Source organism: Pristis pectinata, chromosome 2, assembly GCF_009764475.1.
Source record: "Pristis pectinata isolate sPriPec2 chromosome 2, sPriPec2.1.pri, whole genome shotgun sequence".
Taxonomy (NCBI): domain Eukaryota; kingdom Metazoa; phylum Chordata; class Chondrichthyes; order Rhinopristiformes; family Pristidae; genus Pristis; species Pristis pectinata.
Window position 1 is genome coordinate 68,350,630 of NC_067406.1, and position 288,358 is coordinate 68,638,987.

The window sequence follows — 288,358 nt, forward strand, 5'->3', positions numbered from 1 at the left end:
ACTCATCAGAGAATGAAACCACACTAGTTACAAGAAATTAAGTAAGCTGACCACATCTAGATTAGCCCATTTACATTCATTCAGTTCAGGAAATTGATTCATTTTCATTGACCGTGGAATGGGCTAATACCAATTCTTCCAAGATTTGTACTATTTACATGTCATTGAAAAGATCAGGTGTTCTTTGAATTTGCAATATTGATCTTCACTCTGAAAGTCTTATTTTCCCATTTTATAAACTGCCATGCATTAACAATGCTGATTTTCAGTTTTAAAACATATATATTCAAGTTCTACATTTCTTATAAACTCACATATGTCCCCTTTGTTTCAACTATAGGAAAGATAAGACCACAATGACACACTCCACTAGAAGAACAGCTTTGAAGAATAGGATTAATTTGAATATCATCCATTTCTGCTTCTATGAATTTATTTAATATTTTGTTAAATTATGAGTACCAAAAGGAAATATGTGGAACCAAGACATTGCTGTATAGCAACGGTAACTCCTGTGTAAGCAACTAGCAGGCAGTACTAAGTAACATGATGAGTAAATTGCATTTCAACACATCTGTGGTTGGGAGATTCTTTCATTTTCCATTTGTGAAAGAGACAACTGCACTTGTCATTTGTTGTTCAGAACTAATTAAGCATAACCCATAAATTTCTGTGCAGGTAATTCCTGCAAGAGGTCTTCAGTTAAATACTTGTTCGGGAACAGAGCCCCATCAGCAGCCAAATAAAATAGTGAAAACCATTTGTAGAAGTAGGCACAAAAAATTCCCATCATTCTTTTAAATATTTTGAGGTAGAGTTTCTGTCATAATTGTTGCAATTTTTCTGGGGTTGCATCATCTATCAAATCTACAACTGGAGATTGAGGAAACTCCACTATGTCAGTCTAATACTAGAACCCTAAGCTAACTATATTATTCTCATCCAACTGAGGTGCTGATTGTATAAACAGGAACCCTGAAATCCTTCTGTTTTTCTGGATCATGCAGCCTTGCCCTATTCGAAGCATTATTTTTATTTAACTATACCATTTCATGCTTACTGACATTGAATTACATCTTCTTTGCCCATTTTATAATCTGGGCAATATTCTGTTGCAACTCTCTTTGGCCTTCAGTTATTACTCCTATTTTAATATTATCTGCAAATTTTGTTACCATTGCCTCTGTGGTTCTATGCAAGTGATTGATGCTCACATTGTTCAGAAGTGTTCTTAGCCAGAAGCCTATTGGATGTTCTACCACCCACTCTGCATAAACTGTCATAAAGTTCTCCCCACTTCTTCCTCCAGTTAACAGATAAGGGCAGAATGTGGGACCTGGAGTGGAAGGTTCAACTGCAAATAAACATATTTTGTTTGAGATGTGCTTTGAGATAGGAGATACTAGGCTGACTATATAGTAGACTTGGAAACTACATTCAAGGGTATGACAGTAGACCAGCAGTTGCTTACATTTAAAGAATTAATACATAGTTTGCATTAAATATATATTTTTTAAGAGAATGTATTGAACTGACAGTACAACGAATGTTGAGAAAGACATGTTCCAATTGTATTTACCATATAATGAATAATATATACTTTTAGAGAAAAAATATATATCCCTTTAAGACTGTCAAAATCATTTGGCAAACTGCCTCATTATCAGAACTCTCAGACAAGCACTAAGACCCCACTTGGATGGCAATGAGAAGGACCCTCCCCATCAGATCCTTCATGCACAGCTGGAGTCTCAATTGCACCCACACATTGAGGTGCTGCAGTGGAGATGACACAGTACCCTCTTCCTTGTGTACTGTGTGTTTGCCAAGAAAGTATGGAAAGGGATGCAGTGTTCTTCACTGAGGTTCATCTAGGCAGCTGCCTAATGTAGGATTCAGTGCTTTACCAGCTGTTCCCAGGGCCATGTAGCAAGACAAATTGGAAGACTCAGTGAAAAATGGACTTAGAACTGCCCAAAATTTGTTGGCCTTCCAGTACAATGAAATGCCCACCACCGAATGCTGCCAGTTGGCATATTCCAAGTGCTGAGGGATGAACTAAAGTTTGGTGCAGCCACCACAAAGGCTATTAGTGTATCTCCCACCGTGCGATGCTGAGGGGCTGGGTTCTTTGTACTGAACCCAGTTCTTTGGGCTCGGTTCTTACGATCTCTCAAACATTTCACTAATGCACTGTTTGGGAATGAAATATAGTGACATTAACACGTAAATCAACATTTCAATTTCTTGGCACAGTGAAAGAAGATCAGGCCAGGTCCTGATTGTATTACTGCATATTTTATGAATAAAGTATATTTCTTGGAAAATATATATCCAAGACACAAAAAGGGCAAAATATATATCTGAGAAGATCAAGACAAAAATATATATCTGAGAAGAATTTTCCCAGAAAAATATATATCCCTTTAAAACACAAAAACGCAGCAGCAAAAGTGGTCCGACCATAGCTAATAAGGGAAGGTAAAGATAATATTAGTACTAGATCAAATGACTATTGCTAAGATGAGCAGTAAGCCTGAGGATGCTGGAACTCAGCAAAGGAGAAGGCAATGATAAGGAAAGGTGTTACGTACCAGCAACAAAAGAAACACACCAAGTCATGTATAAATGTTAGAAACTATTTTATTAATAACTACTTATGATAATAAAGAAAAAAACTAAAAATGTTAGATATTAAACATTAACCCCAGACACTAAACTTGAAGTGTGTGTGTGGCAAATTCCCAAACTCCAAGTCCAGGAATAGTTCTCAAAGTTCAGTTCAGCAAGCCATAAGGTGAAACGTGAGCAAAGGCTTTTGCAAAACCACCGTTGACTGAAGAGAAAATGTAGAGAGAGAATAGAGAGAAGTTATGAAATCCAAATGTTCCACGATGGAACCCATACGACACTTCAATCACTGCTTTGTTCTGAAGTATCTGCCACCCCGAAAGGCATTTGAGATGTGGCCGTCCACAGAAATACCTGCTTCCTTCTACAGGTTAATGACAAAGTGGACTCAACTGGATTATTCCAAAAATCCATACGTGGATTGTAGTAACAGACACAGTTATGGTTTTTCATCCATCGATACAGAGACCAGCAGGCAGTGTCTCTCTCCTCCTTTCTCTCTTTTCTGACTGCCAAAACATCAGCACGTCATTATCTCCTGTTGTCATAATGACGCCCCCCCACACACACACACACACACACTACTGTACTATGTCTTAAAGGGACATTCACCAAATAGTAACCTAATCTGTAACAAAGGGAAAATAGAATATGAGAATAATCTAATGATAAGCAAACAAAAGATTGTTAGAACTTATGTAGCTTTGTAAAAATTTAGTGATGAGCAAAAGTTAATGTGAGACCCTTACAGTATGAGACAGAAGAAAAAATTATTTGGGAATGTGGAAATGGCAGTAAAATTAGACAAGTGTTCTGTTCTGCCTTCATGAAAGAAAACACAAACAACATCCTGAAAACAGTAGAGGATAACATGTCTAGAATCAATGAGGAGCTGAAAGAAATTAACATTAATAAATAAAAACAAAATTGGAGAAATTAATGGGATTGAAAGCCAATGTAATTCCCAGTATCTAGTGACTTCATCCCAAGGTTTTGAAAGAAGTGACTATGGAGATAATCTACTAAAAGTCAGAACGATTTTCACAGATTGGAAGGTAGGAAATGTAACTCCACTACTTAATAAAGGAGAGAAAACAGGGAACTACAAACCAGTTACCCTGATGTCACTAAGTAGGGAAAATGCTTGAATTTATTATTAAAGGCGTGATTACAGAGCATTTGGAAGATAATAATAGGACTGGCCAGAGTCATTGTGGATTCATGCAAGGGAAGTAATTTTTAACAAACTTATTATTAGATTTTTTGAGGTTGTAATTAGCACAATAAATAACGGGAGCTCATGGTTGTGATGTATTTGGACTTTCAGAAAGCATGGATTCAAAACTGGCTTGGTGATAGGAGACAGAGGGTGATGGAGGGTTGCTTTTCTGGTTAGAAGTCTGTGATTAATGGTAATCTATAAGGATTATGTTGGATCCATTAATGTTTGTGAAATGCGCTAATGGATATGTATATAGGAGGCATGATTAGCAAGTCTGCAGATGACACAAAAACTTGTGGTGTTGTAGGTAGCAAGGAGGATTGTCTTAGTGTGCAGCATGATATTGATCAGCTGGAAAGTTGGGAGGAGCAATGTCAGATGGAATTTAATCCTGCTAAGTGAAAAGTGATGCATTTTGGAGGATCAAATAAGGACAGGACATATATGGTAGGGCCTTAGGGAGTGATAATGAACAGACGGACCTTGGGGTAAAATCCATCGATTCCTAAAAGTGGCAGCAAAGGTAGATAGGGTGGTGAAGATGTCATATGGATGCTTGCTTTCATCAGCCATGGTATAGAGTATAAGAACTGGGATATCATGTTGCAACTTTATAAAACATTGGTTGCATTGGTTAGGCCATAGCTGGAATATTGTGTGCAGTTTTGGTCGCCACATTGATAGGAAGGATGTGATTGTGCTGGAGAGAGTGCAGAGGAGATTCATCGGGATGTTGTCTGGATCAGTTATAAGGAGAGGTTGGATAGTCTGTGTTTATTTTTCATGGAGCAGAGGAGACTGAGGGGACCAGGTAGGGTAGATAGAAAGAATCCTTCTCCCCTGGTGGTGGTGTCTAATAAAGAGGTTGTCAGTATAAGGTGAAAGGTAGGGGACTGAGGGGGAAGATTCACATAGTGAGTGATTTGGATATGAAACACTGCCTGAGGAGGTGGTGCAGGCAGATTCTCTCACATTTAAGAAACATCTAGACAAGTACTTGAATCACCAAGAAACAGAAGGATATGAATAAATGCAGGTAAATGGGACGAGTACAGATAAGTACAATGGTCAGCATGGACATTGTGGGTCCAAGGGCCTACTTCTATGCTGTTCAACTCTATGATTTAAATAAGGTGCTACACAGGAAGTTATTAACTAATTTCAGAGCAACTGGGATTGGGGATAATATACTGGAACCGATGGAAGATTGAGTAAAGGATAGAAAACATAGTAGGGAAAAACAGGTTATTTTCAACTTGGGAGGCTATAAGTTGTGTTGATGCTGATGGAATTAGTGCTAGAGGCCCAGCTATTCACAATCTATAGACATGATCTGGATGAGGTGCCCAAGTGTAATGAATTCATAACTTCTGATGATACAAAGCTGGATGGCAGTGTGAATTGTGAGGAGCATGCAGAAGGCCATCAAGGGGATATAAGAGAGGCTGGTGAACGGTAGGTTGAATATAATGTCAGAAAATGTGAAGTCGTCCACTTTGATAGAAAAAATAGAAAAGCAGACTTTTTTTTAAACAATGAGCGATTGAAATGTACTCTTGTTCTGAGGGACATATTGTGCTTGTATACAAATTGCTGAACTTTAAAAGGCAGGTAGAGCTAACAATTAGAAACATGAATGGTATATTTGCCTTTATTGCAAGGGATTTGTGTTCAAGAGAATAAATTTCTTAATGAGATTATGTCAGGTCCAGGTGAGACTATACCTGGAATAACATGAACAGGTCTGGTCTTCTTACTTCAGGAAAGTTTTACTTGTGATAGGAGACGAATGATAGTTCACCAAATTAATTCCTGGGTTTCGAGGATTGTCCTGTAAGGGAAAATTAAGCAGACTGAGCATATACCCTCCAGTTTAGACATCTCTGGAATTCAGTAAGATCGTCTTTAACCTCAGTTGCACTTTCCTATACTTGGCCCACTCCTCTTGAATCCCTTAATATACAAAATCTATCAGTCTTTGTCTTGAGTATGCTCAGTGGCTGAGTCTTAACACTTGGATAGATAATTAAAAGACTTACTAGGCTTCAGATAAAGATATCTTCTCATTTGAGGTGACCTTTCCTCTAAGCTGTAGACTATAGGCCCAGTCTGCTTAATCTTATGGATCTTGATAGAGAAGAGCAGGGTTGATATATCCCCTGATCTGGTACGTCTAGAAACAGAGGTCACAGTATCAAGCTAAGGGGTCAGCCATTCAGGGCTGTGCTGAGAAGGGTGATACAATGACGCAGTCATTAGTGTGGCTGCTGCCGCACAACTCCTGTAACCTAGGTTTGATTCTGACCTCATGTGCTGATTGTATTAGGTTTAGACGTTCTCCTTGTGACCTCATGGGTTTCCCCCTGATGCTTTGGTTTTCTCCCACATGCCAAAGATGTGCTGATAGGTTAATTGATTACTGTAAATTGTCCCTCGTGTAGGTGGGTAGCAGAAGAATCAGGGGGAGTTGGCCATATGTGAGAGAAAGGGTCACAGGGAAATAAATGGAAATGAAATTGATGGGATTGCTCTGAGAGCTAATGTAGACCAAATGGACTTCTATGTTATAAGATAATCTGAGAAAATATCTTTATCTGAAGACTATTGTCTGTTAATTGTCTATCCAAGTGTTAAGACTCAGCCACTGAGCATATTCAAGACAAAGACTGATAAATTTTGTATATTAAGGGAATCAAGAGGAGTGGGCCAAGTATAGGAAAGTGAAACTGAGGTTAAAGATGATCTTACTGAATTCCATGGAAAGCTCAAATGGTTGAATGACCTATTCCTGCTTCTTTATCTTATGATCTTATTTTCTGGTTTGACTTTGTGTGCAAAGAGAAGCAATGAAATAGCAGAATGGATAGTCTATTTGCTGCTGAAGAAAGCATGAAGGTTTTGAATTTTTTGTTATGATTATAGATTGAGAGATGTTTACAGATGTTGCCAGTGGTCTAGAAAAATGGTATCCTCCAAGATAATCAGACAGAAATTAATGGTTTTGCCGTAAAAAGCAGAGTCCTGTTGGTGCCTGAGGTCGTCAACCTCCCAAACAATCCTCTGCAAAGAAAGATGATTGTGGTCAATGGTCCCTGTCCTGGAGCAGCACTTTGGTTCCTTAGGCAGTGTCCTAGGCGCAGCCATGAGTATGTTATCAAAGAACATCCTTCCATCATAAGGTCAGAAGTGGGAACGTTTGCACAATGTTCCATTCAATTCACAACTTCTCAGCCAAAGAATCAGTCCATGCCAATAAGGGGCAAAACCCAGACAGCATTTAGGCATGGGCTGATAAGTGGCAAGTAATATATACGCCACAGAAGTGTCAGGCAATAACCATTTCCAACATCTGAGAATTGAACCACTTTTTCTTGACATTCAGCAGGATTACCATTACTGATGTCCCCACTGCAACATGACCTCTGTGTTTATGAGAGCAGTTTTGATCCTTGACACTTCAGCCCTTAAGTTGCACACCATTCTGATTTGGAAATATGTCATTATTCCTTCAATGTCACTGGCTCTAAATTCTGCCCAATGGCATTGTGGAACTACCTGCACCTGAAGCATTGCAGCTGTTCAAGAAGATGCCTCACTACTAACTTCTCAAGGATAATTATGTACTGGCCTTACCATTGATGCCAATGTCACATTTCACATTTGTGCCCTTAGACTTGAGAGAATAAATATTCTGTGACATAGTTACCAGGAGTGGGAGAGAAGGCTATTAAGATCAGAGGCGAGAGAGTGATTAACAAATTAACAGCAGCAGAGGTAATGTGGTCAATGTCAGATCAAAAAGATTTCATGTTTGTAATACAATTGGAACTGATATAGGAAAGATATTGAAAGAAGTGGAGTTGAGAAAGACAGGTGGATGCTGTAGGTGAAGTCGACAGCCCACTTACTCCCAACTCATTAGATCTAAAACCTTTGTCTTGACCTTGCTTCATCTATCACATCCTATTTTGATTCTAATCCTCTCTTCATCCTTCCTCCCTTCTCAAGTAACTAAGTACTCAACCACATTAATCATAGTGACCACAGTGGTAAAGTGTGAAGATTAATGAAATTGTTTCAGTGGTTTTCATTATTTTGACAGGGGAAGGGGACAACAAAATCAATTAGATTTCCCAGGAGTTTCCCATTAACAACCATGAAGTTCCAATGCATTTTCTGTGCATATGCACTAAGTATTGGAATTCAATTGTGAGTGAGAAAATTTTGCTCCATTGCCTAACAAGATATGAATATGAAGCATTAATTATATTCTGGCACATAGTGTAGCACCATCTGGTGTACAAACAAACACAGAGTTTATAGGTAGGCATTCTTTTTTGCATTTTAGGCTTTTGTTGCAGAAATGGTTAAGAATCCAGACTTTCTAAATACTAGTACCAGAGTACACTTATCACTCTTGGCAGGATTACCAAATACAGTTTCATCATATCAGAATTTAATGCACTTTGGTAGAGTGGGAAATGCAACTGCAATCAACTGTTTCCTGATTAATAGTTTAATTCAGTGATTGTCTCTTGAGTGCTCACATTTTACAACTTCTAAACCTCAAATGTGTAAGTAACAGGTGCTATAATCAACAAGTACCACCATGCTTGCATGGCAGCTGAAGGTTTGTCACATATGGAAGAATGTGCATAAAATAGTTTTATATGAATTGTTATTGTAGACATATTACTTAACCAAGAGCAGGCCAATTAATCTATTCAACCTTTTTGCTTGTTCAGATGCTTTAGCATTTAAGTTTGCACATAACTTTCCTTATTTGTTGAAATGCAGGCTTAATATTGAACTGTAACCAGTTAGTAATACAGCATAGCCCTGTGTTATGGGTGCGCACTCTACAGGCAAGGGAATTCTGATTGTATTGTAGGCAGAATTGAAAGAGTTGTCGTTTTAATTAACTAGAAATGAATATTACATTGTTTGATAAAGTATCATTATACCAGTATCAACAGGAGAGTTTGCCTTGCCAGTTTCCAAAGCAAATTGTGAAAGTGGCCTCCTGCTGTGAACTGACAGCCTGCACTTGTTGTTCTTGATAAACAAGTTTGGTTCTCTGTATACATTTTACAGATTCCATGAGAGAGATTTTTTATTCTGTTTCTCAAATTTTTGGGGACTGATTTGTGAATTCCACAAGGATGAATTTCCGTCATCCAAACTGCTGTAATGTACTGGGAACTGAAGTGATTTGCCTTCAGAAAGATTCTTTCAAAATACAGGTACATTCTATAGAACTAATTTTTGAGATGATGTTTATATTTAACCTTCAATAATCATTTCATGCACTCAGATGGAAAGTACAGCTCATTTGTTCATGTTTTCTTTCTATAAATGCCTAGATTACAATGAAATTATGCAAAAATAACATGCACATTATGAACTCCATCCATACAATCAAACTTCAATATTTGTTAAGGTATTTTAAATAAAAACAGAAGATACTAAAAACACTCATCAGGTCAGGCAACATCTATGGAAAGAGCAAGAGTTAGCATTTCGGGCCAAAGACCCTTTGTCAGGCCTGAGGTGTTAACACTGTTGCTTGTTTCACAGATGCTGCCTGAATTGCTGAGTGTTTTCAGCATTTTGACGTTTTTCTTTCAGATTTCCAGCATCTGCAGTTTTCGATTTTTGTAAAGAGCTGAGGAGTTTGTCTAATTGGATAGCTCTTCCAAAGAGGCAAAACACAATAGGTTGAATGACCCATGCAAATGTTGGATGAAGAGAGAACTATGCTCAACTGCAAAAGCTGACTGTGTAAGTCTATATTTGTACATGAAAAATTGGTTATTTCTGTTTGGCACCGGAGGATGCCAGCCTATGAAACTGAACCCTTTCAAGAGCTGGTGCCTTTAGAAATGACAATCTGAAGGTAGAAAAGCAAACTAGAAATGGATAGGATTCTTCATTAGAAATGAGACAAAGTTGGGAAAAGTGCATATACCATCCTCTATCCAAACTAATGTAGCTTAATGATCAAGTTAATGGACTAACAGCTAGAGTTCTGGATCAATAGTTCAGAGACATGAGTTTAGAACCCATCTGTGAAATTGAAATTTAAATAATTAAATAAATCTGGACTTGTTTAAAACAAAAAGCTGGTCTCAATGTTAACCATGAAACTACCAGAGTGCCAAAAAATCCCTATCTGATTCATTAAATGTCATTCAGGAAAAGAAATCTGCCATCTCACAGTCTGACCTAAATGCAGCACAAGGCCCACTAATGCTGTTGACTTTTGACTGCTTCCTCAGTTCAGGACAATTTGGGATGGATGGTAACACAAATAATGGAGACTAATGCCAGCAACATCCACATTCTGTGAACAAATAAATAAAGGAATCAAAAGGGCAAAAACCTGCAGATTCTGGAATTAAAAATAACAATAGAAAATGCTGGAAGTACCCAGCAGATCAGGCAGCATTTGTGGAAAGAGAGACAGAATTAAAGATTCAGATCAATGACCTTCCACCAGGAATAAAAAGTAACCATTATTTCCTGTGGTACTTTATCAAATAGTTTTAGGAAATTCAGATATACTACATCCACTGGTTCCTCTTTATCCATCCTGCGTATTACATTCTCAAAAAGGCACAGATTTAACAAAAAGGATTGTCTTCTCATAAAACCAAATCAATTCTGCTCAATCATATAATTTTCTAATCCAGAATGATCCTGACAAATGATGTCTATTATTCCCTATTTTCTCTCTCCCTCCTTTTTTTGAGCAACAGCATATATTTGTATGTTACACAGATTAACCTACTGCTAGGTTCAAAGCTTTAGGTTATGAATCAAATGATAATGGATTTCAATCATGCATAAACCATTGGCAGCATTATCATCAGAACTTTTCACGTGGTGACAAAGTGAGAAGCAAACCTCAAAGTTACATAGATTTGTGGAATCAAATTATTTTTATTGAAGAAAAAATGAGTGCAGACTAACTCAGATTTTTAGAATATTGAGCTGCATGTATACTGCCAGTGCAGATGTTAAGTAACTGGTATTGTCCACAACTTACACATAAAATAAAGAACTTAATGCCAAGTATTAAAAACTCAAATATTAAATGCAACAATTTTTATTTGAAAAAACCTTGTAAAATACAACACTCTGAAAAATAAAATACATTTGTTTGATAGATCTAACCCACAAAATTTCAAATTTCAAACCATTAAAATTATAAAACATTTCAATTTACAATCTTTCAGTATTTATTACATCTCTTTGAAAAATAGATATAAATGCATAAATACTGAATATTTTGGTCCTGGCAGATGCAAAAGGTGAACGTAGCATGAAGATTGCAACCTGTGCTTCTAATGAAGAAAAATAATGCAATTTTCAAATTCAAATAAGTTTAAAATGAACCTTTCAATGGCAAACAGCACACAACATTAATTTTAAAAGTACGTTGCTCATTTTCAACTTGCAATTGATTAATAATTGACAAAATTTGAACCTCTGAAATCAGCAACCATGTTGATTTGCTTACAACCTCCAAAACAAAGTATGTGTTTGTATTATACATCATATCTCAATTGCAACAAAATATTATTTGCTTTTTCAGAATACAGTATTAGAATTAAATTCAATATATTTCAGGATACAAAGGTATTCCACTTTTGCTAAAACAGAAGTTTGTCTGCAGCCTGAGCAAGGCAATGGGGCAGTAAGAGTTGTGCAGATCCTGAACTGGCTCTTGAACGTATTAAAGCACAGCTGTCTGAGTTCTAACCAAACTATTAAACTGTGAATTTGCATTGGCTGTGGTATTATTTCATCCTTGTGCAAGCCATATGTTATTAGAGTCTAGGGCATTTCAAAAGTATGTTTTAACACTTTTAATCTTCAATTGGTTTTAATATTAGAAGTTGATCTTTCCAAGGTTGAAAAGCTAGCCTCCTAAGCAGGCCACTATTCCAGAGTCCAAGCTCCCTTGTTGCTGATCTCTGCAATGCACAAATACTAGCAGTTATAACACAGCTTCAATTTCTCATTCGTATGGTTGTCATCTCTGGTTAAAATAGAAAGAATGAACCAATACTAAATTATACAATTTAAATGGGGTAAGACATGGTAAACTTAAAATTTGAAGCTGTATCAAACTCAGAAAAAAATTCACAGCTATACTTATTTATCTTTTAAAAACAGCCTGTTGAGAAAGGGGAAAAAATACTGAGTTGGAACAAAAGTGGAACTGCAGGTTTATCAGTAATCATTCTTAGAGAATGTAATAAGGCTTGTAAAATTATTATTCCATTACATCAGATTTTAGCAAATACCATAAAACATTTTAAACAAAGAAAATTAAGATAGATGCAATCTTAAAAATAAGTTTGTTTTTGTCAAAAGAATATAATTCTACATTCTTCTCTCCACAGATGATGCATGAGTTTTTCTTGCTTTTTCAGTTTCTGTATTAGTAAAAAAGCCATTTTATGACTAAAGAGAGCACCTCTGCAAGGCAATAAACCAATGGTTAATACACCATTCAGCCAAAGTTAAATCTTTTCCCCACAGGCACACAAACATGAAAAAAGGATAGCTTTATAATAAATACACTGAGATGGATTCTTCTAATATATTCCAAAAAATGAATACTTAATTTAAAACTATTCTTACAGGCCAGGAGTTTAATGTATTTGAGTAAATGAACAAATATAATGGCTTTTAAAAAATGTATATTCTTGTCTCTGCATTTAGCTCTGTATAGTGATTTACAAAAGTGTAGTAATGAATTATTTTCTCTGATGCTAGAAACAAACATGTACATACACATAAACATTCTATTAACAATAAACAGATTCAGGTACTCAGTGCTCTGTACAACCTGGTAGACAAGATTTCTTCTTTGCATGCTCAATTTACAAGTAGGAATCAATGCTGATTTCCACTCTTTACATAATTATCCATGTGCTCAACTAACTTGGATGAAAAAAAACACCTGCTATGCTATCTAGTTCAACTATCAAACAATCATGCATTTTAAAGTGCTGAAAATATAGCATGTGATTTTTGCACTCAGATTTGTTAATTGCACAAATCGATAATCTTCTAAGGCTCATTCTTGATTAGTTGCAAAAGTGAGGAGGATAATAGTGTTCACAACCTCATCTCCCATGTCTGCAATGTGGAAAACCTGAATGTGGACCTTACAGACGCTACAATCATGACCATCTTCAAGGGAGATGAAGCTGATTTCAGTAACTACAGAGGGGCTGCCTTGCTGTCTGCGAAAGGAAAGTCATCAACAGGGTCCCCTTCAACTGCCTCCTTTCAGAGCCTGAAGAGCTGCTCCCTGACCTGGAAACCACCCATCTAGAAGGCACAATGGACACGATCTTCATTGCATGTCAACTCCAAGAGAAATGCATTAATCACTCTATGGTGCCTTCTTTTAAACTCATAAAGGCCTCAACACCATCAATCAAGAGGGAGTAAGGAGCATTCTCCTCAAATTTGCCTGTCTGCAGATATTTGCCATCATGATGTAGATGTAAGGTGAAGACATATAAGATGTGATCTGAACAGACGATGGCTCAACAGTGCATAATAGGGTCAAGCAAGGCTGCACCATTGTGCCAACATTTCTCTCAATCTTTCACACAAAAATGTTGCATCTCATTCTAACCAGCAGGTGAGAAACAGTTCAACTTACACCAATTTCAGCCATCAAGCTGCAGTGTGGAGGTCAAGTTCCAAATAATCATCAACTCATTAACTGAAGCATGAAAAAGAATCTTGCCTTTAACATCTGCAAAGCAGAGGTCCTCTACCAAACCTGCCCCCACTGTATATCATCATTCTCCAACAATAAAAGTCCACAATGGGATCTTGGAAAATGTGGACCATTTCTTGTAACTCAGGAGCCACCTGTGAATCAAGGCAAATTGATGAAATTCAAATTGATGTCATCAGTGCACCAGCACAGACTTTGGCCTTCTAGGAGAAAGAATGTTTGAAAATCAAGACCTTGAAACCAGCACAAAGCTTATGGTCTACTGGGTAGCAGTGACCCCTCCCCTTCAGAGAAATGGACTACCTATAACAGCACATCAATGCAGTGGAGAAGTATCATCATCTCTGCAAAATCCTCTAAATTCATTCGTAGAGTAAGCAACCCAATGCTGGTGGCCTCTCCCAGACCACTATTCCCAGCAATGAGGCCATAATTATTCCAAAGAGTACGCCACGTTCTCCACACACAGGACATCATAATCACAAGCAGACACAGTATTCCCTACTCTGTCATGGTAAGGGATCATCGGGTGAACAGTGGAAGAGATTCAAGGATGTTGAATCTTTTCCACTGATAGGGTTTAGGGAGTCTTTTTCCCAGGGTGGAAATGTCAAATACTAAAGGGCATAGCTTTAAGGTGAGAGGGGGAAGATTTAAAGATTTACACAGCGAGTTTTTTGTTTTACACACAGGGCAAGAGAAGCTGATATGATACTAACATTTAAGAGGCATTTAGACAGGCAAATGAACAGGCAGGAATTGGAACAATACAGACCATGTGCAGGCAGATGGGATTAGTTAAAATTGATATGGTTGGCACAGACATCACGGGCTGAAGGGCCTAATCCTGAGCTGTACTGTTCTATATTGTCATAGTCACTCTGGAAAAGTGAACATTCCAGTGATTCATCCAAATCTCTGGCCCACGATCACTCAAAGTGGAGGAACAATATTGAGAACACATAGAACTGAAATGGAAGCAAGTTATCCTTGAAACCAGGGTACTGCCTAAGGAAATGGTATATTGCAACTTCAATGTGCTGCAATGTGGAATTTGGGTCTGTGCTCAATTTCCCAAATGTTTCCTATCTGGCTATGCAACAGAAAGATCTGCTAGAGTGTTAAAATATGACAGAAAATTGTGCAGGTTACTCTCATGCAAAGTATAAAAATGCCTTGTATTTAATATGCAGGTTGAGAAATAGAGGATAATGTGTGTCTTAGAAAGAAACAAAATTGATTTTGAAATTTTAATTGTTAAAATGGGCATATTCAGATGCTGGTTCCAGACTGCTGAACAGTGAATGTTCTGTATTTCATCATTCAACATCACTTTGGGATTATGGAACTCTGGAAAAGCCATTCTTTTATATTTAAAAATATTTAGTTAAGCAATTCAACGATCATGCTCTAATGCTATATGCCTGTTATGCTGCTGCAAGTAAGCTTTTCATTGCACCTGTGCATGCATGTACTTGTGCATATGACAATAAACTCAACTTAGACTTTGCTCAATTTGAGCTGGTGAGCATCAGGCTATAACTGAATATAACATATTATATTGGAAATAATATTAGATGCACAATTCTTCTCATTCACAAAATGTGGGAGAGAGAAACAAGGCTGGAAACAATATTTGTAAGCTTCTTAAAACTTCAATAAGCAGGATGAACCTAATTTCCTTTTTGCATAGTTTGAATCTAGTTACTGAGCAGTTTTATAACCTTAAATCAAGTTGCCATTGTGGTGTAAATGTACAAAACGTCCACTCTAACAAAATACAAACTTAACCAGTCATTACAGCACAAGACTTCTGCAAACTTGCCAAATTAAAATTCAAACTTTAATTAGCCTTTTTAAAAATCCTAATGGATAAAGTGAAAGGTTTTCGTAAATACTGTCTTTTGTAGAGGTTACAACATTAATTCACAGGTTAGTAGTGCAGAACCCCAAGTAGTGCTAGTCCCAGAGGTATCTTCTTTATTGCATTAGAACTTTTCATTATCTAGTTTTATAGGATGAAAAGTAACATCAAGCAGAGCAGCCCAATGCAAATTCCTTTTCTTGACTAAACACTTTATCACCCATCCTAACCCATCCCCCACCTCAGCTATTACTGTACCAGCCTTTAAACTAAAAATGTATTTTATTGATTTACAACAGTTATAGCAAATATAAGCAGTGTGAAGAATTTTATAGTTAAGTCTTAGGTGTCACATTTACAAACTTATTCTTTGTTAAAAGCTTACAAAGGTTAAAACTTAAGTTTCTGATTCCTTAAAAATACTCTGAATTTGCACACAATTGCACAAACTTTTGATCCATTTGGTTTTACTCCATGTCAACAAAAGATATTTTGCAGTTGGGCAACTTCATGTATGGCAGAACAGGTTCAAAGGGCCAGATGCCTTCTCCTGCTCCTATTTCTTATGTTCTAAGGTAAATCATTTTTAGCCACAGCATGCAGGTTAAAGCAATTAGCAATAAAGTAAATTGCTCTCAATTTTACAGCCCCAAAATATTTCAGAACAGGCAGCTGCTATCCTTGTATGCAGACATTTCAAATCATCACAAACAGAAATAGAGATCAAGACAATGAAAACAAATATTGAAAATATTGAATTGAATACAGTCAGTACATTTATCAGAACACCACCTTCAGTGTAAAAGACGCTCCTACTCCAGTAGGAGTCAAATTGATATCCCTAAGAATAAGAAAACAATAATTTTAAAGATTTTGCTGCAGGTTGATTTTAAACGTTTCTCGGTCTTTAGTCTTGTACGACCTCCCTGAGTGATGCCATATTAAAAAGGTACTGTATCCTTAAATGTTTGATACAGTACACCAATGCTGCAAGGCTAAGTGAGACAGTTGCATACTCTTAGAATTAGGAAGGAATCTTCCTGTCAAATCCTTCACTTCAACTTGATTTTCACAACACCTTGCTGTGGCTCCATAAACCTAAAATAAACCAAGCATGCAGTTAAAAAGTGAATAGTTATCAATTGCATATCTTTTCATCGAGTTGCATTTATTACCTGAAATCAGTTTAGTGGTTTAACAACTAAAAATTTATGTAATCAGGATCAACTAAAAACTGATGCAGTTGACAACACTAAGCACCAATAATACAAAAATACATCCAAATATTTTAGATTTATTAATTTATTTCAGTTTCCTTTTGTAATCAGTTTGGTGACCTATAAATTCCAACACCCTTACCTGAGATCTCACTCATGTACCAATAATTTTTACTGTGAGGCCAAGATCAGTCAATAACAATGGTGATGAAGCACTTTCAGGTTTTACAACAAGCATTTACGAGGAGACTGTTAAATCTCCAAAACACGTATCAAGTGGAAATACAGGGGAATAGACACTGAGCCAAAGAACAAGATTAGAATGACGTGTTAAATCCTTGGCTGAAAAGGTTTAGAGACTTTTTTTTAAAATAAAAGGTACCTAAATAGGTAGGTGGGATTAGGCAGAACCAACCAGAAAGGTACACAAAAGCCTTGACGTTGCAGCCCAAAATATAAGAATGGGCACAAGGCTTTAGTGTGTAACCATGGAAAACAGAAATTAAGCCTTGGAGGAATCTGAAGAGTTAAATTTGAAGGATTTAAAATGCATTTTACTTTGGGCAGCTGCAGATGAATAATAGAGGTGACGCAAAATAGAATGAACTTCATGTGGTGGAATATGTATATGGTTGTATTTTGAACAAATTTGCAGTTTATGAAGTATGGTGTATGGAAAATTATGGACATGAAATAAAACGCAAAGCACGGTTAAAGATTTCTGTGGTAAAGAAGTTAGAACAGAAACACTGTGAGGAGATGGAAACAAGCAGCACTGGTGATTAATAACATAGATTGAAACTCAAACACTGCTATATTACATGGTCTGGATTAAGGCGAGTGAGGGAAGGTAAAGAGAAGAGTGTTTATGATGGGACCTGAAAACAATGATTGGTTTAGGGACTTGCTGATTCAATGAACAACTATTATTCAGCAATATTTGTCACTTCTCACCTAAAAGTAAGAACCTAGGACTGTAGGATTCTCTTTAGTCCGTACATGAACTTTCAACAGTGTATGCAGATGTCTGTGAAATTGGCCAAACCAAAAATACCTTTTATTTTACTAACTGTAATAATCTATTACCTTACATTAAAAACAGCATATATCCAGCATTTTTCTTTCATTAAAAGGAATCTAGTCTATATAAATGTAAGGAATAATCTGAATATGCTAAAAATTAAAGAAATGAACTGCTACTTATCACTCCAGTAAGAAGGCTGCCTAGAGCATGGCCACGTGACCTGAGCCCTGCTGGAGCCAACTACATGTTGGGTTCAGATCCAATCGGGTGTACTTCTGACAAAATGTTCAGGTTTGGTTCAAGTATGGTTGCTTTTTGGTGTTTCATCATCAAACAGGCAAATAGCATGTTTGAGATTGTAATACTTACAACGATAGTTGTATCTGATATGCGAAAAAAAACTAAATATTTGGGCTTAAATCAGGTTCAAATTGGTCATGGTCATATTGGGTTTTGATCTGATATCTGAGCAGAATATAAGGCCTCCCAATCCTTATAATCATGACACAAGATTAAAAATAAGTGAATCGACTAAAACAATACTCTTGATAGCTAAGTTAACATTTTAGAAGTATAAGAACAGATCCTATACCTGAAATTCTGGCGTTTGAGGTAGTCAATAACAACAGGTTTAATACGTGCTACACCTCCTTGGCTGTGACGTCCCCTCCCAGTTATGACAGACAGGTAAGATTTACCACCTCTTTGCTGGTATTCTGAAAAGAAAATCAATGCAAATCTTCTGATTAACAGGAACTAAAAGTCCAGTCAAACAATAACACAATAACTTTAAATAGACCATTGATTGTTTAAAATGTTGTTGCAAGAAGGCAATTCTTTCTTTAGGTTCCCAGCTTGATAACCACTATTTGGTTTCAACTGTTACTTAAGCTTATAAAGTACAAAGTATAATGAAAATACAAGAATAAAGAAATTCAAGTTAATCCAATCACTTGTGCGGTTATGCTTAAGTTTTATCACTTCAATTTTTCCCCATGTCACCCCTGCCAAGACTGCTGCCTGTTGGTGTAGCCACAAACAACAAACCACCTTAGTCTGTTCTATACTGTGGCATATTCACCCTCTTTAAGCATCTCAATTTATTCCTCTCATTTCAAATCTTAGTTTTCTATCATGCACCTGATTGCCATAAAAATCTTCTCACAAATACCTTCATTGCACTGAGCAACTCCTCAGTCAGCAATTTCAACATCTCCACTAATTCATCATTTTTTCTCAATATTTATTACCTTCCTTCCCTGCTTTAAATTTCTCTTTCCAACTAAGCCCTCCCACTCACTTTCACAACTACATTTTTGACCTTGCCATCTTACATAGCCTGCTACTTTCGCTATTTCACTTACAGAAAAGGCTGGATCTGTTTCCTTCCTATCTATATACTCTTCCACTGGTGACATTGGTTGTAGGACATCCTGAAATCATGAAAGGCGTTATAAAATCGCAACTCATTTCTTTACAATCCCTTCCACGTTGGTCCCTAGTAAAAAAAATCTCAGTCTCAATTCACTTACAACAACGCCTTCAAAATTCCATTTGCCCAGCTTTTGTCACCCTCCTCCATTTACAATATTTCTACATCTGCATTAACTGATTTGCTCAGCTATATCCATAACTCCACTTTTTATTGCCTAGACCACATTAAATCCATTACACTCTTTCAGTATGGACACTTTTCCTGGTATGTCCCTAATATTTGCTCTTAACTCCCATGGACAGACACTTGAACAGGTTGGCCTTTCAGCAGCAGATTCAGCTGAAGCACATGACCATTTTTGGGTTCTGTTCTCAGCCATTTCTTTTTATTCCAGAATCAACCTGGAATGCAAAGATAATTTTCATCTTACCTCAAGTGCAAGCTTCTCCTCTGACTTCCCTAGAAATTCATGGAGCCACAAAAGATCATAGATACAGCATAGAAACACACCCTTCAGCCCACTGAGTTCATGCTGACCATCAACCAGTTACAGTAATCTTACAAAAATCCCATCTTTTTACTCTTCCCAAATTCTCATTAACTCACCCCAGATTTTACCACTCACCTACACACTTAGGGGAAATTTTCAGTGTTCAATTAACCTACCAACCCGCATGTCGTTGGGATATGTTCACGGAGAATATACAAACACCAGGCAGATGGCACGCAAGGTCAGGATTGAATTTGGGCCTCTGGCACTGTGAGGGAGTGGCTCTACTACCTACATCACTGTGCCAAATTCAATTTAATCTAATCACTTGTGATCATGCTGAATTTTTATCATTTTAATTTCCATCGCCACCCCTTCCCCCCCTCCCCCTGATGCCAGCCCTGCAATTTTTGTTTTATTTATTTTTAGGCTGTGGGAGATTGTGGAGAATCCTTCTCAAATTTGGGTTGCTAACTACAGTAGTGAATAGGGGAATTTTTAGAAATGATAGATTTCCAAAAGACGTTTTGATAAACTCCCCCAAATGGCATAGTTATCAACTGTTAAAGTTCATGGAATGATGGCAAATTATTAACTAGGGTGGGAAATTTGTTGAGTGGGAGACAGAGCATGGAAAATGAGCATTTATTTAAACTGGCAATGTGCTGCTAGTGGTTGTCTCATTGAGATTTGATTTTCAGGTTTCAACTAGTTATCAATATTTATACATCAGGCTTTAAGATAATGGCACAGAAAATCGCATAGTCAAGTTTGCCATTGGCATTAAGATAGTGACCACCATAAGCAGTACTGACGGAAGCATTAACTTGGAGGATATTAATGATTAAGCAAATGGGTAAAACTGTGGCAGAGATTTAAATGCAGCCAAACGTGAGGTAATCCACTTTCGATCTAATCATGACAGAAATGGTCATTCTTCAATTCCATTTATATAGAGCCTTTAACATATCAAAAACTTCCCAATGTGGTTTCACGGGAGCATTAAACAAAAAGAAAAAGCATTCAAAAGGCTATTGGGCAAAATAACCAAAAGCCTGGTCACAGTGGCAGCTTTTAAGGTAAATCTTAAACATGCAGAGTTAGGAAACCGCAGATCACATCAGAAGTTGAAAGCACAGCCACCATTGGTTGAACAACTAAATTCAGGGATGCTCAAGAGGTTAGAACTGGAGAAATGCAGATATCTCAGTATTTATAGGTAGGGAGACCAAGAAGGAACCTAAAATAAGGCTGAGAGTTATAAAGTCCTGGCATTGCTTAACTGGATGTCAGTGCAGGTCAGCGTGAACAGGAGTGATGATGGGCAGGATAGGCAGCAGAATTTTATAAGGTCTCCACTTTGAGGGAGATTAGCCAGGAGTGCATTAAAATAATCAATTCAAGAAGTAACAAAAAAGTCTGATGTATGATTTAAGTAGATTATTGCTTGAGGGAGAAGTGAAGTGGGGCAACATTACATACATGGAAATAGGCAGTCTGAGTAAGGAAATGGATAACTTGTCAGGTAGTTGTCAAGGAGAGGAATGGACTCAGTGACTAAAGTATGACTTTGTGATGGGGTTCAAAGAAGATGGCTTCAGTCTTCCCAAAATTCAGAACAGAGCACTTTCTGAATGATGAAAAGTTAGAAATGGTGGAGGTCCCAAAGGACACAGGGCCCACATGCATACATCACTAAAACATCCTTGGTCAAAAAAGAAAACAACCAATCACTAACACTCCCTTCCACTCTCCAAATGTCTGACTGCTTGTCAGTCCCCCACCACAAACTCTGTTTTCTAAACAAAGACCCTGCCAGTAGATCCCGGGGCATCTTGGTCAGCATGGACCAGTTGGCCTGAAGGGCCTATTTCTGTGCTGTATCTATGAATGTATCTATTCTGCCTGTTTCTATGACTCTATAACAGTTCAGTTCTGGAAAAACCTCATTTGCAACTTTGAGGGAAACTTCATATCTTGTATCTATTCCTTCACCATGATCATTGATTTTTTTTTATCTCCATAGCTTCCCCTGACTCTGCTCCTGCCTCATTCACTGCTGAAACCTCTTCCTTATCTATGGAACCTCCTGGCCATCCTTCCCTCTTCCAACCCTCTGAAAACTTGAGGTCACCGAAAACTCAGCTGCTTGCATTGTAATTCACATAAACCCTGTTTACCAATCAAATCTGTGCTCAATGACAAACCATGACTCCCAATTTAACTAATCCATGAATTTGAAGTTCCATTCATGATTTAATTTTCTTCCTCTCACCTCCATCAGCTCAACAATCCATCCTGATATTTGTTACCCAATTCCAGTCTCTTGAATGTTCTCAAATTTAATCACCCATACCTTCTGCTGTCAGGGCACACTCTGGGACCTTCTCCCTAAAGGTCTCCGACTTGTCCCTCTCCCACCCCTTCCCTTCTGTGACCAAACTTTCGATCAACTATCCCATAAACTTCTACGTACCTCCATCTCAAGTTTTTGACCACACTAATGTAAAGCATTTTGGAATGTTTCACTACCATAAAGGTACATAAATATATGTTATTGCTGTTGGATATGATATTTTGGCGTTTACAAATGGCTACATTTCCTTTACATTAGATCATCAACAACAACTCATTAACTTACTATAAAATGCTTTGGATCATACTGAAATTAGGAAAGTCATTATGATGTGGCTGCTCTATACACTATCAGCCCTGTATGCTTTTATGAGGCGATACAATCTATTAACCTAATTACCCAATTATTTGTGACAAGAAAAAAGCTTTTTTGCTCTGGTTGTTATCGACCAATTGAGTTTTCTTAATATAAAGTACAGATCAAACCTTCTGGGTCTGACAAATTAAATTTGGAGTCTCATTCCCTCAAGAAAAGAAATAGTTCTGAATATTTTTTGTACCTCTTTCCCTCTCGTATGTATTGATCATTAAAGGTTTACATTACAGAGGCAGAAATAAATAAGCAGAGAAAATGAGAGAGGGAGAATGTCAGAGTTTTATTTCTGCCTTTTCAAGTTGATCTACAGTTGTCCTGTTAAGCATACACATTACCAGTGACCTACCATTAATCTTCTGGAATAGCACTTCCTCCAGGCATTGCAGGGCTTCATCTACATGAAGGCCATGAAGGTCTAAAACATTTTGTGGAAGTAATGATGCATTTACTTGCTTAAAAATTTTTATAGCAGCTCTGTGGTTGGCTTCTTTCATCTTTTCACCATGAAGATGACCCTTAAAAATATTAGATAAAACTCAGTCATAACATTACAGACCCAGCTTCTGATTAAGTAAAATGGAATTTTCCATATAAAATTCTTGGCAAATGCAATTCAGCTGTCAAAGATAGGCAAGCATGTGTTCACTAAAGAACTTTCTGGTATTCACTAGAATTATGTATGTAACACCACACCTACTTCAGTATGAACATTAATTTCAATTCCAAACAAAATTGATGCTGATAAATTTATATTCAGACACAGTTCATTCAAAAAAATGCATGGATTATTTTGTGATGGTTCAGTGGTTAAATGCACAAAGGATTTAGATCTGGAATACCCCAATGCTTAAAGCTTTGGTCTCTACTGATCCAGCCAGAGCTGGTGGTGGGGTTGGGGAAACTACAAATTTATACAAATTATGTATAACAAATTATGTATATAATGTACATAATATACTACAAATTATGTATATAATGAATGATGTTGAAATTACTAAGGATGAAATTGAAAGTGGTTAAATAATTTTGATTGTTGATACATCCAACCAAAGCAGGAGCAAAAGCTTCCACCACTTCCCCTGGCAGCACATTCCAGGGACCTATAACTCTGCGTAAAAAATCTTGCCTCGTAAAGCTCCTTTAAACTTTCCCTCACTTACCTTAGATCTATGCTCTCTAGTATTTGACATTTCCAAATATTGCAATATTTCTTGTTATCTAACTACTTCCTGCAGGTGGCATGGTGATGCAGCACCTCGTGCTGCTGTTCAGGGACCGGGGTTCGAACCTAACCTCAGATGTGAGACTTTATGCAGCCTTTGCTTGTCCTTTCTGTGACGTGGGTTTCCTCTGGGTGCTCCTGTTTCCTCTTACGTTCCAAAGATATGTTGGTATGTTATTTGGCTACTGTGATATACCCTATATTGCATGAAAATGGCAAAAAAATAACAAAAGGGGAGTTGATGGGCATATGCGAGAGAGAATAAGTTGCAGGCGTACTCTTGTAATGGGATTATTCTTCTAGGAACTGGCATGGGCCATTGACCTCCTTCAATGCATAAAGTAACTTGAATGTTTAAACATCAAATCAGATCTTGATCAAAAAACAAACTGCTGGAGGTCAGCAGGTTGAACTGCATCTATTGGGAGAAGAAACTGTTGACATTTCAGATCAAGATCCTGCATCAGTTCCTGATTCAGGGTCTCGAGCCAAAACATTGACAATTCCTTTACTCCCACTGCAGATGCTGCTCTGCCCTCAGAGTTCCTCCAGCAGTTTGTTTTTTACTCCAGATTTCAGCATCTGTAGTCTCTTGTGCCTCTGAGAACTTCATCAAGTCAGAACTACTGGTAAGTTTATAAACTAACCTCTAAACATGAAAGTTCCTACATTATCCTCTACAAAATAGGAAAGGGAAAGCGTCCTCCTTCATTCCTAACTTTGATCATTGATAGTTTTAGAACATAAATGTTTAAGAATAATATTTTTTTAACATTTTGTTTAAAACACTTCCATTATTCTGTAGACGAGATCTCTTTCGACTGATTACTTTCATATTCAAATGCTTAAAAATGTTAGAAGTTGAAAATGACACATTCAATAAATTGCAATTAATGACCTTGACATCGAGAAGCAAATGACACATTAATTTAACTGGACTTGAAATTGCTCAGTTACTTGCAACAATGAAACAGTTTTCAAAATCATTACACATTAAGAATAACCTTACAAGCATAAGATTGACAATGCAGGAAAAACCTGCGGCTAAACTTCCAGAATAAAATTAACCCTTTTTTTTGGTACTGCTAACTTCTCTCAAAATATCCAGTTCCCATTTGATGTGTAAACATCGTATTGATTTTCCATTTTCTCTTCAAACATATCTGCTTTATTAGGTTTCCCTCATCCCAAAAGCCGTCCTTGGGTGACGAATAGGTTACATTTTTACAGATGTCTATAAATTAATTTTGTCCGCAAGTCAGAAACAAAAGCACAAAAATCACTCAATATGGTAACCATACCTCCACAGTATTGAATGGCATCAAAAGCACATAAGACCTTTAAGAACAATTACTAAAAGTGGAGAGAGGAGACTTGTTCTGCCATTCATAGGAACGAATGTATGTATCTATGTTAGACTTTTGAATTTAATATTATGGGCGCTTGTTCGTATGTAGCGATGTCCATAAGTCGGGTGTTCATAACCTGGGACGGCCTGCAGTATGATAGCACTTGCACATGTTGGAACAGTTCAATTTTAGTTACTTTTTAGCTGCCCAAACCAGAGAAAGTCAGCTACTCTACTTCTATTCCTTTTTTTTAGTGTATACTCACCTGCTGTGCATAATAGGTGGCAACTGCTTTCATATTCCTTCCATGAGCTGCTGCGGCCTTACTGAAGCAATCTTGCTGCTTGCGACGATGCAGAGCTGCTTCAACCCGAAAATCTTCATAATCGGGGTATTCTACATCTTGGAAAACATGCTCACTTCGAGATTCCTTAATGTCTTTGGTCATTACTGCCTGAAGTAGACAAAGCCAAACAAAATGTTATTAGACATCAAATATTAGAGGACGTACATTTAAGGGGGAAAGTTTAAAGGAGATGTGCACGGCAAGTTTTCTTTTACACAGAGTGGTAGGAATGGACTGCCAGTGGTAGTGATGGAAGCAGATACGAAACTGGCGCTTAAGAGGCTATTGGATAGACACATGAGTATACAGGGAATGGAGAGATATGGATCATGTAGAGGCAGAAGAGAATTTGTTTAATTTGGCATCGTATTCGGCGCAGACATCATGGGCTGAGGGGCCTGTTCCTGTGCTGTAGTGTTCTAAATACTTCAAGTAAATTTGACAGCAGCAAAAAAATAACCAATTTGAGTATCATATTGCTATACACTTTTAGCAAGATTTACAGATTATTGGTCCATTCAGGCACAAAATTAAAACTCGGCAACATCCACTGATAATACCAATCCTGACCTAAACCCAAGAACTTGTAATTTTTGATACCTGACCAGAACCTGGTATATACAGTTGGGTTTGGTAATGAAACCTGAAAAGTAAGGGCTATTACTCTGATATGGGGCTCTAACAGACCCGCAGCTTTCAATGGACCTAACTGTGGACATTGAAATTTCTTCACTCAAAGGGTGGTGAACCTGTGGAATTCTTTACTTACGAAGGTTGTAGAGGCCCAGCCACTGAATATATTTAATGAGAAGATAGATAAGATTCCTGGACACAAAAGCCATGCATGGATATGGGAGAGTGCTGGAATAAGGTACTGAGATTGAATGTTGGAGCAGGCTAGCACGTCCAAATGACCTACTCCTGCTCCTATTTTTCTGTTTTAATGCCTTCAGGACAGTCCAACCCTAGGCTGCAACCCTCTAATGTCTTCCTGGCTCAAGGCCAAGATCTAGCCTCAATCCTATGCGTGCCCTCCCAGTTCACCACTGCAAAGAACCCCCTTAACCTTGAATGTGGCATACATACACATCGCCACCACGCAAGAAAGCCAAGCAGTGCCAATTATTTTATTTATTTATAAAGTGCCTTCCCAGACTGATCAAAGCTGAGTTCAGAAAAAGAAGTAGCATTTTACATAAACACCCTTTTGTGCCAGAATTGGTTAATTCTGATGCAAGGTCATCCACCTGTAACATTAACTTAGTTTATGTCCCTTCATAAATGCTACATAATCTACAGGGTGTTTCTAGCTTTCTCTTTTATTTCAGATTTCCAGCAGCTGCTGTGTTCTGTACCTCTAAGTTCCAGCACTACTTTTTTTTTCTATTGGCCTCTTTTACCTTCCTCCATTTATACTCCTTCAGACAGCTATGATTAATAAGTATTCATCTCCTTCTCTAAGATGGTATCAACAGCATTTGTGTCACCTGGACTATCTTGGTTTTGATTCTACCAGACATTTTCTCTGCTCTCTCTACCCCTAAATCTCTGTGACTTAAAACATTCTTGTTTTCTCACTTTTCCAGTTCTGCTGAAAGGTCATCAACCTGAAACATTAACTGTGTTTCTCCATTCACAGATGCTGCTTGATCTGGTGAGCATCTGCAGCATTATCTGTTTTTTTAAAGATTTCCAGCATCTGGAGGGTTTTGCTTTTTGAAATAATTTCAAGCTTGATTGTTTTTGCTGAAGCCATCAAGCAAATAATTTACAATAATTACAGTCACTAGGCACTTCAAATTCTTAACAATTTTCAATCCACAGCTTACCTTATCTTTATTTTTGCTCACAGTCAATTCAGTTTGATGAGTACCTTCATGAACTTTGATGGCCTTTGTTGATTCTAAATCACAGTCAAATAATGACTTCAAAAACTGTCTTGTCTGTTCGAAGGAATAGCTAAAGAAAAACAAAATTAGTTAAAGCAAATCTTCATTTGTGAAAACTTCAGAAAGAACTTGCATTGATCCTTTACCTTTAATACAGACAGGTATCTTCACAGGGGCAAAACCAAAAATTAAAATGGGCACAAGATCATCAAGGACAAGCCAGATGGGTGAGAACACATGGTACTAGATAGAATCAAGTCAATAAGAGCTCAAGTTTACAGAGTTGAGGAAGGGCCTGGAGAGAATTCAAATAATTGAGCATGGAGGCAGAAATTCTATTATTTTATTTAGAGCTTTGGCATTGGCAGAAACCCATGCAAAAAAAAAAAACAAATTTGTGGGAAGGACAGTATTAATTTTTGAGACACATTCAAGGACAGTGGAAAAGCAGTTTAGTGATAGGGACAGTTGTTTTGAAAGTAAGGTAAAAATAAGAATGAGTTTTTGGAGGAGTGAATGCTGACTGCTGTTTGGAAAGGGGTGGGGAATCTACCAGAAGAGAGGGGGACTTTAATGGTTTCAGCATGGTTGGAGCTTGAAAATCATACTTGCCTTTGGTGACCTGTTTAATGGAAATAGTGTCAAAATAAACCACTGGCAAGTAAGATGAGCTCATATAAGGCATTAAGGGAGTAAGAGACAAGGGAGGTGGCAGAAAATGAACAAACGGCTGAAGTGAGAGAGCCAACAGTTCCAGAAGGACCATGAGAGCCAACAGCTAGAATGCCAGGACTTGAAGAGTACAGTTATGAGTGACTTGGGTATGTTTCTACCCCCTTCCCACGTGCAAGACAAGAGGGAAATTACTCTGGGGTTGCAGCTGCTGAACAACTGCAAAATCATATATATGTGTGATCAAAACCAGAGGCAGGCAGGATATGGCAAAGTCAGGAAGGGAGGAGGATACTGGGGGGTGGCGTGGCTGGGGAAGTCTTTATTCAAGGGAAACAGAGCAAAAGGAGTGGGGGGGGTGGCACTCAAAATCATTCTTGTGATTTCACTGTTCATATCGTGATTACTATTATTGTTTCAAATGGAGTATGATGAAATTCAGAAGACTAATTGACTTTTCTGTTGAATGTTGAAAACATAAAGTGAAGCTTCTATACAATCAAAAATCAGTCACAGATTACTGGAAAAACTAAAATGATTAAAAAGCTTTTCACTCTATTTCAGTTATCATCTAAATTGAACACTTTCAACGTGAATGTCTGTTAATTATAATTTATGGAAGAAAAACATTACAGATCATGAGGATTTCATTTGTAAATGTGAACTCTGAACTTTAATTATTCTACTCAGAGTGATCCATAAGATAGGGCAGTAAGTTCTTATACTAAGTTTGAGATTTCAATATTATGCAATAGTTAGACATTAAACATTAGTCTTCAGAGTTCTGGGTTACTCATGCTTTGGATAAGGATAACAGCTGAAATAACAGAAGGTGGAAACAAAAGAATGAAAAACAAATCACTGAAGATTTGAATGCTTAAAAGTCAAGACACAGCATATCCTGAAGATGTGATTTAATACTGTGGGATCACTTACTTAAATCAAAACTAAAAAATATATCCTTGAATTAAATTTCAATTGAAACTCACTTGTTGTCTTTATACATATCCATAATGAAGTGCTTATCAATGCCTGGAAACATCTCAAGGAGGCGTTTTTCCTTCAGTTTAGTTGCACAATCCTTTGTGGACAGGACAGAATTCATGAAAGACTACATAGGAAAAAAAAATTCAGTTATAAAAGCTAATAATTAAGTAATTTAAAATATTGATTTGATAAATGATGCCAGTACTGCAAGTTTTACTGACGTGGGCAATTTTATTATTTGTGGTACTGAATATGCTGAATAACAGAACGTTGATACAACTTTCCATCATCAATGGCAATTCTTATAACCACAACATAAACAAGTCTCAACTCCATTCTCTCTCCCATGAAAGATTACTGAGAATAAAATCTCTTCAAACCTTTTTCTGTATCTTTTATTTAATGTTTCCATTCAGTATATATTAATTGCTTAAAAGGTTCATGGTTCTGGAAAAATCTTACCAATACTCAAATTTGGATGAGGTTATTAAGTGTCTACAGGTCTCTTAACAGCACTGTTCATTTTGACTAAGAGGTCTTGCACATCCAGCTAAGCTATTCTTGTACAGCTACAACACTAACGTGTACCAAACAACATTGAACTGCTTGTTCACAGAAAGCAGCACAAATTTCATCCAAATAATATTAATTTATAGGAACTGGTAAGGTCAGCACTTATTGCCCATTCCTAACTGTCCTCGAAAAGGCTGTGGCGAACCACCTTCTTAAATGGCTGCAGTCTGACTGAAGGTACTCTTCACAGTGACATTGGGTAGGGAGTTCAGGATTTATAGTTAGTGATGATAAAGAACTGGTGATACATATCCAAATCATGAACATGGAGGCATTGGGTAGGGAGTTCAGGATTTATAGTTAGTGATGATAAAGAACTGGTGATACATATCCAAATCATGAACATGGAGGGGAACCTGCAGGTGGTGATGTTTCCACGAATCAACTGCCCTTGTGGTAGTCGTCATGGGTTTGGGAGGTACTGTTGGAGTAGCCTAGGTGAATAACTGCAGGGCTTTTTGTAGATGGTACACACTGCAGTCACGCTGAGCTAGTGGTGAAAGGAATGAATCTTTAGGGTGGTTAATGGCATGCCAATCAAATGACCTGCTATGTCCTGAATAGTACTGATTTTCTTGGGAGTTGCTGGAGCTGCACTCAGCCAGGCAAATGGACAGTATTTTATCATGCTCCTGATTTGTGCACTGTAGGTGATGGAAAGGCCTTGGGATGCGAGGAGGTTGGTGACTCACCACAGGAAACCCAGCCTCTGACCTGCTCTTGTAGCTGTGGTACTTATGAGGCTGGTCTGGTAGTGTATCTGGTCAATGGTGCCCTGCAGGATATTGATGGTGAAGACTAAGCAAAGGTTAATGTCATTGAATGTCCAGGGTAGGTGGTTATGCTCTCTCTTGTTGGATATGGTCATTGCCTGGCACTTTTATGGCATTAATGTTACTTTTCACCCATCAGCCCATCTGGTCTGGGTCCTGCTGCATCCAAGTATGGACTTGTTTATTTGCTGAAGAATTGCAAATAGAATTGAATATTGTGCAATTGCCAACAAACATCCCCACCTCTTACCTCAAGATGGAAGGAAGGTTATTAATGAAACATCTGAAGATGGTTGGGCCTAGAACATTGTTCTGAGGAACTCCAGCAGTGGTTTCCTGGATGACTGACCTCGAACAACAACCATCTTCCTTTGTACAAGGTATAACTCCATTCATTGGAGTGTTTTTCCTTGATGCCTACTAACTTTTAGTTTACCAGAGCTCCATGATGTCACACTCAGTAAAATGCTGCCTTGACATCAAGCCCAGTCACTCTCATCTCATTTATGAAATAATGTGCAATGACATAATAAAAATCAAAATATGTTTAAATGCATTTTCTCAGCATGACACAGAAAATAACCCACCATGGACTGTGTGATTTCCTCTCACCCCCAATTGCAATTTTCATTATGTTGATGAGTGGCAGCTACCACTTCCACCACTTACAGCTGACATATCATATGTCTACAGTTTTCTAAGCAAACACTCATACATGATATCCTTAGAACCGAAGGCTGAAAAAGCTGCTCTGACATTACCAAATCTGAAAAAGTGCAAATATGAAATTCAGGCTTTTTTTTTGCAGGTTTCATATTCCCAAATGAATAACTATACTTAATGAGCATTATAAAAACATATCACCTCTCCTATTTGGTATCCGCTGTCACAAATCGACAAAGTGTGGAGCAATATGCATACCTGGTGTTGCTTTGTCTCAAAATCCATCTCCTCAGACATGATATCCCGTAATGACACACTAGGAACCTGAGCACTCCAATGATCCATAAACGGAAAACCTTCCACTCCGTCAGTCTTTGCAGTCAATGAAGCAGATAAAGGGACTACCTTCCTTCTGGACTTCGTCTTTGGCTGTTTGTTATCATACTTCAGAGGAGAAGAAACATACGGCTCTTCCTCCTCCAATTCACCCTCAAGCTTCCATGTTAAATTTTCAGATAAGTTGCCACCTAAAGAAGAAATATTATAAATTTGTAGCTTTTACTTTATGTACAACATACAATGCACCCAAAATGACAGCGAAGTCCAATGAAGTTCCAAAATTTATTACATGATTGGAAGTGGAAGCAACCCAAAACAAATGATTCTCATGAAGTTCAGAGTAATACAATAGATTCACACTCATGATGCTCCCGAAACAAGTTCCTGACTTTTATATGCTGTTTTAAGGACAGTAATTTTGATTTTAAGCCCTCACATCATGTGAGGGGATTTAAACCAGCCATGTCTTTCACTTCTATCCATTGTTGCACTTTTATTTCCTTGTAATCACTTTCACAGCAAAGACACAAGAAGAGGTTCTCTTCAAATAAGTGGTGGAGGAATACTCAGGAATGAAATATGGTATCTCAACAAAATTTTAAAAAATACATACCAGAAGTCTTATTTAGAGTTAAATACTCTGGAAACAGCAGCAAATCTTACCCCCAACTCTGTGATGGAAGAATTGTAATTCAAGAAACAACTGTTTCTTGAATTATGTTGGGCCATGGTTAAATTTCTTGAAAAGTGCCTTCAGTGATATTCTGGAGTAAGTCTCAAACACACCATTGCGGAATTTTCCTTTGACTCCCAGTGCATACGGGTTTTGCTAGGGCTACTTGATACTGGCACAGTAAAATACTATTCTTATCTTTCATCCCACAATCAGGTTATGCATCCACATTTGGAATCAAATAATTTAGAAGTACCTGAATTGAGTGCAGTTGAATGAGTTTAATAATACTACCATTGTACCCTTCTATTTGCCAAATGAACCAGTGTTGACAGCAGTGACATACTGAGAGAAATGCTACACATGTCACACAAAATTGCATTCTATGGCTCAAGGTAACTGAGTTTTGAACTGCTTCATTGTGTTTTGGATAATTAGATTATCCTTGGTGTCTGCTAAGTGGGAGGGACTTGGTGCCAACACACAGATTGCACACATAATATATATATTGTGTTTCTTGCTCCATAGAAGAGTTAGGAGGATAGTTGCTGTGTAGAAGGGGTGGATTCTTGAGTGAATATTAAGGGATCCAAAGACATTCTTGTTCAACTGTAAACCCTGTGACTCCATATATGTGGTGGGTCTGTACTCAGAGGAGCAGGCAAAAACCTAGACCAATCAAGGCAGGAGTTAGGGTCTCTCTTTTCTGAAGGAATTAATTTTTACACCAATTCTTCTGTTAACCAAAACATTATCAAATTTGTTGAATTAAATTTTACATGTTGCAATGACAAGAATGAAATTCTAACACCATAACCTCAAAGCTACCCTTCCTCCTCCTCCTTTGTGTGCTTCACTTTCACCATTTCATAAAATGTCAACCACTTCTACATTTTTAGTGAATAAACAACATTTATTACCTTCCAACAGGAGTTGATAGGACAGAGATTCTTCCTTTTTTCGCTCCTAGTAAAGAGAATAGGTTACATCCAAATAAGATAGACCAATCAAACAAATTAATTACAAGGTAAATTCATACCTATAAAACTCACAAAACACAAAGCTTCACAAAATATGCAGGACTGAAATTTTCAGTAATAAATGTAACAAGGATGTCACAGCTTGCCATTATCATTGTGTAAACTGAGAGAACAGACATGCTCCATTAAATATGGAAATCTGGAAGTTCCTGTCACCGAAACCCAGCTCCTCTACAGGCTGCACTGCCACAGACTTCACATACAAATCACTGTTAAGATGCGAAGTTAGCAACCAACTTTAATGGGCAAAAACTATCGAAAATTATAAACAGTTCAGAGTAAGTGAACTTTTATTGTCACAGCTCAACAATCTTCATTTATATAGAATCATTATATAGAATAGCCTGTCCTGATCCAACCATGTAGATGCCATGGCCGAGAAAGTCACCAGCCCCTCTACTTCCTCAGAAGGCTTAAGAAATTTGGCATGTCCCTGTTGAAGCTCACCAATTTTTATCAATGCACAGAAAAAACATCCTATCTGGATGCATCACAGCTTGCTATGGCAACTGCTCTGCCCGTGACCACAAGAAACTACAGAGAGTTGTGGACACAGCTCAGCAAATCATGGAAACTAGCCTCCCCTCCATGGATTCTGTCTACACTGTTTGCTGCCTCGATAAAGCAGTAACGAAGATTGGTGGTGTTGTGGATAGCATAGAAGACTGGCAAAGGATACAGCGGGATATAGATCAGTTGTAGATATGGGCGAAGAAATGGCAGATGGAGTTCAATTCAGCCAAATGTGAATTATTGCATCTTGGGAGATCAAATGTAAAGAGGCAGTACACCGTTAATGGCAAGACCCTTAACAGTGTTAATGAGCAGAGGGATCTTGGGGTCCAAGTTCATAGCTCCCTGAAAGTGGCTATACAAGTTGATAGGGTGGTAAAGAAGGCATATGGCATGCTTGCCTTCATTAGTCGAGGCAATAAGTTCAAGAGTCAGGAAGTTATGCTGCAGCTTTATAAAACTTTAGTTAGGCCACATCTGTAGTACTGCATTCAGTTCTGGTCACCCCATTATAGGAAGGATGCCAAGACTTTGAAGAGGGTGCAGAAGATGTTTACCAAGATGCTGCTTGGACTAGAGGGCATGTGCTACGAGGATAGATTGGACAAACTTGGGTTGTTCTCTCTGGAGCTGCAGAGGCTGAGGGGAAATCTGATAGAGATTTTTAAGATTATGAGAGGCATAGATAGACAGCCAGTGTCTTATCCCCAGGGTAGAAATGTCTAATACCAGAGGGCATGCATTTAAGGTGATAGGGGTTAAGTTCAAAGGAGATGTGCGGGGCAAGTTTTTTTTTACAGAGAGTGGTGGGTGCCTGGAATGCACTACCTGGGGTGGTAGTGGAGGCAAATACGATAGGGGCATCCAAGAAGCTCTTAGATAGGCACATGAATGTGAGGGAAATGGTAGGATATGGACATTGTGTAGGCAGAAGGGATTAGTTTAGTTGGGCATTTTATTACTAATGTAATTGATTCAGCACAACACTGTGAGCCAAAGGGCCTGTTCCTGTGCTGTACTGTTCCATGTTCTAACATAATCAAAGACACCACCAACCCCAGACATTCTCTCTTCTTCCCACTCCCGTCAGTCAGAATTTACAAAAGCCTGATAGCGTTTACCACCAGGCTCAAGGACAGCTTCTATCCTGCCGTTATGACTATTGAACGATCCCCTAGTATGCTAAGATGGACTCTTGATCTCACAATCTATCTCATTATGGCCTTGCACTTTATTGTCTACCTGCACTGCACTTTCTCTGTAACTGTAACACGTTATTCTGCATTCTGTTATTGTTCTACCTTGCACTACCTCAATGCACTGTTGTGATGAAATGATCTGTATGGATGGCATGCAAAACATGTTTTTCACTGTATCTCTGTACATGTGACAATAATAAACCAACTTACCATTAACAAAAAGCAAAAACATCCCAAAGTATCTCACAAAAGTGTTATCGAGTAAGAAAAATTGATGGAGAACTAAAACAGGAGACTCGGGGCCAGAAGACCAAATGTTTTGAAGAGGTAGGTTTTAAGTAGTGCTCTAATACGGGATAAAAAGCAGTAGAGAAGCTGTGAAGTTTTAGAGGGACATTTCAGGATTTAGGGCCCAGGCAAATGAAAGAACAGCCTCCATTGGTGGTGACTAGAACAGAAAATGTTGGAAATACTCAGCATGCTAGCAGCATCTGTGGAGAGAAAAAGAGTTAATACTTCCGTTCAATGACTTCTCATCAGAACACTGACCTGAAACTTTAGCTCCTTCTCTTTGCATAAATGCTGCTAGACCTGCTGAATACTGCCAGCATTTTCTGTTAGTATTTGAGATTTTCATTTTTTGTTATTCATCCTTAATGGAACGTTTAAATTTTGGGGACAAGCTGGAGGCCGGAATAAAAATCTCTTGAGGATCATAGGGCCAGAGATAACTGCAGCAAGATATAGATAGGCAAAACCACAGAGGATCTGAAAAGATGTAAATTTTAAAATTGAAGTACTGCTTAACTGTAGCCAACATAAGTCAGCAAACAAAGAACATATCTTGGTGTACATTAGAACATGTGCAACACAGCTCTGGATGATCTTGTTTAAAATGAGTAGAATGAGATGGGCCAGCATGGAAATGTAGTGGAATACTTGATTCTGGACGTTACAAAGTCATGAATGAGCTGCAGCAGAGCATAGCAGGAGGTCAAAATGTCACAATTATTGTTGAACAACCTCTCATGCTCTGAAAAATTTGATTTACAAACATAGCATCTCATTCTCCCAGACGAGAATTAAAATGTTGCTGTTTGTTCAAAAACATTTTTTTAAGTTTGTATTTTTTCAATAAAGTTTCCCCATTAATCCACCATATGTGTCCAATCTTTATTTTACTTTCTGAATAAATATCTTAAATGTAATTAATATTTTCTTTTTACTCTCTGGTTTGCTAACTATCGTGCTTATTCAATCCAACTACTTGAAAGGCCTTCCTGCTGTTAGTTGCCAATGATCTGTAAAAGTAGCCAAATTCAAAGTAATATTGGAAAAGTGGAAGCCTGTACTTGAGAACCCACTAAAACATTGTGGACAGCTTTATTCAAGCTCCTTTGCCAGTGGCTTCACTAATTAAGCTTTAATATAGCCCTAATAACAAGAAGATGTGCTTTCATTGTATTGCACATGATTTTATCAACATCTTCATTCGATTTCACAAATTATTTCAACTACTTTAAAATGCTTTTTTTCTTATTTGGCCATAACAAGCTACCTAAAGTTACAAGACATTGCAACAATATTAAATCTGCTCAATCAGCCCATCAGCAAAAGTGACACCACATTAAATTAAAAATGATTTTTCAATTAATATTACATATTTTGAAAGGTTGTTATCAGAACATGCCTAATATTAATGAAAATTGTTTTGGAATGTATAACTGACATCTACCAATTAGTATATTGATAAGATGCAATTTAAAGCAAGATGGATTCGAACCCAGATCCACTCTTCAAATTAGACTATTCACTCAAAATATATTATATGGAAATACTAATTACTAGAATAATTAATGCATTTGTTTATGACTTCCCAAGCCAGGCCTGGATTCCAAATAAGAATATATATTTAGCAAAAGTTCTACTAACCAATATGGTCTCCTTCCACTTCTGATGAATAATTTTTGCCAAATTCAAATCTATCTGTACGACACATTCTTCTGGAGTCAAAGAATCTAAGAAGCAGTAATAGTCATGGTTGAATAAATGATGCAATTTAACCAGTGCACATTATTACACAAGTTGGACAAAATAAATGCAACTTTAAAACACCTATTCTTTTTTTTAAAAGAAAAGCATATTTAAAATTTTTATTCATCTTTTAAGTAATCTCCTGGAGTTCACAGAATCTTTCCAGGAAGTGTGCCAATGAACCAATTACTATACTGTTCAATGTTCAGTGACTAACAGTGACCAGGTTGTTTCATGATATGCCACACTTGAATTTATTTTTTAAATGCATCATTGAAACTATTTATTTAAAATATCAATGACAGAATTATTTCTATAAGTAATTCTGGTAAAGTCTCCAAGAAAGATTGAGATGATAAAATGAATGCTGTAGAATTCAGTCACATACAAAGCACAAAAAGAAACTATCCTTCAGCTAGGGGAAATAAAAGCATTCCAAAGTGGGAGATCAACAGAAAGGTTTTTAGACAGAGAAGGGAGAGAAAAGGGGAGTTAAAATGGAAATCCATGACAGAATTACCAGAAATGAATTTACTTCAATGGGATTTATGGGCCAAATTGTACTCTTTCATTATAAAAACTAAATATTTAAGGCATGAAACTTCTTGGAAATATGAACATTCTCTTTACTTATTTTTAAATAATATTTTCATAATAACTAACAGTTGCACAGAAATGCTATATATTTTCAGACCATTGAGAAATGGACTAGAATTGAACTTTACATAACATAAAACAAAGCATAGACAATTTTGATTTTTCAAAAATTAATTTCAAGGGAATATTTTTCAGCATGCACTCTTAAAAACAGCTTGACCAAAGTTGAAATCCACAATCACACATGGTACTTTGTACTAAACTTTGTAATTTTTCATTTGCAACAAAATGCAAAGAAAATGAATTAATCAGTAGAGTCAATATAGAACAAACACCTTACCTACCTGGATCAAGACCTACTGATCCAAACAGATCATTAAGTTGAATTGCCAATTCTGGTGGCAAACTCAGTTCTAAAGACTGAATCTGCATTGGATCAGAGTACAACCCTAAACCATCCTGATTCGTGTTTCCATCTTTGATGGTCTTCACTTCTTTTCCATTTTCCTCTTGTGAAGAGATTTTTCCTACATCAGAGTTGGGCTGATCTTCTGTAACGCTATCTGCTTCTGGTGTCGACATTGGAGTTGTCTCGTTTATATCTGTACACTCAGAAATGTTGTTTGTTTCTTTTATATTGTTTTCATTTGAAGTTACAGATATGTCATCTTTCATGCACAAGACTTCATTGTTTACCAAATTCTTCTTGAACATTGATTCACTCTGTTTCTCTCCGACATTATATTCCTTACTAGAATTGGTAAACTGTTCACAACCAATGTTAAATGTCAGTCTGGAATTACCTAATACATCATTTGGACTTTTCAACTCTTCATCTACAAGTACAGGTTCTCTAGTATTGTCAGGTAATGGGTTTATGGTTTCAAGGTCAAGGCAAGACTGTACCCATTCCAGAGTGTCATTTTCTGCATTTGTCTCTGATGATTGACCAGATACGTCTGTAACCTTCTTATCGGCACTGGACAACTGATTTGTTTCGCATGCAGATCTGTCATGTGACTCTTCACTCAAATCTATTTTCTTTGTTTGAGGCACTTCGTTCTTTTCTGCAACACTGCTGCTGTTAAGATCATGGTCTAAACCTGACTGATTATTTATCGGACTTTCATTTGAAAGCTTCATACCAGAGTCGAGCAATAAATTGGTTGTCCATTCTACATCTTTGTTGCATTTCTCATATAAATCATTCAAATCTTCAAAAGGAATACACTTAAAACAATCACTGAGTATCTGTAGGTTCTCTTCACGATTCGCAAAGTCATTTTCATCTACGTACGTGCTTTTGTCATGCGTCACTCTGTAGGGCACTGATACATTAGGATTTATGGATTTTGGTATTGCATCTAAATCAGTTGGTTTAATTCCATTTAAAGTTCCTGTCAATATTTTAACTTCAACAAAACTGGTATTTTCTTTCTCAATTCTCCATAACACAGCAAAATCATCAGGTGCTGTTTGAGTTGAGTTGGCCTGTGTTGATTTCTCTGGAATTGCAACAGTGTTTTCCACTTGATCAGAAGTTAATGGCACAGGCTCAAGAAATTCTTCCACGATGGGGCTGCTACTCGTGAATGTTAATGCCAATTTGCATGCTTTTCCCATTCTTCTGTTCTGCCAAGATTTTTTATTTATGTGCTTTTCAGACAATGCTTCTGAAATTTGAACTTCAGAAGTTTCTGGATTTTTAGGATCCTCACCATTTTCATAAATGCTTTCCAGAGTTAAGTTTTCAACAGGTGAAAACAGCATATCATCATCAGAACAATCCACTGAAACCTGTGAACCATTTGATTCATTTGAGGTTTCTACATTCTCCTGCTCAATGAAACTGAGAGTATCTTTTTTTAATGAATCATTTGGAATGACAGACTCCAAATTACTGGATTGATTTACATTGTCTTTATTTGAGATACTTAGTTCTGATACCTTCCTGATTCGTCTTTTTCTCTGATCTTGAGGTTTCAGTGTTTCTATAACTGGCCAATCTCCAACAAAATTTAAAGATGAGGATTCAAAATTGCTGGACTTCTCTAGAACCTTTGACTCCTCCTTAGTTGAGGTGCTTTCTCCTGAGGGGTTCCCTTCAACTGGCAGTTTTGCTGTTCCTACTCTTTCATTACTTGTACTCTCAGCACTCTGCCAGTTCTGACTTTCCTTTCCGATTTTTTGATCAATAGATGTACTAAATGCAGTTGGTAAATTATCAAGTGTTAAATCATCAGTGTCCTGTTGGTTGGCACTTTCTGTTGCTTCAGCCTCAGATTCAACTGTTGCCACTGTTAGTTTCCTTTTCCCATCTTCTGTTTCAGAATGAGATGAGAAATTATAATTGCTGTCATCTGATCCAGACATCTGATCTGTTTTTTGTACATTATCACCACTTATAAATTCTGAATATTTTGTACCACTACCAGTGTCGTGTCCAGTCTCACATTTTCTACTTTCACTGGGAAAATTTGCAGATGACGGTAAACATTGTTCTAAGTTATCAGATGATGCTATATTTGTTTTGATAGCTGACCAATCTTCTGCACAAGTTAAAACTGGTATCAGGGTGCAAGGTGAACCTTGGCGGTTTGGAGAAGTTGCTGGTCCTGTTGCTCCATTTATTATGCTACATGAAGCAAATAAAAATAGTAAACAGCTTATTCTAAAATAAACACGGAACAGGATTGCTCTAAGCCAATCAAACAATTTGAAAAATAATTCATTAATAGCAATTAGTTTATGAAACATTTGATCATTTATGCTTAATCTAAAATCTTAATATCCATATTGAGTACTACCTGCTTTAAAGTCAGCAGAGCAGAACTTTCCCCCCCAAATTCCACCCCCTCCGTGATATTTCGCTTATGTTGTTAAAATTCCTCATGAAATGATGCCATATGCCTTCTTTACCATCAGACCTACTTGTGTTGCCACTTTCAGGAAGCTATGGATTTGGACCCCAAGATCCCTCTGTACATCAATACTCCTAAGGGTCCTGCCATTTACTGTATACCTTCCCCTTACAGTTGACCTCCCCCGAGGTGCCACACCTCATACTTGCCTGGATTAAAGTCCATCTGCTATTTCTCCACCCATATCTGCAACTTATCTATATCCCGTTCTATTCTTTGGCAACCTTCTACACCATCCATAATGCCACCAATCTTTGCGTCATCCACAACTTACTATTCAGACCATTTACATTTTCACCCAAGTCATTCATATATATAACAAACAATAGAGAACCTAGCACTGATCCATGCGGACCACTGCTCACAGACTCCAGTCAGAATAACACCCTTCCATCACTACCCTCTGTTTTCTATGGCCAAGCCAAATTTGAATCCAATCTACCAAGTCACAATGGATCCCATGTACCTTAATCTTCTAGATCAGCCTACCATGAGGGACCTTATCAAATGCCTTAAAGCCCATGTAGACAACATTGATGTCAATGGTTAATTACCTTAACCATCTTCCCAGCCCTGCAATCCCCATTCAAATGAATGGGCTAGTGAACTGCAGATTCCAAAACAAATTCCACAGTATAATTGTTACTCTGGGGAATTTGTATAATTGTTGGGGAATGTGAGTAAGGCTCCTGCTCTGATACTGGACTCTATAGGAAGCCTGCTATGGAACGTAGCCAGGAAATTGCTGTTGGAGCTTGGCAAGTAAGTTCAGGATTTGAGCCTTAAATTGAACACATTTAAACTGAGAAATGTTGGCAGTTCCATGCAGGACTACAGGAAAAACTCAGGTCAATGTTTTCAGCCTTCAATTCAGAAACCTGTAAAAAAATTTAAAACTCAAATCATACTGATATATCCTAATAATAGTTTTACATTAGGACACTCACCCAGCTTCGGCACTTTCAGCAGGATACAGCTCTATGGCTTTTTTTTCCGGGAAGGTAGGTTGTGATGAAGTCATTACAGTGTTAATCGTCACATGACGCTCATAATGGTCTAAAATTGTTTTTATTTTTTCTTTTGACACACCATGAACATTCCGTCTATGGAGAAAATAGACAATTTCAAATACATACACTGGATAACAAAATAAAAGAGAAAGCCGACTCCAATAAATTAACCGTTAAAATCTCAAGACGATAAAATTTAATCAAAAAAGTAGGCTTTGGTGATTTCATCAGAACATTTAATGGTAGCTCAAAGTCCTGGAGAGTTAACTGTTTCTCTCTATTCACCTAGATGCGACCCGACGTGATGAGCATTTTCAGCTTTTTCTGTTTTATTTCATATTTTCAGCATTCACTATATTTTGCTTTTGCACAGCACCTGAATGCTTCTTCCCAATACTTTTCTGTACTGCTGCCAAAATCAGGAATATAAAAGGCTGATATGATAGGGCAAACATAAATTGTGAGTGACACACTCACTAGCTGATTGAATGCATCACCAGCAGCATGAGATATGACTTTCTATACTGTATTTTGGAACAAAAGGATGGAAATGCCAGAACTATTAAACTTCCATTTATATCAATCTTGGACAATTCTGGAACAAAATGAATTCACTTATGGTGGAAATGGTCATTTGTATCAGCATTCAGCACAGTATTTGCAATTGGCATTTATGATTATCACAATGCAATAAACATTTCCACTAGATCTGAACCCAGACATTTGGAGTTCAAATGCAGAATTCCCAGTAGGTGCAAATGCAGATAAATAGAACCATTAAAAAAGGCCAAAGTTATTTAAAATGCAATGGATAAGGGCCTAGAATAACTAAAGAATTATTTATGATAATTTTAAACAAGCCATTGTTAAAGAAAGCATATTAAAATACAGCAGAATTTCGATGGACTGATTCCAGAGAAAAGAAAGTGAGGTTATTAGGAGATTCTCTGTTTTTATTTCATCTGGAATAGAGAGGTATAGATTTAATAGAGGATTTATAAATTAATTGGCTTTGGGCAAAATGAATATTTTGTCTAGTTAGGGAGTCAATGAAAAGGGGCAATTAATTTTAACCAAAGCTAAGACAGCAATGGCAGAGGTTATGAGAAATTTTATTTCATAAATTGAAATTTGATTTTGGACTGCTCTGCCAGAGGGAATGGTTGAGTTAAGGCCATTGTATCTTCAAAAGGGAAGATCTAAAACAAAAATGAAGCAGAGCAAGAAACACAAACATAAACAAAACCACTCTTAAAAGAAACAAGATAATGCCAACACTTTGACCAACAAACAGCCCTTCGAGTTATGTAATTTTGACTTGCTTTGCTAGAACAAGTCCTCTAAACTTTTTCTGTACCCACTGTAAAAAGTAATAATCTCAAGGATACCTTTGCTGGAATGTAAAGTAAGTATTCTATATGTTCTTCTGATGTGGATATTGTTCAAACACTAAAATAAGCATTTTAAAATGTGTGTTAACATGGGTCAGTTGATAGCAATCTTGCTTCAGTCAGACAGCTGTAGGGATCCAATTCCAGGATTTTAAGATATGTTTTAACGGAGCTCTGCACCATCAAATGTGACATATTTCAGAAGTAAAACCAAGGCCAGTCTATTGGGCCAAATGAATGCAAAACTATCAATCTATTATTTAAACAGAACCAAGAACTTCTCCCCACATTCACTCTAAGGCTGCCACAAAAATCATGATGTGCACAAATATCCTACCTCATTTCCCAACATAATCATTACACTTTACAAACAAATGAAGTGTTTTGGATTGTCAGAAATATTCAAGGTTATCGGGTGAAATCAAGATGGTTGAGTGAAAAATCATGTTTGACCAATTAATTGTAAGTCTTTAAAGATATAACATGTGCTGTGAATAAAGGAGAACTGCTGGATGTGCTATACTTGTTGTGGCACCTTATCAAACGCCTTAACAAACTGCCTTAATAAAGGTTATTGTGAAAACAAGAGCTCAAGGTGCAGAAAGTAACATACTGGTGTGGATAAAAGACTGGTTGACAAAAAGGCCATAAATGGAAGAGGCCATATACAGGAAGAGGACATTTAGTATATTTCGGCATCAGGATCGGCACAACGTTGTGGGCTGAATGGCCTGTCCCGTGCTGTACTGTTTTACGTTCTATGTTCGAAACAGTTTTTTTTGGTCTTATGGTCTTATAGGGCTTTGTGAGATCACAAGTGGAATATTAAGTACAGTATTGGTCTATTTAAGGAAGGATGTTAGTGTTTTGGAAGCAGTTCAAAGAAGGATAACTATAATATCTGGAGTGGGCAGGTTGGCGATGAGGAAAGACTGGATAGACTAGGCTTGTATCTGTAGAAGTTTAGAAGAGTGAGAGGTGATTTGATTGTAACATACAAGATCATGGGCAGGATGAATGTGGAATGGATGTTTCCTTTCATAGAGCAATCTAGAACTTGGCATCACTGTTTAATAATATGGGGATGTCCACACAGAGCAGATGAGGTACAATTTTTTCTCCAAGTGTTGTGAGTCTGAGTAACTTTGTTCCTCAAAGAACAAAGTCATTGAATAATTTTACAGCAGAGGTAGATAGATTCTTGATAAGCAGTGGTATAAAATTTTAAATTGCAGGTAGACTGGAATGCAAAGTTGATGTAACAATCAGATCAGCCATGATCCAGTTGAATGACAAGCAGACTTGGGGACAAGCGAGTGGTCTACTCTTGCTCCTAATTTGAATATTCATAGCATGCGACAAGTAATTTAATTTCCTTCAGGTAAATAGATCACAAGCAAATTAAACAGTGTTGCAGTAACTTCACATGACAATGATAGAAGAAATAAGTAACCTTACCGTTCAAGCTCACGTGGTTTAAACTTCCACCAAGTATTTGGTTCACGAAATGCAACTTTATAATTGTATTTAAAAGCCTTTACAAAACAAATAAAAAGATCAAACAGTTGGCGACAAAATAAATTAATCTGAGGCAAGTATGTGTATTTTTGAAACAGATTCCCAAGTATCAAAATACCTTAAAAACTTGGTTTTTAAAAGTTAGATATTCATATATTAATGCAATAACATTATACATTCACAAGAACATACACTAAAACAAAATTCATTCTACAAATTATTTTATACTCTAAACTTTAAAAAAATATCTTGCTCATAACAATTTGAAGACACTACGCCCTCTTAAACACTTGGACCACATCCATTCCCTCAATAATACTATTTGTAACATATTCCAATTTTTTTGTTCTACTTTTATTCAAATTCAGTAGCTCTATCCAGTAATCAAAAGAACATGTGATCCAGAATGATTATTCATTCACCTTAACTTATGCATCTTGCTTTTCATCTCAAATTCATTTGCCCAACTTATTTCTTTTCCAAAAAGATTTAAAAAATCAGCTCAGGGTAACTTTATTTTTTTGTCAGTAAAGAGGCTGTTAGGTATAGACGGATGAATAACCATAGCGTTAGTTTTAATTTTAAAATTAAATATGTTTAGAATTCAGAACAATCACTGCTTACAATAAGAATATACAGAAAGGTTATTGAAATAAAAGCAATATAAAACGTTACAAAGTATTTGCAAGTTAGTAGCAATTGAAAACACTTGCTTCAAGGGAATCAAAAAATGGTGAAACATTCCTGTGTTATGTGCTTGTACCAAACTAAGCTGTCCTTGAAGGATAACAAACTCTAGAATGCTTTACATGACTGTCTGATCGGGCAGTAAAAAGTCCTTTAACCAGTAATAAGCCCTTTCAGTTCCATGTTGAATGATGTGAGATAGTAGGTACCTGATACGTTGAAAATACATTGTGTGTGTTCTTGAATGCAATATTAACCAGAAGTATCCTTTGAAACTTGTATCAAAAACCCTTTCAAGTGCATACTGCCATAGGTCCAAATCCCAGCAACAATGTATTTATGGGCATTTGGAGAAGCATAGGCTGATTAGGGACAGTCAGCATGGCTTTGTGAGGGGCAGGTCGTGCTTCACGAGCCTGATTGAATGCTTTGAGGATGTGACAAAGCACATTGATGAAGGTAGAGCAGTGGATGTGGTGTACATGAATTTTAGTAAGGCGTTTGATAAGGTTCCTCATGGAAGGCTCATTCAGGAAGTCAGGAGGCATGGGATCCAGGGAAACTTGGCTGTGTGGATTCAGAATTGGCTCGCTCATAGAAGACAGTTATAGATGGAGCATATTCTGCCTGGAGGTCAGTGACCAGTGGTGTTCCGCAGGGATCTGTTCTTCGACCCCTGATCTTTGTGATTTTTATAAATGACTTGGATGAGGATGTGGAAGGGTGGGTTAGTAAGTTTGCTGATGATTGGTGGTGTTGTGGATAGCGGAGAAGTTTGCTGTAGATTACAACAGGATATTGATAGAATGCAGGGCTGGGCTGAGAAGTGGCAGATGGAGTTCAACACGGAAAAGTGTGAAGTGATACACTTCAGGAGATCGAATTTGAAGGCAGAATACAAGGTTAATGGCAGGACTCTTAGCAGTGTGGAGGAACAGAGGGATCTTGGGGTCCATGTCCATAGGTCCCTCAAGGTTGCCACGCAGGTCGATAGGGTTGTTAAGAAGGCGTATGGAGTGTTGGCCTTCATTAGTCGGGGTATTGAGTTCAAGAGCCGTGAGGTAACGTTGCAGCTCTATAGAACTCTGGTTAGACCACACTTGGAGTATTGTGTTCAGTTCCGGTCGCCTCATTATAGGAAGGATGTGGAGGCTTTGGAGAGGGTGCAGAGGAGATTTACCAGGATGCTGCCTGGATTGGAGAGCATGTCTTATGAGGATAGGTTGAGTGAGCTGGGGCTTTTTTCTTTGGAGAGAAGGGGGATGAGAGGTGACTTAATAGAGGTGTACAAGACGATAAGAGGCATAGATTGAGTGGACAGTCAGGGAGTTCTTCCCAGGGCATCAATGGCTAACACAAGGGCACATAATTTTAAGGTGATTGGAGGAAGATATAAGGGGGATGTCAGGGTTAAGTATTTTACACAGAGAGTGGTAGGTGCGTGAAACACACTGCCGGCAGAGGTTATGGGGGCAGATACATTAGGGATATTTAAAAGACTCTTAGATAGACACATGAATGATAGAGAAATGGGGGGCTATGTGGGAGGGAAGGGTTAGAAAGATCTTAGAGCAGGATGAAATGTCGGCACAACATGTGGGCTGAAGGGCCTGTACTGTGCTGTAATGTTCTATAATGATTTTAAAATAGAATTGTTTCAACATCAAATGTGGACATCTGCTTATTTAAGATTCCAAGTAAAATGCCTCATTTTAAAATGGAGATCAATTTATACCTGAGCATCTAACATTTGATCTGAACTACTTGTGCACAGCACAATCAATGAGATTCTGATTATCTGCGGTAATCCATTCCAACAGCGACTAAGTTTTATGATGCTTAATTGATTGCACCATGTAAGGAGTAAAACAGCATAGTGCTGGTTAAACCAGTATACATGTTTTTACGACACCACATGAACTCAGGTTGAGGAACATCCTAGAAATTCTGCTTGAGTGTGCATTTTATTTTCACTTCACACTGCATATGTCTGTATGTAAACTGTCATATTTTCAACTAACTTACATTCTGAAAATAGTTTTGTAAAAATTTTTTAAATTAAAGGACTCCCCAAACTAAATCACTGAACAACAACATCTATTAGTTATATTGCAACTTAAATTTAGTAGCTTTGAGTAAAGGCTGGTAACCTAACCTGAGCCTGAAATGACCCCGCTATATTAGTCTGTGTTGGGTCCAGTGACCATTTTGTTTAACATTTGTGTCAACAGTTCAATTCTTGTACTAAAGGGGTTTGCTCCAAGTTATATTCCATTGCTTACATTTAACTAAAACGGGTAACTTGGCACCAGGTTTATAACTCAACAAAGATATAATTAACAAGTATAAACAGCAGGTTAATAATTTGCTGTTTGTTTAATAAATAAGATAGGGACTGCAGGGGAAATGATGTGTTGTAGCTGCAGCATGTGGGTGCTGATAGAAATCATCAAGATCCATGGCTACCATACTTTGCAGCAAGTGATTGAACTCAAACAAATTTGCCTGAGAGTTGACAAGCTGTTTGAGATTTGGACACTGCAATTCATCTGGGAGGGTGAAAGTTACAGAACACTTTGTTCCAATAAACCTATCATGTTAGGATAACTTCCCTAATAGACTCTGAATGACATTATGAACTAACCCTTTCTTATTGCACAATACCCTGTCTAGGATAGCCTGTTCCATTAAATGACTGCTCAAAATACTGGACCAAAAAGCCATTCCATACACATTCTAGGAATCCACAGTTTCAGTAGTCTATAACATAGATTAAAGTCACCTTTGATTATTACCCTTCTTATGCGCATCTTTAATTTCCTGATTGATGGCATCATCTACATTACCACTATTTGGACCTCAGCTTTTCACAATATTTCTCAATGATTTGAATGAGGGAACCAAATGTAGTATAGGTGACCTCTGCATTACGGTCATTCCAGAAATGGAAATTCACACTTACAGAATTCATAAATCACCACCCAAAAATTTGAGATACGGAATACAATTTACGTTCATAGAATTTATGTGGAAAAAAAGCAAATAAATAAGCACAAAATTTATTTCATTTTCATCCTGCACTTCTTGACACATGTGCAGATGATGCAGCTTTGCGTTATGGAAAATCGTGAAGGAACCATTTTCTAGGAACGCAACCCACCATAACGTAGGGGTCACCGATATTTCAAGTTTGATAATAACACTAGCATGCTTGGGACTGTGAAATTGTGAGGAGGATGCAAAGGTGTTTTAAGGTGACTTCAGACAGATTGAGCAAATGGGTAAAATCATAGCAGATGCTCATAAATGTAAAGTTACCCATTTGATATGAAGAACAGCTTAACTTTTAAATGATGTTAGACTGGGAAGGGTTGATGTACTTTGAGACTTGAGAGCAAACAAGCAGGTTCAACAAGATTTAAATATTGGAGCAAAGATGTCTTGTTACATTTATGCAGGGATCTGGTAAGGCCACACCTGGACTAATGTGTGTCTGGAGAGGCAGGAGAAATTACGTTAACTAGGTTTATATTCACTAGGGTTTAGAAGAATGAAAGAAGATCTAGTGGAAACATACAAAATTCTGATAGGGAAAGCAGTATTCTGACAGGATAAGACAGACTAGATGCAGGAGGATGTTTCTCCTGGCTGGAGTGTCCAGCAAGATGAACCAGAGTTTCAGATTACAGGGCGAGAGATTTTGGACTGAGATGAGTAGAAGTTTTTTCACACTGAGGGTGGTGAACCTCTGGAACTGGCTGTACATTCCTGGTCACTGAATGTACTTAGGAAGGAGATAGATATATTTCTAGATGCAGAAGCTATGAAGGGAGCTTGGGGAGAACATGGGACTATGGTATTGATCAGCCATTAAGTCAGTGTCATAAAAACAGTCCCTTCAGCCCACCATGTCTATGCTAACCATTGAGTACAGATCTTTACTTATCCCATCTTCAAGTATTTGGGCCAGAGACAATTATTTTATATACCTCTGTCAGATCCACCCTTAGCCAGCCTATTGAGTCTCTCCTCATAACTGAAACACTCTGTCCCAGACAATATCCTGGTGAATCTCCTCTGTACTCTCTCCAGTGGAATCATAGCCTTCCTATAGTGCAGTGACCAGAACTGTACATAGTACTCCCACTGTGGACTAACCAACATTTTATAAAGTGGTACCAAAAACTCCCTGCTCTTTTATTCTATGCCCTACCCAATGAAAGCAAATATCTTGTATGCCTCTTTAATCACCTTATCTACCTATGCTCGATTTGTTTACCAAGACCTGTTGCTCAATACTACCTCGGGTCCTGTAGTATATATTGTGTACATCCTACCCTTATTAGTCCTCTCAAAGTACATCACCCCACAAGTACTAGGATCAAATTCCATCTACTACGGCTCTGTCCATCCCACCAATACATTAATATTGTTCTGTAGCCTATGACTACCCTCCTCACTATCAAAAACACACCAATTTCTATTCTCTCTACACTCATGACTGTGTGGCTAAGCACAACTCAAACACCATTTATAACTTTGCCGATGACACCACTGTTATAGGTAGAATCTCAGATACCGATGAGGCAACAACAACCTTGCACTCAATGTCAGCAAGACCAAAGAACTGATCATGGACTTCAGGAAGAGGAAGTAGGGAGAACACACCAGTTCTCATTGAGAGGTCAGTGGTGGAAAGACTGAGCAGCTTCAAGTTCCCAGGCATCAACTATATGCAAATTTACTAATCTATATTCATCCCAAATCATTAGTGTAGGTAACAGAAAGGGCCTCAGTCACAGCCTTCCAATCACAAAACAACCCTCTACCCACATGCTATACAAAATTGAAGAACTAAATGGCCTACTCTTATTCCAGTTTTTATGTACAATTGGTCAGTTAAGGGAGGTAGTGGGGTGCGACTATGAATGAGGTAGTTTTATGTTGGAGGAGCCACAGCAGTGGTCCTGAATAAGTATGAAATTCTTGCATTCTGTATGGACAAGAGCACTGACTACAGAGAGGTTGAACAAAATGACAATAGCACCATGATGCAGGGGGCCATTCCAATCGAGGAATGAAGCAGTGATTGGGGGCTATATTGTTAGTGGGATAGATACTGTTTTTGCACCTGAAGTGGGAAGAAAAATATCCAATTGTTATGATCCAAGCAGAAGGTTCTATTGAAATAGTATGAGCAGCTGGTGTACAGAGTAAAAATCAGAAACAAAGGCAAAAATGTCTCTATTACACATGTTACATGCAAATTGGCATTAAGGTCAATGGAACCAGAAAGCTGAACGTAAAACCGTGTGGCATATAGAATAGAAAAACACAAGTTAGAGTCAGAGTAGGATCAATGGTTTAAAAAAAATCAAAACTTAAGGCTCTTGATCTGAATGCACATGACACTCATCACCAAGTAAGAAAACAGATACAGGCGATCCCTCATTATGGGGGGGGGGGTGGGGGGGGGGTGGGGGTTGCATTCCGAGGAGACCATTCATATATTCATATCATGATTTTCCATAACACTGTTTTCCATTGAATCCCATGTTATAAGTGGAGATGCATTCCTATGGGAGGTTTTTCACCCAATAGTAATGATAGTACCACAGCTGTTGTTTCACAGTGGGGGGGCACTGAAGAGATGGCCTTGTCAGTTTCCGAAGCAAATCTCTGAAGTGGCCAGCAGTTGTGCTTAGAGACACAAACCACTGCAGATGCTGTCATTTGGAAGCAGCAGCCTGTCTCCACTTATCACCTTCCAGCCTTCAGTTTGAACGGATACATACACTTTTAAAAGCATATCAAATATAAATAAATTAGTTTAATGATATAACTCACAATAAGTAAGTGATCATTTAGGTTTACGACTTGTACTTAAACTTGCTGGCCCGGTTGGGGGTAAATAACATGAAAAACCCTGGGGGGGGGGGGGGAATTGCTAGACAGCAAAATAAACCTACCGTGCTACAAAAAACACATTATCTTCACGTGTTAAGAAATGCCAGTTGAAAAAAAAGACATTTGTTGTTTCTTTCACATTTTGTATTTATTTAATTCCCTCCTCCCCTCACATAAATTCCATTAGAGTGAATTTTATTCCATATCTCTGATTTTTGGACAGCAATTTCCAAATTCCAGAAGGGTGGATTTCTGTAATCTGAACAGTCATAACACATGGGGTACTTGTAGTAGAAATAGAAATAAACAGGCATTGTTACTGACACACATGGGGTACTTGTAGTAGAAATAGAAATAAACAGGCATTGTTACTGACAGTTACAATGTAACCAACTTTGGGAATTAAGTATTCCAGGATACTTAACTTTTAGAAAACATATGGAAAATGAAAGGGCAGTAGGAGCCCTGATAATAAGAGAGGGGATAAAGGCAATGGAGAGAAAGGATCTTGCTTTGGTATAGCTGAGAAAGAGCAAAGGGCAGAACATTGGTGCTGAGTTGGCTGTAGGTCTCCAGACAATATTAGAAATGACAGGCATTGGAGACATCAGTAAATCAGGGCACTACAGTAATAATAGGGAACTTTGATCTACATACAGACTGAGCAAACCAAATTTATTAAAAGATAGTTTTTTAGATCAGCTTATTGAGGATCCAACTAGGGAACAGTCAACAAGTTATCCCTGCGTTATGAAGGGGTTGTGTTCCGAAAATAAATTCGCAGTTTTCCAGAATGCCTCGCTGGGAGGTTTTCTAGTGCTACTTGGGAAGGTTTAAACTAGAGTGGCAGGGGGATGGGAACTATAGCAGCAGGGCAATAGGTGGTAGGGTTGAAGGCAAGAAAGATGGTATGACAAGTAAGATTGAAAGGAAGGACAGCAAGGGACAGGATAATAAACCTGGTGGGGCTGATGGGCTGAAGTATGTTTATTTCAATGCTAGGAGTATTATGGATAAGGGTAATGAACTTAGAGCCTGGATCAGTATATGGAATTATGATGTTGTTGCCATTACAGAGACCTGGATGCATGAGGGACAAGACCAGCTGCTCAACATTCCTGGGTTTCATTGTTTTAAACATGATTGGGGGGGGGGGGGGGGGTAAAAAGAGGTGGAGGGCTTGCTCTACTGATAAGGGAGAATACCACAGCAGTACTCAGAGAGGACATACTGGAGGGCTCAGTCACAGAGGCAATTAGGGTGAAACTCAGAAATAGGTATAATTACACTGATGCGATTATCCCATAGGCCTCCCAACAGCCACTGAGACGTGGAGGAACAGATAAGTAGAAAGATTATGGAAAGGTGCAAAAACAACAGGGCTGTCACAGTGGGGGATTTTAACTTCCCCAGTATTGATTGGAACTTCCTTAATACAAGAAGCTTAGATGGGGAGGGATTTCTTCAGTGCATCCAAGAGGGTTCTTGAAACAGTATGTGGAGAGTCCAACTAGAGGAGAGAACATACTGGACCTAGTTTTGGGGAATGAGCCAGACCTGACAGTGGGTGAACATTTTGGGAATAATGACCACAATTCATTATGTTTTAAGATAGTAATGAGTAAGGATAAAATTGGATCTTGTGGGAAGGTACTAAATTGGAAGAGGGCAAATTACAACAGGATAAAACAGGAAGCTAAGGGGCATTAATTGGGAGCAGCTGCTGTCAGACAAGTCCACATCTGTTGTGTTGGAGTTATTTAAAGACCCGCTGATCAGAGTTCAGGATTGGCATGTTCCGGTAGGGGTAACGATAAGGATGGTAAGATGAGGGAACCTTGGACAACCAAAGAGGTCCTAAACTTGGTCAGGAAGAAAAAGGAAGCATACACAAGGTTTAGGAAGCTAAAATCAGACTGGACCCTTGTGGAATGTAAAGATAGCAGGAAAGTGCTCAAGCAGGAAATTAGGAAGGCCAAAAGAGACTGTGACATGTCCTGGGTGAGCAGGGTCAAGGATAATCCCAAGGCATTTTATACTTATATTTAAAAAAAGAGGATAACTAAGGAGAGGGTAGGTCCACGCAAGGGTACAGGAGGGAATTTGTGCTTGGAGTCAGAGCAAGTGGCTGAGGTACAAAATGAGTACTTTGTGTCGGTATTTACCGAGGAGAAGAAATTGGAGGATAGTGACAACAGAGTGGGGCATGCTAACGTGCTGGGACATTTTGAGATTGAGGAGGAGGTAGAGCTGGGTCTTCTGAAAAGCATTAAGGTGGATGAATCCCCAAGGCCTGATGGCATATATCACAGAATATTGAAAGAAGCAAGTGAGGAGACTTCTGGGGCTTTAAACAAGGATCTTTGTGTCCTCACTAGCAACAGGTGAGGTCCCAGAGGACTGGAGAGTAGCAAATGTTCAAGAAAGGAAATAGGGATAATCCAAGTAATTATAGGCCAGTGAGCCTCACATCAGTGGTAGGGAAGCTATTGGAGAGGATACGGAGGGATAGGATTTATGCACATTTGGAAAGGCATAGTTGCTTAGGGACAGTCAGCATGGCTTTGTGCGGGGCAGGTCATGCCTTACAAATTTGATTGAGTTTTTTTTGAGGAGGTGACAAAGGTGCTTGATGGACATGGACTTTGGCAAGGCATTTGACAAGGTCCCTCATGGTAGGTTGATTCAGAAGATAAAGATGTATGGGATCCAGGGTTAATTGCAAGTTTGGATTTGGAACTGACTTGCCCATAGAAGACAGAGAGTAGGGGTGGAAGGCTATTATTCTGGCTGGAGGTCTGTGACCAGTTGTGTTCCACAAGGATCGGTGCTGGAACCTCCGTTGTTTGTGATATATGTCAATGATTTGGATGAAAGTGTCGATGGGTGGATTAGCAAATTTGCAGACGACACCAAGATTGGTGGAGTTGTATAAAGGAGTATCAAAGAATACAGCGGGATATAGATCAGTTACAGATATGGGCAAAGAAACAGCAGATGGAGTTTAATCTGGCAAGTGTGAGGTGTTGCACTTTGGGAGGTCAAATGAAAGGAGAAAGTATACAGTTAATGGTAAGCCCTTTAATAACATTAAGGTACAGAAGGATCTTGAGTATAAGAGTAAGGAAGTTATGCTGCAGCTATATAAAACTTTAGTCAGACCACACTTGGAGTACTGTGTGCAGTTCTGATCACCCCATTATAAGTTATCTTTATTAGTCACATGTACATCAAAACACACAGTGAAATGCACCTTTTAGTGTAGAGTGCTTTGGGGGCAGCCTGCAAGTGTCACCATGCTTCCAGCACCAACATAGCATGCCCACAACTTCCTAACTCATAGGTCTTTGAAATGTGGGAGGAAACTGGAGCACCCGGAGGAAACCCACGCAGTCACGGGGAGAATGTACACGGGGGGGGGGGGGGGGGGGGGGGGAAGCAGAGTTTAAAGGCAACGTGAGGAGCAAGTTTTACACAGAGAGTGGTAGGTGCCTGGAATGGGTTACCAAGGGTAGTAGTGGAATCAGGCAGTTTGGTGGAGTTTAAGAGGCTTTTAGTTAGACACATGAATACAAAATGAATGGAGGAATATGCATGATAAACAGGACATTTAGTATAAATCAGCATCAAGATTGGCACAATATCATGAGCCAAATGGCCTGTCTAGTGCTGCACTGTTCTATGTTCTATGAAACCCTATTTCCCATTGAATCCCATGTTATGTGGAGGAGCATTCCTAACAGATGTTTCTCTCTCAACAGTATTGATGGGTACAATATTGATGAGTACCGCAACTGCTGATTCATGGCAGGGGGCCACTTAAGAGATTTGCTTTGGAAACTGACAATGCAATCTCTCAAGTGACCAGCAGCTGCATTTGGAGACACAAGTGACTGCAGATGCTTAACACATTCCAGCCTTCAGTTTGAAGGGAGACGTACACTTTTAAGAGCATATCAAATATAGGTAAGATAGTTCAAAGGTATAACTCACAACAAATAATTGGTCATTTATGTTTACAACTTGCACATAAACTTTCTGGCCCTGTTCCAGACCTCTTGAGGGTAAATAATAGCTTACTCCCAGATATTTGATAAATCTTACATAAATCCTCCCTCCCTCAATCCCTCCCCAAATTCCCTGATGAAATTCTAGCCTGAAGTTTATTTCCTGACTGTATCTATAACCCTTGATTGGAATCAAACCTGTAAATCACTCCTAGTTATTTCCCTCCCTCCCCCAGAATCCCACAATTAGATCCACCCTGCAGCACATTCCTGGATGTCTTTTGCAACAAACAATCTGCTGGAGCAACTCAGTGGGTCAAGCAGTAACTGTGGGAGAGGAAGGAATTGTTGACTTACAGGTCAAAACCTGCATCAGGACTGAGAGTGGAGAGGGGAGATGGCAAGTATAAAGGAGGGGAGGGTTGGTGAGACAGGAGCCTGAGTTGATTGGTGGAGTGAGGAGAGTGAAAGATGACGGACAGGCTCTGCCAAGTTAGGGAGGGGAGGGGAAGGGGTGGAGTTGTGAGACAGTGGCAGGTGGAAGATCGATGGAAGCAGACAAGGAGGGAAAAACGGAAAAAAAAGGGGAGGAAGATGGAGCGCGGTGGAGGGAGGGGAGGGTGAAAGCTGGACACAGCTGCTGGAGAGAGATAAGCAGGAACACAAAGGGCCACCAGTGCTGGGAATCTGATAAGTAAAGGAGGTGATAATAGGAACCACTGGCGGAGAGGTGAATGGCAGTTGGAGCCGGAACCAGATAGGAGAGATGGGGGGAAGCCTGTGAGTGAACCATGTGTGCAGTGGGTGGATGGAACCAGGAGGTGAGGGTTACCTAAAACTGGAAAACTCAATGTTCATGCCATTGGGTTATAGATACAAGGTGTTGTTCCTGTAGTTTGCATTGAGCCTTACCCTGGCAATGGAGAAGGCTGAGAATGGACAGGTCTTTTTCCTCTTTGTCTGCCTCCATCTATCATCCACCTGCCACTGTCTCTCAACTCCACCCCTCCCACCTGGTGGAACCTGCCCATCATAGAACAATACAACACAATATAGGCCCTTCGGCCCACCATGTAGTGCCGACCTTCAAACCACTCCTAAAACTATCTAACCCCTTCCTCCCACATATCCCTTTATCTTAAATTCCTCCATATGCTTAAACAATCTCTTGAACTTGACCAACGTATCAGCCTCCACCACCACCCCAGGCAGCGCATTCCAGGCACCAACCACTCTCTGGGTGAAAACCCTCCCTCTGACGTCTCCCTTGAACTTCTCCCCCATTACCTTAAAGCCATGCCCTCTTGTATTGAGCATTGGTGCCCTGGGAAAGAGGTGCTGGCTGTCCACTCTATCTATTCCTCTTAATATTTTGTATACCTCTATCATGTCTCCCCTCATCCTCCTCCTCTCCAATGAGTAAAGCCCTAGCTCCTTTAATCTCTCCTCATAATCCATACTCTCTAATCCAGGCAGCATCCTAGTAAATCTCCTCTGCACCCTTTCCAATGCCTCCACATCCTTCCTATAATGAGACGACCAGAAGTGGACACACTACTCCAAGTGTGGTCTAACCAGAGTTTTGTAAAGCTGCATCATTACTTCGTGGCTCTTAAACTCGATCCCATGACTTATGAAAGCTAATATCCCACAAACTTTCTTAACAACCCTATCCACCTGTGTGGCAACTTTCAGTGATCTGTGCATATGAACCCCCAGATCCCTCTGCTCCTCTACACTGCCCAGAATCCTGCCATTTACCTTGTATTCCACCTTGGAGTTTGTCTTTCCAAAGTGTACCACCTCACACTTCTCCGTCTGCCACTTGTCAGCCCAGCTCTGCATCCTATCAATATCCTTCTGTAAGCTTCTACAGCCCTTCACACTATCCACAACACCACTGATCTTTGTGTCATCTGCAAACTTGCTAACCCAGCCTTCCACCCCCTCATCTAAGTCATTAATATCACAAAAAGTAGAGGTCCCAGAACCGATCCCTATGGGACATCACGTCACAGCCCTCCAATCCGAATGCAATCCCTCCACCACAACCCTCTGCTTTCTATAGGCAAGCCAATTCTGTATCCACACGGCCAAGCCTCCCTGGATCCCTTGGCCTCTGACCTTCCGAAGAAGACTACCATGTGGAACCTTGTCAAACACCTTACTAAAATCCATTTAGACCACATCTACTGCACTACCCTCATTAATCTTCCTGGTCACCTCCTCAAAGAACCCTATCAGGCTAGTGAGGCAAGATCTTCCCTTCACAAATCCATGCTGGCTGTCCCTAATCAGTCCATGATTCTCTAAATGATCATAGATCCTAACTCTTAGAATCCTTTCTAGCAGCTTACCCACCACAGACACAAGGCTCACTGGTCTGTAATTCCCTGGACTATCCCTACTACCTTTTTTGAATAAGGGGACAACATTCGCCACCCTCCAATCCTCCGGTACCATCCCCATTGACAACGAGGACTCAAAGATCCTAACTAACAGTTCAGCAATCTCGTCCCTCACCTCATGAAGCAGCCTGGGGAATATTCCGTCAGGCCCCAGGGACTTATCTGTCCTAATATTTTCTAACAACTCCAACACATCCTCTCTCTTGATAGCTACATACTCTAGAACATTACCCTTACCAACACTGTCCTCAGCATCATCAAGACCCCTCTCCTTGGTGAATACTGAAGAGAAGTATTCATTGAGAACCTCACCCACTTCCACAGCTTCCAAGCACAGCTTCCCACCTTTGTCTTTAATCAGACCTACCTTTACTCTAGCCATCCTTCTGCTCTTCACGTACGAGTAAAAAGCCTTGGGATTCTCCTTAACCCTACTCACCAAAGCCTTTTCATGTCCCCTTCTTGCTCTCCTCAGCCCCTTAAGTTCCCTCCTTGCTACTCTATATTCCTCACGAGTCTGTCTGATTCTTGCTGCTTACACCTTATGTATGCTGTCTTCTTCTTCCTAACTAGTTTTTCCAACTCTCGTTACCCACGGTTCCTTCACCCTGCATTTCCTTCTCTGCCTCACCGGTACAAATTTATCCCTAATACCCTGCAAGAGATCCCTGAACATCAACCACATCTCCATAGTACATTTCCCTTCAAAAAAGTCATCCCAATTAACACTCAAGTTCTTGCCTTATAGCCTCATGATTCGCCTTTCCCCAATTAAATATCTTCCTGTCCTATTTGCTCCTATCCCTGTCCATGACAATTCTAAAGGTTATAGAGCAGTAGTCACTGTCCCCCAAATGCTCACCCACTGATAGATCTGTCACCTGACCCGGTTCATTACCTAAAACTAGATCTAATATGGCGTTTCCTCTAATCAGTCTGTCAACATACTGTGACAGGAATCCGTCCTGGACACACTTAACAAACTCTGCCCTGTCTAAACCTTTTGGCACCTGCTTAGTGCCATCAATATCTGGGAAGTTGAAGTCTCCCACTATGTTATTTTTGCATCTTTCCAAAATCTGCCTCCCAATCTGCTCCTTAGTATCCCTACTGCTACCGGGGGCCTATAGAATACTCCCAGTAGAGTAACTGTTCCTTTCTTGTTCCTAACTTCCACGCATATTGACTCTAGAGAGGATCCTTCCACATTATCCACCCTTTCTGCAACTGTAAGTGTCCCTGAACAGTATCGCTACCCCCTCCTCTTCTCCCCCCCCTCCCTATCCCTTTTAAAACACTGAAAACCAGGAATATTCAATATCCATTCCTGCCCTGATGTCAGCCATATCTCTGTAATAGCCACAATATCATAGACTCATGTACTTATCCCTCAGTTCATCTCCCTTATTCCTGATGCTTCTTGCATTTAAGTAAATGCACTTTAGCCCATCCAGCTTACTACTTTTATAGCCTGTACTCTGCTTCTCCTTCCTCAAAGCCTCTCTACCTGTTAGATCTGACTTTTCTCCATCCCCTTCTTCCTCTGACCTACTCCTCTGGTTCCCATCCCCCTCGCAAACTAGTTTAAACCCTCCCGAACCACCCTAGCAAACCTGGCTGTAAGGATATTGGCCCCCCTCAGGTTCGGGTGTAACCCGTCCTCTCTGTACAGGTCCCACCTTCCCCAGAAGCAATCCCAATGATCCAAAAATCTAAAAACCTTCCCTCCTGCACCAACTTCTCAGCCACACATTTATTTGCCATCTCCTCCTATTCCTACCTTCACTATTGCGTGGCACAGGCAGCAATCCCGAGGTTGCTACCCTTGAGGTCCTGTTCTTCAGCCTTCTGCCTCGCTCCCTAAACTCACTTTTCAGGACCTCATCCCTCTTCCCACCTATGTCATTGGTACCAACATGAACCACGACTTCTGGCTGTTCTCCCTCCCGCTCAAGAATCCTGTGGACCCGATCAGTGACATCCCGGACCCTGGCACCTGGGAGGCAACATACCATCTGGGATTCATGCTCACTGCCACAGAACCTCCCATCTGTTTCCCTGACTATTGAGTGCCCTATCACCACTGCCCTCCTCTTCTCCTCCCTTCCCTTTTGAGCAGCAGGACTGGTCCCAGTGCCAGAGACCTGGCTACTGCTGCTAGGCCCCTGCAGGTCATCCCCCTCAACAGCTCCCAAAGCGGAAAACCTGTTATTGAGGGGAAAAGCCTCCGGGGTCCTCTGTACTATCTGCCTGTTCATCATTCACACTTATCAATTCACCTATCACCTCGGGTTCGTGTCTCACCACTCACCCTCTCCTCTTTCTATCTCTTAGGCCTGATGCACTGTTTCAACCTGAAACTTTGACACTTCCTACACCCCCTACTCACCACCCCATCCCCCCACCGCCCCCACACCCACAGTGCTGAATTCTTCCAGCAGATTGTTTGTTGCTCCAGATTCCAACATCTGCAGTCCCTTGTGTCTTCTGGATGTCTTTTATTCTATATGTAAATATCACAAACTTTTGACTGAATGTTAGTCTGTTATTCACTCCTGTTATTCTATTTATAAATGCCCTGAATCCTTCAATTAGATTCCAGCCTGTTTCTCACTCTTGCCTATCCAACTGTACCTAAAAAAGCCAAAATCTTCGATAGATTCCTTTATTTTGGGTTTTATTGTCTGTGTCTCATTTGTCTGGACATCATCACAAGAAGCCCTTTCCTGGACACACAGCCTTGGCCAGCCTTTAGCAACTGTATTGAATTTTCCACTGCAAATGAATTCAATGAGAATCAATTTATCATTTACCATAACCTTTCAATATCCAGGACTGTTAGGGATTATTCTGGAGTTACGAAATTATGGATAGCATAATTATAGATTAATTAAAATGAGAGCCAGTCTTCAGGAAATAAAACCTGTTCACAGTTTAAGTCCAGCTGATACTTTAAGGCCATTGAAACAATCAATGGGCATGGGGTATTCTGATTACGTACCATTGAAACTACGCAGAGGAAGACAATATATTAATGTTCATGTTAATTGGTGGTCATTGAAAATTTCAGGATGAGATCAGCAAAGACATTAAATGGCCATCTCCTGTATTAACACATTGTTAAAGGCATATACCTGCCACTTAATTCACAGCTCAGGACAGGTCTGTTTCATCACTTAATATTTTGGCTAGTTGTATATTCAGGAAGCCATTCCTCAACACTGGAAAAAAAAGGGAAGTATACTTTGGGTGTCTGAAGTTTGTGCTCAGAAAATTAAATTAAAAGACTGAAACATCAACGTCTTGATTGAATAAGTGTAATAGACTATGTGGCATTGTGGCTCTGTTACCTTTATAGTCAGGTTTCTGTTTTCTTGATGATTTGGCCAAACTCATCTAAGGTTTAATAACACTTATGTGTGTAACAATTGGATGCCGCGATCACTGTTGAACTCTATTACTTTGTTGTAAAAATGGAACAGTGAAAACAATATCAGTCTTGCATTAGGTTGCTAATCCTCCAAGATTACTAAGGAATTGCCAGGAATTGAATATTGATCTGCTGGAGTCTGCTGCAAGCAACCCAGAAGAAAAGTCATAGGGGCATTACAAAGGATAGGGTTTTTTTTTCCCTGTTTGTTTGAAATTAGTTATAAATATAATGAATAAAGAGGCTGTTTTATGGGACAGGGCAGTTAGAGGTAGGAGGTTATTTGATGAAAGCACAAGGAATGGATCAAACCAGAGTTGGTAACACTAAGCTTCACACACATGGCAAGCTGCATTTTCACATGTGCAAACTGCTGCAGGCTTTTATAGAGTCAGGAAAAAATAGATTATATAGAAGAGAGCAATTTAAGATATAGATTTTCCATTTTGCCATTTTCCTGAATGACCCCAAAACAGCTTTTTAAAACATTGTTATTATTTTCTTTGGATGGAAAGGTCTGAACTTGTCATTAAAATATGGTTTTCAGATTTGTGTGTAGGTGCAATTGTTAAGCTTTTTGCCTTTTGGATGTCTTATCCACCATAAAATGGATTATTGACCTGTAAATGTTTTATACATCTTGCTTCAAAGAGAAGGGCACAGATGCACAGACAAATTGTATACCAAATGCATGAACTATTGAGCAAGAAACACCGCTTAAGCCAGGATTACTATAGCAGGTCGTCCTGTATAACATGCCCTGCGATATGGAAAGGAACAGAAGCCACGATCTGCATGGTCAAATGATGTTTAATATTTATGTTCAATTTGAGGTTTATGAATTGAAATTACGGATCTTCATGTGTCAACCTAAGGCTACAGTAAATAAGCCTTGTTTGTTGTGAATCTTTGAACTTCTAGTTGAGAGATTTATTGGACCCTTAAACCTAAAATAATTGGTAAAATCTGAGTTTATTTTACATGTAATGGGAATTATTGCCCTTCAACCTTCCAGTCAGACTCTTTGTAGGCTTTGCTCAATACAAGAGGGCATGGCTTTAAAGTAATGGGTGGGAAGTTCAAGGGTGAAGTTAGAGGGAGGTTTTTCACCCAGAGAGTGGTTGGTGCATGGAATGCGCTGCCTGGGCTAGTGGTGGAGGCAGGTACACTGGTCAAGTTCAAGAGATAAGCATATGGAGGAATTTAAAATAGGGAGATATGTGGGAGGAAGAGGTTAGATAGTCTTAAGCGAGGTTTAAAGGTTGGCACAAGATGGTGGGCCGAAGGGCCTGTATTGTGCTGTATTCTATGGTTCTAAGCGGTCGGACCAGCCGCTACTATTTCAATATGCCAAGAGGCTCTGCTAGTTGGGATGTGCTACCATTGTAAATATGCAATTCTGCAAGGTTACCCATCTAAATTCAAAATATTAAAGTAGGTAATTACAGCCACTGTTATAGTTAACATTTATTGTTGTCTTGTGTTTAAAAAAAACTATATAAACATTGTGTGAGGAGAGATAGATTCTCTCCAGAAGATCTGCTGTGTTAAATATAAAGATCTTTTATAACTCCTACCCACATCTTCTGTGTGGCTCAGTTCAGTCAGTCACAACAAGGAGCACAGCAATATTTCAACCATTATTTATGGGCAGCAAGTCAGAAACTTTAAAAGCAACAGTATGATTTTGCTAATACTGCATTAATTAAAGAAAATGTTTGAATAAAACTTGCTAAACTGCAAAGTGAACTAACCCCGCTAAAAAAGAGCCACATTATCTGTGTATACATCAGGAAAAGAGGTGAAAAAATATACAAAATTTCTGTGGCATTTTGTGTTTATTTAATCTTTGTATTAAATTCTTTCTCCACATAAATTCCATAAGAGCAAATTTTATTCCATATCTATGATTTCTGGGCAGTGATTTGTGATTTCCATTAGGACGAATTTCCAAAACTCGAATGGGTGTTACGCAGATTTTATCTGTATTTTAGATCTAGTATTGTGCAATGCAAACCATTAACTAATAATCTTGCAATTAGGAGCACCTTTCAGGAGGAGTGATCATAACGTGACTGAGATTTATGTTAGGTTTGAAAGCAAGTTTGTTCAATCTGAACCTGGTCTTAAATTCAAATAAAGTACACCACAAATACTTGAGCCAGAAGTTGGCTAGGGCCAGGGAAACTTGATTAAAAAGATATGACAGTGCATATAAAAACATACAGTACATATTTAAAAATAACCAGCCAGACCAGTCAGGAATAGTTTAAAACAGTAATACACAACCAATTCCCCACCAGCTCCCCAGCGGTGCTGCCTTGGTCCAGGACTTGCCAATTATTCCAGGTCTTGGGGTCACTAACTTCCCTCTCCCTCAGCACTGGCAAACCCAAAGACCAATATTCCAAAGGAAAACTACAATACCCACTATAGTAAAACACACTCCAGCAACTTTATCCCAGTTCTGTCAACCTGGACCACAGTATATCTCCACATCAACAGCATTGTTATTTCATACAATGTGTATTTTCACTGAAAGCTGGAATGAGGGCTTCTGTTCATGATGTATTATTGCAAAGTTTGATTAAGACAGATAAAATCATAACCACCCTCAACCAAACCAGGAGTAAAAAAATCTATCAATCCACATTTATTCTCAAATCTTTATCACTTAATTATTTTTCTCTTAGCAACCAATTGTAATCTTGTGGCCAAAATAAAGTTCAAAACAATGGTACATTGCTAATTTCACAAAATTTGATTAAATTCACCTACAAAACTACCTTTGGTACCTGAGAGAGCCTTTATTAATGTTTTATCATAGAAATGTCAAATAGTACAATAGAAGGAGGCTATTCTGGCAATCAAGTCTGCAGAAAACCTTTCCAAGAGCAATCCAGTCAAGTTTTTCACTGTACCTTGATACAAGTGGCAATAATAAACCAATTCCAATCAGGTTTTCTTATTCTTTCCCTACCTCGCAAGTCAAGGAAGGTCTTGACCTGGACCAGATATTAGATTATTAACTAGGACGTTAACTTTGGTTCTGACCACCACAGAAATTTCAGCAGTGCATTAGTACAAATGTGTCAGTACTTTACTAACCCATAAAATGACAAAACTTCAAAAAGTGCTCAATTGATTGTAAAGCATTTTGGCACTTTCACTGATATTGTGAAGTTTGACTTCTTTCTTAATTCGGCTTACAATTTAAGTTCAATACTAATTTCTTTGATGTGATTTTAGAATGAATAGTCTCAAATTACTGCTCCACTAAAATATTCAGCCAATATTTTACAAAAACCTGCCTTTTATTTTGTTGGCATCCCTTGAAAAAGTCAATCATTTTCTCTAAAATGTTTTAATTTTCTATTCTTTTGTACCATCCATTCATAAAGTCTTCTTCCTGAATAGCTTTGCTGGATTCTAATTTTCTGTAATCGTGAAAGATATACAGAAATCTATTGAGTTATCCCCAAAATCCTCCTCTCCCCTGAAGTATATGAATTCTCAATGAAACCATCTTGAACAATGTACGGAGCACTGACTTAGCAACTTCAATGTTTTTGGGATATGTTCTGACTTGTTTCCATTATAGCTGCAAATAGGGAATGCTGATTATATATGATGTGGGTTTTGAATTTAATGCATTTGTATTCTTCAAAAAAAACTATGATGTTAAACTAAGATGTTATCATGAACATAGCAAAACATATCAAGTACATAAATCACTGAACAAAAGTAATCCAGTTCCCCACATATTTTCAACAAAATAGCTGTTATCCTTGATCCACATTTTGCTTCAACAGCAAAATTATCAGGTTAAATTTGACATAAAAATGCATAGAAAACAGAATTCCAGAAATAGCTGTTGCAGTACATGTCAATAGATTTGTTGTTGTAACTAATGTTGCAAATTTGGAATAATGCTGCATTGATTATATGATAAAAATGATTGAAAACATTAAAACTAATACATTTAGGATTATTGCTAAATCACTTCTATGACCACAAGAAATTAATTGTAATTATTGCATCCGTTTCTGGTCACCACATTTCAAGGATGAGACGGTCCAAGAGAGGGTATTAGAGAATTACTGGAGTGGATCCAAGGATGAGAGATTTCAGCTACATGAGGAGACTGGGTTTGTTTCCTTAGAGAAATGTATATTGAGAAGAGATTTGATAGAGGGGCACAAGATCACAACTGGTGTAGATAAAATAAATAGAGGTGTGGCAGATGGATCAAGGACTAGTGGGCACAGATTTAAAACTTTGGGCAAGTGATGCAAGAGGGATGAGAGATAACTTTTCGTGGAGGGTAGTTATAATCTGGAATTCATTTCCTGCAAGAATGTTGGACCAGACTATATCAGAGCTTTCAATAAGAAACTGGACAGACATCTGAGGGAATATAATTTGCAGAGCACAGAAACGGACCCTTTGGATCACCACATCCATTTGACTTTTTGGCCCATCTATAATAATCCCATCTGCCTGCATTAGATCCATGCCTGTCATAAACATTGTGATTGTATCTGATTCCACCACTACCTCGGACAGAAAATTCCATATATAAACTACTCACTACTTGTTCACAAGATCACAAGACAAAGGAGCAGAAGTAGGCCATTCAGCCCATCGAGTCTGCTCCGCCACTTCACCATGAGCTAAACTATTCTCCCATCTAGCCCCAATCCCCAGCCTTTTCTCCATATCCCTTGATACCCTGACTAATTAGATACCTATCAATCTCTGGTTAAACACCCTCAATGATCGGGCCTCCACAGCTGTACATAGCGACAAATTCCATAAATCCATGACCCTCCGGCTAAAGAAATTTCTCCACATCTCTGTTCTAAATGGGTAACCTCTAATTCTAAGACTGTGCCCTCTTGTCCTGGACTCACCTACCATGGGAAACAACTTAGCCACATCTACTCTGTTCAGTCCTTTCAACACTCGAAATGTTTCTATGAGGTCCCCTCTTATTCTTCTGTACTCCAATGAATACAGTCCAAGAGCCGACAAACGCTCCTCATATGTTAGCCCTTTCATTCCGGGAGTCATCTTCGTAAATCTTCTCTGAATCCTCTCTAACATCAGTACATCCTTCCTAAGATAAGGGGCCCAAAACTGCACACGGTACTCCAAATGATGTCTCACCAGTGCCCCATCGAGCCTCATCAACACATCCTTACTTTTATATGCTATTCCTCTTGAAATGAATGCCAACATAGCATTCGCTTTCTTTACCACCAACCCAACCTGGAGGTTAACCTTTAGGGTATCCTGCATGAGGACCCCCCCAAGTCCCTTTGCACTTCTGAATTTTGAATTTTCTCCCCATCTAGATAATAATCTATTTATTTCTTCCAAAGTGTACAACTGCACATTTCTCAACACTGTATTTCATCTGCCACTTCTTTGCCCATTCTCCTAAACTGTCCAAGTCTCTTTGAAACCTTTGTTTCTTCAACGCTTCCTGCTCCTCTGCCTATCTTGGTGTCATCTGCAAACTTAGCCACAAAACCATTTACTCCATAATCTAAATAATCGATATATAGCATAAAAAGAAGCCCTAACACCGACTCCGGTGGAATACCACTAGTAACTGGCAGCCAACTAGAACAGGATCCCTTTATTCCCACCCTTTGATTTCTGCCTACCAGCCAATGCTCTACCCATTCTAATATCTTTCCTGTAATTCCATGGGCACTCATCTTATTAAGCAGCACCTTGTGCGGCACCTTATTGAAGGCCTTTTGAAAATCCAAATACATAACATCCACTGCTTCTCCCTTGTCATCCTACTTCAGATTACCTCAAAAAAATTCCAATAGGTTGGTCAGGCAGGATCTTCCCTTCATGAAACCATGCTGGCTTGGACTTATCTTATGCACCTCTAGGTATTCCATAACCTCATCCTTGAGGATCGACTCCAATAACTTTCCAACCACTGATGTCAGACTAATAGGCCTGTAATTTCCCTTTTGTTGCCTCCCTCCTTTCTTAAACAGTGGAACTACATTTGCAACCTTCCAGTCCTCCGGAACCATGCCAGAGTCTACTGATTCCTGGAAAATTATCTCCAATGCCTCCACAATCTCTAAAGCCACCTCCTTCAGAACCCGAGAGTGCACTTCATCCGTTCTAGGAGACTTATCTGTCCTTAGCCCATTCAGCTTCCCAAGCATCTTCTCTCTAGTAATCTTGACTGAACTCAATTCTATTCCGAAACTCCTGACTATCAGGTATACTGCTGATGTCTTCCACAGTGAAGACTAATGCAAAATACTCATTTAGTTCCTCTGCCATCTCTTTGTTACCCATTATAATTTCTCCAGCATCATTTTCCAATCGGTCCTATATCTATCTGTCTCTCTCTTTCACTCTTCATATATTTAAAAAACTCTTAGTATCCTTTTGTATGTTATCTTCCAACTTCCTTTCATAATTCATCTTTTTCTTCCTAATGACTTTCTTAGTTTCTGTGAGTTTTTAAAAGCTTCCCAGTCTTCTGTTTGCCCACTAATTTTTGCTTCCTTGTACGCCCTCCCTTATGCTTTTATTTCAGCCTTAACCTCTCTCGTTAGCCACATTTGTGCCATTTTTCCATTCATAATTTTCTTCTTTCTTGGAATATACCTATCCTGCACTTTCCTCATTTCTTGTAGAAATTTCATCCATTTCTGCTCTGCCATCCCTCCATCTAGCTTACTTTTCCAATCAATTTGGGCCAGTTCCTCTCTCATGCCACTGTAATTTCCTTTGTCCCTCTGAAATATTGACACACCTGATATCAGCTTCTCCTTTTCAAATTTGAAACTGAACTCAATCATATTATGATCACTACTTCCTAAGGGTTCCTTTACCTTTAGTTTCCTAATCACCTCAGGTTCATTACACAGCACCCAGTCCAAAACAGCCAATCCCCTGGTGGGCTCATCAACAAGCTGTTCCAAAAAGCCATCCCGTAGGCATTCCACAAACTCACTCTCCAGAGATCCCGTACCTTCCTGACTTTCCCAATCCACTTTCATGTTAAAATCCCCCATAATTATCTTGACATTGTCTCTCTGACATGCTTTTTTCTATTTCCAGCTGTAACTTGTAGTCCACATCCTGGCTTCTGTTTGGGGGCCTGTATACAACTGTTATTAGGGTCCTTTTACCCTTGTCATTTCTTAACTCAACCCATAAGAATTCTACCTCTTCTGATCCTATGCCCCTTCTTTCTAGTGATTTAATATCACTGCTTACCATCAGGGCCATGCCACCCCCTCTACCTACCCGCCTATCTTTCCTATACACTGTGTACCCTTGGACATTCAGCTCCCAAATCACATCCATCATTAAGCCATGACTCAGGGTGATGGCCACAACGTCATATCTTTTAATCTGTAGCTGTACTACAAGGTCATCCACCTTATTTCTAATGCTACATGCATTTAAGTACAGTACATTCAGACCAGTATCTGCTACTGATTTCTCTGTATTTCTATTGCACAGCAAGTTATCCTGTCTTTTCACCTGCCTGTCCTTCTTGCTGCACACTATCTTTGACTTGTTTCTATTTTCCTCATCCTCGACCCTAACACACTGGTTTCCTTCCCCCCTGCCAAATTAGTTTAAACCCTCCCTAACAGCTATATTAAACATTCCCACCAGGATATTGGTACCCTTTGAGTTCAGGTGTAACCCATCCTTTTTGTATAAGTCATACCTCCCCCAAAATAGATCCCAATGATCCAAGAATTTGAAGCCCTGCCCTCTGCACCAGTTACTCAGCCACATCGTTGTAAAACTTTCTCCTTAAATCCCCATTAAAACTCTTTCCTCTCATCTTAAGCCTATGTCCTCTTGTTTTTGCTACCCTGCCTTGGGGATAAAAAAAAATTCCCTCCGCCCTATATATTCCAAAGGTATTATCTCTGCAACTCAACTTAAAAAGCACTGTTAAATTATTTCCACACCATCTGATAATTAAAAATATGTAGCATGACATATGGAAAAAATGAAACAATAGTTAACACTTAAAGCAAAATTGACACTATTCAAGATATTGCATGTTTAGAGAAACATTCAGACCATACAAGTCATTTCATAATTTACTAACCATAGAAATGTATGGTTTCATCTCCCAAGACTGTGTATTTGTGTTATCTATTATAACTGGAGATAAACCCTTCTCCATGGCTTCTTTGGCTGAAATAAAATTATTAGAATTTAGTACTACTCAACAAGTTCATAATTAATGATCACGACAACATTGCACATTAATTGAAGCACAAGTTTCATTAAATAATTGAAAGTTAAATAAAACAGATTTCTCATGTCTACCTTAATTTGTGTTCAATGAGAATAATAAAATCATTCAAAAATAAAAATGAATAATATGGAGAGCTTGTTTTAAGGGCCTAACAAAAATGCATTATTTTGTGAAATTAAGTATTGTTTCTTCTGTAATTGTTCCTGCTTGTACCAGATTTCTCACACACACACAAAATGTTTGGAATCCTTTTTTGCCTCCCCAGGTGCTACAAATTGACTAACCCAGGTTTCAATGGAATTCTAACTGGTACATGAAATCATGCTTTGGCTTAAGGGGCAAGGCAGGTGAGTAGCTGGTAGGTAGGTAGGTAAAGGTAAGGTTTACCTGTTATAAATTTTTAAGTAGAAAAATTAGGGGGAGAAAAGAATTAGTTCAGATGGAGGACATGGTGGTGTGCTACAGCTGCTTGATGTGGGAGGCCATGGACCTTGCTGCGGTCCACGATGGCCACATCTGCAGTAAGTGCTTGAGGCTGGAGGAACTTTGGCTCACAATCGATGAGCTGGAGTTGCAGCTTCAAACACTGCGCAGCATCAGGGAAGGGGAGAGTTTTGTAGATACTGTACATAAGGAGACGGTCACCCCCCTCAGAGCAGGTATTACTGGAGTTCAGGAAGTAGATAGAATGGTGACTGTCAGGGGAGGGAAAAGGAAACAGAAAATGAACAGGCAGATAGAGCAGAGGACCCCGGAGGCTGTTCCCCTCAGTAACAGGTTTTCCGCTTTGGAGGCTGTTGAGGGAGATGACCTGCCGGGGCCTAGCAGCAGTAGCCAGGTATCTGGCACTGGGACTGGTCCTGCTGCTCAAAAGGGAAGGGAGGAGAAGGCGGCGGCAGTAGTGATAGGGGACTCGATAGTCAGGGAAACAGATAAGAGGTTCTGTGGCAGTGAGCATGAATCCTGGATAATATGTTGCCTCCCAGGTGCCAGGGTCCGGGATGTCACTGATCGGGTCCACAGGATTCTAGAGGGGGAGGGAGAACAGCCAGAAGTCGTGGTTCATCTTCGTACCAACGATATAGGTGGGAAGAGGGATGAGGTCCTGAAAAGTGAGCTTAGGGAGCGAGGCAGAAGGCTGAAGAACAGGACCTCGATGGTAGCGATCTCGAGATTGCTGCCAGTGCCACACGATAGTGAAGGTAGGAATAGGAGATGGCAAATAAATGCATGGCTGAGAAGTTGGTGCAGGAGGGAGGGTTTTAGATTTTTTGGATCATTGGGATCTCTTCTGGGGAAGGTGGGACCTGTACAGAGAGGACGGGTTACACCTGAACCTGAGGGAGGCCAATATCCTTGCGGCCAGGTTTGCTGGGGTGGTTCAGGAGGGTTTAAGCTGGATTGCGAGGGGGAAGGGAACCAGAGTAGGTCAGAGGAAGAAGGGAATAAGGAAAAGTCAGATCTGACAGGTAGAGAGGCTTTGAGGAAGGAGAAGCAGAGTACAGGCTATAAAAGTAGTAAGGTGGATGGGCTAAAGTGCATTTACTTAAAAGCAAGAAGCATCAGGAATAAGAGCGATGAACTGAAAGCTTGGATAAGTACCTGGGACTATGATATTGTGGCTATTACAGAGACATGGCTGACATCAGGGCGGGAATGGATATTAAATATTCCTGGTTTTCAGTGTTTTAAAAGGGATGGGGGGGAGAGAAGAGAAGGAGGGGTGGCAATACTGGTCAGGGACACTATTACAGCTGCAGAAAGGGTAGATAATGTAGAAGGATCCTCTCTAGAGTCAATATGCGTGGAAGTTAGGAACAAGAAAGGGGCAGTTACCCTCCTGGGAGTATACTATATGCCCCCTGGTAGCAGTATGGATACTGAGGAGCAGATTGGGAGGCAGTTTTTGGAGAGATGCGAAAATAACAGGGTTACTATAATGGGAGACTTCAACTATCCAAATATTGATTGGCACTTACTTAGTGCCAAGGGTTTAGACGGGGCGCAGTTTGTTAAGTGTGTCCAGGACGGATTCCTGACACAGTATGTTGACAGGCCGACTAGAGGGAATGCCATATTAGGTCTAGTTTTAGGTAATGAACCGGGTCAGGTGACAGATCTATCAGTGGATGAGCATTTGGGGAACAGCGATCATTGCTCCATAACCTTTAGAATCGTCATCGACAGGGATAGGAGCAAAGAGGACAGGAAGATATTTAATTGGGGAAAGGCGAATCATGAGGCTAAGGCGAGAACTTGGGAGTGTAAATTGGGATGACATTTTTGAAGGGAAATGTACTATGGAGATCTTGTTCAGGGATCTTTTGCAGGATGTTAGGGATAAATTTGTCCCGGTGGGGCAGAGAAGGAATGGTAGGGTGAAGGAACCGTGGGTGACATGAGAGGTGGAAAAACTAGTTAGGAAGAAGGCGGCAGCATACATAAGGTGTAAGCAGCAAGGATCGGACAGGGCTCGTGAGGAATATAGAGTAGCAAGGAGGGAACTTAAAGGGCTGAGGAGACCGAGAAGGGGACATAAAGGCTTTGGAGAGTAGGGTTAAGGAGAATCCCAAAGCTTTTTTCTCGTACATGAAGAGCAGAATGATGGCTAGGGTAAAGGTAGGTCCGATTAAAGACAAAGGTGGGAAGCTGTGCAAGTGGGTGAGGTTCTCAATGAATATTTCTCTTCAGTATTCACCAAGAAGAGGGGTCTTGATGATGCTGAGGACAGTGTTGGTGAGGGTAATGTTCTAGAGTATGTAGCTATCAAGAGAGAGGATGTGTTGGAGTTGTTAGAAAATATTAAGACAGACAAGTCCCTGGGGCCCGACAGAATACTCCCCAGGCTGCTTCATGAGGCAAAGGAGGAGATTGCTGAACCGTTGGTTAGGATCTTTGAGTCCCTGTTGTCCACGGGGATGGTACCAGAGGATTGGAGGGTGGCAAATGTTGTCCCCTTATTCAAAAAAGGTAGTAGAGATAGTCCAGGGAATTACAGGCCGGTGAGCCTTACGTCTGTGGTGGATAAGCTGTTGGAAAGGATTCTATGAGATAGGATCTATGATCATTTAGAGAATCATAGACTGATTAGGGACAGCCAGCATGGATTTGTGAAGGGAAGATCTTGCCTCATGAGCCTGATAGGGTTCTTTGAGGAGGTGACCAGGAAGATTGATGAGAGTAGTGCAGTGGATGTGGTCTACATGGATTTTAGTAAAGCGTTTGACAAGGTTCCGCATGGTAGGCTTCTTCGGAAGGTCAGAGGCCAAGGGATCCAGGGAGGCTTGGCCGTGTGGATTCAGAATTGGCTTGCCTGTAGAAAGCAGAGGGTTGTGGTGGAGGGAGTGCATTTGGATTGGAGGGCTGTGACTAGTGGTGTCCCACAGGGATCAGTTCTGGGACCTACTTTTTTGATATTTATTAACGACTTAGATCAGGGAGTGGAAGGCTGGGTTAGCAAGTTTGCAGATGACACAAAGATTGGTGGTGCTGTGGATAGTGTAGAGGGCTGTCGAAGCTTGCAGAGGGATATTGATAGGATGCAGAGCTGGGCTGACAAGTGGCAGATGGAGTTCAATCCAGAGAAGTGTGAGGTCGTACACTTTGGAAGGACAAACTCCAAGGAGGAGTACAAGGTAAATGGCAGGATTCTGGGCAGTGTAGAGGAACAGAGGGATCTGGGGGTTCATATCCACAGATCACTGAAAGTCACCTCACAGGTAGATAGGGTAGTTAAGAAAGCTTATGGGATGTTAGCTTTCATAAGTCGGGGGATCGAGTTTAAGAGCCGCGAAGTGATGATGCAGCTTTACAAAACTCTGGTTAGACCACACTTGGAGTACTGCGTCCAGTTCTGGTCACCTCATTGTAGAAAGGATGTGGAGGTGTTGGAAAGGATGCAGAGGAGATTTACCAGGATGCTGCCTGGATTAGAGTATGGATTATGAAGAGAGACTAAAGGAGCTAGGGCTTTATTCATTGGAGAGGAGGAGGATGAGGGGAGACATGATAGAGGTATACAAGATATTGAGAGGAATAGATAGAGTGGACAGCCAACGCCTGTTTCCCAGGGCACCAATGCTCAAAACAAGAGGACATGGCTTTAAGGTATTGGGTGGGAAGTTCAAGGGAGATGTCAGAGGGAGGTTTTTCACCCAGAGAGTGGTTGGTGCATGGAATGCGCTACCTGGGGTGGTGGAGGCTGATACATTGGACAAGTTCAAGAGATTGTTAGATAACCATATGGAGGAATTTAAGATAGAGGGATACATGGGAGGAAGGGGTTAGATAGTCTTAGGTGTGGTTTGAAGGGCAGCACAACATGGTGGGCCGAAGGGCCTGTATTGTTCCATGGTTCTATGGTTATGATAACCGAGTGCTCACCTCTCTTTTGGTTCCACTGATGAGCTTCTCCAATCAAATTGGGATTAAACTGGTAGTGCCCATATCGATAAAAATATTCATCTGTGCTTAAAATTATTCCGTTAGGACCCTGTTGAACAAGCGTTCTGCCCAAATTGAATAGAAACTCATTAGTTTTGTGCAAGATTACTGCAGGCCTCGTAATTAAACTCCTATAATAAGGTTGCTTTAGAAAAAGGTGTTCTTTATGAATTTGGGTGACTTTTTGTTTACTTTTGATGTAACATAAATGTTAGCATAGTTGGCAGCCAGAGTTGTCCTTCACTGTGCTGAAAATAATGGGTTCAGTTTAACCTGTCTTTATCTGCACAATTCAAAAGCTCAGTCCTATTGCTCAAGTTGTCTTCTCTTGTATCATAGAAATCACCCAAATTCCCCCTTAAACTACATTGCTTTGTCTCCAGAATTAGTAAATCCCCTCAATTGGAAAATCTTGTGCAGTTACATTTGGTCCAGACATCATCTTTCATAACTGCACTTTTGTGTTCAATTCCTCATCTGTATTCAAAGTGATAAATATTTGATAAAATGGATGAAAGGCTTTCAAAGAAGACAGTGGCCAAAAATGGTATCCTCCACTGCAGTAAAATTTTGCAGACCACACAACTCACTTCACTAATCTTTTTTTTAAAATTGACACATGGGCTCTGGGCAGAGTTGGCAAGAACATCACTTAAATGCCCGGACAAAAGAGCTCGTGAAGGTGAACTGCCCTCCTGAACCACTCTAAACCTTAACCTAGAAATTTATTTTTTAGTGCTGAAAAACAGCATTATGCAGTTGAAATAGTTTTAACCTGCAGTGGAACAAGTCTGCAATTTTTGCTTCTCCAAACCCCCAACTTTTCCATCAGCATTTCTGTTAGCACCAGAAGAATATGATACTTGCCCCAATGATGGCAAAATTAGTCCATTACCTGCTTTTAACTTTCCAGCATCATTTTCAATTTTACTTTATCTGCAAAATGGTAATCATTACTTATTCATAGAACAACCAGTTTTTACTTGTTTCCCCGATACCATGCTATTGTCAGGCTGGTCCCACGGTACTCTGCAAGTCTCACCACTTATTCTACAGATTGTTCACATTTAACACATCCTCCCACTTTCAACTACACTGAAATTTCTGAGCTCAGGCTGAAGCTGAAACAGAGGTCCTTACACCTGGGAACACAAAAAAGCTATTTAATAAGGATCACATAGGAAGATTATGATCCTAAGAGCCTTTTTAAAAACAGCATTACTGTTGCATATGATGCCTTTTGAGCCACATAAAATTAGAAAAGAAATTTCTGGTCCCTTATAGTTAAGGTACTCTCACACCACTATCAGGTCACGTGTTCCAGAATTTTGACCCAGCAATACTGAAGGAATTGGAATATATTTCCACATCAGGAAGATGCGCTATTTGGAGAACCGCTTACAAGGCGTAACCCTCCCAACTGTCTATTTCTCCATGTACTGCAAGGTTGTAAAGATTGTGGATTTTGAAGGTGCTGTCAAATATGCGAGTTGCTTCAGTTTATTTTGTAGATGGTGCACACTGCAATCACAGTACACCCACCATACAGGATTATTGGCTTAGGATGGAGGATCGATCAAACGGGTGGCTTTGACTTAGATGATATCAAGTTTCTTGAGTGATGGAGTTGAATTATCCAGACCAAATGAAGAGTATTTCAAATGTATAACGTCACTTAGATGGCAAAAAGGCTTTGGTCACTCAGGAAATAAGCACTTGCCTCAAAATATCCACCCTCTGACCTGCTCATAAAGCCACTGTACATTTGTAACTGAACAGTTAAATTTCAGATCAATGGTCATGGCAGGAGATTGATCAGGGGAAGTTTAGCAATGGAAATGCTGTTGAAAATTAATGGGAAGCGTTAGGCTCTTTTTTGCTGTAGACTTTCTGCTTTCAGTGTGTGGAAATGCATTATTGAGCCAAAGTATATATTTTGTGTTCCAATGTGGGGGTTGTGGAAGCCAATGGGCATTGAGCATGGATCCTATGGTTAAAAAGATACATTTCCAATTCTTACTTGTTTAAAAGGGACAGGTGGATTTTCTCAACAGCCTCACTTCTGTTTCCATAGGTAGTATAGGGTTTAGTTGGAGAATTATATGTAGCCTCTGCCCCAATCCTGCACCAAAGCCCTGTACTTCTTCTCCGATATTGAGAGGTCAACGTGTCATCTTAGTCAGGCTACAAGGGAATGATTTGTTTGGATGGGTTAGGGGAAAGAGGCAGAGGGAACTGTCTTTGCCGAAGAGTATTAACTGCATTCCAGAAGCCATTTTCTCTCCAACTTTATTTGCTTATAGAGACTACATTCCCTGATGCTTCTCTGCTATAAAATGTATTTTGCACTACCAAATAAGAGACATGAAGCTGGCTCCAAAGGCAAAATCTGAGCAAATATAAAAGTGCAGTTCCAACATTACTTGACAAGTCTTAGCAAAGCTAATTATCGATTACATTGTCATGCACAAGCATATCAGGAACAGAAAGTTGTTGGAATAAAATAAAAATGGATGTTCCATTGACAAAGCCAATCTCAGGAATATTCAATGTGTTGTAACTTGCTGAATGTTTTTATTTTATAAATAGTGCTTTAGTAGTGAATTGTGACTAAGAATTTTCTTGGTTGTCATGCTTCACTCTAGAAATGTCATGCATGCATTCTAGATGTAATTTCTGCATCAAGGTGCAAGGCATTATGTCACGCCCTGCCCACCAGTAAAACTACCCTTTGAGCATTGCAGAGGAACCTGGACTGTTGGGCACTTCCACGAGAACCAGGTCCTCACAGCAGAGTGCCAATCAGAATTACCTCAATGCACTCTGTATTAACCCAATGTAACTGCACTGTGTAATGAATTGACCTGTATGATCGGTATGCAAAACAAGTTTTTCCACTGTACCTTGGTACAAGTGACAATAATAAACCAATACCAATTACTGAAATTTCATCCCTTGGGCAGCCTCACCACCCTACACAATACAGAGCCTCTGACCTTAATTCATTACCAATATGCCTAGGCCCAGAACTCCAGACACAGTAAACCTCATGATCCTCTCAGATCCAGGTCCCAATCTACCAAGACCCCATATCAGTGATCTCCTGAAGCACAGGACTCAATCTGGTGATCCATCTGATTCTTGTAATCCAACCATTCCCTCCTCCCCCAATGCCCAAGCACAAATCACTTTAAATATTGGGTATGGAGATGTCCTGCAATACCAAGGCCCAGAGACTGGCCTCATGATACACTGCCCACTCACCAGCAAGTTCATGAGCCATCTCCTCCATACAGAATCCCACTCCACTCAAGACATAGGCCCTAATCTCGCACCTCCCTCTTCACCCCACAATCCTTCAAGGTTCAGATCCTCATCCATGCATGTGCCCCTCACCCAATCCTCTGAGGCACCACAACCTCCTGACTCTACACTCCAACTATCAATCACCATTGGCTTCCAATTTTTTTCCAAACCCTATAAACATGCATCCCCTGGCCCAATCCCAACCTCCAAACACAGCCTCAAAATAAAAGCATCAAACCACATATTTTCAATCTCAGAAATCTGCAACATCCATTCAGTTGTACTGCACTTCAGCTTTAGACGTTGGGTGCAACTGAAGTTTTCAGCTGGAGGCCATGCATGGCCTTTCAGAAGTGAAATTATGAGAAATAAATTGTGCTTAAAAAACAATGCACTGGAAAACTTCTATTTTCAATTTTGCTCCCAAATTCAATTTTATACTTGCACACCACATATGGAAAATTTTCTACTCAGGATTTCTAAAATAGCTAGCAGAAAAATTAATCTGCATTTATGTACCTCTATAAAGATTCAAATGTATAGGATTTTCAAATTTCTCCTGACCTGTAAAACTATCTTACAGAGTTATAGACTCAAGTTGTACAGCACAGAAACTGGACCTTCAACCCATCACGTCCATGCTAACCTCTGTGCCCATCTACACTAATCCCATTTGCCCACATTAGGTCCGTATACTTTTGAGTCTTGCCTATTTAAGTGCCTGTCTAAATGTCTCTTAAACATAGTGATTGTATCTGACTCTACCACCTCCTCTAGATATCAACCACTGTGTAAAAAAAAACTTCCCCTCAAATCCCTTTTCAAACTCTCAATAGCTCCAATCCAGACAATATCCTGGTGAATCTCCTCTGCACTTGTTCCAGCACAACCACATCCTTCTTATAGGGTGGTGACCAGAACTTCACACAATTCAACAGGTATTTTGTAAAGTTGTCCCACCTACCACTTTCAGGGAACTATCAACTTAAAACCAAAGGTCGCTCTGTTCATCAACCTTCCTTAGTGCCCTACATTTGCTGTACATGTTCTACCACTTTTTTACCTCCCAAAATGCATGACCTCACACTTGTCAGGATTGAATTCCATCCACCAATGCTCCCCAACATTTCATCTTATCTATATCCTATTGTAGCCTTAGACAACCTTCCTCACTATCCACACCACCACCAACTTCAATGCTATCTGCAAACTTGCTAATCACACCTCCTATATCTACACCCAAGTCATTAACATCTATATCAAACAACTGGTAGGATGCAATGCAATTTTAAAGGTTGCAAGCAGAGAGAGCAAAGTTCAGGAGCTAACAGAGATAAACCAACTGTAGAACAATAAGATGGTCTGACACTTAAGCAGAATTTTTGTACTAAATTAACAGACTGAAATATCATTCAGCAAAAAAACACAAACTGAAAAATCATGCAAGACTTCTGAAACTACTTCCTTTTGCCAATTTAAGAAGTCTCAGCCTAGATTATATGCAAATCTCTGGAGTGGGGCCCGAACAGAGACACCAACTCTAAACTGAGACTTCTCGGACTGAACCATGTCTGAATTTACTGATCTGACCCCCTTCAACTGGTCTTCTAGTTATGTATCAAGTATGTCATACCTGGCTAGAGTACTTTTTCCTGATCCAGGCAGACCCCTCATCAAAAACAACACCTTTGGTGTAACCATTGTTTTTCTGTTCATGAGCTGTGGAAACGAATGCTCATAAGTCTGTGATTGTTGTACGCCATGTGGATTTAAGCGTGGTTTTGAAAGCAAACTATTGGAACCTGAACTTGTAACTGGATGATGTGTATCAGGACTGGACACAGGTCCAGCACGTTTCCATGGTGAAGTATCACTAAGCCTTGGTTTCACAGGACTCATTGCCACAGGTGTGATGAAGGTTTTTGCCATACTCATTGGCTGGAACTCAGGAGCCCATGGATTCCATGAGACTGGAGACATGGTTGGAATATTTGTAAAATGTACACTGTTGGAATACTGAGGATAACTTGCTTCCTCACTGTTTGTTAATTTTGGGAGATTTTCACCACTGCTGTCTTTCCCTATATCAAACCAATAAGGAAAACATGTTGTATTTTGTTGCATATTTTTTGAAACATTCTCTTCATCTTTCAATGACTTCTTCGAGAGAGAGACATTTTTCTGAAGCAATTCATTTGTTCCTTTAAATGCTTGAGGTTCTCCAAATAATTTGTAGTTTTCTGAAGATGTTCTCTCTCTTTTTGATCCAAACCACATTTCATTTCCATCTGCACCAGAAAATCTTCCTACTGCTTTATCAGAAATATCACTGCTTTGCAAATGTTGAAGTTGGTGGTTCACTGCATTTGGAAGTGTGTCATACTTTGGACTAAGTTGTTCTGAGCCACCATACTTCTTTGAGCCAATAGCACCAATATTCATAGAAATGGCTGCTGACAGGCCATGACTTTCGCTTTGATTTGTCCATATATCTGCACCATCTGTCCTTATATTAGTCGGAAATGCAACCGTCACAGTTCCATGCTCAATGGAAGGATTTTTGCTGGGCCTTTCAATAGCTTCCGAAGAGAACTTATCATATTCTGACTGAACTTCTGATCTTTTCTCAACTATATTGTTTTCACTATTAAAATGAAGGCTCAAATTTTCTTCACAATCTTTTGAATTCAAGGTACACAAGTGTCTGAGGGGTGAGCTGGCATCTGAACCTGTTTGTTGCTCTGAATAATGTGTCCCATCAGCAGAGTTCAAATTTGCTTGAATTAGCTGAGGCAACTGGTCACCAACATAGTGACTAGGAAACTGGTTAATAGGAGAGTTATATCGGTTCATAAATGGATGGTACTGAGGAAAAGACGTGCCTTGTTCATAATGTGTGTTCATGCAATATTTCTCCAGTTCAATTTCAATTGAAGGGTCCAATTTTTCATCCCATCTAAAACTTTCAGAAGCAGCAACTGAATTACTTCCATAGTCTTCCATGACTACCTCGTTGTCACCATTAACTTGATCACTCAGGGCAGCTGCCACACATTCAAACCCAGAGGAGCAAGAAGATTTCACTCCTTTAGCTGCATCAGATAGTACCAATAAAGAATCCATTGCATCATCAGCTGGACAAAAAAAAGAACAAATATTCACATTAAGGATAATCATAAGAAGAACTTTTCTGACACTGCTTTACAAAATAACTTCTAAATATTTATACATTCAAGTTTGTCAGTTGATGTTGGCCCATATTTTATTGAATGGGGCCTACCGCAGCATTCATTGCTGACTAACATGTCCAGATTCAGAACTCCTCAAGTAGTGATGAGTTGCTAATATAATGCAGGTACATGAGGAAGCTTGTACAAACCCCACACACACATTACCTCAGGGAAAAACTTGAAAGCAAAACAACAACTTCAGCTTTGCCTCGTGTCAAACTGTCTAGATTTTTTGAAAATATTCCTGACATGCAACATGCAAGAGCAATTAAAAATGAAATAAATGGATAATATTTTGAAATTGTTTAAAAAAAACATTGAGAACACTCAACTTAAATCTTTACTGAAAGCTAGGCAGCAGGGAGAGATGCAAGGAGGACGCAGAAGAGGCTTTCAGAGGAACAGAGACAGGCTAAATGGATAAGTAAGACGTGCCAGATGGAATATAATGTGGAAAGATGTGTGGTCATCCATTCAGGTAAAAAAAATTAAAAATGCCAACTATCTTTTAAATTATTATAGCTTGAAAGGTATTGGTGTTCAAGGGGTACTTGAGTGACTTTGTGCATGAATCACTGAAAGTTTGGGTACAGGTGCACTACATTTCAAAAGACAGATGCTACATTGACCTTTATTGCAAAAGGATTTGAGTACATGAATAAAAGCATCATGAAATTATATAGGATTCTGTTGAGACTGTACCTGGAATATTATTTACGGATCCAGTCTCCCAAACTGAGGAAGGGTACACTTGCAATAGAGTTCAATAGAATGATTCTTGGGATAGGGATGGGGTGGGCAGAGTGGCCCTATGGGAAGAGTTTTGGCAGACTGAACCTGTACTTTTTAATTTAGGAAAATGAGTGATAATCTCACTGAAATATAGAAAAATTCTTACAAGGCTTGACAGAGTAGAGGCAGACATATTCTTTCCCCTGGGCTAAGGTCACAGTTTCAAAATAAAGGATCCGCCATTCAGGCGTGAAGGGTGAAGAAGTTTCTTCAACCAGAAGATAGCTAATCTTTGAAATTCTCAACCCAAGGAGCTGTGGAGCCTCAGTCACTGAGTACAACCACGACAAATCAAATGATTTTTGTATATTAGGGGATCCATGGGATATGGGGTATATAGGAAAGTGGCACCAAGGAAAAGATCACACATGGTCTCACTGAATGGTAGAGTAGGTGTGTGAGGCAGAATCGCCGACTCCTGCTTCTGTTTATGTCCTTGGGCACAAATAATTAAAAAATCATGACTTACTGTATTCTTATCTTTCTTCCTCACAGTCATAAAATCAGACTGAGATGAATGGATTTGCAGATCCTTTGCCAGAGCCAGGATAACACAAGATTCCCTTGTGCAAGTGCTAGGGAATCTCAGCAAGTTCTTGCTCCACACTTGAACTCCATATTGGATGGCAGCTGAGAAATTACCAGTGGGCTCAATTCAGGATGTGAGCAGGAGGCACAAACCTGCTGGTACTCATGGAAGTAAATGCCAGCAGTTCCAATAAAGATACCCAAACCAATAAACCAGAACATCAACAAGCCATGCAAAAGTCACTTAAGGAAGATCTGAAATATTCAAATACCCTCAGTATCTAATATGGGAAAAATAGAGATGCTGTAGAATAGTATTGGGACAACATAAATTATGTAACTAAATATGCAATTAGCATGTCTATATTTTTTATTTTTAAGTTGGAACATAGTTTCAGAAAATCAACAGAACTGTATTTGTAGATGGTGCTAAACAAGTTGTGACAAATTATTTACAATGGAGTAGCACTTAATGCTAACCATCGACCTCTGTATGGAATCCAAGAGAGAAAAAGAACATACCAGACTCTAAGATACAAGTGAAGCAATCCTTTAAAAATTAGAGTGCAGCAAAGAGAGCTTCATTAATACAAATGTTGCCCTGTAAATGTCAATAGATATCCAGAAAATGTGAACTATAGTGCAATATTAAAGGAATAATTTTAAAGGATTGTATAATGGATTAAAGCTTCTCAGAGACTGGAGCTGTATTGTAATTAGTTTTTTTTCCAATATCAATACACGTAATGCAGAGGAGTTCAGATAAGAACCTTGCAAAGAATCAAAATTCATGGTACCTTATACAATTTGAATACAAGGACTATGATTGACGGCCCATTAGACCAGGATCACTTTTGGGACATCCCACTGTCCTATACACAAGTCTGAGACAGGTATTTCACTGTTACACTGTGGCAGATACCTTGATACTCACAAGTATTGTGCCCAGATGCCTAGCCCATTCATAAAATTGTCTGGTTACTTATGAATGACTATTCCTTACCCTTCTGGTACCCTTCACATCTATTTACAATTTATTGACCCACTAATCACCACTCATTAAAACCTTGTTAGACATTGATAAGATAATGTGAATTCCTGCTGACTGATGTCTTGTGCCCTGCTGGCAGGTTCTCTGTCTCATCTGTTTCACCTTGGTCTGATGGGTTCCTTGTACATTTGGCCACCTATCTCATGGTGCTTCATAGCCATGTAGTTTATCATGGTACTGAACACAAGATTGGGACTTCTACTATTACAGTTTAAGTATAAAATTTATAGCAAATACGTAAGTAAATTGAATACCAGTGTTTTATATTTAATTGCTTCTGGTGCCTCCCCTACAAAACTATGTCTAATGGCCACAACAGGGCCCCCTACCCCTTTCTGCAAGTCTCTCTGACCCCAGACCACCCCTTCCCAGCTTCCTCCAATCTCCCTTCTCCTTCCCCACCAACCACTGCCCCCTCCAATCTCTCCTCCCCTCTTCCTGCTGACTACAGCCTCTCTAGCTTCATCAACTTGGCAAAAAAATTAGAATTTGTGGACTGTATTAAACATTTAAGTAATCAGTATCAGGTTTATTGTCACTGACATATGTCATGGAATTGGTCCAACTGATATGTCACAAATGCGTTAACCCCACAATCACTCAGTGCATAAATCACAAGTTCATCCAACCCTTTAATCTGCAGGGATCATCAACAATAAATTGCATTTGCGCAGAAATAGTCCAGAAAGAATACAAAGATAAACTCAACAGGTTGCCAACTGTTGTATATATGGAAACTTTGAAATCCTATATCCAAATGCAGAATTGCCATCTTCCTACAAAGTTATAAACAGAGATTCAAAAGAAATTGCAAAAAACCAAATACTACTTGTTCATCTGTCAGACAGGGTAATAGATTAACACTATACATACTGATAATTAACCATTTCCTTTCAAAAACTTAAAATACTGGATTTTGTGAGGGTTTTTTTGAAAAATTTGATTGGTTCAGCAACATCCACAATTGAGTTTCCAAGTCGTGCTAAATTTTCAAGAGACTTAAAATAGCTATAAACTATCTGTTGCTACATAACCAACTCAGCATAAATGAAAAGGAATGACTATCCCCAGAACACAAATTAATGGATCATCAGATGATTCTCAACATTCCCCCAATAAGCAGAAAATGCAAAATACAGGTGACCCCAGTGTTACTGGGGGCATGGGGTTGTGTTCCTTGAAAACAGTCCATATCATGATTTTCCGTAACACGAGGCTGAGTCATCTGCACATTCATCAAGAAATGCCAGTTGAAACTAAAACTTTCTGTTTATCTATATACTCCCCCCCCCCCAACATAAATTCCATAACAGGAAATGTTATTCTGTATCTCAAATTCTTGGGTAGTGATTTGAGTTCGGTAAGGGCGAATTTATTTTACCCAAACAGCCAATAACGCAGGGGTCATCGATATGATCTGAAAAAAATGAGAATAACATCCAAGAAACTTTGGCCATGCCACTTGCATTCCAGCAGCCTAACACAGAGGTTGAGTGCCCTTCCCTACCCAATACACAGAGGACATGCTCCTCCCAGCAATAAACATCCACTTTTCATCCAATGCCACCATGGAGCAAAAATAGGTCACTTCATTCAACACCACAGCTGGTAGCCAGTGCCACCACACACAAAAAAATCCAAGTCATTAACTCGGAGCAGACAGCACAGAAAATTTTACCTCTGTAAACCAGAGATCAAACACTTGACTCAACTGAGGAAGACAGTTCCTCAGAAAGTTGAAGGTGCAGCAAACTTGTGGCCAGACTGACACTGAGCAGAACGTTTTTTGGAAACATCCCCTCCATTCTCCTCCCCACCTGACCTCTAAAAGTGAACAGTAATAATTGCCAACAACAACCCCGCTGCTCAAAGATTAAAGCCATACCTGCCCCAATTTACACAGGGATTACTAAATTGCTTGTTCTTATGGATAAATGATTAAAAACCTGATTGCAAGGCAAACTTTGAGCCGCCAAATTGCTGAAAATGTTATAAGACTAGGAACAGATATTACACCTTTCTTCCATACAAATTGTTTCCCTCAAGCCACCCAATAGGGCAGGAATACAGGAAACAAGCACACAAAAGCAACCCCAAAAACCTCATCCATCATTAAAAGATCTAAGTAGTATCCAGACACAATCGTGGTCCAAATTTTGCAGAGCAACTTTAGCCCTTTCCCACATAACCATGCAAAATTTCAAGATGTTTTTGCAAATGTGGAAATCCCAAAGTTACTTTTAGCAATTCACCACTATTTCTCCAATCCAATCCAATACTGTTTTCCTCATGGAAGTCCAGCAGCAACTTTCCACCATTTTAAATGAATGGTAAGTGCATCTGCACTAGTCCAACCTGGTGCTTAATCATACTGTATCAGAATGCTTTTCTCATCCAGTTTCATGGAAAGAATAATGGCATATGTATTAATTTAGCTTTTTAAAAATTATTTGCAAGTTTGGATGCAATAGGGTCACCACTTGCTTGCCTCACCACTGCAACTTATGGCAAGGGAAGTGCAAAATTTTATCTTGAAGTCAGTGGCAGGAGCTCACAGCAATTTAGGATCTGATGTGCTAAACACACTGTACAGATGACTAGGCCAAGTCAGTACTCAAATGACAACAGCACCAAGCGACTCAACAACAACATCCTTCACTGAATAACAACTTCACAATTCCACTTGGAGTGGGGTTTGGTTTACCACCAGCAGTCCCCCGCGAGTAGGAACTGAAAAATCAGCTTTAAACTGTAGATCCAAAACAGCAAAAAATTTGATCAACCTCCAAACATGAGATACAAAACTGTTTTCCCAACAATCCACCCTAAATGACAGAAGACAAAGAGTTCCTTCATTGCAACCCTCTACCCTCCATTTTATTTACTCCATCTCAACTTCAATGCACTAAACCACATTACCGAAAGAGTGGGCAAACAATGTTTGACTTAAGACTTTTCTTATTTTCCCTTGCCCTGTCCTGTTATATTATAAAGGTGACAAGAAATGATAATTTTAATTGAATGGTGAAATAAATATTTAACATCCACAGAAAATGATTGACTAAAGGATGCACAGTAAATTCAGAGAAATGTTTTGAACATAACTCTCAAATGAGCAACTAGGACTACTAAAGTGCAGTTAAGCTAAATAACAACCTCCAATTATTTACACAACTCCAAATACTAAAATTAACATCCAAAAAGCACACAATACCATGATTTGTGGGATACAAATTAATTTACTGAAGTAACATTGAAAAGGGCAAGCCCATTGATCTGAAGACTCAAGTTCAAAAATCACATCATCATGGATGGAAATTTAAATTAAATAAATTTTAAATAATAAACAAATAATGTAAAATCTATAATGGTGACCATGAAACTGCCAGATTGCTATAAAAGCATATCTGGTTCACTGTCATTCCTACCTGGTCTGGTCTATATTTGACTCCGGATCTACAATGTCACCTACAAGACATCTACTATCTTCTGAAATAGCCTCGCAAGCCACTTAGATCAGGGACAATTAAGATTATTTTTGTTAATTTCCCACCCTTAATGAACTAAATCAAACTTAATACTTTTTCATTTCCATTTGTATTAGAATGAAATCAGATTATATGGGAATAGATGAAATAGATTATATGGGAATAAATGGAGGAAAGGGATTGCTCTGGGAGCCAGCATAGAGTCAATGGACTAAATGGGCTCCTTCTAGGTCATAAGAAAATGTGGGAAAGAAATTATAAATTGCAGTGAAATAGTTAGTACAGAAGAAATTACATTATATTATTGTAAGCGGTTTTATTTTGTTAATTTTGTATTTACTATTAAAGCTCTTCCCATGTTCTGTATAACATTACCCTGGAGAGTATCTGATGTGAAGAACAGATTTGGTTTTCACACTCGTTACGAAGTCAAATCCAACCTGGTCACTTCTGTTTAGTCAGCATACTTTTGATCAGCAGTTCTACAATGGGACACTGTTTGGAAGACAATCGCTGATCTCCAGTAGCTTTGTCAATAACTGTCCCTCTATTAGGTTAGAACTATGATTGCTCACTAATGACTGCAGTGTTCATTTCCATTTCTAATTCCTCTGATAATAAACTGGCCCATAAAAAAAATCAGACCTGGAAAAGACAAGTTGATAATTAACAGTGGAGTCATTCAATTCAATGAGAGGTAACTTAGCCACCTCCCTTTGTCAGTCAATGGCATTATCACCTCCAAATTCCCAGCTATCTTGGGAGTCCCTTTCAACCCAAAAGTTAACTGGACCAGGCAGAGCAGAGGCTGATATTCTGCAGTAACTAGTTCACCTAAGATCTCTCTTCCAGCTCCAAGACACAAGTCAGAACTGTAGTGGTTGTGAAGACCATGGCACTGGAGGACAAAGGTAGTCCAGTTGATTAGCAGCACATCCATTAGCATATACACAGGTGTAGAAGGAATTTATACTGACTAAGTGTTCAGATGATTCAAAAGCCTTTCTCGTCACAGTGCACATTGCTAAAGTCACCTACTTATTTTCTTTTCTTGAACAGATAGTTACTGTTCCATCATTGTTGGTAGGTTAAGATCTGGGAATGATCTTCCTAACTACATTGAGAGAGCACTTCACCACATGGATTACAGTGTTATCACCATTTTGTTACGAGAGTCCAGGGATGGACTACAGATGTTGATGTGGCAAGCTTGCATTCCATGAACACTTTTTATTTAAAAAAATGCTTTTGCATATGAGATGAAAAGTAAAAATAACCCTTATTTGTCTGAATGATTGCAATCAACATTCCATCTTATATCTTCAATATTCAATTACTCCATCATCACCATTCCATGGCTGGAGTCTGCACGATTTACAAACAATTGGTTAAGATTTCTTACTAAGCACATAACCCCAAACATCTTCCATATTGAAGGACAACAGTGTGTGCATGGGAACACCAAATTCCCCTGCAAATCATGCATCAACTTTGAAAACGCATCACTGTTCCTTCATGATAACTGAATTGAAATTCTAGAACTTCCTACCCAATAGTACTGTGGAAAACACTGACCATAACAACAGCAACAGTTCAAGAAAGTGGCTTGCCATGATCTTCTCAAGGACAATTAGGAATAGGCATTTTACGTTGGCCACGCATGTGACATACGTATCCATTGGACAGGAAAAAAAGAACAATCAGGAGGGAAAATAGTAGGCTGAAGGAAATGCTGAATCCACAAAATAAATGTTGAAAACTGCACATTCTTAGAGCAGTGAAACAAATAGAATTTTGAATAAAATTAATAATCCTGAATGTCGAAGCTTGAATAAATTGCTTGCAAAAAATTGCCAACACTTTTATTTTTAAATAAAAAATCATTGTATTATTGCTATTTGTTCAGTCTTGAACACTACTAAAAACTTCAAACTGCCCTCAAATCTGCAGGAATTCTTATAGCCTTGGAATCTCGTTCTTGTAGTCATCCAGAGATTAGTGTCAATTGCTTTAGTGACCTCATTATGTCTTATACACCTCCTTGATCTGTGTGTTATATATGCATCTCAGGACCTAACGTTCAACACATAGAGAATTTGGGATTCCCGTTCAAAGATCAAGAACAAATCATTTATCAATAGTTAACCATGTAAATTATGGAGGCAAATGCTTACATCTGACATTAATGATCTTCAGGTATCTGCATTTACAAAAAAAATACAGAAATAAGATTCTTTTTTAAACAGCTCACTTTAAAAAAAACACATATTATGCATTCAACCTTATTCCATGGTTATTGAAAATCAAAAACTGCAGATGCTGGAAATTTGAATTAAAAAAAGGCTGGATGCATTCAGCAAGTGAAGCAGCATCTGTGACATAATAGAAATAGGAGTTTTAGGTCAAAGACCCTACATGTAATGGAGGGTATCAATACTGGAATGTTCTTATGGTTAAGATTTTGAATAAAATTGGTTTTGTTGTGCATCAGATAAGAAGCAATTTCAGATATATAGCAAATGAATTAAGAGTCACAGAGTCATGCAGCATTGAAACGGGCCCTTCGGCCAAACTCATCCATGCCAACCACTGTGTCTTCCTGAGCTATTCCCATTTGCCTGCATTTGGCCCATGCCCCTCTAAACCCTTCCTATCAGTGAACCTATCCAAATGTATTTTTTAAATGCTATAATCGTACCCACCTCTACCACTTTCTCTGGCAGCTCATTCCACATACACCACCGCCTTGTGTGGAAAAACTTGCCCCTCAGGTCCCCTTTAAATCTTTCCCTTCTCACCTTAAACTTATTCCCTCTAGTTTTAAACACCCAGTCCCTCTAGTTTTAAACACCCAGTCCTCAGAAAAAGATTCAGCCCCCACCTTATCTATGCCCCTCATTATTTTATAAACCTCTATAAGGTCACCCCTCAGCCTCCTTCAGTCCAGCCTATCCAGTCTCTCCTTATAACTCAAACCCTCCAGTCCCAGCAATATCCTTGTGCCCTCCCTAGTTTAATCACATCCTTCCTCTTATGTGGCGATCAGAACTACACACAATATTTCAGGTTAATTATCTTTTTCTCCTTCAGGATTCAATCCTCAGGATTAAGGATGTTTCTGGAGGTTCTCAGGTGAAGGATGTGGGAACTGCATACTCTTCCACAGATGGGGCAGGAGGTGCCTGAAGTGTGGTTGGGCAGTGCACTCCTTCTGCCATTTACGCAGGGCTTCTCTAATGTTCCTAATACAAAGACAAGGTTCTCAGTGCTACCTGTAAGCTTCTTCTTCAGTTACAAGGTTCTCAGTGCTATCCTGTAAGCTTCTTCAGTTTGGGCAGTCATGAGCCAAGCATTTTCAAGAGTCAGTGGGGTGGTTCATTTTGTCATAGAGACTATTAACATACCCTTGAATATTTTCCTCTGCCTGCCTTTGATTTTTCAACAAAATATTGATCAGGTGCCCTTAAAAGAATGTTAACTTTCAAAATAAGAACTTTTGCATTACGCCATTGGCTCACTCAACTGTAAATGTGAACATTTAAACATTTCCAATATACTTTTCATTAAAAAACAAACTCAGCAACTGTACATAACCACTGCTTACACAATGAGCTGGATTACCGAGATTTTTTTTCAAAAAGATGTTTCCAACCAAACGTTATCAGTTTACGGATCAAATTCCAAAGAGAAAGACAGAACAGGGAGCTGGCGCAAGGGAACGTGTTTCGATTACCCAGTGGTATTTTTGTTTGAAGGGCAAGTAGCCGATTGTGGAGGCTCCAGGTCCAGGCGAAGAGGGAAAGTCAGATAGGAAAGGCCTGCAACCGAGCGCACCCTCCGTTTACCTTTAAAGTCACATTCAGACAGCACCACATAGACGACGCTCGGGTCCAGATGCGAAAACATCTCCGTCATCCGGTCCAGCAGCTCCTCCTTGTTCACCCCGGAACCCATGGCGCCGGCTACGGCAGCCATCGAACTGGAGGCCGAGGCCCGAGAAGGAACTGGGGCCCGATCAACTGCAGCCGGAGCCGCCGCCGAGGTGCTGGGCGGTGGACCACATCCAGGCGGCCGAGCTGGGCTGGACACAGTAATATTCTTCTTCTTTTTCGGCATTGTTGTTGTTGTTGTTGTTGTAACTTACGATGACACCATTGGCTCCCTCACCCGACCTCCGGCCAAGGGAACGACATGACCTCGAGGCCGAGGGGCGGGGTCACGGTGACGTCACGCTGAAACCGCAGGGGCGGGGCCAGGCATCGGGTCACGTGAAGAAAGCCCCGGGCTGGCGATCGACCAGTTTGAGGCGCTGATTGGCTCTGGTCGTTGGTGTGCCCGGCAACCGGGCAACCAAAACGGATCATCTCGGCTCCCCCAAACCATGAGATTACCAGGTGAACGGTAACATTCAGAGCCTCGTTGAAAGACATGTCACATCTTCACCGATCGAGGGAATCCCTGGACCCCGGGATGGTATGGAGCACCTCCAGGCCTTTCATCGGGACGATACACGCAAACCCAGCGTCCACCTCCCAAACTTCCCCGCCCACCAGCCCCGTCGAGCATCTGTGGCAGATTCTCCGGACCCTAGGTTGGCCTAGTCAACCAACTCAAAGATCTGGAGTGGAAGCAAGTTTTCCTCCACCTGAGGGACTACCTGAGAATACATGACTCTTAAAGTGGAAATCTGAGGTGCTTCAATTTTCAGACACCCATGAATTTCCCAACACCATTATTAATTTAGCTTCAGTACATTTACTGACATTTTTATGGTTCTTGAATAGAATCTTGTTAAATGTGTATTTTCTCTACCTCTGATATAAATAAATAATTTATCTCATTCTTTCGATCAATTTTCAATGATGACCATGACGTCATAGATTGGTTTAGTTTCTGCAAGATCCTAATAAGGGACGGATTATGAGGGGAACTATTTGTGAGCAAAGTTTGTTTACTGTGCCAGAAAGATTCCTTTCAACCACCAATTCCTATTGCCCCCTGTCCACAACATGTCCCATTCTATCTTCTCTGACATTTCCCAATCCTTTCCCCTTCCCTTCAACACCCATACCCCACCCTAGCCAACTCCTCCCCTAATATTATCTGCAAGAGATATCAAAAGGAGGCCACCAGCTGTAAGAGAATACCAGTTGACGCAAAGTCCCACAATGTAAAGACAAAACAAATGTTGATTGTTCTTATATTGTGGATTATCATATCAGCACCTTCCCTCATCAAAATTCATATTGATGGTAAGACATAATGGAGCAGTATTATTTGTGGATATCTTCCTCCTACACCATCAGCCTGGATTGTACTGAACCACAGCCAGGATTTAATAGAGAACTGCTGGCTAACAGCATGGTACAGGTCAACATGTTCCTGCCTTCTGCACCAACACAATGCAATGGCTGAAAAAAAGGAATGCTGAAATCCAGAGGCCAAATATTGGTGTTTTTAGCCTTCCATTCCCCTGCTGAACTGAGTCCAACAGTGAAGATCAGTCACACATTTTGTATCTGAACCCTCAGCTGGTGTATGAATAGAACAGATTTCAAACTGAATGCAAATGGTAAGTGTTGGTATTTTTTCTTTATTTTCTTTCAAATTAGTGTTACATTAATTGATATTGGTTAATGGCATTTTTTTAATTTTGATATGTTAGAATTATTTTGATACTTTTGAATTGTTTTTAAATGTCTCCAATCATCACAAATATTTAAATAATTATTTTGGCTTTGGCAGCAGAGACAGGGCCTCCGGATCCATCACCCAAGGCCTAATTGCTCCTTTCTCATGAAGTGCTCTACTTCTGGCATGACTTCAGCACTGAGGCCTGGAGCTTTATTTAAATCATGGGGCCATGATTAATGTAAACCTGGGGATAGCAAAGGACTGAGCCCAATACTAATCTAGCAAGATCTGGCCCATCAACCTGCATTTATGCTTATGCATTTATTCAACCTGCTTTAAATTTCTAAACATTTGCATGGAACCCAAGATTAGGGGGAGATGGGACAGATGGGGCTAGTCTGCTGGGAATTGGAAAGGAGCCAATAGGCTGACTGTGCTTTCAGCTGTCTAGATCCTAATTCCTCTCTAGACCTTTCAGCCTTTCTAATTTTTCCTTAAAACTATCACAATGATCAAGTTTTTGGTTGTCTGTTCTACTAACATTCCTGTGAAGCACTTTGGAGCATGTAACTATATTTATTAGTATTAGGTGACTAACAGTTTTGTAAAAGAAGTAGGCTTTATCTTTTTAGGTGTAGGAACAAAAGTAGTGATGAGAGGAGGTTACAGAGCTCGGGAGATAATGAAACAGGACAGTATTAAATGTTTTTCATATTTTCCCTGCAAAATAGAATTAACATAGTGTCTTCTAATATTAAGGAAAAGATGTCGTCACCACCTTCTCAAGGGCGATTATCTATGAGCTATAAATGCTGGTCTTGTCAGTGATACCCTAATCCCATCTATAAATGTACTTGTGTTATCCTATCTCTTATCCTCTTTTTCCATCTTAATAATTGCCTTAACCTTGCCATTTCTGTTTCCTTTCTTTATTGGCGCCTTCTTCTGTCTTTATCTGACTTAAGATTTAAGCACTGTTATCATGGCCAGCTTTTTTGCCTTAACACAAGTTACAAGAGAAACTGATCCAGGGGTGTGGTGAAAGAGATTCTTTTGTGGAGGATAGAGTGGTTGACAGTATCAATAGCAACAATCAAACAACTGTGAGAAAGTGCTTTGACAAATAAGTTTATTTGAGTTGCATTTAAGGAGAGAAATTGACCCATGGAATCAGTCACACTTGGGACTGGAATTAATCATGCTGTCCAAGAATAACACCTGAATAAAGGGTAAATTTTATTTGTAAGGTTATTGATTCAGTCCCCCGGTCAATTCTCATGTCTATATTTTTCCTTACTATCACTGAATCAAAATTCCTCATGATTGGCTATTCATTGGTAGTGGTTATTTCCCAAAGTCCATCAGTGTATACTCAATATCTTATAGCAAATTGTTTATACATTGTGTGTACATTTCTTCAATGTGATTCCTTAATGATTGATCTTCAATTCTATCCTCATCAATAAATTTCCCTCCATCATATGTTCAACAACACGGTAGTTCACTGATGATAGCAGTGTTCAATTTTATTCATAAATCCTCGAATAATAGTCTGCATGGAACAAGACCCAATCCATATCTTCACCTGGGCCTACAAGTGCAAAGAAATACCCACATTATACAGGTACCTGTATGATGTGGGTATTTCTTTGAACTTTAACATGATTGGTATTGATATTGGTTTATTATTGTCACTTGTATGGAGGTACAGTGAAAAACTTGTGAGAAAGCTTAACCACCATTCCTTTAATTCAATGGCATTATCATCATTGAAATCCCTTCCATTAGTATACCGGATGTTTGTTTGACCAGTATCTCAACTAACCAGATACATGAATACGATAGCTAAACTTCACATTATAAGGTGGGTATTACTGTGATGAATGACTTGCATCCCAAATTCCTAAGGCATTTCATCACCAGCAAGAGATGCTGTGAGCCTGATGGAATACTCTCCTATTTCTGCAATCAATCCCACTCTAACAGCACTCAAGAAACTCATTATCACCAGGAAAAAGCATTCTACTTGATTTTCAAGTCAAACTCAAACTCAAAAGTCGTCAAATATCTCTTCAGGTCAAACCCCTCCATCACCAATGCAGTGTTCTTCAAAAGCATATCCCCAGACTATAAGGACAAATGCATCTGGTATGTGGAAATGCTGCCACCTGCAAGTTCCTTTCTAATCACATACTATCCCAAACTGGAAACATACTATTTCCTTATGATGACTGGGTCAAAATCCTGGAAGTTCCTCCTGTACAGCACTGAGGGAAAACCTTTACGACATGGGCTGCAGTAGATTAAGAAGAACAAAAGAGCTGATCATTGACTTCAGGAAGGTGGTTGGTCTGCATGCTTCTGTTTACATCAACGGTGCTGAGGTCGAGAGGGTTGAGAGCTTCAAGTGAACATCACCAAGTGAACATTGCCTATTTTGGTCTAACCACAAAGATGTCATGACCACGAAAGCTCACCAGTGCCTCTGCTTCCTCAGGAGGCTAAAGAAGTTTGGCATGTTCCCTTTGACACTAACCAATTTTTATCAATACACCATAGAAAACATCTTATCCAGATGCATCATAGCTTGGTATGGCAACTGCTCTGCCTGCGACTGCAAGAAACTGCAGAGAGTTGTGGGCACAGCTCAGCACATCACAGAAACCAGCCTCCCCTCTATGGATTCTGTCTATACTTCTTACTACCTCGGTAAAGCAGCCAACATAATCAAAGACCCCACCCACCCCAAACATTCTCTCTTCTCCCCCTCCCACCGGGCAGAAGATACAAAAGCCTGAAAGCATGCTCAAGGACAGCTTCTATCCCACTGTTATAAGACTATTGAATGCTCCCCTAGTATGACAAGATGGACTCTTGACCTCACAATCTACATCGTTATGACCAAGTGCCTTATTGTATACCTGCACTGCACTTTCTCTGTAACTGTAGCACTTTATTCTGCATTCTGTTATTGTTTTACCTTGTACTATCTCAATGCACTGTAGTAATGAATTGCTCCGTATGAATGATATGCAGACAAGTTTTTCACTGTACCTTAGTACATGTTACAATAATACACCAATTTACCAACTTTAATTTACCAATTTAGCTAACTATTTAGACAATTAAAAATGAGCGATAAATACTGGTGTTGTCCTCGATGCCCACATTCCATTAATGAGTAAGAATGTTTCTGTACTAGCATAAAGCATTAGTTTGCTCTGGGTCCTCCTCCATAAGGGAATGCTGATTACTACAGGGAAGCTCATGTATACTTTGTCATTGCACTTCCTAAGCAAGGCTTTACTATTCTTGAGTTGCCATGATTCTCTGCTCCATTCTTTCTGTGGAACAGAAGGATTACTTTCAAAGTGCATTGAACTTCCTCACCTACTCTAGACAACATTTTCTGCCATAGAATTATTCTCATACAGCATGGAAACAGGGCATTCAGCCCACCATGTCCACGTTGACCAGTATTAATTTTATCTTCCAGCACTTGGCCTGTAGCCTTCCATGCCTAGGCAATATAAGTGCTCGTCTAGACACTTCTTAAATGCTGTCAGTATTAGTGACTATGTTTCTCCAGCAGTGCATTCCAGGTTCTCACCACTCTGAGTGAAAAAGGTCCCCCTCTGATCCCCTCTAAATTTCTTACCCTTTATTCTAAATCTATGTCCTCTAGTTTTATTCACCACTGATAAAGGGAAAAATTTGTTGCAGTCTGCACTACTTATACCCTTAGTCATTTTATATACCTCAATTATGTCCCCTCTTAACCACTTGCTCTCCAAGGAAAACAGACCTAGTCTCTCCTCATAACTGAAATGCTCCATCCCAGGCAACATTCTGATGAACCTCCTTAATTTATTCTAAATTTATGGTTAAAATTTACTTTGTGATGTGTAAATTCGCATCATTGGCATACAATTGGTAAAAAGGGAGAGCAGCAAACCTGGGATGCGCTGTTTCTTCTTATCCTTCCCACCCTTGGTTCAAGAGAAGCCAGTCTTAATATGGACATCACAAAGTTGATGGAATTTATTGGAAGTAAACAAAGAAAGAAAGACCCACATCACAGTATTAGCTGTCGTCCTCAAGGCTTTTCTAGCCCTGAAGTGTAAAAAGTATAGCAGCTGTTTTGGTAGCCTTACCTCATCCATCTACTAAAATATTGGAGATTGGCTAGTTGTTTAAACTAACAAAGTGCTTTATTAAACAAACAAACCATACCAGGAGACATACATCATTTCTCTTTTGTGTGCTGAGTACAAAGATATGCAAGTTGTTTCTCCCTAAACATTGTTACAATGTATACACAGAACAATTGGGCACATGGTAAAATTCTTAAAATGGAATACACCAATATATAAGCTACATATGTTGCAGCAGCCAATTTGTGTAGAGTAAGCTCCCAAAAATAGCACCAGAGAGCCATTTAGCTTCTGTTAGGTCATTGCATTTTTTTTACAAGTACCTCTTTAATTCTCTGTTGAAAGTCACATCAATTTGCTTGTAGGATTCAATGGCATTACCATTATTGAAATCCCTTCCTCAAGTATACTGTGCCAGCTTCCAGATCATGGCATATTATTAAAAAAAATCTCATTTCTCCAAAAATTGGCAATTGCCTTAAATATTTAAATATCCTATTTCTCCTTCCTTTCTCTCACAATGACTTTCATAATTTTGAACACCTTTGCCTATCAACGTTCTCTGGTTTAAGAACTGTCCCGCCTTCTCTATTGCTGTCCATGGAAGTGAAGAATATTATATTTAATTCCCTCGTAAATTTGTGCATTCTTCATCTTGAAGGACAGTGTCCAGAATATTCCAGATGAAACGTTATTTTTTATTTATAAAAATTAGGTATACGTTATTTTTGTATTGTGTGCCTCTTAAATTCAGGATGTTGCATTATCTTAAACAGTCTTCTCAACTTAGGCAATCACTTTCAAATCTTTGTACATGAAACTATGCTCCACAGCTTTCTGTTCCTGGACCAATTTCAAAAAAGGAGTAACTGGATCCAAGTGTAAAGGGGGAAAAACATTTAAGTGGAAAGGAATTACGTTATGCAAAAAAACACAAGATTTTTCAGTGAGACAGTTAGTCTTGGACTATCGTAGACCTCCACGGATCAGACTTCAAAATGACAAGGAAATTCTCCGTATCTCGAATCTGACGAAAGGGCATGAACCCGAAACGTTATCTTCTCTCTCGACAGATTCAGTTTGAGTTGGTGAATATTCGCGGCATTTTCTGATTGACAGGTGCTGTGGGCAGGGTATGCGCATCCGGTCCCCCTCTGTAGGTGGCGCCCTCGCTGCCTCCGGCGTGAGCCGCTGCTCCCGTTCGGTGGCTGGTGCTCCTCCTGGGCAGGTGGCGCTCTCCCTCTCGGGTCCTTGTGGCGCGTTGCGGCCGCTCTGTCCGTTGTTCCTCGGCGCTGTCCTGCTGCCGCCGCTCGGTGCGACTCTGCGAAACTACTGCTCCCTGGATACCTGAGCGATCTGGTGAGATCCATGAGGTGAGTGCTGCTGCCAGCGCCGGGGATCGGCTCGCTAGGCCCGTCACAGCCCGCTCGCAGGCTCCCGCTCTCCTCCCCCGGATTAATTCAGAGCTCGAGAGGGACGGTGCGGGGAGCGAAGGCCAGGCCGAGCCGAACGGCCGTCCCTTTTTCTTAAAAAAATACCATCCGCCGCGGAGATGCAAAGTTTTGAAGACAAAACAAGTCGGCGAATCGATCTGAAGTGCGCTTCGACCTGCCTCCTATTCCTTGTAGATTGTGGCGGGATATTCGCGAGTATTTCCCGAATTCGTGCCCCCCCTTCCTCCGCGCCGCCATGAAGTTGTAAATAGATGAACGCCGGACGGGACGGGGATCGGGGAGGGTCTGCTGCAGCCTCCTTGGAGACGCCGTGTTGTCGCTGGTACTCCGGCGCCGAGGCCTAGCTTCCTAGGCCCGAAAAGCAGGCGGGTGGCGGGCGCGAGAACTTTTTTTTGTGGCTGCGGGTTGGGCGCATGTTGTGGTTGTTGCTTGTTTTTTTTCCCTGCAAGAACTCAAATAACCTTTCAACGAGTTCGCTTATCTGGTCACCTGCACCGGGGTATCTTTTTGGACGGGAAGGAGGTCGTGGGTCCGCGGGATAACTATTTTCTCTTTGAATTATTATTTAATTCTGGGAAAGAGTGCAGAGAGGGTAAAAAAGCTTTTGAGTAACATTTTAAACTTGTGTCTGACCAGCAGAGGCCGGTAGTGATCTACAGAAAGGGAAAAATCGAAGGATGGCTTTCCCCCAGCCAAAACCTGCGGATGGAAAAATCATCATCTACCCTCCTGGTGTTAAGGAAATTACTGATAAGATATCCAACGACGAATTGGTCAAAAGGCTAAAGGTATGGTTAGGTGTTTCTTCTATTTACGTTTGTGGACTATGCTTCCCAAAGGACACTTCAGTTTAAGGGGTAATGAGCCACAGGGAATATTAAAAAACTCAGGCTGTTCAAAAATCTATGAAGAACTTGAAATAGGTGTTTCTATTCCTTTCTGCTGATAATTATGGTTAAAGTATTTATCTACATTGCCAACACCATTTCATTGGGTGATTTGATCATTTTGCAATATGCCAGTTTGTAGCATTATTCTTGATATTAACACTTTTCTGAAATATAATGAAATGTCACAACATTTTTCATGAATGTTACTTGGCAAAATTTGGTGCAGAGTTACTGATATGAGAACAGGTGACCATAAGTTTGCTAAAGAGGTAGGTTTTGAGAAACTTCATTCAAGAGGAAAGAAAAGTGGAAGGGTTTATGGAGGGAATTCCAGAGTTTAGGGCTTTGTCAACTTAACATACAGATATCAGTACTGGAGAAATTAAAATCAGTTGTTCATGAGTGCTAATTTGTAGATCATATCTTTTGGTGGGGAGGTAGGGTGCATTGCAGTGGTGGTTTACAAAGAGTGATTACTGTAGATGGTGGAAATCTGAAGTAGAATATCTCTGTCCCCATATATAAATGCTACTTTGCCTACTGAGTATTTCTACAATTTTGTTTTTATGGCAGTAGGTTGGAGTAATAGTGATATGGGGTCAGGGAGGGAAAAGTTGAGTCCATTGGAGGGATTTGAAAGCAAGAATTAACATTTTAAAGCAGAGGTATAACATAGCCAGAGGCAATATTGGTCAAGGAGCTTGGGCACGATGTGGGTTTGTACATTGGCAGCAGAGCTTTGGTTGCCTCCAGGTTTATGGTGGGGTAGGATGTGGGTGGCTAGCCCAGTGTGCATTATAATATGCAAATCTAGAGATGAAAAAATGCATGGATCATTTGATAATGTAAGTATTTTAAAGTTGGTGAAATGTGGGGGGAAATAATTTGGGGAAAAAATATAAGTGCTGTTATATGTATGTGTACAATTTTTTTGCCATTAGTCTACCTTATAAACTAAGTTGCTTTGTTTGTTGCAGTTGAAAGTTTTGATAGCTTTATCAATTTTTTTATTTCTCTAAACAATTGCTTTGCTACTTGTATAATTAAAAAAAACAGAACTGGCCAGCAATCTTCTCCCCCTCTTCCCCCCCCTCTGAAAAATTGTTCTCACAGACTTAGTAATATTTTAACTAAGCTGTATTGATTGTATAGGTAGTTGCAGAATTGAGGACACAGAGATTTTCTTCAGGATATTAGAATATTGAAAGCATTAGATATTCCTTGGTATAATTAAGGATCGCTGCCGCTGGCTAACTTTGACAACAAAATACCAATATATTGACATTTATGTCTAGATTTTATTTAGTATACCAGAGTAGAGATTGTGATGTGATCGCTCTCTATCAACTAGAATTCAAATTTCTATTGACATTTCCCCAGTGTTATTTATTTTCACTACCTTTGCTGTATAATCTGCTTTGCTAGTATATTTGTAAAGGTAGCACAATGGCACACCCAGCAGAGCTGCTGCCTGACAGCTCCAGTGACCTGGGTTCAATCCTGATATCCAGTGCTATTTGTGTGGAATTTGCACGTTCTCATTTTGACGTGGGTTTCTGCCCACAGGCCAAAAGATGCGTGGGTCGGTAGGATAGTTGACCACTGTAAATTGTCCCTAAGGTGTAGATGAGTGCTAAAATCTAGGGGGAAATCGATGAGGAAAATAAAACAGGAATAATGTAAAAATGGATGCTTGATGCTCGATGTGGACTCTGGGCCAAAGGGCCTGTTTCCGTGTTGTGTGTCTCTGACTCTATGATTATTTGATTATATTCAGTACTCATTTTATTAACTTCAAATTACTATGTGATGTATGTGTTGAAAATATACAAAATATAATTTTGTTGTATTGATTTGGCTGAAAAATTGGAAAATATTGTGAAGTTTGTTTTATACTTTTTAGTTATTTTATCGTATGAAGCCTGCTCTTGAGAACCAGCTGCAATCCTTCTTGGCCATCGGTTATCATTCTTCCACAAGGACCAGAGAGTGATCTAAGTAGCACTTGGCACTGATCGACCCCAGGGTGGGGTTGCTTCATTCTTTCTCTCACATAGGCTATGTCAGACCTGGCACTAGCATTCAGCCTGATCTAATCCTGGAGCAGGTCCTGCTGGCAGAGCAGACCAATTCACACATTTTCCCACCACTTTATTTGCGGTCTTACCGGCACTAGTCGCAAGCATGCTGATTATTCCCCGTGCTGCTCCTCGCACCATCACAGCTGATCTATTGGTGCTTAATTTCATTGTATTTTCTGTAGATTTGCGTAACCTCAAAGCATTTATATAATGGATTATTAATATGCTAAATCTGGCACACTTTAGGATTATTAATTTTCTCTGTAGTCCTTATACTGGTTAGTTAATCTTCTATTGGTGCCTTGGGTGTCTCAGAGATCTTCAGCTGGGTATGATATTTTGCACTCTGACCAAAACCACTGTGGTGGTTGCCTGATTTCCTCTGAACTCCTGGAGTTTTTGTTTCACCTTCGTATTCTTGCTGTAAAAGTGAAGTTTATGTCCCATCTGCACTTTTGTGTTTTTAACTGTATCAGTGAGTTCTTCTAGTGATTTGCTGCTGTTGGCTCTGGTTAGCAACCAATATTTTAATACGTCCAGGAGTTTGTTCCAAGTTATTTAACTAAATTGTTTTACAAAATTTAAGTCAAATATAATTTTCAAGCATTGAAATTGTATGGAGTAACTGGCTTTGATCATTATCAACCCATAAGACCATAAGGTATAGAAGAATTGGGCCATTTGGTTCATCGAGTCTGCTCTGCCATTCAATCATGGCTGATTTTTCTTTCAAGTCCTTTCTTCTGCCTTCTCTCTGTAACCCTTAACCTTTTAACCAATTAAGAACCTATCAATTTCTGCCTTAAATACACCCAATGACTTGGCCTCCACTGCCCTCTGTGGCAACAAATTCCACAGCTTCACCACCCTTTGAAGAAATTCCTCCTCATCTTAGTTTTAAAGGGGCGTCCCTTTATTCTGAGGCTGTGCCCTTGGATCCTAGACATCCTCTCCATGTCCACTCTATCCAGGCCTTTTATTATTCTTAGTAATCCTAGAGCTTAGTTTTCAATCGTCTTGGGCCTCCTCGCCATTAGGTCAAAATTGCACTATGTCAATTCATGTGTGGTACTTGCTATGCAGTGCCCAACCCACACTGAAAGAATTTACACACAGGCACCTCCCACTCAATTGGAGTAGAAGGAAGTTATCCCCAAACTCGTGACTGCCTGAGAGAGGTTTAATTGTGAGCTTAAATGTTGTTTAGTCCACTCCAACAAGGAGAAACTGTACACAATTATATCTCTAAAAAAGTATGCAAAAAAGCTCTATTTTTTGTTTAGCTTTTTGGAAATTCTTGTTGTGACTCATTGAGCCTCTCTGCCCTGCCAACCTGGCTTGAATCTACACAGCACCTGAGTTCTTAAGGTTCAGTGTTTGAACTTGCTTCACTGTGCTAGTGTTACCCTGAATCTAACAAACAGATGCTTTATTTCCTGGAATTGTTCTCGGTTTGTGAGTGCTCCAGAAGCACAAGCAGAATCCGTTTGGATTCCATATTGTACTAAACAGTGGTTGCCACTCCTCTACCCATGCTTAGGTACTGCAAGGCACTGTGCAGGTCCTTCCTACTGAGTGCAAGCCCTAACCTCTGAAATATTTTTGCAACCAGCTGAGTTGCACATTTGCATTTATCAACTGTCAAAAGGCTTTGCACATTTGTGAATGTCACTGGCATTCACAAACATTACAGAATATTAAAAAGCTATTCACAAGTAATCGTAATATTGAACTAAAAATGTATTAATCTTACAGCTGATTTAAAAAGTAGAAATGCTTTGTATTAATTTAGATGTATTTTAGGTTATTCACATTTACCTAAACTTGCTTACCTTCTTTGGAACTATTTCTCTCTGTGGAAATGAATGCGATTACTGAACCTTTTTGTCTCAGATTTCCCAGCTTAGTTGCTGGAATCTGCAGGAAACTAGTGGTCTGCCACTGGATTCACATGAAATATTGTTTGAATGACAGCGGTGAGGACCTCAGGAAATTCAGGGTCTGTGTTTGTGAGAATGGCCCTCAGAAGTCTGTCTGACCTTCTCCATGAAAAAAAGTGTGTATCATTGGATTAAAAATTAGGAGAAGTCTATTTTGTAAGCTGTGAAAGTGACCATTCCCTGTTTTCTAGGTAGGATAAATTGTTTCAATGGAAAGCAGATTGTTACAAGTCTGGGCACTTTAAAATGTAAACTGATCTGAAAGTGTCCTTCAGTGAAGATTGACAAATTGTATCTGTAAATTATCTGTAGATCCATCATTCATTAAGGTCATGGCTCATCAGAACTCTGAACTACATTTTCCTGACCCTAGTCTACCCTTTTAGATCAAAAAATCTGTCTATCTTGGCTTCAACTGATGATGAGAATTCCAAAGATTAGGGATCTGCTGAGAGAGGAAATGAGTGACCCCTTATTCTGAATCCAAGCCTTCTAGTTCTAGATACCCCCACAAGGTGAGACATCTTCTTTATCTATCTTGCTTGTATTTCAATAAGATCACCTGCCATTCTTCTAATTTACAATGAGCACAGGCCACACCAGTTTATTCTTTACACAAAAGACAAACTCTTCATCCTAGGAGTCAACTTAGTAAACCTGCGAACTGTCTCAATGCCCTTTATAGTTGTATCGATACTTCTTTATTTTTATAATCCATTCCCCTTGTAATGAGGCCAGCATTCCATTCGCCTTCGTCATTATTGCTTTGTGTTGATACGCACTCTTCTGCATGACAGCATTCTTTAAAAGCAAAATTAGCCCTACCTAAGTCCCCAAGTTTCCTCCACGTGGCAATTTTTTGGCTTAACGATCTATAGTATGCACCTTGGTCGTCTTGGTGTCCTCTTCATAACTTGCTTTTCTACCCAACTTTGTACTTGTAAGCAAATATGACTACAATGTAATTGATTGCTTTATCTAACTCATTAATATAATGTAAAGAGTTGAGGCCCCAGTATGGATGGATGAAGTTTAGGCAGAATGAATAACCATTAAATCACAACTCTTAATTATTTTTCTTCCTTTTGTAGATTAATTTACATACAAATTCATATAAGTGATTTGCTGCAGTTGACAGTACAGATTGGCTTCTCTGATAAAGACATGCTGTGCATTTATTTGGAAGTCTATGCTTGGAAGCATATATGCACAAATAAATTTTACTGTGGCCTGTGCTGGATACAGAGTGGATCCTTTATCTTGGAGATCAGTTTATGTTTGAATGATCAGGCATAGAAACATACAGCAGAGAAACAGGCCCTTACAACCCACTTCATCCAAGGTGACTGTGGTGCCTATTTATGTTAATCCCATTTGCCCACATTAAGCCTGTATTGCTCTGTTCCTTTCCTGTCCAAGGACCTGTGCAAATGCCTTTCAAACATTGTAATAATATCTGCTTCCACTATCTCCTGTGGCAACTTGTTCCAAATATTCACCACCCTCTGTGGGTGGGGGGGGGTGGGGAACGACTCACCCCTACGATCTCCTTTAAATTTCTCCTCTCTTATCTTAAACCTGTGCCTCGCGTTCTAGACTCCCCTGCCCTGGGAAGATTCTATCTATCCATCCTATCTATGCCTCTCATAATATTATAAAACTCTATAAGGTCACTCCTTAGCCTCCCATGTTCCGGTGAGAATAAGCCCAGCCTATCTCTCTTTATAACTACAGCCCTCCATTCCAGGCAACATCTGGTAAATCTCTTTTGCACTTTCTGTCTTGCTACCACATCCTTCCTGTTGTGTGGTGACCAGAACTGTACACAGTACTCTTAATTGTGGTCTAACCAGTGTTTTATGCAATTGTGACACGATGTCTCAACTCTCATATTCAGTGCCTCTGCAATACCAAATGCCTTTTTCACTACCCTGTCCATTTGTGTCATCACTTTCAGGAGCTATGTACTTGCACCCCAAAGACTCTCTGTACATTGACGCTCCAAATGTCCCTGCCATTTACTCTGTGTCTTAACAGAACTTGACCCCTCAAAATGCATTACCTTGCACTCGTCTAGATTACATTCACTAGTGCGCCCAACTTTCCAGCTGACCTATGTCCTGCTGTACCTTTAAACAATTGCCATTGTTATCTACAACTCCGCCAATTTTTTTGCATCATTTGTAAACTTGCTAATCATACCCCCTGCATTCTCATCCAAGTCATTTCTATATATAGATCCCAGGATTGATCTTTGCAGTCCCGGTATCAATTCCTGCATGTGAGACCTAATCCTAATGCAGGTCAAATTTGTACTAATTTAGAGTTTATGCCAAGGGATTTTAACTGTACGTAAAAAAAAAAATATTTTCGGCATTTTGTTCTAGACTTTAAATGAGATAGTAACTTTTTTAAACTCCCTATTAAAAAGAGAAACTTCCATCTACTGTATGTAGCATCTCTTGCAACAGTTTTGGCATGTCCCAAAATGCTCCTCAACCACTTATATTGTAATGGTGAAATATTATAAGAAATGGAGCAGTCAATTATATGACAGAAGGAATGTTCAATGTGTGATAAATATTGGTCACTGGGGATAAGTCCCCTTCTTTTCTTCAAATTAAATCATGGGATCTTTAATGTCCGGCTGAAAGAGCAGAGGATGCCTAAGTTTAAATTTCATCTGAAAATTGGAACCTCTCAGTGGATGACTGCCTCTGCTGCACTGAAGTGTTGACCTAGATTTTTATATTGTATCTTTAGAGGGGGACAGAAGCTCATAACATCTGATTTGGAGCTGAGTGCTTCCAAATGAACCACAGCCAATACTGCTGTTCTACATGAGACCAATGAAAATAAGACTCTGCAAACTTGATTTTGCTGTAGAGATGAGTACAAAGGTTGTTGTGGGATTGATGAGCAAAACAATGCTCCCTTCCCACCTTAATCTTCTGAAAATATAAGTATTACCACAGATCAATTCACTGCATCATGTACTTTCTACTACTGGCACTTGTAAATTAAAATGTATGTATTTCCTTGTATCTTACAGATATGAGTGCATGGTATAGGAACTTGGCATTTTAGTATCTGGGCCATGAAAGAAATTGATGGTACCTTCTATTTTCTGTTTATGGTTTTGAAAAGTAGTGGACTCAATGCTGTGCCCATTTGCATTGGCCTGAAACAACATAAAGCAATGCATCTGATAATGATGTGGATATATTATGAAGAAATTTGACTACATTTGAAATGCTATTGTCAACAGATTTTTTAAAATCAAGGAAACTTCTAATAAGATTTGGCTTAATGTATTTTTCTACGAAGTTTGTTTATTACTTAATTTATATTGGCCATAAATTGAGATTAGATTTATCAATATCCTTCAATCTCTGTAAGCAGGGAAAAAAGTTTCCTTCTCAGCTTCTCTTTAATGTTTTTTTTCTCTTACTGTTAAGAGGAAACTAACTGTAATGAATTGAAGGAGGCTTAGTATTTGCTCAGTAAGTAGCCCTTGCAGTAGAAAAGTGTCTTTAAATGTTTAGAAATACAATTGAATTAGCCTACTATATTTTATGTAATATTAGTACATGTATTGGTAAATGGAAAGCAGTGCCATTGATGGGATCCTGAAAGTTGAGTTATGCTACTAAATTTTAAAATCTAAGGAATAAGTGAAATATAAAAGATACTAGAATATTTGAAAGACTTAATTTTGTTTAACATATTCCAGAAAATGCACAGCAGCCCTATCATGGAACCGCTGGAATGCAAGTTTTCAAATAGAACCATCATATGGAGTCACAAATGCAAACCTATAATTAATTAATTTAATCTCTTTTTAGGTTACTGAAAATCTAAGACTTTTTTCTGGTTTTTTTGTGGATTTAATAGGTAGATTGCTTAAACAAAAGATATGGGTTGGAGTTCTGTTAAAACTGATCGAATCATGTGCCATAATTTTAGTGGAGGACACATGGAAACAAGTTGTTTTTCTTGGTTTGCTGAGAAGACTCCATTGAAATTAATGACACAACAGAGTAAATGCAAACAAACTTTACAGGCGTATTGTGAGATAACTTCTTGGTCTTGCTGATCAAAATTCCTAAGCTAACTTTAGGTTGAATCCATAAAAATGCTACTTGATTGTGTAAATTTTTGTAATATAACCCAAAAAGAAGTTTAATAATCCACATTTGTATTTTCATCTTGTTTATGTGGCAAGTTAGTAAAAGTGTTACAGGAAAAATAGGTTATCAAGGATCTGTTTAACGCGGCAAGTGTCCGCTTTATGCCGTAATCAATCAGATTGACAAATTGAAAATAAAGTATAAAGTTGCTGCTATTCAAGCTAAAGTTAACAGTGCAGTTGCCTCTGTCTTAAGAGGTCGCGTTAAAGAGAGAACCATGAGATCCAGTGTAGTAGACTATATTGGTCCCTCATCAACACAGAAATAATAAATTCTGCCTTGTAAGTCTGTTTACCTTTGCAAACTGTTTGTAATACGCCAATAGGCTATGGATGAGATTTGCCATACCAGTGCCTTAAAATGTCCTCCTTGTTCCCTTAACATGGCTTTCCTTTCACATTAGTTAACAGGGCTCTTGACCATGTCCCCTTGATTTCTTGCACTTCTACTCTCATCCCCGTTCCTCCAGCAAGAACAAGGATAGGGTTTCCTTTGTCCATGCCTTCTACACCTTCAGCCTTCACACTCGAGTAACCATCTTCCGCAACTTCCACCATCGGAATCATCTGCTCCTTCCTCTTTCAGCATTCCTCACTCCACTCTTCAGCTCCCCATCACTCCCCTTGTCATGGCAGCATTTGCCCTTCTCATTATCTTCAGACCCAAACAATCCTTCCAAGCAGCAATTGACTTGGATTTGTTTCAGTTTAACATTCTGCATTCAGTGTTCAGTGTTCCCCACAAATGAGAAACCAAATGTAGATTGGGTGGTTGGTTTGCCAAACACCTCAGTTCAGTCCACAAAGGTGACCCTGAGGCTTTCAATCTCCTTATAGTTTAATTCTCCATTTCACTCCCACCTTGATCTCTACCCTTAGCCTCCTGTATTGCTTCAATGATGCCTAACTTAAGCTCAAGGAACAGTGCATCATCTTTCATCTAGATGCATTTTCCATGCATAATTAATCTTTCTTTCTCTCACTGCTAGTGTCTTCTCACTTTTCCAGTCCTGATGAAGGGTCCTTGACCTGAAATGTCAATTCTGCTTTTCTTGCCTGTGATGCTGACTTGTTGAATGCTTGCAGCTTTTTTTTTTTAGATATTCAACATCTGCAGATTTTTGCACCAATTAAGATAACTATAGTCTGTAGTCCAGTTTGTCTGAAGAATACCATGCTCCAGAAGAACAAAAACTGAAGTACTTTCTGTGGTTATTCATTTAGTTTAAATGACAGACTGTTTCTGAGGTGCTAAATAGTAGATGTGAAGGTGTAACTATCCGAGTTGTACAGTACGTTTCAAATGTGTTTGTATAATGTGCAAAACATTTTGATTGCACTTATTGGCTAAAATGTGTTAGCTTATCATTCTTATCCAGGGTCTGAATGCAGTGAATTCAGGCCATGTTCTAGGACTTCAGAGCACAATGCAAGCTGAAATTTCACTTTTCTTTTGTGAAATTGTTTTAACATTGGAGAAACACTGTCTTCTGGTTGAAATGTTAAATAGTGCCCCTGTTTGGTGAATGTGAAGGATTTCGTGGCACTTATTTGAAGGAGACCACTTCCGTCTTGGCCAGAATTCATCGCTCACTTGATACCACTGTAAAATATTAACTAAATCATTTACCTTGTTTCTCTTGGTGGAATCTCGTCCTAGTTTCTAAAGGAAGTGGCTGTTGGAATTGTTGATGCCTTTGTTGTAATTTTCTGAAATTCCCTAGATGCGGGGAAGGTATCCATTAGATTGGGAAATAGCACATGTAACTCAAGTTTTTCAAAATGGAAGAGAGAGAAAGCAGGAAACTAGAGGTCAATTAGTTTAACTTCTCTCACAGGAAAATTGTTAGAAGCTATAAGGTGTTGTAGCAGATCAATTTAGCAAGAATTCATTGTAATCAGGCAAAGTTAGCAAGGTTTTGTGAAAGGTAAATCATGTTTGACCAATACATTGCTCTTTGAAAAAGTGACGTGTGCTTTCAGTAAAGGGGTACCAGTGGTTGTACTATATTTAGATTTCCAGAAGGCATTTGAGGAGATACTGCATCAGAGGTTATTGTGAAAAATAAAAGCTTATGGTGTCGGTAGTGGCATTTTGGTGTGGATAGAAGATTGGGCAGCTAACAGGAAACTGTGTGTAACCATAAATGAGCCTTTTTCTGATTGACAAGATGTAATGAGTGGTGTTTGACAGTGATTGTTTGGGGTTATGTATAGCTTTTATGAAACGCTTTTCATTTCCTTAGAATTTTGCAAAGTGTCTCACAACTAATTAAATATTTCAGAAGTGTAACAACTTGTAGGGCAGCCAATTTGTGAGCAAAGTCTCTCAAAACTTGATGATGTGAATGACATTTTTGCAGGCGTTGTTGGTTAAGATGCAGGGAGAATGTCCATACTTTTATTTAAAACTCAAGCTATCTTTCATGTGTTTGGAGCCATTTTGTGTGGCATTTGTTTACCAGCTCATTGGACCAGAGTATCATCCAAAATTCATGAAGCCACATGTGGCCTGCAGGGTTGGGCCTGTCCAGTCTCCCTGCACTTTCCATTCCCCCTGGTCTTGGAACATTTGCTTCTCTCCTGTCTGGCTCCTTATTGTACAATCTCTTTCAGCTACAGTGTTACCAACAATATTTGAGAGGCAGATTTGCTGTCCCATTAGCATTAATGTGGGACAGCATTTTCCTTTAAAGCCACTGCGGTCTTGGAGCGGGGCTGGTAATCCTCAGGAAAGCATCAAATTCATAAAAGGAATAGCCCGTTCTGTCTTCAGACAAACGTGCTTGGGTACCATGGAGGCTGCAACTGTCGACTAGAACTTGGACTCAACTGATTAGTGACTTCAGGGCTTAGCCAATGTGAACCTCAGGTTTGTCCCCCACGATGAAGTACCTGAAGACCAGAGACTCGGATCATGTTGCCTTTTTGGTTGGCGCAGGTGTGTTACTTTAACACAGTCACATCTGTGGGTATGGATCTGTCAATGTTTAATACTGGGTACTGGCAGTAACTGCAATTTCAAAGAGCTCCTTTAAAGAGTTAGTACAGGTATTGTGGGTTACAAGATTGTTTGAATAACATCCCTCCCAAAGCCGCCTCCATTAGAAACAAGCTATGCCAATGTGAACTTGAGATACCCACATTAAATTGGTACACAGAAGGGCAGGCGCGGTAGTGTATCAGTTAGCGTAACACTTTACAGCACCAATGACCCAGGTTCAATTCCGGCCACTCTCTGTTAGGAGTTTGTATGTTCTCCCCATGTCTGTGTGGGTTTGCTCCGGGCGCTCTGGTTTCCTCCCACATTTCAAAGGCATACAGGTTAGGAAGTTGTGGGCATGCTACGTTGGTGCCGGACGTGTGGTGACACTTGTGGGCTGCCCCCAGAACACTCTATGCAAAAGATGCATTTCACTGTGTGTTTCGAAGTACATGTGACTAATAAAGATATAATGGTTACTGACGGTGGTCAGAGAAAATATATCCAGCTTCCTGACTTTGGGAATTGGAAATATTTTCATACTGCCATGTTTTCGTACGACATAGAAGACGGCCATTTTGGCTCATCAAGTGTATGACTGCTCACAGAGCAGTCTCAATTCCCCCCCCCCCCCCCCCCCCAATAATTTTCCCATCAACTGCCCCTAGACTCTTCCATTCAATTACATATGAGGGGCAATTTACAGTAATTAACTCACCAACTCTCATGTTAGGGAAGTGTGAAGAAATCAGTGCACCTGTGGGAAACTACGTGGTCACAGGGAGAATGTACAAACTTCACCCAGACACCACTCGAGGTTGGGATCGAACCCACGTCTCTGAAGTTGTGAGGCAGTTGCTCTACCAGCAGCACTATAGCTCCGGCCCACTGAACTTTTGTGTTCATGTTTGGATCAGAATCAGGTTTATTATCACTGACTTGTATGTCATGAAAAGTGTTGTACTGCTGCCGCAAAACAATGCAAAGACACAAAATTAACAAAAATTGCAAAATAAATAATCCAAAAAAAACTAATGAAGTAGTGTTCATGGGTAGCTCAAAGCGGCTGTGCAGGTTGACTCTGTGGTTAAGAAGGCATATGGTATATTGTCCTTCATCAATTGGGGAAGTGAATTTAGGAGCCGAGAGGTATTGTTGCAGCTATATAGGTCCCTGGTCAGACCCCACTTGGAGTACTGTGCTCAGTTCTGGTCACCTCACTACAGGAAGGATGTGGAAGCCATAGAAAGGGTGCAGAGGAGATTTACAAGGATGCTGCCTGGAATGCAGAGCATGGCTTATGAAAGCAGGTTGAGGGAACTCGGCCTTTTCTCCTTGGAGCAATGGAGGATGAGGGGGGACCTGATAGAGGTATATAAGATGATGAGAGGTATTGATCGGGTAGATAGTCAGAGGCTTTTCCCCAGGGCTGAAATGGTGGTCGCAGGAGGACATAGGTTTAAGGTGCTGGGGAATAGGTATAGACGAGATGTCAGGGGTAAGTTTTTTTACTCAGAGTGGTGAGTGTGTGGAATGGGCTGCCAGCAATGGTGGTGGAGGCGGATACGATAGGGTCTTTTAAGAGACTGTTGGATAGGTACATGGTGCTGAGAAAAATAGGGGGCTATGGGTAAGCCTAGTAACTTCTAGGGTAGGGACATGTTCGGCACAGCTTTGTGGGCTAAAGGGCCTGAATTGTGCTGTAGTTTTTTTCTATGTTTCTATGGTTCATGAACTGTTCAGAAATCCGATAGTGGAGGGGAGGAAGCTGTTCCTAAGTCACTGAGTGTGGGTCTTCAGGCTCCTGTACCTCCTCCCTGATGGTAATGACGAGAAGAGGGCATATCCTAGATGGTGTGGGTCCTTGGTGATGGATGCGGCCTTCTTGAGGCACCGTCTCTTGAAGACGTCCTAGATGATGGGGAGGGTTGTGCCTGTGATGGAGCTGGCTGAGTCTACAACCTTCTGCAGCCTCTTGCGATGTTAATGTTTTCATATATCTTTTTTCTCAATGTCTTGGAATGTTGTCTTTAGAGTTATCTGGTTGTAGCAGGCTCACCTCTGAGTGATACTGCAAATGTTGGAAGTTTAAAATGAAAGAAATTTCAGAAATAAACGGTGTTAACATTTCAGTTCTGATGTAAGGTCATTGATGTGAACTGTTAATTTTGTGTTCCTCTCCATGGATACTGCTGAGTATTTCAAGAATTTTATATCTTTTGCAAGATGTTCAGACTATGGACAAGGTGGAAAGGAATGCTAGAGATATGGCAACCAGCACAAGGGCCTGGTGATTGCAGTAAACAAAAAAAATGTATCTGGTTATGAATGGTTTAAATTAAATGTGGTTATTGTGAGTTGTCCTCAGAAGTAGTTTCAGTTCTAAGTCTGACCCTCTGAACAAAAATATAGTGCATTGTCATTTTGGATTTTGCACTCAGGTGTCAGCAGTGGGGTTTGAACCATTCACCTTGTAACGTGGGTGAAAATACTTATCTGTGATACTCAAGGTCAACAGCGATTTAAAATTATCTGGAAAAGCAATACCTGTAGCAGATTATTTTAAAAATTAAAAATGAGTAAATATACATTGCCTTGTATGCAGGAGAACAGAAATCTTGATTTTTAACAGAAGTGATGCTGGGTGGAAAGTGGCATATTTTGCATTTGGATTGTTGGATGAGAAATAGAAACATGGGTAGGCCATGCTGCCCCTTATGCCTGCTCTGATATTCAGTAAGATCAGGGATGATCTTTTGCACCTTTGCCACTTTCCAACACTAATCTTTAGTAATAGTCTGTTGTTCTTTGCCTTAAATAGACCCAGCAGCTTAGCCTCCACAGCACTCTTCTGTACTGAATTCCAAAGATCTACTGCCATCTGGGTGAAGAAATTTCTTTCATCCCTGTCTTGAACGGCCAACCATTTTTATTTACTGCAACCCTTAGTTCTAGACACCCCACCCAGTGGAAAATATAACTCTTTATCTACCCAGTTGAAGTCATACTGAAAACAGAAAATGTAAGAAAAGTTCAGCAGGTCAGGCAACATCTGTGGAAAGAGAAACAGTTAACATCTCTGGTCTGGGGCCCTTAATCAGGACTGAATTTCATATGTTTCAATGAAATTACCTCTTGTTCTTCCAAACTCAAGAGTATAAAGGGTATCTGCTTAATCTCTCCTCATGCAATAACCCACCATCCCAGGAATTAATCTCCTAAACCTTCACTGCACTTCTTGTAAGGCAAGTATGCCCTTCCTTGCACAGGAAGACCAGACCCCAGGAACAATCTCTACAGCACTCCACTGTTTACAGTTTGCCAACCTGAAAGTGACCTATTTATTCCATTTCTGTTTTCTGTCTGTTAATCAATTCTCAATTTGCACCAGTATTTTACCTCCACTGTAATAATCTTTTGTGTGGCATCTTATTGAAGGCCTTCCCTTAGTCCAAATACAGTACATCATCTGGTTCTCCCTTTATCTATTCTACTGATTAAACTAACAGATTTATCAAATAGGATTTCTATTTTATAAATCCATTATTATTATTTTCCAAGTGCCCTCTTACAATCATAATAGGTTCTAACATTTTCGCAAGTGTCATGCTAGTTTTTCCATTGTTTTGTCCTCTCCCTCTCCCTGTTTGTACAGTACATTTCTACATTGCAATTTTTGGGAACTATTCTGGAGTCTACAAAATTTTGGAAGATGACAGCCAATCCACCATCTCCGTAGCTGTCATGTTCAAAACCTTGGGTATACTTCATTCAGTACTTTAAATTGTGCTGCACCAGTTTTCATTAATGCTGATTACATTGAGCTCCTCGATCACTCTAGGCCTGTAGTTGTTTGCTTTTTCTGAGAGGTGTTTTGTGTCTTCCATTGAGGTAAATCATAGTATTGTTCAATTACCTTATCATTTTGAAGGGATTGTGCTCCCTTGTTCTGTATTCTTTGTGTCTTCATTACAGAGTCATTGTATCATATTTATATAAATATATATGTTCTGTTTTCCTTTCAACCATTTAAATATGAGAGAGTGCAAACCATATGTGTGGTTTTTACTTGTATTTTTACTTAAACATATTCATATTGGTAAATCTCTGCTCTACTATAGGAAGAAGAATGGGCCTTTCATTTTCTTGCTCTTCCATTACCAATGTGCCATTCCAGAGGATGCCCAAAACTAAATCCCCTTGAGTAGTTAATAGATTTATACAGCACAGAAACAGGCCCTTTGGCCCCACTTGTCTATGCCGACCAAGATGTCTATCTAGGCTAATCGAATTTGCTAGCCTTTGGCCCATATCCCCCAAACCTTTCCTAAACATGAACACCTCCAAATGTCTTTTAAGCATTGTAATTGTACCCGCCTCTGGCAGCACGCATCACCCTCTCTGTGGAAAAACTTGCCCCTCCAATCCCCTTTAACTCTTTCCCCTCTTACCTGAAAGCTATACCATCTAATTTTAGACTCCCCTACTCTTGGAAAGAGACTGACTATCTACCCAACCTAGGCCCCTCATAAGTTTGTAAACCTCCATATAGTTCACCCTCCTATGCTCCAGGCAAAACAGTCCTAGACTATACAGTATCCCTTCTAACTGAAGTTCTCCAGTCCAGGCAACATTTTTGTGAATCTTTTCTGTACCGTATAACATGGCAACCAGATCTGCGTACCGTAGTCCAAGTTTGGTCGAACCAATGATTTGTACAACTGTTACATGATGTTCCAACTCCTATACTCAATGCCTCAGCAGTGAAGGCAGCGTACCATATGCTGCCTTCACTACTCTGTCTACCTGTGTTGCCACTTTCAGAGAAAGTGGTAACATAGGCCTGTCATTCACTGTGTATGTCCTGGACTGGCTTAACTTCCCAACGTGCATCACTTTGCACTTGTCTGAGGTAAATTCCATCAGCCATTCTCTTACCCACTTTCCCAGTTGATCTAGATCTTGCTGTAACCTTAGACAATCTTCTTCACTATCCACTATACCATTGTCAGAACCGGTTATTTTCGAATCCGCAAGTTCTTTCAGGAGTCCAAGAATGAGTTGAAAACAGCTTGGTGCTTCACAAAATTTTATTGGAAAAGTTTAAGAAAAGAAACAGTCACAGAGCACATGGCACTAGCTTTACAACTAGGATGAGCTGAGACAAAGGAACTAAAAATGAGCTGGGGGGGGGGGGGAGAGAGCAAGAGAGTGATTAACAAAAAACGACACCTTTTATACCTGAGATAAGAGATACTCCTTAGCTAACAATAGTCCAATCAGGAAACCTGTTAGATACCTGTGGTAAAACCAACCAGTGAGAAAACACGTATTCACCTGATAGACGAACCAGTAAATTAGGAAGCAACCATTCCTTGTACAGCCACTTGAGGTGTATTAAACACTATACGTGTTTAAGAAACAAACTACTTAAAACAGTCAAATCCAACACCACCAATTTTGGTGTCATCTGCACGTTAAGCAGTTCCATTAATTTTGACATTAACTTAATGATTACTCCAATTTTAAGTGTAGACATGAGCATCAGGAGTAATCAATGTTTTGGTCTCGGTTTATAGATCTGTAGTTTCCTTATTAACTGGGTATTCCCACCATAGTAGTGTGGGACCATAAGACATAGTAGTGGAATTAGGTCATTTGGCCCAATGAGTCTGCTCCGCCATTCGATCATGGCTGATTTATTTTTCCCTCTCAACCCCATTCTCCTGCCTTCTCCCTGTAACTTTGATGCCCTTACCAGTCAAGGACCTACCAACGTCCGGTTTGAGTGTGCCCAATGACTTGGCCACCACTGCCATCTGTGGCAATGAATTCCACAGATCCACCACCCTCTGGCTAAAGAAATTCCTCCTCATCTCAATTCTAAAGCAATATCCTTAGTTATGGGACCCAAAACGGCTCTCAATACTCCAAATGTGGTCTGACCAAAGCCTTATAAAGCATCAACATTACATCCTTGCTTTTATATTCTACTCCCCTCGAAATGAATGCTAATATTGCATTTGCCTTCCTTACTACCGACACAACCTGCAAGTTAACCTTTAGAAAATCCTACACGAGGACTCCCAAGTCTCTTTGCACCTCCGATTTCGGAATTCTCTCCCCATGCTGAAAATCGTCTACATCTTTATTCCTCTACCAAAGTGCATGACCACAAACTTCCCTATGCTGTATTCCATCTGCCACTTCCTTGCCCATTCTCTGAACCTGTCCAAGTCCTTCCACAGACTCTGCTTTCTCAACACCACCTGCCCCTCCATCAATCTTTGTATCATCCGCAAACTTGGCCACAAATCCATCAGTTCTGTCATCCAGATCATTAACATATAACGTGAAAGGTAGCAAACCCAACACTGACCCCCGAGGAACACCACGAGCTGCCAGAGGCCAACCAGAAAAGGCCCCCTTTATTCCCACTCTTTGCCTTCTGCCAGTCAGCCAATCTTTTATCCATGCTAGTACCTTTCCTATAATACCATGGGCTCCTATTTTGTTTAGCAGCCTCATGTGCGGCACCTTGTCAAAGGCCTTCTGAAAATCCGAGAAAACAACATCTACTTACTCTCCTTTATCTATTCTGCTTGTTACTTCCTCAAAGAATTCCAACAGATTTGTTAGGCAAGATCTCCCCTTAAGAAAACCATGCTGCCTTTAGCCTATTTTATTATGTGCTTCCTGAAACCTCATTCTTAACAATGGGCTCTTAAAATCTTACCAACCACTGAAATCAGGCTAACTGGCCGATAACTTCTTGTCTCCCCTCCCCCCCCCCCCCCCCCCCCCCCCCCCCCCCCCCCCCCCCCCCCCCCCCCCCCCCCCCCCCCCCCCCCCCTTAAAGAGTGGAGTGACAGTTGTGATTTTCCAGTCCTCTGGAATCATTCCTGACTTTAGTGATTCTTGAAAATCACTACTAATGCCTCCGCAATCTCTTCAGCTACCTTTTTCAGAACCCTGGGGTGTAGTCCATTTGGTCATGGTGACTCACCCACCATCAGACCTTTCGGCTTCCCAAGCACCTTAAGCACCTTCTTAGTAATAGCAACTACACTCACTTCTGCCCCCGACTCTCAATTTCTGGCACGTTGCTGGTGTCTTCCACAGTGAAGACTGACACAAAATGCTTATTCAGTTCGTCCACCATTTCTTTGTTCCCCATTACTACGTTCCCCAGCATAATTTTCCAGTCATCCGATGTCCACTCTTGCCTCTCTTTTACTTTTCTTATATCTGGAAAAACTTCTGGTTTCCACTTCTATATAATTGGCTAGCTTACCTTCATATTTCATTATTTCTCCCCTTATTGCTTTTTTAGTTGCCTTCTGTTGGTTTTTAAAAGCTTCCCAAATCCTCTTAGCTTCTGGCTAATTTTGGCAATATTGTATGCTCTCCTTTGCTTTTATGCTATCTTTGGCCCTTGTCAGCTACAGTTACCTCATCCTCCCTTTATACTGCTGTTCCGTCTTTGGAATGAACTGATGCTACATCTTCCGAATTATTCCCAGAATTTCCCGCCGTTGCTGCTCTACAGTCATCCCTGCTAGGGTCCCCCTCCAATCAACTTTGGCCAGCTCCTCTCTCATTCCTCTGTAGTTACCTTTACTCAACTGTAATACCGATATATCCGATTTTAGCTTCTCTCTCTCAAACTGCAGGGTGAATTCTATCATATTATGATCACTGCCTCCTAAGGATTCCATTACCTTAAGCTCCCTAATCAAATCTGGTTCATTGCACAACACCAAATCCAGAATTGCCTTTTCCCTAGTGGGCTCGACCACAAGCTGCTCTAAAAATCCGTCTTGTAGGCATTCTCCAAATTCCTTCTCTTGGGATCCAGTGCCAACCTGATTTTCCCAATCTGCCTGCTTATTGAAATCCCCGTGGCCACCGTAACATTGTCCTTCTTGCATGCCTTTTCTATCTCCTGTTGTAATTTGTACCCCACGTCCAGGCTACTATTTAGAGGCTCCCATCAGGGTCTTTTTATTTTTGCAGTTTCTTAACTTTACCCACAAGGATTCTACATCTTCTGATCCTATGTCACTTCTTGCTAAACATTTGATTTCATTTTTTATCAACAGAGCCACCCCACCCCCTCTGCCCACTTGCCTGTCTTTTCGATAGGATATGTATCTTTGGATGTTTAGCTCCCAGCTGTGATCTTCTTTCAGCTGCGACACTGTGATGCCCACGTTGTCGTACCTGCCAATTTCTAACTGCGCTATAAGCTCATCTACCTAATTTCATATACTGCGTGCATTGGAATATAACACCTTCAGGCCTGTATTCACCACACCGCTTCTGAAATTTGTCTCCATGTTGCCTGAAGTTAAATTCTTGTCCTTTTCTAAACTTGGTCTTATTCTTTATTCTGGAGACTTCAGTAACCTCTCCTGCATTCTCCTTCCCTTTTAATTTATCCATACTCTTCCAGTCTGTTGAACCCACCCCCTACTATTTAGTTTAGCTATTGAGCACTGTTCTGCTCTGGTTTCCAAGCAGAGTGTGTTGGTGAGCATTTCATTGTTTACTTTAGGAAGGATCTATTTTCTGCCTTATTTCTGTGCACAATTCTGGTCAGGATGTTACATGAAAGATGTGTTTGTAATGGAGAGGTGCAGAAGACTTCTACCAGTAGGTTCTCAGGACTGGAAAATTGCAGCCATGAGGAAATATTGAAGAAGATGCAGATCAATTGGAAAAATGGGCAAGGGAATGGCAGCTGGACAAGTGCAGAATGATGCACGTTGGGCCCTGTTTCTATGCCGTGCAACTCCATGACTCCCAAGTTTTGGTTGTTTCCTTCGGACGGAAAAGACTGAATAGAGATGTTTACAAAGTATGAGGGGTCTAGATTGGGTAAATAGAAAGCACCAGTTTTTCTTGGCATTGGAGTGCACAAGTTTAAAGTAATTGATAGACAGACTGGAGAAGAGATGAGGAAATAATTTTCACCCAGATGTTAGTAGACGTCTGCCCGATAGAGTGGTAGGGGCAGAAAACCTCAATACATTTAATACTTGCAGGGCCATGGGTATAATGTTGAGAGATGGGCTAGGTTCAGTAGCTTTTTTGAACTGGTATCAGCATGATGGGTTTTGTAAATTTTGTATCATTCTAGAAAGGTGTTAGATTGCTTCAAATAAAAATTCAGAGCACTTCTGCTTAGCAATTGGTTTAAAATCAAAATTTTATCTAAAAATTATATTAAAAAAAGTTAGGAAATACATGAGGCTTGTTTGCAACTTTTGTATGCTTTGCAATATGCAGTGTGCTACCTTTTTTCCCAACCTGGTTCTCAAAAGCTTAAGAGTCTGTTTTACATGGGTTTTGTGGAGAATTTATGGTGCTGGTGGAGAAATGGTTTATTTCATAGTCTGTTGCAGTCAATTAAGGGAAGCACGGGGAAAACCTTTAGACAAGGGCTTTGAATGTCACAATATGAACTCAAGTAGACTTATCCTGTTCTAGAACAGCATTTAAAAGAATTATTTCAACTGTGTTGTTTAAATGAAAACTTTGCTGAAAGTTGATCTTATCTTATAAAATATCCAGAACTAATGTACATAAATGTATAGTTGTCGGTAAAGAAACTTATCTAATGTTACCATTGAATGTTAGATAATTGTCAGTCACCTGACAACTGAAACTTGATTCCAATAGTTGTGAAAATTCTTTTGCAGTTTTTAGGTGTTACCGGCTAGATCAGTATTGGTTCTCCATTCCTAATTGCCCTTGAGAAAGGATGATGAATTGCTGTGATCCTTCAGGTATAGCTATTTCCATAATAAATTGAGAATGGAGTCCAGGATTTGGGCAGACTGCTATACTTAATATTTGCCAAATGGTGGCACAATCGTTGCTCATTTCCTGGAGACAGTTATTTTTAATAAAGGAAAGAAAGGTTAACTAATATTTTGCATGAGGGAAAGATTGTAGTGGTGTTAAGGGGGTGACATAGCAATCCATTTTAATGTTTCCCATTCAATTTTTTCTACTTTGCTTGCTGGACCTTTTATTTAGTTGCTCCTGGGTGCTGTTCATCTGTTCCAACCACTTTACCACTCTGTAAGAGACTGATCAGCTGCTCTTGCTAAACTTCTGATCGTGGATTACTGCAGTTCAGTCAGTGTTACTGTTGATAGTCTTGTAATGCCTAAGTGGAAAGTTCCATTTCACTTGCACCCCAGCTTTCAGGTGAGACATTAAAGTGAAATCCCATCTGCCTCATCAGTTGCACATAAAAGGTTCTTGGGTACCATTACAAAGAAGTGCAGGGTTTTTATCTTTGATGTCTTGTACAATATTTTTCCTTAACATTGATGTTGTGTGGGCTTGTTAAGTGCAAATTGGCAGATGAATTTCCTACAGTACAAGGGTTAATTGCACTTTAATTTGTTAACTACAAGGTAGTTTGGATGACTTGAAGCTCTGAACGGGGCAATATCAACACCAGTTTTTCAACTCTCTTCCCCTTGATTGTAATTTTCCTCAGCGAACAGTACAGCATAGGAACAGGCCCTTTGGCCCACAATGTTGTGCCAAACCAATTACATTAGTAATAAAATGCCCAACTAAACTAATCCCTTCTGCCTACACAATGTCCATATCCAGCCATTTCCCTCACATTCATGTGCCTATCTAAGAGCTGCTTGAACGCCCCTATTGTATTTGCCTCCACCACCACCCCAGGCAGTGCATTCCAGGCACCCACTGCTCTCTGTGTGTAAAAAGAAATTTGCCCCACACATCTCCTTTGAACTTTCCCTCTCTCACCTTAAATGCATGCCCTCTGGTATTAGACATTTCAACTGTGGGGAAAAGATACTGGCTGTCTGTCTATGCCTCTCTTAAACCTCTACCAGATCTCCCCTCAGCCTCCCCCACTCCAGAGAAAACAACCCAAGTTTGTCCAACCTATCCTCGTAGCACATGCCCTCTAATCCAGGCAGCATCTTGATAAAGCCCTTCTGTACCCTCTCCAAAGCCTCAACATCCTTCCTATGATGGGGCAACCAGAAACGAATGCAATGCTCCAGGTGTGGCCTAACTAAAGTTTTATAAAGCTGTAACATAACTTCCTGACTCTTGAACTCAGTGCCTCGACTAATGAAGGCAAGTATCTCATATGCCTTCTTTACCACCCTATCAACCTGTGTAGACACTTTCAGGGAGCTATGAACTTGGACCCCAAGATCCCTCTGCTCATTAACACTGTTAAGGGTCTTGCCATTAACAGTGTACTGTCTCTTTACATTTGATCTCCCAAGATGCAACACTTCACATTTGGCTGTGTTGAACTCCATCTGCCATTTCTCTGCCCATATCTGCAACTGCTCTATATCCCGCTGTATCCTTTGCCAGTCTTCTACGCTATCCACAACACCACCAATCTTCATATCATCTGCATATTTACTAATCCACCTATGTATATTTTCATCCAGGTCACTTATAAACATCACAAACAGCAGAGGTCCCAGTACAGATCCCTGAGGACGCCACTAGTCACTGACCTCCAGCTACAATAAGTCCTGTCAACCGCTACCCTCTGTCTTCGAAGTTTTGTCTTCGAAGTTTTGTCTTCGAAGTTTTGTCTTCGAAGTTTTGTCGGCCAAAGCTGAGGTAATTCCTATAACATAGAACAGTACAGCACAGGAACAGGCCCTTTGGCTCACATTGTTGTGCTGAACTAATTAATTAAATTAGTAATTGAATAGCCAACTAAACTAATCCCTTCTGCCTACACAATGTCCATATCCCTCCATTCTCTGTGCATTCATGTGCCTATGTAACAGCCTCTTAAATGCCTCTATCGCATTTGCCTCCACTAATACCTCTGGTAGCATATTCCAGGTGTCCAGCACTCTGTGTGTGTGTGTGTGTGTGTGTGTGTGTGTGTGTGTGTGTGTGTGTTTTTAAAAAAAAGTAAAACTTGCCACACACATCTCCTCTGAACTTGCTTCTCTCACCTTAAATGCATGCCCTCTAGTGTTAGACATGTTGACCATGGGGACAAAAAAATACTGGCTGTCTACTCTATCTGTAGCACTCATAATCTTATAAACTTCTTTCAGGTCTCCCCTCAGCATCCACCGCTCCAGAGAAAACAACCCAAGTTTGTCTGACCTCATCATAGCACATGCCCTCTAATCCAAGCAGCATCCTGGTCAACCTCCTCTGCACCCTCTCCAAAGCCTCCACATCCTTCCTATAATGGGGTGACCAGAATTGAATGCAGTACTTTAGATGCTGCCTAACCAATGTTTTATAAAGTTGCAACATAACTTCCTGTCTCTTGAACTCAGTGCCTCGACTAATAAAGGCGAGCATGCCATACGCTGCCTTTACCACTTTATCAACCCGTGTAGCCACTTTCAGGAAGCTATGGACTTGGACCCCAAGATCCCTCTCTATATCAACACTGTTAAGGGTCCTGCCATTCACAGTGCACTGCCCCTTTACATATGATCTCCCAAAGTGCGACACCTCACATTTATCCAGATTAAACCCCATCTGCCATTTCTCTGCCCATATCTGGAACTGATCTATATCCTGCTGTATCCTTTGGCAATCTTCTACACTATCCACAACACCACCAATCTTCGTATCATCTGCAAGCTAACTGTAAATTCATACTGCAGTTTATTTTTTAATTGATTTTCCTACTTATTCATGTAATTAATGCATTTTCTCTCCAGTTTAAAAGCCACGTACACCCACAAAGCATCCATTGTCATTTCATAAGTATTTTTCTACTGTTGCAAACTCTCACTGATTTTGCCCTACTTGCCTTCCCTCACTCCCTATCCCTCTTGTCAATATCTTCACTTTTACCATCTCTGTGCTCTGACTGGAGTTTTTATTTTGTTTGGTGTCAACATGATGGGCCAAATAGTTTTCTATTGTACCATAAATTTATATTATTTAATCCTGAATGCATATGTTGAAATTCCAGACCATTTAATTATCCAAATATCTCTGCCTTGGAGTGTGATATTTTATTTCAACAGGGTTACAATAGGTTTCTATTGCTGAGAACTGTTCATAACCTGAAATGTTCACAAGTTGGAAATGAACGAAAATAGTGTGTGGATCACAGAAACAGTTGTGCCTGGAGAGCAAGTGGGCACGGTAAGAGCGGCCGCCAGCTGGCCTTACTGACTCAATGAATGAGTGAGTATGCTCAGTGCTCCCAGCTCTGCTTGGATCGACCCAGCCCCCGATTATTGCAGGGGGATGGGGTGTTGAGGAGAAAAGGCATGCAGAAATGCTCTGTTCCCACCTGGCAGAAGATGCCCCACAGCAGCCAGCAAATCCATCCCCATCCATCCTGCAGGTTTCCCAAATGCTCTTTCAAATGTAGTGAGTATCCGTGTCAGGCATTTGTACCTTGGGGAGCAGCTGTATGTATGCAGCAGGGTCACTGAAATAGGAAATCCTGCAACACATGTGTTGAGGGAGTCCACCCTCGAGAGACTAATGTCTAAAGAGTCGGCAGGCATTCTGATGAGTACAAACCAGGATATTACTGCTTATAGCTCCTCTGTTCCTTTGCAGAAAAGTTTTTTGTTATTGGTTGGTTTGGCAGATCTACCTCATTTGAGATGAAATTCAGTTTAAATATTTAGACAATGGCTGTGGCTACATAATTTGAAATATTGCAAGGCTTCCATTGGTGGGAATCAAAATGTTATTAGAGAAATTTGATCCCATGAAGTGAAGTCTAAGGACTAATCTATGGGGTTTTTACATGAGAATATAAGAAATGGAAGCAACTCCTGTTTCTCGCCTTCTATTCCTTTAGCCTCCACTTTTAATGGGTCATCTTCTGTAATTTTCCACAGCTTCAATGTGATGCTGCCATCTGAGACATCTACTCGTCCCTCAACCTTCTAATTAGCTTTATGTATTCTGTTCTGGACTTGAGGACATCATTCTCTCCAGCAGTGAAATATTCAATACTGCCACACCCATCTCCTTTATTCTATCCCTTTCTTTCCCAAGTATCTTGTCTCCAGGAGTATTTAGTATCAATCTTGCCCTGTTTTGAGATAAGTCTATATAATCATCTCAAGAAATAACTTCTTGAGGTTTGGTCATTGCATTTGTAACCTAAACTATTTGTGACAGATAAGACATGGTGGGATGTTCTGACTTAAAGTATGTGATTCTAAATCTTAAAATGAGATTTGAATCTCACTGATTCTTGTTCTTCTCTTTCATGTATACTCTACCACAATAAAAATTTAAAATTACAAGAAAGATTTGTGTATATAGGACTTTTAAGTTTCTATTTTCATTTTCCAGTACTTGATAAGCTAATATTTTGCACTTAATTTGGAAATAAGAGCTTGACATTGTGTTCATTATTATTGTGCAGATGGTGGTTAAAACATTCATGGATATGGATCAGGACTCTGAAGATGAAAAACAACAGTATCTTCCATTGGCCTTGCACTTGGCTTCAGAATTCTTTCTCAGGAACCCCAACAAAGATGTACGTCTGCTTGTGGCATGCTGTTTGGCTGATATCTTCAGAATTTATGCTCCAGAGGCTCCTTACACATCTCACGACAAACTAAAGGTGAATCGTGATTGCTATAGAAAAATATGGATACACATTTGTTCAATCATGTAATACATTTTTCATTTTAAGAGTTAACATGTTTAATTAGCAAACAAATTTCTGCCCTCTTGCAATTCTGAGGGGCTGCAGTACTTTCATTAGTTATTCTGCTTAGACTTCTGCGTCTGGGCCAGCTCTCCTCAGTTGAAGAAAAGTGATTAGAGTAGACAGACAGGAAGAGCTCATTATTTGTGAATAAGGTGATTTTGTTCTCATTTATTAGCTATCCTAATGCCTCGATTTCAAAATCAGTTGTGATTGGTTTTCACTGATATACTGATATAAATTTGACAGTGTTGCCAGTTTTCTGTGGTCTCATTCATGTGGAGTTTTGTAATTGCTTTGTAATCTGTGCCTTCTTTGGCAGGATAAGGAATCAAAGATTTTGTTTTAAAAGCATATTGAAAAAATCCATTCAGGTTCGTAACTGTGTGAACATTTTTTTAAATAGCAAGGAATATGAGTGTCACTGGCAAGGCTGACATTTATTGCCCGTCATAAATTTCATATGAAATGGTGGTAAGCCAACTTTTTGAATTACTGCAGCTTGTGTAGTGTATGTGCTGCTTAGTGCTGGTAGGTTGGGAATTCCAGGAGCTTGACTTGGCAATGCTGAAGTAACATGTCACAATGGTAGGTGACTTAGAACTGGTGGAGTTCCCTTGTGTCTGCTGACTTTGTTCTTCCAAATGCAACAAACGACCTAGAGCAAACAGCACTTGTGGGAGGAAAGAAATTGTCAACATTTTGAGTCGAAACCCTGCATCAAGACTCCATTGCTCTTCCAAATGTTAGAATTTCTCAGTTTGGGAAGTGACGTTGAAGAAGTCTTGATGAGTTGCTGCACTGCGCCTTGTAAATAGTTTCAAGTATTTACTTGGTGTGGCAATGATGGAATAGCTTTGGTAATGGGGCACTGATCAAGTAAGTTTCTTTACTCCAGGAGCGTTGGAGCAAAGTTTATGCAGATGTCTGTTCCAGTATACTCCTAACATCTCAAAGAATGGAAGAAAAATTAGGGCAATTAGCAAAAGAGTCTCTTGCCACACAATACTCAGCATCTGACCAATTGTTATATTTACTTATGTGATCCATTTAAGTTTCAGTTCAGTATAGATCCCCTCAGGATTTTGGTGGAAAGAAATCAACAATGGAAATGTTGTTGAAGATCAAGTGAAGCTTGTTTCTCTCTCTCCCTTTTTCTTGATGGAGCATCTTCATTGACTCCTTGGATTCTCTCGTCTATAATTGCTCAAATTGAAGTACCAAGTGCTTTAAGCCTGTTATTCAGAATTGTGTGTACACACCAGGTGAAGCGCACCACCTTGATCGTTACCCCTCTACAAGCACCTTCTGCTCCAACTATGTGGGAGATTCTGTGAATCCTTCTTTGCTCTCATCAACCATCTTCTGAAACCACAGAATTGGAATAGAAACAAGTCTCCTTGCTGCTGAGGGACTCCTCAAAACAAAAGTAAATGGTGCCCTATATTTCCTAGAATGGTATAAATGGTTATGCTTGTGGACTTTTAATCCTGAGGCCTTGGCTAATGATTCAGAGACAAAAATTTAACAAGGGTAGCTGAAGCATTGAAATTGAAAATTAGTGAATCTGAAACTAATATTTTAAAAATGTTACAATGAAGCTAATGGATTGCAATACAAATCTACCTCCTCCATTCATGACCTGAAGGAAAGGAAATCTGCACTGATCATTTTTGACCATTCATGTTTCATTTCAGCATTTATTGCAAAAAAAATCTAGGCAATTTGTAGCTTGCTAATTTAGTACTTCAGTTCTGATTTCTTAAAAGTTGTATTGCATATATTTTGCCACAACTGAAATTGGTATTGGTTTATTATTGTCACTTGTACCGAGGTACAGTGAAAAGCTTGTCTTACAAACTGATCGTACAGGTCAATTCATCACACAGTGCAGTTACATTAAGTTAGTACAGAGTACATTGATGTAGTACAGTACAAAGTGTCACAGCTACAGAGAAAGTGCAGTGCAATAAGGTGCAAGGTCACAACAAGGTCGATCGTGAGGTCATATTTGTGAATACAGCATTCAGTTTTGCTACAGAGCTTTTGAGGAAGCAATTCAAGTGACCTTACTGATTTATTGAATTACCTTTCATCTAAATTTTGTCTATCATTCACAGGACATTTTCATGTTCATTACCCGGCAACTTAAGGGGTTGGAGGATACTAAAAGTCCACAGTTTAATAGATACTTTTATTTATTAGAGGTAAGCCATTACAACCTTTTAAATAAACCTGTATTTCACATTTCACAATGGTTGTATGTCCACAATGAGAATTTTGCTGTGAACAAAACTAATAAGAGTTTGAATTCCTGTCTGTTACTGTGGTGAAAACTCCAACGTAAATCATTGAAAATTCAAAATATTTATTATGATATCATCATTACTGGAGATCACATTTCTGCTGGGACTTGTTCACAGCATTAGAGTTAACAGTTTGGAAAGAAGGTGAATGAGAGAGGATCTCACAGACATTTGAAATCAAAGGCATATCTTGAATATTGTTTAAAAGTGAATTGCCAGAGTATGATCTGAGGACCCTAGACTGGTGAAAAGTTAAAATTCATGTCTGAAATACTAGCCCCATCCATTTAATGATATTTAAAATAACGCGCCAGGCTGTTGTGAGGGAGTGGGTGTGGGTATTAATACTTCTAAATTTCAGTTGGCTGCAAAAATGGGGTTGTTGGTGGTCTTGTGGTATTAGTTTTTTGGGTTAAAGTGCCTCGTGTGTTAATTACTTGTAAATAATTTACAGTAAAAGTTTGTCATAGATGAATTATTTTGCTGAAAGTGGATGATTTAACTGTTGGTGCATTTAAACATCAAAATTACAAGTGGTTCATGTGGATTCACTGAATTCCTAAAGTAAAGTTCAATGTCTTACAACTATCTACTGGACAAAAGCAAAATTTGGCAAGTGCAGTAAATTAAATTTTTTTAAAAATTGAATGGCTTGGGCAGCAGTGGAATAGAAAAACAGTTGATGTTGCGAATTGATGACATTTGACCAACGTATGGGATTTTAATTTAATAGAACTTGGTGCAATATGTAGTTTATTTAGGATGATAAATGAATCATGCATTCATATGTAAGGTTTGGAGCTATATTTCACGAACTAACAAATCCAGAAACGAGCTTGTGAACTAATTTGCAAACCTCTTACTGGACATCATTTTACAAATAATCATCAATACGCTCTGTCCAACAGGCGTATGTTCATCATAACTGTAAGTCTCTTATTTAAATCCAAATACTCGGCCATGCTCTCCCTTGTGGCGATCTGTAACTTCCCACAATTTCTTGTTAAACTGACAAATATGTAGCTATCTGCTTTTTCTTGCCTTCCCTTTCAATGTCCATATTTGGCCCAATCTTCTGCATAAAATTAAAATGAGCAGATTCCCAGCGCAGTCAGCTAGCAAGTAGAAGATCTGTTCATTGTTCCCATCCAATAAATTTACTCCCCACGACCTACTTTTAGGTTATGTTATCTTTGCTATTTGCTTATTATCCATTGTTGTTTCCCTGGATCAGTCTTTAATGGACGTGCAATCTTGTTTGTTGCTTTCCTAATTTAATCTATCAATAATAAAAACAGAATGCAGGAAATTGTCAGGCAGCATCTTTGGAGAAATAGTGTATTAGGTTGATGACCTTTCATCAGAGCTGCGTCATTGACCTAAAAAACTAGCTCTGTATCTCTCTCTATAGGTATTGCCTGACCTAATAACTAGCATTTTCTGGTTTTATTTTAAATTTGCACCATGTATAGTTTTCTTGTGAAAACATGTTTGGTCCCTTTTGGAGTATTGTCCAACTGATGGGACACTGAGTTGAAATTCAAGGGAAAACTTGAGAAATAATAGAAAATTGAAAAATATAAGAAAAGGGTGGGAGTAACTGTATTGCTTTCAGCCATCTCAATATTAACCCAGTCATTGAAGTCTCTAATTAGAAATATTTTGCTATTAACTTTGTTTTCCCTTAATTTTTTTTTAAGTTTCCTTTGCACTGTATGGTACATAGTTGTTTTTAATAGCTCTCCCAGCTTGCTGGATTTCTGCTCTATTTTTATTTCTGTAATTTGTTGACCCTTTGCAAACTATCCAAATGTATCTGTTTCATTTTGTAGGTATGTTCTTGTTTCATAAAAATGTCTTTCCAGTAATTTCCTCACTAATAGTTCAACTCAGTTTTTCTTTGGTTGGTTCATTTCTCATTGCTTTCAAGTTTCCTGTACCTAAATTTAAAAATGGTTTCATTGTTTCATATCGTTTAATGTGAGCTTTGGTGAATTAGAGACATGATGTTGTTGACTACAGATTTTGGAAAGTTAAGTGAATATAATGCCCTAGAATGATCCCTTTCTGTGTAGAGTATTCTTGTCATGCAGTTTTGTCTACTTCCATGAGCACTTTAATTTGACCACTGCTGCACAGAACTCCCGATTTTAGCCATATTTTGTATAGAATTATAGGCAGCACGTTTGAAAATAGAGAATGAAGTTCAACAGCTAGGTTTGCTTTACTTCATCCATCTAAAATTATCTTTGGGAATACAAATATCAATCAGTCATGTGACAGTCTGTGTATTAGATGTACTATTGATATTGAATAACCTATTCTCTTGGTAAATGAAAGCTGGTTAATGTTATTCTGTTTCGCAGAATCTGGCATGGGTAAAGTCCTATAACATCTGTTTTGAACTTGAAGATTGTAATGAAATTTTTATACAGCTCTTCAGGACCCTCTTCTCAGTGATAAAGTAAGATTTTTGAGTATCTATGTAAACATTTTTTTTGTGGCTTATTATTGGTGCAGAATAATATTTTTTGAGCATTTATTTTCTTTTACTGCTTGTAATTTTTCACAGTAGAATTATGTTAATTATATATGTGTAATATAAAGAAGTTTCCAAGTTAACTGAATGTTGCTATAATTCCCACCACCTGCCAAAATACAGGTAAAAATGTTTAAATAGGCACTTTTATATTAATACATTTTCAATAGTTAATAGTGCAAAAGTTCTTACTTTAATATTTATTTGTACTTATTCACTGGGAACCAGTGTGAAACTTTCTCTTGATAAGAGGATTTTATTTTGGTTTCCCAGTTTTATGTGTTGGAATGCTAGGCTTTGTGAATCTGTAAGGTTTCAATTTCTAAGCCAAACAAATGCAGCCAGAAGTTATCCATGGTGTGGTACACACCTGCCAGGTCTTGGAGCTAAGCAAGAGATAAATAGGTCTATGTCACCTTCTCTATTCATCGATCACTCTTGGCAGTATATCTTCTGAAGAACATTTGAGATCAGGTTTAGCATTATGTTTAGGTAATTTTTCAGCTGAAATACCATATCAGACCCTTTGTGATTTGAGAGTGCACCTCTTAAATTGCATGGCCCAAGAGAAATATTTATATAATATTCCCAGTAAATTTATGTTTTTGAACATTAGGTCATATACCAGACCAGCTTGATACAGGTTAAAACTACATAGCAAACTTAGTTACGTTTGAAGAGTAGGAAAAGATATTTGACAACTGCACTGAAAATCACTATTACACAAACGGCATATAGTCTATTAAAGTTACAGTTTACCACACTTACTTTTCAACTGTAGAAGACAGCCATTTGTTTTACTGACATAACAGATTTAGCATTGTTGGATTGGATTTCAGTTCTGTGTAACTGCATGAGTTAGGTTTCCCTAATGGAACATCTTTTTAAAATACATAGAATGATGGAGCAGTGGCATGAATCAGCTTTTCTTTGAAGCTGTGTAACTCAGAAGGTTTGAATAAATCTAGTGATAAATCATAGAATATCAAAAACTATTTGAGACGTCATTAAGGTCACCTAATAGCTTCATTTATTTGAAACATTTTTCCAGTCACCCCTGAATTAAATACTATATTTATCTAAGCCGATTCTTGATTACATTAAATGATCCATTGTTGCAACTGTACCATGTCCAATCATCTATTTTACTCTGGGAAGGAATAATATCTATTTTAATCTTGTCTTATGATTACATTAAAAGGACATCCAGATACTTGCAGATCTTGTAGAACTCTTGACATATTGGAAGATATGTTGTTTAAAAGCATGACTGTTGGTTGATATCTTGCTGCTGTATGTAATCAAAAAAATCTAATTGGGTAGTTGTTATTTTTAAGTAATTGTAAAAGCTTTGCTCTTGAAAGATGAATAAAAGAGGAAACTGGGTTTTTCTCTCTTTGCATCTATACTAAGTGTGAACATTGCGTATATGCTGAGTACTAAATGTTTGAGGAACAAGATGAACAAAATCTTGTCAAGGTTTTTTTTAAAATATGGGAATAGCAGTTTTGTCTCATGATCGCTTGAGATTCTCTTGTCCCCAAGTATAGGACAGGTCCTTGGAATATATAGAAGTAATGCAAAATTGTTCTTCTGACTACTTGCATCTATGCTATATGTCCGATGGTAACTTGTAATTTCCTTTGTTTTTCTCTCTACAAATAAAGCCAGTTGTCCTTTCAGTTTTGTTTTGCAATTAACTCAGATGCAGCTTTGAAAAGCTAATTTTGCAATGCGAACAGGTATCAATAAACTTAATGAGATTGGAAGTCATATTTCTGCATGACTGCCATGCACAAGTACAACATGAAGTGTACTTCACCAGTTAATGTTTCCCATCACCCCAACTCTGAAGTCATACTTTCTTGTTGGACATTTCTTTAACAAGCATATATTGCTGTTATTCATCAATTAGCCTTGATAAAAGTGTTTGATGTGTTTTTGCAATTAAAATGACAAAACTAAGTGTACTCCTGCTCTCAACCTGATGGGTGCACACTGCAGGTTAAGAAGGAGGTACCATTGGCAATTTCTATCTGTCATGCCCAAATCAGGAGCTAGAAGTAATTCTCTTGTCACACTGTTCCTTAATTGTTCTCAAGCAGGCTGATCTCAGCCAGGCAGCAAAGTAGGCTTTGGCTTGCTACTGATAGCAAATTTTTACCAGCTCATTATGACTGCTTGGTACTCTGAGTACTCAAAAGTATTTTAAGTGGTTAATGGTGAAATTCATATACGCTTTTCAAATTATAGTTTGGCAACCACCTGTTGGCTTTCATTTTATCTCCATGTAACCACAATAATCTCAAAGTTCGATATAAGAAGATGAATTTAAATTAATCTTTTCTGGAATACTGTGACTGTATTACCATATTTTATTTCTCTTTAAATCCTTTAGCAACCATGCCCTTTAATTATTTCCTTTCATACATTATCAATAGTTTTAAATAATATTGATTGAAAATGTACCCCTCCCCCATTTGATAACGCATTTTCTGCATGTTCATACAATGCAGTGAAACAAAATATGTAATTTATTTTGCTTTTTGGCAGTATTATCTACCATATCAAATTTATCAGTTATCACTACCTTGTCTAGCTGGACTCGTTGCATTTTTGCTTTTCATTCTAGGGGATTTTTTGGTTTTGAAAGCATGTGTTTTTTTTTTGCTGCTCATAATTTCCTGTTACATAACAATTTATTTTGTTCATATTCTTTCATATCCTTCTGTTTTGCCAGGTGTCAGTTGACATTGCAAGTCAATGAATTGGAGACAGGGTAGGGTGTATGACAGGGCTTGCTTCAGTCAATTTTACAGCAGAGTCAATTTACACAATCCATTTAAACAGAATTTATGATTTTAAAAAAATCATCTTTCCTCGATAAAAGTAGGATAATTTCCTGAGTACAATGCAGTGAGTTCAAAATGATTAAATGCAAATTGTGTGTCTAAAATCAGTCTGAAGTTACTTACAGCAGTGCTTTTAATGGCTTTGACTGATGACAAATTTAGCCAGTCATCTTTTAGCTCAGAGTATTAAGTTTCAGCATTAGGAAAACCAGTTGAATGTTTTTTCTCTTAATGCTGAAACAGCAATCCATCCTGTCCCTATCAAGTAGAAAGGCATAATTGCATGATAAAATTCAATTCAGCAAAAAAATTGACAATTTGAGAACATTTTAAACATGTTTTAAAAAAAAATCCTCTTAGTTACCCATAAAGCTTTTGTTTCAATAACACTATCAAGGTCTCTGAGGAAGCATTGAAACAGAGATTCTGCTGTCATGAAGTACTCGATTATCCCTTTTGAAGAATGAGGGGCAGCTCTTTGCACTCTATGATGTATTACTGTAATCAGTAAAGAGTGAATATGCAGTGGCTGTTAGGAGAGAGCAACAGAATGGGATGAGCTGAATTGCTCTTGTGTGGAGCCAATGTGAACTCAGCAGGCCAACTGGTCTCCTTGCACACTGTGACCATTCTGTGATTCTGTAGTGGAGGCTGATTCAATTGAACTAACCATTTTAACATACTCCTATCTCAGCAACAGCCACAATCAGAAGGTTCAGATGCATATGTTGGACTTGATGAGTTCTATCATCATGGAAGGAGATGGAGTAACTCAGGACCTACTGGACTCCATTCTTATCAACCTTATTCCTGCGCACAAGGTTTGTTTCTTGACCAAAATATTTTTAAGGTGATCCAGAATATTTCCAAGAAATTGAACATAACTGTCTGATTAGTGTTCAAAATGGCAATTTCCTCCCTCTGATGTTTCCTGGCAGTGTTACCTGTATCATATTCTTACTTTTCTCTGATACTCACCAGATTCTGTAACTTCTAATAATTAGGGAAGTCCTTGGCAATTTTTCTCTTTAGTGTTTTATTAAACAGCTTTACTTTTTTTTGAAAACATTGAGAAGTTTTCACAGGGATTTAAGAATATTAGTGCATGAAAAATTGAAACAGGAGACCAGTGAGACCCTCACACTTGCTCTGCCGTTCATTTAGAGTATGCCACTCTCCTATATCAATGTCATATCCCTTGATTTCCTTAATTTGCCTTGAATATACTCAGCCACTGTGCCTCTGCAGTCCTCTTGGATTAAGAATTCCAAAGATTCACTCCCCTCACAATAGAGAAATTCCTTCTTCTCTCAAACCTGTGTGGCCAACCTCTTCTTTTGATGGTGGACCCTGGGTCATGACACCACAGTCAAGGGGGACCTTTGCTTTGACAATCCCTGTGTGAATTTTGTATGCTTCAATGAGATCACTTCTCATTCTTCATAACTTTCTTTTACAAGCATATCCTGCTTTGGGTTGGGTGATCAGACCTGTACACAATATTCCACATGCGATCTCAGGAGGGTTCTTTGTAATTGCATTAAGATGTCTTCACTGTTGGACTCCTGTCCCTTGTAATAAAGGATAATGTATAATCTGCCTTTCTGATCTCTTGCAGTACTTGAATTTTAACTTAAACTGATCCACATATAAGTACACCCCGGTCCCACTGAACTTCTTTAAATGATTCTCAATTAACAAGCTTACTCTGCTTTGCTTTTAAAATTCATTTTTAAGAATAAACATACTTTCTTTATCAACGTACTTTGTTTATTCAGCCATAAGATAAATAGGTGGTTGGGAGGAGAGGTGGGTTGTTGGTGAAATCATTTGAAACTCTCCCTTTGAGGAAAAGTTAAAAATGTATTGCAGGTTTTTTGAAGTTGCTTTAAAGTTTTAAAGAATACCACTGTCATCATGTTGGGATATTTTTCTATTTGTCTTGTTTTTTTTCACATCTTCAATCATGGTACTTCTTTTAAAAAGAAAATCCTGATAATTTTCATAAATTAGAAAAATTAAGATGAAGAATTTTTGGATTAAAATATGTATACAACATATCTTAAGGGGCTTAAGAGCCAGTTTTAGTTTGTTTTATATCAGGAGGCCTTGCACCAGCCCCGAAAGGGAAGAGGGTGGCACAGCTAGTAGAGCTGCTGCCTCACAGCTCCAGTGACCCAGGTGATCACATGGGTTTCCTCTGGGTGCTCTGGTTTCCTTCCATATCCCAAAAATGTCCGGTTGCTAGTTTAATTGGCCACTGTACGTGGCCTCTAGAATGTAGGCGAGTGGTAGAGTCTAGGGAAGTTGGTGAGAATGTGAGGAGAATGAAAAATGGGGTTAAGTTTATAGTAGGCATGGATTTGACAGTCTGATTTGCCTTTTCTATGTCTATGTCTCTATGACCAAGAGGAAATAACTGGACTGAATTAATTTCCAGTGTTCTTGTTTTTATAAAAAGCAAGTGTTAACAAACTATGATCTTTAAACTAGCTATCTACCTGGTCTAGTTTTGTAGAAGTTGTGTGCAAATAACACAGATGTTCTGTATAATTTTTTTAATAGAATTGAGACAACATTTTGGCGGAAGGGACCCCAAAATCTACCAATGCTCTTTTCTCTATTTTTCTTGAATTGTATGTTGCTAGTTTTCTGGCCTGTTGGAAGACTCCAACACTCTAACTTGTGCATTTTTTGGAATATATGAAATCCAGATTTTTGGCACTAATGATGATCTGGAATTCAAATTTTGTGTTGAGTCTAATGATGTTTTCAGTTGATTTTTGACATGAGTTTAAAAAAAAAACAGGAATGAGAACTCTGAGCAACTCGTGTAGGCATCAGGATGACATTATCACTGTTCAAGTGTAAATCAGCCATCTTAGTACAGAGAAAGATTGATCCTGCTTTATACCTTGGGATCTGTGGCAGCTGCTGATTAGTTGTGCATTGAGCCATGAGTTTAACTGATTTGGGCAGAATACTTGCTCTGAAGATATGTGGTGAAAAATGATACTGTCAAGGTATTGTAAGAGGTAAATATTGATGTGTGTTTTGCATTACCTACAAAAACATTGCTTCATAGATTGTGGTAATTAATAGTAGGAAATGTACATATTTTTATATCATTACACATTTCAGAATATTGTATCCACTGTTATAAACATGCACATAAAGATGTTTGTTAATTTTTTATTTCAGAACGTGAACAAACAAGCTTATGATTTAGCTAAAGTACTCCTGAAGAGAACTGCTCAAACAATTGAACCATGTATTGCAAGTGTAAGTATTTTGATGATAATATTCTAACAAAGTAAAATTCATCTTCATCCCACAAACTCAAGTCTGTGACATGTCAAAGTGTTCAGTTTTGATTCTGGCACTTATAATCTCCATGTCTCAAATATTTGCCTCTTTCAGAATACCCTGCGACTCATTGTGCTCTGTAAACCGGTCCCATCATGTTTGGAACGATAAATCAGCCAACTGGGACGGTTTTTAAGAATTTTTTTGCTTTCCCTGGTTAGTTGCTGCTTTTACTCTTCTGATCCTTCAGTCTGTGCTAGTAAAATAACTGTTTTAAGTAACTGGAGGGTTTTTTAAAACTCTCCATTGCTTGTCAAATCAGGTGCAGTTGATCTGGAGTATTTGGCGATGTCAACTCTTGTTTTAAAATGGAAAAAAGCGAATTCTGCATTTAGATAGCATTTTGATCTGAAACAGCCTGAACCAAATTTATCTAGTAGTATACCCTTTATAACCCCACAATTGGAAAAACTTAAGATAATTATAAGAAATGTCTTTTTCGTTGTTCATGTCTTCCTTCTTCCTTGATGGAGACAGTATTATGAGTAACGCAGTTTCTTCTTTACCAGCCCTCTCCTGTCCGGATGATAGGATCCTTAATTTTGTCACAGAGAAAGTTAGTTTATGTGGTGCAGTTTTCTTCTCCAACTATAATGTTGGCCTTCAAAAAGGACAGACTACTCTCTTTCATGCTGTTCTATAATTGTATTTGCCATTATTTTTTCCTACCAGGGTTATGCTTTGAAGTAGAGTTCTCCAGACTCTTGTAAGAATGGTTTTTGTCCCAGTCCCACTTCTATTCTGTTAGCAGTTCAGTTTTTAGTTCCTTTATACCTTTTGCAAATTTGTGTTTCTTTTTAATTTATTGCTAGGCAGTAGTCTAATTAGCATTCTTACTGATCTATTGTTGGCACTTTTTTAAGTTATGGAACTTGATCTAAATCTTCAAATTTGTTTCTAAAATTACCCTGATTTCTGATCACTAAAGCTTTCACCAAGGCCCTTTTGCTGGTTGTGCTGCAGTTATTAAAAACTTTGTATCATTCATTATTTTGGATGCCATGTCGGGCATTTTGTACTTCTAAATAAATTACCATCTGTTTCGTTTTTTTTGTCTCACTGTCTTGCAACTACCAATTCTTGCTTTGTTAAATCCTCAAACATCCATTGATGTTCTTACCCTCACTGTCTTTGACTTTAAATGGAAAAGCTGCAGGACTTTTAAGTTTTTTCTTTGGATCTGAGCAATGCTAGCAAAGTTTCATTTATTTCTCGTTGCTTTCTGATATTAATGGACTGTTTTCTTAAGCCATTGTTGTCATTACATTGATGGCACTTCAAAAGGATATTTAATATAGAAAATTTTAGGATTTTGACTGAGTGATGTCAAAGGAACAGCAATACATGTCCAGATCAGAATGGTGTGTAACTTGAGCGCATTAACCGATGAAATTAGTTTTCTCAGGAGCTGGGAGGATAGAATATACCAGGCAATTGTGCAATGGCATTCTTTTTTAAGGTTGCATTAAATGGATGATGATTCTGGTGAGCAATTTGAGGGTTTCACCCAAGATTTTGTATATCCACTTGTGAGAATTTTAATATATGAAATAAATCATATCTAAATGCTGGCACTTTACAGTAGTGACAACCTCAGGAGTTCAAATAGAGTAATATACTTTGCATTTTGACTGAAAATGCCTCTTAAAAAACAATTTTTATAATTGCATTTAGCTTGATCTGCCATTATTAAAGTTAGGAAAATTAATAACACTTTTTGTTCTGTTGGCTGTCTGCTCACAGTCATTCTCAGTTAGGTTTTTAGGAATTTAGAACTATGGTGTGTGGAGCAGTTTAGTTCTGTCTTCTGCATTTCTTTAGCTCTATGTTGTAATCTTACACTTTAGAAAGAGGAACCAATCTTGTAATTGATGCTGCTGCTGCTGTTATGGGCCTTTAGTCTCTGCATTGGACCGGGTTGACTTCCCACTTTGATGCTAATAGAGGAATAAGAGAGGCCATGGGCTGTGCAGTTACAGATTGGGATGGTATGTAATTCTGGCCTCAGTCTGGGTCCAAAGTGCATGATAGCTGTCCCATTTAAACATGTTGAAGATGTCGTTAATTTGTTGCAAGTGGCCCAATGGTTATGCAATTTCGCATGATGGAGGGTGAACCATGTTGGAAACGAGATTCTACACTGCCAGTACCTCCTGTTGAAAACAAGTTAAAACTGTTTTATACCCCCAACGGGAGTTTGGAAAGTGTCTTACCTTTTGGCATGTGCAGTCTGGCAGCTATATTCATGATCTAACAAACTTAATCACCATTAGTACAAAACAAATAGTACTAACATAAGGGACAGTTTGTGGGTATACTTTGTTGGTGGAACCACAATAAGCCTCACTGTATAACAAAAGAGTGGCATGTGATGCAGTAGTTACCTCACAGCTCCAGAGACATGGGTTCAATCCTAATCTCTGGTAGATCAAGGTCCTGTATCAATATCATATGGCACAGCTAATTTTCCTTTCGGATACAAGAAATCCTGTACCACGTGACTGATAATGTCCTTTCAATTTAATAATTTTAGATAAATTGGTTTCCTGTCATGATTAAATTGACAGCTTACATATGACTACTGTACCACATTATTGATTTCTTAGTTGTTTTGTGAAGTGGCCTATCAGATCATTAAGTTATTTTAAACTACCATGCAAATGGTTCATGAAGACCCACTGTCATCTTATTAGAGACACCAAGGATGGAAAATAAGTGGCAGCAGTGCCCATGCACAATGAATGAATAATTAAAGTATCCAAGTGATAGCATCAAAATGTTAATATTGTAAGATTGGATGTTCTAAGTTTGCCCAAATCTTTTGCTAAACCATTGCCATTATGTCCCTCCAACGTTTCTTTTCATTTTTTTGTGGAGCTGAGTGACTCAACTGAAGGAGGAAAGACCAGGCATGGATAGCAGATTTTCTTCTTGGTAGACCAGTTAGATTTGTACAATAAATAATAATTTGACCTGGTAGTAGTCCTTAAACTACTGGATTCACTGGGCCAAAACTTGGTTGGAAATGCTGAGAGTCCCGTACTGTAAACTCTGAACTGCCAGCTATTTTTACCACCAAGTTTAGGATTGTATGAATTTGTCCTGCATTTATTAACTGCACTTTGCCAACTATTATATAAAAAAAACTGCATTCTGGTGTTATCCAGCAATAGAACAAGCTTGCTGCAATTCACCAGTGCATGCACTGGAATTAGTCCACTGAATCTGTATCAGGTTAGGTGTGCCATAGGAACAAAGAGTCTTTTCGTTTCATTGGAGGGGAATAGCTAGGACCCTGTTTAACTCTTGAACTATGCATGTCAAAAAGAAATTTGGTAACTGAATACCAGCTGGTCAAATTATTATTATCTTTCTTTGGCTATTAAATTAGAAGTCACCCATACAGAAAAACATGCTTGTAAATCACGAAAATAAACATTTTAAAAATTGTAGTAACATTCTTACATTTATTTCATTTTTCATATTTCCTTAAGGCATAGGCCATTTGACCTATTGTGTCTATGACAGCTCAAAGCAATCCCCACCACCAATTTTCTCTGTAGTCTTTGTAACCACCCCCCCCCCCCCCACCCATTCCCATAATTTCTCCATCCAACCTATATTAGAGGTAATTTACAGAGGATAATTAGCTGACCAGTCCATATGTCTTTGGCACATGGGAGGAAACCAGAGTACCCAAAGAGAACATGCAAATTTCACACAGAGAGCAGAGGAGGTCAGGATTGGACACGGGTCAGTGGAGTTGTGAGGCAGCAGTTTTACTAGCTGTGCCACTGTGGATCTTGTTTGATTTTATTGTTTTTTTTTAAATAACCAGTCTGGTTAAAATATGTGTTAGTTTTCATATATTTCTTTCTCAGTGCATTTGTTTCAAGGCTCATTCAGCTGAAACAGAAGAATTCACAGAGGAGAGATACCTCACCAGCTCTTGGTTATAGTCTGGTTAATATGTTATGCCATTACAAAGGACAACTGGCTGAATTATGCTACATTTTTAATAATCATTTTTATAATAAAGTATCAGAATACTTGGAGCAAGATATACATTTAAAATAACTGTTTTTGCACTAGAATAGATTTGAATAAGCACTTTATGTTGCCATGTTATTTTGACATCTTAATCCTTTTTCAACTTCCAAATTTTTGGGTAGCTACTGTATTCTGTGTCAAAAATATCTATTAATGCTATGAAAAAGAACTTCCCATATATGCCATTTTCCTAGCTATTTAGCATTAAGGTTTCTGGATCAGAAATGGATTCTTTGGTGCCTCTTGCTGTATAAATTCATTTGAAACTGTAAAAATTTAGTATCCACACGCTGGAATAAACATCTAAACTGAATTGGTTTTGAATAGGACTTAAAACAGCAAATAAGCATTTTAATGGAAAAGCATAATGGGAAAATATGGCAGCACTCATGACAGATGATAGGATTTTGCTATCTTTAGATAATTACTCCGTGATTTTTGAGTTAGTAGATAGAATTGTTATAAATGTCCCAAGCATTGTAATAGGTATTCTTAATTGCATAACTTGTACATTTTAATGTTTTGTTGTTAATGACCTCATTAACATGTTTCAACACTTTATATTGTTTCTTGGAATTTCTTCCACCAGTTCTTTAACCAGGTCCTAGTTCTGGGAAAGTCTTCCGTCAGTGATTTGTCTGAACATGTTTTTGATCTCATTATGGAGCTTTTCGCTATTGATCCTCATCTGCTACTCTCAGTTATGCCACAGCTCGAGTTTAAGCTGAAGGTGAGCTTTAATTATGTTTAAGGATTGATGATTGTGAAGACAACCATTCCTCAATAGTAACATATATCTTATGAATGGTAATGTTGAAGCAATTTTGATATGATGGAAACAATTGTAATAATATAAACAAAAGAAATGAAAATTCCTATTACAACATTATTAAGCAGGAGCTGGGAGCAGCTGTTATTGGGCAAGTCCACATCTGACATTGAATTCATGACTGGCATGTTCCAGTGAGGAAGAAAGACAAGGATGGCAAGGTTTGCAAACCTAGGATGACAAGCGATGTTGCAAATATAGTCAAAAGGAAAAGGAAGTATATGCAAGGTTTAGGAAGCTGAAGTCAGGCAGGGCCCTTAAATAATATAAAGAAAGCAGGAAAGAACTCAATGAGAGAATCAGGAGGGCCAAAAGGGGCCATGAAATGTTCTTTCAGAGTAGGATTAGAGAAAATCCAAAGGCATTTTATACAGTGGCATGCAAAAGTTTGGGTACCCCTAGTCAAACTTTCTGTTAATGTGAATAGCTAAGTGAGTAAAAGATGACCTGATTTCCAAAAGGCGCAAAGTTAAAGATGACACACTTCTTTAATATTTTAAGCAAGATTACTTTTTTATTTCCATCTTTTATAGTTTCGAAATAATGAAAAAGGAAAAGGGCCCAAAGCAAAAGTTTGGGCACCCTGCATGGTCAGTACTTAGTAACATCCCCTTTGGCAAGTGTCACAAACCAGCAACAAAAGAAACACACTGAGCATGATTCAGTGTTAAAAACTATTTTATTAATCACTACTTATGATAATACGTAAAATAAAAGTAAAAATGTTAGTATGTTAGAATTCAAAAATGTTAAACCTTGAACGTTAACCCCAAAACTAAACTCATCGTGTGTGTGTGTGACAAAGTCCAAAACTCCCAGTTCCGGAATGGTTCTTAAAGTTCAGTTCCGCAAGCCATAAGGTGAAACATGAGCAAGGGCTTCTTCAACAACCACCGTTGTCTGAAGATAAGATGTAGATGTAGAAAAACATAGAGAGAGTACATACGAAATCCAAATGTTCCACAATGGAACCCAAACGACACTCCAGTGTTTACTCGGTAGTGACTTCCTCACCCCGAAAAGCATCCGAACCGTGGTCGTCCACACACAAATACCTGTTTCCTTCTACAGGTCAGCAACAAAGTGAACTCCACCGGATTACTTCCAACTTCCATACATGGATTTCAGTGGCAAACACAGTTATTGTTTCTCATCCATCGATAGAGAAAACAAGCAGGCTGGTGTCTCTCTCCCTTCTCTCTCTCTCTCCTTCTTCTTCTAACCTCTTCAACAACGTCATTACGTCCTTTATCTTCTATTGACGTAAGCACGCCCCACACACACATACACACACACACTCTATCTTAAAGGGACTTTCACTGAGTCCGTAACACAAGTATTACAGCTTGTAAATGCTTTCTGTAGCCAGCTAAGAGTCTTTCAATTCTTGTTTGGGGGATTTTCGCCCAGTGTTCCTTGCAAAAGTCTTCTAGTTCTGTGAGATTCTTGGGCTGTCTTGCATGCACTGCTCTTTTGAGGTCTATCCACAGATTTTCGATGATGTTTAGGTCGGGGACTGTGAGGGCCATGGCAAAACCTTCAGCTTATGCCTCTTGAGGTAGTCCATTGTGGATTTTGAGGTATGTTCAGGATTGTTATCCTGTTGTGGAAGCCATCCTCTTTTCACCTTCAGCTTTTTTTTTTACAAAACGGTGTGATGTTTGCTTCCAGAAATTGCTTGTATTTAATTGAATGCATTCTTCCCTCTACCAGTGAAATGTTCCCGTGCCACTGGCTGCAACACAAGCCCAAAGCATGATCGATCCACCCCCGTGCTTAACAGTTGGAGAGGTGTTCTTTTCATGAAATTCTGCACCCATTTTTCTCCAAATATACCTTTGCTCATTGCGGCCAAAAAGTTCTATTTTAACTTCCATCAGTCCACAGGTCTTGTTTCCAAAATGCATCAGGCTTGTTTAGATGTTCTTTTGCAAACTTCTGATGCTGAATTTTGTGGTGAGGACACAGGAAAGTTTGGAGAAAAAAGGGTGCAGAATTCCATGAAAAGAACTCCTCTCCAACTGTTAAGCACGGGGGTGGATCGATCATGCTTTGGGCTTGTGTTGCAGCCAGTGGCGCGGGGAACATTTCACTAGTAGAGGGAAGAATGAATTCAATTAAATACCAGCAAATTCTGGAAGCAAACATCACACCATTCGTACAAAAACCGAAGATGAGAAGAGGATGACTTCCACAACGGGATAACGATCCTCAACACACCTCAAAATCTACAATGGACTACCTCGAGGCACAAGCTGAAGGTTTTGCCATGGCTCTCACAGTCCTCCAACCTAAACATCATCGAAAATCTGTGGATAGACCTCAAAAGAGCAATGCATGCAAGATGGCCCAAGAATCTCACAGAACTAGAAGCCTTTTGCAAGGAAGAATGGGTGAAAATCCCCCAAACAAGAATTGAAAGACTCTTAGCTGGCTACAGAATGTGTTTACAAGATGTGATACTTGCCAGAGGAGATGTTACTAAGTACTGACCATGCAGGGTGCCCAAACTTTTGCTTTGGGCCCCTTTTCCTTGTTTGTTATTTTAGAACTGTAAAAGATGGAAATAAAAAAGTAATCTTGCTTAAAATATTAAAGAAGTGTGTCATCTTTAACTTTGTGCCTTTTGGAAATTAGGTAATCGTTTACTCGCTTAGCTATTCACATTAACAGAAATATTGACCAGGGGTGCCCAAACTTTTGCATGGTAGCTAAGAAGAGGGTAGGACTGCTTAAGGACAAAGGAGGAAATCTATGCCTGGAACCAGAGGAAGTGGGCAAGGTACTAAATTAGCATTTTGCATCAGTATTGACCAAGGAAAAGGACATGTAGGATTGTGAGATCAGTGTGGATTATGCTAATATTCTAGGGCATGGTGATAATTGGGAAGGTGGTGGTGTTGGGTCTCTTGAAGAACATCAAGGTGGATAAATCCCTGGGGCCAGAAGGAATCTATCTCAGGTTATTAATAGCAGCAAGACAGGAGATTGCTGGGGCCTTGGCAGAGACCTTTGTATCCTCTCTAGCACACAGGCAAGGTCCCAGAGGATTGGACAGTAGCCAAAGTTGTTCCTTTATTTAACAAGGACAATAGGGATAATCCAGCATATTAAAGGCTGGTGAGTCTTACATCAGTAGTAGGGAAGCTATTGGAAAGGGTTCTTAGGGATAGGATTTACTTGCATTTGAAAAAGCGTGGGCATATTAGGGATTGTCAGCATGGCTTTGTGCGGGGCAGGTCATGTCTTATGAGTTTTTTGGGAAGGTGATGAAGATGATTGAGGGTAGGCAGTGGATTGGCTACATGGACTTTAAGGCATTTGACAAGATCCATCGTAGTAGGCTGATCCAGAAGATTAAGACACATAGGATCCACAGTGACTTGGTAGATTAGATTTCAAGTTGACTTGGCCATAGAAGACAAAGGGTAGTGGTAGAGGGATATTTCTCTGACTGGAGGTCCATGACTGATGGTGTTCTGTCGTTTGTGATATATTGGGCTGTTTTGTAAACCTGTAGACAACGCAAAGACTGGTGGAGTTGTGGATACTGAAAAAAGTTGTCAAAGGATACAGCAAGATATAGATCAGTTTGAAGTATGGGCAGAGAAATGGCAGATGGAGTTCAGTCCAGGCAAGTGTGAGGTGTTGCACTTTGGGAGGTCAAATGTAAGGGGAAAGTATACGGTAAATGGCAGCACCCTTAAGAGCATTGATATACAGAGGGGTCATGGGGTGCACCTCCATAGCTCCCTGAAAGTGACAGCACAAATAGATAGTGGTAAAGAAGGTGTACAATGTGCTTGCCTTCATCAGTCAGGGCGTTGAGTATAAAAGTCCGAAACTCACATTGCAGCTGTATAAAACTTTGGTTAGGCTCTACTTGGAGTACTGTATGCAATTCTGGTTGCCACATTACAGGAAGGATATGGAGGGTTTGGAGAGGGTGCAAAAGAGGTTTACCTGGCTGTTGCCTGGATTGGGAAGTATTAGCTAGAAGGAGAGGTTGGACAAACTTGGATTTTTTTCTCTGGCGCATTGGAGACTGAGGGGCAACCTGATGGAAGTATGTAAAATTATGAGAAGCATAAATAGGGTAAACAGGGTCTTTTTCTCGGGGTGAAAATGTCAAATAGGAAAGGCATAGTTTTAAAGTGAGAATGAGAAAATTTAAAGGTGTGTGGGGCAAGTATTTTTTGCAGAGTGGTAGGTGACTGGAACACACTGCTAGGGTGGTGGAAGCAGATGTGATAGTGACATTTAAGAGGCATTTAGACAGGTGCATGACCATGCAGGGAATGGAGGGATATGTATCACATGCAGGCAGATGGGATTACTTTAATTTGGCATTATGGTCGGCACAGAGATGGTGGGCCAAAGGGCCTGTTCCTGTGCTTTACTGTTCTATGACTAAGCAAGGTGTAGAGAAAGAGGTAATATTCAGTAAGCATCTGTGGAACAAAAGGGTTAATGCTTCAGATCAATGGTTTTGCCTTGGAACTTTGGCGAGAAATGACAATTATAGATCCTGAATTTAAAATTGTGTTTAAATGATCACAAAACTTTTTAATTTACAGATTCAGTAAACAAAAGTAGGAGGCTAGAATGTAAGGGCTGATGAAAATTGTTAAAATGTTAGTTTCTGTCCTTACTAGTTTGATAAATTTGAAGTGACCAAAATGGAAAGTGTTGAATTTCCGATTGATAATATCCCATGGGCCGAATGGCCTGCTTCTGCTCCCTTGTCTTGTGGTAATTAGATTACCAAAAAAAATGATCTTTTGGGAGCTTGTAAAATTGCCATCATTTATGCCCATCTTGGATTTAAATTTTTTAGTCAGTATGATTCAGATTTGTTAATCCATGTAACCATGTTTTCTGTTTATCCTTAAAAATGAAGTTATTTGTGCTGCTTTGTACCTGGATAGGAAAGTAAAGATGACAGTGAACCAGTGGATAAGAAATTGGCATCATCACAGGAAACGTTCATGGTGGATGGTTGTTTTTTGGGCTAGGGAAGGATATGCACTAATGTTCCCCAAGAGTCAGTATTTGGACCACTGCTTTACTTATAATGCCTGGATAAATTTCAGAATCATCAAACTTGAAAGTGTCAGTTTTGAAGATGATGGTAAAAGACTTGAAGAGGATGTAGGTGTAACGGGAGGATGAAATTTAACACCGGGAAGTGAAGTAATGTAGTTTAGTAGTAAGAACAAGATGATGTAGTATAATGGCCTGGAGTTTCCTGAGAAATGTGAGCAATTGAACATGTATCTGCAGGGAGGAAGTTCAGGACTCCTGCATAAGCATGAAAGTCCCAGACTTCCTGACCAGTTCTAGCCAGTGATATCCTGGCTGAATGTTGATACTGGACTTTTCTGGAGTCCAGCAGTAGAGCAAAACTTCCTGCAGTTTCCCAACAGTTCCACTGTGAAGCCTGCCTGACTCCTTTAATTTTAGTTCAGAGTGAAAGAGCCAATTTTATGGTAATTTACAATGTTTTTTTCGTTGCTCTAATCATAAATCTGATGGATTTATATTTTAATTTTAAACTATTTTAATAACCTTGGAAGTTTGTGAATGACAGACAAAAAAAATATAGGATCCCAGATTTTATGAATGGACACTGTACTATAGCAATCATGTTGAACCTTGATAAAATACTGTTGTGTCTCAACTAGAATATGCGTGTAATCCTGGCCCACACAATCTAGAAAGGATGTGAAGGCTCTACAGAGGATGCAGAAATTATTTAGTAGAATACTGCTAGAGTTGAGGGACTAAAGTTACATGACAGGACTGGAGTGGCTGGGATTGTGATTTGACAAAAGCCCAGACAGTGAAAAAGGAGAATCATCTGGCAGAAGGTGAGAAAACTTGAGGACATCATTAAAGTGACTGGGGGGAAAAAAGTCAATAGAATTGGGAATTGAGGTTTGATGAAGTAAAGTGAACCAAAGTTTTGGCGGTGTAACCATTCTATTTCAGCTAGAGGCAATAAACTTGGTAACAAAGTCTTTCAGTGGTTTTCTGGTTTTAGTTTGGAATAGAACAAATGATGGCCAGTTCGATAGATCATGCAGCCACTTGTGTAAAGAATGGGGTTGAAGCTGGAATGCACTCCATCTGACAAGTGGAGCACTTGTTTGATCTCTCTAATCTTTCTTCCAATGTGATTCCATTAAAGCCTTAAAATAACAGCTTGGCTGTTTGAGGCAAATGAGAAATTTCTTCATTCTGAGGGTAGTGAGTCCTTGAAATGCTTGACCAAAGAGGATTGTGGAGTCTCATTTGCTGAGCATACTCAACATGGAGATCACTTGATTTTTCAATATTAATGGAATCGAGGATTATTACACGGAAGTAGCACTGTCAAAAAAAAATCAGTCATGATGAATTATGGTGCTGAATCGTGTACTTCCGTTTCTGCTATATTCTGCTCATATTTGCAACTTTTGTTACTTTCTTGACATTCCCATTCCCTTCAATATAAATTGGATGTGGTACCAAAATGGTAAATGTAGAGAGGGCTGGGGATGATTCCTCCCATAATGTATGCCTTGAAAGGTGGTGCTTTTTTTTTGCCCAGTCAGGGAGATAGACTCGCAAGTCACTCATCCTCTAAATTCAAAATAATGAAGACAGGCAGAATAAAGGCAGAAAACTGATAATGTAGTTTGGGGATTTGAGAGCAGGAAGACAATTACTGTTATTTTGTGGTAGATCTTTATTTTAACAAGAGCTGTGAGTGTTTTGGCTTGTTGAATGGTAATGTTGTAGTCTCGTAGTTTTGTCAGGGTAGTTCTTATAGCTTGCAGGAGTGGAAAGATCAGGAGACTGAGACCCAGACTTGCTTTGATATCATTTAAGCTATCTACTTTAACCCAACCTTCTGACCAAGTTCCCTTCAGCTCTCTATCCTTGAATCGTCTCTTGCCCTTCATGCAATGGCACCTACATGCTTTCAATCATTTGATCACGCACTGGTTCAACCACCGAAAGACAGTTTCTCGTGGCATTTTGTCATACAACATTTGTGTATTATTAATTTTGTAACTTAGTTTCATAGGCAAACAAAAATTACAATTATGTTTTATCATTGTTCATGTAGTTTTTCCAGTTCTTTCGAGTAAAAACATGAGAAGAGATTCATTGCATAAATATTTTTAAAATAAAACATTGCTTGTCAAAATCAGTTGTTGCCTTCAGTTGAGCTTTCACTTGGGTGGGGTGGAACTGTGTGTCTCTACAGCCATTCAACTAATATATTTGTTATTTTTTGTTGCTTTCTGGCATAATTGAATGATAAATCTGAAATAAAAACACAATGATCAGCAGATCAGGTATCACCTGCAAGATTTTCTGGGAGTAATTTGGAAGGCGCGGGATCAGTTCATCCCTAACAAGAAGCAGCATTCTAAAGGGAGGATGAGGCAACTGGCTGACAAGGGAAGTCAAAGACAGCATAAAACAAAAGAGGGCATAGAATATTGCCAAAATTAGCAGGAAGCTAGAGGATTGGGAAGCTTTTAAAAACCAACAGAAGGCAATTAAAAAAGCAATAAGGGGAAAATAGATGAAATATGATGGTAAGCTAGCCAATAATATAAAAGAGGATACCAAAAGTCTTTCAGATATGTTAAGAGTAAAAGAGAGGCAAGAGTGGGCGTCAGACTGCTGGAAATGACGCTGGGGAAGTAGTAATGAGAAACAGAGAATTGTCGGATGAACTGAATAAGTATTTTGCTTCAGTCTTCAATGTGGAAGACACCAGTAAGATGCCAGAAATTTGAGAGAGTCGGGGCAGAAGTGAGTATAGTTGCTATTACTAAGAAGAAGATACTTGGGAAGCTGAAAGGTCTAAAGGTGGATAAGTCACCAGGACCGTATGGACTACACCCCAGGGTCCTGAAAGAGGTAGCTGAAGAGATTGTGGAGGCATTAGTAGTGATCTTTCAAGAATCACTAGTCATGATTGGTTCCAGAAAACTGGAAAATCACAAATGTCAATCCACTCTTTAAGAAGGGAGGAAGGCAAAAGACAGGAAATTATAGGCCAGTTAGCCTGACTTCAGTGGTTGGTAAGATATTAGAGTCCATTATCAAGGATGAGATTTCAGGGTACTTGGAAGCACATGATAAAGTAGGCTGAAGTCAGCATGGTTTCCTTAAGTGGCGATCTTGTCTGACAAATCTGTTGGAATTCTTTGAGGAAGTAACAGGCAGGATAGACAAGGAGAGTCAGTGGATGTTGTTTACTTGGATTTTCAGAAGGCCTTTGACAAGGTGCTGCACATGAGGCAGCTAAACAAGATAGGATCCCATGGTATTACGGGAAAGGTACTAGCATGGATAGAATATTGAGATTGGCTGACTGACAGAAGACAGAGTGGGAATAAAGGGGGCCTTTTCTGGTTGGCTGCTGGTGACTAGTGGTGTTCCTCAGGGGTTGGTGTTGGGTCTGCTACTTTTCACGTTATATGTTAAAGAGCTGGATGATGAAATTGATGGTTTTGTGGCCAAGTTTGCAGATGATACAAAGACAGGTGGAGGGGCAGGTAGTGTTGAGGAAGCAGGGAGTCTGCAGAAGGACTTGGACAGGTTGGGAGAATGGGCAATAAAGTGGCAGATGGAATACAGCGTAGGGAAGTATATGGTTATGCATTTTGGTAGAGGGAATAAAGGTGTAAACTATTATCTAAACGGAGAGAATTCAGAAATCAGAGGTGCAAAGATACTCGGGAGTCCTCGTGCAGGATTCCTTAAAGGTTAACTTGCAGGTTGAGTCGGTAGTAAGGAAGGCAAGTGCATTATCAGCATTCATTTTGAGAGGATGAGAATATAAAAGCAAGGATGTAATGCTGAGGCTTTGTAAGGTGTTGGTCAGACCACATTTGGAGTATTGTGAGCAGCTTTGGGCCCCTTATCTAAGGAAGGATGTGCTGGTGTTGGAGAGGGTCCAGAGGAGGTTTACGAGAATGATCCCAGGGATGAAAGGGTTAACATATGAGGAGCTTTTGATAGCTCTGGGGGATCTCATTGAAATCTATCGAATATTGAAAGGCCTGGATAGAATGGACGTAGAAAGGATGTTTCCAGTAGTGGGAGAGTCTGGAACCAGAGAGCACAGCCTCAGAACAACAGGACGTCCCTTTAGAACTGAGATAAGCAGGAATTTCTTTAGTCAGAGGGTGGTGAATCTTTGGAATTCATTGCCACAGACAGTTGTAGAGGCCAAGTCATTGGGTATATTTAAAGTGGAGGTTGATAGGTTCTTGATTAGTAAGGGCATCAAAGGTTACGAGAGAAGGCAGGAGAATGGGGTTGAGAGGGAAAGATAAATCAGCCATGATCGAATGGCGGAACAGACTTGATGGACGGAATGGCCTAATTCTGCTCCTATGTCTTATGAATAATGCATGTTATAGGTTGTGCATATTAGTTATGCTGGCTGAGGTATTCTATATTAAAAAGAAATCATTGGCTTATGCCAAGTTTAGATGCAAATTTGGTGTAATGACTAGAAAATGCATTCTGTATTTCAAGCTTTCAATTATGGTAAAAATACAAGTACAATAAGGTTTTGCTATGAGGAGGTCACCAGTATGAAAGTACCTTACTTGCATTGTCTATACAATGGTAAAGATAATGTGTAAATAAAGTACATAATGCTCATAACTGTTTTGTAGTTAGTGAATTATGTGCACAAGTGATGAAATATCTGAATGCATCTGGCTGTGAAAAAAAATGTCTCTCTGCCTATCCATTACCTTCCTTTGTATCCATATGTTCAACAACCTTCAGTTGAAACTGCTGGAACCTTGGCATCTGGCCAAGTGTGCTTCTGGTGCATCCTGATTATCTTAGCCACAGACAAGATAATTTCTAACTTCAACTGTGCATTGAGCTTTAAATGTTTGATATTTTGTGATTTTGGTTGTAGATTGCTTTACTCCTGCAGGAACTGTTAGTTCTTGTGTAGTATCTTCAGTTTGTTTTTCCAGAGCAACGATGGAGAAGAACGACTAGCAGTTGTTCGACTCTTGGCAAAACTATTTGGTGCAAAGGATTCGGAGCTTGCAACACAAAATCGCCCTCTGTGGCAGTGTTTCCTGGGACGGTATGTTTTTTGGTTTAATTGGAAGTTCAAAATATTTAATTGCAGTCTATTAATATTATGTTCAACCATTGAAAAATTCTCTCAAAGGCTCAAGAAAAGGCTCTGAGGTATGGTTCTGAAGGGGACTATATCATACCCTACCCAAGTGGTCATTCTATGTAGCTAGTAGATGTAAATATTCTCCATTCGGAGAAATGGATTAAAAAAAACTTCAAAAATTCAAAATACTGCAGGTACTGGAAATCTGAAATAAAAACAAGTGCTGAAAATGCTCAGCAGGTCAATATCAACTAAACTTGATTGAATTTGTTTAAAGTAATTGTAGCAGTAGGAGAAATGAAGTTGGATGGGGCTTTAATTGATAGATCATGTCAAGAATAGTTATGTATACATGACTAATGTAGCATGATTGCTTGTAATGAGAAAAAACATCCAAGTGGGTTCAATTGGTGGAAACTTTCTGGCCTGTACATTTTTTAAAACAATTGGTTCAAAAGGTTATTGACCCCAGTGTCAGAAATTTTGCGAATAATCTAATCCAAATTGATCTGAGGGCAACCCATGATTAAACTTCCATACTTTAATGCTACTTCATTTAGACTTGGATTAAGCAGAAACCTGTTTATGAAAGAGAGAGAAATACTTCTCATAACAGGCACAAATTGAATCTAAAATTGAAATTCCACAGCAGTATCTGAGTGAATGCAGAGAACATTTATTAAAGATGGTTGTTGCTCAGTACCATGAGGTTGGAGACTTAATCTCTTGGTGATGTTTCCCCTCAGCCATTTAATGTTAAAGTATTACACCCTGTGGAAGATGTCAAAACCTGCAGTTACTGATTTAAACATACATTAGTTGGCTTTTAAGCACCTTTGTCACTGCATGATTGTTCTTCAGGGAAAACATCAAGTCTTTTGTTGTGAGTTGGGCTTTCTAAAAAATTAATGCAAAATTAAGGCCACTGCTTGAATGTATCAAAATTGTCAAATCATGAAATATCTTATTGCTTTTTAATAGATTTAACGACATTCATGTTCCTGTGAGACTGGAATGTGTGAAGTTCGCAAGTCATTGTCTAATGAATCATCCAGATTTAGCCAAAGATCTTACAGGTGAGGTGTGTTTATACAAAAATACCTCTTTGTATAGAAAATGTCTTTAATTTGCTTCCAAGGTTAGCATTTGAAGCAAAAACTAAATTTTCCAAGACTAGATTGAATGGATAGCTGTTGAGTGGATAAATGCAGCTAGCACCATCTGCATAGGTGGGAGGTAAATGCAGATGCTGGCAGGTCAGACATCATAACTTCAATGTTTTTCTGTACTATCTGGTTTTTTTGTTAAGAGTTTTGGCTAATTCTTCAACCTTAATTTCCTAATAGTGGAAGCTAAGTGATGTATTGGTACTGTGGAATCTGATAGTATTGAATATAGTTCTTAAGTACTTATTCTGATACACATGCTTTCAAAACGTTTTTGTATTTATTATTTTCAAGACAGGTTTGCAAATAAAATTAGGGTTTAGATAATAATTAAAAGCTTGCTAAGTGCAAAGCCATAGTGCAGCGAAGGAGCTTAGATTAGTGTTTGTTCTTATTCTTGGGGAAAGTTCTAAAACGTTGTTTATATTGTGCATGGTTTCATTGTTACAAGCAAAAAAACTTTATAAACTTGACTATTTTACAAGTTTAAAAAAAGCTAATTTAATGTTAGGCATGGAATGTGCATCTCTAACCAATTTGAAAGCCATGTTATTTATTTCAAATGTGCATCACTCATTAGCTCTGCATAACTATGAATTATCTTGCAACGGTTATATGAGTTTAAGGTGCAGGTTACCAGAATCATAAATTGTCTATCTAAGAGAGTTTGTGCTCATCCTGAATCAACAATTTGTATATTCTCAATAAATCATTTTTAATAGAATACTTGAAGGTTCGATCACATGATCCAGAAGAGGCAATCCGGCATGATGTCATTGTTACAATAATTACAGCAGGAAAGAAAGATTTATCACTAGTGAATGACCAGCTGCTTGGATTTGTGAGGGAGAGAACACTAGATAAAAGGGTAAGGTTTTGAGATTGCAAACATGTTACTCCTAATTTATCATTCCAAAAGTGCAATGTTCTATTTTTTTGTTTTACAGCACAGATGTTTACTTCCTATCTGAGACCAGAGTAAGGCAATATAAGCACTTCATAACAAATTGAGAAGTAACAGAAAAATTACAGTGTGTTACTTCTGAAATAATTCTGTAGCCTATTCATAGATTGTTGATACCTGAAAATCATTACTTCAAAGTTAGGATTACAGATTTTAAAAGTATCTTAACTCTGACTTACCTGAAAAACCTTTTTCCATTCAAGTTGTATTTATTTCATGTGCTTCAATGTATTAAAATCCATTAAAACCACTTTGTTTTTGTTACCTGTTTGTCTAATTTTTACACTTAAGCTTTCAATCCCTTCACTGGTGCTATCAGATACTCTGTTAGATTCTTAACTAAATCTGGCTCAATTATTCTTCCAAAATCTACTGTGGTTTGGCCATTAGTTGTTTAAAGGACATATTGCTGCGGAAGTCTATCCACCACATTCCAGAAATTCACTAATTTTCAGTCACAAACAAGTCAACTTATCCCAATTAGAAAGATCTGCTTTTGCTTAATGTTCTCTAAACTGTAATTTTAACAATTAATAGCTGTTTACAGAGGGACAATACACAACTTGCTTTATGGTTCAGAATTCTCCTCTAGTTCTCGATTCTACCCTTTATTGCCTGTCTACTGCCTGTCTACCTCTTATTTCGTTCCTTGTCCTAACTGCCTTGCAGTCAAATCTCAGTAACGGTTGTCTGAGCCTCCAAGTTGAATTTGGACCTACAATCTATTTCACTTGTTTCTTGCACTCTGGTGGTTTGAATAAAGAATGGTTATTTTAGGTGTTCAATGCTGTACTTCAAGTATTTTACTCATTAATTTCTCTCATTTTAGTTACTCTCCATATAGTTGAATTTTCCCTATTTATTGTGCTTAAAACATGATTTCTGACTGTTCACGTCCTCTTTCCCCACTCACATGAAGTCCTTGTGACTCTGTTCTTTTTATGAAGATCCTAGTCCTAGTTTAGCTCAGTTGCTTATCCCATCTGTAAATTTTTTTCCTGTCCTGCACTGCTGCTAGCATCCTATGAAAATAAACCCTCCTTTGCTGAAGTGATCCTTCAGCCACTTGTTTACCTCTATAATATAACTAATTTTAATAAGCCCTTTTGAATCTTGGGCAACCTATACTATATTTCCATGGCATGGATGATCTCTTATAATGTTGAGAGCTAGTAATTGCTGGTTACATACATAAGAATTAAGGGCAATAGTAGGCCAGTTGGCCCCTCGAGTCTGCTCCACCATTCGATAAGATCACATCTGATTTGATTGTGACCTTGGCTCTGTATTTGTGTTTACCTGTGTTAACATTTCACCCCCCGGTTTATCAAGAATGTATCTATCTCTGCCTTAAAAATACTCACTTCACTTCCAAAACACTTTAAGGAGGTTGAGAATTTAAACCCTTTGGGTGCAATTGGAGTCATGGAGCGACACAATATGGAAGCAGGCCCTTCAGACCACCAGGTCTGTACCAACCATCAAGCAACTATTTACAATAATCCTACACTACTTTCAATTTATTCAGTCCACATTCCCATCAACTACCCCCAGGAGTCTGTCACTCAGCAACACACTAGGGTTAAATGACGTGAAAATTTTGCTCTCAGGGAAACTAGTAGGTTTAGTAAAATTCTTATCGTGGGACTATGATAGTGTAATGGTTAACTCATTGGACTGGCAACATGAGTTCTGGATCACTGGATCAGTGATAAGAGCTCATATCCCACTATGGCAGCAATGAATTTTAAATTCAAGTAATTAAGTACATCTGTGTTTTTTCACAGCTGTTCTCAGTTTTGGAACCATGATATAACCAGATTGTTTTTTAAAAAAAACTGGTTCACCAATCTCCTTCAAGGGAGGAAATCTGGCATTCTTTCCTGGTCTGACCATGATATAACCAGATTGTTTTTTTAAAAAAAACTGGTTCACCAATCTCCTTCAAGGGAGGAAATCTGGCATTCTTTCCTGGTCTGACTTGTATGGCAGTTCAGACCCATGAATGTAGTTGACTCTTAACCCCTCCTCAGTTCTGAGGTAATTCAGGATGGGCAATAAATGCTAGCATTGCCAATGACAACTGACAACTGTACCCTGTGAACAAATAAATCTTAAGAAAAATCTCAAAAATCTGTAGAGAAATTGATGTTTCTTATAAACTATCCTATCCTTTCAGCTTTTGATTTTATCTAGTTTTAAACTTGTTTGTAATTTTGTGAGATTTCTGTTTACACGTTGAATACATGATGATCTATAGTCCCACTTAATATTTCTCTAAACCAAATACTTCAGAAAATAACTCTAGATTGGAAAGCTTTTGTTCTATTCTTGCTGTCAAAAGTTACATTGCAATTATTACAAGCTGTTTGTGGTGCAGAATGAAACTCATTAATCATTCTCAATCTGCCTCATTGTGACTGTAGATACGCTACCCAAATGTAAAGATACATTTTGATAGCTCAAGGAAAATATTTTATTGCTGTACTACAGTTAAAAATTCTAGTTTACCACCTGCCTTGTTTGTACAAGTTTAATCTTATTTGCATGCAATGGCTCAATGAGTGAATGTGTTGATGCTTAGGAATGGAATTAAAACCCTCACATTCTGTCAGGAAAAACCTCAGTAAAATATTTCCTGGCAAGAAATGAAAGTATTGTGTTGCTCAATAGTCTTCCCTTTTTGTTAAGTGTAATCAAAATGTCTCCTTGCTGACTTGTAGTTGTTCTCTGATATATTGGAAGTTATTTTGACTGTATTGCAAATTTTTAAATAGGATGTGGGCTTCATTGGTACTTGGCGAGTAAGGAGTATTCCATCAAATTTCTGATTCCCTTGTAGATTTGGAAGGGCTCTGGGAAGTCAGAAGATGAGGCACTCATTGCAGGCACCCAACCTCTGACCTGCTCTTGTTGCCGGATGTTTCTGTGGCTGACCTAGTTGACTTTCTGGTCAATGGTGACCCTCCATAATGTTGATGGTGGGAGACTTGGCAATGGTAATGCCATTGATTGTTTAAGAGTAAGTGGTTGGGCTCTCTTTTATTTGAGATGGTCATTGCCTGCCACTTGCTTGGCGTGAATGTTGCTTGCCACTTATCAGCCCATGCCTGACTGTTGTCTAGGTTTTGCTGCATGCAGGCATGGACTGCTTCATTTTCTGACGAATTGTGAATGGAATTGAACATTATGCAATCATCAGCGAACATCCCCACTTCTGATTTTATGATGGAAGGAAATTTACTGATAAAGCAGCTGAAGATGGTTGGGCCTAGGACACTTCCTTGAGGAACTCCTGCAATGTCCTAGGGCTGAGATGATTGGCCTCCAGCACTTACAACCATCATCTTTTGTGTGAGGTATGACTCCAGCCAGTGGAGAGTTTTCCCTTCATTCCCATTGACTACAATTTTACCAGGGTACCTTGATGCCATAGTCAGTCAAATGCTGCTCTGATATCAAGTATATTATGCTGCTCCCTTTCTCAAAAGGGCTGAGTTTAATTCCCATCAGGTCTGTGTGGAGGGGAAGAAGAGAGCACATATCTTCATTGTGACTTCACAATCTCTCAGACAGGCCTCCCATCTTTTGGTGAACCAATTAATCCTAGTCTGCAGATTACAGCAATAAACCTAGTTGCACTACATGATTCTGCTGCAGAATTTATATGCATAAGGAAGGTGGATGTAGACTTAGTCATATTGTTGCTATTACTCTGAGCCATTCTGTACAGGTGGAGAGTATTAAAGGGATATCAATGGAAGAATGGTATTCAGAAATTCACCTGTAGAGTGATGCTTTAAACAGAAAGAATAAAATTGGTGTCAATTTGACAAGAAAGCCAGAACAGTCCATACTATTTTTATTCAACTGACGGTTTTTGTTTTTCTTTGTATTTTAAGTGGCGGGTGCGGAAAGAAGCCATGATGGGCTTGGCCCAGCTATACAAAAAGTACTGTCTTCATGCTGAGGCTGGGAAAGAGGCTGCTCAGAAAGTGAATTGGATCAAAGATAAACTCCTGCATATCTATTACCAGAACAGCATTGATGACAAGTAGGTGAAGTTACATATTTTGAAGTGCAAAGTAACATCTGTGCATAGGATCTAATTTCATAGCTGATTTCAAAACATTTATAATTGAAAACCTAGATTGTTATTTTGCTCTATAGTGATTGATTTATGATAAATTTACATTACAAACCTATTAGGAACCATTGATTAGCTTAGCACTTTACACCGTGAGCTACCTGAGCAAATGAACTAAACTTTTACGTGTTCTATTTTTCACCTAGTCACATCATTTTCATCATTTAACGTTAGGTACCTGTTTGGGTTAGCAGTGTCTTTTCATACATAATGGAGCTAAGATGTATAATTTATTTTTGGTCCGTTTACTTATTTACCCGGGCTGTTGATTCATCATTGTTCTGTCTTTTTTCAAAACTGTTTCACACATTACAGTGATTACACTGGCTGTCGTCTTTCCCCACCTGAGGAGCAGCAATTTGCACAAGCATACTTTAACGTGGTACATTATCCACGATATTTCACCAGATACAAAATTAAACTTTGAGAAGGATTATAAAATGCAAAGGTTTAGTAAAAAGGGCAGTTGGAGGAACGCTTTTAAGGTGGAGATGAAATAGCAAATTGGTAGTTTATTTAGACATTCCTAAAGTTCAGGCCTAAGACTATTGTGAGGTCAGGAATTAGAAGGAAAGATCTATAGTGGCTGTAAGTTGAAATAACAGGATATGTATTTTTGTATTTATACATGAGGTGGATGTAATTATAGAGTCGCGCATGGTCATGAACGGATTTCTAAATCAATTTTGGATCCTGCACATTGAGGATGAGGAATGTCGGTTAGGTTAGGATTCGTGGGGGAATTATTGTCAGCTGTGTCTTGGTATCACTTGCCTTTGAGTCAGACCTTTTGCATCACTCCAGAGACTGGGCTGACACTCGTGTTGAGGGAGCGTAGCATGGTAGCGATGCTGTCTTTCAGAAGAGTTGATAAGCAGAAGCCTTGTATTTTGAAGAATACATGATCAAAAACTTAATTTGTCTGATTATTATCATATTGCTGTTTCTTGGAGCTTGTCTGATGCAAATGTACATTTCCTACATTACAACAACGATTGCACTCAAGTACAGGTTCTCCCCAGGTTAACAACGCCTGGCTTATGTACAGCGTGTACATACAAGAGAATGTTTGAGAAACTAGCGAGATGGAGTTGCCAGCTGCTGTGGGGCTGCAGGCATCTTCTGCCATGTGGGAACTGTTCACGGCCGCATTTCTGACTGGCAAACTGTCCGGGTTGTGAACAGTTTGCAGGAACGGAACTCTGCCGTAACCTGGGGAGAACTTGTAAGTACTTAATTTGCTTTAAAATCCTGAAAAGCGCTATGTAAATGTAAATATTTTTTGAGGAATTCACTATACAACAATATATGCATCAGAGCACTGCATAAGGGGTGACCTCTATGGGCCAACAAGACAACGAGCTGCAAATTAGGGCAAAAGTGAAAGGGAATGGACATATGCTGATGTGTTGACAAAGTTGGAAGAAATTGCAGAGAAACTTGGCAATGGATGGATTTGTAAATTAATGTTGTAATTGTGCTTGGAGACATGTCAGCATGGATGGGGTTATAGGAAGAATGTGGCTTACTGTGTGGCAGAATGTAAACTGCAGAATGTTGCACAAGTTTGACTTACCATTGGATTAAACTCAGGAGGCCAGCAAAACAGTGGTTGAAGTCAAATCTGCAGCAGATGCATTTTGGTTGAGTGGTAGCAATCTGTCTTTTGTCATTATTGGAGACCCAGCTATTCAGATGAGGTGATAAACTGTGGCCCTTCCTGCCTTTGTAAGTGGTCGTAAAATTTTCATGACTTGTTGGAAGAAGAACAGATGGTCTGGCAGTATCTGTTCCTGAACTAACATTACCACAACAGATTATCTGCCTATTTATCTCTTCTGTTTATCAGACCTTGCACAGCACAAGCTTGTTTCCACATTTTCCAAATAAGTCTATACACTTCAAAAGCAACTAGTTGATTGTGAAGTCCTTCGGAATATCTTATTAGGGTGTTTCATTGTGTCTTCAGTTCCATGATGGTTCTTACTAATTCATCAGTACCACCTACTTAACACATTCATCAACATACTTTTTTGATGTAGATTAGTTATTTTGTTTTTCAGCACCTTCTAAACCTTGCATGAAACATCAAATTAACACTGTAGTCAATTTAACAATAATGTTCCATCACTTCTGTGCAAGTTAAAATTCGCTGATTGTTCGAAGTTTGATTTCTTGTCAATTTGGTATCATTTTTAATTCTACAAAGGCTTTTTTATATAGCTCTTTTAAAATAATAAAACATCCTGAAGTGCTTCATCAGAATTTTATAAAACAATTTGAATGCAAGCTTCAAATTGATAAATTACAGCAGATGATAAGAAAAAAAACCTTAAGTTTAGGGTGGGTAATCTGAAGTTTTACAGTTTAAACATTTGAAGGCCCACCTGCCAGGAGTGGACAGATGAAAGTCAGTGACGCCTTAAAGATCAGAACTGGAGGAGCACAAAGATTTCAGTATTGTATGCCTGGAGAAAATTACTGGTTAAGGGGGGGCTGCAGTAAAAAAAATTTGCTGAGGCAGGGAGATGATCCGGGTGACACATCAATATTATGTAATATGTATATCTTATATATGGAAACTAAAATTAACTTTTTAATCAATGCAACTGATACTTTCCTTCTTGGCTAGGTTGCTGGTGGAAAAAATCTTCGCTCAGTACCTTGTTCCTCATAATCTGGAAACAGAAGAAAGAATGAAGTGTCTGTATTACCTTTATGCTTCCTTGGACCCAAATGCAGTAAAGTGAGTATTACTTAAGTTTTTACTGTTATAAAGGAGATGGCAATTACAGGAGTAAAGGACATCCATTTCAGGCTCATGAGCTGGAGCTGTCTGCTATCTTACTATACGAGATCATCAGGCTTAGTCAAAGTGCCAAGTCCACCCTCCGACGTTTTTGTCTGTTACCTTGAAGTACCTATCCAAAACCCTTCAGAATCACTCATGCATTCAGCAGCTGCCACTTCAGGTAGAACATTCCAGATCCTGATAACTCGTATTAAAAGAGATTTTCATCTCCCATCTGGGTCTTTTACTGATGATTTAAATCCATTAGCAGAATGCAGAGGCTCAAGAAAGGCTGCAGAAAGAATTAGTAGAGTAGTCTTAAGATGGGGAATGTTGGTCACTTGCATGAACTGAACTAGCTGGAATTATTCTCTTTAGGAACAGTATGTAATTGGATAAAGATCCAAATGGAGTTTTTTTTTGGAGGGGTGGGGAGAGGTTTTTGCAGAAGGAACCAGAGGAATCTTGATGAGAAATGTGTTTATTAGCTAGTAGTCATGACCTGAATTAACTGCCTGAAAGGGTAGAGAAATTGAAAGGGAAATTGATAGGTATCTGAGGGAGGAAAAAATGGCAGGGCAAAGGAGAAAGAGCTGGGGAGTTCCACTGACTGGATCACTGTTACAGAACATGGGTTCAGTGGGCCAAATGGCCCCCTTCAGCATTGTAACAATTTTTTTGATTTCAGGTCCATTTTCTTTCTAAATTCACAAATCCCACAATTCCCTGAGTATCCAAAAAAGTTGTTCATCTCAGATGTGAATATACAGGAACGACCATCCTAGAGAATTTCCAACCATCTGCATAAAGAATTTCTCCCAAATACTAAACAGACTAGATCTTTTCCTTAAACTGTGCTTCCTAGCTGTGGATTCTCCAAACAAAAGAACCAGTGTCTCATATCCTTATTGAATTCAATGAGATTTCTTCTCATTCTTATAAAATGCAATACATAGAGACCAGCCCTCCTTGATCTCTCCTTATGGGACAGCCTCCTCATCCCTGGAATCATTCTAGTAAATCTATGCAGTGTCACCTTCATTGTAATGTACTTCCTAATACCATATTGAAAACTCCAGGGTGATCTCACCAAAACCTTTTGGACTTGCAGCAAGTGTTTGTTACTTGTATTGCAACAGAGGATAACATCTCTTTGGCTACCAGATCACATCCTGTATCTGCATGTGAATAAACTCAAATTTTTGTACATTATAATTCACACTCCATCATCTTGCCCACTGAATTAAACTGTCCATATCTCTTCACAGATTCTTGACATTGACATTTGAATTCCCTGGCCAGCTTTGTATTAACTGCAAACCCGGACAGGCTGCCCTCTATCCTTCCATGTAGGTCATTAAGTAGCTGAATAGCAGCACCACCCCCACCCCCCATCCCCCCCCCCCCACACTAAAGAACAGGCCTCAACCTCAAAATTAACTTTTTATTCCCACTCGCCACTTGCTGCCCTTTAGCCAAACCTCTGTCTATGCTGATTTATTATGCTCCAGACCCATAAGACCTTTTTTCTGTGCTAACCCTTTGCTTGGTTCTAAAATGTCTTTTGAAAATCCAACTAGATTACACCCATTGGTTTGTCCTAAGAAACTCTTAGTTATATAAAAAGCTATTTTCCTTTCTCTGGGTTTGTTAAGTGCCAGTCAAGTCTGCCTGGTTTGATTGAATATTTTTTGAGATGATACAAAGAGGGTTGATGAAGGTAGCACATTACTAAAATCCATTTCATTTATAAGTAAAGGGTTGATCAGAGTACCACATAATACATCAGGAAAGTTGAAGCCCATGGAAGGCAAGGGAAAGTAGTAGGTGTTGAAATAGAAATTGGCTCAGTGGGTGAAAAAGAGAATTGGTCAAAGGACTTTTAAGTAACTGGAGGGCTCAGTATTAGGCTCTTGCTTCTTGTAATTATAAATGAAATATAGGGGCCATAAGTTTGAAGATGCCAATAATGGTTGACATTGAGGACAAAAGTTTTAGGCTACAAAAATCAAAATCAGTGAAACACATCAAATCCATTCTCCTTCCCTTACTGGACCCCCTTCAGCTTGCATACTGTCCCAATCGGTCAACAGAAGATGCAGTGTCCTTCGCCCTCCACCTGGCTTTGTATCACCTAGATCAAAAGGACGCTTATGTTAGAATGCTCTTTATAGACTTCAGCTCCGCCATTAACACTATCATCCCACAGAACCTCATAAGGAAGCTACACCTACTGGGCCTCAGCACCTCCACCTACAGTTGGATTCTGGACTTCCTCTCTGAAAGGCCACAGTCAGTTCGTATTGGAAATACCATCTCAAAAATCACCAGGCTGAGCACTGGAGCCCCCCAGGGCTGTGTGCTCAGTTCACTGCTGTTCACGCTGCTGACCCATGACTGTTCTGCCAACTCAAGCTCCAACTATATCATCAAGTTTGCTGATGATACAACAGTGGTGGGCCTCATCAGCAGGAATGATGAAACAGCTTACAGAGAGGAGGTGGCGAGGCTGGCGGATTGGTGCTCAGTCAACAATCTCTTCTTGAACGTGGACAAAACGAGAGATGATTGTGGATTTTAGAAAGGCTCAAGCTGACCACTTACCCCCGTGCATCAATGGCATCATTTTACAGAGAGTCAGCTGTTATAAGTTCTTGGGAATACATATAGCAGATGACCTGTCCTGGTCAACTAACATCTCTTCCCTCGCCAAAAAGGCACACAGCGTCTCCACTTTTTACAGCGGCTGAAAAGAGCAAAGCTGCCCTCCTCTACCCTCACTACATTCTACAGGGGTACCATTGAGAGTGTCCTGACTAGCTGCATCCCTGCCTGGTACGGTAACTGTAACATCTCTGACCGTAAGGCTTTGCAGAGAATTGCGAGTACAGCGAAAAAGATCATTGGAGTACCTCTTCCCTCCATCTCGGATATTTACAATACACGATGCACACATAAAGTTTATAGAATCATAGATGACCCTTCTCATCTCTCTCACGACCTATTTGTCCTACTGCCGTCTGGCAAGCGGTACTGGAACATCCGGGCCAGAACTACTAGATTGCACAACAGCTTTTTTCCCCCCAGGCTGTCAGGCTCCTGAATACCTTGGTAGACAAATGTAGCGTCAAAAGCTCTGGTTTGCACAACGGCGTGTAAGAACTTTGGTTGCTGCTGAACATGTTTATACAATGAGTACAACACACTGAGCAGGTATTTCTCTTGTCCAGCTTGGTTTTGCACTAACTCTGCACTAAATTTGTATTTTGTATATACCGTTTTTTTGCACTATTTGTACTTGAACTTTTTTTTTGTTTTTTGGTTGTGTTTATTGTATGTCTTCTGTTCTATGTATGACCTCTGTTGTGTGAGTCTGGGGGAAACAACATTTCGTTCCGCCGTGTGTTTTTATAGCATGGATGAATGACAATAAAGTAACTTGAACTTGGTTTGATGAGCACAAATGGAATTTAGTCCAGAGAACTATGAATTGATGCATTTGGGGAGGGAAGAGAAAATGAGAGAATACTCACTATATGGCACAAGAAGAGAGATCTTGGAGTGCAGCTTCCTGAAGATCGCAGAATGTTTAGATAAGGTAGTCGGCATTCAAAATAGTTCCCTATTTTAGTTGAATGAGCATTTAGAGTCATAACCTATAGGGCTATAGACCAAGAGCTGGGAAGTGAGAGTATCCATGGTGACATTAATTATAAGATGATATGGTAATGACTTTATTACTCCATCCTTAGGTTTCAGCTATTTCCTGCTGACCAATGTCTAGCTGATTGATCTCTAGCTAACTATTTTATCTTTTTCTCATTTCCTGAACAGCAAAGTTGCATTTCTCAGCAATCTAGTAGAAATTTTCCAGAATCTAGGGAGCTTGGAATGTTGCCAATATTATATCCATTATTTCTGCAGCTGGTGTTTTGAAACCCTAAAATGTAGACTCTCAGCTCCTGGACACTTAACCAGATTTTAGTATTCTTAATTTTACTGGTACTTTCTCTTTAGTGATATTAGTTACTTTCAGCTCTTCACCTCCATTAGACTTTTGGCTCATCACTATTTACTGAGAGCAACTGAAATTTTCAAATCTAATCATACAATTGCTGAAATTTTCTAAATTAATCACTGACTTCCTTCCATGTACCCTGCTCCTGATCCTCTGTCACTCCTGATGCCAAAATCTGTTATCCTTCTAAACATCTGAGTGTGATCCAAATCACACAGGTTCTGGTATATAAATGAGCAACCTGTTTAACTCCATTTCTGGTTGTTTAAAGATCTATAAAGGAAGATGCTCCATCACTCTGGTTTAATGCCATCAAATAAGAGTACGCCAAAGTACTTAGAGAATTCTTCTCAACAATTTGCTTAAGTGCAGAATAGCGTATTGATCTCACTTAACGTGAACCAGCTGCACAACTGTACTTGTGTGCCACATCATATTAAGACAGCTGAGCTTATAAAACTTGTCAAAATAATTGCTTGTCAGCTCTAATTTTTGTGACTTGCCTACCGCAGGTTAGGATTTTGGATCTATGATATCCTACAGTTCCATTTTGTCAAGAATTATTTCTGAATTTGTCCATATTTGTTGATAATTTTTTAATAAAAATTTTGCCTCTGCTATTGAAAGCAAGCATTATTTTGTTAAAATAACAGTAGCTTAATTTTCATTATATATAAACAATAGAAATATGTGTTGTCTTTTTATGTGATCCCAGATTTGTATGTGTCGAGCATTACCTGTATTAGGTATTGCTCTTTTTTAGTTTGCAACAGATTAAGAAATGTTTCAACAATTTTGTAGAAATGCCTGATAAGCATATATCAATTGGTTGCTGTGAAACTAATCTTTCAAACTGTAGTGGTCTCTTTGGACAACTACAGTGGGAGATTCTTCACTGGGGTAGCTCATGTTTTCACTGAAATTATTCTTCTATGAGAGTTGACAATAACTTTGTTCATTGTTGAAATGACATAAATATGGAACTCTATAGTTTTAGCTATACTTTATAGTTTCCATATCTAAAAGCCAAATGAATGAAGATTAGAGTTCCTTGATTTTCTAAAATACTGTGTTGTCTTGGACTTGCTGTGTACACTGAAGATGTTCTTGTCACCACTACTCTGTTCAGAAAAGTTGAGATGCAGTTCAAATGGAAAATTTGCATATAGTGGGTATATAGCTGCGAGTATATTAAGGAGAGAAATGAGATGACTGCAAACAACACCTTAATAGGAATTCAATAAGGTATTCGCATGTCGATGGTTTTTTTGTTAGCAAGATGATTACAGAACCCTATTTATGTATAAAGGTGAAATTTCTTTTAAAGAATATAAGAAGATAGCTGCAAAGGTAATGATATATGTATGAAGACAGAATTTAGCTTACATTGACAATACAGTTTCAAATACTGATTTTTTTTGTGTCTACAGAGCATTGAATGAAATGTGGAAGTGCCAAAACATGCTACGGAGTCATGTCCGGGAATTATTAGACCTGCATAAACAACCTGCTGTAAGTTTTACAAGTATATTAACATTTGATGAGTTTATCAGATAAAAGATGTGCAAAATCAGTTTTGAAAATATCTCCAATAGTTATATAACTTCTTTATTTTTTGATGTAGGCCCAATCTAAGCTGATGCATCAGTGTAAAACTGAGATTGTTGTGGTCCCAGAGTGTAGTTTTTCTAATGAATAGGATAACCAGTATCTTCCTTCCCACCTGAGTGGATCATAAGCCACTGTTTGAAAAGAGCAGACAACTTCCCATGTCCTTTCCAAATATATCCCAAAATTGGAACGTTTTCAGCCTGTGCAATGATATCGAAAACATAATGCAGTCATAACCCTACCAAAGCAGCAAAAATTGGTTCACCTGAAAAGTTAACTTGGTCTGCTGTTTTAAAAAAAATAAGAGGAAGTCATTGTTTTTCTAACTTTAAACCTTTTTGTTTCAGTCAGAGGCTAACAATAATGCAATGTTTGCCAAACTGATGGCCATAGCAAGTAAGTGTGCAGTTTTTCTGTTTTACAACATTTTGGAATTAAAATATAGCATTTGTTAATATTGATTCTAAAGTTTTATTAATGCTCCTTATAAAAATATTTTTTCATTCTATACTAATATATTACATTCTTGCTGTGTTATCAGGTAACAAATGTTACTTTTTTGTTACGTCAGTAAACCTGTTCTCAATCTGTGCTCCTACCATAGGCACGGTAGTGTAGAGGCAGGCACGGTGGTGTAGGCAGGCATGGTAGTGTGGCGGTTAGCGTAATGCTTTATAGCGCCAGCGACCCAGGTTCAATTCCTGCGCTGTCTGTAAGGAGTTTGTACGTTCTCCCTGTGTCTGTGTGGGTTTCCTCCGGGTGCTCTGGTTTCCTCCCACGTTCCAAAGACGTACAAGTTAGGAAGTTGTGGGCATGCTATGTTGGCACTGGAAGCGTGGCGACACGTGCGAGCTACCCCCAGAACACTACGCAAAAAGATGTATTTCACTGTGTGTTTCTATGTACATGTGACTAATAAAGATATCTTATCTTATTGTTACAGAAGGCTTTATGTTTCACTTCTGTTTTCCCAAAATAGGTAACACAAAAAGTGTAGTTTGTAATTTGATTTTACAGCATTGTACAATTTTAAACAATTTATTAATAGCTGAGAATGGTGTGATGGGCATTGTAACATGGTGGACATCAGTGGACATGAATTTGAATTCCTTCATGGAAGCAGGGGAATTTAAATTCAACATATATAAGAAGAGAATAAAATAAAAAGTACCACTGATGATGGTGACCATGAAGCAAAACCGGATTGGTCTCAAAACCCATTCTGGTTTATTGATGTCCTTGAGAGAAGAAACTTTGCCACACTTAACTGATCTGAACTATGGGACACCACACCCACAATCTATTGCCTCTTACCTTCCTGTCAAAATGGCTGGAGTCTGGATTGGTGGTAAATATTGTCCTTAACACCAACATATTCTTCCTCCGAGTGAATAAATAAAATAAACTGATTGCATGATCTGATTAATCAGATTAGAACTACAGAGTGATTATATTCACCCCCATCTTTCATGCACAAAGCAGTAAGGGGTAAAAATATTCTTACACTTGTAATCACTGAATTGCAAGTAACTCCACTTCTGAAAAGATTTGTTTTTTCTTTAAGTATCCAGCTCAGTTTTAGTGTGCCTGCTTTGTATTTGTAATGTTGGGGTTTAATACCCAAGATCTACAAACCATATTTTGTTTTGATGAATGAAGTTTAATACATTTTCATTCTCAATAACCATACCTGTTATGTGCTTTGAATGTCTATTTAGCCGAATCCAACTACCCAGCTTTCAGTTCAGTACACTTCAGACCTCAACACAGCAAGCTTTCTGCTACCACCTCCCTTTCATACAGACATTCCAGGCCTCCCTGCCCTCACTCCACCCCAATTTCCCCCCACCATTCTTTAGGTAAAAAGATCTTTGCTCAACTGCTAACTGACCTGCCATCAGAGATCTGTGGGCATGCACTTGAGATCCCTCTTTCTCTACACTTCTCAGTATTATACTGTTCTTGCCTTCCTTGTCCTCTCAAAATGTATTAATTAATTACCTTCAAATGCTTAATGCATGTGGTATCTTGGTATTTGACTCTTAGAATTAAAAACATTTGCTGAGAAAGTGGCAATGTTCTTAAGTGAAAGTAACAATTTCAGCAAACACCCTAGATACATTATTTATATGGCTTAGCAAACCTCATTCACACAATATGGGGGTATTTTATTCAAAACTGATTGTACCCAAGGTTATTATGAATTATCCAAATACTAGGTGACTGTAGTTCAGTTAACATTTGAAATTAACTGGATAAAAAATCCTAACTTTTCAAATTGTAGAAATTAACAAATTGAAGGAGGACATTCACCAGTATTAAAGTTCTCCATTGTTTCACTTCCCAATGTTTTGCAGTCTCTTCAATTATTCATCCACTTTCTGAATTAAAAAAAAATCTTACTGATTTTGGTAGTGTTCCTAATAGGGTCTGATAAGTCTCAGCACAGAAGTAAATGCTCAGAACTTTTTTTGGATTACCATTGTCATTGACCAGTCAAAATAGTTTCTCCCTGTTTGTTCGTCATAATTTTGAATACCTTTGTCATTCTGTTAGCCTTGTCTCTTTTTAAGTAAGTGTATGCTATCTCTACTATGAAATGCTTTTTTTTATATTGAAGCAGCTGTATTAAAATATTACTGTTTGTTTTCAGCTATTGTGGTAATACAGATAAAACTTTATGCTTAGAAAACTAGAAATAAGGTTTTAAGCCTAAAGCACCACCAGTGCATTATCAAAGTACCAGGAAAAGAACTGGCCTAAGTATGACTGAAACAAAGACTATTCCATGTATCCCACAAAAAGACAGGTGTAGCTTGGGCCTTTGTGAGGTCCCATAGTTATATCTTTGATCTGGAGAAAGTGAGTGGAGTTGAAAGATAAGTTGTTCAATGTTTCTAAATAAATATAATTAGTAATAATAATTTAAAATAAATATAATTCTTCATGTAAGTGGAAAGAGTTGTTCACTGTACCTTGGTACTGTACATGTGACAATAACAAACCAAACCAAACCAAATTCTACCTATCATGGTTAGTTGTACTTTCAGGAAAAACTGTGTAGTGTTATGACATTATCTTCTGAGACTATGCTATTATTTTAACCACATCCTTTGCATAAGATACCAATACAAATTTATGATCTGCAGATTAAATCCTTGGTGTGAATATAAGGCTGGCAGGAATGAAGTTCTATTCATTTTGAGATTAGAGGGGAGCCCCATTCTGAATGAAATTCAGTGGAAAGTGTTGAAGAGATACTCAAGATGTTGACTGTTTTAAACCTGTATGATCCTTCTGTTACGTAACACATTTGGGCATTGTTAGAACTTTTTTTCTAGATGCTCTGCTGCACTTTTGGGAAGCTAACTGTTTGATATAAAACTGTCATTCTGTTTCAACAGAAGCATGAAAAGTGTATCATAAACTCTTGTAATGTTTGATACCCAAACATACAGAAATAACTGTCTTTTTAAATAGTAAGAAATGTGCTTTTGTGGCACATTAATCTTGTTTCTGACTCCTTGAAAAAAATGTTTTCAATAAAACAAATAAAAAATCCTTCCTACTTGGGTGAAATAGGGTCTTACAGCTATTATTGGGAATAAAATGCAGGTGCCAACATGAGGAATATGCCCTTGTGGCATGGGGTAGGCGTATAGGTCTCAGGTTTCATTTGAAACTATCATTAAAGGGACAGGCATCTCTGTGATTTACCCAGATGAATTTCTCTGCTACGTGGAAAATAATGTGCTTGTGTTAGAACAAGAACAAAGACTACTCAGACGTGAATAATCTACTTCATTGAATTTTATGGGGAATAGTAAATTCATCAAAATAAATTAATGTTGGAAATGTTCAATGAAAAGGTTAAAATTCTGGCTGCTTTGCATATTAATTATTATATATAACTTTAAATCTTACTCTGTGAACAGAAAATTTGCCTGACCCAGGAAAAGCGCAGGATTTCATGAAGAAATTCAACCAGGTCCTGGGTGATGATGAGAGGCTGCGAGGTCAGTTGGAACTGTTGATTAGCCCTGCCTGCTCTTGTAAACAAGCAGAAGTCTGTGTGGTAAGGGAATGTTGTTAACTGCCTTTGATCTTCCTGATTAAAGAAGCCTGATTTTTTTTATTATCAATTATTATGTTGTTTCATGGTGAAGAAAGATTGGATAGAGAGAGAAGAGAAAGGAAGAAAACAATTAAAATATTATAAATTTGGCATTTTAAGAATCTCTTAAAATAATTCACATCCATGAAGAATGAGATTGCAAATGTCATTGTTGTTTTTTGGTGCCAGAGATGCTGTTAACTGTTCATGGTGTAATTCTGCTTGTAGTGGCTATCCCACGTGTCTGCAAGGGTTTTAGTTTGTACTTTCCACATTCAATGCATGTCATTGATAAGGTAAGTGGGGAAATATTGCTTTTGCAAATTAATAGTATGGTAGACTGGCACAATTTGGGCAGAAGCTTTTTGATACTTGTTACTTTATTGCAGCCTGTCATTTCAAGTTGTTCTTTACTGTATATAAATAACAACACAGCAGATATTTCAAAAGCTAGTAATCTGCCAGTGCACTGTTGGGTATATCCTGTTTCTTCCAGTATGCTCCCTGACAAGGTCTCCTCAGAGGGGGCCATCTCCCTGCTGATCGGCAGCATAGAAGTTTTCTTACCATAGGTCCATGAATAGCCTGCACAGCCAATGAGCCCCACTACCGGGCTTGCTAGCTGCAAAAAGTTTCTGGTGATGATTTTCGGTAATGCCTACTACCCAGCAATGCTGTATGTTCCCTACTCTCGTGGGATTTCTCCCTATGAACAATGGAATAATAGCTTTAGTTTTCAATGATCTGGCTCCTTATGGGTGCCTGGAATGTCAGGCCTGTGGAAATCTTAAAACAATGTTTTTTTTAAGATTTCTTTATTTGTCATGTACATCGAAACACACAGTGAAATGTATCTTTTGTGTAGAATGTGTTGGGGGCAGCCCACACGTGCTGCCACACTTCCAGCGCCAGCATAGCATGCCGACAGCTCCTAACCCGTACATCTTTGGAACGTGGGAGGAAACTGGAGCACCCGGAGGAAACTCATGCAGACATGGGAAGAACGTACAGACTCCTTACAGACAGCGGCCGGAATTGAACCCAGGTCGCTGGTGCTGTAATAACGTTACCCTAACTGCTACGCTATCATGCCGCCAATTATAAGTGTCGGTTTAGGCTAAGTTGTTAATGGGGCATCAGGTGTAAGGAAAACCTGGGCATTGCCAAGGCAGCATTCTCCCTCTCTATGCTATAGAAAGTACAAGGCAAATGCAAATCAAAACTTGATGTTTAAAAATAAAACCTCAGCTCTTTGCTATAACATCAGGAAGGATATCTGAAGCCATATAATGTGCAGATGTTGTAAAGCAAAGATATAATGTGCTGAACAGTTCCAGCAGTCCCAATGCCCTGACACAGATCAGTAATGCCAGCATCACTGACAGCTGGAATTGTCCACTCATGCTCGGGCCAAGAAAATCCACTGAGATGCCAAGCTTCTGCTGAGAAGCAACTGCTTAGAAGACAGGTAAATGAGTGTGATAATTCCACCTGGCTCTCAGAAGATCCAGCCCAATATGCTATTTCTTCCACAATTATTTTGATATAAGGCTCTGACCCTATGTGTTCCCTTACTGCACTCCCTTAATTTTCCAGTGCCATGCTCCGTCAGCTGTCCCTCCCACTCTGAAATTATTGAACTTCCGTTTTGAAATTTAGTGCATCTCTCAACAGTTTGAATTCACAGTTTTTATTCTGTCGAAGCTCTGTGTAATTTTTGTTTCAATAAGAAGTTAGGATCTCTTCAATCTAACTGAGCATTTCTTTTCCAAACTGTAACAATTCCATAAGCATAGCATTGATAATGCTCCAGTATGTCTGAGTTGTACATAGGTGATGGAAATATACACTCACTATATTTATTGAAAAAGAAAACAATGACCATTGATCTTGAAGAAAGTAAAGTTAGGTATGCTTCAAAGTTCTATTTCAGGGAACATGTAATGTGTTAAGAAAATAAGTTTTCTTTTAGCTTTGTGCACAACAGTGGATGAAAATAGGTCGTAATAATTTCTGATTCCACAACCTTTCCCACCCCTCCCATGTTCCCATTCTCCTCCTGGCTAATGACAAACTGATATCATTTGTTCAGATCTGCCCACCAACTGATCTAATAAATTCTCGTGGGATCTAATTAAAATGTCCAAATGATCTGAACAGTCAAAAGTGACAACCAACTTGTGTGGGGTGGGGGGGGGGGGAGGGGGGGCGGCGGTATTTTCATGTCAAATAACTGTCTTGTTAGCATAACTCAATTATAGGTGACAAGTTGTATTAATTGTGTGATAACTTGCATCTTTGGTGTTTTGCATCAAACTATTAACAAGCCACTGACCTTTGTAAAACTAGAAATTTGTGGCTAACATCTGTGATTAATTGTCATTTCTGAATCATTGTCCTGTTTGAATGTGGGTTAATAATTCCTTTTTCCTCCTTTATTTAGAGAGAAATTACACGTAAACTAGCAAATCCCAAGCAGCCAACTAATCCCTTCCTGGAAATGGTGAAGTTCTTGCTAGAAAGGATTGCACCAGTGCACATTGATTCAGAAGCTATAAGGTATATCTTTCAAAATATTTATATTTTACTGAAACATTTTCCTGGAAAGATTTTTTTTAAAGCTAAAAGTTTGACATTTATTTGCTGTGTATAAGTTTGATAGTTGCCACTTCAAAAATAACTTGTTGTCCATCAGACTAGGTTTAAGTTAATTCAGTCAATACTTGGAATTAAATTATTTGATTAGAAATTGATAGTTTGCATGTATGTATAGTCTAGTGATGGACAATTAAGGCTGAGAATGCCGACTATGTCTTCTAAGCAACTATGGCACAGTTGCAACTTATATTTTTGTCTCATCAGCATAAATTGCAGCTACACTACTTTTATTATTTTTGACCTTTTTGTCATTTATTTTGCTTATTGTTCCATTAATTTGCCACGTTGTCCCTTGATGCTTGTCTCCTAGCTTGTAAGAGTTTATGATAAATGCAGTGAATAAGATCTTAATGTTTCCAAAGGAACAGCATTTAGATTGCTGAACTGAAATAAACAGTGCAAAGTGGTAATTGAAATAATCTTTTGAGATACAAGATTTAGTACTGGAACCTTTCAATTCTGGCAACTAAGTGAAATATTTCTATGAACAAACAGTTTAAGTTCTGAGGAAATGTATTGTGTAATCTCAATAAGTATTTCCTCTTCTCACTGGGATATCTGTACTAAAACTTGGATGCAAAAGTAGTTGGCATGGTTAGTAAGTTTGCAGATGACACTAAAATTGGTGGTATAGTTGACAATGAAGAAGGTTATCTAAGAATACAACCAGATCTAGATTAATTGGGAAAGTGGGCCAAGGAATGGCAGATGGAATTTAACTTGAACAAATGCAAAGTGTTACATTTTGGAAAGTTAAACCTGGGCAGGACTTGCACAGTAAATGGCAAGGCCCCAAGAATGATATAGAACAGAGAGGCCTAGGGGTACAATTACATAGTTCCCTGAAAATGATGACACAGGTAGACAGGGTAGTGAAGGTGGTGTTTGGCACGCTTCCCTTCATCAGTCAGGGAGTCATGAGTATAAGATTTGGGATGTCATGTTGGAACTGAACAATATGTTGCTGAAACCACACTTGGGGTATTGTGTACAGTTCTGGTCACCTAGCTATAGGAAGGATGTCAGTAAGCTGGAAAGAGTGCAGAAAAGATTAACAAGGATGTTACTGGGACTGGAGGGCTTGAGCTAAAAGGAGAAACTGGAAAGGCTAGTGCTTTTTTTCCCTGAAGCGTAGGAGGTTGAGATGACCTTATAGAGGTATATAAAATCATGAGGGGCACAAATCAGTTGAATGGTCACAGCTTTTTTCCCAGGGTAGGGGATTCTAAAGCTAGATGGCATAGACTTCAGGTGCAAGGGGCAAGATTTGAAGGGGACCTTAGGGCCAACTTTTTCACGTAGAGGGTGGTGGGTATGTGGAATGAGCTGCCAGAGGAAGTAGTAGAGGTGAGTACAATTACAACATTTAAAAGACATTTGGACAGGTATATGGATAGGAAAGGTTTAGTGAGATATGGGTCAAATGCTGCAAATACCACTAGTTCAGATTATCAACTTGGTCAGCATGGATGAGTTGGGCCGAAGGGCCTGTTTCCATGCTGTATAAGCCTATCACTCTATATTCCTCTCCAACATCTTGTAAATGAATCGCTGCAAATATATTTAAAATAAAAGCTGACAATTCACAGTTAACTGAGCTCTCTAACTTGCAAAGTTCAAAAAGAATTGATTTTCTTTAATGCAAGTAATGGTGGCAGGGTGCCAGTCTATTTGTATTTATTCCAATAGCCTTAATTGTTAAGTCGTAAAACATTTGCGTTCTCAGCTCCTTAGTGAAGTTAATGAACAAATCCATAGAAGGGACAGCGGATGATGAAGAAGAGGGTGTGTCACCCGATTCTGCAATCAGAGCAGGCTTGGAGCTGCTTAAGGTATTCACCTCTCAAATATACAGAAAGTAAAGTTTTAAATTTGATACCAATTTAAATTTCCAGCCTTGAATCCCATTGTTTGCATTTATTTAGGACCTTCCCAGAAATATAAACATCCTGTAATTGTAATTTGTTTTTTCTGTTACATTGATTTCATAGTCTGGTTTTATTTTTGTGAAGCTTTTGATACTATTCCACAGTAGCGAATTGGCTACTGGATATTGTTTAATATCAATTCCCATTGTACAGAGTCATTTCGGAATTGCATTTTATTTAAAAATAGCAAATATTTTATCAAAGAATAAAAAGGTAATTGTAAAAGATTTCTTTATATTCTCCCAATTACTGTCCTGCAGGTCTTATCATTCACACACCCTACCTCCTTCCACTCTTCAGAGACCTATGAATCGCTCTTGCAGTGTCTAAAAATGGAGGACGATAAAGTTGCTGAAGCTGCTATTCAAATCTTTAGAAACACTGGGCACAAAATAGAGACAGACCTTCTACAGATACGTTCGTAAGTTCATATTTTTGAAGAAAACTTTCATGGATGAGAAAAAGTTTGTATAATTAGCAAAACTCTGTCCTATGTTGTCAAGTTGCAGATAATGCAGCCTTAGAGCAATTACATAGGGGATCTGATGAGACCACGTCTGGAATATTTCATCTCCCTAGCTAAGAAATTATGTACATGTGATAGAGTGCAGTGAAGGTTCATCAGTTATAGATTTACTTTTGTCTTTGTAGATGTGGGAAATTGGGACCAATTATACGGCTCTTTCTACTAGATGCTATGGGCACAGAAGACCGAATCAGCATACTCTGCACAGTATCAATCTATGATTTTATGTTATACTGAATCATTTACTTGTTTTTATCAGATTAAGTTCCATTATTGCTGGAAAATCCATTTTCAGTTCAAACTTTATATCTTAGGCACTTAACGTACACAAGTTTTTTTCTATTTGTTGATCATTTACATTTCAAGCAGCATCTTACATTTCTGTGTGTGGAAATTTAATGATTGTACTCCATTTATGTTGCATCCTAGCTTATTTCCCTTTAAAGTCCTTAATCAAGACAGATTCATATCTAACTGTGGCATCTTCATTGCTGTTTGAGTTTAAGTGCCGCAAGCTCTCCAGACTGCTTGCATTCTCACTACACGAATGGATTTCTAATACAGGCTTTTTAACCGCTATTAACTGTGAATGTCACTGACTAGGTCGGCGATAAATTGCCCACCCTTTATTTCCTTTAAGGTAATTATGATAGGCTGCCATTTTAAAATGTTACAACCTTTCTGGTGAAAATACTTCCGTAATTGTCCAGGCATGGTATGCATCCCCACGGATTGGGCCCACCTCCCCAGCTGGATCCCACTGTGTCAACAATAATGATGGTCTCATCTCTTGGTGAGATAGCAATTACTCAGGAATCTAATGGAAGTGTCTGAGATATCTGTCGAAAGATATGATTCTTTGAATATGATGATATCTGGCAGGTACTAGATTAGTTCGTGGAATAGCTCTTCCAATGTAGATACTAGTCCCTAGATGTTTGAGAGAAGGACTTGAAAGGCCTACAGAGATAGGATACATTGTTTTGTCTGTATTCAGTAACTAGGTTGATACCAGATGGCTGTTCAGTTTTGTAAAATGCATCCAGTTTGATACAACTGAATGACTCGCTAAGCCATCTCAAGGAACAGTTAAGAGCTACATTATTCTGGATATAGATACACAAGAGACTGCAGATGCTTGAACCTGGAGCAACACACAAAATGCTGGAGGAACTCAGCGGTCATTCCTGACCCTTTTGTAATTTATATCCAGAATATATCCAGGCTATATCCAGAATAATGCACACATTTTGTGTGTTATTCTGGATATGTCACACAGAGTCCAAACCAAGCAAAGTGGAAAATTTTCACACCTGAAGGATGTTAATGAAGCATGTGGGGAATATAGACAGACGAAGGGAATGGGTAAAGACATGGCAGATGGAATAGAATGTGGAAAAATGTGTGGTCATCCATTAGGGTAGAAAATTAGAAAGACAGTATTTTTAAAAAGCAAGAGATTAAAAAGCGTTGGTATTCAAAGAGACCTGGATGTCCTTGTACGTTAAGCCCTGAAGGTTAACGTGCAGGTGCAGAAAGCAATTATGGAAGCAAGTGCTATGTTGGCCTTTATCACAGAAGGATTACAGTAATTACATAGGGGTTCTGATGAGACCACATCTGGAATATTTTGTCTCCTAGCAAAGAAACAATCAATGTATGATAGAGAGAGTACAGTGAAAGTTCATCAGATTGATTCATAGGATGGCCGGATTACCGTATGATTAAGTAGACTGAGCCTATACTCTCTGGAGTTGAAGGATGAGAGGTGATCTCGTTGAAATGTATAAAATTTTTACAGGGCTTGACAGGTTACATGTAAAGATAATGTTTCCCCTGCATGGGGTGTCCCAAACCAGTGACACAGTCTCAAGGAATCAGACATTTAAAAACAGATGAAAAGAAATCTTTTCACCCAGAGAGTTGTGGAACTTTGGAATTCTCTATCCAAGATGGCTGTGGAGCCTCAGTTGCTGGATATATTCAAGGAATTGATAGATTTTTAGATGTTAAGAGAAAAGAGGAATTCTGAGTTATTGGAGGCTGTGGACTATAAGACTAGCCCTGAACTTTTTGAATGACAGAGTAGGTATGAAGGGCTGAATGGCATACTTATGATAAATGTCAAGAAATCTACAAATTAGTTCAGCTGGATTTAACTTTCAAAATATTATTAATCAGTAAGATAATATATAATTTTCCTTACAGCACACTCATTCCCATTCTGCATCAGAAAGCAAAGAGAGGTACCCCTCGCCAAGCTAAGCAAGCTGTTCACTGCATTCATGCTATCTTCACAAACAAAGAAGTACAACTGGCACAGATCTTTGAGGTACCTGAACTAATTTTTCCTCTATTCATTAGGTTATAATGTTTATTAATTTTGCTTTCAATTAAGAGTGTTTAAGAATATGTCAAATCACATCAAATTAAATGGTTTGGAGTTTGCACTGAATTTGTAGGGTCATTATAATAGTTCCCCAGTTTTTATATGATTTTGTAATAGTCTGCATATATTTTATTTATAGATTATTTCTTCTTGATCTGATATGAACAATAATAAGAGGTGTTTTGAAAGATCAAAGTTGGGATTCAGACTCTTGACTCATTCACATAAAATATGAATTGCGCCATTATTCTGTTGTCTTTGTAAGAAATTGGAAAAACTGTCGTTATCTGAATTTACTTTTTGAAAATGCTCATAGTTTAATGTTGAAAGAATTTTAGTTTTGGTAAAGATCTGAGCTACTAGAACTATTGTGATTACAGAGCATTTAATGGTCATGCTATCATCAGAGTTTACAATATAGGTGACCCCCATGTTATGGCCATTTGGGTAACAGAAATATGCCTGCACAGAATTCATAAACTACAAGCTAAACACTTGAGATACACAAAATTAATTTTTTTTCAGCTCAGGTGTACATCATTCGCAGGTACAGATGATGCTGCTTTGTGTTGTGGAAAATTGCAATATGTGTAGCCGAACGCAGCGCGTGACAGGGAAGAAAATGCGGAGACCGGCGGCTGGACTGGAGCACACTTTACTGACTGAAACAAAGCGCGCGCGCTCACCAAAGTAACCGAGAGCCTCTCTGGCGGACATGACATGCGGTCCCCGCCGGAAGGCCCGCCCCGCAGTTAGTCCACGTCGCAGTTAGTTCGTGTCGCGCTCCCACGCATGCGCCTGCGGCCACCGATGGCGGTTCGAGTCCTGCAGGTCCGGGCCGCTACAATGGACTATTTTCTAGAAACCGTCCCCCACCCCCCCCCCCCCCCCCCCCCAGAAACGCGGTGGTTTATTGTGTAGTGATTTCAATGCACTATTGAGGTACTTAGTTACCGAAATGTAACACTTTATAAGTTCTATTTATGTATACTTTTTCTCCAGCCACTAAGCAAAAGCCTAAATGCTGACACCCCAGAACAACTGGTAACCCCACTCGTCTCGTTGGGACATATTGCTATGTTGGCACCAGATCAGTTTGCCTCTCCAATGAAGTCAGTGGTCGCAAATTTTATCGTAAAAGACTTACTAATGAATGATAGGGTATGTAATGTTTATGCACTACATCTTGCTTCCAGAACAATTTTATTACAGTATTTTTGGTGCTAAAATTCCAATTTTTTTGACTTGTAAGATGATGGGTTTCTTCGTTGTATTGTTTTAAATATTCTGCTCCTTGCAGTGCGAAATTTGTAAGCTCTAGTTTGTGTTCTTGATTTAAAACACTTCATCACATTATTCAGGTCAAAGAAGTTTTCCTCGTATCTATTGAAATAGCCTTTTCAGAACTATGTATTCATCTTGTTGATAAATCTACCAGAAATCTTGAATTAATTCAGTCTTTTTGCCATTGTTCTACATTAATTCAGTCTGTAATATGGCAGAAATGGTGCTTATTATAGGTATAGACAGCTGGTGCCATACTATCAACAAAGCAACCACAAAATGGGCAGAGCAGGCTACCATATTAACACCCATGTCGAGACTCTTGGCTTCTCTACCAGAAAACACTGGGACTGGTTTGATGAGAATGACCAGCAGCTACTTAAATCCAAGGCATTCTTCGACCGGAAGGTCCAGCATGCCTCCATTGGAAAGAAACCACTGCACAGGCACCTGAAAGCTGGGGTACATTTGGAAGTCCATGAATTAAAGAACACATGATGGGCAGGATAAGTGTGGGAGGTCAGTAACTTGCTTATAACCGTACCACAAATGGAATCTTCAGGGCCATCTGTGGGCCAGACACCCAAAGATGATGCTGCTAAGAGCTAAAATTGAAGGTGAGCTTACCAAGCGCATGGAGACAGCCAGTGCCTGTTGAAAGAACACCTCAGAGAACTCAAACATGACTCTTCCTTGAGTCGAGCACCTTGACTCCATTCTATTGTAGACTATCCAGTCCAGCCATGCTTTCAGCCCAGTTGATGATGTCAGAAGTGCCAACTGAAAAACAATGCCTCAGGTATAGGAGGTGTCTGAAGTTATAAAACTTTAGTCTCAAATTTACAAACTCATCTCCCAGGTCTGGGGAGGAGTGGATTGTGGAGTTGCTATAATTAAACCACCTTCAAAAAAGGATATAAATCTGATTGTGGTAACCAGAGAAGAGCCAGCTGTCTCTCTACCACATGGAAAGTCATTGCAAGATCCTTCACAACCACTTCCTTCCAATGATCAAAATGCTGCTTCCCGAATTACAGTGTGGATTCATCAATCTTGAGGCACAATGGGCATGATTTCACCATACATCAACTCAAAGAGAAATACAGGGAACAGCATCATCCACTCTATTTGGCTTTTTTTGTATTTCGCAAAAGCCTTTCACTCCATCAATTGAGGGCGACTTTGGAACATCCTTTTCAAATTTGCCTGACTCAAAATCTTACTGCTTGTTCATAATGGCATGCAAACTGATCTTAACCAAGACGTCCACAACAGACCATTGTATACTGGTGTCAAGCAAGGCTGCAACATTCCTCCAGTGCTTTTCCCAATCTTTCTCACTGCAAGTGCTGCACCTCACCTTCAACAAGGTTCCCACTGGAGTGGAGCTAATCTACAGGATGAATAGGAAACTGTTCGACCTATGTTTCCTCCACTGCAGAACCAAAGTTACTCCAACTTCAGTCATTGAATTGATGTACTATACAGACAACACCTATGTGTATGCATGCTCAGAGGCTGAGTTTCAAGTGTTCTTGGAGATTAAAGCCTCAAACCTAGAACAAACTCATGGTCCACTGGACAGCATTAATCTCTTGCCCTGCCCTCCTGTATACTTGAATCATGGATGTCAAAGGCACTGCAAATCAGTAGCAAGATATCACCAATACCTCCTCTGCAATATCTTCCAAATCCATTTGAAGGATAAGTGAATTAACTTCAGTGTCAACATCCCCAGCACTAAGGTTGGTTCCATTGGGCAGACTTAAATTGTTCACTTGCTGACAACAGATTCCTGAAGTAGGTACTCTATTCCAAACTATGTCACTGCAAGACATAATTAGGTGAAGAGAAGAAACAATTAAAGGTTGTTCTCAAAAAGAGCAACATCCTCACTCAGAATGAAGAAGGAGCAATTTGGATAGCATTGATTACTAAGTCCATTTGCATAGAAGCAGAATGTAAAAACTGGAAGAAATGTGCCACCTCCCATGATATGCACTTAGGTATTATGATACCACTATTGGGCCATATCCCACCCTAAATCATTGCCTTTGAAGGAGAAGAAAAGTTGTTTGAGTTGTCTCATGCTAACTTATTATTCAGAGGATGTTACAAAATAATGTAGTCTTTGGTGATATTACATAGCCCAAATCATCATCACATGACATGGAATATTATATATTAAACACTTACTGTTATTCATTTATACTCTACATAAAAGTAAATGTACATGTCTCTTTCCAGTTCCCTGGAGGGAAAAATGGTAAATTGTGGACTCCAAATGAAGAAGTCTCTCCAGAAGTACTAGCAAAGGTATGATGAGACAAATATATACTATTACTGGCTATTTGGAAGTTGAATATTAAGATGGTTGTGATTTGAGGACTAAACCAGGATTTTGCTGCCCGTGCAATCTCCTCTGGACCACTTTTGCCTTGTACCTTCAATTCGATTTTGTAATTTTGTTTTTGCTTTTCACAGACCTTTCTTGCTTTTTCTTCCTTTCCTCTACTTTCTCTTTTCTTTCTCTGTATCTTCAGATTTGTTTTATCTGACCAGTTCAGGTTATTAAACAGAGACATTAACTTGATCCACAAATGTTGGCAGAACTGCTTAGCATCTCTAACATATTATGTTTTTTTCTTTTGATTTCCAGTAATCTCCCTATTCTGCTTCTATATTGATTTGTTTTGACTACATAACAGGGCCCAAAATATCTATAGATCTTTGAACTATTTTGAAAGAAATAGACATTCATAAACATTGTGGATTATAATGCAGTAATATCATCTTTTCTCATTAGGTTCAGGCCATTAAGCTTTTGGTACGGTGGTTATTAGGGATGAAGAATAATCAATCCAAATCTGCCAATTCTACACTTCGGCTGTTATCAGCCATGCTGGTTAGTGAAGGTGACCTAACTGAACAGAAGAAGATAAGGTAACTTTGCTCATCATTGTAATTGTTCCCTTGAATACTTTCATGAACTTTTCTATAATGAAATATAGTGGAGGTATATGATCCAATCAACATTTTGAATCAAAGAAAAATGAAAAAACTATATGATTAATCAAATAGTATATCTTTGCTCTACTTTTTTTTATATAGAAACTCAGGCTCTATTGATTATATAAAAGAATTCATTTTTGAATTGAAGTTTTCGCTTCTCTGTTGCTGGTTACATTTCTCTTCAGAAGAAAACTTTCTGTGCGTAAATGTGTTGTAGAAGGTTTTGAATGGATGAAAGGCATAAATGTGGATAACGAGAGAGGTGAAGGCTAAAATAAAAGCAAAAGGGAGGGCATACAAGGAAGCAAAAATTAGTGGGAAGACAGAAGACTGGGAAACTTTTAAAAACCTGCAGAAAGAAACTAAGAAGGTCGTTAGGAAAGAAAAGATGAATTATGAAAGGAAGTTGGCAGATAACATTTGAAAGGATACTAAGTTTTTTTAAATATATAAGGAGTAAAAGAGAGACACGGGTTGATATAGGACCAATCGATAACGGTGCGGGGGAGATTATAATGGATGATAAAGAGATGGCAGAAGAACTAAATAAGTATTTTGCCTCGGTCTTCACTGTGGAGGACATCAGCAATATACTGGTTAGTCGGGTCTCACGGAACGGAACTGAGTTCAGTTAAGATTACTAGAAAGAAGGTGCTAGGAAAACTAAATGGGCTAAAGACTGATAAGTCTCCCGGACCGGATGAGGTGCATGCCCGGGTTCTGAAGGAGGTGGCTTTAGAGATAGCGGAGGCATTGGTGATAATTTTCCAGGAATCTATAGACTCCGGCATGGTTCCGGAGGACTGGAGGGTCGCAAATGTAGTTCCGCTGTATAAGAAAGGTGGGAGGCAGCATAAAGGAAATTACAGACCTATTAGTCTGACATCAGTGGTGGGAAAGTTACTGGAATCGATCCTCAAGGATGGGGTTATGGAATACCTAGAGGTGCAAGGCAAGATAGGTCCTAGCCAACATGGTTTTGTGAAGGGAAGATCCTGCCTGACCAACCTATTGGAGTTTTTTTCAAGAAATCACAGGTAGGGTGGATAAGGGAGAGGCGGTAGATGTTGTGTATTTAGACTTTCAAAAGGCCTTCGACAAGGTGCCGCATAAGAGACTAATTAATAAGATAAGAGGTCATGGAATTACAGGTAGGATAACAGAATGGGTGGAGCATTGGCTGGTTGGCAGGAAGCAAAGGGTGGGAATAAAAGGATCTCGTTCTGGTTGGCTACCAGTTACTAGTGGTGTTCCGCAGGAGTCGGTGTTGGGGCCGCTTCTTTTTACCTTATACATTAACTATTTGGATGATGGAGTAAATGGTTTTGTAGCTAAGTTTGCGGATGACACCAAGATAGATGGAGGAGCAGAGAGTATTGAGAAGACAGGAAGGTTGCAGAGAGACCTAGATAGTTTAGGAGAATGGGCAAGGAAATGGTAGATGAGATTCAATGTTGAGAAATGTGCAGTTGTACACTTTGGAAACAGAAATAAACGGGCAGATTATTATTTAGAAGGAGAGAAAATTCAAAGTACAGAAGTACAAAGGGACTTGGGGGTACTCGTGCAGGATACCTGAAAGGTTAACCACCAAGTCAGATCGGTGGTAAAGAAAGCGAATGCTATGTTGGCATTCATTTCGAGAGGTATAGTGTATAAAAGTAAGGAAGTGTTGATGAGGTTCTACGGGGCACTAGTGAGGCCTCATTTGGAATACTGTGCACAGTTTTGAGCCCCATATCTTAGGAAAGATGTGCTGATGTTGGAGAGGGTTCAGAGGAGAATTTACGAGGATGACTCCCAGAATGAAAGGGCTTACGTATGATGAGCGTTTGTCGGCTCTTGGACTGTACTCACTGGAGTACAGAAGAATGAGAGGGAACCTCAGAGAGACATTTAAAATGTTGAAAGGACTGGACAGAGTAGATGTGGTCAGGCTGTTATCCTTGGTGGGTGAGTCCAGGACCAGAGGGCACTATCTTAGAATTAGAGGGTACAGGTTTAAAACAGAGATGAGGAGAAATTTCTTTAGCCAGAGGGTGGTGAATTTGTGGAATTCCTTGCCAAGTACAGCAGTGGAGACCAGATCATTGGAGGTGTTTAAGGAAGAGAGAGATATCTAAATAGTCGGCATCAAGGGATATGGGGCAGACTCGATGGGCCGAATGGCCTACTTCTGCTCCCTTGTCTTGTGATCTTGTAATCATTTTACTAACTTTTTATAGATTTTATAGTATACGTTCATCATTTGTAAAGTCTTAAATGTTAACTTTCACCTTCAGATTGTAATTTATAAGATTTTATACATAGAGTTCCTCCATTGATGGTTGCTTCAATTAATGGTTTACTTTTTATTAATCCAACTGGTAATGGTTGATGCCACTGAAATTTTATTTATGTCACAGACAGGAGTATAAGGGATACAGGACTGTACTCAAGAAGGAAATCAGGAGGGCAAAAAGGGGCATGAGATAACTTTGGCAGAGAAGATTAAGGATAATCCGAAGAGATTTTATGTATATTAAGGGAAAAAGAGTAACTAGAGAGAGAATGGGCCTCTCAAAGACCAAAGGGGACACCTTTGTGTGGAGCTGCAGGAGATGGGCAAGGTCCTTAATGAACATCTCTCCTCTGTGTTTGCCGTGGAGAAAGACATGAAGACTTCGGAACTAGGAAAAGTAAATGGGGATGTCTTGGGGGTAGTCCGCATTACAGTAGAGGAGGTGCTGGATGTCTTTAAAGGTATGAAGGTAGACAAATCTCCAGGGCCTGACCAGGCATTCCCAAGAACACTGTGGGAGGCTAGAGAAGAAATTGCAGGAGTCCTGGTTGAGATATTTGCATCATCGTTAGCCACGGGTGAATTGCTGGTAGACTGAAGGGTAGCAGATGTTGTGCCTTCATTTAAGAAGGGCAGCAAAAAACCTGGGAATTACAGGCCAGTAGTCTAACATCTGTGGTAGGTAAGTTACTGGAGAGGATTCTGAGGATAAGGTGTACATACATCTGGAAAAACGGGTTGATTAGGGGGGAGTCAGCATGGCTTTTTGCTTGGGATGCTCTGGAAGGTTAGATTGCATGGAATCCAGGGAGATCTGGCTAATTGGATACACAAGTGGCTTGATGGTAGAAAGCAGAGGGTGATGGTGGAAGGTTATTTCTCTGACTGGAGGCCTGTGACTAGTTGTGTGGCTCAGGTTGGTGCTGGGCCCATTGTTGTTTGTCATCTGTATCAATGATTTGGTTAAGAATGTAAAAGGCATGGTTAGTAAGTTTGCAGATGACACTAAAATAAGTGGTGTAGTGGACAATGAGGAAGGTTATCAAAAATTACAGGGGGAATCTTGATCAGCTGAGTAAGTGGGCCAAGGAATGGCAAGTGGAGGTTAATTTGGATAAGAGTGAGGTGTTGCAATTTGGAAAGTCAAATCCAGGTAGGACTTTCACAGTGAACAGCAGGGCACTGGGGAATGTTGTAGAACAGAGGGGCCTTGGAGTACAAGTAGATGATTCATTGAAAGTGGAGTCACAGGCAGACAAGGTGGTGAAGAAGGCTTTTGGCACACTGGCCTTCATAAGTCAGGGCATTGAGTATAAAAGTTGGAAGGTCATGGTGCAGTTGTACAGGATGCTGGTGAGGCCCCACTTGGAGTATTGAGTTCAGTTTTGGTCACCCTACTATAGGAAAGATGTTATTAAACTGGAAAGAGTGCAAAAAAGATTTACAAGGATGCTGATCAAGTCTTGAGGGACTGAGTTATAGGGAGATGTTGGACAGTCTTGGATTTTATTCCATAGAGTGTAAGATATTGAGAGGCAATCTTATAGAGGTGTTTAAAATCATGAGGGACATAGGGTGAATGTACTCGGTCTTTTTCCCATAGTTGGTGAATCAAGAACTAGAAGGCATAGGTTTAAGGTGAGGGGAAAGATTTAAGAGGAACTTGAGGGGTAACTTTTTTACACAAAGGGTGGTATCTATGTGGAATCAGCTGCCAGAGGAAGTGGTTGGGGCAGGTACAATAACAACTTTTAAAAGACAGTTGGACAGGTATATGGATTGGAAATGTTTCGAAGGATATGGGCCAAAGGCTGGCAAATGTGACTAGTCTGGATGGGGCATGTTGGTTGGCATGGATCAGTTGGGCCAAAGGGCCTGTTTCTGTGCTGTATAACACTCTGACTCTATGATATACTGCTGACAGCTGGTGAAGGGTGGACTTAGCTTTAATCAGTTGTAAAGGTAATGTACAAGAATACACACCTTGCATGATATATTACCTGTCATGACACAAAGTGATCAGTCTCGGTCAGACTTGTGGCTTTCCTTTGTTTTCTACCCCATACTCAGGATCTCTACTTTCAAGTGTTGGTCCTAGGGTCTCTCTGCATTACCAGGTTTTTGTGCTGTTCCATGGTTTGGTAAGGTGTTAAATCTGTTTCCAAGGTTCATTTCCTTTCTATTCCTTCTGTTTTCCTGTAATGAAAAAGTACTGCATTGACATCCAGTCGAAGTCCAACCCATTTCAACTACCATCATCCTGTTGCAACTGGAATATTGCCTGTCACAGTATCACCTCTATTTTCCACTTCACTAATTGTGTAGCATCCTAGTTATCGGTACTGAGTCAATCAAGTGCAGAGGAGCATGGAATAGATTGCTGTTGGCCGTTGAAGTAAGGATCGTGTTCTCCATGTTGATCTCATGACTAAACCTTATCACTTGAGTATTTCACAGTCTTAACTTATAGTTATCTCTCATTATCATAGTAATGGCCAGCTCTTCTGCCTGCTGTTGAAGTTCATTATGCCACTGAAGGTGTCTTAGGATGGACCCATCCTTTTTATCTACTACAATCAGATGGCCATTGCCTTGTTGCTTCCAATTTGCCTTGGATCTTGGTAGAGCAAGCCAACTGCCCACTTTATGATTGCTGCTTAGTGAAGTTAAGACACTGTTATATTGGGGTTTTGTCCCCGATCTCATGGTAGCATGTAGTTATACTTATTTCAGTCTTACTCGTACAATGGCTTCTCAAAATAATACCTGATTCAGAATCCTGTGGTCAATCAATATACAAGATTCATTCATTTGATTCAGTTATTATTGATCTCCTTGCTTGTATCTTAACATTGGGTTGAAAAGTAACAGTTAATCCAGCTGGATTTTCCTTCAGTTTGTAGATGGGGTTTACATGAGTGTCATTGTTGACTAGATGCCAATCCTTGATTGAAATCGCTTGGCAGATATGCAGCAATATTGTGTGATGTTGCCCATCAAAAAAGCTCTTCCTTTGATCAGTCTACTGACCCATTACCCATTCTCATAAGGATTAAACTGCATTGTTTGGATATTGGCAGTTTTGATAGTGAAGACCTCAGGAGGATTGACCGCTTAGTATTAGGTGCAAATACTTGCACAGACATAACTGCAGTCTTGTCTTGCATTGATGCAGTGCTTCTCCCAAGTTGAAGGTAAGTATACACATGAAGCTTTCTCTTTCTATTATCCATTATCTCATTTTGTGGTAACTGTATGTGGTAAGAACTGCAGGGCTTTTGCTCTGGTTTGTTAATTGTGGAATTAATGCAGTCTGCCACTTGTATATAGTTAAGATGCATCTTATCCTGCTCCTAAAATGTTCTTCCGCATGTTACGTGGATCCGATTCCACCTTCGCCACTTCTCTGGCAGTACACTTGAGACTCATTTGAGGCAATACACTGGCTACGTAAATTGACATGAGGAAATTGTTTTTGAGTTTTTTGCCAGTCACCTTAATTGTCCCCTTGTTTTGACCCTTCCCATCACTGGGACACTTTATCTCCCCATGAGCTATCAGATGGATCCTCTCACAATCTGCGCTGTTCCAAGAACAACTTCAGATTCTCCATCCTATCCGCATGATCAACATACCTCATCACGATGTTAGGGAATCTATGCAGAGTCCAGTGACAGAGTGGTGTGACAAATGTAGTTGCATCTGTCATTCAATCATCTGTGACTTGTGTGAGAGGAGCTGAATAGCTAGCAAGGTGAAGCAAAGCCCCACACCTTTGCTTTACTTTCTGTTAGGTCATTCTAGGGCAGCACCTTGGAGCAATGTCACTTCAGGCCCAGCCACTGCTGAGGCCTCACTGCTTGGATACAGAGCATTATCAAGATTGACTCTCTGCATCTGGGAGGGCAGGAACTACTGCCAGCAATTCTGGGTGCATTTGAGAAAGATTTGACCCTTCAGCAGTGTTCAATTTGACATCAGTATACTTTTAAGAGTTGTATAAGATTTTTGGTGTAGTCTGTATATTTGGGGCATTTCAGCTGTTGTAACCTAAGGATTTGAAAATATGGCATATTCTTTTTGTGAGAATTGTACTTTAGTGCAGCTGTTTATATATTTGCAAAAAAAAATTAAGAATGGTGAAAGTAGTTGCATATTTTGCAGAAATATTTCAAATGAACTATTTCTCTCTCTCTCACACACTCTCACACACACACTTCTGTTTTTCTCTCCAAAAACATTTGTATTCTTGGAGGGTGTTAGGATTGAATTGATTGGTTTTTTTTAATCAATGGGAACGTGATCTGAGGAATAACAAGAAGAACCAAAGATCCTGATTTCCTGTTAGTTATTTTCAGATATGAAACAATATCCATATAAGTGTAAGAAATCTTTTAATTTGAAGAACTAAGATTATCAGGTAAGTAATTCACTACTTTTGGTTTGGAGTTTTTATTAAATTCCTCTTGTTAGTATTCTGGTTGAGAGTTTTTAAAAATTATAAATACATTAGGTGGAACTCTGCCGTGATTAGTTGACCTTGTTTTTCCTGTCTTGCAGTAAATCTGATATGTCTCGATTACGGTTGGCTGCAGGATGTGCTATACTAAAACTTGCACAAGAACCTTGCTATCATGAAATTATCACCCCAGAGCAGTTCCAACTTTGTGCACTTGTTATTAATGTAAGTGCTCTTGCTTTATTTTCGCTGCTTGTGCTTTGGGTCTGTGCTTCTTCAATCTAAAATAGTTTTCAACATGACCTTTGTTTATAAATTAATTATCCAAAAAAAGTCCTACATGAAGAAATTCCTTCCACAAATCTGTGTAATTTGACCCTATTTCAAACTGTGCTAGACAATTAATTTAAACATTTGATTTTTTTTTGTTCCAAGATCGTTCTTAAAAACAATATTTATAAGAATTGTTGCTGAGAAAGTCTTTTATCCACAGATTTAATTCTTTAAAAAAGAGATGTAAAGAAGGCAAATTTTGGTGACACCTATAATAATTCCAAAATTGAGACAGTTGTGAAATGAGAGTTTAAATGCACTTTTGTAATAATGACATTTTTTTCATTTTGGAAGTAACTCTGCATGTGATATTGATATTTGTCAGTTTTGGTTAATGTACTTTTTCTTGACATTAAAGCTTATGCTGAGAAATAACAGAATTAAGAGTGGCTGAAGAATATATTATTGAAACAGTGTTCAGAAAATGAATTTTGGAATAATTTCCACCTTCATTAAACTATCATGAAATTAGCAAACAAATCTCTCTGTTTCACTAGAGGTGGAGCATCCATAATTGTCACATTCACATTGTCGATTTGTTGCTTAACCTTTCCCTTGTGTGTCCCAAAGATTGTGACTTATTCTGCTGAACATAATCTATTGATTTTATAATTTTGTTGTTAAAGGATGAGTGTTACCAGGTGAGACAAATATTTGCTCTGAAACTTCACAAAGCCCTCGGAAAGTTGATGCTCCCACTGGAATACATGGCGGTGTTTGCACTCTGTGCCAAGGACCCTGTGAAAGAGCGAAGAGCACATGCCAGGCAGTGTCTCCTTAAAAATATCAGTATACGGAGAGAATATATTAAACAGAACCCAATGGCTCATGGTTAGTACGATAATTTACAATGTTTTCTTAAAAGATGTGTTACAAATTGTAAATCAATGCATTAGGTTCAGTTTAAACAAATTCTTATTGTTCTTATATTTCCTTGTGATGATTTCCTTAAAACAATGCTGGCTCTCAGAGCAGTCCCATCAATCCCATTCTTGCATTTGTATCACTGTGACCACTTCTTAGGGGCATGCCTATCAACTCCTCCATGATTCTCTTACCACCCACCTTTAGGGATGTTGGTGGAACCTGGGGGAAATGTCACAGGGAAAACGTGCAAACTATAAACACCAGAGGTCAGGATCAAACCTACAATGCTAGACCAGTGAGGCAGCAGCACTAACCGCTCCGTCACTGTGCTGCCCATATGTGACAACACTGGAGCATTGTTTGAAAAGAAAGTAAGGGATAAAACAAGTAATTACAGGCCAGTTCGATTAACTACATCATGGGGAAAAATTATTGGAATCAATTCTGAGGGATGGCATTTAGAAAAACACAGATTAATCAAAAACAGTCATGGCATGGATACAGGCCCTTCGGCCCAACCAGTCCATGCTGACCATGGTGCCCATTCAGTTAGTCCCAATTTCTTGCATTCGGCCTATATCCCTCTAAGCTCCATCCTTCCATGTACCTATCCAAGTGCTTCTTAAATGATATTATTGTTCGTGTCACAGCCACTTCCTCTGGCAGCTCATTCCATATACTCACCACTCTCTGCATGGAAAAACTTACCCCTTGGGTCCCTTTTAAATCTTTCCCCTCTCACTCCTCAGGAGTTTTGGACTCCTCTACCCTGGGGACAGACGGTTACCATCCACCTCATCTATGCCTCTCATATTCATAAACACGTCTATAAAGATTACCCCTCATTCACCTACGTTCCAAGGAATAAAGACTTGGCCTGGCCAACCTTTCCCTACAACTCAGGCCCTCTTGTCCTGCAACATCCTCGGAAATCTTTTCTGCACTCTTTCCCATTTAACCACGTCTTTCCTATGTTAGGTGACCAAAACTGTACACAGTACTCCCAAGTGCGGCCTCGCCAATGTCTTATACAACTGCAACATAATGTCCCAACTCTTGTACTCAATGTGCTGACCGATGAAGGCCAGCATTTCATCACTCTGACTCCCTGTTATGCCGCTTTCAACGAACAATGCACTTGTATTCCTAGGTCCCTCTGTTCCATTACACTCCCTAGTGCCCTACCATTCATAGTACACGCTGGTTTACTTTCCAAAATGCATCACCTCACACTTATGTATATTGAAATCCATTTGCCACTCCTTGGCCCACTTCCCTAACTGATCAAGATCCCCCTGTAAAGTACAATAACCACCTTCACTATCAACAACACCTAATTTTGTGTCATCTGGAAACTTACTGATCAAGCCTTGTACATTTGCACCAAATCATTTATATAAGTAACAAACAAGGGTCCCAACACCAACCCCTGCAGCACACCACTAGTCACCAGCCTCCATTCCGAGAAACAACCTTTAACCACCACCCTCTGCTTCCTACCTCCGAGCCAATTTTGAATCCAACTAACAAGTTCTCCCTGGATTCCATGGCACTTAACCTTCCAGACCAGCCTACTGTGTGGGACCTTGTTGAAGGCCTTGCTAAAGTCCAAATAGACACCATCCACTGCCCTACCATAATCTGCCTTTTTGGTTACCTCTTCAAAAAAAACTTAAAAAAAAATTCGTCAAGCACGACTTTCCATGCACAAAACCGTGCTGACTCGTCCTCCTAATCAGACTCTGTCTATTCAAATGCACTTGCAAAGAAGTCCGATGAGGGAAGTGCATTTGATGTAATCTGCATTGAGTTGTGCTCTTGCTTTTTGTAATATATGTAGACTATATATCTTAAAGAATATATAAGACAAGAAATTTGCAGATGAATCAAAAATGACAGTGTGATTTATAGTTAGGAGACAAGCACAGACTATAGGAGGATATTGATGGACTAGTCAGTTGTGCAGACTGCTCAGTTGTGCAGAACACTGTCAAATGGAATTCATTCTGGAGAAGTGAGGTCATGAATTTGGGGAGGGTCAACAAAACATGCGAATACACAAGTTGGACGTTACTGAGAGGCATGGAGGAAAGAGGGACCTTGGAGTTCTATATCTGCAGCTTCTTAAAGGCATTAGGAAAGGTTGATAACGTATAAAAAGACACATGGTGTTCTTTCTTTTATTATCTGAGGCATAGAGTATAAGAGCAGAGAAATTATGCTAGAATCATATACAACACTAGGCTATAGTTTGAATATTATGTACTGTTCTGGTCACCTTATTACAGGAAAATCAAAGGCAATGGAGAAGGTGCAGAAGAAATTGACAGGGCTGAACATTTCAACAATGGGGAAGGATTGGTAGGTTGGGGAAAGAACAGAAGAGGTTGGGAGAGATTTATTTGACAAGTATTAAATAACAAGGGACGTAAACTGAACAAAGAGGCAGCACCTGTGGAAAGAGAAACAGTTAATATTTAAGGTCCAGTACCCTTCATCAGAGTCTCATCATTACTGTTGGAGTTCAATGAAATTCCTGGTTTTAGGGGCCAACAAACAGCACTTCAAACAATATTCTGCCTTTTAGCTCCTGGAACCGTCACTTTCCCCTTCAACTCCTCTTCATGTGACTCTTCCATTTCCATATCCTCTTAAGACTTTTCAATTTTGCTAAATTCTTACCATGCTTAACTAAGCCTCCTCCTATCTACTGCTTTGCTTTCTAGATTCCAAAGTAGTATTCTAGTCTTTTATCAGTCTGTTTCAGATCCTGCTGTTGCCTCCCACTCCCAGCCATTCAACTTTCACCTTCTCAATATTTTGCATCTGCTTCCTAACCCCATTCACCATTAATTTGCAGGCTCCCTCCCATGGGTATCCCAATTTTAAATCCTCCTTGAAGTTAGTCATATTCTGAGACAAGTTTGTGTGGCACCTTTCCTGCCACCTAATGAGCAGCTGTACCAATTCCCTTATAATTTGCTCCCACCAGAACCTTCGCCACAGCTCAAAGAACAATATTCAATTTCACTCCTAAACCTTGCACAACAATTTCCCCTTCCTTAAGCAGAAATTACTTTTGAAAGGCAAGTCGCTGCAAAAAGATGCAATATATAAAATAATGAAAATAAAATTTTCTTGGGTACTTGCCCAATTCCTTCACTAATACAAACCCTGTGCCCTCATTCTTAATTTGCTTGAGTATAGAAAGTTTTTTGAAAGTTTATTATGATTTTCTGGTGGAATTGGGAATAAGTGACATGATCTTCAAATTTGGGCCATTCAAAAGGGACATTTTTCAAAGAAATTATAGTCGGAAACTGAGTTCCTTACAAGATGCTTTCCAGCGACTTTTGTTACAAAGTGAATAGGACAAAGGCAGGTAAATGGAATTGAAGTACAGGTAAGCCTCTCAAGTGTGGAATTAGATCAAGGCTTATGGCCTTCTACTGATCCTAATGGTGATCGTTTGCCATCCTTTTCAAAGAAATACCAGTTGTGCTATGGAAGCATGCAATAGTGTTGCATACTTCAGGTTTACATCTTGTAGTAAAAGTGCTTGAATTTTCAATATGCCTATGGCTTAAACATAATGTTACACTCTAAAGTATATTTGCTTATTTTTGTCTCAAGTCCAATATTCAGGTTATTTTGAAGATGATCGGTCCACATTTGCTAACTTGCTAGAATTGTATGCATGGATCCAGCACTAAAAACTAACAACTTTAAATATACTTTTTGTTTACTTTTCTGTAGAGAAGCTTTTGTCACTATTACCAGAATATGTAGTTCCATACACAGTTCATTTGCTAGCCCATGATCCAGATTTCACCAAAACACAGGATATCGAACAGCTGCGTGACATTAAAGAGTAAGTAACACCAATTTGTTGGAATTTGACTTGGAACATCTTTGTTAATTGAAATGTTAAATTTGAAACTGTCATTTGTAGCATTGTCTTGTATGCTTCATTTGATCCTCCTCAAGATTAAGCTAAGATTTCCCTAATTGTATTTGGTAAGGTGCCTGTGGTTCATGTTGGAAGTTTTAATGGCAAAAAATGAAAATAATAGCCATGCTTTTATAAGGAAAATGGTGGAGAACATCAAACAAACAAAGGATGCCCAAGCACCCGATGATGGCAAAATGAATGAGGTGAGAAGCACATATTTTTAGCACACTACATAACAGCTTTAGGAAAGCTATTTCAGTAATTTAGTCAATGTTATTAAAACTGAACTGGCCCCTGAACAAAGTTTTGACCTTTAAAGAGTTGCACATAATTTTAACATAATACATGTGGTGATTTTGCCAGAAAGTGCAATATTCTAACCTGTGTTTCTTTTATCCTAAGGGATGTAGTGGTACTGACTCGGCCAGCATTTATTGTCATACTCTAATTGCTCCTGAATTGGCTGGCCATTTCAGGGGGCAGAAAAGAGTCACCCAGTTTGTTTTGTTTCTAGGGCCACATGCCCAGCTAGGATCAACAGCTGTGTGCAACCATATGATTTGGGGGTGGCTAGATAGTGGGACTGATTGAAGGGAGGGGGAATGATGGTTATGGAGGTTTTAGGTAGGGTGTTTTAAGGTAATTGGGGTCAAAGATGACTTCCTTCCATTCCATTTCTGTGTTCTGAGGGTTTACTAACTTCCAAAGTTGGGACTCGTGCTGATGACACTGGTGTGCTGGTTTCATGTTAAAGCTAGTTGGAGGGTAGTAAAATGTTTGCTTATCCTACAGAGAGGGTCACTTGGACGCTGATCTTCCACCTTCCATCATTTCCTCCCATCCCACTATCTTGTACTCAACTATTTGGTTCCCCTCTTCCTTTCCTTCTCCAAGCACCCCTCCTTCTCTTGTCACAGACCACCAGCTGTTTTGTTCCTCCTCTCTAGTCCTGAGAAGGGTCTTGGGAAAAGTTGGATGTCCATTTAAAATCTCTGGAAAATTTTTGGTTTTGTTGCTCAATACTGTCTGAGTTGCTCATGATCTCTGGGAAGGCTTCAGTTGGCCAGTCAATGACGAACTTCTTTGCTGGTTCTGTTGACCATGGTGTGCAAGTCCTTCGGTCTGACAGGGAACCTTCCTGGGCCATCACCAAAAGTTTTGGAAGGGCTGTAGTGGCCTGCCTGACACTGGCAGCTTATGGTCTCCTGATGTGTTGCAGTGGATTGTTGGGTCCCTGTTCTTGTTACCAGTTTATTCATGATGAGCAATTCATGACTTCACCATGTTGAGAAACAGGTAAAACCAGATGAAGGGAAAGAAAAAGTTTTCTTTGTTTTAACTGTTGTCTAGTTTACTATTCACGTGATATATCCACAGGATAAAATCTTACATTCAATGCTACCTGCTGTGTATGTTGTTTTTTTGGGTGTCAAACTTGCCAAATGCCATCTTTGTTTTATTTGACGGGCACAGCAGCAGCAGACACTGGGGTCAAAATGACTATTGTCTCTTAATATGTATCTACACACTAGTTAATACCAAATAGTTCTTCAAATCTTCAAAGAATACACTGGAGCCTTTTAATTGTGGGGTTTGATCAAGTAGTATTTTGCCAGTTGGACCCATCAGTACATAGTTGTATGATGGATACAAGTTCTAAACTTCATGCATGCTTTTAAGCATGGAACTACAGGATTCATTGAATGACAGATGGCTCTACATCTGTCAATACCTTTTGCCTCATAGAATCCAGTGAGCAGCCCCAGTTTTATTTATTTCTGCGTCTAAATAACCTAATTTCTTTAAATTTAGTTACGTTATTTATCACAGTTTTATAGTTTCTTAAACATCAGTGTATGTCAGGGCTGGCTTTCATCTCTGGTCTCAGCTTTGCTAGCTGTGAAAGCCTGTCAACGACATTTGCCAGGCAGGATCTCTGCACTTTGCCACCCACTGCCCACATCATCCAGACCACTCTGCTGGAATCAAGGATGGAATGGGCCTGGAAGGGAGGCCATGCATGTCCAGCCCTAGATAAACTTAGGTATGTGAAGACCACAGGCATTTTGTGTTGCACAAGACTTAGCGGTCACTATTTGACTGGCCTAGAATTTTCACCGGGTAATTAATGATATTTTTAAAAAATACTTCCCTTATACTTATGTATGTAGTTCAATGATTGTGTTGATTACTTCAACAAAGATCAGAGCAACGTTCTTCATAGTATTATTGAGGGCAACTCCCATACTTGTATATTTAACTGCACAGGTGTGGATGCCAGTTGTTGCCAGTTTTCAACAACAACAATGCTGGCAGTTTCACCTTAAATCATTGCAAACTCTAGGCCATTAAAGTTACCAACTAAATTGTTAAAACAATTAAATTACATGGGGTGAGAAGATACTGTGCAGGAATAGTGCTGAAGGTTAGAAGCATCTGCCACAAGATGTAAGAACATAGAACAGTACAGCATAGAAACAGGCCAGTCAGCCTGTCATGTCTATGCTAACCATGATGCGAGATTAAATTAATCCCCTCTGCCTGCACGTGGTCTATATCTCTCCATTTCCTGCCAGTTCGTGTACCTCTTAAATGTAACTGCTTCCAATGCCTCCCTTGGTAGTATGTTCCAGGCACCTGCCCCTCTCTGTAACAAAAAAAAACTTGCCTTGTAAATCTCTTTCAAACATCCCCCCTCTCACCTTTAAGCTATACCCTCTGGTATTTGACATATCCATCCGGGGAAAAATTACCCTACCTATGTCTCTCATTATTTTATATACTTCTATGAGGGTGCCTCTGGGCCTTTGATGCTCCAGAGGAAAAAAAATCCAAGTTTGTCCAACCTCTCCTTGTAGTTAATGCTCTCTAATCCAGGCAACATCCTGTTGAACCTCCTGCGCCCTCTGCAAAGCCTCCACATCACCCCTGTAATGTGGCAACCAAAATTGCACACGGTACTTCAAACGTGGTCTAACTAAAGTTTTATACAACTGCTGTGTGATCTCCCTACTTTTCTACTCAATGCCCTGACCAATGAAGGCAGGCATGATATACACCTTCACCACCCTCCCCACCTATGTTGCCACTTTCAGGGAGCCATGGACTTGCAGCAATGCTCCTAAGGATCCTGCCATTTACTGCATACTCTCTTCTTGCATTTGACCTCACAGTTGTCTGGATTAAACTCCATCTGCTATTTTCCCGCCCGTATTTCCAGCTGATCTATATTAGACCATAAGGCATTTGGCCCATCGAGTCTGCTCTGCCATTCGATCATGGCTGATTTATTTTTCCCTCTCAGCCCTGTTCTCCTGCCTTCTCCCTGTAGCCTTGGATGCCCTTACTAATAAAGAACCTATCAACCTCCACTTTACCCAATGACTTGGCCTCCACAGCCATCTGTAGCCATGAATTCCACAGATTCACCACCCTCTGGCTAAAAAAATTCCTCCTCATCTGTTCTAAAGGGACGTCCTTCTATTCTGAGGCTATGCCCTCTAGTCCTAGACTCTCCCACTACTGGAAACATCCCCTTCACGTCTACTCTATCCAGGCCTTTCAATATTTGGTAGGCTTCAATGAGATCACCCCCTCATCCTTCTAAACTCCAGCGAGTATGGGCCCAAAACCATCAACCACTCCTCATATGTTAATCCTTTCATTCCCAGGATCATTCTTGTCAATCTCCTCTGGAGCCTCTTCAACGCCAGCACATCCTTCCTTAGATATGGGGCTCAACTGCTCACAATAGTCCAAATGTGGTCTGACCAACACCTTATAAAGCCTCAGCATTACATCCTTGCTTTTATATTCTAGTCCTCTTGAAATGAATGCTAACATTGCATTTGCCTTCCTTACTACTGACTCAACCTGAAAGTTAACCTTTAGGGAATCCTGCACTAGGACTCCCAAAGTAGTCTTTATTCCTTCTACCAAAGTGCATGACCATACACTTCCCTACACTGTATTCCATCTCCCACTTCTTTGCCCATTCTCCCAACCTGTCCAAGTCCTCTGCAGACTCCCTGCTTCCTCAACACTACCTGCCCCTCCATCTATCTTTGTATTGTCCGCAAACTTGGCTACAAAGCCATCAATTCTGTCATCCAGCTCATTGACATATAACATGAAAAGTAGCGGACCCAACACCAACCCCTGTGGAGCACCACAAGTCACTGGCAGCCAATCAGAAAAGGCTGCCTTTATTCCCACTCTTTGCCTTCTGCCAGTCAGCCAATCTTCTATCCATGCTAGTACCTTTCCTGTAATACCATGGGATCCTGTCTTGGTTAGCAGCCTCATGTGCGGCACCTTGTCTAGGGCTTCTGAAAATCTAAGTAAACAACTTCCACCGACTCTCCTTTGTCTATCCTGCCTGTTACTTCCTCAAAGACTTCCAACAGATTTGTCAAGCAAGATCTCACCTTAAGGAAACTGTGCTGACCTTGGCCTATTTTATCATGAGTTTCTAAGGACCCTGAAATCTCATCATTAATAATGGACATCATACCAACCACTGAAGTCAGGCTAACTGGCCTATAATTTCCTGTTTTTTGCCTCCCTCCCTTCATAAAGAGTGGAGTGACACTTGCGATTTTCCAGTCCTCCAGAACCATTCCTGACTCTAGTGATTCTTGAAGGATCACTACTAATGCCTCCACAATCTCTTTCAGAATCCTGGGGTATATTCCATCTGGTCCAGGTGACTTATCTGACTCCGGACCTTTCAGCTTCCTAAGCACCTTCTTCTTGGTAGTAGCGACTACACTCACTTCTGTCCCCTGACTCTCGAATTTCTGGCATGTTGCTGGTGTCTTCCACGGTGAAGACTGGCGCAATATACTTATTCAGTTTGTCCGCCATTTCTTTGTTCCCCATTACTGTCTCTCCAGTGTTGTTTTCCAGCGGTCCGATGTCCACTCTTACCTCTTTTATTCTTTATATATCTGAAAAAACTTTTGGTATCCTCTTTTATATTATTGGCTAGCTTATCTTCATATTTCATCTTTTCTCCACTTATTGCTTTTTTAGTTGCCTTCTGTTGGTTTTTAAAAGCTTCCCAGTCCTCTAACTTCGCACTAATTTTTGCAATATTGTATGCCTTCTCTTTTGCTTTTATGCTATCTTTGACTTCCCTTGTGAGCCACGGTTGCCTCATCCTCCCTTTAGAATGCTGCTGCTTCTTTGGGATGAACTAATGTTGCATCTTCCGAATTACTCCCAGAAACTCCTGCCATTGCTGCTCTACAGTCATCCCTGCTAGCGTTCCCTTCCAATTAACTTTGGCCAGCTCCTCTCTCACGCCTCTGTAGTTACCTTTGCTCAACTGTAATACTGATGCATCTGATTTTAGCTTCTTCCTCTCAAACTGCAGGATGAATTCTATCGCATTATGATCACTGCCTCCTGAGGTTTCCTTTACCTTAAGCTCCCTAATCAAATCTGGTTCATTGCACAACACCAAATCTAGAATTGCCTTTTCCCTAGTGGGCTCGACCACAAGCTGCTCTGAAAAGCTATTTCATAGACATTCTACAAATTCCTTCTCTTGGAATCCAGTACCAACTTGATTTTCCCAATCTACTTGCATATTGAAATCCCCCAAGACCACCGTAACATTGCCCTTCTTACATGCGTTTTCTACCTCCTGTTGTAATTTGTACCCCACATCCAGGCTACTATTTGGAGGTTTGTATACAACTCCCATCAGGGTCTTTTTATCTTTGCAGTTTCTTAACTCTGCCCACAAGGATTCTACATCTTCTGATCCTATGTCACTTCTTGCTAAGGATTAGATTTCATTTTTTATCAACAAAACCACCCCACCCCCTCTGCCCACCTGCTTGTCTTTTGGATAGGATATGTATCTTTGGATGTTTAGCTCCCCGCTGTGATCTTCTTTCAACCACGACTCGGTGATGCCCACAAAGTCATATCTGACAATTTCTAATTGCGCTGTGAGCTCATCTACCTTATTTTGTGTACGGCGTGCATTGAAATATAACACCGTCAGTCCTGTATTCACCTCCCTTCTTCTGAAATTTGTCTCCACGTTGCCTGAAAAAGTCATATCCCTTTCTAAACTTGGTCTTATTCTTTATTCTGGAGACTTCAGTAACCTCTCCTGCACTCTCCTTCCCTTTTATTTTATCCATACTCTTCCAGTCTGTTGAACCCAACCCCCCTATTGTTTAGTTTAATGGATACATATTCTATATATCCTTTGACAAACTTCCTCAGTATCCACAATTCCGCCAACATTTATGTCACCTGAAAACTTAGTATTCAGCCCACCTACATTTTTGTGCAAGTCATTTATGTAAATCACAAACCACTGAAGTCCTAGCACTGATCACCATGGACACCATTGGTCACAGACTATCAGAATAATACACCTCTACCACTATCCATTTCTTCTATGGTCAAGCCAGTTTTTCAATCTACCAAGTCACTGTGGATCCCATGTGCCGTAATCTTCTGGATCAGCCCACCATATCGAATGCTTTAGTAAAGTCCCTGTAGACAACATCCATTGCTTTGCCCTCATCAATCATCTTTCTCACCTCCTCAGGTTCGTAAGACATGACTTCTCCTGCACGAAGCCATGTTGAGTATCCCTAATGTCCATGCATTCCGAATGTGAGTAAATCCTGTCCTTCAGAATCTTCACCATTAATTTCCCTATCACTGATGCAAGGGTCACCGGCCTATAAATTGCTGGATATCCGTATTAGCCTTCCTAAACAAAGGAACAACCTTGTCAAGGATTTCAGAATTTCTTTGATTTTTAATAGACTTTGAAAGTAATTGCTGATTGAATTCTCAAATCTCTATTTCAGGCAAATGATGGCATGTTACGTAGCTGTACTAACAGTTATGGCATTCTGCTGAAGACTGCTCAAAAATAACACTCGGGTAGAATTAGTAAAAAGTAATAGTTATTGCTGTTTCATCAGGAAGCAAATACTACCTATTCAAATTTTTTAAAATCAATTACTGTCAGGAAACGACTGATTTTATTTGAAAGGGCAAATTGCATTTCATACAAATTTGTAAGAGCAGCAGTGTGATGCATTATATAGTTCCATCATTTTCATTTTATAAATAAAGTTATATCTTTACTTAAACAGTCCCATGATGTTGGACATTCTACAGTTTATTTTAAATTTGGAATACAAGTATTTCCAGCACCTTTTTAACATTTTGCAATTCACATTTTCCTTTTTATTCTGTTTATGTTTGCAGAAACTCTACATAGTATGTGACGTAGCTCTTAATGTTATCACAAGCAAAAGTACTACATATAATCTGGACTCTCCAAAGGATCCTGTACTGCCAGCCAAGTTCTTCACCCCACCTGACAAAGTAACTTCAGTTATTTCATACCTTAGAATAGGGTTTTCAGTATTGGCTTTCTCTCACTCGCGAGAGTGAAGTTTGGCATATCCTAGTGCTAATGATTCAATTGGTGATGAGGGGGTCAGCCTGCAAACTCACTTAGAAGAGAAATGGAGAGGTGGGACTAGTCACAGATTAACAAGATTGATTTTGTGCTCTGCTGCCATAATTGGAAGTTTAGTGTTTCACTGCCATTTTTTCCCTGGTGGTGGTCTTGTATACTCATATACAGAATGTAAGGATCTTAAACAAAACTTAACAGCCACATAAACATACATCTTTGAAAGTAAGTGGAATATTCACTGAAGAATGACAAAACACTGACAACAGTATAGCATGTTAGAATTCAAAAGATATGCAATATCTTGTGATTATTCTTTCCTATGGAGAATATTTAGGTGCACTTCCATTTACGAATAAGACCTTGACAATTTTTTGAAGAATGTTGATAATTTTTATCAGCCAGTGAAAGATTAATATTAGCATATAGCTGATAATTAAAATGCCCTAAAAGCATCTGTTCATTTTTTTTTGTGTTAGAAGGCGTATTTTGCTAATACTCTATTTTGGCATACATTAAACTGTAGAAACAGTTTGGTAATTTGTGGGATACAGAGCATCTCACGGTTTCTTGTGGTTCATCCTAGTGAACTATGAGAAAGCTCAATTAGAAAATGGTGATTTATATCAGATATGCATAATTTCATGGCCAGTGTTGGCCTGGTACTAGTCTAAATTACCCATTTGAGAAATGTAATGGAACAGTATATGTAATGAAAGGATTTAGTGACTGAAGGAGGAAATAACCTTAGTGTAGCAAAATAAAAGTGCATGCAAGTCTCTTTTAACTGGCTGTATTGTAGCACTTATTCCAAAGATTAATGTCTGATAAATATTTCTGTGCATAGGATTCCTGCAATAATAAGTGCTACTTGTCAGATGAAGCAAAGACGCTGTTACTCACTGGAAAGGTAAATCTCAGCGTAATCCTCTTAGTTGCATTTCTATATCATTATGCTACCCAAAATTCAGTGCAAGTTACTGTTAATGGAAAGTAGTAGTTTTGGTACTTGGGTTGCCCCTCTGTTATGCTCTGCAGTACATACTTGGTGCTATATTTAACTGGAACTATTCAAAGTTAACATGCCTGCTTGCCCTGATTGAAATGACAAGCTTTCAGCTGAGCTTACAAAGAAATTAAACAGAAAATAGGTAATAGTTTTAATAGCAGTTATTTTAATGTTTGCAGTGGATTATCTGCTGAAGGGCAATCAATGAAGGACATAATGTAGCAAATATGTTATTTTATGTACAGGATAGTCCCACAAATGTGATAATGACCATGAGATTGAGGGCTGAATATTAGCCAGGATCCTGGAAATATTGGCCAGAACGTAGGGGATAAATGACCACTCTTTAAAGTGACACTACTGGATCATTTATGTCCAGAGAACAAACATGGTCTTGTTTTAATGTCTCTTCCAACAGTATAGCATTCCTTCAGTACTTGAACATAGAACAATACAGCACAGGAACAGGCCCTTCAGTCCACCATGTCTGTGCCAACCATGGTGTCAGTCTAAACTAATCCCATCTGCCTGCACATGGTCTATATCCCACTATTTCTTGCCTGTTCATATATCTATCTAAATGCTATCATATCTTGTTCTACCACCTCCCTGGCAGCATTTACCAGGTACCTCATAGTACCTCGCAGGGGGTGTCATATGCATTTTTATACAATTTTATGGTAAGTTCACCTGTTAGTAAGATTACACAGATTCTGTTCTGTAACAAAGGATTACATTTAAATTGGATATATTAACGTCAGGTTGCTGCTTTCATTAAAAAAATTTCTTAAGTAATGTTTATGATTAGAAACACTGAAAATGTAAATAAAACTTTGCCAGACTGAATTCTGTCTCAGTACAGGATGCCCCAATATTATGCATTCCAATCAATTTTGAAACGTGTTAGCTTTAATCTTGCCAAACCTGCATTTGCAGTAGCTTCACTACTTTTTTTATTTTAATACCTGATTTCAACTGGAGAAGACTAAATAACATCATTCCAACAAATCCTTTAGTTAAAGAGAACTTGTGTATTTATGATATATGACACCTGGAAAATTTCATAATGTGATACAGCCCAGTTTCTAAACAATGTATAAATTTTGTGTATTTGCACTGTTTGACACGTTATAACTTAATTTTCTCAGCCGAAACCAGCTACAGTATTGGGTGCAGTAAACAAACCTCTGTCAGCTGCTGGTAGGAGGCCGCAAACCAGAACTCCAGGGTTGGAAACGGGAAGCAATATAAGTGGAAACTCTGAACCTAACTCACCAGCTGCAAACAGGGGAAGGTAAGCTATTGCTATACTTTGTTGCATTACCAACATAATGGCTGAGGGTTAAAGTACTGATCTGGTTCTTCTGCTGGGAATGGTGGAGATTACATGGACTGGAGGAAAGAGTGCAAAAGATTGTAGAAACCATAAAAAAGTGCAATTAAAAAGCTTATAACAGATAGCTCAAATATATTAAAAGACTGCAGCTAGAAAAGAAAACATGCTGGTGATAATATAATTTGAAATCAAGAATTGGCAGGTTTACTAAAGAGCTTCTTTGTTTTAGATTTAAAAGTGGAGAATGGGTGCCAAGAGTATATGAAAAACAAATGATGGTGAGGGACTAACTTGATTAAATTTACTTTAAAAACAGTAATGGAGAAACCAGTAAGATTAAGAATAGGCAATCTCCAAGTCTTGATGTTTTCCACCCTAAGGTTTTAAAAGTGGTCAGTGAAACTTTGTGATCCTCCAAAATGATCTCAGTTTAGAAATTGGTCCTTGCATTGAGAAAATTATCTAATGTGAGTAGAAAAGATAAGTTAGGAAATTCTAGAACTCGCCACTCAGCTTGGGGAAGTATCTAGAATCATATTAGAGGCGCATGACTGAGAATTTGGACAAATACGAGCTGATCAGATTACACCATTGTGGGTTTGCAAAGGTTAAATCGTGTCAAATGAAGCGGTAAATGTGGCAGACGAGCAGCAGGTGTTTAATGAGGTGCTGCATGAGAGACTGTTGACAAAAATAATGCATGTGTTGGGAGGCAACTTGTTACCTTGAATAAGGAATTCACTATGCAGAGGAGACATTGAGTAAGGATTGTGTGCTCAAATTGGCAGAATGTGGTTTTGGGCTGACACAGTACATAGAACAGGTGAAAGCAGGAATTTGCGATGAGCATTGACAGATTAATTAAATGGGCAAAACTCTTTAACAATTAGAATTCAACTGAGGCTATCCATATAGTTCTAAAAAGTAAATGTCCAGACAGATTTATGGGATCCAAATACAGAAATCACTAAAAGTTAGTGTAAAAGATACAAAGTTTGATTTAACAGGCGAATGAATGTTGGCCATTTATTTCAAGAAGGCAGGGATACAAAGAGATAGATGTGATATTGCAGCTGTTTAGAGCTCTAGCTAGATTGTATCTGTACTACTGCATTCACTTCTGGGCACTATGTCTAAAGAAGTTTTCTGACTCTTATGTTTGTACTACAAAATGCAGCAGTAGTTTGGCGAGAAAACAAAATAGTGCTTGTAAATGTTGATTATCTGTGCTTTTGCTGTGAAGCAACGGAAGTGTTGCAAAATAATAAAGCTCAGTGTGGATGCAGTGAATAATTGTAAAATCCACATGTTTGGACTAAAAGCAATATCCAATGTGTTCACAAAGTATAAACATGAATTTGGTAATCCACACTCGTTCATTTTTTTCTTTTTAAATGAAAAGCAAAGCCTGAATTTACATAATCTGAATGTGATAAACTCACCCTCACTTGCAGAACATTATTGGGAAATAACTTGATCACCTCTTCCAGCTTCAAGGCTGTGTCACAAGACTGACTGAACATTGGAATTAGCCACCTTTATGCTAGAGAAAAGATATAGAAACTGCCATGGCATTTTGTAGGATAATTAATGGAGACTTTTAAGAAATCACATGCTTAAATTGTGTTTTAAGGAAATATTATTGAATAATGGATTCCTGACTGTTACATCTGTAATGGCATTGGAGATAATTATAGAAAATAATTTGTGTACAATACATGGGACAAAATGAATCCATTTTGTAAATAATTTTCAATATGATGAGTAGTTTTAAAAAGCCAATCAATTAAGGTTTCCCAATTTACAGTGGATTGATTTTCCATTCATTACAAGTAGAATTGTACTTGAATAATATTAGAGGCAGAGATGCTGGTCCTGCTTTTCTCATTTTATGCAGTAAAGCCCACTTTCAGGTCCTAAGTTTTGGTTGATGTCTTCATTTTTTTTTCTTGTTTTATCAATAAAAACAAATTTGTTGCAATTATACTCTATGTAAAGCATATTTTAATAGTCTTAGTTACAGATAGAAGTTTGATTAATGGTGCTAAAAGATCCTCCTATCAATTATTGTGTATTGCTAATGACTTGTTTTTATTTACTGTATCACAGGGAACAGAATTCAGAAGTTCCAGAAACTGAAGTTAGTGAAAATGAAGAAAATCCAGTAATATTGCTTACAGTGGTCCCAGCTAAAACAGACAAGAAAGATGAACCAGTTAGAAATAAGGTACTTTGCTCTGGATCACCATTGGCATTCTTATGTCTAGATTTTAAAATGGAACTTGAAAGGAGAATGAAATGCTTGTTAGCTCAGAGTTTCACTTTGCAGCACATTATCCATACATATTCAGAGAAAATCTTACTGTTGGCATAATGGTTTTATGCAAAGTATTCCCTCTCAAAGATTTAAAAATAAAGTTGGAGGATGAAATATTTTTAACATCTTTAGCATGGAGACTCATTATAGAATCACAGCAGTGCAGAGAGCAGGAATCAGTCTGAAATAAAGAACATGCCAATTGAGAGGCAGAAAAACCTCTACTGTGCTGGCTGGAAACGGGCATGTGAAAACTGTATGCAGTTAGGTCTTCCAGTTCAGAAAAAAAACTCGGTATTTATAGCCACTTTCCACTTTCTATGAACAGGTGTTAACTACCACCAGAATAGTTATTAATCCCAGCTCAGCAATATTTGATCTTGGACCAGTTACATTAGGTATGCTCTATCAGGTGAATTTTTTCAGCAGCACCTCCAAATTGATACTCTGAGCCAATGAGTATTCTATTCTTTTCAATTTCATTTTTATTTGTTGGAGAGATTTCAGAAACTCCCTTGTATCCCAGAGGGATATTTCCTTTAATTATAATTAAATGTTATTTTAATGTAATTTATCTGTAGATTTTTCAACATAAACAAAAGTACACTGAATTAAAATCAATTAGTAGTTCCTGTAATTATCTACTGTGATATTATGCATAGTTTTGTGTACATTCTGTCCTCCTTATAACAGGAGATGTCCTCTGAACAGTCTTTACCACCACAGACCAGTACAGAACGCGGAAAGAAAAGGACAGCGCCTGCAGCTGGTTCAGAGAATATTCAGCAGATACCAGAAGAGAAGAAATCTGAAGAGACTGCAGCACCAGTTCCCCCCAAAGCCAGACGAGGTCGTCCTCCCAAAGCTGTATCTGAAAGTAATGCTGCCAAGAATGCAGATACAAACAAAACATCAGGGAGAGGCAGGAAAAGAGTTGCAGCCAATCAGGAAAGCCCTGCAGAACCAGAAACAACAAATGTTAAAGTACCAAAACAGCAAGAAACAAATGTTAAGAGAGCACCAGCACAGAGACAGATGGATCTACAAAGGTAACTCATTTTTGCAAAGGGAAAACCATCTGATCAATGTGATTGTCCCTATTTGTGTACTGTGCTTTTATTTATGCAAGTTCCTTTTCCCCTCTCTTGGAAGGTTTAATCAAGTTGTTGGGGCTTTAATTGTAATATGCAAGTTTAAGGGAATAGAGGAAATTTGCTCCAGGAAAATTGAGAGTGGGCAAAAATGTTGGCTTTGCTGGTGACACACATATCCTATGAAATAACTAAAATAAATTCCTGCTACTGATTTCTAGCCCTCCTTATTTTTCAGAATCCAGGTTTTGGACAGTGATGGATATTCAGTGATGGAACTAGAGTCTACTCCAGAAAGTTCAGCTGAGGAACTGGATTTGTTTAAATCCTATGAGAGCAGCCAGAATGAGATTGATAACCCAAAGCTAGCAGAGGGAAGCTTCCTTAAGGTGCAGTAGTAATAATGACGAGTTTTATGGTCTTATTGGAAGAAGTAGTATGTTGGCATTAAGAGTAGTGTGATTATAGTAAGGAAAAACACCCAAATGGAATACCTTGGGTTTTCATAGTGTAGATCATATTTCTTTACAACATAGAAGGATGCCATTTGGTTCAAGAGTCTATGCAAGCTCACAAAGCCATCCCATTCTCCCACAATTCCGTCAACTCCCTCCAGACGTTACCGCCCACTGACACGAGGGGCTATTTGTGGTGACTTGCTCCTGAGCAGCACGTCTTTGGGTTATGGGAAGAAACCAGGGCAGCTGGAGGAAACCCACCTTTTCACAAGAGGGAACGTGCAAACTCCACACAGTTAGTGCTTCATGTCAGGATTAAACCTGGGTCACTGGAGCTGTGAGGCAGCAGCCCAACTAACTGTGCCATTGTGCCCCCAATCAAGATATCTGTTACTATCTCTTCTTTTTAGGAGAACTCTAAGCCCCAAAGTAAGTTTCTGTCTGAGTAAAATAACTATTCACAATCAAAGTGCAGAAATTCCAATCTTAGTTTATGTTAATTAGCATCATAAAGAACTGTGATGAAGTATTTACTCTGGTGCTTCTGTTTAAAATGTGACAGTTGTATTTATAAGCATATGCTTACTGTTAATGTCTCAAGGCAGAGGGTTCTAAATGACAAGTCTTGATTTGAGTCAGGGACTAATTGGATTCAATTTTGAGTGTGTCTGCTCCCACAGAAAACCTAAAGATAGGGTTCTGCATAAAAAAAAATAGGAAACCCTCAACACTGGCAACATTCCATGAGTCCATTTTTGGAGGCTACTGGCCTGAAAGGCAATACAGGATTTGAATTTTGAGCGATGTCAGTGCACTCTAAGGACTGCCTCAAAATTGGTTCTCAACCAGTTTCATTCACCAATATTTGTGACTGGGTTGAAGGATAATGGAAACTGTAATAGCATCAGGACAATAAGTGATTTAATATAGTTATAAGTGAATCTGGAGACCATTCCAAGCAAAGATTAAATACTTCTCTTGCAACCACCCATTCAAAGATTGACTGATATATTTGGAGAATTATTCCAAAAGTTCTATCTTCTAGAAAACAAAGTTTTAAAAATGTAAACACCATCAGATGAGTTAGGGAGTATGGTACTAGAGAAATTTAGTTTTACTTTTATTGTTTTAGTCTTGAAAAGAAAATATTTTCCAGTTACTTTTGGGTTTATCATGTGCCTTCAAGTTCTATAATTTGCTTACCCCTGGAATAGAATAATGAAGGAGTTCAGAAGAAGAATTTTTTCTCTCATCAGTTTGCTTGGAGACTTGCTAGACGTCATAGGTTTCAAAAATGAATGTTCAGAAGCAGATTGGTAGAAATTGGGATTGGGTTTTCCATGATTCCTTTCACGCTGTGAAATTTTGGTTTATTTTACTTATGGTCTCAGCATTGTCCTTAGAAATAACATTCCATGACACTGCTTCTTTTTACCTGATACAATCATGCCTTTTGTCTTGAGCTAAAACACTTGACTGTTATTGTTAAGGTAATGCATAAATAGTTCCCTCACTCACGAGCTCCACACCTGTTTGGGGAAACTGCCTTCTTAATCGTGTTGTCTCTGAAAGAAAATGTATGTTGTCATCAATCAATTATGTAAGACAAAAACTTGAACATGCCATCAGGCTTATCCTTTAACGTGCCCTCTTCAGAGTATTTTGTTTTCAAAAGCAGGTAATAGCTTAAGATAAAAATACCAAGAAGATAAAACCTGCGAATTTCACCAGTTTATATTATTTCTGGGTTACACAAGGACATGGTGAGACTGCATCTGGCTATTGTGTGCAGTTCTGTTCGCCATACTATAGGAAGGATGTGATTAAGCTAGAGAGGGTGCAGAAAAGATTCACTATGTTACTGGGACTGGAGGGCTTAAGTTAAGTGGAGAGACTGGATAAATTGGTACTGTTTTCCCTGGTGTGAAGGAGGCTGAGGAGTGACCTTAGAGGTTTATAAAACCATGAGGGGCACAGATAAGATGGATTGTCAGTGTTTTTTCCAGGGTAGGGGAGTCTAGAACTAAGGAACGTAGGTTTAAGGGTGAAAGGGGAAAAACTTAAAGGGGACCTTAGAGGCAAGTTTTTCATAAAGAGGGTGGTGGGCATTTAGAACAAGCTGCCAGAGGAAGTGGTGGAGGCAGGTGAATACAGTTTAAAAGACATTTGAAGAGGTGCATGGATAGGAAAGGTTTAGAGGGATATGGGTCAAATGTTGGCAATTGGGACTAGCTCAGGAAGACGCTTTGGTTGACATGGACAAGTTGGGCCGAAGGGCCTGTTTCCCTGCTGTATAACGCTATAACTAAATTTAAGGTAAAGGAGTATTGATCGAAAGAAAACTGAAGGCTTTTTTGGTGTTAGCTGCTTGTTGTGCCAATGTTTGATGCAGAAACTGGATGAAAGAATGCTGACGGTTCCACTATGAATATTCTTCAACATGAGCACCAAATTCAATCAGAATGGGCTGAAAAAAATTACAACTACAGTTCAAAAGGTTCTACAGTTCAAGTCTGAAGAATAAATGTTATTCTCATTGATCAATATACCTTACTTGGCATAAGATAACTGGCTTCAACGTCATCTGTGTATTATCAAGACAGCTTTCCATATCCACAACGTTTATTTCCACCCATTTTATCTCTTGCCAGCAAAATGAAGCATCTCTTGGTTTACCTCTTATCATCGACATTGGTGGCCATTAAAATACGATGGCTATCATTTATCCAGCATATAAGATTTAGGTTCTCTTTAAAATATTTCTTCTTTTTCTACAACCTCTTTTAGACTTGCTTCTTCCTGTGTCCTCTGCTTCTGTGTCTTGAAAGTTATCCTTGTGTCTCTATTTTAGCAACAGCCAGAACTTCCTGCAATCTCAGCCCTTTTCCCTAAAACTTCCACCCTCCTCCCTCACTACCAACACTCCAAGACTGCTACAAATCTATCCTTGTCGCTCAAAACATTTAGTAACCTCTTCTAATCCTCCTGTAAGTTAACCATATATTTACTCCTCTGAGGTGCCTTTGTACATTTTGTGCATTGTCAAATATAAATAAGTTATTGCCACAAGTATTTATAAATAGTTCTCATCCTCCTCTTGTATCTTAATGTATTTATCTTTTATCTAATAGTATATATAGATGGCAAAGCAATTTGTGTGTCTATTTAGTAAGACACATTTTCTTTTGCTTTCTTCAATATTTTCCAATTTTTTTGTGTAGGTAAGAAGAAAGTCCATGCCAAAGGGAAGGAGACAAAGGCTGTAGAAAAGAAGTATTCCTTGCCACTGAGGGAAATGTACCACATAAAAGGATTGAGATACTATACTAAATCTTAAATTAGTTTACACAACTCCTCACCCTCAAAACATCAGGACAACACTGCATCAGAGTTTGGGTTATATATTAAGAAGATATTATTGAACTCCATTTAAATTTTAACTGAAAATTTAACTTTTGCAATGTTGGAGGGACAGCATTGTAATTCCCTGGGGTTATTTTTATGTAGTATCTTTATATGTTAAGATCACTTAACAATTATTGACACTCGTAAAAATAATCACAAGATTAAGATTTTGTTACAAATGTCTTATGTAACCATTTTAATTATGCTTTAGTAATTTGCTGCAACAGTTTTACCTTCCAAAGTAAGTTATTATTACTGACTTGTGAAGTCGGCAATGGTGCATTATAAAGTCACATGTTACTATTAATTTTTGCAGGCGGAAGCATTTGTGTTATTTAAAGTAGTCCCAATTTGAATATAATTTGATTTTGGTGAGAGTGAAAGAATAAAGCTGTGGATAAAAGAGCAGTTGAATATGTGCTTATAATATTTGAAGCTACTGCCATAAATGTTGTAGTAAAGATTTAAAAGGTGTAATACTGAAGTCTGCCGTTAAGTTGGGGATATTTTTTGACACTGTTCTCTAAAATTTGCACTGAGTCCACATTGTTTATCCTTTTTAAAGTGAATCTCAGCAAGATTTCTGTATCAGTATACTGTCCAGAATCTGTGTTTGCAAAAATGTTTTTTTTTCTGTAATTCATATTGACAGTTAATGAAACTTGCACAGAAATTTTTTTGTGAATACAGACTGAAGTCTAGTGATAACAGTTGTTTTGGAATTGCTGCCTTTTAAATAATTATTCCCTCAATGTATCCTCATTTGTGTTTTTCTGCTTGCCTTCCTTTACCAGGGAAAGTGGGGCTAATCTGAACCTTGCATTTCTCCACAGTTGCCAATGTGCTGCTTTTGTTGGCCAACATGCCAGCACACTTTCTAGGATGGAATTGGACTGCTGTTCTTTCTGTGTACCCCTCCCCTACATGGCTGAGCATTCTATATAACAAAAGTCTCCTATCTGGCAGCCTGACTGAGAATCAGTCAAGCTTAACCTTTACAGCAAGCCAAATTCAAATCTTCTTTGAGCAAGTGTTTTAATTTGGGGTTTTAAGGGTCCCGGTGGGGAGTTCAGTACTCTATTTAAAGGGTTTTCTTGAATTTCACTTCATGTTGAATAGTGGAAAGAGTAAAAAAAAATTAGAACAGGATTTTAAAGCATTTCCTCTATCCTAACATTGATTTTTAAAACCTGCTTTTAGTACTTTTAATTTATGAAATTTTATCAAGAGGCCTTTTATGTTCTACTTTCTTATAAAACTATATTGCTCTGAAAGGTAAGGGAAACTTTTTGAGTTTCAGATTTTTGTATCAGATCTTGAAGTGAATGAGGTACTTTTGAAAGTCCAGTTTTATGATGAGATGTTCAAGTTACCAGGCTCTGTAACCAATGATGTAAAAAATGAAGTGTTCTAGAAAAAAAAATTTGGATTTTGGCAGCTTGTGAAGACAGTTCAAACAGTTCAAATTGTTAATGCATTTTAAGTGAGTGTTTTATTGATATGTTGAATTTTTTTAAAGCTATTTTTCACTAGTTTGTCTCCCAGTTCACACTCATCTTTGTTTATTTTGGTGAAATTCTTTGCAGTTGCATCAATGTTATGATTCCAGACATTGTTCATTGTAGTTAATGTGTACATTTTGATGTACACATGATCATATTTAAATTTTTGTTGCATAAAGAAATAAATGCTTCTTAGGTGTCTCCTGGTTTCTGTTTCTCTCTCTCAAAACCTGTACTCCTGAATAACCAAAACAGGGCAGATTAACAGTGAGAGATGGACATTTAAAGTAATTCCGACTACATTAAAATTTTAAATGGTCTGGAGTCAGGAGCGGGGAAGGAGAAACTGTCCAGGGAGGATGAGCCTTTTTAAACTACTGGGAAACTTAATCCATCTCTACCATACAGCATGAATTTAAACCCCCTCACTCTTTTGTCCACCCAGCCCACCCCACCAAGATTAGATGGGAATTTTTAGACATGCATCCTTTTCTTCCTGAACTATTGGACTGTGCCTTTGACAGTTTGTTTCAGCAATAGTTACTCAAAAAGACAGTAGAGCTGTCCTTAATTCTAGGTCTGTCAGAAGAGATTGAATAGATGCAAGCCATAGAAGTAGTGTATGTGTGAATGGTTCATTGGTTTCATTGTTGAGTTATATTAATGCTACATATGAGGCTTGTGGGTTACATAAATCCAAAGTTAACCAAACTTTATTTTCTTATACCTTGGGGCTAGCTGTCATTTCCTTTAATGACTAGTACCAACAACAGCTCTAAATTTAGTTTCCTTAATCCTGTAGCTGTAAAGAACACTGTATATGATTCCTGTAGTTTTTATATAAGTTTTCTTGTTCCATTTTAATTTTAAGTGCATGGAAAAATGAAGTGTTCTGTTTTATCAGTCTCAGCAAGTAATACAGACACTCTAACTGCCCACCTTTTGGAATTTGCAGTTAAACACAAGTAGTCACCATGTCAGGTCAGGTGCTTTTTTTTTTGCTTCTTCAAAAAATGCAGTGACTGATTTTCCACCAGTTCTGAATAGTGCCTTACCAGACCTGTCAAGTAGTGCAGTTTCAATCATATTTCTGGCATCTGATTCCACAATTTAAACAGGAAAAAGCCTTGCTTCAAACTCTCCAAAAGAATTTAGTGCAACTGTCTTATATGCTGGATGACTGGTCTGATAAGTATGTCCTATAACATTTGCCGCAGGTCGGAGTTGAATAATTAAGTTCAAGCAAGAGGTGCTTGTATTGCAGCAAACAAAACATCCTGAGTTTTAGCAATCTGTGACTACGATGATATTTGGGTCTTTGAGCTTCCATACCATTTGGCAAGGAGCTTCTCAAACTGTTGTTTAGCTAGAAAATAAATAACGCTAATTGCTGTTGGTAACTTAATTTTAGATCTGGTTTTATAAAAACAAGAATATCACTGGATTTCAAATTGCTTAAATACTTAGCCTCTATGAATGTGATTGGGCGGGGGGGAGGGGCGCGGGGAGAAGAGGATGTGTATATATAAATATACCATTTTAGGATCTGCAGGGATGTTGCAAGTAATTTCTGTAATGGGGATTTTGGAAACTCTACTGTTTCCTTTATAGAGAAAAATATGAAATGTGTCCAAAGCTGTTGTTTCCACTTAGGAAAGGTGGAGAATATGATGCTTGAGAGAGGAGTTAAAGATGCAGGTGTACTTCATCTCCAACTTGGTGCATTGGATGAATCTTTCAGATACTGCAGGTTATCATTACTTCTCCCAGAAACTTCTGTACAGATATGAATAGTGTTTGGGGAAATATGAATTATTCAGGAAAATCTGTGTTTTAGTAATTGTTTTTTAAAAAGAGTGCTGGAAACACTCAGCAGGCTGGGCAGCATCTGTGGAAATATAAGCAGATTTGATGTTTCAAGTCATCTGTTGGTATTTCAGATTTCCAGCATCTGCAGTTTTTGATTTTCATTTTAGTAATTCACTTTGGTCTAAAACAGTGGGTGATACAAGCAGCAAATGTCAGTGCATCTCTTACACACACTTTTCTGAAGAAATGTACTCTAGAACCCACAGCAATTATACGCCAGCAGAAATTGCAGTGAATTAGTTTTCAAACAAGCGGTACCCAGACACGGGCAAATACACGAGAAAGATGTAAACCAAGTGATTGAGGGAAGGTGGAACTAGGGCAGTGATGAGGCAGGAGGGGTATTGATGAGAATGAGATACTTGAAAATTTAGGACTTTTTCTCAAAACCTGTTGTCATTTTATTAAGATTTGGGGACCAATCCTGATAACAATCATATATATACCTTTGGAGGTTTTACCCAGTAAGTTGAGCAAAGTGATTGTTACAATGTGAACAGCAAATACAAATAATTTAAGTTTTAAAACAACTTAATTTTGTTCTGTACTAGTTTTTGTTGTGCACTTGATTAAACCTAGTTTTCCAATCCTCCAAATGGGTCAGCGGGCTTTTCCAGTAAATAACTGAACTGTCTAACTTTGCAGAATTAACCAGTGCTTTGATATCACAAAGTTTTATGGTGGGCAGAAAGAAAAAAATTGGCATGTTTATCTCAGTGCTGGCCCTTGGTGAAATTAATCTGGTCTTGTTTTTGGTCACAGACTATCAGGTGATGTTGTGATTGGGTTAGTGAAGCATGTCATTTATGTATTCCACCAACACATGAATGAGGTTTGTATGTAGTCAATATGTCATCAAGTGAAGGGTGCGTGTCGAGTGGGAATCCTTGTTGATGGGATGGGGGGAGAGCGAGAACATTTTCAATCGTTAAAAGCTGGGTTTCTGAAATGTGACATGGTATTGTTTATTCTACACCATATTTTGCCCTGCTGCTTTATTTTAAAACCTTGACATAGTACAGCCAATCACTTTCAAAATGCTAATTTCATCTTATGACTTTATGGAAGAAGTAAAACATTCTAACTAGCATATTCTTCTAGTTGCTCAGAACTTGAATGGTTACAGGGATATACACTTTAATGAAGTAGACATCAGAATTAGTACTGAACAAGTATATTTTAAAAAGTGCTGATTTTAGCAATGATTAGTAAAGAATCTTGCCCAGATCACACTGCATCCAAGATGACTAATTCGATGTGACAATTAGTCTACCACAAGATACATTACCCATAGATGGCATTTGCCTAGGTTTTGGTATATAATTGAAGAACTGTCTTCAAGAAAGGGGATGGAAAGGAAATATGGGGGGTTGGGGAAGGTATGCAATAGCTCAAAACTTCCCAGATTAAATTTACTTTAATAGTAATGTATTTTGCTCAACTATCTTAATTTATTTGTTTTATTTGCTATATTGCCTGAGAGTCATTTACAAACTGATCAGAATTATTTTACTGCAATAAAATGTGACAAGGCCAGTTACATAAGAATGGTACAGGCTATGTTCACATTTCTCAGTCTTCAATAAATGTTTGAGCAACTACACTTCGTTCTCTATAGCAACTCTTGTCTGTTTACTTATTGTTAAATTTCCAGAGTAAATGACAATTACATTAAATTGCTGACAATTTTTTGAGCTAAAATGGGTATAGTCAATTAAATTGCTGACAATTTTTTGAGCTAAAATGGGTATAGTCAATCAACTTTACAGGAGTATCTGTAGAAAGAGAAACAGAATTAATGCTTCACATTGAAGGATCTTAAACCTTGAACATTATTTCTCTTTGCACAAATGCTGCCCGACCTGGTGAGTGTTTCCAGCATTATGTCTGATTTTAGGTCAGATTTCCAGCACCAACAACTTCCTTTCATAATCTTGAGTTTCTTCTTAATTTCCAGGACTATGATGTTATTTGTGGCACGTGTTAATTATCCATTTCTGTTAAAATCCCAGTATTCCATTTGATGTTCTGTTTTGAGGCTTCAGATTTATAAATTTCACACAGTAGCTCATTGGGACCCTATGCACAATTTTAACTGATGTTAGCATCTTCAGTCAATGTAGGTGGATAACAATATGTGTAGGTGCACATGTTCATTATAATGAGTGTGTTACTTAAAAATACAAACACAAAATGAAGACAGCAAAAAGAAAATAGGATTCAAATGTGTACTATCTTTTATTACTTGTGATTAACTGGAGCAGAGGTATCAAATACAAATTCCAAAATAATTACAAATATCTTAAATGACAATTTAATTTTTTTAGGGAGTACAAGAATAGATTAACTGTAATTGCTTTAGAAGTGCTTCCATTTCTTGAAATGCTGCAGATTTTGTAAAGGTACTCCCATTCCACTTTTTGGTAGTTTGTTGACCCAGCAGCAATAAAAGGATGCCAATTACATTTCCAAGTCAGGATGGAACTTGCAGTTTGTGGCATTCCTTTGTCCTATGAAGGCTGGCTGGACCCAGGAAACTGCTAGGATGCCCTGGGTTGAGAAGATCGGTCTCCAATAAACACAAGCCATCTTAATTTCTGGAGATTATTATAGAGGAGTCTATGTTGGCTGAAATGTATTTATGGTGTACAATTGGGTCAAGCTGTTGCTTAAATAATAACGAGGGATAGCTCTCCACATTTAGCTATACTGAAGGATAGTGTAGAATGGACTGCTTGCATCCAAAACAAGTGCTTATGTCAATATGTGGTGGTCTATCTGGCTTTATTTTTGTCATTGTGGTTTGGAATAACTTGGACAATCCAGGAATGTTTGTCATCTGGAGTCTTATTCAGCCAGACCAAGCAAGGTTGACAGATTACCTACCCAGTAGAAATTGTTAAGCATATGCGTTTTTATTGACAGTCCAGAAGTTTTATGGTCACTGATGTTAGCATTTTGACGCCAGGTATAACTGACTTTAAATTTCCTAGCTCCATCTAGGAGTTGAAATCTGTCTCTGAAGCTTTAGTGCCAGCTCTTTTATTATTAAAACTTGCTACAAACTACTATGTTGCTGTTAATGTCTGGTTATATACTCTTGCTAAAGAAAATGTGCGGATGGGGGAATCCAAAATTGGGACTGTTTTAGTTTTACCCACATGGGAATTTTTGGGCATGCATAATATATACAATGTTCAAGTTTACCAGTGTAATCTGTCTCTATTGCACATTTTTAGTGAAACGGGTAGCATTGATGATGAAAGTTACAATGCAGGACGGTAATTTATCTGATAATTGCTATATTTTTAAGAGTGAAGATCATTTCAGCCTTTGACAAAACTATGTATGTACCTTTATTTAATAATGATTAGCATATTGGCAGTTTATTTTGTGTTTAATAATCAAATGAAATTTATTCCACTTTTTCCAGTATTTTTTTTATTTTATGATGTTCTGTCAAAATGGATCCATTAGCAAAGAGCTACTTATGTCTCCAAGTTATGTCTGTGCCCTTTTTGAATAAATATCTTTCTAATCTATTTTACTTTGGAGACCTTGCTTACATGTATTTTTATATAAGATCACAATTTTGCAAAAAAAATTGTCACATTGACTTTAAAATATACTACAAATTCGATCTTATACGAATCCCCATCTCCACAATAGTAAAGCTCAAAACGTACCTCAAATTGTCAAACCTGCTTTAACAACATCTGTCAATATGTTTCCAAGCTAACTTATCTCACACTCAAGCTAGAATGTGACACTTGAAGGGTGCACAGTCAACTTTAAAGACTGTGTTGATGTTTTTACGTGTACATTTTATTTCCTTTAACACCAATGCTCCCATCGATAGCTCAGATTCCTCTGGGTCAGGAGACCAGCTAGTAAATACATGACAAAAATGTTTTAAAAATTCAAAAGGCCTTTGAAAAGGAAGCATGCACCATGGCTAATGATGTGGCCATTTGCAGTCAGGTCCACTAGAGGAATGGATACCAAGCTGGCTACAAACTCAGAAGTGGGTGGTGCTAGTTGTTGTGCTCCTGAAAGTGAGAAGTGGAAATAGAGCTCCACAGTGAGTGAACTTACTTATCCAGTCCATCCCCACTCCCACCAGAGCTATTCCTATCAGTTCCATTCCCTCTCTGTAACCCTGCAACTTCCACAAGCCCATCAATTTCTCTTTATTCTTTTGACACCTAGCTAGACTAAGTGGTAATCTGCAACAGTCAATGTATCTACCAATACATTTGGAGTGCGAGGAGATGAGAGCACCCAGGTCATTGGATATTATTAAGCAGGAAAGGGTGCAAAGAAGATTCATGAGGATGTTCCTGGCACTGGAGGGCTTGAGTTATAAGGAGAGGCTGAATAGGCTAGTACTTTTTTTTGTTCCTGGGGCTGGGGGTAACCTTAAATTATTTAAAACCATAAGGGGCATAGATAAGGTGAATGCACACCGTCTTTTTCCCTGGGGAAATGGAATCAAAAACTAGAAAGGCATACAGGTTTAAGGTGAGAAGGGAGAAATTTTAAAGGGACCCAAGGGGCAGCTTCATGCAGAGGGAGGTGCATATTTGGAACAAGCTGCCAGAGAAAGTGGTTGAGGCAGGTACAATAACAACATTTAAAAGACATTTGGACAGGTACGTGGATAGGAAAGGTTTAGAGGGATATGGGCCAAACACATACAAATAAGACCAGCTTAGATGGGCACCTTGGTCAGCATGGGTAAATTGGGCCAAAGAACCTGCTGTATAACTCTAATGAATCTATGACTCTTAAGTTAGCCACTGTTGTTCACTAAGTATTAATGCAGTCTAGTCTCAGCCAAAAAGTACAATTTAAAAATGAGCTAATTGCATTGGATTGGGATGGGTATGGTTACATTGAATACAAACTTTATGGTCTGACAAACCGTACAATCCCTGCATAGTTTTGTTCTCCATATTACAGGAAGGAAATGGAAGCACCAGAGTTTAAATGAGATATTTTATGAAAATCATGGAGGTTGCATTTATCAGGAGATATTGAACAGGGTCCTCTTTTAGAAAAGAGCAAGCTGTTGGAAATCTAATGCAAATCTTTAAAATTATTTGAGAGGGTAGATGTTTTCACCTGGAGGAATCCAAAATTGCCCATTAAACTTAAAACAGAAGTTGGCACTACCAGGTCATCCTGTGGTGTAGGGGGATTTAATCTTTCAAGTCAATGACTTTTCATCAGAATAGAAAAAAGTTGAAATGAGACACGTTTTAACTTACAGAGAAGGGCAAAGAACAAAAAAGTCCACAATGTGTAGAGAATATTAAAAGGACAATAACAAGACAAAAGGAAATGGCAATGGCAGAAGTGAAACAAGGATGCATCTGGAAGGTGTAAACAGAAACACCAGAATTGTCTGACATTAAAATTGACGTGGAGTCCAAAAAGATGCGTGTCCAGTCAAAAATGAAGAATTCTTCAAGCTTTTTGCTTGAGGCTACAGCCACCTAGTGTTTCCATTACGCAAAATTTCAAGGGACGTTTCATCTTTACGGAGGGACACTCCACCTTTCCAAATTTGACATTGAATTGAACAATTTCAGAGAATGATTCTGCTTCAGCCAATTACACATTCTCTACACCAATATTGTTATTTAGGCTGTCTAGTCCCTTTTTATTATTTCCTTCCATTCCCTGCATTGTAAAGTCTTTTTTTTCCAGTTCTGATCTGCAAATATAAACTGTTTCTCTCCACACATCGCCATATATAGTTTAAGTGATTGCAGTTTCTAATTTACATTTTCTGCAGCTTTGTTTGTGTTGATCTTGCAGCCATAAGTATAAAATGTTCACTAATGAATATTATAGAAGTTGAGAGAATATCGTTCAGGAGAAAATTGTGGAACTAGCTGTAACATTGAATAAGTTGGGTGACTAGCACAGGTATCCAAAGTGAAAAGCTAAAATGATGTGCAAAAGTGGAGTAGATTACAGAGGGAGAGATGAGACTGGTGAAATTTGAAAACGGGTGAGAATTTTTACCTGGGAGCCAGTGTAGGTCAATGCTCAAGTGGAGAAGGAGCATGATAATAACAGTTGTTGTGATGGGAAATTTTAATTTCCCAAATATCGATTGGCATCTTCATACAGTGAAGGGTTTGGATGGGGTGGTTTGTGTTAAGTGTGTTCAGGAAGGATTCTTGACACGATATTTAGATAAGCTTACAAGAGGAGAGGCTGTGCTTGATTTGGTATTGAGAAATGAACCTGGTCAGGTGTCTCAGCAGGAAAACATTTTGGAGATAGTGATCATAATTCTACCTCCTTTGCGATTAGCATTGGAGAGAGATAGGAACAGAGGCTAGAAAGGTGTTTAGTTGGAGTAAAGGGAATTATGAGGCTCTCAGGCAGGAAAGTGGAAGCTTAAATTAGGAACAAATGTTCTCAGGGAAAAGTACAGAAGAAATGTGGCAAATGTTTGGGGGGATATTTGTGTGGAGTTCTGCATAGGCATGTTCCAATGAGACAGGGAAGTTACGATAGGATACAGGAACCGTGGTGTACAAAGACCATATTAAATCTAGTCAAAAAGAAAAGCTTACAAAAGGTTCAGAGAGCTAGGTAATGTTAAACATCTGGAAGAGTATAAGGCTAACAGGAAGGAGCTTAACAAGGAAAATAGGAGAGCCAGAAGGGGGCATGAGAAGGCCTGGGCGGGCAGGATTAAGGAAAACCCCAAGGCATTCTACAAGTACGTGAAGAGCAAGAGGATAAGATGCGAAAGAATAGGGCCTATCAAATGCAGCAGTGGAAAAGTGTATGGATCAGGAAGAAATAGAGGTAGTTAATGAATACTTTACATCAGTATTCACTATGGAAAAAGATCTGGGGGTTTGTAGTGAGGGCTTCAGCATGTAGATATTAAGAAAAAGGAGGTGCTGGAACTTTTGGAAAGCATCAGGTTGGATACGTCACCGGAACCAGATGAGATGTACCCCAGGCTGCTGTGGGAGGCAAGGGAGGAGGTAGCAGAGCCTCTGACAAAGATCTTTGCATCATCGATGGAGATGGGAGAGGTTGCAGATGTTCTTCCCTTATTCAAGAAAGGAAGTAGAGATAGCCCAGGAAATTATAGACCAGTGAGTCTTACTTCAGTGGTTGGTAAAGTGATGGAGATCCTGAGAGGCAGGATTTATGGAACATTTGGAGAGGCATAATATGATTAGGAATAGTCAGCATAGCTTTTGTCAAGGGCAGGTCCTGCCTTACGAGCCTGATTGAATTGTTTGAGGATGTGACTAAACACATCAATGAAGGGAGAGCAGTATATGTAGTGTATATGGATTTCAGCAAAGCATTTGATAAGGTACCCCATGCAAGGCTTATGGAGAAAGTAAGGAAGCATGGGATCCAAGGGGACATTGCATTGTGGATCCAGAACTGGCTGGCCCACAGAAAGCAGAGTGGTTGTTTAAGGGTCATATTCTGCATGGAGGTCGGTGACCAGTGGTGTACCACAGGGATCTGCTCTGGGACCCTTACTCTGTGATTTTTATAAACGACCTGGATGAGGAAGCGGAGGGATGGGTTAGTAAGTTTGCTGATGACACAAAGGTTGGAGGTGTTGTGGATAGTGTGGAGGGCTGTCAGAGGTTACAGCGGGACATAGATAGGATGCAAAGCTGGGCTGAGAAGTGGCAGATGGAGTTCAACCCAGATAAGTGAAGTGGTTCATTTTGGTAGGTCAAATATGACGGCAGAGTATAGTATTAATGGTAAAACTCTTGGCAGTGTCGAGGATCAGAGGGATCTTGGGGTCAGAGTCCATAGGATGCTCAAAGCAGCTGCACAGGTTGACTCTGGTTAAGGCAGCATATGGTGTATTGTCCTTCATCAATTGTGGAATCGAGTTTAGGAGCCAGGAGGTATTGTTGCAGCTATATAGAACCCAGGTGCTGGAACCTTGGAGTACAGGGAGGATGTGAAAGCCATAGAAAGGGTGCAGAGGAGATTTACAAGGATGCTGCCTGGGTTGCCGAGCATGCCTTATGAAAGCAGGTTAAGGTCTTAGCCTTTTCTCCTTGGAGTGATGGAGGATGAGGGGGGAAAACCTGATAAGAGTCATATGATGATGAGAGGCATTGATCAGGTAGATAGTCAGAGACTTTTTCCCAGGGTTGAAATGGTCGCCACAAGAGGACATAGGTTTAAGGTGCTTGGGAGTAGGTATAGAGGAGATGTCAGGGGTGAGTTTTTTTTTACTCAGAGTGGTGAGTGTGTGGAATGGGCTGCCGGCAATGGTGGTGGAGGCAGATACGATAGGGTCTTTTAAGAGACTTTTGGATAGGTACATGGAGCTGAGAAAAATAGAGGGCTATGGGTAAGCCTAGTAATTTCTAAGGTAGGGACATGTTCGGCACAGCTTTGTGGGCCGAAGGGCCTGAATTGTGCTGTAGGTTTTCTATGTTCTGTGTAGGAAAACAGTAAACACAGAGGCCATTCGCAAACAGCTCAAGCCTATATCAAGGCCCTGTCCCAGATGTGGAAGAGTCTGCATTTCCCACTGAGGACTCTTGTCACCTCAGAACTGGAATAGAACCAACTCAGCCTTAGCCCCAAGGTCAGCAACCGTGGATTTTAGACTAATGAGACGGTGCGAGTTTTGCAGCCAATAAAATATGGTCACTTATGTGGGAAGCACAGGAGCCAAAAATTTCCACTTTTAAGAGAACTCGAGCCCTGGACAATCCAGATTACAAGGTCCCGTCCCATACAAATACCAGATGTAAATTACCGCCCTGCCTTCATTTAGTCGGTCAGAGAGAGCGGTATATGGGAACCGTTCCGGAAACATGCAACTCTGGGATATGAACAGTACCGGGGTGAAGGTCAGTGAAGACTCCATTAGGTCTCGAATGAATGATTGGCGATTTTTTTAAAAAAGGCTTTGATTATAACCACAGTTAAAAACTCGCAACGTGCTTCTCTATTTCTAGTGCTGTTTAGGAAGCTTTAGAACCACTCCTCAGAGTCAAATCTGAAACAGTTCAATAGCAGCAAAAATCGTCCACCAAAAGGCAGATGAAATCAAGTTTAAAAAATGTAAACAACTCTCCTTTCAACAAATGTGGTTAAAAGTCTTATTACGACTGCCGCATCAGATGGTATTTCCCTATTTTATTTGGGTTAAACAATTGTATTCATCTCCTTGGAAAGGGCATATGATATAGTTCACTGAATGTTGTAACTACAAACGGCTTAAGGATACACAATTACAGGTACCAAAACGAAATCCTTTTCTTAAATTGAAAAGTCAGTGCCCGAATAAACGTTCCCAGTTTTTTTTAAACTTGCTGGCTCTAAAAGGCACAACATATTTGAAACAAATTGTTATGGTGTTTGAAGGTTCTTGGTTTGCTTTGCAGTTGTTACCTACCTGTGGAAGAGTTTGGCCGCTCCCGGCCCTCTGTACAGGAGTGGCTTTGGGCTTCTGTCAATCCGAGGGGCCGCTCTGTTGCGGCAGCTTCCGCCGAAACTGAAACTAAGGAAATAAGAACAGCAAATCCCGAGGGAAAACTCGGAGTTTCTCCTTGTAAAGACGACGATGCTTTTATTTTGGAGGGAGGGGAGAGGAATAAAAGTGAGTATGCTGTACCATCTAGCAAGTACAACCACCAAATTGCCGACTTCAACGCCTCTGCTGTAGGAGGAGCGGGTCTATGGGAGGGGCAGTGAATCAGCGGGGCACGGATCACGCCATCGCCCATCACGGCGAGTACTGAAGGCACCGCAGGCCCCAAAGAAAACCCACCTCCATCTCTTCATTGCCCCGCGGAATGGAAGGTGTAGCAAATACACATTTTCAAAGTAACCCAGAAGCAGGTGTCTGCAACATACGTGGACTAAATGTTGGCGAAACAGAAAATCAGAAACAGGAGAGAAATACTGTTACCACACATGCAGAACTTGCTTTAAATATCCATTACATTTGAACTTTGGTTACTTTGATTTTTTTTACTTTAACATAGTGTTGCCATTAGCTTAAGCTATATTCTGAACGGAAAGATGTTGATTGTTCTATGCCGCATTGATTAATGTCGAATTTTTTTTTGCGGATATAAAGATCCTTTCTAAAGTCCAGTCTATAGTTTTAGGCGGAGATTTGCTTGAAGTGTAGAACCACTGCTGTTCTGAGCAAAATCGAGACTGCAGATAATCGATATCATTCAAACTGCCATGAACAGACGGAAACAACCAAAGGTGGACTTTAAAATATTTTACCTTCATATTTCGCACAGGATGCCTTACCTTTAATATCATTTTATAAAAGAGGAATAAAAGGAACAATCTCTGAATAAAATGCAGCATTTCGGGGGGGGGGGGGTGTGGAGGTGTGGAGTGGAAGGAGGAACTGGCAGTTAAAATGAAATGGACGAGAGTGGCTCGGTAACCTAGCAGTGGCGCGTTCATCATTCATTCCTAATGCCATTAAACACGATTGCCAGGACAGCTTTCATTGTCACATAATTACAATTCACGGAAAGAAAACTGTCCATGTATTGGTTAATAACAAAAAGACTCGAAGCTGCAAACGTGTCTTCTTGAGACGGATTGAAGAATTAGCTCATCATGCTTTTAATATCAACAGTTTTAGTGTCATTTAAACGTTGCCATTGGAGGGAAAAAATGCACTAACTGCCACACTGCTTTAAATTACTTTGCAGCATTAATAATAATGACAAAAAGATTTCCATAAAAACGTGAGAAAAAACAAACGAATTGAAAAGTGACGCGGAAACAATTATTGAGAAAGTGAAATTCGTTAATTAAAGGGAAGCCCGATTTCGAAACAAGCAACGTTCACAGAACTAAGAATATTTTCCAATCCCAAAGCCAGAGAACAAGTTTGATTAATAATAATGAAATCAATTGCAGTCTTTGGTTGCAGACGAAATAAACAATTTGCAACTTTTTTACGGTTTTTAAAAACCGATATATACGGATGGCAGCAAAATGACTTCCTAGGATTCTTATTTACCGCACGTTAATTTTATCACGTTCTACTGTAAATGACAGCCTGGAAATTTAACAAACAGAAAGAGGATCTTAGGCACATGAATATGCAGGAAATATAGGGATATGGACCATGTGCAGGCAGGAGGGATTAGGTGTCATTAGCTAAACTAATTGAGCACAATATCGTGGGCCAAAGTGCCTGTTCCTGTGCTGTACTGCTCTATGATCCAAAATGTAGCAACTGAAACTACAGCAACTACGAATGTCATCGTCCATATCCCATTACACTTAAAGATCGTTTTCTATCATTTGGTGTACGAGGCTACCCAATGAATTATCTAACATCTACCACATTTTGTTCAATCCAAAACTAAATCTTGGGATCTTTGTGTTGCAAACTTACCGCAATTCATATTCATTAATTTGTTTTTTTTCGCGCATTGTAAAATGGCCTCCTTAAAGGATTAAATAGTTGCCCTAAGTTTATGCTTCTGTACGTTCTGCGAGAATTTTTCGCACTTTAAATGACAATTAAATGTATGTTAACGAAAATCTAATACACTTAACATTACAAAGACACATTTAGACTACGACAGTGTGACTGGGACGCTGAAACTTTCGCATTTACTAATTCCAAAGCCTGACGACAAATCAGTAACACGGGGATTTTGTTTGTTCCACTGGAAATGTCATTGCTGCCATTTCACTTAGTTTCCCAACATCACTACGGTGTTAGATCTCATGAACGCTCAGGTAGATTTGTTACATGCAGATGGCTTCACTGTTCAGATGAATCCGATAAAAAGGCTTAATGGTTCAAAATTTCAATAATTCAATTCCAGTGTACTGCTCGATTTCTTTCTATATTCTTGAACACTTGTCTTCAAATAAACATAACTTCATTAATTAAAGATGTCTAAAATACGTCACACTATTGAAATAGAAAGTTCCGATTCAATAACAATTCTTGGCCATTTTATAATGAACCGTACATGGACCAAACAAGTTGGAAGTATCTAGTGTTGCCACAAACTTAAACAGCGCTTACTTAAAGCAGCGGCCAGAAAGGCTTTCCCCTAATTCTCCAGGGTACATTTATAACAGTTGTTTGTTGCAGAATCAAAGTAGGACGTAGGTTAAGACTCCGGTTTCCCAACAGCACTCAAAGGGGGCAGATATCGCACAGATGCATCAATCGATGTACTGGGCAGCCGGTTTCCGACCAGGCTGCCCATTTCACATTGTAAACACCATAGTTCAACAACTTCAATGCCGCTTTTATTGGAAGTGAAGGCGGCGCTCAGCTGCTCCCTGTTCATTAATGTCCACACACCCACTTGTGGAAGCAAATTAACCCACAGTGCCCTTTGTGGATTTATTCCCCTCACAAATGGACAAAAGTGGATACCGCACTTCAAACTTCAGAGCGAGAAATTTTGAAAAATTATTCAGCAAAAAAAAAGCAGCTTTATAGTACCTAATGGACAACAGGAAAAAAACCCTGACAGGCAAATTACTCTTTATCCGAGAGTGCAAGTGGCGTATCACTCGGAAAGGGGGTGGTACAAAGAATAAGTTTACCTTTTCCGATGCATACCGCCCTGGATTTGCAGAGATTTAATTATATAATCGAATATTTGTATACTGCTTTAAAAAAAAGCTAAACGAATCGTTCTGACTAGTTCACAATATTCTGGGCATTCGCATAATGAAAAATTCTCCAAGAGTTATTTTTAAATAGTAAGACAGCCGATTTCAACAGTTGGTTCGCGAGCCTCAATAAACCAGCTCTGAAACTTATTGAAGTGGGATCAACCAAGGTTTCACATGTTTCTGCAATGTGCCCAATTTTAATGTACTTTTGTTGCATCGAGAACCAAGGTAGGGGGTAATACGACCAATCACTAATCCTATTCGTGCGGATTCCGCACTGGGGCCTCGGGCTTTCACTGTATTAATATACAACTTGGGTATATTCAAGATTGCTGACAATAAATTATACAAGTAGAACAGAGCTTGAACCTGACAAACTAAGTAATTAGGAGAAACTGACCAATGGAGTACAAGCTTTGGGCTGAAGAAGGAAAGCAGCATCTTCTAAATGGATAAGATAGAAACTATGGGGAAGCAGAAAAAAAGGGTCTAAGGATAGAAATCTCAAAAATCCGGGGGGGGGGGGGGGGGGCATTGGAAAGCCAAACAGAATGTTAGCCTTCTGAGAGGAAGAAATAGAAAGGAACACAAGTTGTGCTAGTTTTATAAAGCTGGCAAGACCTGGAGTACTAGCCTAACTTCTAGGTACTGCACCACATGGAAGGCCTTGGAGCCGTTCCAGTGCTGCTCAGAACAGTGCTAGAGCTTAAACTTGTTAAACGAGGAAAGCAAGCACAGTCTGGATACATCATAGGCAGTTAGATCAACCATGAGGAGTCGGAGCCATGATCTAATTCCAAACACCTACCATTGCTCCACTTTTAAATATCAAAATCCATCATAGGATATCAAGTAAACAATTTGCTTACCATCGATGCAATTCCAAGACTTTTCCAAGAATTTCCACCATCCTTACCATGGGGAGATTAAATTTCCTAACTTCACTCCTGGAAAACTTAGCTATTTTTTAAATATACACACAATCTATTTTTTAAATATACACAGCACCTAGTCCTAGGTCTTCACAACAAAGTTTCCTTTTCTAGGGCTTCAGTGTCCCCAGTGGGCTCAGGGCTAATGAAGTACTTTTGATGTTTAGTCCCTGTTGTAAAGGGATGGTTTTAGTCTGCCCATCTCCTCGATTCACAATAATTTGCCTAAATTCCACAAAGCTCAAGTAAATTATGGAAATCATCATTAGATATACCTGTCCATTACTTTAGTCATCCCTTGCTAGGCTAAAGGATAAGATCAGGTATTGATATCAGTGAAGTGTTTCAGACTAAATTACTTGCCAATGGAAAAGGAGAAACTGTGTCCTCTTCAGAGGGCAGAGAGAAAATAAAGCACACATTTAAAATTAGAGTTAGAACACTTAAAGGTTATCTCAGGAACCACTTTGCACAATGGATGGTGGAAATCTGACACTCCCTCTCCCAGAAAGTCACTAGAGCAGATCATTTGTAAATGTCAAAAGTCAGATTGTGTTGGACATGAAATGGAATCAAGGTGCATAACTGGAGTCTATTTCAACCATGATTGAAGTGAATGGCAAGATGGGCCAAAAGGGACATTATGGCTTACTACAAATATTACAGCATTTTGACCATGAAAGGCTAGCGTTCTCAGCATTTTGGCAATTTATTGGGATCCAAGGAGTATACCAATAATTGCAGAAATATGAACAATTAGTGTCCAATGTATTAAAACACAGCTCAAAATAGCTATAAAAGTGAAGGACTATAGCAGGAGCTGTCCCTTAAATTCATTCAAATTAGAAACTGGTAAGTCAATTCTATTTTTTTTAAAACAACTGTAAGGCAAGAATATAGCAAGGATATTTTTTTGTGGCAAGCAGATCTCCGTTTCTGCAGAGCTGCAAAAACCAAGGAGGTCTATAAAGTCTGGTTTCTTTTCTCCCCAAAAATGTAATAGCAACCATACTCACGGAAGGAAAGGGAGTTGCAACTCTAGCCAGTTTGATGAAATTTCTCTGCTACACAGTCACACTAAATGTTTACTTTCACTTTAGTCATTGCTTCAATTGTTCAACAAGTAACTGCTTTGCTACTCAATTAAGTGTTCTTGATATACGACCTGCAGGGAGTTACTAAATACACAGCTGCCATAAAGTTGACCTGTTTTCCAGTCGAAGGAGGAACAACCAACAGTAATTAGTGCTCCTACTCACTGTCCAGCTGTTCTTATCTAACTATGCCACCCACATTATCACCCATCTCCCCCACAACTTCCATGATCAAATCATCTTGCAAGGTCTTGCACGAAACTTGCCACAAAAGCTATTGAGGGACAATCACCATCCAAAGCACTATCTACCAGCATCAACTAACATGGTCAGGTGAAGAAAAGTGCAAAAATCCTATTTAGGTCACAGTTTCACAGGTTATTTTCCCACAATGCAAGTTTATAAAGATGAATAAAAGATTGCTGCTTTTTAAGAACAAAAAAAAACTGACCACAGGGAGAGATGCTGGGATCCTGACCATTCATTATGTACATTAATGATTTGGGATAGGAAGGTAGAAGGTACTATTCGTAACTTGCAGATGACATGAAAATTGAATGTTGTTCATAGTGGGGAGAATATTCGTAGGCTACAAGACCGTATTGATCAGTTGGTACAATGGGCAGTGCAATGGCAGATAGAAATTAATCCTGATAAGCGCAAGGTGATGCCTTTTGGGAGGACTAAGGGTAGGACATACACAATGAATGGTGGAGTCTTGGAGTAATGAAGAATAGAGAAACCTCCATTTACAAGTTCAAGGATCCCTAACAGTGGCAGCACAGGTAGATAAGATGAAGATATTTGCCTTCATTAACTGGGGTATAGAATAAGAGTTATGATACATTTATTTAAAAAAATTGGTTAGGCATAGCTGGAGTACTATGACCAGTACTGATCCCCATACTGTAGAAAGAACATGATTGCAACTGGAGAGGATGCAGAGGAGATTGATCAGGATGCCACCTCGGATGGAGCGTTTCAGTTATGAGCAGAGACTGAATAGGCTTTGTTTTCTTTGGCCTGGAGAGGCAGAGGAGGAGGCTGATAGAGGTTCACAAAATATAAGGGGCACAGATAGGGTTAATGGGAGAAAATGTATCCCCATAGCAGAGCTGACTAAAACTAGAGGGTTTGGGTTTACAGTAAGGAGTAGTAAGTATGGAGGGAATCAGAGGAAGAATTTTTCCATTCGCAGGATGGCTAGAATCTGGAATGCACTGCCTGAGGGGTGGTACAGGCAGAGACTCTCACAACATTGAAGTAGTACCTAGACAAGCACTTGAATCACCAAGGCATATAAGGCTATGGACCAAATGCCTGTAAATGGGATTGGTATAGATGGGTATGATGGTCAGCACTGAACGATACTAATGGATCAAGTTCCACCTCAGCTCAAATTCTTCCGACTGTATGGATTACAATCTAAAGTTCAGTGCTTGTTTATCACATTCCCAATGACTGTTTAGAAAGGTGTACCGTGCCTCAGTTAAACAAACAGAAATTGGCATTTTCTTAAAAATGTAAAGTTGGAATGACCACTGTTCTAATTTCCAACAAGCACTAATCAGCAAATAAAAATCCTTTCTGAAGATAGACATGTACAACTTAAAAAAAAATTCACAGGAGTTTTTCCAATTCAACAAAATTGATACATGTCTCAAATTCAGAAATTGATCATATAAATACCTCAACGTTAGTGGAAAACTCAAGATGAAATATTTTAATACGAATAGAAAGCTTGGCTGTATATACAGGAAATGTCCCATTACTGGAACTTTCAGAGATACCCAATAGAGTGCAGACAATCTGATCAATAACATACCTCTATTTCTAAGTGAACTTTAAATTATGTACAGCAAGAGGACAGCCACCACAGCTTCCAAAGTAAATTATAGAAAATGTGAATCACAAGCTGGGATTGAGTATTTAAATACCTGTTAAGTAATTCAAAGTGGTTACCACATTACTTAACGGCTACAACCATTTAAGAAAACCTAACATGTCAAGACTTTTTGACTGTGTCATAGCAAAGACTTTTGGAGAACAACGTAACCAAGTAATCTACTCATGATCAGGAATCTGCTTCAACCTTTGATTTGGTACCCATAAAGATTTAACTTTCAAAAAAAATGTCACCACAGCAACTGCCACAATTAAAGAGTGAAGCCGCCTCTAAATAGCAAACTAAATAGAAATTCTCATCAGAAGCACTGGCTCCTAACAGCCATGACACATACAAAAAGTAGAAAACAACCATATTTTAAGATGTAGGCCACATTACATGTTTTTATCAAGAACAAATTGTTGCAATTGAAAGCCTTGGTCATTTTGTTAAACTGCACTAAAGCAGGTGTATTGTGTCATCTTCGGGGATGAATGCAACTCAAACTCAGGATCTTTACAGTGCAGAGTAGGAAAAAATTAAAAAGTATTTCACGTTTCCCCTTTGTTTTAATTTACACAGATCTTTTGAGAGCTTTATTTACAGAGCATCGAATCCAGTCTTGTTTAAAGCGATTATCACATATTACAGTGATGTTTAAAATGGAATCTATGCAGAACCCAGTAAGAACAAAGGGCAGAGGTGTTTGTCAATGAATGGACATCAGGGCTATAGAAGCAATCCCAAATTCCTCAGTTACTGAGCAGTCGTTCTGTTGCACATTCCACATCCCAGGATTGTGAAGACAAGGCCACTATTACTGCATTCTGTAGAAGAAATACAAAAGTCAAAAACTGCAGATGCCCGAGTAAAGATAATATTTTCTAAATCAGGTGTAATTATATCAGGTCTACGACAAATATTTGCACTGTACGTCAGATAATATTGCACAAAATTATAAAGAACCACATTACAGGTCATGGTTAATTTAGCCTGCTAATACAGAGGAATACAAACGCAAAATCAGAATGAAAACGTATTTTGCAGGGAAAACTTTAAAAACAATATGACATCACATTGTAGCATAAAACCATGGTATTTATCTTTTCATGCACATCAATTTGTAAAAGGTACAAGAGGTCATTTCCAAATTGTGACAACTTAAACATCACAGATACTACAAAATATGCATTGGTAATAGTAGAATCCCTCAGTTTCTATATTTCAGTCAAAGATTTAAGGGAATAAGGAACCATGTTATGTTTATCAGGTGGTACAATTCTAGCCATTACAGTGAACTGCAGAATCCTCCTCAAGTCTAAGACAATGTTGTTCCTTTTTTCCGATAAAAATAAAATCAAGCATGTTTATTCTTAGGCAGCTCTTACACAAAACCTTGTAGACCACAAATAACATTTGCAGATGCTTTAGAGCAGCATCTTTTAAACTAACACTGGAAACACCATTCCAAAGGAGTACATTTAAAACTAAACACCTCAAGAATTCAACTGTTATATCATACTGAAGTACACACCTACTCAGATCTTTTCAGGTCATACATCTACTTCCCATATCACTGAGAATATTTTTGAATGCAAAGGTCAATGACAGTGCTGGCCTGCAAGTATTCCAGACTGCACCAGAGCAACAATACAGAATAGCTGCATCAACACTGAATTGTGTAACTGGCTCAACACCACCAGGTTTTGCCAGAACAGCAAAATGAAAACTAGACTAAGCATCAAGGTCGGCAAAGCAAACTATCCACATCATGTTAAACAACACCGAGAAGACATTGTACATGATCATCTCCCCATTTGGAGAATAAATTTTCAATGATTTATATCCTAACATTATACTGGACACTGGGTGCCTATAAGGGCAAAAAAGAAACATTTAAAGCTAATTTTAAAATGTTTCAGTGTCAACTTGGAAAATTGCCCTTCAGCCACCAAGTCTGCACCAATCAAGCACCCATTTACACAAACCCTAACCAAACCCACTACGGCTTGATTCAGTGCCGTATGACACTATGACTCTGAGAAGTAGGCCATGCCAACACATATACACCACTCAAGCCATCTTCATCCTTACTCATCCAACCAACAGCATAACTCTCTATTCCCTCACCTACTTATCTAGCTTCCCCTTAAATGTACAAGGGTTTGGCAGAATAATGGTTACATTTCTGGATCAGTAACCCAGAGCCTGAATTAAGCCCTTGGATTCAGGAAATTAAATAACTTTAAATTCCATAACAGGTAATTAATGTCCTCTCAGTAACACGTAACGTGCCAAATTTGGGAGAGCTGAAACACAGATGAGCCAAGCAGCAGCCTGACAGGTTTATAACAGGAGCTGTCTCTTTCAGGGAATGGCATGGGCTCCTCCACTGTGCAAAGAATAGCGCTGGCAGCTCAAGTCCGAGCATCAACTGAGGACTGTGGCCCACCAGCACATTAGCAGCAGAGTCATGAGCAACAATCAGCAAATCGAGCAGAATCGGTGAGAGGAAAGGAATTGTCAACATTTTAGGTCGAAATCCTGCATCAGGACTCAACAGCAGAATTATATTCCCCAACAATCTACAATCTCAGTAGGCCAGAATACTTATAATCAGTGGATCACCCCGAGCTCAATGATTAAAACAGAACAGTATGTCAGGAACTCGAACAGGAATACCTAAAAATTAGGGCCAATCCTATAAAGCTGGAACTGGATAACATGAATGCTAAAACAAAAACAGAAGTATGCTACAGACAAAACTAAGCAAACCCAGAACCAAATGGATTAGGTCGAAGCACTATAACTTGCTATATCTAGTCATAAATTATAATAGACGATTAAAACAACTGTTAGGAAGGATCTTCAATGGAGGAGCCTATCACATACAAAAGACAAAGCTGAAACATTTGCAATCATGTTCGGCTAAAGGTTCTGAGTAGATGAGGTTTCCGTTTCCTCCCAAGGCTCCCACTATTACAGAACCCAGATTTAAGCTAACACAACATAATAAATAAACAGTTAGTGCACTGAGCCCAAACATCCAACTGCAATCTCATAACACTGGGCTTCTGAACGAATCACACCTCCATCTAAGCTACCTCACGACAGCTATAAAGCTGGCGTCTAACCTACAAAGTGAAAAATTGCCCCAATATGTCCATTAAAAGCAGGTAAACCTAGTCTCAATGGTAAGAGAGATGGAAAATGCTGCAGTGTCATCAAGTGGCGCCAGCACATCAATAATTGATGCCAAGTTTGATACCACCAAGACTACTGCTCCAGACAAGACTTGAGTCATGCTCTAAACATAAACACAGAACAAAAGTCAGTGACAGCATTATCCTCAATGTCGTGCAGCATTCCAGAGTGTGACCTCATGGAGTGCTTGTAAATTTGATGCAATAGGAGTCAGGGCTTTGGACCATGGAGGAGAAACTCTCCACAAGCTGGAGCCATACACAGCAGAAAGGAAAATGGCTGTTTACAGGAGGCAAATTATATCAGCCCCTGCAGAGGTTCCTCAGAGTAATATCCTAGCCCAATCAACCTCTTTCCATGATCAGAAGTGGGGTATGTTTTTTGGAAGCCTACAGAGCTTTAAATTCTACTCACAACTTTCAAACAATGAAGCAATCTGTATGTTTCTGTGTACAGCATGACCTAAGTTGACATTCAGTATTAGGCTGATAAATGGCAAACAACGTTCACAGTAGACACATGCCACATAACTATCTCGTCAAGCATCTAACAGAACTCAAGTTGTAGTTCTGGCTATACTTTGAGGCATTCAATGTTCTTGATAGCTGAACATACATCTATCTAATGTCACTACTACAGTCTAAAGTATATCACTTCAGAACACTTAGTAAACAGCCAAGATTCTGAAGTTACAATGTTCATCACAAGCTTAAAAAACTATCCACAGTGCTTTCTATGGTGTGGATTTCACCTTTCACAATGTCAATTGCTGCTTGGCATTAGTTCTTGGGGGTCTTTACCATCCAGAATCAATGACATCAAGCAGGCTGAACAACATGGAAAGAGTCACAGAGCAAACCAGAAAGAAAAAGCACCAACTTTTTAAAACAATTCCCAACTCTGACATCTGTATCAAAAATATTAGGTTAAGATGGATAAACTTCAAAAAGAAAATTTGCAATTTTAGGAAAACGTGAACAATTCGGGACATGCCCTCTTCTTGTTACTCGGAGAGGAAGTACAAAAGCCTGAAGACACACACTCAACAATTTAGGAACAGCTTCTTCCCTTCTGATTCAATCCACACAAAAATATGCTTAAGAGCCAATGAAATAGTTTAGTTATTACAAATTAGTACACCATTAAAAACTCAATTTACACCTAATTCAATGAGGTACATTTTCAGTTTTTTTTAAATATAAAAAGTAGAATTTTTTTTAAATAATGTTCAAATCCATTCACCAGTTACAATGGAAAAGGCTGAAATTCCACACTCCATTGAGCAGCAACCCACTGACAGCACCTTTGGATTTCCTTATTTAATTCTGCACTGGAGTATCCCAAAAGCTGCTATCAAACTTCTTCCATTATCACAGTGGGTGCTGATGATCTCACTGTTATCACAAAGTTCTGGCCACTAACTTGTATCAAAATTAAAGCTAATATGGTATGCTGAAATTTTGCTACTTAAAATGCCTTATAAAACTTCCTTAAATCATTAAATACTGATGAAACTGTTTTTCAGATTTGACATGCCTCTAGCATGTACCTGAGAAAAGAAATGTGTATTCATTCGCCAATAAGAATTTTACATGATTGATTAGTAGCACTCTAGCAGAAGTGTTCTTATAGACCATTCCACAGAGTAATGCCCTTGATAATAGATGCAGACAACTAAGGCACAGATTCAGAAACAGGTTTTCAATCAACCATTCACCTACTGAATTGATTAAAAAATTATTTCAATTTGCTTAATAATGTAGAACATAGAACATAACAGCACAGTACAGGCCCTTCAGCCTACGATGTTGTGCCAACCTTTTAACTTACTCTAAGATCAACCTAACCATTCCCTCCCACATACCCCTCCATTTTTCTATCATCCGTGTGCCTACCTAAGAGTCTCTTACATGTCCCTAATGTGTCTGCCTCTACCAGCACCCCTGGCAGCGCGTTCCAGGCACCCACTACTCTGTGTAAAAACACTTACCTCCGATATCCCCCTTGTGCTTTCCTCCAATCACCTTAAAATTATGCCCCCTCATGTTAGCCATTTCCACCCTGGGAAAAAGTCTCTGGCTGTCCACTCGATCTATACCTCTTATCATCTTGTACACCTCTATCAGGTCACCTCTCATCTTCCTTCCAAAGAGAAAAGCCCAAGCTCCCTCAACCCATCCTCATAAGACATGCTCTCCAATCCAGGGAGCATCTTGGCAAATCTCCCCTGCACCCTCTCTAAAGCTTCCATATCCTTCCTATAGTGAGGGGACCAGAACTGAACACAATATTCTAAGTGTTATCTAACCAGGGTTTTATAGAGCTGCAACGTTACCTCACGGCTCTTGAACTCAATCACCCGACTAATGAAGGCCAGCACGCCATACACCTTCTTAACAACCTTATTAACCTGCGCGGCAACTTTCAGGGATCTGTGGACTTGGACCCCAAGATCCTTCTGTTCCTCCACACTGCTAAGAATCCTGCCATTAACCCTGTATTCTGCCTTCAAATTCGACCTTCCAAAGTGAATCACTTCACACTTCTCCGGGTTGAACTCCATCTGCCACTTCTCAGCCCAGCTTTGCATCCTATCAATGTCCCATTGTAATTATAATGCTCGACAACTTTCTACACTATCCACAACACCACCAACCTTCATGTCATCTGCAAACTTACCAACCCACCCTTCCACTTCCTCATCCAAGTCATACATTTAAAATTTTTGTGCAAATTCAGTACCACATTCATTACCCAAATCACATCAAACATCTCATTTATAAATTTTCCAGAAGGTTTCACATCTCTATTATTGCCAACTAAGTAAATGTATACATTTGAATCAATGGCATAACTTTAGTTCAAAACACCAGATAGAATCTACCCATGGGTTTGCACTAATTTCAGTAACTGAAGCATAACCTCTTTACTTTTGTATTCAATTCCCCTTGCAATAAACAATAACACTATGTTAGCTTTCCTAATTATTTTCTGTACCTGCATACTAGACTTTCGCGAATCATGCACTACAAACACACAAGTCCCAAGATCCCTGAAGGTGGAAGCATTGATAGATAGAATAACAAAGGTGGCATTCCAGGATACTTGCCTTTGTTACCTGGGGCACAGAATACAAGTGCAGGGGAGCCTTGGCATAACTTTATTAAACATTGGTTAAGCCACAGTTATAGTACTGTGAGCAATTCTACTCACCACACCATAGGAAAGACATGACTGTGCTGAAGGCGCAGAGGAGATTCACCAGGACTTTGCCTGGGATGGAACGTTTCAATTAAGAGGAGAGACTGGATAGGCTGGGTTTATTTTCCTTGGAGCAGAGGTGGCTGAGGGGGACCTGATAGAGGTATACACAATTGAGAGGCATAGCTAGAGTAGATATTAGAAAACAGTTCCCCATGAGAGAGATGTTTAAGACCAGTGGGCTTGAGTTTAAGATGAATATTAAGAGGTTTAGAGGGGATCGGAGGAAGAGCCTTTTCACCCAGAGGCTGGTTGCAATCTGGAAGGCACTACCTGAGGTGCGTGCTGGAAGTAGGTAGTCACAACATTTAAACAATTGGATGAGCATTTGAATCACCAACACATAGAAGACTATGGACCAAATCCCCATCCAGATTAGTAGATAACTACTTAATGTTCAGCATGGGCTGAAGGGTCTGTTTCCATGCTGTAAAACTCTATACTCTCACCAATTTGGCTGTATACTTTCCCATTATTCCTGTCAAAGTGGACAATTTCACATTTTCCCCACATAAAACTTTACTTGCTATATTTTTTCCCACTCACTTAACCCATATCCCTTTGTAATCTCCTTATGTGCTCTTCATTACTTATCTTCCTACCTTTGTGTCATCAGCAAATTTAGCCATTATACTTTGGTCCCTTCATGTGTAAATTGTAAAAAGTTGAGTCTCAACACCAATCCCAGTAGGACACTACTCGATATATCTTGCCTTATGCTTAATTCTGTTTCTTGTTAGCTAACCAATCTTTCCACACCAACACATTATCTTCTACATCATGAACTTTATTTTCCACATCAACTTTTAATGCCTTTATTACTATAATCGTCTTGCCTTTTCTACTTTATGCTGCAACTTAACCAAGAGCCTCAAGACTTTTCCCTGTAATAGTTTTGGTCAAGTACATTTTAGTCCAACTAAACTTCTATCATCATACTTTTCAGCACTTATCTGAAATGTAAAGTTTTGACAAGAGCTCTTGTCCAAAATACATTCATAAAAAATTATCATCTATCCTATAAAAATTGTTCCTCCTGCCATCTTACCAAAACAAAAAGAGGGATTTCTTTGGGACTTGTGATTAGCACTCTTGACTAAATTGTGCAAGGATCAACTTTCACCATCTAAGTATCATAAAACTTTGCATATTGTTGCTTTAGAAGCATCTGGATATGTCAGAACATTTAACCAATTTGCCAAAACTCATTTTTCAAGTGTAGGTGTTTAGAGAGTTTGGGAGGAGAAAAAAGCATTTATGTATTAGAGATTTTTGCACTTTCTATTTTTGTAACTAGTCTCCGTTCTGCATACAGTGAATCCTGGGCCTTCCTATCAAAATCAGTATTTATACATATTATGTGGAGAATTAAACGTAAAGCTAAAGAAAATGCAAATGATATAAAAATATATAAATATTCAATGGCATTACCCTAAGTTGTGGATTCATGCCTCACCCAAGAAACCATAGATGGCACTTTAATCCCCCAAGATGGATTTGCTATGAAATGAAAGTAAATGTTTTTAGGATAAAAACATGGTTGGCAGCCTTCACACTAGAAAAGTCTCACTGTCCATATAAATTGAGGGAAGGGTGCAAATTGCAGATGTTCTGGTCATAATCCTCCAAACCTCTTTGGAAATAGCTCTGCTGCCAGACGTCTGCAATTGTTATTTATACCCTTTTAGAAGAGTCGATTCATGGGAACTCGTCAGTCAACCAAACAGTGGTGGACAAACTCGGAGAAAATAATACGGGATACAATGAGCAGACTAATAAAAACAAGTCATAATTGGCAAATGGGTATGGCATATGGAGTTTCAAAAAGCATTTTGCAGAAGTACCACAGACTTTTTCAGCAATATTAAAGCCCATGGAATTTAAATAAATAGTGGCAGACTGGATTCAAAGCTGCAAGAAATCAAAATAATGTTGAATTATTTTTGTTTTCAAAACTGGTGCGAGGTATATGACTGTGCTTCCAGAGATACATACATGGACCATTTGAAACTTTTTTAGTGACCCGCAGACATTGGGCATAATTTCAAGGTATGTGAATGACAGTAAACATGAAATGTAGAGGAGAACGGTGAATGGAGGACAGTAAAAGTCATCAGGAAAAATTTAAGAAGTGCTGATATACTTTATTAAGACCAATTGAACCAAGGTGAACTAAAAGGTACAATTTTAAAGAGGTTGCAGGAACATTGATACTTGGAAATATATACATACATTTTTGAAAGAGAGCAGACAAACTGAGAAGGCTGCTTAGTAAAAATAAACCTTGTTAATAGAGGGAGAGATTAGAAAAACAAGGAAAATAAGCTAAATATTTTTAAATGCTCATCAAAATACATTGCAGTATTGTGCTCAGTTCAGGGCAGAGTTTAGGATGAGAATGAAGGTATAGTGTGTGCAGAGATAATTACTGGCATACCACTGTGAACAAGCTTCTTTAATGTGGGGAAATTGGGAAGACTAAAGTCCTTCTCCATACTGCAGTTTAAGATATTTGATAGAGGTGTTCAAATTAACAAATAACATAAATGAGAAACAAGTTCCATTGTCAGAAGGGCCAGTAACTAGAGGGTAGATTTTAAGTAGCTATCTAACAGTCTCTCAGTTTTCCCCCCCAGACCTAGATGATAACTGAAAAGTGTGAGGGTATTAGATGCTGATTCAACAGTAACTTTCACAGCAAAAAAAAAAAATCGATGAATATGCAAGGGGAAAGAAAATTACAGGCCAGGGAAAGAAACTATTTGGATAAGTCTACAAAAGTGCCAGCAGTAGCATGATGGCCCAAACTGTTTCCACCTGTGCTGCTTCAAAGAATAATTCTTAGCAGCATAATAAAAATGTACAAAAGCAGGATGCAACTTGGAGTGATGATAATAAACTAAGCTAAATAAATATTTCAAGTGTATGAAAAGTTGCCAGGGGAGAGAGAAGATTTTCAAAGATTAAGACATCAATGGACTGCCACCTGTACAGCATGAGTATAGATGCAGACAGCAGTAAAAGGAGTGGAGTGCTCCAGAGGGCATACAAAACCAGAACAAATTACAGAAAGACTCCAATAATCTGCAATCCAATTGCATAGAAATCCCAATGGTTCAGCATCTGACTTATTAATACACCAGGGCCCGAGGCCCTGTTTCCCACTCTCCATTAAAACTCACCAGGTTCACTGGAAAATTTATTATACTACTGTGTAACAACTACCAAAAAAAATAAAAGAGTTGGAGTATTATTTGAATTAACATCCAAGAGTCTGGAAAATCTGTTAGTCTGGCACTAATGTCCCAAACTTGCTGAACTAACTTGCTGAATGGAAACAGGCCCGTCAGCCCAACTCATCCAAGCCAACCAATATGTCAATATGAGTCAGTCCCATTCGCCTGCATTTAGCCCATATCCCTCTAGGCCTTTGCTACCCATGTACCTGTCCAAATGTCTTTTAAATATTGTGATTCTATCCACCTCTACAGCTTTCTCTGGCAGCTCATTCCATATACCAACCACCCTTTACATGAAAAAGTTGCCTCTCAGGTGCCTTTTAAATTTTTCCCCTCTCACTTTAAATTTATGCTCAGGACAGGGGAGTTTCCTGGGAAAAAGACTGATCATCCACCTTATCCAAGTCCCTCATGATTTTATACATCCAAGGTCACTGCTCAGCTTCCAACATTCCAGGCAAAATACCCCCAGCCTATCCAGCCTCTCCTTATAACTCAAGCCCCCCCACCCTACCCCTCCAATTCTGGTGACACCCTTGTGAATCTTTTCTGCACCCTTTCCAGCTCAGTGACATCGTTCCTATAGTTGGGCAGCCGGAACTGCACACGATACTCTAAGTGTGGTCTCACCAATGACTTGTACATTTGGAACATCACATCCCAACTGCTGTACTCAATGCCCTGACTGATGAAGGCAAGCATGAAAAACACCTTCACCAACCTTTCTACCTGTGTTGTCACTTTCAGGGAACTATATACCTTAGCCCCTAGGTCTCTGTCCTACAACACTCTCCAGGACCCAACCATTTACAGTGCAAGTCCTGCCCTGCTTTAACTGACCAAAATGCAATACCTCTCATTTATCCAAGTTAAATTCCATCTGTCATTTCTTTGCCCACTTTCCTAATTGATCTAGATCCTGTTGTAATCTAAAATAACCTTCACTGTCCACTACACCACCAATTTTGGTGTCATCAGCAAACTTACTAACCACGATAACAAAACTGTTATCCAAATTGTTAACATAGATGACAAACATCAATGGACCCAGCACCGATCCCTGTGGCACACCACTGGTCACATGCGTCCAATGTGAGAAACAACTCTCCACTATCACCCTCTAGCTCCCTCCAAGTCATTTTTGTATCCAATTGACTAGATCTTCCAGTACCTCACACGCATGGCTAAAGATAATGCAAATATTTCTGCCAGGGCCTCTGAAATTTCTTCCCTAGCTTCCCACAATGTTCTAGTATACACTTGATCAGGCCGAGGCTTCATCCAATTTAATATGCCTTAAGACTGCCAGCAACTTTTTTGCAATGTGGATATGTTCCAATACATCACTATTCATTTCCCGTAATTCTTCAGCGTGCATGACCTTCTTCACGGTAAATACAAACGAGAAATATTCATTTAACACCTCACCCATCTACCGTGGCTACACATATAGACGACCACATTGTTCCTTAAGGAGACCTGTTCTCTCCCTATTTGCTCTTAATATATTTGTAGAATCTCTTAGGATTCTCCTTTACCTAATCTGCCAAAGCTATCTCATGTTCCCTTCTTAAATTTACTCCTAAGATCTGTTAACCACCTCTAGGGATTAGTTTGATCCCAGCTGCCTCTACCTGATGTACACCTCCTTTTTCCTGACCAGTGCCTCAATGTTCCTCATGAACCAGGGTTCCCTAATCCTGCCAGCCTTGGCCTTCACTCTAGCAGGAACATGCTGTCCCCTAACTACTACTTGCTATCTCACTTTTAAAAGCCTTTCACTTCCAAGACAAAGAGCCTCTCCAAATCAACCTTTGCAAGCTCCTATCTAATACCTTCAAATTTTGCCTTGCCTCAATTTAAGACGTTAATTTGTGGACAAGTCCTATCTTTTTCCATAACTATTTTAAAATTAATAGAATTATGATCACTGGCCCCAAAGTGCTCCCCCGCTGACACTTCAGTCACTTGTCTTGCCTCTCTGTCCAATATGAGTTCCAGTGCTGTCCCTTCTCTAGCAGGGCCATCTACACATTGTTTGAGAAAACCTTTTTGGACACTTAACAAATTCTACCCAATCCAAGCCCTTTGCACTATGGCTGTCCCAGTCAATACAAGGCAAGTTTTAATATACAGAGTTAAGAGCAGAGAAAGACCAAAGAATTCAGGCAGAGATTATGAAATTAACATGTTGCAAGGCAGGAAACAAATGTTTGTCACAAAGAACTAGATGCAATTGAGTAGTGAGTCAGGAAGTGACAAGACTAATCAAGATTTCACCAGGAGAAAAGCAAGACGGCATGTACATAATATTTGCAGAGGTGGATGAAAGCAGAATTAGTGATAATTATAATGCAGGGTTATCAATTCAGCAAGATACCGAGCGTGAATTGCCTGACTGAAGCAATTTGGACAGATGAAACTCTTGTTCTTCCCAATGAAATTGTAATTGATTCCTGATTTTTCACTGCATAAGCACTCTTACACCAAGAATATAATTAAAGATTGAAAGAAGTGGTAAAGAGCTAAAGCTAAATAACAAACATGCAACTGAAAGCTAACATGATTGCCTACAATGTCACCAAATGGCAGCATGTAAATTTGGGAGAAAGAAGCTGAGGATAGATTTATGGGATCCTGGAACTGAAAGTATATATATAGGTTAAGGAAGAATAGCTATTGTTGGAGTTACAGTGAAAGCACTTGGATTGGAGATATGGAATCACAGTGTCAAGAAAATGGGAACAAAATAGAATTATGCAAACATAATTCAGCACTAGAGATGTCAAGCAGTTTGGTGTACAAGTCAATGAATTAATAAACAGTAGAGGAGAACTATTAAAATAATGGGTTTTATATACATACAACTTCGACTTTAAATGTGAATTTCCCTCCCTCTAACAGGAAAGTGTATTTAACTGGATTTTTTTTCAGAAAATGGTCACAGATCTATCACTTCTCTTTTGATAGAAGAAATATTCAGCAGAACCACTGCCTTCCTCTGGCCTCATTCGGGATTCTAAGAAACAAAACATGTATCTGCAGTTTTATATTTTAAATTCAGTTTTTACTGCATCCCTTTCCCAGCACTTCATTTTGTCAGACACTGAGGCAACTCAACCCAATGAGAGCCAAATAAAATGCAGGAAAATTACCAATGCACAACTAGAATAAAATTGTTTAAATTACAAATGGGTAATTGTTTATAAATGAACTATTATTGCATACTGATTAAAATTACTTTTATTACTCACTTTATCAAAGCCCATAGCGCACAATTTGTCTACTTTTCTAGTGTACTCAGGGCTAGGAACTGGTGCTCCCGCATACACGTGTGCCCAGAGTCTGGCTGTCTGTTTGAACATCTCTGGATTTTGCTTGTACTGCAGAAAGAATGTAATCCGTAAGTATATGACTTAAATGGAGGCAGTAAGAAAATACATTAGAATTACTATGAGGAGGAGTTTAACCATATAATGGATCAAAAAATTCAACCTGGTTCACATTTTGATGGCCACAGTCAGCCTTTTCTAAAATCTACATAAAATTGAGAATCAAATGATTTAGAGTCAGAAACTCATTCCCCTTGAGCACAAAAAACAGTTTTTAAAAGCCAAAGAGGAAAGAATCACATCAGAATGAACCTTAAAAAAGTTAATATCAAAGATATAATTAAACAATTTTCAAGCAATTGAAGATTCAAGACTAGACAATAAGAACTTCATTAGTAATACTCAATTCCTATTCAACTCCAGGATTAGCAACCCTCCACACTCTATGATTGAATTATGTTAAAAACATTGAAGAACAAATAAGTTAGAAAAATGTGTTTCTAGATTTAAAATTTTATTTAAATGAATACAACAGGAAATGGCTTCACAAAACTTTTAAATTCAGTCACAGATTGAAAACGCTTATTTTAAGACATGTCAAAGCAGGGTCGTGATAGTTTCTCAGGTGGACAAAAAAAAAGATGCAATGGGACAACTTTGAGAATAGAAGGAGATCCCCCTCAATGGCCTGGCCGAAAATTATCCCTCGAGCAATATCACTGGACAGATTAGGTGGTCATTGCTCTTTGTCAGCACTTGCTGTATGGAAATTGACTTTAAGGTTCCCTACATTACAACAGCAACTCGCTTCCAAAGTACTTTACTGATAGTTAAGCATTTGAGGCATGCATGTCTCAAAAAAGGGCAGTGTATAAATGTAACTATTTGCAATTAGTTAATAATGTTTAAAATAGTGCATCTGCAATTGTTATGCTGATGTGCCAGATTAGATCAAACTGATTAAATGAATGTGCCTGTTGCAACGTTACATTATGAATTCTACTTCAGTTTTTCACTTACTTTATTCTTTCAAAGACAAATGACGCAGCTTCGGGTAATATGAATTAGCCATTCTTCACATGCGAGTATGGTTGATTGAGTGGCAGGGGAAGGGCCGGCACAGGAAGGAGAAGGAAAAGGATCAACAAAACTAAGCTTAATTCTGTCTTGTCACTAGGGTTGCCAACATTGTATTCCAATAATAGGGACAGGTTGCAAGTAGGATTTTTTGATGGTGCCTGTTGGAGGCAGGGTCACAAGCCCATCTACATCAGAAGATCTCAGGAGCTGCACTTGCTCCATGGACAAGCAGTCTTCTGTAAATGTGGATATTGTACGAAATGGTATAAAATAAGTGAAAGGAAAAAAGGAAATGTAAGATGGAATATCAGTTTTATGTTTGCAAAATCTGATCATTAAACTCTAAAGGCAATGTGCCAGATTATAGGAATAAATATATAAAAGCTCTTTTTCCAAGAGGGCATACATTGCCCATTCCTATCAGGAAAGTGGATATATTTCCTGCTCACCCACCCTTAAAAACCCCTGTCCTTCTCAATATAGGTTTTATCTGGCAATCCCTCAAATTCATATATATGTGCCTGTCTCTAAGCAAAAATAAAAATCTGGGAAGAGAGGCCAGCGCAGGTATGGCACTTTATGCCTGTAAAAGCTCTTTCAAAGATACCTTTCAACTTGCATTCATTACAGTTTGAGGCGTGTCATGGGGTGAGCCATTAAGACCCATGCTCAGTATAAGGTGTACCTCAGGGACCAGACAGACAGCAGAGGGTGTTGAGTCTGTGTCTCACTTTCAGCCATAATTTCTACTGCAGACCCATGGCTTACAAACTAGATAGCTTTCCTTTCAGATAAGGAAAGACCAGCATAAGAATGTTGGCAACCCTGCATGTCATCCACAATTTCCAGCGCAAGGGGTAATTGTTTTCTAATCAGAAGGGAATGCCGATGAATTTCAATTCCACCTTACTCTCAACAATAAAGTCAACTGCAACAGCTGTTGGGCAGCCAGGAATCATCCTGGTGTGCACTGCTCAGTGTCACTTTACAGGTGTAATTTCTTAACAAGCAAGACCAAAGGAAACTGGCTTTTTGTTGATTTTGTTTTCTCTCTTTTGTAAACAGTCACAAATACTCATTACAGCAGTAAACAAATTCGTTATTCTTGGTAAGCTGTTTTAATCAATGAAGTTGTTTAACCTACACTGCAATTTCACTATTTAAGAAAAGATCTAGACCACTGGAGAGGAACTTGCAGGTATCCATGTACAAGAGACAAAAGCAGCATAAATACTACAATTAGGAAGGCAAATAAGCATTGGCCTCTATTACAAGAGGGACGTCACACAAGAGTAAGCATTTCTTGCCGCACCGTACAGGGCTTTGTCGAGACCCGGAAAAGTGTATGATCTTTATATTTAAAGATATTAGGCCAGAAGAAGGTGTAGCAAAGATTGAACACCAACTTCGAAGATGAGTTTGTCTTGTGAGGATTGATGGAGCAGAACAGGCCTGTATTTTCTGGAGTTTAGAAGGCTGAGGTGGTCTCGTTCAAACAAATATGATGATGAAAGATGAAGCATTAACAGTTTCCCTCTCCACAAGTAGCTGACCTGCTTGGCATTCCAGTCACCTTTTTAAGGCTCAGAGGGCTTGAGAAGGTAATATATTACAAGGATATTTTCCCTAGTTAGAAAATCTAAATGTAGAGAGGGAAGGTTTCAGAACTGAGGTTTGGCTATTCAAGGCTGAAATGGAGTATTTTCTTTCAGACTGCTCCAATTCATTGGAATTCTCTACCCAAAATGACTATCAATGTCGAGTCACTGCATTTATTCAAAGCTAAAATTGATTTTTGGGCTGCAGGGAAATCCCTCATTATAGGGTAAAAAAAAATAAAATCAGGCAGGAAATTGCAGTTCAGGCCAAAATTCAGATCAGCTTAATTTTATTGCATGGCCGAGTAGGATCAAGGAACTATATGGCTTGCTCTTGCTTCTTAAATTTCTCTAAACAAGTTAATAAGCATGGTATAGTGGAAGCATAGCCTATTTTGTCTTCAACAAATTTTATTCAAGATACTTTGAAGTAAATTAAATAAATTTAAATACAATTTTCATTCAAACATTAAAAGTACAGTAAGCTATACATAACCAGTATTTCACATTTCCCAGCTTTATCAATAGGTAGAAATGGATGGGAATTTAAACCACAGGATGTGTTCCCTCAATGTTATTTTTCAAAGTAATGCTGAATTGCAATTCCATATGTAGAAGTTACCTCCTATTTTTGTACATCTGTTACTGCTAGTTTTTTTGGCTGATTCTTAGACAACTTTTCATTGCATAATAACACTGGGTAGTGAAGATCAATAAGATCCCTGGTTAACCCCTCAGTAAGTTTGTCAATTTAAAAAATACTTGTCATCTAATCGCATTGACTACTGGCAAATCTCTGCTAACCTGTTGTGCGACTACTGCATCCTGTGGGTCATCTGGTTCAGCCGCTGCCAGTAAGGCTTGTAACGATAATAAAACTGTCCGTAGAGTCATAGCAGCTGCCCTAGAGACAGAATTGAGGACATGCATTCGGTCACTGAACAAAATTTAAAGCTCCATTAATTTAAAAGTCCTAGCTCCTGTACAATTCACTCGACAATTCCTAAACAATTCAATAGTCTTTAAAAAATATTGAAAAGCAAGGACACTATTAAATCATCGATACTAGAAGATTTCAGAGTACAAAGGGGCTCAGCAACCACTCTCTTAGCATCAATACTCAGCACATAGCACTCTAATAAGGCCTACAATACTTAAAAGAATAACCTCGTTCAGCCAGTGTCTCTTCATGCTACTAAGATACAACTTCTCACATATAAAAGCCAATGTTAAGGACAACTTTTATTTGCACAGCTGATTATAAAATATTGCACTAATCAGCTTTTATCTTTGGAGTATAGCTGAATTCAATGTTATCTCCAAATGTTTGTTACTGCACATTCTATAACATTGACAAATTAATGACACATTAAAAATTAATTTGTTTTCTGCACCACATATTAGGAAAAATGTAAACTGCTACAGCAGGTGAAGAATTACTTTACTAAAACAATTTCAGGAATGAAGGACTTCAGCTGTGTGGACAGACGACAGAAACTGAACCAATTTCTTTGGAACTGAGGAGGCTGCAAGGGGATCTAATAAATGTATTTAAAATCATTTTGCAGACAGAGCAGATAGAGAGAGATAGTTCCCATTAGTGGAGGGGTCAAGAGTGAGGAGACAGTGAAGATGAATGTTTTTGTTTTAAAATCTAAGTGGTTCGGCCCTGGAATGCACTGCCCAAAACCATAATGGAGAGACATTCAACTGTAGCATTCAAATGGGAGCTGACTAAGTAACTCAAAGGGAAGAACTTGCATGCTGTGGGAAGAGGGCTGGTAAAGTTTTTAATAAGCACAGTGTAATAAAGAATAAAATCAGAGTAACAATTAAAAGGAAATGCAACAAATGCAACACAAGGAATGGAATTTACTAATTAAAACCATCACCATTCGTGCAAGAGGTTTGATGCCCCAATCAGTTGCAGTACCTTCAAAGAAAGAAATTTACTCCACACTGCCCTGACAATATCTTAGCTCCAGTTAAATACATTCCAAACTATGAAGACACACCAAGTGGCAGCAATTAACCTTAAATTTAAAGGAAAATATTCTCAATAGCAGCAGAACTGAAAAATATCCAATTAAAAAAGCCTTCAGCTTCACCAAAGATAGTTTTGCTTTCCTCAGTAGTGAAGGATTTATCCAACAAAAACCAAAGCAATGCCAACCAAGGACAACCCAAATTCAGTCCTTGGTTAATGATACTTTGCTGCAGTAGATGAATGTCACAGGTTAGGGAAAGAGCCCCTACTTGTGAATGAGCAGGAGAAACTGGAAGGAGGCATTTGGGTGAAGGAAACTAACAAAAGTGCAAGGGTGGACCTGATGAAAAGATAAAAAAAATTAAACTGCACAACTGAAAAGAAAACATTACAACCACTGGCTGTTCTGTGCCAGTATCTAATTAGTGTCCCAAGAGATGTCTCTTTACCTGCATCTGCAAACTGAAATTCTTTGAACTTTCTTTGCATTTTACACCACATATTTATTTATTCTCCGGTAACTTTTTTTCATTCATTTACCAGATGGGGATGTCAATGGCAGGCAAGAACTTATTGGACATCTCTGATTGCCTCTGAGATGTGGATGACAAACCACCCTTTAGAACCACCAAAGTCATTGTGGTGAAGGCAGTGCCACAGGAGTTCCAGAATTTATACCCAGCAACAATAGTGGATCAAAAATACATTCCTAAGCTAGGGTAATGTCTAATATGAGAGGTGTGAGGGTAAAGCCTGCAGATGGTTACATTCCCACAACTGCTGCCCTCAGCACAGATGGTAGAAGTCACAAGGTTGAGGTGTGCAGTCTGAGTATTCTTGGTGACTAGCTAATGTATTTTGTAGATGGTGCATATTGCAGCCATGGGGTGCCTGTGGACACAGTAAATATTTGGCATTCTAGTCACAATCCCAATCAAGAGGACTGTCCTGGATGGTGTTAACACTGAGGGTTACTGAAGCTGCATTCATCCAGACACGAAGTATATTCCAGCACGCTCCTGGAAAAATTTTAAGGAGTCAGGAGGCTAGACAGATGACACAGGATACCCAGCCTCTGACATTGTTCTTTAAGCCACAGCATTTATGTGGCTGCTAAAGGTTACAGTCAATGGTGACTGATGTTGGGCACTCAGCAATGATAATGCTGTTGACCATCAAGAGCATGTGATTTAAGCTTAGACTAATGTGGTATGAATGTTAATTGCCACTTATCAGCCGTGACCGAATATGACCTGGCTCTTCCTGCATCTCTGCTTCTGACCCCATGGAGTGAAGATGCACTGAAGAAACAACTGAGGACAGTTGGGTCCAGGATATTCCCATGAAAAACTCAGCCCTGAAGGGAGCTGAGATGATAGGCTTCCAACCATTATACCTTATTCCTGTGTACAACTTCAGTAATGTAGTTTTCCCCTTGATTGCCACTGAATTCAGTTTTGCCCAGGTTCCTTGATGTTACGTTCAACTCATCTTATCCCTGGAATTCTCTTCTCCATGACTGGACCAAAACAATAATGAAGTGGAGCTGTGAGGCCGTAGGAAGCCTAAACAAGCAATAAGTGATCGATGACACCTTCCCTTACTTTGTTGATTACTTTGCAGGTAGTCTAATGGACCAATAGTTAGCCAGATTAGAACTGCCTTGCTTGTCATGAATGAGGCATGCCTAGAGAATTATCCAATTATACTGGAATAACTTGGCTGGAGATGCAATTAGTTCTGAAGCACAAATCTTTAGCACTACAGCAGGGATGTTGTTTAATTCTACAGCTTTTGCTGGAGCCAGTGCTTTCAACTGTTTCCTGATAGGATAGCGAACTGAATTGAATCAAACTTGGATATGTTATAGAGAGGAGCTCAGGAGTGAGTAAAAAATGGATCCAGTAGGCATTTCTGGCTGATGGCGATTTCAAACGACCAGCATCATCTTTTGGAACTCAAGTATTCGACTCCATCAAGGATGTGAATGTTTTTGAAACCACCTCCCAATAACTGTTAAATTGCCTGCTACCATTCACAAATGACTGTGGTGGAACAATAGAGCTTTCATATGATCCACTCAGCTATGTCTATTGCATGCTACTTTTGGTGTATGATACAGGTCTGGTCCTGTGTTGCAACCTCAATCTGTTTCCAACTGCATTTTTAGGCACAACTGGTGATACACCCATGAGTGATGTATGTCTTTCCCAAAAAAACTTCCAGAACACTAAAATGAAAGGATTCATATTAATCAGGTTACTAAAATTAGACTACCCAGATCAAAGTGTTTTTAATTTATCTTTAAGGTTAGAGTCTGAACCACACTTTCCCATTCAATTGCATTAATTTACTTTTCTACCTTACCCAGAGTTCAATCCTACGATGCAATCTTTGATATCACGTACCGCACTGTGGTGAGTTTTATGATGTGGGCCCTTGTCCCAGGAACAAAGGTTGTGCAGCCCAAATTCACGTACAGTAAAATTCCAATAATACAGTATTGAATTGTTCAGAAATCCTGATGGCTCAGCAACCCACACTCCTTTTAAAGTAATTGGGTTGACAGGAAAATTTATAGCATTACCGTATAACATGTTAAAAGTAGTAAAATAGTGTTGTAATATTAATAGGAGTAACATCCAATAGTCTGGAAGGTGCTGGTTTATTGCAATTTCACAACTGGTTCAGAAAGGAAACCTATCCCATGTGTTTAATATACAGGTAGAAAATAAAATGTAGCAAATAAGTGGTAGGTGCCTGGGATGCGCTGCCTGGGGGGGTGGTGGAGGCAAATACAATAGGGGCATTCAAGCAGCTCTTAGATTGGCATATGAATGTGAGGGAAATGGTTGGATATGGACATTGTGTACGCAGAAGGGATTAGTTTAGTTGGGCATTTTATTACTAATGTAATTGATTCGGCACAACATTTTGGGCAGAAAGGCCTGTTCCTGTGCTGTACTATTATATATTCCATGTATTCTATGTAAAACATAATATCACTGAAGTTTCAAAAGCTAATTCAAAGTAAGTAATAAATATTTATATTTTAAAGCTACTGGATGCAAGGTCAGGAGGATTTGCACTACGAACATCTGGAAGCAAGTCAGGAAACTCCAAAAAACCAAAAACAAAGTTCAGTGTCAGAGAAATTGGGGATGTAAAGGGAGAAATAATGGTGGCATGGGAAAAGGGCCAATATGCATGAGACAATTATATTCATAAGAGCTCCTTCAGAATGACACAAAACAGGCAAGAGTTTACTGAAGCAACACACAAAAAGCTGGAGGAACTCAGCGAGTCAGGCAGCATCTATGGAGGGAAATGGACAGTTGATGTTTCAGGTCGAAACCCTTCATCAGGAGTTTATTGAATACAGCAACAAGAACAGGGATTATAGTCAGAATTTCTTACACACTTCTCAATTATATACAATTTATTCTACAAAGTCCAATCAGCCAGATCCAGTGGAGCTGGTGCGCTCACATTTTGGCTACAGATCAGGCATACAGGTCTAGTGCACACCAACTGGCTGCCAACAAGATTGATCCAAAAGATTTTGTTACTTTGTCTTTCTACCAGCCCCTTGATAATCCATCATTGGCAAAGATAGAAGACAAATAAAACATTGACAGAACAAAGAAAAATGTAGGTTTTCGAAGTAGAAACTGCCTATAAAAACAATGCTCAGGGAAAATTATGTTCATGGAGGAGCAATATAATTCTCCTATTCAGGATTTCAAACTCAATTGTTATTGAGGTATTCAGATCAAGTTTATAAGCAATGATAACACATTAAGTGCTGAAAAAGAACAAAAAATATTTCAAATACACCAATACTCTATAATATACAACAACCTTAATATTACTTTCCCTTAAAATATTCCCTAAGAGCACTAGTTTTTTTTCCCAAGAAAATACTTCACAATTTTGCAGTGGAGACTTAAAAATTAATAATACAATTACCTAAAATCTGCTTGCACAGTTACAACAAATACAGACTACTGGCTACGAATTTAGAAAAGGTCAGATTGACTGCAATATAAGAATAAAGGCAGGGAAACTCACCACTGATCTTTTAGAATATCCAAACAAATGGCTCCCGTTACTGAACTAATATTTGGATGCCAAATTTTTGTGATAAACCGAACCTGCAAGATACAACAATTTTCATTAACAGTTCATAGAAAGTGAGAAGATAAAATCTAATTCCCAATCTTGAAATGTCATGAAATACTGCAAAATTCTTTTCTGAGCACAGCTGAACTAATACCTACTTTCCCAGTGTGTGCAGAAATCCCAAGTGACAACAAACATTATTTCTCATAATAAAGTTTCTAAGTTCTCAGATCAACAATGCAATTTTTTATTTATGAAGCCTTTGATTCCCAAATATTTAAGTGTGGTTGAAAACTCTAAAACAATGAAACAACCTGTACCAACAACAAAAATTAAATTCTGCAATTTATACCAAATTACTGAACCAGTCTCAGGCAATCAAGCTACAACAGCAAGTGTCAGTTATCAACAATTCGTAAGCCTTTACAATCCAGGCTATTTTAGGTAATAAATTGACAAGCAGGGTAATAGTAAACTAAAACTGTAAATCACACTACAGAAAATATACTCAGTGTATCAGACAAAACTAAAAATACAACTTTACCAAAATACTGTACTTTTAAACATTTTTTTTGGTTAAGAAATATTAATTTTTAAATCCCAACTCAATCATTTAAATACATTTGCCATGCTACTTCCATTATTTGAAAATGAACAATATGTTTTGTCATGAGAACACAAAGCAAGCTAGAAGCAGATAATCTCAAAAGTATACTATTTAAATCCATCTTAGTATACAAAGTTACTGAGACAAGAAATTACCCAGCATGACCAAACAGCAAGCGAATCCTAAAAATGTACAAGTTTTATTGCTTCTACTTATTGTAATCACCAAACACAAGGCTTTGGTACGGAAACGGGCAGCAATAAAAGTAAATAACTGGGAAGTATACAATTTTTGGCTCAAAAGGAAGTATTGAAATGCTATTTTGCAGCACATCTGTCTGGCAGTCCAATGGTTCCATAATCGATAACAAAGTATATAAGCAGGGCTTCTGACCACTTGCAAAAAAAAAGGCATCTCTTTCGAGTGGAAGCAAGCCAAACTTCAACACCAAATTTCATCTCAAGATGTACAATGTTTAACTGTGGCCACAAAAATTCAAAGGATGTTCAAGTTTAACTGTTCACATGTGAGAAGTACAAATCCAAGCTCCTTGAAATGCTACTTTCAAAATTGCAAGCAAATTCAGCAGGCCTTCCCACTAGCTTATCTACAAACATATAGTTAAAGTCTCACCTTTGGAGGATTAAATGGATATGTTTCTGGGATTTTAATTTCTAGTTGATATCGCCCTCCTGCATAAATACAAAGCAGATACATTGGAAAATCATTTCACACCATACTATTTTCACCGATTTTAAAAACATACACTACAATTAAATGTAAACTGCAAATTTTCCAGGTTTTATATTATAATAGTAAATTAAAATGACTTTTTCAAAATTTGAAATACCAATGGCTCACAGACAGAAGTAATTCAGATACTTTAAGCAACAGGGGTTAACTCAAGGAATTTAAAAGCTTAGGATTAAAAGACCACACTGCAAAAAATACCTACATTCAATACAAGAAATTTAGTCAGAGAAATATGGAGCAACCCAGCTAATAATAGTCTCAACTTAAAATAATCTTTAATTGATAGAATGAATGCATCACACCCAAATGCTTAACATAATAATTTGAGCTTATTTATGGTTTTATTGTATTCAACATTGCAGATATCATAGATTTACTACCCATCCTGAAAATAAATATTTTGAACAAGAATGAAATTAATATTGATTGTAAGGACTGCATACTCATAACCAACACGGTCTTGTGATTGTGATGGCGAGCCATATTCCCTTGTTTGTATAGTTATTTTTCTATATATCAAATAATTCAACATGGAAAATACTGAGAATAAATTCAAGAATGGGGCCCATTTTATTAATTATTCTGTAAATTTAACCACTGGGGCTGAACTATAGGTACTGAAATCACTTTAACCCCTTTACCAAAATTTAGTTTTCATAAATACCACAAAACTATAAATTTACAAAGAACGACAAGTCTGATTACTGAGCTAATAGAAAAAAATTCATAAACTCATGAAAGCATTGCAAATCCACTAATCAGAGGAAATATCACTATTGCTGCCTTTCAAATACAACTGCTTTAACAGAGAACTTTTTTTAAAGAGATAAAACAAACCACAATTAAATTGAAACTACTGCAAATTGTCAGGTTTTAACAATGTAACAATATAAATTTAAACCACAGTAAGCCCTATTTTGTTCTATTTATTAGAGAACTCCCCATAACATTATTTTTAAAATAAACACACATCAACAATTTGCATTTATATAACAGCTTGATATCAAACTAAATTTAACAAAACCACACAAGATAAAGGGCTAAGTTTCAGGTCAAATGCCTGTATGGGGCAAAGTTTTATGGAGCATCACAAAGGATGAGAGAAAAATGATAGAGCTTGGGTTCTAGAAAACAAACTAAAAAGAGGAAATCAACGATGATCTAGAGCTCAACAATAAAGGAACACAGTATTGAGGGTTACCAGGGTGGAAAGGAAAATATAGTGATGGGGAATGAGAGCAAGGCCATGGAAGGACTGAACACAAGGTACTGCTAGATGAAAAGTCAAACCAAGTCACCGAATAGTATTGGGGGCAGTACAAATGCTGAACAGGAGTTTTATTACAAATATGCATGATATTGAGGCCATTTGATATTTTGGTTGAGAGTATGGCATTGAAACTTCAAAAAAATTGTGTTTTATTTTAGCAATTCTATATACTTTCCTTAGCAGATCTCAATCAATCCATTACCAAAGCAATTAAATTGCATCAGGAAACAGAAAACAAGATACTAGAAATGTGAAATCAACACTGAAAATGCTGTAAAGGCACAACTCAGATGGCAACTGCGAAGAAAGAAAAATAAGTTCGGGTCAATGATCTTTTAATTCTGATGAACAGTCATCAACCCAAAACATTAACTTTTTCTTTTCTTCACTGATGTTACCCAACCCATTGAGTTTTTCTACTATTCTGCTTTTATTTAACTTAGATTGTCCCCTTTATATTTAAAAAAATAAAATTGGTAAGCAAGATGAACTTGGCTTAAGGTAATTTTTTGAGATTAACAGGTACTTGGAGCGAGATCCCTTGTGTCATGCAGCACTACACAATAGAATGAAAATTGAACCCTCTAATCTTGTACACAGGTGAGCATATGTCTAAATTTATGCAATGAAAAAAATCACAATGTTTATCACTTGTAGAAATAAAGGAGAGATAAAAGGAAAATCCTTCAAGGGCAAGAACATGACTCTGAAAATAGTTGTACGAAACCTCTCATTTGATAATGAATTGTATAGACTTTGGATTGAATCTTTGAATAAAAATGCTGTCAGACAAAAATAGATAGCACATATGGCTACTATAAGTTATAGAAATACAAGATATTTAATACACAACGTCAAAAATCTCAGACATGCCTCCTATTTCCATCAGATTATGTATATGAATTATGCCCTTTTGTATTTTTCCCTGGGGGAAGCACCTAATTTTATCAAATCCCTTTATCTTTCTGAATACCAAGATCCACCCTCCAGCATCCTGTAACAACTTCATAACATTAAAATGGCAGGCCTGATTTCTCCCTTATATCATAGCTATAGAGTAACACATGATATTTGCAATTTTTAAATCCAAATGATATAACTCTGAATGCAGAGTACTTTGAAAAATTAGGACTAGTGCACTACCAACTTTTTTCAATAGACTGAGCGCAAAGACATCAGGTCATAGTAGCCCTTCTGCCACTGTTTTTGCTATCTTTTAAAATTATAATAAATCCACTAAATTCACCCTTCCGACGTGTTTAAATACACTTTTATCACCGTTTCTCCTCTTTCACCACTTAGATACAAAATATCTCATTGTACACGTCTGTAGATATCCACTTTCATCTTGCCAGAAAAATTTTTTGCTTTAAACTTTGATAGAGTTAGATAGATGAAAGATAATTGAAAACATGAAGTGTTTAGTGTTATTCCACAAATGAACTACCATATCACAAAATGCCACATATCTGTATTATACAATTCAATTTTTTTTTACATTAAAGGGGGTGGGTTTGGCTTGGTGCAATTTGCATGAAATGCCTTGAACTTTTTCTCTTGGGTCCTCAAAACTATGCATGCCTTTAAACCACTGGAATACTTATGCAGGTGGGTTTTTGCAAAGCTTCAAAAGCCTATTCAGCATTAGCTAACCCCCGAGAAAGAAGATGCAAACCTGACTCAGTTGAGTCCCTTTCAAGTAATGTAATTACCCAGCCACCCCAAGTCCCACCTCCTTCCCACTAAGACCTTGTGGTTGAGACACAAGGGACTGCAGATGCTGGAATGTGGAGCAACAAACAATCTGCTGGAGGAACTCAGCAGGCCAAGCAACAGCTGGACCATTGCAGGGTTTCAACCCGAAACATCAACAATTCCTTTCTTCCCACGGATGCTGCTCGACCTGCTGAGCTCCTCCAGCAGATTGTTTGTAAGACCTTGCAGTTGACCTATGCCCCAACCCAGCTGCTAAAATGCCTGCCCCAACCATTCTTTGATCTTCTCCTCACCTCTCCCCCATCCCTTTTAAACCAAAGGACCTTAGCCTATCAAACAATGCAACTCAGTCTAGACTTGTCCATTTCCCTTGCATTCTGCAATGACAATGTAAATTTCCCAGTGTCAATCCCTTTAACAAATTGTTGTCCTGCCGTGAACGTTAACATGCCAGACTGGTGTGACAGCAAAGAGTAAAAAACAATCATCAACATTAAACATTAAAACTACCAGTTAGCACACACTAAGAATGGGGAAATTACACTGTATAAATTCAGGTGATTAATGCAAATACAGAATTTCAACTGAACATTCAGCAATGGTAAAGAACAATACAATGAATCATTTAAGTAATACTTCAATTAAATTATGAGTAGTATGTCTATTAGGCCATTTCATTCTTCTGATTGGTACATTTAAAGTACATATTTAGGTTTGTCAGTCACATCAACATTCCAGCACGAAATATGATAAAAGTAAATTTAACTTTAGTTAAGACTTGGTAGACACTATATTCCACTAATCAAAACACTTCCCTGCATCTTGGTGTTTGTTACAGACTCAGTGAAAGTCCCTTTAAGATAGAGAGTGTGTGTGTATGTGTGTGTGGGGTGTGCTTACGTCAATAGAAGATAAAGGACGTAATGACGTTGTTGAAGAAGTTAGGAGAGAGAGAGAGAGAAGGGAGAGAGACACCAGCCTGCTAGTTTTCTCTATCGATGGATGAGAAACAATAACTGTGTCTGCCACTGAAATCCATGTATGGAAGTTGGAAGTAATCCGGTGGAGTTCACTTTGTTGCTGACCTGTAGAAGGAAACAGGTATTTGTGTGTGTGGACGACCACGATTCGGATGCTTTTCGGGGTGAGGAAGTCACTACCAAGTAAACACTGAAGTGCCGCTAGGGTTCCATCGTGGAACATTTGGATGTCGTATTTACTCTCTCTATGTTTCTCTACGTCTACGTCTTATCTTCAGACAACGGTGGTCGTTGAAGAAGCCCTTGCTCATGTTTCACCTTATGGCTTGCGGAACTGAACTTTAAGAATCATTCCTGAACTGCGAGTTTTGGACTTTGCCACACACACACACAACGAGTTTAGTTTTGGGGTTAACGTTCAGAGTTTATCATTTTTGAATTCTAACATACTAACATTTTTACTTTTATTTTACGTATTATCATAAGTAGTTATTAATAAAATAGTTTTTTTAACACTGAATCATGCTCAGTGTGTTTCTTTTGTTGCTGGTTCGTGACAGTGTTCAACTGAAGGGGAAATAACTACTTTCCTCAAAAGAATTATTACCAAAACAATTTGATACAAAGTCATTAAAACATTAGAAATAATGACCAAAGGCTTTGTCAAAGAGATGGATGCCAGAGGTAGATTTCAAAAAGAAATGCAATCAGTTTTAGGGAGAGTATATTGTAGAGCTCAAGTTCTAGAAAGGTGAAAGCACAGCCACCAGAGGTGAATCTATTAACACTAGGACTGTGCAAAAGGACTGTACAGGCAGTCCCCATGTTATGCAAGGGTTCTGTTCCTGAGAACTGTCTGTAAGCCAATTTTTCTGCAAGACAGAAACATGTGTTTTCTAATGGTAACTCACATTATATCACTCCACCTAAATGGAACAGTACAGCACAGGAGCAGGCCCTTTGAGCCATGGTCTGTGCAAATCATGATGCCAAATTAAACTAAACTGATATCCCTCCATTCCCTGCATGTTCATTTGCCTATCTAAATGCCTCTTAACATTACAATAGCATCTGCTTCCACCTACCGCTTTGTGTACAAAAGAACACTCGCACATCTTTAAACTCTCCCCCTCTCACCTAAGTCCTCTAGTATTTGACATTTCTATCCAGGAAAAAAGACTATCTACTCTATCTATGCAACTCATAATTTTATAAACTTCTATCGGGTCTCCCTTCAGCCTCCAATGCTCCAGAGAAAACAATCCAAGTTATTCCAACCTCTCCTAATAGCTAATACTCTCTAATCCAGGCAGCATCCTGGTGAACCTCTTCTGCACCCTCTCTAACTCTCCTGTAATGGAGCAACCAGAAGTGCACAAGACATTTGTTTTAAATTCTTTCATTTCACTGAATAATCACGCTAACAATTCCTAACTAATGGAATATATACTGTATCCAGTCATTAATGAATACCATGAAATATTTAATTATTACTACTAGCTTGAAAAAGGTTTTAAAAATGTGGGGGAGAATTTGCGCAGGTCAGATTTCAGTAAGTCAGCTCATTCGTAACCTGGGGAGCCCGTGTTAGAGGAGCACAACAATCTAAAGGGTTGCAAGACTGGACTGTGCATCGATGGCGGGGGAACAATAACAACATCATAGATAGATTTAAAAATAAGGTTGTAAGGTTGAGAATTTGGGCATTATCAGAATGTGAGCTAGTTTATGTCATAATGGGTGTGGAGTAAATTGGTAAAAAGCTGAATGCAAGTTAAGATATAGGCAATAGAGCCAAAGAGGGGCCCATATATCAAAATAGAAGATGGGAGGACATAAAGGCATGAATGCAAGTTACAAGAGGCAGAGTGAAACAGGGCAATGTTACAAGGGTGGAACTAGGAAGCTTTGGCAAAGGAATAAATACAGTCCAATAATCCTGCATTTTGATGGAGGCAGACAGGTAGTTATTCCAAAGAATACTCCACCACACTTTGAATTTGCCTTTAAGATGTTACACATTATTATAATAAATTTTCCAGCAAACCGAGTTTAAACAGAGTGCATGAACCAATCAGGATTTCGGAATAATCAGATAACTGACATCAGAGTTTTACTATATGTGGACAAAAACCCATGCCTAACATAACAATCTTGTGAAAGGTCTGGCTCAGCTTCAATTTCCTGGGGCAGACCAAGGGAGGGAGCAGATTTTTAGGAAGGATGACAGCAATGGCTTTGGTATTCCACATCAAATAAGACTATTAATCTACTAACCAACTGCCTGGAAGTCCCAATGACTGCATCTGGCACTCTGCGTGCTAATTTCCCTCTTCCCTTTGACAGACCTAGGTCCCAGTTCCTGCACTCTCTTTAAACTAAATGAGGCCCCATTTTCCACCCTCCCTTGAAAATAATCTAGCTCCACTTCCAGCACTCTCCTGAAACTCACCAAGCTCTGTTTCCTGTGCTCCTTTGAAACTTTCTGGGATCCCATTTCCCATGCTGCCTAGAAACTTAGCAGGTTCACTGGAATCTTTAATATACAAATATGTAACATCTTTTTATAAAAGTTAATTCAAGATATGCTGGGACTATTAAATGGAACAACAACCAATTGTCTGGAAAATCTACCTGTCTGGCATCGAAATCCCAAGTGTGCAGGCTTAAGGAAATCTTATTGTAGTTAGGAAATTCTTGCTCATCTAATTCTGGATGCTAAGATAAACAACATAAATTTGAGAAGTTTAGAGAGCTAAGGTTTGAGAAATGCAAGGAGTTATCAATTGATATTGTCAAGAGGTAGCATGTCCAAAATAATAAAAGATTCCAAGGATAGAACCTTGGAGAACTTCAAAGCTAACAGCGTAGGAGTGGCTAAAGAAATCATTACAGGTGATTTTCCAACTACCATTCAATAAATAAAAAATGAAATCAACAAGAGAAGTACCGTCCTACCAGACAATACAAAGCTGAAGCAGAATGCAGTAGTTAATTACATTAAAGCTTGTGGATAGGAGAAATAGATTAGCACAGCCAAGGTCGCAAAGAATAACATTTATTATTTTGTTGAGGGCCACTATGTACTGTGACCAGAACAGAAACCAAGCTGGAGAACAGCAATCGTATGGATAACCCATTTCTGGAGAAATTGATTTAAGAAAAAATGTTGGCAGGGAAATCAAGAACTCTCTCTGCTTCTCTTTAAAAGTGCTACAGAAGCTTTTAATATCCACCTGAACATTAGAGCAGGTAGAAAACAAAACCAAATCTACCTTATTAGATCCAATGCTCCATCAATCTGCAGGCACACTGTGTGACAAGGTCCTAATAAGAGTAAATCTTTTCTCCCCAAGCAATGTTTCAGCCCCACATCTGACATTCCCAAGACTACACCCAAGTCTGCAACAATGTCCATCTTAATCTCAACCTGACACAAACATAATGCTACGTTTTTGTTTAGATTCAACTTTTCCCATGGCATCCTTCCTACCCCCTAATCTCTACAAACCCCAAAGCATTCAACTCATAGAACACAAGGCATAAAAGGTAGGCCATCAGGTCTTTTGGCTTTCTAAAATAAAAGCAGCACAATTAGGTTTAGTCTTATGCCTTTCCACTTTTCTTTCAAGGATGCAAGAATGATATCCCTTTTGAAAGTTAATGTTGAATCTGCTTCTGCCAACATTGTAGTTTGCAATTTGCTGCATAAGTTTTGTTACATCTTCGACACGTGTCCAATAACCTTACATTTGTGGTTACGGATCCTTCTCCTTACCAGAATCAGCTTCTCATTTATTGCATCAAAACCCTCCATGATCTCAAACAACTCTTAAATATCCCGTTTATATTCTCTTCTCCAATGAAAATATTCCTTTGGTCTTTTCACATGTCCCTCATTCCTGATGTCCAGATTTGAACACAATCCCAATGATATACAGATTTATCACCACCACCCTACTTTATAAACTAAAATTCTTATTTTCTAAAAACCTTTCAGACCTCCCATCTTCAAAGTAGTACATATACCCATTCAGCTCCATGTACAGCATAGAAGGGTTCTATTCTTGCAATCATTGTCTCTCCTCCTGTGAGAGAACATTTTAACTTGGAGTTTGAGAATAATAAGGAATAAGACAAAATTAGACTCTAATTGCTCACAGAAGTTAAAATTATAATTTGATTTACAGGTGTAACTACACTGACGTAGAAAGGGTGAAGGAGTAAGGACACCATGATATTGCTTGGCAAGGTGTGGCAAAATACATCAAGAGGTAGGAATATAAATTTTCCAAAACAAAACAAGGTGCTAAAATAGAAGGTGAAGGAACGATAGATAAAAGTAGGTCAGGTTTGCTTTTAAAATATAGAGTTAAGCAGCTTTTGATTTTTTTTAAGGTATTAACAGGTGATCTTTCCATGATAGTGAAGAGTAAGTTACTCTACTAACAAAATGTAAGAGAATTGGAAAAGTTCATTTGTGGAAATACACCAACTAAATAGTAAGGTCAAGAGATCATAATGAGTCATTAATTTAAATGTTCTGCTTAGATAGATTTGGTAGTGTTTTTCAGCAACAGTTGAAATATTTGATAAAGTAAGCTTGTAGAGAGACAAGGGAAAACTGGTTTATCCAAGATGCATTTAAAAGCAAGGTTATAACAATATAAATGGAATTATTGCCCGATGTGAAGTGCAGACATAATCAAAAATACTATAATGCATTATGGAAGAATAGGAAACAAATAAACTATGGTGGACAATTTTAAGTGAAGATGTGTTAGATGAATCAGGACAATCAGAAAAAGTCATGGAAACTCAAATGCATGATACCAGTCTTTTGGTCCAATCTGTGATCTAGTTTGTTAAGGTTATACTTGCAGGGATCATGCATGTAAAATCATACATTACAGCCTGGCTCCCAATACAAGCCTGATGAAAATCAACTGTGTGTCAGGATTGGGTGGGTTTTGAAAAAAAAAGTCCTTGGGTTGAGGTTGAATTAGGCTAACTCTTTACAAATAAATTGGAACTGCATGACATAATTTCATGGTGATAGTTATTAATTAGTTTTAATTTTTTTTAACATTTCTTAATATCACAAACATGCAGAATCATTGTGTTATGGCCAAGATGGGGCCACGAACCCTGTGAAAGGAGTGGAGGGAGAGAACAGAAATTTGATTGCATTTACCAGTTCGCAGCAAGAGGCAAATCAATTCTCAAGAAAAACGGTGGGGATAAATACCCACATGGATGCCCCTAGCAATTTTGTTCATGTGGAGGAAGCAAGGGGAATCAAAAGGAGAAGTTACTCTGTACAAGATCTCTGTACAGGCAATTGGAGTAGACTGGATATGGATTACTTAGGCTTACAATCATGGAGTGAAGAGTCAGAGACCATCCTGTTGTAAAGAGACAGGGAAAAGATTAACAAACAATCCGCTGGAGTCCTGATACAAGGTTTTGACCCAAAAACATTGACAATTCTTTCCTCTCACAGATGCTGCTCAACCTGCCCAGTTCCTCCAGCAGATTGTTTGTTGCTCTAGATTCCAGCATCTGCAGTCTCTAGTGTCTCCTGGGAAAAGAGTATAGTTAGGTCTAGATATCTAGAATCAAAAAAGTAGCAGTGGACAACAGAAAAGTTGTGGGTCAGGTCAGAAGAAACTGAACAAAGGGAGAGAAAGGTAGCTGCCATAGTAAGAATTAATTTCAGGGTAGGGCAACTAGATAGGGAAGGGAGATATTAGTGTATATAATATTAGGTTGACAGAGTGGTGGTGCAGGTAGTACAGCTGTCTTACAGCTCCAGTGACACAGGTTCAATTCTGACTTCCATTGCTGTCTGCGTGGAGCTTGAACACTCTCCCTGTAACTTCATGCGTCAACTTCAGATGCTCCCATTTCCTCCCACACCCAAAGTCGTGCTGGTTGTTAGGTTAATTGACTACAGTAAATGGCCCTCAGCGTAGGTGGGTGGCAAGAGAATGTGAAGTGTTAATGGGCATATATGAGAGAATAGGTTAGAGAGATATGTGGGAGAATGGAATTGCTCAATGCTGGCACAGACTCAATGGGCCAAATGTTCCCTCCCACATCAAGTGGAAATATAAAATGACAAAACTCAAGACCCTGCCTTGGAGTGTATATTTCTCTCTGCACATCAGTGTGTGATTGTCTCAATCTGAAGATATTTTTTGTACATATATATATATTTAGTATTACTAGATATGTATGCAAATTTCTTCCATATTTTAAATTTTAGCATTGCTTTCCTGATTTTTTGTGGAGGTGGGGTAATATAGATTTTTTTTTTAAACAATCTGTGTTTATTGGTTACAGACCCTATTAATGCAATAATTATAACAGTTTAACAGATGGCACAATTCATTTACAACTCTAACCTCCCCTCTTAGCTCATTTGGGAAATCAGAATTTCACAGCTGACTCTGTCTGGACTGCTCTGATTGACCTGGTCAATTCACATACTGTAAATACACCCAGCAATAACAGGCTGCTCAAATTGTTCCCCCACATTGAAGTATGGGGAACGTTATGGGTTTTTAAAACTTGTTAATACAAAGAGTGCTTCTGACAGAGAGTCACCGTGTTAAAATGTAATTGATATACATATGAACTAGGCTTCAAGGCTTTGTCATTGGTAGCTCATTGCTCAGTGATACTGTAGGCTTTGCCACACTGTCCGCCATGCCATATTCACTAGACGTTTTGACCATTTTTCATTGACAGATCTCTCATTCTCATAATACCATACAGATTAGCTTCCATCTTCAAAAACTCCAATCAAACCATGCTCTGATTCTCTTTATTACTGATTTCTCAGTTTTTGTTATAAGAGAACTCAAAAGTGTACATATTTTCATTATATCCTAACAGTAATTAAAGTGTCACATACACACTCTAATATTTAATCTTCCTTGCCAATATGCCATATGGCAAACTGCCATGGTGGTTAGCACTGTGGTGATCTTCAAGAACTTTGAGAGTCTTCTTCCCGTTCCTACTTCGTGCTTTCGTGCTTCTCAGATTAATTCTTTCCTTCCCCCCGCGCCCCCCCCAACCTACCAATGCACCCCCACCAGTCATGAGCTCCTTTGAAATCAACTGCAAATGAGTCACCAGCAGCTTTCCACATTACCTATGTGCAGGCTCTTCCTGCTGCTAAATCTATAAGGTGGCTGGCCAGGATGTCATTGATTGTTCCTTTTCAAAGAGGAGCAGGTCCCAGGCTCTCCCACCCATCTGTAGTTTCCCGATGAAGAGACTACAAGCTGAAATCTCTCATCATAAACTGCTTCCAAAACGTAACTATTTTGGGAAGGTTTAGTTTATTGCTAGCCTCTTACATGCACCACTCATTGTAAATATTACACACTATTAAACAGCATGTTGTACACAATCTTCCACTCTACCATTGTCGCCCTCAGTGACCAAGTATCAAGGGTGAAAAACTGGGACAGGCAACACTGCAACACTACATTGAACTTTTTCCCATCTCTGATCATTCCTGATATTATTGAGCCATCTGCACACTATTGTTCTAGGGGGCAAGAACAGGCTGAATCAATAGGATTTCCAAGGGAGTCATAAATATGGATATTGAGAAGGTGATAGCAATGAGCAGAATTGAGGTATTATGGAATCATGTAGGTGGGAATGGAGAAAATAGCTGCAGAGGTGAAATGAAAGATAAATACTGACGAATGATGTCACACAAAAGAGATGGAAACATAAAATTGATTTCCCCATTCTACTGCATAACCAATTATTTCTACGGGAAGAGGCCAGTCATCTATTGGATAAAGAGTTTTCAATGACCCTTCCTAACAGCCATCTATAAAGTGCATTGCAACTGTGCCTCAACATCAGTTCCTGTTCAGCTACCTCCATCCCCAGGGAGAAAACAGAATTTATAAGTTGAGTAAAGGTTACAAAGGCTTTTCCCTTCAAATCATACAATGGAAGAGCTTATTAGCAAATGCATTGTTGAGCCAAAATCAAATGCATTTATAGGAAGGCTATACATGCACAAAGGAGAAATGATAAGGGGGAAATGAACCATTTTGTTGAAATGAAACTCTCATGCAGAATAGATCTGTTGGCCTAACACTGACTTTCAAAGTGCAAGCAAAACTTCAGTTTTTGCAGGCAACATCACAGAATTACAAATAGCAATAGAGGCTTTATTTGAACTTTCAAGAATATCTCTGCAAAGGGAGAGCTTATTTAAAACATAGAAAAACTACAGCACAATTCAGGCCCTCCGGCCCACAAAGCTGTGCCGAACATGTCCCTACCCTAGAAATTACTAGGCTTACCCATAGCCCTCTACTTTACTCAGCTCCATGTACCTATCTAACAGTCTCTTGAAAGACCCTATCGTATCAGCCTCCACCACTGTTTCCGGCAGCACATTCCACGCACTCACCACTCTCCGAGTAAAAAGACTTACCCCTGACATCTCCTCTATATCTACTCCCCAGCACCTTAAACCTATGTCCTCTTGTGGCCACCAATTCAGCCCTGGGGAAAAGCCTCTGACTATCTACCCTATCAATAACTCTCATCATCTTATACACCTCTATCAGGTCCCCCCCACCATCCTCCGTCGCTCCACGGAGAAAAGGCCGAGTTCCCTCAACCTGCTTTCATAAGGTATGCTCCGCATTCCAGGCAGCATCCTTGTAAATCTCCTCTGCACCCTCCCTATGGCTTCCACATCTTTCCTGTAGTGAGGCAACCAGAACTAAGCACAATACTCCAAGTGGGGTCTGACCAGGGACCTATATCGCTGCAACAATACCTCACGGCTCCTACATTCAATTCCCCGATCGATGAAGGACAATACACCATATGCCTTCTTAACCACAGAGTCAATCTGCGCAGCCGCTTTGAGCGTACTATGGACTCGGACCCCAAGATCCCTCTGATCCTCCACACTGCCAAGAGTCCTACCATTAATAGTATATTCCGCCAACATATTTGACCTATCAAAATGAACCACTTCACATTTATCTGGGTTGAACTGCATCTGCCACTTCTCAGCCCAACTCTGCATCCTATCTACATCCCTCTGTAACCTCTAGCAGCCCTCCAAACTATCCACAACACCCCCAACCTTCATGTCATCCGCAAACTTACTAACCCACCCCTCCAGTTCCTCATCCAGGTCGTTTATAAAAATCACAAAGAGTAAGGGTCCCAGTACAGATCCGAGGTACACCACTGTTCACCGACCTCCACTCAGGATATGACTCTTCAACAACCACTCTTTGCCTTCTGTGGGCCAGCCAGTTCTGGATCCACAATGCAATGTCCCCTTGGATCCCATGTCTCCTCACCTTCTCCATAAGCCTCGCATGGGGTACCTTATCAAACGCCTTGCTGAAATCCATATACACTACATCTACTGCTCTCCCTTCATCGATGTGGTTAGTCACATCCTCAAAACATTCAATCAGGCTCGTAAGGCAGGACCTGCCCTTGAGAAAAGCCATGCTGACTAATCCTAATCATATTATGCCTCTCCAAATGTTCATAAATCCTGCCTCTCAGGATCATCTCCATCAGCTTACCAACCACTGAGGTAAGACTCACCGATCTATAATTTCCTGGGCTATCCCTACTCCCTTTCTTGAATAAGGGAATAACATCTGCAACCCTCCAATCTTCCGGAACCTCTCCCATCTCCATGGATGACGCAAAGATCATAGTAAATTTTAAACTTAAAATTTACCCCAAGATTCATCACACCATTGCACATTGCTATCTTCTTTCAACAAAATGGAGTTTTCTTAAAAAAATATTTGCAGTTGCAACTCAGGACTTCCTCTCTAGTACTAGCAAATGTGATCTGCACAAAAAGATAGTTTGCATATAAAAAAAATTACTCACTGTCGATGCTAGATTCCAAATTGAAATAACAGTTGCAATACACAAATGCACTTTCATTAGCCTCCTTTAATTTTTTTTTAAGAATAAACATAACAAGCACTGGATAAAGTTTTAAGTACTCACTGAAGTCTCCATAAACCACAAGTATTGGAAGCACCAAGTAGAACTTCCTTCCTCTATTTTCACCAAATTCCCAACTTTAGCATCATGTTTTAGCAGCACTCTTTTTAAGTGGGAATGGTGGGAAGGGAGGTAAAAAGGCAGTTGTTACATTATTTCTGGAGCTACAGTCAACTGAATAAGGTTGAACCTGCCCTGCAGCAGACTTCTCAGACTTGGTGGTGCACAACAGGTCACTGTCTTAGAATGTCTCATGGTTATCTAATTCAAACAATCTGGCGCATTCTGAGTCAGACAGAGATAGCTTATGGTTTGCGGAGTATTCCTTTCTCCTCAATGACCTTCCCACTCCACTCCTCACAGCCTTTCACTAAACAGGGATATAAAATTTGTCACTCTCCAATTTTTCAGGGCAATTAGCATTTTCAAAGAGTTTTTAAAAATTACAGTTAATGCCACTGCTATTTCTATCCTTGGTTATGTACTAACTAGGTCTAATAACTTTTCTATTTTTTCGTCTCACTTTTCCATTTATTTCAGCGTCTCCCCAATAAACTACAACAATATTTTAAAAATAATTTCAGATAATTTAACAAACCTTTCCTCTACAAATACTGATCACAAGAAAAATCTGTTCTTTCTAACCATTGAGTAACATGCAAAAGATTTGCAAAATTCATCTCTAACATGAATAAAGGTACAATTATTTAGTTGATTTAATTTACCCTTCAGTATTCAGGGCTAACACTTCACAGAATAACATTGTCACTTACCTTCATATGGTGTATCAGGAGGCCCTGCAATCTCTCCTCTCAATTCTGTAAAGTTTTCATCTACGAGTTCTACTTTTATTTGATTCTTGCTGGTCTTCAAAAAAAAAAGCAAAAGAGTAGGTTTCAAAACACTGAAGTAACATTTTAATCATAGAGTCATAGAATTAAATAGCATGAAAACAAGACCTTCGGCCCAATTCATCCATGCTGACCAAATTTTCGACTTGAGATTATCCAATTTTCCTGCATTTGGCCCATATCCCTCTAAACCTTTCCTATCCATGTACCTGTCTAAATGTCTTTTAAATGTTGTAACTGTACCCATCTCTACCACTAACTCTGGCAGCTCATTCCATATACCCACCACCTTGTGTGGAAAAAGTTGCTCCTCAGACCCCTCTTCCCCTTTCATCAATGCCCTCTAGTTTTAGGTTCCCCTAACCTGGGAAAAAGACTGCAACCATTCACCTTATCCATGCCTCTCATGTTATAAACTTCAATAGGTTCCTCAGCCTCCAAATAAAAAAAATCCCCATCTATTCAGTTACTTCTCATTAAGCCCTCCAGTCCCAGTGACATCCTCGTGATTCTTTTCTGCACCCTTTCCAGCTTAATGACATCCTTTCTATACCCAGACAACCAAAATGGCACACAGCATTCCAAGTGCAGTCTCACCAACATCTCGTACAGCTTTAACATGATGTCCCAGCTCTTGTACTCCTAGGTTTCTCTGGAAATTATCTGCCAATGCATCATGACAATTAACCTAGTTTTTCCACCACAATGAAATACATTATTGAGAGAGGGGAGAGGAGACTGCTGGGACTTTAACGACCACCTCTGTATCCTCTCTAGCCACAGGTGAGGTCCCAGAAGACTGGAGAGTAGCCAATGTTGTTCCTTTGTTGGAAAAGAGAAACAGGGATAATACAGGAACTTATCGCAATGGGTATTGTCTACATGAACATGTAAGGCATTTGACAAGGTCCCTCATGGTAGGTTGATCAGGAAGATTAAGATGCATGGAATCCATGGTGACTTGGTAGCTTGGATTCAGAATTGGCTTGCCCATAGAAGACAGAGGCAAGGGTGTAGTTCTGGCTGGAGGTCTGTGACCAGTGGTGTTCCATAAATGACTTGGATGAAAATGTAGATGGGTTGGTTAGCAAGTTTGCAGATGACACAAAAATTGGTGAAGTTATGGACAGTGAAGAAGGTCGTCAAAGGATACAGCAGCATATAAATCAGTTACAGTTATGGGCAGAGAAATGGTAAATAGAGTTTAATCTGAGCAAGCGTGAGGTGCTGCACTTTGGGAGGTCAAATGCAGGGGGAAGTATACAGTTGATGGTAGGACCCTTAACAGGACTTATATACAGAGGTATCTTGGGGTCCAAGTCCATACCACCCCAAAAGTGGTAATGCAAATAGATAGAGTGGTAAAGGCAGCATATGGCATACTTGCCGTCATTCCTAAGGGTGCAGAGTATAAGAGTCAGGAAGTCATCAAGCAGTTGTATAAAACTTGGAGAATTACGTGCAGTTCTGGTTGCCTCATTACAGGAAGAATGTGGAGGCCTTGGAGAGGGCACAGAAGCAGTTTATTAGGATGCTGCCTGGATTAGAGGATATTAGCTACAAGGAGAAGTTGGACAAACTTGGATTGTTCCTCTAGAATGAAGGCTGAAGGGAGACCTGATAGAAGTTCATTAAATTATGACAGGCATAGATAGGACAGACAACCAGAACCTTTTCCCCCAGGGTAGAAATGTTGAATACTAGAGGGCATAGCTTTAAGGTGAGGGGAGAAAGTTTAAAGGGGACATGTGCAACAACTTTTTTTTATATAAACACAGAGTGGTAGGTGCCTAGGATGCACTGTCAGGGGTGGTAGTGGAAGCAGATACGATAGTGGTGTTCAAGAGGCTTTTAGAGATGCACATGAATACACAGGGAATGGAGGGATATGAATCACGTGCATGCAGAAGGGATTAGTTTAATTTGACATCATACTCAGCACAGACATCGTGGGCCGAAGGAGCTGTTCTTGTGCCGTACTGGTCTACATTCTACGTCAACTTCTGAAGCAACAGAAAATGCTGAAAATACTCAACAAGTCACAGCAACCAGCAACAGTGGAGAAACAGAATATTTCAAGCCGTTAACCTTTCCTAAGAACTGGGAATAAATAGTTAAAAGTTTCGCAGGTTTTAAGATTCAACAAGGTGGAAGCCAGGAGAGTTTAAAAAAAATCACAGGAGGGTAATCACCCAATGCAACTAAATATTAAAAGTGATGAAAATGCTGAACAATTACCTTAAATTTTCAAAGTAATTTGGAGGTAATGCTGATCAGCTTTGGACTATCCCATATAAAGATCATCACACATAGAATACTACATTAACAAGTAAATTACTGCTTCACACAGAGCAAGAGTTGAAACAAAAGCCAGAGTAACCAATCAACCCCTCAAGTATGCTCCACCATTCAATAAGAATACTACACTTGATTTTAGCCAAATAGCTGAGAAGCGACCATTCCAGTCCAACTTGCCCTGCATGTCCCCTTTAAACTTCCCCCCTCTAACCTTAAAGCTATGCTCTCTAGTATTCAACATTTTTACCCTGGGAAAAAAAACGTTCTGGCTGTTGTCCTATCCATGCTTGTTATAATTTTAAGAACGTCTATCAGATCTCCCTTCAGCCTCTATGGGAAAGATGTGATGGCACTGGAGGTGGTGTAGCACAGACTCAGCAGGATATTGCCTGGGATGGAGTGGTTCAATAAGGAGGGGAGATAGGATAGACTGGGTTTGTTTTGAAACTGAGAGGGGACTTGGGTATACAAAATTATGAGGGCTATAGATATGTGGAAACTCTACTCTCTACAAAAACTACAGAACATAGATTTAGGGGAACAGATTTAGAGAGGATCCAAAGAAGAACTTTTTCCATCTAGAGGATGGCTGGAATCTGGAATGCATTGCCTGATTGGGTGATGAAGGCAGGTATTCTCACAACTTTTATTAAGTATCTAGATAAGTATTTGAATCACCAATGGACATGGACCAAGTGCTGGTCAATGGGATTACTACAGATAGGAACTTGATGGTCAGTAAGGACATAGTGGGCCAAAAGCCCTGTTTCTGTGTTTATGACTCTGATTCTAAAATCATGGCCTCAACATCACTTTCCTGCTCTATCACCATACCTACTGATTCCCTCTCTGCTTTGAATACATCCAATGACTCTGTCTTCACATTTCTCTTGGGTAGAGAATTCCATAACCCTCCAAGGATAAGAAATACCTCTTCATCCCCATCTTTAATAGGCAAGCTTTTATACTAAAACTGTGCCCCCTAGTTCTAGATACTCCGACAAGGAGAAACATCTTCTCAGCCTCCACACCATCAACTGCTTTAGAATCTTGTGATTTTCAATAAGATCACCTCTCATTTTTGTTATTCTATAGGCCCAACCTGTTCAACTTTTCTTCATATGTCACCCCCTTTCAATGACTTATCAACTTAATGAACCTTCTCTGTACTGCCTCCAATGCAAGTATGTCCTTTCTTAAATATGGTGACCAAAAGCTTCAGTGGTATAAAACCTTGATTAGGCTACATTTGGAGTATTGTGTCCAGTTCTAGTCACCCCATTACTCGAAGGATGTGGCGGCTTTGGAGGTGCAGAAGAGGTTCACCAGGATGTTGCCTGGATTAGAGAGTATTAGCAATAAAGAGAAGTTGAGAGGTTGGACAAACTTGACTGTTTTCTCTGGGGCTTGGGAGGCTGAGAGGAGACAATAGAAGTTTATAAAATTATGAGACACAGATAGGGTAGACAGTCAGAGTCTTTATCCTACAGGGTTGGAAACGTCAAACACTAGAGGGCATAGCTTTAAAGTGGGGGAAGGTTGTCGGGGAGGGGAGTTGAAAGATATGCAAGTTTTTCCTTTACACAGAGCGGTAGATGACTGGAATGCACTACTGGGGGGGGGGGGGGGGGGGGGGCGGGGGGGGGGAGGGATGTGCACAGATACAATACCAACATTTAAGAGCATTCAGACAGGCACATCAACATGCAGGGAATAGAGGAATACGGCTCATGTGAAGGCAAGTAGGATTAGGTTAATTGAACATCATGGTTGCCACAGCAATAAAAGCCAAAATTCCATTACCTTTCCTATCAACTTGTACCTGCTAGCTTTGAATGGTTCCCAAGCTGTGATATCTGATCCTTTGTACCACAAGATTTTATGATCTCACTCCATTTAAAAAATAATCAGCTTTTTCCACTCTTCCTTCCAAAGTGAATAACCTCATATTTTACCACATTATACTCCATCTGCTAACTTCTTGCTTACTCACTTAACCTACCTATAGCTCTTTACATTTTCTCCATGACTTGCAAAACCATCTATCTTTGTATTATCAACAATGTGGCTTAGTACTCAGTCCCTTCATCCAATTCATTAATATAGATTATAAACAGCTGAGACGCTAGAGCTGATTTGTGTCACACCCCACTCGTCACTGATTGTCAATCTGAAAATAACTCATTCTAACTCTTTTCTGTTTGCTAGCTTCTCCTACATCCATGCTATAATACCCAAACTCATTTGCTCTTCTGTATTAATCTTTTATGTAATACCTTATCAAATGCTTTCTGGAAATCCAAATACAATACATCCAAAAGTTCTCCGTTATATGCTCTGTTTGTTACATCCTCAAAAAAACTTTAACAGGTTTGTCAAATACAATTTCCTTTGCATAAAACCATGTTACAAGGCAGCTTGATTGTCCAAGGTTTTCTAAATGTTCTATTATTACCTCTTCAATAATGAGAGATGATAGGCTAAATGGCCTATGGTTTCCTGCTTTCTGTCTGCCTCCTTTATCAAATGGTGGCATAACATTTTCCATCTTCCAGTCCTCTGGCACATCTTTAGAATCCAGAAAATTTTGGTACCAGAGCATCAAATATCTCTGCAGCTATTTCCTTTAATACCCAAGGAGGGGACTTGTTAACCTTTTTTCTAGTGATAGAGATAGTCCTTTTTATTATCTACTTTATTATTGCCATTATTATTTAGATGTTTTTAAGTCTCTCCTGCAATGAAGACCAATTCAAAATAATTATTTAGACTCTGTCATTTATCCATTTCCCATTATTAATTCCTCAATATCATCCAACATTTACTTCAGCTACTTGCTTCCTTTTAACACAACTGCAAAAGCTCTTCCTGTCTTGTTTTTATATTATTTACCAGTATAATTTCCCTTTATAAATCTTTGCAGCATAGTGTCCATCTGAAAAAGGCATACAATCTTTAACTTTCTTAGTTTGCCACAGATTGTGCAGCTTTCTCATAGCACCTGTCTCTGCAATATATTTTTGCTGAGATTTGTGAAATACAGGTCCTCCCCAGGTTATGGCAGTTTGCAAGTCAGAAACACAGCCACGAAGCGAGTTCCCATATGGCAGAAGATGCCTGCACCCATGCAGCAGCCAGTAAATCCATCCCACCAGTCTCCCAAATACCTGTGCATATGCACGCATAAGCTAGGCGTTCATATGCTAGGGAGGACCTATACCTGCTTATACATCTGCTACTGCTGATCTACCACCTTACTCTTCAATCCACTTTCCCAGTTCACTGCAACCACCCGTGTCTTCATACCACTGTAATTGCCTTTGAGTTTAGAACACCAGTTTCAGACAAAGATTGCTCGTCCTCAAGCTAAACTTGAAGTTCTATACTTATGATCACTCTTTTCACAGGGGTTCCTTTACCTTGAGATCATTAATTATTCCTTTCTTGTTAAATAATACTAGGTCTAAAGTGGCCTGCTCCCCGTTTGGCTCCTCAATATGCTGCTCTAAGAAACAATACCAATTACTCTCTATGAACTCATCATCAAGGTTACACAAGCCAGTTTGATTTGTCCAGTCTATTTAATGATTGTAATCACCCATTATTCCAGTACCCATCTTACAACACTCCATTATTTCTTGATTTACATTCTGTCGTCCAATAGAGTTAAAGTTAGGGGCCTATATATTGACATTGACAGCATCTACAGGAGGTGCTGCCTCAAAAAAGCAGTACCTATCATCAAGGATCCCCCACCATCCAGATTATGCCCTCTTCTCACTGCTACTGTCAGCCAGGAAGTACAAAAGCCTGAAGTCCCACACCATCGGGTTCCTACTTTCCTACAACCATCAGGTTCTTAAACCCACCTGCACAACCCTAATCCTAACTCAGCAATGGAATACCACAGACTACATCTTGTACTACCATGGACTTATCTGCAATTGTGGCTTTGTTTATTTTGCACTAAGGTCATACTTTTGCAGTCTTTTTTTCACTGTATAGAATAATTTTATGTACAATTTATATTGTGTTGTTTGACATCTTGCCCCTACTATTTCTTATCAAACTGATTCTACATCAAGTTTGAGCATCATTCCTTACCATTACAGTGATCTCATCTATTAAGAAATCTACCCCATGTTCATTTCCTTTCTATCTATCTTCCTGAAATTTAAAATATACCAGAATATTTAGTTCCCAGCCTTGGTCATCTTGCAACCATGTCTCTAATAATAACTATCTTTTATTTCTATTTTTGCCATCAGGTCATCTGTCTTGTTGCAAATGCGGCATCTATTTACAGAAAAAGAGCCTTTATCTTGTTGTTATTCCTTATTCATTTTCTGTGCACTCTTTCTTCCTCTGCATGATACCCACTCATTATTGTTGACTCTGTCACTGTCCTACCTATTGCTTTTTCCTTCGCTTTGCTTTCTTAAATAACCCATTCATCTGAACCCCTTTCATCCATTTCCAGCTTAGTTGAACTTCCTTCTGATTCCACCAGGTTCCCATCCCTCTGCCAGTTACCAAGTCTTAAATCTCACGCCCCCCCCCCCCCCCCCAAATAGCATTAGCAAACTGTCACGTTAGGGTATTGATGACATCCCTGTTTAGGATGCAACCTGTCTGATTTAGAGAGAAGTCTCGCCATTTCCCAGAAATTATCCCAACTCCTAAGAGTCTAAAGCCCTTCCCCCTGCACTATGTATTCATCGTCCCTTTTTTCTTATTTCTGTACTTACTAGCATGTGACAGTAACCTTGACTGTATCACCTTTAAGGCCCTGCTCTTAATCTCTATACAAGCTTCCTAAACTCTGTCTACAGAACCCTCATCTCTCTTTCTGCTTATGTCATTAGTATCAATATGGACCATGACTGTCATCTGTTCACCTTTTCCCTTCAGGATTGTCTGAATGATGTCCTTGATCCTGGCACTAGGGAGGCAATATACCACCCTGGACTAATTTGTATAACCACAGAAATGCCCTGGACTTTGAGAAAGGGAGCAACATGGCAGGTGTTTTCTGAATTTACAGTGAACCAAATAATCCTACAGCAAGTTCCTCATATTTAATGATTCATAATATTGAAATAAAATGTCACCATCTTAGAGTGTTTTACTTAATGAAGTACTAACAACATACATGGAATTTATATTGTCTGATTCAGACAGTCTGGCAATGCTATCACACACAAATAAAGTTAAATGTGAATTAATAACTCGAGATAACTCAGCATGTGGTTCCCTTGTACTTTAACTAGATTCTTCAAAACAAGCTACTTAAGTTTTCAAAATCAAGGAAATCAAGATAACACTGGAATCACGGCACTACTGAAGGGTCATCAACCTGAAAGTATTTGCTTCTCTCTCTGGATGTTGTCAGATTCATTCAGTATTCCTAACATTTCTTGGTTTTGAGATTGAGCACCCATAGCATTTTTTTTGAAACACTGATGTCCTTCTAATCTTTCACTTGTATTTGAAAAATGACTCCAGTGTGGCAGGTCAGAATTCTAACAAAATAACAAGTGCCAATTCATCACTAATTTATATAATTTTATTTGATAGTTATCATTTCAGTAAACTAGATTTTCTTTAAGCATTCTAAGAAAACTGAAGAATTCACAAGCTTTGCTCAATCTGGTTTGGAAATGTTCCAGTTTCTAATGAAGTAACTTTCCTCAACCTCTCCACTGACTTGTCTCATTGATTCATTGTTGAAATTACAAAATTGTCAGTCCTTTTAGGCATCCAATAATTCCATCTATCACTCAAATCAGTTGCTAAATTTGGATAGTCAAGTAAATTAATTGTGCTAAATTTATTCATCTTATCCAAAATGAATTATTTGATTATGGAAAGAGAAAAATTAAATAATCAAGAATTGCAAAATTGTTCTGGTTACCCACACTCAAAAGTAGATATTAGAGCCAAAGAACACTACAGCACAGGAAACAGGCCATTCAGCCCTTATAGTCTGTGCCGAAACTTTATTCCGCTAGTCCCATTGACCTGCACCCAGTCCATAACCCTCCAGACCTCTCCCATCTATGCATCTATCCAACTTATTCTTAAAACTTAAGAGTGAGCCCACATTTACCACGTCAGATGGCAGCTCGTTCCACACTCTCACTACTCTCTGAGTGAAGGAGTTCCCCCCAAACCTTTCCCCCTTCACCCTAAAGCCACGTCCTCTTGTACTTCTCTCTCCTAATCTAGGTGGAAAGAGCCTACTCACATTTACTCTGTCTGTACCCCTCATAATTTTGTAAACCTCTATCAAATCTCCCCTCATTCTTCTACGCTCCAAGGAATAAAGTCCTAACCTGTTCAATCTTTCCCTGTAACTCCCTGTAATTAAAATAGGATAATACCTGGGTGAGCTGCTGACCTATAAGCATTCAAACTTGGTAACTTTAGTCTTTGCTTTCACAGGGGAATAGATCAAGGACCGGTAATATCTACAAAACCAGCGTATATTCATGAGCAAGGAGGGAAAAACAAGATACATGTAAACATTCAGCAACTTTCTAAGCAATTAGATAACCCCTTGAAATGAACTAGAGAGACTACTTTTGAATACTTGTTAATTTTAAAGTACATTAATGGGTATTAATAAAAATGTAAGACACAGGGCCAAACCATAAGTGGGCACCGTGGTCGGCATGGACTGGTTGGGCCGAAGGGCCTGTATCTGTGCTGTATTGTTTTGTGACTCTAAAACCATTTAGCTCACTGGATTTGAAGGACGTTCATTTAGTCATTTATAAAACTGATTTGGGTTCATGGGGATTGATTTTGTTGTGTGTGCATCGTGATATCACAAACAACTACATAAAAATAATTTTAATGCTCCAAAATATACAATAAACAGGTGGGCTGACAACCAATAGGGCAACATGAAATTTTTCCTAACTTGTCTTATGGTCAAACAGTAGCAATTTGGGGTTGACTGTTTAGACTAGCAAGATGAGACCTATCTTATGAGGATAGGTTGATTGAGCCAGGGCTTTTCTCTTTGGAGAGGAGGAGGATGAGAGGTGACTTGATAGAGGTCTACAAGATGATAAGAGGCATAGATCGAGTGGTCAGTCAGAGACTTTTTCCCCAGGGCAAAAATGGCTAACAGAGGGGGCATAATTTTAAGGTGATTGGAGGATGGTACAAGGGGGATGTCAGAAGCAAGTTTTTTTTTTACACACAGAAAGCGGTGGGTGCATGGAATGCACTGCCAGCAGAGGTTGTGGGGGCAGATACATTAGGGACATGTAAGAGACTCTTAGCTAGCCACATGAATGATAGAAAAATAGAGGGCTGTGTGGGAGCAAAGGGTTAGATAGATCTTAGGGCAGGATTAAATGTCGGCACAGCATCGTGGCTGAAGGGCCTGTACTGTGCTGTAATGTTCTATGTTCAAGTTTGCACATCAATTCAATCAGCCACTACTCCTCTTTATATACCTTTAACTAAGCTGCAAGGTAAAGTGGTGAAGCTAAAGATGGTTTGTGAATGCAGCTCAAAAAAAAAACTGAGACTAAAATAGTTCCAGGTACAGTAGAACTCTGATAATCTAGCACCTTCAGGACTTTGGTATTCCAGTCTAGCAGATTTTCTGGACAATTGGATGTTACTCATACTAGCCAACATACTTTGATTACAGTTTTTTTAAAAAAAACATTACACAGTAGCATAGTAAATTTTTCAGTGAACACGAGTTTAAAAGGAGAGTGGGGAACAGAACCCAGCGAGTTTCAGCTAATTGATCTAGCTGACACACACACAAGCACTCCAGACTCCAACCCCAGCTGCATACGTACTCACATTCCTGTTCCTAGCTGCATACCCACCCAACATGGCCAGCCTCATGATTACTTGGATCTGTGGATAGTAGGTAAATAAATAATGAGGACTTAGTATACTAACGAGTGAGCCAGATGTTGAATTACAGGGATTTCCAAATAATCAGTGGATTTGCAGAGTTTTGCTGTGTTTTCAAATATATCTTGTAAATAACAGATCTAAAACTTTTTAAAGTGTACAAAGAAAAAGACACCCTTTTGTGTTGACTATTCAAATTTCCTAAAAGATGGAGAGTACCTACCAACTTCTGGAAACCTCCAACATTAATTAGCCTCTAAATGATCTCAGGACATGCTAAGCAGACCTCTTTCCCACAGGGCTAAACTGACAGATTTTAAATTGAAGGCCAAGTTAGCAACAAAACATCACACCAAAGGAAATCATTTCATGAATAAATGTAAAACTAACCCAAAAATTATAGTTAAGATCCAAAACAATTTTAGTACTTTATAAAATACAAGAACAAGCAGCATTCTTAAATTGTGCTTTAAGTAGATCAATGACGAAAATAGTAGAAAATGGATAAAAAAATTAACTGCAAGCTAAATCAGTTTGAAAGTGACAAGTTATTCTCTCTACGAATTCCAAAAACATTGAAATATCACCAACAATTTTGTGAATAAAATCTATACTGAAACAACAGGATTTTGGTCAGAGTATTTATTTTAAAACAGAAAATAAATTGGGTTCTTAACAATTTTAAAACTCCAAAATTACAGTACTCAATTCTTTGATGGCCAACAGTAAAAACACCCAGATGCAAATTCAAAAAGTATGTCAGCAATATAAAATCATAAAATGTTAAATTTAATAGCTATATTAGTTTTATCATACAAAAAAATCCCAAGTGATAAAATAATTCTAAGCCCAAACTTAAGAAGCTTACAATTTATATTTTGCCCCACGATCTCACTGAAAGGTAGGACAGGCCGTAGAGGGCAAGTTGCCAAATCCAATGCTTATAAAAGATCTCTGAACACTTTAGAATGGTAGATTACAAGTGGAACCCAACCGGAAGGGAAATGTCAGGAAAAATTGGAGAGAATTTAAGACCCTTCAGAGGTAGAGAAGAAGGTAAAGTGAAGTTGATGAAAAATTCCTAAAGGTGGTGGGAAAGTAGCAGAAAGGCAAATAAACTTGGATACAATTGAGATGAGAGTCATGGAGGACAAGCAAGTAGTAGTAATATTATGGAAGCAAAGTGGTTGAGTTACTGTTCCAGCACTGATCCAGAGGTCCAAGTTCAAATATGACCATGACGGCTGGGGATTTAAATTCAGGCATCTAAAAGTCTTGGTAACAGTAACCCAGATTGTTGTAAAAACCCATTTTGTTCACAAATGTCCTTCAGAGTCATGTCCTTAAGGCAGCACAGAGAAGCAGCAGTTGCTGGTGCTGCAGTACAGCTCCAGCACACTAGGTTCATCCTAGTTTGCTATCTGCCTGAAGCTTGTATGTTCTTCTCTGTGACTGCATGGATATCTTTCAGATGTCCTGGTTTCCTCCCTCATCCCAAAGACAAGCTGATAGGGTAATTAACTACTATAAATTGCCCATAGTGTAGGTGGGCAGCAGACAAATCAGAAGGGTGTTGATGGGCATACAAGGGAGAATAAGCTCCAGGGTTGCTTGTGTGCTACCCTGGAGTATTGACTGTGTGGCTAGGCACAGCTCAAATACCATCCATAAATTTGCTGATAACATCACTGTTGTTGGCAGAATATCAGATGGCGATGAGGCGGCATACAGGAGTGAGTTGGATCAGCTGGTTGACTGGTGTCGCAACAACAACCTCACACTCAACATCAGCAAGACCAAGGAATTGATTGTGGAGATCAGGGAGAAGAAATAGGGAGAACACACACCAGTCCTCATTGAGGGGTCATTGGTGGAAAGGGTGAGCAGATGTTCCTGGGTGTCAACATCTCAGAGGATCTACCTTGGGCCCAAGATCACGAAGAAGGCACACCAGTGGCTCTACTTCAGGAGTTTGAGGAGATTTGGTGTCACCAAAGACCCTTGCAAATTTGTACAGTGGAGAGCATTCTGAGTGGTTGCATCACCACCTGGTCTGGAGGCTCCAATGTGCAGGATTGAAAGAGGATGCGAAAGTCTCAGCCAGCTCCATCACGGGCACAACCTTCCCCACCATTGAGGACATCTTCAAGAGGCAGAGCCTCAAGGCGGCATAATCCATCATTAAGGACCCTAACCACACAGGACATGCCCTCTTCATGTTACTACCATTGGGGAGGAAGTACAGAAGCCTGAAGACCCAAACAATGTTTCAGGAACAGCTTCTTCCCCTGTCATCAGATTTCTGAATGATCCATGAACACTACCTCATTATTCCTCTTTTGCACTATTTATTTATTTTCGTAACTTATAGTAATTTTTATGTCTTGCACCAAAAATGTCATTGACTTTTAACTGCCTCCTTAGTTTACAGGCAATTAGGGGTGGAAAATATTTACTGACATTGCCAGCAATATACACGTCCAATGAACTTTTTTTTAAGAAAAGCTTGAGGGAAAAGGATATGAATCTCAAGTTCATTCCTGTGACACAAGGACACATCAGTGCTCGTCAAAGATAGGAGAACTTCAGACATCCTGTAGAAACCCCTGAAGTAGGTTTATAAAATTATGAGTGGCATAGATAGGGTAGACAGCCAGAATCTTTTTTTTCCCCCATGGTATAAATGTTGAATGCTAGAGGGCATAAATTTAAGGTGAGAGGATGAAGTTTAAAGAGATGTGCGAAGCAAGTTTTTATTTCACACAAAGAGTGGCAAGTGCCTGGAATGCATTGCCAGAGGTAATAGTGGAAGCAGATACGATAGTGGTGTTCAAGAGGTTTTTAGATAGGCACGTGAATATGGATCTTGTGCAGGCAGAAGGGATTACTTTAATTTGTCATCATGCTCAGTACAGATATTGTGGGCTGAAGGGACTATTCCTATGCTGTACTGTTCTATGTTCTAACTTAGGCTTGTAGTGCCTGGAGTGAGATGGACTTTAATGGGCTGGAAGTGGAAGCAATGGAAGAAATGCAATCATAATGGCTTTTAAAAAATCAGCAGAGCTATATTTGAAAAATACCATGATGCTGGAGGAACTCAGCAGGCCAGGCAGCATCCTGAAGAAGGGTCCTGATCTGAAATGTTGACCGCCTTCTTTTCTCCACAGATGCTGCTGGCCTGCTGAGTTCTTCCAGCATCTTAGTGTTTTTCATCTAGATTCCAGCATCTGCTCTCCTTTATTTCTCTAGAACTATAATTGAATTTGAGATTCAGCTTTATGCTACAGTGTGGATTATTCCAAATACTGGACAGCAAGTGCAGCAGACCAATATGCAAAATAAACAGATGAACAATTCCAAAGTCTTAGAACTTTTTCTGAAAGTGAAATACAACTACTATACAAATGTCTCAAACAATATTTGCTTCTAATCTGTTTATTTCTAAAATTTCAATTACTTTGCATTTGTAACTATGGGCAGACCCCAACAAAGCAGAAGCAATGCATTTACAGTGACAAGAGACCAATGAAATTTAACTATGCAACACATCTCAAACTTACTGTTAATAAAGAGTTTAATCAAAAGTACTTTCAATTCAGAATCAAAGTTTTAAGAGCAAGGCCAACTTCACTGCAGTCTGACAAATGTTGTACTGTCAGAGGTGCCATCTTTTAAACAAGAAACTGGAGTCCTGTGTGGTTGTTCCAGTTGACATAAAAAAACTTATCTACCTGAAACACTAACTGTTCCTCTCTCCATGAATGCTGCCTGACCTATTTCCAGCCTTTTCTGCTTCATTTCAAATTCAAACATCTATGGTATTTTAGTTTTGAATGAAAAAATGATACTGTCCAGAAAAGATAAAGCACTTCTAATGTACTGGTCAATATCTCCAAAACAGATAAGCCACTTAATATTCATTTCATTTGTTGTTTGGGAAACCGAGCAAAACTGGCACTCCTATTCCAAAAACTGGCTGAGCCACTACAAAACAGGTTGGAATATATTCGATGTTAACAACCTCAAAATGAATTTAGTGAATTTACAGATCTTTGGACTACGTATTTGTAGTGACACACAACAAAGTGGTAATGCAAGCAGAGTATCAACACTGAAGTATAAAGGGTTCTATACATCATAGTGTGTGGTAATAGTTCCCCAAAATGATAAGCTAGTTCATAAGTTTTAAAATAAATATGAACACTGTTAAAAAAAACTTGATAACCACTAAGAGTCTACAATATGTGCAGTATAGAAATCAATTTAGAGGCAAAATCAAAAAACTTTATACAACAGTTTTGTTTAAGCCTATAATTGAATTGCAATACCGTGCATTTTTTAAAAGCTGAAGTTGACTATAACAAGGAAGTAAAAGAAATCAAAATCACGCTACCATAGCAAAATAACCAAATATCATTAGGGGAAACCTGATAAGTACCCAAGCAGACGATGATACTAATACACTTTCCTTTGTTTAGAACTGTGAAGATGACTATCAGCAAAAGATACAAATAAAATCACACATCCTAATCTCATCTACGATCAACGGCACAAAATGTATACACTTAACAAATATTAATGGGGAGTCATCACCCTAGATTAGTGCCTTTCACTATGGTACAAGAATCCTACACACCCACAACCCTAGCAACAACCTGAGTACTCAAGGCATCACCCGGCCGGATCTCCCAAAATCCAGAATTTCACCGGCTTTAGCGCGATTCACTTCGATCTGACTCTCCCTAGGATGCCATTAAACAGCAGATGTGACGTTTCAAAGATGTATTTAAGAGTGACCTGTGGCGAGCCGCGCAACCGCACCCCGAGCTTCGCCGAAACGCCGCCGGCGCCTGTCCGTCACCCCGGTCCCGTGTCCATCACCATGAACCCACTCTCCCCAACCGCTTCCCGTTAGCGGCCGGTCAACGAAGGAAAGGCGAAACCGGACTAGGGCAGAGAGCGTCCGGCGAAACCTCACCTCTTCGCTCTTCAAGACCTCCTTGAACTCTCGTTTAATTCGCTGCACTGCGATATTGGCCATTTCGCGACACGCTGTTCGGCCTCGGCTCAGCCTTCCTTACAACATCAGACTATCAGCACGGCCAAAATGGCGGCGCTTCCGCGCAGGCGCACTGCAGCTCTATGCCAGGGAACTGGGTCCGCAAGAAGCGCGAGCGCCGGGGTCGCTCTCGCGGCTCACTGGCTGACTGGGAAATGTTGCAGCAGCGCTTGCCTCTTCTAATCTTCATTCAGTAAACTTAGGCCGCCTGTAACACCGTCCAGCGCACACCTGGACAAGGCCAGACCTCCGCCCCTCACCCGCACCCGTGTCAAATGACATCCGGCACAAGGTTACCTGTCATAATACTCACCCACTTACTCCCCGGACCTGTTGATGTAGATCATATACAACAAGCTTATTGCAGCACAGTCAGGTTGAGATGTCATGTATAGTGTGTAGGCCATATGCATCTGATGGCAGCCATTACTTATGCCTATCTTTGCATCTCAACTCACATTCTTGTTTCGAATATTCGTTGAAAAGAATTCGGTTTGTTCATCGCCAGGATCTGCTCAAATATCAATCTTCTGTGCCGTTCTGAATTGAATATCTTAGTGGGATAAATTCTGTTGCAGCGAAACTATATTGATTATATTGACAGCAAAATGTTAAACTTTATTACATTCCGGCATCAATCTATTTACAACCATTTGTTTTACGTATCTTGTGTGAATTCAAGATTTAAGGTGACTTTTTCTCACACTTCGTCAACCTTCCGACGAGTCAGTCTGAATATTAAATCGCCTTCCACGCTCTCCTGACTTTGATTTCGAAAGGGCACCTTTAATATTAGGTCAAAAAGCGACAGAAGATACACTATATGCCACTTTCCCGGCCCGAGTTTGGTGTGGATTATGAAAAGGTACAGATCGAAATGGGATTTGTAAATATTTAAGGAAAAGGAAATATTCAACAATTAAAGATATTTTTATGAAGTATTTGATGTCATTTCATGGCAGAATTCATAAATTATTGTCCTAAATAGTAACGTTAATATTTTGTTTGGCAGGCCTCAAAATATTTCGGACATAGATGATTTTAGTTTGCTATATTGTTCCTTCAATGCCTTTGGCAGACTACTTTTATCTGGGCATCTGTCCTAATTGAGATGTAATAGGGAAACAGAAAAATAAGATTCTAGGAGCACAGAAAACAGAGAATGATACAGACAAGATGATTTAGTATTTGTAATAGTATTTAGTAGTAAATCCAAATTTAAGTAATCCAACATTCCCCTAGACAGCCTTACCATCTTACACTCTCAATTAACCTGAACTCAACCAAACTTCTGCTATTCATACCCAAATTCACATCAAACTTTATCCATCATCCCTGTGCTTGTTGATCTATGTTGTCACCCAGTCCATAAGGCCCTCAATTTTAAATTCTTGGGCTTTTTGTTTTCAAATCCTTGCAAGACTTTACATTCTAATTTCCTAGCCTCCTTCAGCCACAGGATACTTTAGCTCTTCCAATTCTAACCTCTTCCCCAGTGGCAGTCGGGCATTCAGTTCCAAATCTCTGCAATTCTCTTCCTAACCTTACCTGTAGTGCAGCATCAAATTTAATTTGATAAAGCACTTGTGAAACACATTATGATATTTTATTAAATTAAAAGTAGCATATAATACAAGTTATTTTATAATCATGGATTCTGGTTAGCTTAATAAAAAACAGAATGCTGTGACATCTTTATAAGTAGGAATACACTACATCATTGTTTGGGTGGGGTTTCATGCTCTGGTGGGATACTTCCAAAGAAAAATTGTAGATTTTCCAATATTTTGAACATTGATATCATACAATGGTGTAATGCTTATAGAAGGACCTAAGTTTATATAACCAAGATCTCAGGATGCCCAAATCACTGTATACCCAATGAATTCACTTTAAGTACAGGGGCTCTCTGCTTTATGAATGACCTGACATACAGAAATCTGACTTTATGTAAATTCTCCCATACATTTTTAAAGCATTTTTCCTATTTTTTAATAAAAATAATGTTTCATTGTATTCCATTAGTTTAATTATGGGTAGTGTTAGCGTGATTGAAAATTAAATGAAAGAATTATAGCAGGGGTGCATGTAAAGCAATATGATATGGGTAGCTAGAGAAAATGGACATCTCTGACTTATGGAGAAATAGATTTATGGACAGTTCTCAGGAAAGGAACCCTTACAATAACCTGGAGACTGCCTGTATAGTCACCACTGTAATGTAGAAAATACAACAGCCAGTTTGTTTATACTAAGCTCCCACAAAGAACAGTATGACAATGACTAGATAATCTTATTTTGCATTTGGGAAGGACACTCTTCTGTTCACCTTCGTAGTAGTGCCATGAAACCTTTTATAGCTACCTAAATGAACAGTAAGGGCCATAGTTATCATAGAAGACTATTAATGAAGTGATAATGGGCTCAAATCCAATAATACCCCCAAAAAAGACCATGAAAGCTGTCAAGTTAAAACAAAAGCTCAACTGGTTCATCAATGCTTTTCATTAACTTTTCATTGACTTTTAATGTCCCATGACAATCTTAAAGCTTTCCTCCTTGCAGTAGATTTTTTTTAAAAAAAACAACCCTTCCCCCCCAAACAAAATGTGCACATTACATTTAAATAATAATTAGAAAATGGTGACAAAGGTTCAGTGAATGGATACTGTTTTAATAAATCTTTATTTAAATTTACAAACTAAAATACGATGAAGTTTTTGAGATGTAAATCAGTGAATGTGACATAAATATTTTGTACATAATTAACATTGATTTCTTTTACAAAATACTCAAAAGACCACCACATGACCTAACACTTTTTTTTAAAATAATGGACCACTTTACAATCATATTTGTATTTTTAGTGACACTTCATATTCAATGTCATGCATGTTTATTCAGCATTCTTGATACGTTTTTATAGATGTCCTTGAATTTAATCTCCTTCCTCAGAACATCCTGCATTCTCACACAATTTAGGAACAATTTTGGTCATTATCTCCTATTTTTGTGTAAATGATTTTGAAATAGTACTTATCACCTAGTTTCTGTGGAGCAAAATACATTTATATATTGTGGCAGTGTTTTTAGCATGTCCATGGAGGACAAGTCATGACAGGCTTCAATCCATTTATCAATGTATCATTAAAGTTTTGAATATGGGATTTGGCTTTTCCAAATCAAACATTCATTTCAAAATGTTTAAAGTATAAAACAGAGAAAACAATTCAGGTTTCTTCAGAATTTAGCTGTCATGCTCTAAGTTTCTATTGAAAACAACAATTAACCCTATATGGAGCTTAGGTTTGCGCATGTGTAACAATTAGGCTTCATGAACTTAAAGGTCAGTTTAACACAGATGCATTATGGCAGCAAAATATTTCATTTTACTTGGCTCGACACACCAATCCCTGCTGTTAAAAAAAATCATCCATTTATCCCTTAGCAGTGTCACAGGAGATCTGCTAGTTAATACCTAAAAACATTTTTTAATAAAGACTATTTTTACCTTTCATTTTTTGTCCATATTCAAAGATAAACAATTGAAACATAGAGTTTAAACACCATGAAGCAGAAGTGTCAATGGGGATTTCCAAAAGCTACATGAGTTTCCATTCAAGAGATAATCCAGAATAGTAAATAGAAAGTACACAGGATCTGTGGTAAATTTCTGAAGTGGGTTGTAACTGGTTGGGAGATCAGAGACATAATGAAGGGTGAAAAGGTTCACTGTGTGATTGACTGGAGGCATTATTATGTTCCCAGGGATCTTATTGTGGCCTGTTTTTTGCAATATATACAAATAATCTGGCTGTAAAGATACCTGTATATTCAGATTATCAGATCAAACAAACAGGTTCAGAGTACAGATCTAAATCTTTTCTGCATGATGACAGACCAGCTTCTGTGGAAGAAGGGATTCAGCTGTCCATGTTCACAAATGCATTAAATTAATGTTATAAAAGTGCTAATGAACTGTTGTCTTTATCACAAAGGTAATGAAATACATGAGACTGGATATGACGTATCAGTTGTACAGAGACTTGGGTAGATCCTGTCTGGGGGAGACTGAATTCAGTTTGAGTTACTGAATTTCAGAAAAAAATATATTGACCTTGGAAAGCATACAGCACAAATTTTACAATATGATATGAGGCAGTCAGCATAAACATGGCTGGTATTCCTCTGAGTTTACATAGAAGTAATTGAGGTGCTTAAAATGAGTAAGGGATTGGGCAGAATAGATATAGAAAAGCTACTACTTCTTGTAAGAGAATCCAGAAAAAAAACACGTAATATTAAAATTAGAATGAGGCCATCTAGGAGTGAGACAGGAATCATTTTTCCTCACAGTGTTATGCAAAGCCTGTGAATTCTCAATCTATTTAAATCTTCAAGAAAATGAGATCAATAGATTCCTGTTCAGCAAGCGTGTCATAAGCAGGTGAGCTGATCCGACTGAGTGCAGAAAAACACAAGGGGTTGAAAGGTGTATTCTTGTCCCTATGTCAGTTTGTCATCCAGTTCATAAAGTACACCTATAAAATGAATTCATAACAATATTAACACAAAACAATTTTTTTAAAAAACACCCATTTGTAAAGTTATCAATTTTACATTAAAATTAATTTCCCACAAAATCTTGTGCATCTCTTTAGTGCTTGAATTGCATTCCCAGAGCTATCATATATGCCCACATATTTTTTAAATGAAGGATTTCAAAATGGCAGTAATTACAGCTCTCAAAATGCTCCCTACATGCACAGTAACTCCCAAAATATATTTAATGTTGACCAACTCTGTAAGTGTATTCAAGAGGGTAGATAAGTAGTTAATAGACAAGAAATCATAGTATGTTTTGAGAGGCTAATCTTATAGTCGATTAAAATATTCTGGCACCTTATTGATTCAATTTATACAGCATAGTTTTGCTTTAGAGAGGTGAACAAATTTCCTGAGATTTTCAAACCAGTTGTAACCAAAACATCCTATTTGTTAGCCCTTTAGATATTCAAGTCTATTAATCTTATTTTTTTAACTAGCCTGAATATATAAATTTAACAGTTGAGTCACAATTTGGATATGTTCTATAGCAGTACTTGGAGATGTAAAGTACAACCCCCATGTGATGTAAATTAAATATCTGATCCATTTGTATGGTATTTCTCCAATTCTTCTGAAATCAGACCAAACCAAAAATTGTCAAAAGACCAGGTGCAAATTGTTGTGCTGCTTTAGTTAACAGCAAAGTGACTCAGTCTATATAATTATCATCATATGGTAAAACAGCATTAAAAAAGCCATGTTATTTTATATCAATGATCTACCTTAATTTATTTTTTGACCCCAACTATCTTCCAAAGTTTCTATGAAAATACAATAAAATAGGAGATGCTGGAATACATTCTAACAGAGTATCTGACCTGAAACATTGACTGTTTCTCTTTCCATAGGGACTGTCTGATTGTTTTCAGCATTTTCTGTTTTTGTTTCAAAATGAATATGAAATTGGCTGAAGTACACACAGCAGAGAGTCATGGTAAGTCAGTGAGACTGGCAGACTTGAATTTCAAAAGGTCTTATAAGTAGGGCATTTTGTTTAAGGATGGTAGATGGTGGTGTCCTCCAGGAGTCAGTGCAACAAAGATCGTATTTTTTGATACGTACAATATGTGTTGCAGAATAATATTTCAAAATTTGTAGATGACACGAGTCTTGGAGTCATGTGGTAAACAGCGAGGAGCATTATGTCAGATTGCAAAATGACATAGATAGGTTGGCAGAG

General features: G+C 38.9%; 3 protein-coding genes across 12 annotated transcripts; 1 reads left to right on the top strand and 2 right to left on the bottom strand.

Annotated features, from left to right (window-relative positions):
• Nucleotides 1-15,451: 15,451 nt before the first annotated feature.
• On the bottom strand, nt 15,452-90,436 carry n4bp2 (NEDD4 binding protein 2). The gene is made up of 16 exons (XM_052041963.1): nt 89,490-90,436; nt 78,189-79,689; nt 73,190-73,314; nt 68,654-68,742; nt 44,033-44,109; nt 41,121-41,276; nt 37,597-39,887; nt 36,554-36,639; nt 32,790-32,835; nt 31,116-31,384; nt 28,851-28,972; nt 27,130-27,259; nt 25,220-25,408; nt 22,730-22,898; nt 18,320-18,443; nt 15,452-16,584 (listed from the first exon to the last, which is right to left on the bottom strand). Exons 1-16 carry the CDS (start codon nt 89,758-89,760, stop codon nt 16,539-16,541), a joined length of 5,691 nt encoding a protein of 1,896 aa, XP_051897923.1. The 5' UTR covers nt 89,761-90,436; the 3' UTR covers nt 15,452-16,538.
• A 5,712-nt stretch (nt 90,437-96,148) lies between these two features.
• pds5a (PDS5 cohesin associated factor A) lies at nt 96,149-216,236 on the top strand. 8 transcript variants are annotated; one of them, XM_052034201.1, is made up of 34 exons: nt 96,149-96,520; nt 97,526-97,674; nt 123,371-123,574; nt 125,782-125,868; nt 128,334-128,431; nt 132,053-132,179; nt 134,560-134,640; nt 139,364-139,504; nt 149,611-149,726; nt 150,747-150,841; nt 151,654-151,799; nt 155,798-155,949; nt 158,675-158,788; nt 164,282-164,363; nt 164,810-164,858; nt 168,398-168,537; nt 171,020-171,135; nt 172,961-173,066; nt 173,423-173,583; nt 175,897-176,020; nt 177,080-177,238; nt 179,609-179,677; nt 180,168-180,304; nt 187,215-187,338; nt 188,073-188,277; nt 192,070-192,184; nt 192,336-192,468; nt 199,514-199,633; nt 200,575-200,637; nt 201,885-202,030; nt 204,182-204,299; nt 205,083-205,438; nt 205,719-205,869; nt 209,160-216,236. In XM_052034201.1, exons 2-34 carry the CDS (start codon nt 97,564-97,566, stop codon nt 209,202-209,204), a joined length of 4,191 nt encoding a protein of 1,396 aa, XP_051890161.1. In that variant the 5' UTR covers nt 96,149-96,520; nt 97,526-97,563; the 3' UTR covers nt 209,205-216,236. The 8 variants fall into 8 exon arrangements, with proteins under 8 accessions (XP_051890161.1, XP_051890151.1, XP_051890172.1 ...); XM_052034191.1 differs by lacking the exon at nt 96,149-96,520 and adding an exon at nt 96,576-96,805 and having other exon boundaries at nt 97,523-97,674; XM_052034212.1 differs by lacking the exon at nt 96,149-96,520 and adding an exon at nt 96,576-96,805 and having other exon boundaries at nt 97,523-97,674; nt 205,101-205,438.
• A 12,868-nt stretch (nt 216,237-229,104) lies between these two features.
• On the bottom strand, nt 229,105-283,419 carry ube2kb (ubiquitin-conjugating enzyme E2Kb (UBC1 homolog, yeast)). Of its 3 annotated transcripts, XM_052009480.1 has the most exons (8): nt 282,490-283,419; nt 267,246-267,339; nt 252,349-252,407; nt 251,058-251,140; nt 245,804-245,903; nt 242,244-242,372; nt 237,182-237,250; nt 229,105-230,112 (listed from the first exon to the last, which is right to left on the bottom strand). In XM_052009480.1, the coding sequence occupies exons 1-7, from the start codon at nt 282,550-282,552 to the stop codon at nt 237,203-237,205; spliced, it is 576 nt and encodes a 191-aa protein (XP_051865440.1). In that variant the 5' UTR covers nt 282,553-283,419; the 3' UTR covers nt 229,105-230,112; nt 237,182-237,202. The 3 variants fall into 3 exon arrangements, with proteins under 3 accessions (XP_051865440.1, XP_051865431.1, XP_051865450.1); XM_052009471.1 differs by lacking the exon at nt 237,182-237,250 and having other exon boundaries at nt 229,117-230,112; nt 282,490-282,858; XM_052009490.1 differs by lacking the exons at nt 229,105-230,112; nt 237,182-237,250 and adding an exon at nt 237,882-242,008 and having other exon boundaries at nt 282,490-282,949.
• Between the last annotated feature and the right edge of the window lie 4,939 nt (nt 283,420-288,358).

Excerpts from the sequence above, each read along its gene's own strand:
- n4bp2 (XM_052041963.1), bottom strand. The coding sequence starts at position 89,760 with ATGCCGAAAAAGAAGAAGAATATTACTGTGTCCAGCCCAGCTCGGCCG. Across the intron at positions 31,385-32,789 it reads CTATCAACTCCTGTTGGAAG|GTGGCAACTTATCTGAAAAT; the intron begins GTAATAAATGTT and ends TTTCTTCTTTAG. Across the intron at positions 16,585-18,319 it reads CTCAAACGCCAGAATTTCAG|GTTTATGGAGCCACAGCAAG; the intron begins GTATAGGATCTG and ends GGTTTATTTTAG.
- pds5a (XM_052034201.1), top strand. The coding sequence starts at position 97,564 with ATGGCTTTCCCCCAGCCAAAACCTGCGGATGGAAAAATCATCATCTAC. Across the intron at positions 97,675-123,370 it reads AATTGGTCAAAAGGCTAAAG|ATGGTGGTTAAAACATTCAT; the intron begins GTATGGTTAGGT and ends ATTATTGTGCAG. Across the intron at positions 205,870-209,159 it reads CAGAGGGAAGCTTCCTTAAG|GTAAGAAGAAAGTCCATGCC; the intron begins GTGCAGTAGTAA and ends TTTTTTGTGTAG.
- ube2kb (XM_052009471.1), bottom strand. The coding sequence starts at position 282,552 with ATGGCCAATATCGCAGTGCAGCGAATTAAACGAGAGTTCAAGGAGGTC. Across the intron at positions 252,408-267,245 it reads TCCTGATACACCATATGAAG|GAGGGCGATATCAACTAGAA; the intron begins GTAAGTGACAAT and ends GTATTTATGCAG. Across the intron at positions 251,141-252,348 it reads ATCCATTTAATCCTCCAAAG|GTTCGGTTTATCACAAAAAT; the intron begins GTGAGACTTTAA and ends TGTATCTTGCAG.